Source organism: Scyliorhinus canicula, chromosome 18, assembly GCF_902713615.1.
Source record: "Scyliorhinus canicula chromosome 18, sScyCan1.1, whole genome shotgun sequence".
Taxonomy (NCBI): domain Eukaryota; kingdom Metazoa; phylum Chordata; class Chondrichthyes; order Carcharhiniformes; family Scyliorhinidae; genus Scyliorhinus; species Scyliorhinus canicula.
Genome location: NC_052163.1, coordinates 67,650,254 through 67,917,380, shown reverse-complemented (window position 1 = coordinate 67,917,380; position 267,127 = coordinate 67,650,254). Strand labels below are relative to the sequence as shown.

At 50.3% G+C, this 267,127-nt stretch overlaps 1 protein-coding gene across 2 annotated transcripts; it reads right to left on the bottom strand.

Annotated features, from left to right (window-relative positions):
• Nucleotides 1–33,401: 33,401 nt before the first annotated feature.
• On the bottom strand, nucleotides 33,402–213,628 carry LOC119953431 (WW domain-binding protein 2-like). Of its 2 annotated transcripts, XM_038777707.1 has the most exons (7): nucleotides 213,483–213,628; nucleotides 180,994–181,102; nucleotides 179,779–179,917; nucleotides 148,455–148,547; nucleotides 127,244–127,363; nucleotides 57,450–57,520; nucleotides 33,402–34,201 (listed from the first exon to the last, which is right to left on the bottom strand). In XM_038777707.1, the coding sequence occupies exons 1-7, from the start codon at nucleotides 213,518–213,520 to the stop codon at nucleotides 34,073–34,075; spliced, it is 699 nt and encodes a 232-aa protein (XP_038633635.1). In that variant the 5' UTR covers nucleotides 213,521–213,628; the 3' UTR covers nucleotides 33,402–34,072. The 2 variants fall into 2 exon arrangements, with proteins under 2 accessions (XP_038633635.1, XP_038633636.1); XM_038777708.1 differs by lacking the exon at nucleotides 57,450–57,520.
• Nucleotides 213,629–267,127: the final 53,499 nt, after the last annotated feature.

Here is a 267,127-nt window from a genome sequence, read left to right as displayed (position 1 = left end):
GAGAGAGAGAGAGTGTGTGAGACAGAGGGAGTGTGTAAGACAGAGAGAGTGTGTGAGAGAGTGTGAGAGAGAGTGTGTGGGAGAGTGAGAGTGTGTGAGAGTGTGAGAGAGTGTAAGAGAGAGTGTGAGAGAGTGTGTGAGAGAGAGAGAGAGTGTGAGAGAGTGTGTGAGAGAGAGAGTGTGAGAAAGAGTGAGAGAGACCGTGTGAGAGAGAGTGTGTGAGTGAGAGAGAGTGTGTGAGACAGAGAGAGTGTGTGTCAGAGAGAGTGTGTGAGAGAGAGTGAGAGAGAGAGTGAGAGAGGGTGAGAGAGAGTGTGTGAGAGAGAGTGTGTGAGAGTGTGTGAGAGAGAGTGTGTGAGAGAGAGAGTGTATGAGAGAGTGTGTGAGTGAGAGTGTGTGAGACAGAGAGAGTGAGAGAGAGAGAGTGTGTGAGGGAGTGTGGTGAATGTGATTCACACCGGATTGTAATCTGTATATACATGTGTCTGTACTGTAAGTGCAGTTGCACTACCTGTCCTCCAGGGGGATTAGCTCTGGGAATGCTCGAGTTGTATGGGGGCTTCTCCCTTGGCTCTGCCCAGGACTCCTCCCCCGGAAGCTCCTGCATAAAAGCTCAGTGCCACATGGTCAGCCGGCCAGTTCACCGAAAGTTCAATGGCTAACCGGCTGGCTCCGTTGTGAGTATATTAAACCGCTATTCTAATCCTACAAGCACGTGTCCGTAGAATTGTTGGTTCCAACAGAGAGAGAGAGTGTGTGAGAGAGTGTGTGAGAGAGTGTGTGAGAGAGTGTGTGAGAGAGTGTGTGAGGACAGAGAGAGTGTGTGAGACAGAGAGAGAGAGTGTGACAGAGAGAGTGTGTGACAGAGAGAGAATGTGTGACAGAGAGCGAGTGTGTGACAGAGAGAGTGAGACAGAGAGAGAGTGTGTGAGAGAGAGAGTGTGTGAGAGAGAGAGTGTGTGAGAGAGAGAGTGTGTGAGAGAGAGTGTGAGAGAGAGAGTGTGTGAGACGGAGAGAGAGAGTGTGAGAGAGAGAGAATGTGAGAGAGAGAGTGTGAGAGAGAGAGAGGTGTGTGAGAGAGAGTGTGAGAGTGTGAGAGAGAGAGAGTGTGAGAGAGAGAGAGTGTGAGAGAGAGAGAGTGTGAGAGAGAGAGAGTGTGAGAGAGAGAATGTTGAACTGCCTTTCTCGGCAAGTGTTGTGGCCCCTGCATTCTTTGTTTAAAAATAAAATGGAAGAATATGCAAGACATGTATACAGGTATACTGCAATTGCCTCTCCAGTACCTCGATGTATATACACTTACCCAGTTTTTACCACCCCACACCTTGTTTTTTTTTACTTTTTAGTTACATAATTTTGATAATTATATAGCGCTGTTGTTTTTATCTTATTTGTATTATCTTCCCTTTTTTTTCTCTTCTTTGTGTACACCTGTAAAACTATGTTCGAAAAATCCAATAAAAAACATTTATTAAAAAAAAGGTAGCAGGGATAATCCAGGAAACTGTAGGCTGTTGAGCCTCACGTTGGTAGTGGATAAATTATTGGAGAGAATTCTCACGGACACGATTTATACCCATTTAGAAACAAATTGACTCATTAGCGATAGAGAACATGGTTTTGTGAAGGGGAGGTAATGCCTCACTAACTTGATCGCGTTTGTTGAGAAGGTGACAAAGATGATTGATGAGGGGAGGGCGGTGGATGTTGTTTACATGGACTTCAGTAAAGCCTTTGTCAAGCTGCCTCATGACAGACTGGTACAAAAGGTGAAGTCACATGGGATCAGAGGTGGGGTGGTAAGATGGAAACTGGACATGGTTACGGAAGGCAAAGGGTAGCAGTAGAAGGATGTTTTTCTGAATGGAAGGTTGTGACTAGTGGTGTTCCATAGGGATCTGTGCTGGGGCCTCTGTTGTTTGTAGTGTACATAAACGATTTGAAGGAACATGTAACAGGTCTGATTAGTAAGTTTGCAGATAACACCAAGATTGGTGGAGTGGTAGATACTGTTGAGGATTGTCAGAGGATACAGCAGGACATAGACAGGTTGGAGACTTGGGCACAGGAATGGCAAATGGAGTTTAATCCAGACAAATGTGAGGTAATGCATTTTGGTAGGTCGAACAGAGAGGGGAAATATACCGTAAATGGCAAAACTCTTTGGAATATAGAAAGTCAGAGAGATTTGGGCGTACAGGTCCACAGATCTTTGAAAGTGGCAACACAAGTTTGATAAGGTTCCCCACGGTAGGCTATTGCAGAAAATACGGAAGTATGGGATCGAAGGTGATTTAGCGGTTTGGATCAGTAATTGGCTAGCTGAAAGAAGACAGAGGGTGGTGGTTGATGGCAAATGTTCATCCTGGAGTTCAGTTACTAGTGGTGTACCGCAAGGATCTGTTTTGGGGCCACTGCTGTTTGTCATTTTTATAAATGACCTGGAAGAGGGTGTAGAAGGATGGGTTAGTAAATTTGAAGATGACACGAAGGTCGGTGGAGTTGAGGATAGTGCTGAAGGATGTTATAGGATACAGAGGGACATAGATAAGCTGCAGAGCTGGGCTGAGAGTTGGCAGATGGAGTTTAATGCGGAAAAGTGTGAGGTGATTCATTTTGGAAGGAGTAACAGGAATGCAGAGTACTGGGCTAATGGCAAGATTCTTGGTAGTGTAGATGAACAGAGAGATCTCGGCATCCAGGTACATAAATCCCTGAATGTTAATGCCACCCAGGTTAATAAGGCTGTTAAGAAGGCATATGGTGTGCTAGCCTTTATCAGTATGGGGATTGAGTTTCGGAGCCACAAGGTCATGCTGCAGCTGTACAAAACTCTGGTGCGGCCGCTCCTGGAGTACTGCGTGCAGTTCTGGTCACCACATTATAGGAAGGATGTGGAAGCTTTGGAAAGGATTCAGAGGAGATTTACTAGGATGTTGCCTGGTATGGAGGGAAGGTCTTACGAGGAAAGGCTCAGGGACTTGAGGTTGTTTTCGTTAGAGAGGAGAAGGCTGAGAGGTGACTTAATAGAGACATATAAGATAGTCAGAGGGTTAGATAGGGTGGACAGTGAGAGTCTTTTTCCTCGGATGGTGATGACCAACACGAGGGGACATAGCTTTAAATTGAGGGGTGGTAGATATAGGACAGATGTCAGAGGCAGTTTCTTTACTCAGAGAGTAGTAGGGGCGTGGAACGCCCTGCCTGCAACAGTAGTAGACTCGCCAAATTTAAGGGCATTTAAGTGGTCACTGGATAGACATATGGATGAAAATGGAATAGTGTAGGTCAGATAGGCTTCAGATGGTTTCACAGGTCGGCGCAACATCGAGGGCCGAAGGGCTCGTAATGTGCTGTAATGTTCTATGTTCTATGTTGTAAGTGGACAAAGTAGTCGAGAAAGCATACAGAATGCTTGCCTACATTGGACGGGGCACTGAGTATAAAAACTGGCAAGTCATGCTACAGTTGTATAGAACCTTGGCAAGGCCGGACTTGGAATATCGTGCACAATTCTGGTCGCCACACTACCAGAAGGATGTGGAGGCTTTGGAGAGGCACCCTCCTTCTGCACCAGAGGAGGTTTACCAGGATGTTGCCTGGCCTGGGTGGTGTTAGCTATGTGGAGAGGCTGAATAGACTCAGACTGTTTTCATTAGAACGATTGAGGTTGTGGGGTGACCTGATCGAGGTCTACAAGATTATGAGGGGCATGAATAGAGTGAATGGGTAGGCACTCTTTCCCAGGGTGGAGGGGCCAGTCACCAGGTTGCATGGTTTTAGGTCCATGGGCAAAGTTCAGAAGAGATGTGCATGAAAGATTTTTTCCACAGAGGTTGGTGAGTGCCTGGAACACGCTGCCAGGAGAGGTTGTGGAAGCAGATATATTTTTTTATTTAAATAATTTTTCAACAACAAATTTTCTCCCAACAATAAAGTAAACAAGGTGTAGAAATAAACAAAAAGAGAAATCCCCCCCCCCCCCCAATACAAAGCAATGGATTAATAACTTAATAATATAAAAAAGAAGAAAATAGCAAACACACTGTCGCAAAAACAAACCCCCTTAACGGACCCCTGAACCCACCCCCCTTTACCCCCCCCCCCCCCCCTCCCCCGGGTTGCTGCTGAGATTGACCACCCTCTAACCCTCCGCCAGATGATCGAGAAAGGGCTGCCACCACCTGAAGAACCTTTGTACCGACCCCCTCAGGGCAAACTTAACCTTCTCCAGCCTGATGAACCCGGCCATGTCGTTAATCCAGGCCTCCGGGCTCGGGGGCTTCGCGTCCCTCCACTGTAAGAGAATCCTACGCCGGGCTACTAGAGACGCAAAGGCCAGGGTACCGGCCTCTCTCGCCTCCTGCACTCCCGTCTCTGATGCTACCCCAAAGATCGCAAGCCCCCAGCCTGGCTCCACCCTGGAACCGACCACCTTGGACAAAGTCCCCCACCACCCCCTTCCAAAACCCCTCCAACGGCGGACACGCCCAGAACATGTGGGTGTGGTTCGCCGGGCCTCCCGAACACCTCCCACACCAGTCCTCTCCCCCAAAGAACCGGCTCATCCTGGCCCCAGTCATGTGTGCCCTATGCTGCACTTTCAGCTGAATTAAGCTGAGCCATGCGCAAGAAGAGGACAAGTTCACCCTCCCCAGGGCGTCTGCCCATGTCCCATCGTCGATCTCTTCCCCTAGCTCCTCCTCCTACTTCGCTTTCAGCTCGTCCACCGATGCCTCCTCCTCCTCCTGCATCACCTGATAAATTGCCGAGATCCTACCCTCACCGACCCACGTCCCCGAGAGCACCCTATCCTGCACCCCCCCCTAAGCGGTAGTAGCAGGAACTCCGCCACCTGCCGCTTAACAAACGCCCTAATCTGCATGTACCTGAAAGCATTCCCAGGGGGGAGACCACTTCCCCTCCAACTCCTCTGAAGTCGCAAACTTCCCATCGAGGAAGCCATCTGCCTGATGGCTGCCCTATGCCAACTCAAAAACCCACCATCTAATCTCACTGGTGCAAACCGGTGATTGCCCCGTATCGGGGCCCACACTGAGGCCTTCACTTTCCCCCTTATGCTGCCTCCACTGCCCCCAAATTTTGAGGGAAGCCACCACTACTGGACTCGTAGAGTACCTTGCCGGGGGAAGTGGGAGCGGGGCCGTCACCAATGCCTCCAAACTCGTGCCCACACAGGACGCCACCTCCAACCTCTTCCATGCGGCACCCTCCCCCTCCATTACCCACCTACGAATCATTGCCACGTTAGCAGCCCAGTAATACCTACACAAGCTGGGCAACGCCAAGCCACCTACCTCCCTTCCTCGCTCCAGGAATACCCTCCTCACTCTCGGGGTCTTCCGCGCCCACACGAACCCCAGAATGCTCTTATTAATCCTCCTATAGAAAGCCTTCGGAATCAATATGGGGAGGCACTGGAAAAGAAACAAAAACCTCGGGAGCACCGTCATCTTAACTGACTGGACCCTACCCGCCAAAGAGAGTGGCAGCGCGTCCCACCTCCTGAACTCCTCCTTCATCTGTTCCACCAGCCTCGAAAGGTTTAGCCTATGCAGGGCCCCCCAGCTCCTAGCTATCTGGTCCCCAAGATATCTAAAGCTCCTCTCCGCCCTTTTCAACGGGAGTTCTCCTATCTCCCTCTCCTGGTCCCCCAGGTGCAGCACAAACAGCTCACTCTTCCCCACGTTGAGTTTATAGCCCGAAAAATCCCCAAACTCCCTAAGTATCCTCAACATCTTTGGCATCCCCCCCGCCGGATCCACGATGTACAACAGTAAATCATCTGCGTACAGCGACAACCGGTGCTCCTCCCCCCCCCCCCCCCCCCCCCCCCCACAATCCCCCTCCTGTTCTTCGAATCCCTCAGCGTCATGGCCAAGGGCTCAATCGCTAACGCGAAGAGCAGGGGAGACAAGGGGCACCCCTGCCTCGTCCCCGGGAAAGCCGAAAGTCCTCCGACCTCCTCCCATTTGTCACCACACTCGCTACCGGGGAGCTATACAGCAACCTCACCCAGCTAATGAATCCCTCACCAAACCCAGACCTCCTCACTCAATGGAAGGTATTACCTTTTTGTCTATTCCTTTTAATACTTCTGAGACAGCAGGATGGTACATTTTTCAAAACATCGCCCATTCTTCCCAAGCTCATGAGGGAGTCGACACATCTAGGGGAACCAGATCCTGGATCTTCCTGAGGGGTCAGTTGTGGAGCTCTTTTCAGGGTGGTACCAGCCCAATTAAGACAGGGACCAGAATCCTGCCCCCCCCCCAATACAGTATGTTTGACAAGTCATCACCCTAAGGGACTGAAAATGGGATATAGTAATTGTTCCCACTATTTTAATGTAAGTGGGGCTTAAAAATGTATTCCAATGTTAATAGAGGCCACTCTTGGTTCTTCCCTACTGACAGGCCTGTACAGTTCTACCGTCGGTGAGAATTTCTCAGACCGCTGGTACCCCGATGTTGCTCACTTTACCTCATATAGTGGTACAAAATAATGTTTGTGACCATTAGAGCCTATCCTTGGCTTCCACGTTTTTGGTCAGGATCATGTTATCTGGGTATGTGACACCCGCAATTCGTCATTTCCCTTCTCTTATAGAAGTAACAGGTGTAAGAAGTAAATGTGCCATTACTGCAATTGTTTGCTCATTTTGTTCTGTTTTATTGGCATGCCAAGATAGCCAGAGAGTTTAATCAGATGGCAGTCATCATGGAAAAGGTAGCTAATGATATCTTTGCAGTCATGTTCAAGGTTTCCGCTGAAATGCTAGCTATCCGTACCATGGCCTTGCGAATTGGATGGGACAAGTGCCCCGATTGGGTCAGAATGTTGTACTTACATTCCAGATAACTCCAAAGAAATCACTGATTTGGCAAAAAACATCCAGAAGGAGGTTGAAAAACTCAAGCAACCCGAGTCCAAAACCCTTTGGGGTTGGGCTACTGGGTGGCTAGGGTCCTTGGGGGCTTCGGTGGTGCAAGGTTTGGTTGTGTTCTTTGTAGTTATTTTTGTTATGTTTGTTATGTTCCTGTCAACTAATGTATCTGCAAGAGAATGCCAAGAAGCTCTAAAATGGTGCCTATGTATTCACTTAGACAAATACTTCTACAGGGTATGAATGGTTCTTACTATTAGCTTAAAATGCTTGTAACTCTTTCAAAGATTGCCCATTCCAATGTTGAAGATTGTTCCTAAACAAGGGACTATCAAAGACAACAGTGAATGTGTTCTTTTAGCTTTTATTTATTTTATTTTATTTATCTTTTGGCTTTACTTTAATTGTGATTAACTCTGTTAGGTTTAGAAGAATCAAAAGGGGGGACGATAGGTTATTGATTTATTCATGATTTTAGGTGCTGATTGAAGGCATAGGGCGGCACGGTAGCTTAGTGGTTAGCACAGTTGCATCACAGTTCCAGGGTCCCAGGTTGGGTCATTGTCTGTGTGGAGTCTGCACGTTCTCCCTGTGTCTGCGTGGGTTTATTCCGGGTGCTTCAGTTTCTTCCCACAGTCCAAAGATGTGCAGGTTAGTTGGATTGGCCATGCTAAATTGCCCTTAAGTGTCCAAAACGGTTAGGTTGGGTTATGAGGATAAAGGGGATAGGGTGGAGGAGTGGGGCTTGGGTGGGGTGCTCTTTCCAAGGGCTGGTGCAGACTCAATGGGCTGAGTGGCCTCCTTCTGCACTATAAATTCTATGATTCTATAGCTAAAGAGTGAAATTCTTAAAAGTGTCTTGATTGTGAGAATACACTTATTGTTATAGATAATGAATAAGCTTATTGTTTTAGATAATGAACTCTGGTGTCTTGACTGGAAATTTAGACATTGTTTCAGTGAATGTTTCACATAATGAATTGACCATTGTACTTCAGTAAGAAGTCTTAAAACACCAGGTTAAAGTCCAACAGTCCTGTTGGACTTTAACCTGGTGGTGTAAGACTTCTTACTGTGCTTACCCCAGTCCAACGCCGGCATCTCCACATCACTGTACTTCAGTGCTGAGAATTAGAACCGAATGAGTGTAAATGAGGGAATAGACCATAGCGAAGGATTCCCTTAAAAGTAAGAACGTATGGTCAAGGTCCCGTTCCTGAATTTCTGCATTCCTGAATTCATAGAACATAGAACATTACAGCACAGAACAGGCCCTTCGGCCCTCGATGTTGTGCCCAGCATTGTCCGAAACCAAGATCAAGCTATCCCACGCCCTGTCATTGTGGTGTGCTCCATGTGCCTAGCCAATAACCGCTTGAAAGTTCCTAAAGGGTCCGACTCCACTATCACAGCAGGCAGTCCATTCCACACCCTAACCACTCTGAGTAAAGAACCTACCTCGGACATCCCTCCTATATCTCCCACCCCAAATCTTACAGTTATGCCCACTTGTAACAGCTACAGCCACCTGAGGAAATAGTCTCTGAACGTCCACTTTATCTATCCCCTTCATCATCTTATAAACCTCTATTAAGTTCCCTCTCATCCTCCTCCGCTCCAAAGAGAAAAGCCCTAGCTCCCTCAGCCTTTCCTCATAAGACCTATCCTGCAAACCAGGCAGCATCCTGGTAAATCACCTTTGCACCCTTTCCAATGCTTCCACATCCTTCCTATAATGAGGTGACCAGAACTGCACTCCAAATGTGGTCTCACCAGGGTCATGTACAGTTGCAGCATAACCCCACGGCTCTTAAACTCAAGCCCCCGTTAATAAACGCTAACACACTATAAGCCTGCTTCACGGCTCTATCCACTGGAATGGCAACCTTCAGAGATCTCTGGACATGAACCCCAAGATGTCTCTGTTCCTCCACATTCCACAGAGCCCTGCCGTTGACCCTGTAATCCGCATTCAAATTTTTTCTGCCAAAATGAATCACCGCGCACTTATAAACCCCATCTGCCATTTTTCGGCGCAGTTCTGCATCCTATCAATGTCTCTTTGCAGCCTACAACAGCCCTCCACCTAATCCACTACTCCACCAATCTTGGTGTCATCAGCAAATTTACTGACCCACCCTTCAGCCCCCTCCTCCAAGTCATTGATAAAAATCACAAATAGCCGAAGACCCCGTACTGATCCCTGTGGTACACTGCTGGTAACTGGTCTCCAGTCTGACAATTTTCCATTCACTACCACCCTCTGTCCTCTATGTGACAGCCAGTTATTTATCCAATTGGCCAAATTTCCCTCTCTCCCACACCTCCTTCATGAGCCGACCATGGGGAACCTTATCAAACGCCTTACTAAAATCCATGTATACAACATCAACTGCTCTACCTTCATCTACACGCTTAGTTACCTCCTCAAAGAATTCAATCAAATTTGTGAGGCAAGACTTACCCTTCACGAATCCATGTTGACTATCTCGGATTAAGCTGCATCTTTCCAAATGGTCATAAATCCTATCCTTCAAGACCTTTTCCATTAACTTACTGACCACCGAAGTAAGACTAACTGGCCTATAATTACCAGGGTCATTCCTATTCCTTTTCTTGAACAAAGGAACAACATTCGTCACTCTCCAGTCCTCTGGCACTATCCCCGTGGACAGTGATGACCCAAAGATCAAAGCCAAAGGCTCTGCAATCTCATCCCTTGCCTCCCAAAGAATCCTTGGATATATCCCATCTGGCCCAGGGGACTTGTTGACCCTCAGGTTTTTCAAAATTGCTAAACATCCTTCCTCAGAACTTCTACCTCCACCAGCCTACCCGCCTGTATCACACTTTCATCCTCAAAAACATGGCCCCTCTCCTTGGTGAACACTGAAGAAAAGTATTCATTCAACGCCTCTCCTATTTCTTCTGACTCCATGCACATGTTCCCACTACTGTCCTTGACCAGCCCTACCCTAACCTTGGTCTTTCTTTTCACCCTGGTCATGAATCATCTATCAGTTTGTTTTAAAGTGATTTTTATATTTATAATCTTTATTGTCACAAGTTGGCTTACATTAACACTGCAATGAAGTTAATGTGAAAAGCCCCTAGTCACCACATTCCAGCGCCTGTTCAGGTACACAGAGGGAGAATTCAGAATGTCCAAATTACCTAACAGCATGTCTTTCGGGAGCTGTGGGAGGAAACCGGAGCACCCGGAGGAAACCCACGCAGACACGGGGAGAACTTGCAGGCTCCACACAGCCAGTGACCCAAGCTGAGAATCGAATCTGGGACTCTGAAGCTGTGAAGCAACAGTGCCTGCTGCTGTGCTACCGTACTGCCCGATTACTTTATGCTTTTATGTTCAATGCTTTTTTGCCATGTATTTGATCCGTTTATGTATTGTTTGATAATTTGTTTCTAAGTTTTCATTGAGTTCTTATGTAAGTGTATTAAAGCAAATAATCAGCAATAAAATTGTATTTCCGAAACCTCCAATCAACCGGACAATCATCTATTATTAGAAGAAGGTAAAACAAGAGTCCCAACACTTACTTATCTCAATATCTATTATTATTTTTGATAGAATTTACAGTGCAGAAGGAGGCTATTCGGCCCATCGAGTCTGCACCGTCTCTTGGAAAGAACACCCTTCCCAACCACACACCTCCACCCTATCCCCATAACCCAGTAACCTCGTCCAATACTGAGGGCAATTTTGGACACTAAGGGCAATTTATCATGGCCAATCCACCTAACCTGCGCATCTTTGGACTGTGGGAGGAAACCGGAGCACCTGGAAAAACGCACGCACACACGGGGGAACGTGCAAACTCCGCACAGACAGTGACCCAAGCCGGGATTCGAACCTGGGACCCTGGAGCTGTGAAACAATTGTGCTAATCACTATGCTACCGTGCTGCCCAGCTGTTTTCTCAATAGCTGTTTTATAATCCCAATACCTGGTTTATAATCTCTATTTCAGGTTAATAATCCCAATATCTGATGTATAATCCCAGTACCTGGTTTCTGATCCCAATATCTGGTTTATAATTCCAATGCCAGGTTAATACTCTGATTTAATTACCTGCAAATGCTCAAATTTAAAGTATCGTCTTGCCTCTTTGGCTTTGTCTATATATATGTTTCTGGAACATACCTCTTCATTCACCTGAGGAAGGAGCAGTGCTCCGAAAGCTAGTGATTTGAAACAAACCTGTTGGACTTTAACCGGGTGTTGGAAGACTTCTTACTTTGATAACAGTTAGTGGGAAATCGAGAAGCAAATATGTAAGGAGATTACAGCTGACCTCCGTAAAAATAGTGTGGTAATAGTAGGGGACTTTAGCTTTCCCAACATTCACTTGGACAGCCATAGCACTAGGGGTTTGGATGGAGAGAAATTTGTCGAGTGTATTCAGGCAGAATTCCTCATTCAATATGTGGATGGCCCGACGAGAGAGGGGGTAAAACTTGACCTCCTCTTGGGGAATAAGGAAGGGTGGGTGACGGAAGTGTTAGTGAGGGATCACTTTGGGGCCAGTGACCATAATTCCATTAGTTTTTAAGATAGCTATGGAGAATGATAGTTCTGGTCCAGAAGTTAAAATTCTAAATTGGGGCAAGGCCAATTTCGATGGTATTAGGCGGGAACTTTCAAAAGTTGACTGGGAGAGCCTGTTTACAGGGAAGGGGACTCCTGGGGCTGGGATCAAGTGAATCCCTTGAAGAGTATAGGGCTTGTCGGAATAGAGTTAAGAGAGAAATCAGGAGGGCAAAAAGGGGACATGAGATTGTTTTTGCAAATAAGGCAAAGGAAAATCCAAAGAGCTTTTACAGATACGTAAAGGGCAAAAGAGTGACCAGGGAGAGGGTAGGGCCTCATACAAGGTCATCTATGTGCGGATCCACAAGGGATGGGAGAAGTCCTAAATGAATATTTCTCGTCAGTATTTACTGTTGAGAAAGGCACGAATGTTAGGGAAATTGGGGAAATAAAAAGTGATGTCTTGAGGAGTGCACATATTACAGAGAAGAAGGAGGTGCTGGAGGTATTAAAGCGGATCAAGATAGATTAATTCCCGGGCCCTGATGAAATGTATCCCAGGACACTGTGGGAGGCTAGAGAGGAAATTTCCGGCCCCCTAGCGGAGATATTTGAATCATCGATAGCCACAGGAGAGTTGCCTGAAGATTGGAGGGTAGCAAATGTTGTTCCCTTGTTTCAGAAGGGCTGTCGGGATAAGCCTGGCACTACAGACTGGCTAGCCTTACTTCTGTAGTGGGTAAGTTGTTAGAAGATATTCTGAGGGACAGGATCTACCGGCATTTAAACATGCAAGGGCTAATTCGGGAAAGTCAGCTTGGCTTTGTAAGGGGAAAGTCATGTCTCTCGAATTTGATTGAGCTTTTTGAAGGGGTAACCATGAAGGTAGATGAGGGCAGTGCCATGGATGTTGTCTCCATGGACTTTAGCAAGGCATTGGACAAGGTACCGCAAGGTAGGTTGTTGCAAAAGGTTAAATCTCATGGAATCCAGGGTGAGGCACAAAAGGTGAAATCACACAGGATCAGAGGTGAGGTGGTAAGATGGATACAGAACTGGCTCGGTCACAGAAGGCAAAGGGTAGCAGTAGAAGGGTATTTTTCTGAATGGAAGGTTGTGACTAGTGGTGTTCCATCGGGATCGGTGCTTGGGCCTCTGTTGTTTGTAGTGTAATCGATTTGGAGGAAAATGTAGCCGGTCTGATTAGTATGTTTGTGGATGGCACCAAGGTTGGTGGAGTGGTAGACAGTGTTCAGGATTGTCAGAAGATACAGGACATAGATAGGTTGGAGACTTGGGCAGAGAAATGGCAAATGGAGATTAATCCGGACGAATGTGGGGTAATGCATTTTGGTAGGTCTAACATAGAGGTCTTGTAGCCACCTGGGTTGACCACTTCCCGACTTAAAATGGAGATTCGTAAAGAGCGCAGGGAAAAATGGACAGGCTCAGAGAAGCAAGCAGTTTGCAAAGTTTTCCTGTATATTCGACTCGCGGAAAGCAGACAGCATTGAAACCAGCAATCTGAATATTAATGAGCGATTCCAGGGCACAATTGAGATACTCAATAACAAGTCAGACACCTCGGTGCCAGCAGGAGTCTAAGACAAAAGAACAAAGAAAATTACAGCAGAGGAACAGGCCCTTCGGCCCACCAAGCCTGCACCGACTATGCTGCCCATCTGAACCAAAAACCCCTAGCCTTCCGGGGACCATATCCCTCTATTCCCATCATAATCATGTATTTGGCAAGATGCCCCTTAATAGTAACTATCGTGTCTGTTTCCACCACCTCCCCCGGCAGCGGGTTCCAGGCTCCCACCACCCTCTGTGTAATATCCTTTAAACCTTGCCTCTCGCACATTAAACCTATGCCCCCGGGTAATTGACTCTTCCACCCTGGGGAAAAAGCTTCTGACGACCCACTCTGTCCATGCCCCTCAATCTTATAATCTTCTATCAGGTCGCCCCTCGACCCCCATCGTTGAAGTGAGAACAAACCAAGTTTATTCAACCTCTCCTCATACTTAATGCCCTCCATACCAGGCAACATCCTGGTAAATCTTTTCTGCACCCTCTCCAAAGCCTCCACATTAACTGGTAGTTTGGCGACCAGAATTGAACATACTCCCAGTGCGGCCTAACTAAGGTTCTCTAAAGCTGCAACATGATTTGCCAATTTTTAAACTCAGTGCCCCGGCCGATGAAGGCAAGCATGCCGTATGCCTTCTTGACTACCTTCTCCCCCTGCGTTGCCACTTTCAGTGACTTGTGTATCTGTACACCGAGATCGCCTGTACGCCTGACATTAGCTTGACATGCACGAGTCTCAGAAATGTTAGGGGCACAATAACTTTCTGCATCATGGGTGCATCTCAGGATCTTATTGCTGTCAGGCCTTTACACTTAAGACTCGGCAGCCACTCCATTATTTTTTAATGATTGCTGCCCCCCACTCCTCCAACCCCAGGATGTTGCCCCCCACTCCTCCAACCCCAGGATGTTGCCCCCCACTCCTCCAACCCCAGGATGTTGCCCCCCACTCCTCCAACCCCAGGATGTTGCCCCCCACTCCTCCAACCCCAGGATGTTGCCCCCCACTCCTCCAACCCCAGGATGTTGCCCCCCACTCCTCCAACCCCAGGATGTTGCCCCCCACTCCTCCAACCCCAGGATGTTGCCCCCCACTCCTCCAACCCCAGGATAGGCACTGTGTTGCATTTGCCACCCCTTAGGCCTGTTTCTTTCAGTCTCATCACACCCCACATCCTACCTCATGAGCCCTGTACCCATATGCCACTAACACCTAACTATTCAATGTTCATTAAACTTTACGAACAACGCAGGCAGCAGACTGACACAGTGCTTCTAAAATATATTTAAAATGGCACAGGCAGCAGACACCAGCTGGCACCCCCATCCCAAAGCAAACCCCCTCCCTGCCGCTGGGAGCTGGGCAGTGGGCTCTGTCCCCTTGGACTCCCTGGTACTCGGTGGAGAAGGCTGCTCACCTCCTTCCTCCCTTTGAGGTTGTGGAACCTGGATTCTGTTTTTAAAAGCAGTACTAATTCACACCTGTATGACATCATGCCTGTTGGGTGGAAAGATTAAACGAGGTCTGGAGATTTGACTTTAACCTCACTATGAACATTATGCTGTAGTAGTTCAGCGGATGTGAACTCCATCAGCTTCTCTGTCGACAATTGAGTCGGAGGTGACGATCCTGTTGGTTCCATCATGCTCCGTTCTGGGTTGCCATGCGGGTCCTCCTCTTCTGGGGTTGGGGTTTTCCTTTCTTTACTTTTGGTGGCCTTGTGGCTTGGCTGTTGGCACACCAGCATCTCAGTTGCTTGGGTGATAGTTGGGTGGAACTTTTTGGTACCTTTGATGCCTGTTTGATACATAGATACATACATAGAACAGTACAGCACAGAACAGGTTAGTAAAGTTGAATAGGAAGTTTCTAGGAGAGGGCCATTTTACGTGTGACCATTCAGCTCATGGCCGCCACCCAAAATGTGGTGCTAAGTACATTATAATGCATTCAAATTGATGCAAATCAGGTTCACGCCCAGGATCACGTCATTGTTCAGGGCCCAGGAACACCGTGATCGGAAAACTTGCCAGCGCATATCCAGTTTTTGCCCTCGAGTGATATTTTGCAACCATGATGAGATTTATGCTACAATTAACAGACCTGCTAAATCCCGACCACTTGGGGTATATTTCTTTACCTATAGGTGGAATGCTGACTGTATTCCACCTGTACATCTGCTGGTTATAATGATGGAATGTAAGATGCCCTGAGAAAATTCAACCCCTTTCAGGCAGTGGCAGCCAGACTCAACACAGCCTTCATTCTAGATAACAGGCATTTCAGTCAACCCAACCACATTCCACTCGCATTTTATTGCAACCTAGAATATTACATTCTCATAAATACTGTACAATTCACATAAATATACTGTGCCATCACCTGCTAAAGCAGCCAGAGACAATCCTCTGAGGCAGACATTCACTGCATGGAGCATGAAGATAATTGCTAAATCAGCCTACAGCTGCCTCATTTTGTCTGTCACTATGCTTTGGTGAACATGTCACTCTCAATAGAACATAGAACATAGAACAGTACAGCACAGAACAGGCCCTTCGGCCCTCGATGTTGTGCCGAACAATGATCACCCCACTTAAACCCACGTAACCCGTATACCCGTAACCCAACAATCCCCCCATTAACCTTACACTACGGGCAATTTAGCATGGCCAATCCACCTAACCCGCACATCTTTGGACTGTGGGAGGAAACCGGAGCACCCGGAGGAAACCACGCGCACACGGGGAGGACGTGCAGACTCCACACAGACAGTGACCCAGCCGGGAATCGAACCTGGGACCCTGGAGCTGTGAAGCATTGATGCTAACCACCATGCTACCGTGAGGCCCCAATGTACTAGTTAAATCAGCTCTTCATTTCCTGGGATTTAAGTCATTAATAGTATTTGTGGATTTGAAAGGGTTCTGAGGGGCTGTGAATATAGTAGTGAACGTCTCTCAAATTTGGGGTACATTGGGATTTAATTCATCTCAGCTTATTCATGGAATCAGGCTCAGTGCTGTGCCTGAAACAGAGACCCGATAATGGGCCTAGGACCTGACCAAAACATAACGTGCAAACTGCCAGTGCCTTTAGTCTTTATGAGCAGCTTGCATAGTTGAGTGCCTGTCTGTTTGTCTTCTAGCAGTAAAACAAAGCTATATCATATGAGCTGGGCTCAATGGTAATGATTGTGGTGCGAGGGGTTCCTTTTCATTTTGCTGAATAATCAACTACTCCGCTCATTGTTGTCTGACATCGGTTGTGGCACCCGGAAGAGGCATTTGGTCCCTTAAGTATGTAAGCATCACCGGTTTTAGGCAGTCACTCGGGATAGCTGCAAAGTGGTCCAACTCAATTTCGGGTCAAAGGTTTTTCAGGTTTTCTTGCGCACTGAACATTGGACTCCAAAATTGGGTCTTATTGTGCTCGCATTTCAATTTTAAAATTGGCGCAAGGAGATCCATTTTCTGCTCTGGTGGTATGAATGTGAGCACTGCCATTGGTACAGAGCATGGGTTTCCCATTGGCTCTGGCTGGTCATGTGCCTCTCGTCCGATTGGCTGGGACTAGTCATGTGACTGCTCGCCAATTGGTCGAGAGGCAAGTAGACTCCACCTCCGAGGCGGGGTATAAGTACCCAGAGTTCCCGGTGGTCGGCCTTACTCTGTAGTCGACCACCGGGCTAACAACTAGCTGATTAAAGCCACAGTTTGGATCCTAATCGTGTCTTGAGTCCAATTGATGGTACATCAATTTAATCAGCTAGAATTTTGGAATGGAGCTACGCATCAAGCCTGACTGCCTCCGCACCAGCCCGCATGCTTCAAATGTGTCTGCAATCTTTAAACACTGGCAGGCGTGTTTTAATAATTACCTGACGACTGCAGCCGGCAAGCCCACCAAGGAGCAGAAACTCCACATCCTCCACTCATGCGTGGGCACAGCGATATACTCAATCATTGAGGGCGAAAGCGATTATGATGCGGCCATGGAGATTCTCAAAGGACACTTTCACTGGCTGGTCAACGAAGTATACGCACGGCATCTCCTGACGACTAGACAACAGTTCCCTGGTGAGTCACTCGACGAGTTTTACTAGGCCCTCGCAGCTCTAGGGAGAACGTGCGCGTGTCTCCAGGTTTCGGCGACTGAGCACATGGAACTTTTAATCAGAGACGCTTACATTGCTGGAATGCAGTCCCCTTCTATCCGCCACTTATTGCTGGAGAAGAACACCCTCAGCCTAGCTGAGGCATGGACTCTTGCAAACCTCCCTGGAGGTTGCTGACTTGAATGCCCGCGCTTACGCCCCCGGCCACGCAGCAACCCCCTGCCGCCATCTTGGGACCCCGACTCCACATGCGGGTCCTGGGCGCCGCCATCTTGGGCCAACACGGAAGGCCCGGCAAGCGATTACTCTGCCACTGAGGATGATCTGGAACTCTCACCACGACTTGCTTCCATCAAACTCCACCAGTCGCCAAGACTACGACAACGGTCCAGCTCAACGGACACAAAACGAGATGCCTGCTGGACTCCGGGAGCACGGAAAGTTTCGTCCAGCCCGACACGGTAAGACGCTGCGCCCTCCACATCCATCCAGTTAAGCATAAGATTGAATTGGCCTCGGGTTCGCACTCCGTCCAAATCACCGGGTGCTGCATAGCGGACCTCACGGTCCAGGGGAGGGTCTTCAAAAACTTCAAACTCCTCATCCTCCCCCGTCTATGCGCTCTGGCACTCTTGGGCCTGGATTTCCAGTGCAACCTGCCGAGCTTGACCTTTCAATTCGGCGGCTCTATTCCCCCTCTTACTGTTTACAGCCCTCGCGTCCCTCAAAGTGGACCCCCCTTCCTTGTTTGCTAATCTCACCCCAGATTGTAAACCTGTCGCCACTCGGAGCAGACAATACAGTGCCCAGGACCGGACCTTCATCGGGTCCGAGGTCCAGAGGCTACTTAAGGAAGGAGTGATCGAGGCCAGCAACAGTCCCCGGCGAGCCCAAGTGCTGGTAGTTCGGACTGGGGAGAAAAACCGGATGGTCATCGACTACAGTCAGACCATCAACAGGTTTACGCAGGTGGACGCGTATCCTCTCCCCCGTATTTCCGACCTGGTTAACAGGATCGCGAAATACAAAGTCTTCTCCACAGTGGACCTTAAGTCCGCCTACCACCAGCTCCCCATCCGCGCGAGTGACTGAAAGTACACCGCGTTTGAGGCAGATGGGCGCCTCTACCACTTCCTCAGGGTTCCATTTGGTGTCACAAATGGAGTCTCGGTCTTCCAACGGGAGATGGACCGAATGGTCGACAAGCACGGTTTACGGGCCACCTTCCCGTATCTAGATAACGTCACCATCTGCGGCCACGACCAGCAAGACCACGACGTCAACCTCCAAAAATTCCTCCGAACCGCAAAACTCCTTAATTTAACTTACAATAAGGATAAGTGCATGTTTAGCACCGACCGTCTAGCCATCCTTGGCTACGTAGTGCGTAACGGAGTGATAGGCCCCGATCCCGAATGCATGCGCCCTCTGATGGAACTCCCCCTCCCCAACTCCCTCAAACGCTGCCTGGGCTTCTTCTCATATTATGCCCAGTGGATCCCCAACTACGCCGACAAAGCCCGCCCCCTCATCCAGTCCACCTCCTTTCCCCTGTTGATGGAGGCCCGCCAGGCCTTTACCCGCATCAAACCGGCTGAGGCCACGATGCATGCTATCGACGAATCCCTCCCATTCCAGGTCGAGAGCGACGCGTCTGACGTAGTTCTGGCGGCCACCCTGAACCAAGCGGGCAGACCCGTGGCCTTCTTTTCACGAACCCTCCACGCTTCCGAAATCCGCTATTCCTCGGTGGAAAAAGAGGCACAGGCCATAGTCGAAGCTGTGCGATATTGGAGGCACTATCTGGCCGGCAGGAGGTTTACCCTCCTCACAGACCAACGGTCAGTAGCTTTCATGTTCGACAATGCACAGAGGGGCAAGATCAAGAACGACATGATCTTGCAGTGGCGGATCGAGTTGTCCACGTACCACTACGATATCTTGTATCGTCCTGGGAAGCTCAACGAGCCTTCCGATGCCCTATCCCGCAGAACCTGCGCCAGCGTGCAGATTGACCGCCTCCGCTCCCTCCACAAGGACCTCTGCCATCCAGGGGTCACCCGTTTTTACCATTTTATTAAGACCCGCAACCTGCCCTACTCCGTTGAGGAAGTCAGGACCGTCACCAGGGACTGCCACGTCTGCGCCGAGTGCAAACCGCACTTCTACCGCCCCGAATGAGCGCATCTGATCAAGGCATCCCGCCCCTTTGAACGTCTCAGTATAGACTTCAAGGGTCCCCTCTCCTCCAACAACCGTAGCACATATTTCTTGAGTGTTATCGACGAATACTCCCGCTTCCCTTTCGCCATTCCCTGTCCCGACATGACCACAATAACCGTCATAAAGGCCCTCCTATCCATCTTCTCCCTGTTCGGTTACCCCGCGTCCTCCTTTATGAGTGACGAACTGCGTCAGTTCCTGCTCAGCAGGGGCATAGCCTCTAGCAGGACGACCAGTTATAACCCCCGGAGTAATAGTCAGGTCGAGCGGGAGAATGGCACCATTTGGAAGACCATCCTGCTGGCCCTACGGTCCAGAGATCTCCCTATTCCCCGTTGGCAAGAAGTCATCCCCAACGCCCTGCATTCAATCCGGTCTGTCCTCTGTACTACCACTAATCAAACACCTCATGAACATCTTCTTGTTTTCACCAGGAAGTCGTCCTCAGAATTCCCTCTCCCGACCTAGCTGGCCACCCCCGGGCCCATCTTGCTCCGGAAGCATGCGCGGGTGCACAGGTCCAACCCGTTGGTTGAGCGAGTCCAGTTACTCCACACCAATCCGCAGTATGCGTACGTGGAGTATCCCGACGGTCGGCAGGATACGGTCTTGCTTCGGGACCTGGCACCCGCCGGCGTGCGGCCTTCTCCCCCTACATCAACACCCCCCACCCCAACCCCAATTCCCCCCAGCACACATGCCCCCTCTCCCCCGATTACAGCATCTCCACCACCGGCCCGGGCTACGGAGACACATCTACGACCGACACACCCAGAGGCAAGGACGACCATTGGTCCGACGTCACCGGCTCCACTGCGACGGTCCACCAGAACATCACGGGCACCCGACAGGCTGATCGTGTCCATCTGATGCGGCCATGGGACATTTTGGACTTTGTTGTTATTCTGTTGCACCTTAAGTAGTATTGTTTTTTTGCCACGAGCCAGTGGGCAGCCCACCTTTCTCGATTTTCGCTGCTCATACCACCAGTCCTTGGACCCCCCTCTCTCTCTTCCACTTACACCCCCCAGCCTTCTTTCTCCACAAGGGGTGAATGTGGTGGTATGAATGTGAGCACTGCCATTGGTGCAGAGCATGGGTTTTCCATTGGCTCTGGCTGGTCATGTGCCTCTCGTCCGATTGGCTGGGACTAGTCATGTGACTGCTCACCAATTGGTCGAGAGGCAAGTAGACCCCGCCTCCGAGGCGGGGTACAAGTACCCAGAGTTCCCGGCGGTCGGCCTTACTCTGTAGTCGACCACCGGGCTAACAACTAGCCGATTAAAGCCACAGTTCGGTTCCTAATCGTGTCTTGAGTCCAATTGATGGTACATCATCTACCCAAAGGTTTCCAGCATTAAATCCTCCAGGATTCCTCTGTGTTCACAAAAAACAATCTGCCCATCTCCATAGTAACAGTAGTGAAAGCCATTTAGGATCACTCGCTGAAAACATTTGTATAATAGCAAAATTCAAAATACATCTCCTGGGTAACTATGGAGCTTTGCAAACCAACATCACAGCAATGGATGTAGCTCAATGAGTCAGGAACTGCTTTACATAATCAGAGGCCCAAATTTGAATCCTTGAGCTAGACTCACGCAGCACAGAATGAGGCCATTTAGCGTATCATACCTGTAAAAGAGCAGTCTAATTAGTCACACTACCCTGTTCTTTCCCCATAGCTCTGCAATGGTTTTCCCCTTCAAGTATTAATCCAGTTTTATTTTGAATGAGTTATTAAATCTGCTTCTGAGGCCATTTCAGGCAAAGTATTACAGAGCATCACAACAACTGTGTAAAAAAATCTCATCTCCCAACTATTTCTTTTTCAGCTTACTTCAAATCTGTATCTCTTGGTTGGTGGCAATTCTATCACTGCATCTGTCAAAACCTTTCATAATTTTGAGCACCTCTATTAAATGGCCCCTGAACTTTCTAAGTTCTAAGGGGAACAACTCAATTTATTTCTTCAGTCTCCAGTTTAGAGGAGATGTGTGAAGTAAGCTTTTTTTTTTACACAGAGGGTAGTGGGTGCCTGGAACTCGATGCCGGAGGAGGTGGAAGCAGGTCTGATAGTGAGGTTTAAGTGCCGTCTTGACAAATACATGAATAGAGTTGGAATAGAGGGATATGGCCCCAGAAGTGTAAAAGGTTTTAGGTTAGACAGGCAGCATGGTTGGCGCAGGCTTGGAGGACCGAAGGGCCTGTTCCTGTGCTATACTTATTTTTGTTCTGTGTCTCTCCCTTTATTGTCTCTAAATTCCTCATCCTTACCATAATTCCAGTAAATCTCCACAACACTCACTCCAGGGCCTTGATACCCCCAAGGAGTATTGGGAGAGTAAATTATCAGGCAAGGAATTATAGCTGTTGAACGGGCCAAAATAATATGCAGCGAGTCTGTAAGGAAGGATAGACAGTTGATAAGGCAAAGTTGCACTCAGTGGAATGGGTTAAAGTGTGTCTGTTTCTATGCAACGAGTGTCAGGAATAAGGGAGATGAACTGAGAGCATGGATCAGCACTTGGAACTACGATGTTGTGGCCATAATGGATACATGGATTTCACAGGGGCAGGAATGGTTGTTAGATGTTCTGGGGTTTAGATGTTTTAAGAAGAATAGGGAGGGAAATAAAAGAGGAGGGGGAGTACAATGTTAATTAGAGAGTGCATCACAGCTCCAGAAAAGGAGTCGAGGAGGGGTTTTTCTACTTAGTCAGTATGGGTGGAAGTCAGAAACAAGAACATAGAACATTAGAACATAGAACATGACAGCGCAGTACGGGCCCTTTGGCCCTCGATGTTGCGCCGACCTGTGAAACCATCTGAAGCCTATCTGACCTACACTATTCCATTTTCATCCATATGTCTATCCAGTGACCACTTAAATGCCCTTAAAATTGGAGAGTCTACTACTGTTGCAGGCAGGGCATTCCATACGCCTACTACTCTCTGAGTAAAGAAACTGCCTCTGACATCTGTCCTATATCTGGATCCAGCAGAGGGCAGCAGAGCGGAGCTACTGATTGCCTGTTCCGGGGAGATTTGCATACGTGCAGTGCGGTCAGCCTAATTTGAAGGTGGTTTGTGAAGGGGCTGTTGTCACGTGACAATTAAACCCGAAACACTTCCTCAGTGTTTCCCTCCCTACCCCCTCCTCTAACCAAATAAAAACAACCGTGGTTGTCGGGAAGGTAAGTTTATCTCTTTAAAAACTTACCTTGAAGGGTGACATCACAGCAAAGCAGTGACCTGATTGCCTGGCAAGGAAAGTGCTCCAATTAGCAGTTGCTGGGAGAAATTTAACTCTTCGTGTGTTGGTGAGTATTGTGATTGGTAAGTAAAATCTTTATTCATTTCACTTAATAATTATTTGATACTATATTTGTAATCAGTTAAGGTAAAGGGTAAAAATGGCAGGAGATCCCAGACCCGTGTTATGCTCCTCGTGCGCAATGTAAGAGTTCAGGGACGCGGCCGATGCCCCTGACTTCTTCATGTGCGGGAAGTGTGTTCAGCTGCAGCTCCTGTTAGACCGCATGACGGCTCTGGAGCTGCGGATGGACTCACTTTGGAGCATCCGCGATGCTGAGGAGGTCGTGGATAGCACGTTCAGTCTACGGTCACACCGCAGATTAGGATTGGTGACGGAAAAAGGGAATGGGTGACCAAAAGGCAGAGAAAGAGCAGGAAGGCAGTGCAGGTGTCCCCTGCGGTCATCTCCCTCCAAAACAGGTATACCATTTTGGATACTGTTGGGGGAGATGACTCACCAGGGGAAGGCAGTAGTAGCCAGGCTCATGGCACCGTGGCTAGCTCTGCTGCACAGAAGGGCTGGAAAAAGACTGGGGCTATAGTCATAGGGGATTCAATTGTAAGGGGAGTAGACAGGCGTTTCTGTGGTCGAAAACGAGACTCCCGAATGGTATGTTGCCTCCCGGGTGCTCGGGTCAGGGATGTCTCCGATCGGCTGCAGGACATACTGAAGGGGGAGGGTGAACAGCCAGATGTCGTGGTGCATATAGGCACCAACGATATAGGTAAAAAAAGGGGTGAGGTCCTACAATCGGAATTTAGGGAGTTAGGAGATAAGTTAAAAAGTAGGACCTCAAAGGTAGTAATCTCAGGATTGCTACCAGTGCCACGGGACAGTCAGAGTTGAAATTCAAGAATAGTCAGAATGAATACCTGGCTTGAGAGATGGTGCAGGAGGGAGGGGTTCAGATTTTTGGCACATTGGAACCGGTTCTGGGGGCGGTGGGACCATTACAAACTGGATGGTCTACACCTGGGCAGGACTGGAACCAATGTCCTAGGGGGTGCTTTTGCTAACACTGTTGGGGAGGTTTTAAACTAATTTGGCAGGGGGATGGAAACCAGATTAGGAAGTTAGAGGTCAGTAAAGAAGCAGCAACTAACGCCAGTAAGGTACGAGACAATAAACTCAATGTGACTAAGGGGAAGAGTAGACAGGGAAGAGATGATGAACGCAAAGGTGGTCTGAGGTGCATTTGTTTTAATGCAAGAAGTGTAGCAGGTAAGGCAGATGAACTATAGGCCCCCCAATAGCAGCAGAGATGTGGAGGAACAGATTGGGAAACAGATTTTGGAAAGGTGCAGAAGTCACAGGGTAGTAGTCATGGGTGACTTCAACTTCCCAAACATTGAGTGGAAACTCTTTAGATCAAATAGTTTGGATGGGGTAGTGTTTGTGCAGTGTGTCCAGGAAGCTTTTCTAACACAGTATGTAAATTGTCCGACCAGAGGGGAGGCCTTATTGGATTTAGTACTTGGTAATGAACCAGGGCAGGTGATAGGTTTGTTAGTGGGGGAGCATTTTGGAGGTAGTGACCACAATTCTGTGACTTTCACTTTAGTTATGGAGAGGGATAGGTGCAACAGGGCAAGGTTTATAATTGGGGGAAGGGTAAATACAATGCTGTCAGACAAGAATTGAAGTGCAGAAGTTGGGAACATAGGCTGTCAGGGAAGGACACAAGTGAAATGTGGAACTTGTTCAAGGAACAGGTACTGCGTGTCTTTGATATGTATGTCCCTGTCAGGCAGGGAAGAGATGGTCGAGTGAGGGAACCATGGTTGACAAGAGAGGTTGAATGTCTTGTTAAGAGGAAGAAGGAGACTTATGTAAGGCTGAAGAAACAAGGTTCAGAGGGATACAAGATAGCCAGGAGGACACTGAAGAAAGGGATTAGGAGAGCTAAGAGAGGGCATGAAAAATCTTTGGCGGGTAGGATCAAGGAAAACCCCAAGGCCTTTTACACATATGTGAGAAATATGAGAATGACTAGAGCGAGGGTAGGTCCGATTAAGGACAGTAGCGGGAGATTGTGTATTGAGTCTGAAGAGATAGGAGAGGTCTTGAAAAAGTATTTTTCTTCAGTATTTACAAACGAGAGGGGCCATATTGTTGGAGAGGACAGCGTGAAGCAGACTGATAAGCTTGAGGAGATACTTGTCAGGAAGGAAGATGTGTTGCGCGTTTTGAAAAACTTGAGGATAGACAAGTCCCCCGGGCCTGACGGGATATATCCAAGGATTCTATGGGAAGCAAGAAATGAAATTGCAGAGCCGTTGGCAATGATCGTTTTGTCCTCGCTGTCAACAGGGGTGGTACCAGAGGATTGGAGAGTGGCGAATGTCGGCCCCTGTCCAAAAAAGGGAATAGGGATAACCCTGGGAATTATAGGCCAGTTAGTCTTACTTCGGTGGTAGGCAAAGTAATGGAAAGGGTACTAAGGGATAGGATTTCTGAGCATCTGGAAAGGCATTGCTTGATTAGGGATAGTCAGCACGGATTTGTGAGGGGTAGATCTTGCCTTACAAGTCTTATTGACTTCTTTGAGGAGGTGACCAAGCATGTGGATGAAGGTAAAGCAGTGGATGTAGTGTACATGGATTTTAGTAAGGCATTTGATAAGGTTCCCCATGGTAGGCTTATGCAGAAAGTAAGGAGGCATGGGATAGTGGGAAATTTGGCCAGTTGGATAACAAACTGGCTAACCGATAGAAGACGGAGAGTGGTGGTGGATGGCAAATATTCAGCCTGGAGCCCAGTTATCAGTGGCGTACCGTAGGGATCAGTTCTGGGTCCTCTGCTGTTTGTGATTTTCATTAACGACTTGGATGAGGGAGTTGAAGGGTGGGTCAGTAAATTTGCAGATGATACGAAGATTGGTGGAGTTATGGATAGTGAGGAGGGCTGTTGTCGGCTTCAAAGAGACATAGATAGAATGCAGAGCTGGGCTGAGAAGTGGCAGATGGAGTTTAACGCTGACAAGTGTGAGGTTGTCTATTTTGGAAGGACAAATATGAATGCGGAATACGGGGTTAATGGTAGGGTTCTTGGCAATGTGGAGGAGCAGAGAGATCTTGGGGTCTATGTTCATAGATCTTTGAAAGTTGCCACTCAAGTGAATAGAGCTGTGAAGAAGGCCTATGGTGTGCTAGCATTCATTAGCAGAGGGATTGAATTTAAGAGCCATGAGGTGATGATGCAGCTGTACAAAACCTTGGTCAGGCCACATTTGGAGTACTGTGTGCAGTTCTGGTCACCTCATTTTAGGAAGGATGTGGAAGCTTTGGAAAAGGTGCAAAGGAGATTTACCAGGATGTTGCCTGGAATGGAGAGTAGGTCATACGAGGAAAGGTTGAGGGTGCTAGGTCTTTTCTCATTAGAACGGAGAAGGATGAAGGACGACTTGATAGAGGTTTATAAGATGATTAGGGGAATAGATAGACAGTCAGAGACTTTTTCCCCGGGTGGAACACACCATTACAAGGGGACATAAATTTAAGATAAATGGTGGAAGATATAGAGGGGATGTCAGAGGTAGGTTCTTTACCCAGAGAGTAGTGGGGGCATGGAATGCACTGCCTGTGGAAGTAGTTGAGACGGAAAAGTTAGGGACCTTCAAGCGGCTATTGGATAGGTACATGGATTAGGGTAGAATAATGGAGTGTAGGTTAACTTCTTAAGGGCAGCACAGTAGCATTGTGGATAGCACAATTGCTTCACAGCTCCAGGGTCCCAAGTTCGATATCGACTTGGGTCGCTGTCTGTGTGGAGTCTGCACATCCTCCTCGTGACTGCGTGGGTTTCCTCCGGGTACTCCGGTTTCCTCTCACAGTCCAAAGATGTGCAGGTTGGGTGGATTGGCCATGAAAAATTGTCCAAAATTCTATGATTAACCTGGGACAAAAGGTCGGCGCAACATCGTGGGCCGAAGGGCCTGTTCTGTGCTGTATTTCTCTATCTATCTCTAACTTAGGGCTTGAATCAGTACCTGGGAATATGATGTTATTGGTATTACTGAGACTTGGTTGAGGGAAGGACAGGACTGGCAACTGAATATCCCAGCGTATAGATGCTTCAGGAGGGATAGAGAGGGAGGAGGAGTTGCATTACTCGTCAGAGATGATATCACAGCTGTGATTAAGGAGGGCACGATGGAGAATTCGAGCACTGAGGCAATATGGGTGGAGCTGAGAAATAGGAAGGGGGCAGTAACATTGTTGGGACTTTACTACAGGCCTCCCAAAAGCGAGCATGAAGTAGAGGTACAAATATGCAGATTATAGAAAAATGTAGGAGCAATAGGGTGGTTGTGATGGGAGATTTTAACTTCCCCAACATTGAATGGGATTTGTGTAGTGTTGGGGGCGTAGATGGAGCAGAGTTTGTAAGGAGCATCCAGGAGAGTTTTTTGGAGCAGTATGTAGGTGGTCCAACTCGGGAAGGGGCCATACTGGACCTGGTATTGGGGAATGATCCCGGCTAGGTGGTTGATGTTTCAGTCGGTGATTACTTTGGGAATAGCGATCACAATTCCATAAGTTTTATAATACTCATGGACAAGGACAAGAGGGGTCCGAAAGGAAGAGTGCGAAATTGGGGAAAGGCAGAGTATAACAAAATTCGGCAGGAGCTAGGGAATGTGGATTGGAAGCAGCTGTTTAAGGGTAAATCCACATTTGAAATGTGGAAGTCTTTTAAGGAAAGGTTGATTAGAGTGCAGGACAGACATGTTCCTGTGAAAATGAAAGATAGAAATGGCAAGATTAGGGAACCATGGATGACGGGTGAAATTGTGAGACTAGCTAAGATGAAAAAGAAAGCATACATAGGATCGAGGCAACTCAAAACTGATGAAGCTTTGGAGGAATATCGGGAAAGTAGGACGAATCTCAAACGCGCAATAAAGAGGGCTAAAAGGGGTCATGAAATATCTTTGGCTAACAGGGTTAAGGAAAATTCCAAAGCACTTTATTCGTATGTAAGGAGCAAGAGGGTAACTAGAGAAAGGATTGGCCCACTTAAAGACAAAAGAGGGAATTTATGCGTGGACTCAAAGGAAATAGGCAGCATGGTTTTGTGCAGGGAAGGTCATGTCTTACAAACCTAATAGAATTCTTTGAGGAAGTGACAAAGTTCATTGATGAGGGAAGGGCTGTAGATGTCGTATACATGGACTTTAGTAAGGCGTTTGATAAGGTTTCCCATGGTAGGTTGATGGAAAAAGTGAAGTCATATGGGGTTTAGGGTGTACTGGCTAGATGGATAAAGAACTGGCTGGGCAACAGGAGACAGAGAGTAGTGGTGGAAGGGAGTGTCTCAAAATGGAGAAGGGTGACTAGTGGTGTTCCACAGGGATCCGTGCTCGGACCACTGATGTTTGTGATCTACATAAATGACTTGGAGGAAGGTATAGGTGGTCTGATTAGCAAGTTTACAGATGATACTAAGATTGGTGGAGTTGCAGATAGCGAGGAGGACTGTCAGAGAATACAACAAAATATAGATAGATTGGAGAGTTGGGCAGAGAAATGGCAGATGGAGTTCAATCCAGGCAAATGCGAGGTGATGCATTTTGGAGGATCAAATTCAAGAGCGGACTATATGGTCCATGGAAGGGTCTTGGGGAAAATTGATGTACAGAGAGATCTGGGAGTTCCGGTCCATTGTACCCTGAAGGTGGCAACGCAGGTTGATAGAGTGGTCAAGAAGGTCAAAAAGGCATGCTTGCCTTCATCGGACGGGGTATTGAGTACAAGAGTCGGCAGGTCATGTTACAGTTGTATAGGACTTTGGTTCGGCCACATTTGGAATACTGCGTGCAGTTCTGGTCGCCACATTACCAGAAGGATGTGGATGCCTTGGAGAGGGTGCAGAGGAGGTTCACCAGGATGTTGCCTGGTATGGAGGGTGCTAGCTATGAAGAAAGGTTGAGTAGATTAGGATTGTTTTCGTTGGAAAGACGGAGGTTGAGGGGGGACCTGATTGAGGTCTACAAAATTATGAGAGGTATGGACAGGGTGGATAGCAACAAGCTTTTCCCAAGAGTGGGGGTGTCAGTTACAAGGGGTTACGATTTCAAGGTGAGAGGGGGAAAGTTTAAGGGAGATATGCATGGAAAGTTTTTTACGCAGAGGGTGGTGGATGCCTGGAACGCATTACCAGCGGAGGTGGTACAGGCGGGCACAATAGCATCATTTAAGAAGCATCTAGACAGGTATATGAATGGCAAGATGTCCATCCTCGCTGATGATGTGTTGGAGGCTGCGAAGAAGATGTCGTAGGAGTTCTCAGAAGACAAACACGGGACACCTACAGATGCTGAAAGATGCCCTCGTACGAACGGGATATGGCGCTCGACTCATTGATCGACAGTTCCACCGCGCCACAGCAAAAAACCGCACCGACCTCCTCAGAAGACAAACACGGGACACCTACAGATGCTGAAAGATGCCCTCGTACGAACGGGATATGGCGCTCGACTCATTGATCGACAGTTCCACCGCGCCACAGCAAAAAAACCGCACCGACCTCCTCAGAAGACAAACACGGGACACCACTGACAGAGTACCCTTCGTCGTCCAGTACTTTCCTGGGGCGGAGAAACTACGACATCTTCTTCGCAGCCTCCAACACATCATCAGCGAGGATGGACATCTTGCCAAGGTCATCCCCACACCCCCACTACTGGCCTTCAAACAACCGCGCAACCTCAAACGAACCATTGTTTGCAGCAAATTACCCAGCCTTCAGAACAGCAACCACAACACCACAAAACCCTGCCAGGGTAATCTCTGCAAGACATGCCAGATCATCGACATGGACACCACCATTACACGTGGAAACACCACCCACCAGGTACGCGGCGCATACTCGTGCGACTCGACCAATGTAGTCTACCTCATACGCTGCAGGAAAGGATGTCCCGAAGCGTGGTACATTGGCGAGACCATGCAGACACTGCGACAACGAATAAACGGGCATCGTGCGACTATCAACAGGCAGGACTGTTCCCTTCCAGTTGGGGAACACTTCAGCAGTCAAGGACATTCAGCCTCTGATCTCCGGGTCAGCATTCTACAAGGAGGCCTTCAGGAGACGCGACAACGCAAAATTGCTGAGCAAAAACTTATAGCTAAGTTCCGCACGCATGAATGCGGACTCAACCGGGATCTGGGATTCATGTCGCATTACATTCGGCCCCCACCAACAAGCCTGGACTTGCAGAGGCCTACCGACTGAACTGGCTTGGGACAATTCACACCTCTTTAACCTGGAGTTACCTCTCTCTCTGCATCTTTGATGATTTGATTGCCTGCAGGTGCTCGCATTCCGGGGCATCTCTGACTGTGTCTATCTAAACATTTCTGGAACAAGCCTTTCCATTCACCTGAAGAAGGAGCCGTGCTCCGAAAGCTCGTGTTTGAAACAAACCTGTTGGACTTTAACCTGGTGTTGTAAGACTTCTTACTATCTATCGGTTAGCCAGTTCGTTATCCAACTGGCCAAATTCCCCACTATCCCATGCCTCCTTACTTTCTGCATAAGCATTTGATAAGGTTCCCCATGGTAGCCTCATTCAGAAAGTCAGGGGACATGGGATACAGGGACATTTGGCTGTCTGGATACGGAATTGGCGGCCGAAAGAAGACAGCGAGTGGTAATGGATGGAAAGTATTCCGCCTGGAGGTTGGTGACCAGTGGTGTCCCACAGGGATCTGTTCTGGGACCTCTGCTCTTTGTGGTGTTTATAAATGACTTGGATGAGGAAGTGGAAGGGTGGGTTAGTAAGTTTGCCAATGACACAAAGGTTGGTGGAATTGTGGATGGTGTTGGGGCTGTTGCAGGTTACAACAGGACATTGACAGGATGCAGAGCTGGGCTGAGAAGTGGCAGATGGAGTTCAACCTAGGTTGTGGGGGCAGCAGGGTAGCATGGTGGTTAGCATAAATGCTTCACAGCTCCAGGGTCCCAGGTTCGATTCCCGGCTGGGTCACTGTCTGTGTGGAGTCTGCACGTCCTCCCCCTGTGTGCGTGGGTTTCCTCCGGGTGCTCCGGTTTCCTCCCACAGTCCAAAGATGTGCGGGTTAGGTGGATTGGCCATGCTAAATTGCCCGTAGTGTCCTAATAAAAAAAGTAAGGTTAAGGGGGGGTTGTTGGGTTACGGGTATAGGGTGGATACGTGGGTTTGAGTAGGGTGATCATGGCTCGGCACAACATTGAGGGCCGAAGGGCCTGTTCTGTGCTGTACTGTTCTATGTTCTAGATAAATGTGAGTGATTAATTTTGGATGGTCGAATTTGAATGCTGAATATAGGGTAAAAAGCAGGATTCTTGGAAGTGTGGAGGAACAGAGGGATAGATTCTTGGTAGTGTGGATGAGCAGAGAGATCTCGGTGTCCACGTACATAGGTCCCTCAAAGTTGCCACCCAGGTTGATAGGGTTGTTAAGAGGGCGTATGGTATGTTGCTTTTCATTAACAGGGGGATTGAGTTTAAGAGCCGTGACGTTTTGCTGCAGCTTTATAAAACCCTGGTTAGTCCACACTTGGAATATTGTGTCCAGTCTGGTTGCCTCATTATAGGAAGGATGTGGATGCTTTGGAGAGGGTGCAGGGGAGATTTACCAGGATGCTGCCTAAACAGGAGGGCATGTCTTATAAAGAAAGGTTGAGGGATCTAGGGCTTTTCTCACTGGAGCGAAGAAGGAAGAGGTGACTTGATACAGGTGTACAAGGTGATGAGAGGCATAGATAGAGTGGATAGCCAGAGACTTTCCCCAGGGTGGAAATGGCTGTCATGAGGGGACATCATTTTAAGGTGATTGGAGAAAGATATAGGGGAGATGTCAGAGGTCGGTTCTTTACACAGAGAATGGTGGGTGCATGGAATGCGCTGCCAGCGGAGGTTGTGGAGTCAGTCATTAGGGACATTTAAGTGACTCTTGGACAGGCACATGGACAGCAGTAAATTGAAGGAGTGTAGGTTAGGTTGATCTTAGATTAGGATAAGTGGTCGACACAACATCGTGGGCTGAAGGGCCTGTACTGTGCTATGTTCTAGAACTCGCCAACATTGAGGGCATTTAAAAATTTGTTGGATAAGCATATGGATGATAAGGGCATAGTGTAGGTTAGATGGCCTTTAGTTTTTTTTCCATGTCGGTGCAACATCGAGGGCCGAAGGGCCTGTACTGCGCTGTATCGTTCTATGTTCTATGTTCTATCAGCCAGGGCACAAGGGGCTGAGTGCCCGATGTTGGTTCTATACAACGCAGAGAACTTCAGGTCATCTGAGTTGCAACATGGTGGAGACCTTGAAGCTAAATTAAGTGTCAGAAAAGCTGGTCAGGTGAGTGCCCGGATGAAGGGTACGGCCGGTCCCACAGTGATAATTTTACTGGCATACCCTGCTTGTGTGATGGGGTGGGGTAATATGGTATTTTCAAACAGTTCAGAGCTGACTCTTTCCAAATGAGATTTTCAATCCCAGAACCTGAAGGCCTAATCGTAGGGGTTACCCTGACAATAGCTCGAGGTGTTCACAGGAAGAACAGGGGAATCACAATCTTCCCCTCCTATTCACATTTCCTCAGAATGCTGCTCTGGGACGGTAGGATCACTCCTTCTATAATTCAAATCCCATTTTCCAACCTTTTCCCTGTAGCCTTTAATATTCTTGCTTTCCCAGTTCCTCTTTACATGATAATTCTACTCGGTCCCTTATTAGTTGCTTCTGGTAAAACACTCATTGTGAAAACACTTCTTCTAACTTCACCTTCTTATATTGATATTGTTTAGTTTGCAACCTTGTGTTACTGATCCATGAAGCAAGCTTTTGCTGTTTACCTTCCCAAGTTTCTTCATATTTTCTATCTTTCTGCTCTTGTGGAAAAAAAAACAATTATTAAAAGCCTTTCTTCTCAACTATAACCCTGCTATCAACCTAGCAAATAATACCTATCCCCTTTTCAAGACTCCAATATCCCTTCTGTAATAGGTGCCTGCCCAGATCTCCAACACCTACTGGTGTTGAATTGAACATTGTGACCTTACTTTTGTATAGAATGCCCTGATACCAAGGTCTTTTCCGTATGTGCACCCCACCTATAACACAGATGGAAAATAATGTATTCACCATTTGCACACTGTGGATGCTGCATTGTTACATAACATCCCACAGCAGTCTTTGAAGATTGGAGGTGAGCAGAAGATCTGCTGCTCTGCACATGGCTCTGTAAGAGGCCGAGCAGCATAGGCCCACTCCCCTGAAGTACAGTCTGGGTGAAGCAGGTTGTCACCCAGTTCGGGCAAGATGTCAAACTCTGATGCGGTGTAAAGGATCCCACAGCATATTTCAAAGAACAGCGGTAGAGTTTTGGGTGAACTCGCAAAATTTATAACTCAACTAACATCTCGAGACCAGATTTCCTCGTCATTTGTGGGTGCTTATCATGGACAATGTGGCGGTTAGGATTCCTACATTATAATAGTGAATACACTTGAAATGTAGTTCATTGGCTGTGCAATGCTTTGGGTTGTCCAGAGGTTGTGAAAGGTGATACACAAATGTAAAGTCTTCCTTTACTACAGTAATTTGACTTTCACCACAGCACACACACTCTCAGGCAAGGATGATCATCAGTGGTCAGGCAGAGTGACCTGGAGATAACAACAATATTCAGACTGCACGCTCTTACTGAAGTCTAAGCAACTTGTGCAGACTTATACCCTGAACTTGGGCTTTATTGCCATCATCTCAACACAGCCTCTAAGCAAATCTAAATAAACAGCGAGCATCTCTGGTAAAATAAAGGAATTTCCTGGAAATGTTGACAGTTGGAAGCCAATATCTAAAGCAATTGTTAGTGTGGTTGATACATAATTACAAAGCTACAGATCATAATATTTGTAGGTGAAAGGAACTCGACATCCAGACAGAAGGGAGGTGGTAGTCAGCAATATTAGTCTATGCAGGTGCAGGCATAAATCTCTTTTTAAGTGATCCCTAGTGCAGAGCTCTTTGTGGCAAGGCAGGTTATTGGGGGAATTCAAAATGTGTGCTACTGAGGGGTGGAAGGTCAGCAGTGGGAGAGGTAAAATAAATATTTACCCCTTGCTAAAACAATCAATCAATGGTCTGCATCTCCTGAAATAGATTTGCTTTCCGTCACTTTGCTCGGTTTTCATTGCCCAAAGAAAGGTTGCTGAGGTTAATGGTTGCTTGAGTACCCAAGTGGATGTTGGTGGGAGGGGGAATGCCAAGCATGCGTCTTGTGGAGGTACTACAGCGAGACGACAAAGCTGAGATGCTGTGAGCTAGTGTCGATTTCTCCATCAAAGGAATACATATCTTCAGTTCACCAGCTAATGAGATGAGTCAGGAGCAGCATGGAAGGGTGAGGTATGGGGTAGCTGTTGATTCCAATTACTGGGAGGCTGGTCTCTCTGCTGTCCTTGGCTCTCAGCACGTGGAGTGTAAGGAGGGGGTTGGTCCTGTTTGGAAGGGCAGAGAACAGGAAATTAGAATCGTAAATACTTGTGGAAACAGTTTTAAGAATAAGGAGGGGTGTGTACAGAAGCCATGGCTCTCAATCGTAATTCCCCCATCACCCCTCATGCCAGGTCTGGTGGAAACAGGGCAGAGGTGGTAGCAGGATGGAGGGGCAGTTAAAACAAGGCTTACCCACTCTGCTGCCTTCCCAATATATCCCGATATAAACTTATTCTTTTGAGCCGGTGTGGGGGTCACGTGCAATTTGGCATGGTGACCAGGTGCCAAGGACATGGCTAGAAGCAGGAAGCATTGAAGGGCTCATACCAGACCAAGACATGTTGAGAACTCAGGTAGATAGGCTTCCCTGCGAGCTAGGTGATCTTCCCCGGTGTTACAAGGAAGCATCTGGTCTCTCAAGGCCAAGGGGTCCCTCTGTACAACCAACTTAGCTGGGAGTTAGAAACCTCCCAACTCACGTAGTCTTCCAGCTGACAGCTGGAGACTGAACCCCTGAATTACTAGCAATGGGCTCCTGCTACTGAATTCTGGAAACTATAACCTAAAAAAAAAAATGCTCTCACCTGACAACCACTCATTGTGCTACAAGAGGCTAAACTTTCTTAAAGGGACACTCACATGACACCTCTCCCCAAGAAAAAAAATAAATCAGCAACTTCAAAGATGGTTTCATTTTTTACCTTTTCACTTGCCCATTCCTAACATTTGACAATAAACATACATACATTTTAAAACATCAAAACAGGCAAATATTTACAATAATACAGTCCATTTTAGTTCTTTGTCTTCCACCATCGAATCTGTTTCTCCTCATCACATTCGTGACAAAGCATCGGCTATGTTTTCTTATCCTGCTGCATGTATAAGTTTTAAATTAAATGGCTGTAATCATAAACTCCATTGAAAGAGTTTGGTATTTTTCTTTTTGAATTACTCAAAAAGGTCAATGGATGATGATCAATATATATATATAATTGCTTCAGACGAATTGCTGGTAACATGAATGTTAAAATGTTACAATGCCTGCACCAAGCTCAAAGTCCTTTTCAATTGTTGAATACTTCCACTGGTGATGATTAAATTTTTTGGAAAAATACCAAATAGACCACTCTAGTCCGTTATCGTCTTCTTGCAAGAGCACAGCACCTATGCCAACATCACAGTCACGTTGATAGTTGAATGGTTTTGTGTAATTTAGGGTGGCCAACACAGAAGCAGTGGTTAACGCAGCCTTCAGGCCATCAAATGCCTGTTGACACTGTCGTCCACTGAAATTTACTACGCTGCTTCAGCAAGTCCGTCAGTGGAGCAACCATGCTGCTAAAAGTTATGGTAAAAACCACTCATCCCAAGATATCTCATTATTTCCCTTTGTGTCGAGGGCATTGGGAACTCCCCAATACCCTTTGTTTTCACATCCTGTGGGCATCCATTTGCCCATGTCGAATTGTATGGCCAAGGAACGTGACTTGGGCTTTTCCAAACTCACTTTTGGCTAGGTTTACCACCAAACCTGCCTCCTTAAGTCGATCGAATAATTCCAACAGATGTTTCAAATATTCTTTCCATGTCTGACTAAAAATCACCAGATCGTCTATTTACACCGCAAAATTGGGTAATCCTGAAACGACTTTGTTAGTTAACCGTTGAAATGTGGCCAGGGTGTTTTTCTTGCCAAATGGCATAACTTTGAATTGGTATGAACCATTTAGAGTCACAAAAGCTGAAATCTCTTTCGTCTTTTCTGACAAAGTTACCTGCCAGTAACCTTAGCGTAAATCCAGTTTGGAGATAAAAGCGGATTGTCCCATCTTCTCAACCATGGGTTAGGATAAGAGTCTGTTTTTGCAACTGTATTAACCTTTTTATAATACAGACAAAATCGTTGGGCACTGTCCAATTTTCATACCATCACTATGGATAAGCTCCACTCGCTGCAACCCACTTCAATTCTGCCATTTTCAAGCATACCTTCAATTGCCTGTGCTTATTTTAGATGGTTAATTCTGTATGGATGTTGTTTAATTGGAACAGCATTTCCCACATCTACATCATGTAGGGCAGCACAGTAGCACAGTGGTTAGCACTGTTGTTTCACAGCTCCAGGGTCCCAGGTTCGATTCCAGCTTGGGTCACTGTCTGTGCGGAGTCTGTACATCCTCCCAGTGTGTGCGTGGGTTTCCTCCGGGTGCTCCAGTTTCCTCCCACAGTCCAAAGATGTGCAGGTTAGGTGGATTGGCTCTGATAAATTGCCCTTGGTGTCCAAAAGTGCCCTTAGTGTTGGGTGGGGTTACTGGGTTATGGGGATAGGGTTTGCCCAACCCACCAGAAATAGACAGGGCACCCTGGTCGCTGTGCCCGAAACCCAAAGCTGGGGAACAGCGGTAATAGACAAACTGCACCCATACCAGGACAGAGAAAGAATGCTGCGCTGGGCCAGACAGTCCAAGAACTGTTGCTGGGAAGGAACACAGAAAAAGGAAATACCAGGACATTGGGGCTGACCTGGCTAGGAGATGGGCAGAGCTCAACAGGGCAAAAGCAGCCCTGCATAAGAACGGCATATGCTTTGTTACGCTGTACCCAGCAGGGGAATCGATAAGGAGCCCCTGGCAAGCAACAATGATGAGCCGACAAGGGCGGGTGGGGCGCAGCACCTCGTTCCCCCCACCGCCGCCCGCCATCCCCCACCTCGCTCCCCCCCACCCCCCAGCACCTCGCTCCTCCCACCACCGCAACCCCCCCAGCACCTTGCTCCCCCCCTCACCGCCGCCAACCCCCCACACCTCGCTCCCCCCCACCCCCCAGCACCTCGCTCCTCCCACCACCGCAACCCCCCCAGCACCTTGCTCCCCCCCTCACCGCCGCCACCCCCCCACACCTCGCTCCCACCACTGCCACGCCCCCACACACACACTGAGCAACAAGCAGCTAGCCACCTCCTGAGGGACCACTTCACGCGGGAGATCGTGACCTCGTTCGAGAGCGAGTGTTGACCTTGGGTAGGGTGCTCTTTCCAAGAGCCGGTGCAGACTCGATGGGCTGAATGGCCTCCTTCTGCACTGTAAATTCTATGATAATCTATGATAATCCCAGGTTCGATAAGGAGCCCCTGGCAAGCAACAATGATGAGCCGACAAGGGCGGGTGGGGCGCAGCACCTCGTTCCCCCCACCGCCGCCCGCCATCCCCCACCTCGCTCCCCCCCACCCCCCAGCACCTCGCTCCTCCCACCACCGCAACCCCCCCAGCACCTTGCTCCCCCCCTCACCGCCGCCAACCCCCCACACCTCGCTCCCCCCCACCCCACAGCGACCAGGGTGCCCTGTCTATTTCTGGTGGGTTGGGCAAACCCTATATAAGGTGAGGCCACTTTGGATTTGGTTTTGGGTAATGAACCAGGCCAGGTGTTAGATCTGGAGGTAGGTGAACACTTTGGAGACAGTGACCACAATTCGGTGACCTTTACGTTAGTGATGGAAAGGGATAAGTATACCCCGCAGAGCAAGAGTTATAGCTGGGGGAAGGGCAATTATGATGCCATTAGACATGACTTAGGATGTGTTGGTTGGAGAAGTAGGCTGCAAGGGTTGGGCACACTGGATATGTGGAGCTTGTTCAAGGAACAGCTATTGCATGTTCTTGATAAGTACGTACCAGTCAGGCAGGGAGGAAGGGGTCGAGCGAGGGAACCGTGGTTTACCAAAGAAGTGGAATCTCTTGTTAAGAGGAAGAAGGAGGCCTATGTGAAGATGAGGCGTGAAGTTTCAGTTGGGGCGCTTGATAGTTACAAGGAAGCGAGGAAGGATCTAAAGAGAGAGCTGAGACGAGCAAGGAGGGGACATGAGAAGTCTTTGGCAGGTAGGATCAAGGAAAACCCAAAAGCTTTCTATAGGTATGTCAGGAATAAAAGAATGACTAGGGTAAGAGTAGGGCCAGTCAAGGACAGTGGTGGGAAGTTGTGTGTGGAGGCTGAGGAGATAAGCGAGATACTAAATGAATACTTTTCGTCAGTATTCACTCAAGAAAAAGATAATATTGTGGAGGAGAATGCTGAGACCCAGGCTATTAGAATAGATGGCATTGAGGTGCGTAGGGAAGAAGTGTTGGCAATTCTGGACAAGGTGAAAATAGATAAGTCCCCGGGGCCGGATGGGATTTATCCTAGGATTCTCTGGGAAGCCAGGGAAGAGATTGCTGAGCCTTTGGCTTTGATTTTTAGGTCATCATTGGCTACAGGAATAGTGCCAGAGGACTGGAGGATAGCAAATGTGGTCCCTTTGTTCAAGAAGGGGAGTAGAGATAACCCCGGTAACTATAGGCCGGTGAGCCTAACGTCTGTGGTGGGTAAAGTCTTGGAGAGGATTATAAAAGATACGATTTATAATCATCTAGATAGGAATAATATGATTAGGGATAGTCAGCATGGTTTTGTGAAGGGTAGGTCATGCCTCACAAACCTTATCGAGTTCTTTGAGAAGGTGACTGAACAGGTAGACGAGGGTAGAGCAGTTGATGTGGTGTATATGGATTTCAGTAAAGCGTTTGATAAGGTTCCCCACGGTCGGCTATTGCAGAAAATACGGAGGCTGGGGATTGAGGGTGATTTAGAGATGTGGATCAGAAATTGGCTAGTTGAAAGAAGACAGAGAGTGCTAGTTGATGGGAAATGTTCAGAATGGAGTGCAGTTACGAGTGGCGTACCACAAGGATCTGTTCTGGGGCCGTTGCTGTTTGTCATTTTTATAAATGACCTAGAGGAGGGCGCAGAAGGATGGGTGAGTAAATTTGCAGACGACACTAAAGTCGGTGGAGTTGTAGACAGTGCGGAAGGATGTTGCAGGTTACAGAGGGACATAGATAAGCTGCAGAGCTGGGCTGAGAGGTGGCAAATGGAGTTTAATGTGGAGAAGTGTGAGGTGATTCACTTTGGAAAGAATAACAGGAATGCGGAATATTTGGCTAATGGTAAAATTCTTGGTAGTGTGGATGAGCAGAGGGATCTCGGTGTCCATGTACATAGATCCCTGAAAGTTGCCACCCAGGTTGATAGGGTTGTGAAGAAGGCCTATGGTGTGTTGGCCTTTATTGGTAGAGGGATTGAGTTCCGGAGCCATGAGGTCATGATGCAGCTGTACCAAACTCTGGTACGGCCGCATTTGGAGTATTGCGTACAGTTCTGGTCGCCTCATTATAGGAAGGACGTGGAAGCTTTGGAACGGGTGCAGAGGAGATTTACCAGGATGTTGCCTGGTATGGAGGGAAAATCTTATGAGGAAAGGCTGATGGACTTGAGGTTGTTTTCGTTAGAGAGAAGAAGGTTAAGAGGTGACTTAATAGAGGCATACAAAATGATCAGAGGGTTAGATAGGGTGGACAGCGAGAGCCTTCTCCCGCGGATGGAGGTGGCTAGCACGAGGGGACATAGCCTTAAATTGAGGGGTAATAGATATAGGACAGAGGTCAGAGGTGGGTTTTTTACGCAAAGAGTGGTGAGGCCGTGGAATGCCCTACCTGCAACAGTAGTGAACTCGCCAACATTGAGGGCATTTAAAAATTTATTGGACAAGCATATGGATGATAAGGGCATAGTGTAGGTTAGATGGCCTTTAGTTTTTTTTTCCATGTCGGTGCAACATCGAGGGCCGAAGGGCCTGTACTGCGCTGTATCGTTCTATGTTCTATGTTCTATGATTCCCGGCTTGGGTCACTGACTGTGGGGAGTCTGCACGTTCTCCCCGTGTCTGCGTGAGTTTCCTCTGGGTGCTCCGGTTTCCTCCCACAAGTCCCGAAAGGCGTGTTGTCAGGTGAATTGGACATTCTAAATTCTCCCTCCATGTATCTGAACAGACGCCGGAATGTGGCGACTCGGGGCTTTTCACGGTAACTTGATTGCAGTGTTACTTGTACTTGTACAAGCCTACTTGTAGCCTTACATAAAGATTATTATTATTATCTATAACCATTTTAGGGCTTCCAGTGACAACGATGTGCTGAGCATTCGCATGTCAGGTGCCAAAAAAGACGCAGTAACTCATTCAACAACCTCAGTAAGTCAGAGGAAGGAAGAAAGAGAGGGGGAATACAAGAAAAAACGCCCGGAAAAAGCCAAATTAGAGGCCGAGTAGAGACCAGGAGTGGAAGGGGCCAGGAACGACCACACTCAGATGAGCCAACCAGCGCTCGAGACGGTGCAAGTTTCACCGCAGCAAAAGGAGCAAGGCAGACACGAATAAGCTCCCCCCACACCAGGGGGAAGAGGGAAGGCATCCTTCACCAAGGCACTGAGGGAGCACCAACAGGAGATAAAGGCAGAGGTAAAAGCAGACATAGAGGCCACGGTGGCTGAGACTCTGGTCCAAATGCAGCTCGCCCTGAGCAGAACGGAGAAGAGACTGGAAGCTCAAGGTGCGACCATCAAGGACATGGAAAAGGCCTCAACTGACTGGAGTGATCAGATCGTGGCACTGGAGAAAGAGGTGCCGAGGTTGGTCGCGACGCAGGGCAGTCTGAAAGATAAAGTAGAAGATCAGGACAACCGCTCAAGAAGGCAAAACCTGCGGATTGTGGGTCTACCAGAGGGAATCGAAGGTTTGTGGCCCAGATGCCAGGCAACCTGGTGGGAAGAGAAACTTTCCCCAACCCACCAGAAATAGACAGGGCACCCTGGTCGCTGTGCCCGAAACCCAAAGCTGGGGAACAGCGGTAATAGACAAACTGCACCCATACCAGGACAGAGAAAGAATCCTGTGCTGGGCCAGACAGTCCAAGAACTGTTGCTGGGAAGGACACAGAAAAAGGAAATAAAGAAATACCAGGACAATATCAGGACATTGGGGCTGACCTGGCTAGGTCTCGGGCAGAGTTCAACAGGGCAAAAGCAGCCCTGCATAAGAACGGCATATGCTTTGTTACGCTGTACCCAGCAGGGGAATCGATAAGGAGCCCCTGGCAAGCAACAATGATAAGCAGGCGAGGGGGGGTGGGGTGCAGCACCTCGTTCCCCCCACCGCCAGCCGCCAACCTCGCTCCCCCCACCACCGCGACCCCCCCAGCACCTCACTCCCCCCCCACCGCCGCAACCCCCCCAGCACCTCGCTCCCCCCGCCACCCCCCCCAGCACCTCGCTCCCCCCCGCTCCCGACAGGGGGGACTGCGCCAGGCAAGGTGGGGGAACACAGAGCGGAGATGGGGAGCAAAGAGGGATAGGAGCTGGGGGGATAAGGGAGAGGAAGGGTGGACTGGGGGGGGGTGGTGGGAGGGACAAAGGCAGAGGGATAAAAATAGGACCAGTGCGATAGCGGCAATATGGCTACAAAGGGCCGCAACCAGGGGCCGAGCAGAGAAGCACTGCAAGTCACCACCCAGTACAGTCTCTGGGCGAAGGGCGACCCCGAAGTACAGGTGCAGATCCACATGGCAGACGCACTATTGGTGGCCATGCTGGGTGTTCCAGAGCGCAGGGACCCAACAACATGGGGAGAGCAGTGACATCAGCCATCTTGGACAGCCCCCTGACAAAGGGAAAGCCCAGAGTGCAGGGGCGCGTCCACCAGGTAAATATGGTTAATCCCGCAGGAGCGGGGGGGGAAAAACCCTACCAGGATAGCCACCTGGAATGTCAGGGGACTTAACAGCCCAGTGAAAAGATCCATAGTCTTCACCCACCTAAGAAACATGAAAGCCGACATAATCTTCCTCCAGGAGTCACACCTGAGAGAGCAGGACTGACTGTGGGTAAGGAAGGGCTGGGTGGGACAGACCTACCATTCGTTTACGGGACGAGAATCAGCAGGGTGGTAATATTGATCAATTATGTTTAAGACGACGAAGACGGTTACGGACCCAGGGGGATGGTACATCATGGTCAGCGGGGCTCGAGACGGGGCACCGGTAGTACTTGTCAACGTGTGCGCTCCCAACTCGGACGACACAAAATTCATTAAAAAGACCGTGGTGGAAACCCCCGACATAGCGACACACCGACTGATCATGGGGAGAAAGAGGTCTCCATTCTTCTGCCCAGTGCACAACATATCCATCAGGATTAACTTCTTTGTGGTGGGGAAATCGGTGCTTCCAGTGCTGGTCAAAGCGGAATACTCAATCGTAATCTCTGACAATGCTCCACATTACATCGATGCGAGGTTGAAGACGGGCAGGACCCAACGCCCCGCATGAAGGTTGGACACTGCGCTACAAACCAACATGGCTTTCAGCGAGAGGGTATCACAGGCCATAGCGGAGTTTCCGAAAAACAACCAAAACGGAGAGATCTTGCCCTCCACATTCTGGGGAGGGGGGGGGAAAGGCCGTGATCAGAGGAGAAGGTATCGCCTTCAAAGCGAGAAGAGACAGGGTGGAAAGGGCGGCTAGGCAGCAGTTGGTCGTCTCCATACTGCAGGCTGACCGTAAATACTCCGAGGCCCCGACTGTAGAGCTCCTGGAAGAGAGGAAAAAGCTACAAATGGTCTTTGACATGCTCTCCATGAGGAACGCAGTGCACAAACTCTGCCAGGCATGGAGGACCCAAGACGAAAACGGAGATAAAGCCAGCCACCTGTTGGCACATCAGCTGAGAAAGCAGGCACCCACTAGAGAGATCCCACAAATTGGAGACAACAGAGACAGATTAGAAACAGACCCAGAAAAGGGCAACAAAACCTTCAAGGCTTTTTACAGAGGGCTGTATACCTCAGAGCCCCAACAGGGGGCTCTGGGGTGAAACAGTTCCTCGACGGACTGGACATGCCAGTTGTGGGGAAGACAGAAAAAAGGGCTTGGAAGCACCACTAGAACTAGGAGCGATCAGGAAAGTATTAGCTCCATGCAGGCGGGGAAGGCTCCGGGACCAGACGGGTTCTTCTACAAAAAATCCGGGACAGCACTGGCCCCCCAGCATCTGCAGGAGATGTTGACCGACTCGCTGGCCAAGAGCATATTGCCACCTACACTAGCACAGGCTGCAATCTCGTATCATACCTAGGAAAGACAAAGGCCCAACGGAGTGCAGGTCATACAGACCCATCTCGCTACTAAACGTAGACACCAAACTACTGGCCAAGATCCTAGCCAAAAGGCTGGAGAACTGCGTTCCAGATGTGGCCGCAGAGGACCAGACGGGCTTTGTCAAAGGTAGACAGCTAACATCGAACATCAGGCGCCTGCGGAACGTGATCATGACCTCAGCTGGGGAGAGAACACCCAGAGGTGATCATCTCCCTGGATGCAGAAAAGGCCTTCGACAGAGTCGAATGGAAGTGCCTCAAAGGAGGTACTGGAGCACACTGTCCGTGTGGAGTTTGCACATTCTCCCCATGTTTACGTGCGTATCGCCTCCACAACCCAAAGATTTGCAGGGGAGGTGAATTGGCCATGCTAAATTGCCTCTTAATTGGAAAAAATTAATCGAGTACTCTAAATTTAGTTTTTTTTTTAAAATAGAGGTACTGGAGCAGTTCGGGCTTGGATCAGGGTTCACCTCCTGGGTAAAGCTCCTATACAACGCTCCCATGGTAGGCGTAGGTAAAAACAACACCAGCTCCCAGTCCTTCCAGCTGCACATGGGCACCAGGCAGGGATGCCCGCTGTAATCACTGCTGTTCGCCCTAGCGATCGAAGCACTAGCTCTCAGAACAGAGCAGCACGATAGCACAGTGGTTAGCACACTTGCTTCACAGCTCCAGGATCCCAGGTTCGATTCCCGACTTAAGTCACTGTCTGTGCAGAGTCTGCACATTCTCCCCGTGTGAGCGTGGGTTTCCTCCGGGTGCTCTGGTTCCCTCCCACAGACCAAAGATGCGCAGGTTAGGCCGATTGGCCATGCTAAATTTCCCTTAGTGTCCAAAAAGGTTAGGTGGGGTTACTGGGTTACAAGGATAGGGTGGAGGCGTGGGCTTAAGAGGGGCGCTCTTTCCAAGGCCCGGTGCAGACTCGATGGGCTGAATGGCCTCCTTCTGCACTGTAAATTCTATGATTCTAACAGCAAAAAACTGGAGGGGGATCCAAAAGGGGCGGCAGAGAGCACAGAGTTTCACTCTATGCAGATGGCCTACTCCTCTCCATCTCGGACCCAAAAAGCGACATGGAAGGAATCATCACGCTCCTGAAAGAGTCTGGTTCCTTTTCGGGCTCCAAACTCAACATTAGCAGGATCTTCCCGGTGAACCCGCAAGGGGGAGGGGCAGTGCTGGGTGGACTTTAAACAAGATACCTGCAGCTTAAAAACTAAAGGTGGTATATATAGCCCACCTAGCAAGAACCCGAATGAATTGGTTCTTCGCAGAGGTGGAGGACAGATGTGAACGCTGCCAAGGATGCCCGGCCAACCACGCCCACATGTTCTGGTCTTGCCCCAGACTTGCTAGATACTGGACAGCCTTCTTTGAGGCAATGTCCAAAGTGATGGGGATGAGGGTGGATCCATGCCCGAAGTGGAGGTCTTCTGGGTATCAGACCGTCCAGGTCGCTTAATGGGGAGGAGGACGGACACCCTTGCCTTTGCCTCCCTGATTGCCTGCCGTAGAATCCTGTTTGGCTGGCGGTCAGCAGCACCACCTAAAGCTGCAGATTGGCTGTCCGACTTATCGGAATTTCTCCAAATGGATAAAATCAAATTCACCTTCCGGGGGTCAGAAAATGGCTTCCTCAGGACATGAGCACCATTCAACCAACTGTTTTGGACCTGCTCGTGGCCAACGAATAAACAAACAGATAAACAAGTAGCCAAGAGAGCCAAGAAAGGAGCCAAAACATGAAAGAAGAGAGGGAAGGACGACTCATTGGGGGGAGGGAAACAGTGCAAGAGGGGATAGCCAAACAAAGTGGGAAAGAAAGGGGGGCTGCAGAGAGGGAGAGGAGGGGAGGGAGGGGGACAGGGACGAGGGAAGGACAGGGGGCAAGGAATAATAGAGAGGAGCCAGTAGGGAGGAAAGACGAGGGAACACAAACTGGGAGGAGAGCACGGGAAGCGACAATGACCACAACAAACACAACTAGGCAACTGCTAGTCAATCTTTAATGGGAAGAGATGAGGAATTATGTAGTTTGGGAAGAATGTTGCCAGAAAAGGTGGTGATATGTGGAATTCAGGGTGAGAGAAGTACCGTTCCATTATATAAGGTAAGGTTGGAAAGTCCAGTGAAAAGTGGTGAAGTGGTAGTAAGAGTAATAGAGAAACTATCTTGTCCAGGAATACAGATTATGTGGGGTAATGATATAGCTGGATCGTAGGTGGGAGTGATGCCTACTGTGGTTGATAAGCAAGTGGAAAATCAGACAACTGAAGTGTTGAAGGACGAATATCCTGGGATTTTTCCGGATTGTGTTGTAACCCGGTCGCACAGTCACAGGTTAAGACAAGAGGAGAAATCAAAGAATGAAGTTGAAGTTGAAGTGCAATTATCAGAAACAATTTTTGATCAGATGGTTGAAAAAGAACAAGAACAGGTGGAGGATGAGGCGGATATTTTTAGTTCAGGAAAATTGGCGGAGTTACAACAGAAAGATGTAGAAATAAAACGGATATATCAGAAAGCATATACGGAAGAGGAATCTGAGCGTATACCAGAGTGTTATTACCGTAAAAGTGATGTCTTGATGAGAAAATGGAGACCTGCAGGCGGATGAAAAGTGGGCAGAAGTTCATTAAGTAGTATTGCTGGTAGGGTATAGAAAAGAGGTGTTGCGAGTTGCACATGAGGTACCAGTGGGAGGTCATTTGGAAATAAGGAAAACTCAAGCTAAAATTCAGAAACATTTTTATTGGCCTGGACTACATAAAGATGTCGTTAAATTTTGTCAATCATGTCACACATGTCAAGTGATAGGGAAACCTCAAGCAGTGATAAAACCAGCGCCCTTAATACCCATTCCAGCATTTGAGGAACCTTTTACAAGGGTCCTAATCGATTGTTTAGGACCGCTTCCTAAAACAAAAAGTGGGAATCAATATCTTTTGACTATAATGGATGTGTCTACTAGGTTTCCAGAGGCCATTCCAGTACGTAATATTACAGCTAAAAGGATTGTGGAGGAGTTACTTAAATTCTTTACTCGATATAGACTACCCACAGAAATTCAATCGGATCAAGGATCGACTTTTACTTCAAAGTTATTCAATGAAGTTATGGATAGCTTCGGAATAAAACAATTTAAATCAACTGCGTATGATCCAGAATTGGGTGGCATCAGACATTAAAGACAATGTTGAGGGCGTATTGTCAAGATTATCCAGAGGATTGGGATAAAAGAATTCCATTCGTATTGTTTGCAATTAGGGATGCACCTAATGAGTCTACCAAACCTAGTCCTTTTGAACTAATTTTTGGTCATGAGGTAAGAGGACCACTTATATTGATTAAGGAAAAATTGGTGTGTGAGAAATCGGAAATTACACTATTGGATTACGTATCAAATTTTAGGGAACGATTAAATAGAGCAGGTGAATTGGCTAGACAACATTTGAAAGTTGCACAAAATGTGATGAAATGGGTAGTGGGACAAGAAATCCAAAGTTCGTAGTTTTGTCAGTGGGGATAAAGTTTTAGTGTTGTTACCAGTGGTAGGTGAGCCTTTAAAAGCTAGGTTTTGTGGACCGTATCAGATTGAAAGGAAATTAAGTGAGGTGAATTATGTGGTAAAAACACCAGATAGAACGAAGACTTACTGAGTATGTCATGTGAATATGCTCAAAAGGTACTTTGAAAGGGAAGGAGAGAAAAAGGAAGTTTTAATGATTCTAACTCAAAGTGACCAACCAAATCCAGATGACTGTGAATTTGACATACCTCAAACTAAATTGGAAAATGAGGATGTTCTTAAAAATTGGGATGAATTGTTAAGTTACCTTCCAGAGGAAAAACGAACTGACCTGAAAGAGTTATTGATATAACATGGGCAAGTTTGTAGACATAAATTGGGAAGTACTAAAATGGCTATACATGATGTAGATGTGGGAAATGCTGTTCCTATCAAACAACATCCATGTAGACTTAATCCTTTAAAATTGGCACAGTTTAACAGCGAGATTGAGTGTATGCTGATAAATGGTATAATTGAAGTGGATTGCAGCCAATGGAGCTCACCCATAGTGATGGTACCTAAACCAGACGGTACCCAACGGTTGTGTGTGGACTATCGAAAGGTGAATGCCGTTACAAGAACGGACTCTTACCCTTTCCCACATTTGGAGGATTGCATTGAGAAAGTGGGACAATCCGCTTTTATTTCCAAATTGAATTTACTGAAAGGTTACTGGCAAGTATCTTTATCTGAAAGGGCAAAGGAAATTTCAGCTTTTGTGACTCCAGATGGCAGATACTAGTTCAAAGTTATGCCATTTGGCATGAAAAACGCCCCAGCAACATTTCAACAGTTAACTAATACAGTAGTTTCAGGATTACCCAATTGTGCGGTATACATCGACGATCTGGTAGTGTTCAGCCAGACATGGAAAGAACATTTAAAACATCTGAGGGAGTTATTTGATCGACTTATTTGTTCGTTCTATGTTCTATAAGTTTATTGGATAAGCATATGGATGATAAGGGCATAGTGTAGGTTAGATGGCCTTTAGTCTTTTCCATGTCGGTGCAACATTGAGGGCCGAAGGGCCTGTACTGCGCTGTATCGTTCTATGTTCACGAGGCGGGTTTGGTGATAAACCTAGCCAAAAGTGAATTTGGAAAAGCCCAAGTCACTTTCCTTGGCAATACAATAGGACAGGGTCGAATGGTCCCACGGGATGTGAAAACAAAAGTTATTGGGAAGTTTCCGATACCCTCGACACGACGGGAAATAATGCGGTTTCTTGGTATGAGTGGATTTTACCGGAAATTTGTCCCAGATTTTAGCAGTGTGGTCGCTCCACTGACGGACTTGCTCAAGAAGGGTAACAAATTCCATCTGACACCATTATATATACTGATCATAACCCTTTGACATTTTTGGAGTGATTCCAGAATAACAATGCAAGGCTGTTTCGCTGGAGTTTATTGTGACAGCCATTTCATTTTAAAATAGTACATGTGGCAGGACAGGAAAATGTGATAGCCGATGCTTTGTCGTGAATGTGATGAATGGACGGATTTTCGGTTGGAGGAAGAAGAATAGGAAAGATGGACTTTATCATTATGCCTGTTTGCATGTGTTTTCTTTTGTGAAACAAAAAGTATATTTACTGTGTACATTTCGTCGTAGATGGTGCAAAAGTGAAAAATGAAACCATCTTGAAGTTGATGGTTTATATTTTTTTCTTGGGGGAGGTGTCATGTGAGAGTACCTTTAAGAAATGGATGTTTAAGAAATGTACCTTTAAAAGTGTAGCAGCTCATATTACTGAAGTGATGTCAGAGTGTGGGTGGAGCTGGGTTTTTAGCTTAGCCATTTTGCAGTGTTTAGTTTCAGTTTCAGAAAGCAGCTGAAATGTGCCTGGCTGGTTTGCTGTGAGCTGTTTTGAAAGGAGTTTTGAGAAAAGAGCTTGGGTGTGTCTGTGTTTTGCAGGGAGCTGGATTTGCTGTGATCTCTGCCATGAAAGACTATCTCTGAATCATTTGGGTGATTTAAACTCATAATAGTAATGTTTTTAACCTGATGTGTTTCTGTTAAAAGGTGTTACCTTTTGGAGGTTTGAAGGAACATTTTGAGGGATTATTTAGTGTTGTTTTATTTTCGGGGTTACCTTTGAAGTAAGGGGTGTTAAGGGATCCAATGTTTATTTTAAAAGTTTAAGTTGAATTCATGGAATAAACATTGTTTTGTGTTTAAAAACCCACGTGTCCACAATTGTCATACCACACCTGGGGAACAAGCAGTGTGTTTCAAAAGCAACAATACATTAAAGGGAGAGGTTGGTTGAACTCCATGATACATTTTGGGGTTCTCAAAACGCCGCTCCCATAACACAACAAAGAGTAAGCAAGTATAGGAGGAAGGAACAACAGACGGCCGAGGCGGATGCAAACATACAACAACAGCAAAAATCGACCAGGAGAAGCAATTCATACCAGCCCACCCAGTTTTGTTTAGTTTGTTCTGTCTGTATTTTCTTTTTTTTAAAAAAGGGGAGGGAGAAAGCCTCTCCCAATGACATGTGTAACAAAATTGGCTCTTCGTTGCTTCTATGTATATACACTTCCCCTGTTTTTATTTTCCCACCCCTTGATTTTTTTAGTTATGTAGTGTTTTTGTTATTTCTTTTTGGTTTCTCGATGTGTACATCAGTAAATATACCATGTATAGAAACAAATTCTCTAAAAAAAAATTACAACCATTTTAGTACTTCCCAACTTATTTCCACAAACCTGCCCATGTGATATTAATAACTCTTTCAGGTCAGTTCGCTGTTCCTCTGGAAGGTAACTCAATAATTTATTCCAATTATCAAGAACATCCACGTTATCCAACTTAATTTGAGGAATGTCTCCTCTAGATTTGGTCCTTCATTCTGAGTTAGAATCACAAAAACCTCCTCCTTTTGCTCAACTTCCCTTTCAAAATAGAACATAGAACATAACAGCGCAGTACAGGCCCTTCGGCCCTCGATGTTGCGCTGACCTGTGAAACCACTCTAAAGCCTATCTACACTATTTCCTTATCGTCCATATGCCTATCCAATGACCATTTGAATGCGTTTAATGATGGCGAGTCCACTAATGTTGCAGGCAGGGCATTCCATGCCCTTACTACTCTCTGAGTAAAGAATCTCCCCTCAATTTAAAGCTATGTCCCCTAGTACTGGACATCACCATCCGAGGAAAAAGGCTCTCAATGTCCACCCTATCTAATCCTCTGATCATCTTGTATGCCTCAATTAAGTCACCTCTTAACCTTCTTCTCTCTAACGAAAATAGCCTCAAGTCCTTCAGCCTTTCCTCATAAGATGTTCCCTCCATACCAGGCAACAGCCTTGTAAATCTCCTCTGTACCCTTTCCAATGCTTCCACATCCTTCCTATAATGCGGCGACCAGAACTGCACGCAATACTCCAAATGCGGGCGCACCAGAGTTTTGTACAACTGCAACATGACCTCATGGCTCCGAAACTCAATTCCTCTACCAATAAAAGCTAATACACCGTACGCCTTCTTAACAACCCTCTCAACCTGGGTGGCAACTTTCAGGGATCTATGGACATGGACACCGAGATCTCTCTGCTCGTCCACACTACCAAGAATCTTACCATTAGCCCAGTACTCTGTCTACCTGTTATTCCTTCCAAAATGAATCACCTCACTTTTCTGCATTAAACTCCATTTGCCACCTGTCAGCCCAGCTCGGCAGCTTATCTATGTCCCTCTGTAACTTGTAACATCCTTCTGCACTGTCCACAACTCCACCGACTTTAGTGTCATCTGCTAATTTACTCACCCATCCTTCTACGCCCTCCTCCAAGTCATTTATAAAAATGACAAACAGCAGCGGCCCCAAAACAGATCCTTGTGGTACACCACTAATAACTGGACACCAGTCAGAACATTTCCCATCAACCACCACCCTTTGTCTTCTATCAGCTAGCCAATTTCTGATCCAGACTGCTAAATCACCCCGAATCCCATGCCTCTGTATTTTATGCAACAGCCTACCATGGGGAACCTTATCAAACGCTTTACTGAAATCCATATACACCACATCAACTGCTTTACCCTCATCCACCTGTTTGGTCACCTTCTCGAAGAACTCAATGAGGTTTGTGAGGCACGACCTACCCTTCACAAAATCATGTTGACTATCTTTAATCAAATTATTCCTTTCCAGATGACTATACATCCTATCTCTTATAAACCTTTCCAAGACTTTTCCCACAACAGAAGTAAGGCTCACTGGTCTATAGTTACCGGGGTTATCTCTACTCCCCTTGCTATCCTCCAGTCTTCTGGCACTATTTCTGTAGACAAAGATGACTTAAAGATCAAAGCCAAAGGCTCAGCAATCTCCTCCCTAGCTTCCCAGAGAATCCTAGGATAAATCCCATCCGGCCCAGGGGACTTATCTATTTTCACACGTTCCAGAATCGCTAACACCTCCTCCTTATGAACCTCAAGCCCTTCTAGTCTAGTAGCCTGTATCTCAGTATTCTCCACAACAACTTTGTCTTTTTCCTGTGTGAATACAGACAAAAAATACTCGTTTAGCACCTATCTCCTCAGACTCCAAGCACAACTTCCCACTACTGTCCTTGACTGGCCCTGCTCTTACCTTAGTCATTCTTTTATTCCTGACATATCTATAGAAAGCTTTAGGGTTATCCTTGATCCTACCTGCCAAAGACTTCTCATGTCCTCACCTGGCTCTTCTTAGCTCTCTCTTTAGGGCCTTCCTAGCTAACTTGTAACTCTCAAGCGCCCTAACTGAACCTTCACGTCTCATCTTTACATAAGCCTCCTTCCTTTTGACAAGTGTTTCAACTGCTTTAGTAAACCATGGTTCCCTCGCTCGACCACTTCCTCCCTGCCTAACAGGTACATACTTATCAAGAACACGCAGTAGCTGTTCCTTGAACATGCTCCACATTTCCATTGTGCCCATGCCCTGCAGTTTTCTTCTCCAGCCGATGCATCCTAAGTCTTGCCTCATCGCATCATAATTGCCTTTCCCCCAGATATGACTCTTGCCTTGCGGTATATACCTATCCCTTTCCATCGCTAAAGTAAACGTAATCGAATTGTGGTCACTATCACCAAAGTGCTCACCTACCTCCAAATTTGACACCTGTCCTGGTTCATTAACCAGTACCAAATCCAATACGGCCTCGCTTCTTGTTGGCCTATCTACATACTGCATCAGGAAACCCTCCTGCACACATTGGACAAAATCGGACCCATCTAAAGTACTCGAACTACAGTGTTTCCAGTCAATATTTGGAAAGTTAAAGTCCCCCATAACAACTACCCTGTTTCTTTCGCTCCTATCCAGAATCATCTTTGCAATCCTTTCCTCGGCATCTCTGGAACTTTTCGGGGGCCTATAGAAAACCCCCAACAGGGTGACCTCTCCTTTCCTGTTTCTTAACTCAGCCCATACTACCTCAGTATTCAAGTCCTCATCAAATGTCCTCTCAGCCACCGTAATACTGTCCTTGACTAACAATGCCACCCCTCCCCCTCTCTTACCACCTTCCCTGAGCTTACTGAAATATCTAAACCTGCAACAACCATTCCTCGCCCTGCTCTATCCATGTCTCCAAAATGGCCACAACATCGAAGTCCCAGGTCCCAACCCATGCCGCAAGCTCACCCACCTTATTCCGGATGCTCCTGGCATTGAAATAGCTTTTAAGCATATTCACATGACACACTCGGTGAGTTTTCCTTCTATCGGGCATTCTTACCAAATAATTCACCTCACTCAATTTCCTTTCAGTCTGATATGGTCCGCAAGACCTTGCTTTTAAAAATTCCTGTCAAAGTTAACTTGGAATAGAAGATGGTGTTTGGAACTGCTCCTCCATTTCTCTCCTACATTTTCTTACTTGTGAGATTGTCAGCAGCAAATGTGGGAGAGGAACAAATGGTGATTGGAGAAGCAGTGAAAACTAGCGGTGGTGAGTTTGAGGCTGGGGAGCCCAAGAGCAGGGCACACGGATTGAGGTCCCAGGGAGCAAGCAGGAGAGGTTGACTGTGAAGCCCACTTGGGAGACGCTGTCAAGGCCCAGGTCAAGTTGTGGGGAGGGGGGGGTGACTGCCATGTGTTGTAGTGAGCAATACAGAGAGTGAACATGCATGGGTCATTTTTGTTAATAACTTATTGATATGACATTGCTTTGCTCAGCAGCTATTTATTTTCTCAACTTTGTTTTGAAAGTTTATCTGAGATTTGCTCAGCAGCCCCTGGAGGGGGAATAAAATGCAGAATGTAGCACCCCCAAGCAAAGAAAGGTTGGACAAGTCTGGCTTCGGCACTGGAGGGGAGGTTAGTGGCGCTGTTAAGTGTATACGGCTACAATTGGGATGATGTGGGATTCGCAAAGAAGGTGTTTGGGGCCATCCCCGCCTTGGACACACACAAACTGATAGTGGGGGGGGGGGGGGAACTGGAACTTGGTGCAGGAGCCAAGGTTGGACAGGTCACGGTCGCACTCGCTGGTCCCATCAGGAGAGGGGGGCGAAGGCGTTAGCTGGGCTGATGGAGGAAATGGGAGGGGTGGACCCTTTGGAGGTTTCTGCACCCGAGGGAACGGGAATACTCGTTTTCCTTAGCAGTCCATAGGTATATTCACGGATCGACTTTTTCGTGGTGGTAAAGACTTTGCTGACTGGGGTTAAGGGGTCGGAATACTCGGCACTGGGTGGATATGGTGCTGGAGAAGGGGTTAGCGCAGAGGCCGGGTGGAAATTAGATGTGGGACTTTTGGGTACCAAGTATTCTGTGACAAAATTAAAAAGGTAATTTAGGAATATGTAGGTTTCAACTGTACGGGTGAGGTGTCGAAGGCGGTCATCTGGGAGGCTCTAAAGGCGGTGGTATGGGGGAGGAGGTGATTTTGTTTAAGGCCAGGGTGGACAAAGGGGAGAGGTTGGAGCGGCAGAGGGTAATAGATGAGATGTTGGAGGTAGATAGGAGTTATGCAGAGGATGGGGACCCAGCAAAGCTGGAAAAGAGGAAGGGACTACAGGCGAGCTTTGACCGGCTATCTACCAGGAAGGCAGTGCGCCAACTGAGACGAGCAAGGGGTGCAGTTTACGAACATGGAGATAAGGTATGTTAGCAGGTCAGCTCCGGAGGGAAGCAGCGGCAAGGGAAATTGTGTAGGTGAGGGATAGGGCAGGGAAGTTGGTGGTGGCTTCAAATCTAATTAACAAGGTTTTTGAGGAATTTTATGAGAGGTTGAACAGGTCAGGGCCACCTGGGGGAGACCGGGAGATTCAGGAATTTCTAGATGGGTTGGAGTACCCGAGGTTAGAGGTGGGGGACAGGGCTACATTAGAAGGAGCGATAGTGGAGCAGGAGATAAAGGATGCGATTGGGAGGATGCAGTCAGGGAAGGTGGCAGGGCCGGATGGGTTTCCAGTGGAATATTATAAAAAATTCAAGGATAAGCTGGCACCCCTGATGGTGGGGATGTTTGAAGAGGTGATAGGGAAGGGAGTGTTGCCACAAACCTTGGGGCAGGCATCGAAATCCCTGTTGCTAAAAAAAGATAGGGATCCGACAGAGTGTGCGTCGTATAGGCCCATATCACTTCTGAATGTGGACGTAAAAGTATTGGCGAAGGTACTGGCGGGTAGCCTGGAGGAGTGCCTCCCGAAGGTGATAGGTGAAGATCAGACGGGGTTCGTGAAAGGGAGGCAGCTCTTTTCAAACATTAGAAGGTTATTGAATGTGGTTATGGCACCGGCAGAGGGGAAGGAAACAGAGGTGGTTGTTGCATTGCATTCTCAGCAGAAGGCATTTGACTGGGTAGAATGGGGGTACTTGATGGCAGTTCTGGAGCCGTTTGGGATTGGACCAAGATTTGTGAACTGGGTAAAGCTATTATATAAGGAGCCGAGGGCAAGTGTCCACACAAACAACATCAGCTCGAGATACTTTTCTCTCCACCGTGGGACTAGGCAGGGATGTCCTATGTCTCCCCTGCTGTTTGCACTCGCGATTGAGCCGTTGGCCATCGCATTAAGAAGTTCGGGGGTATGGAAAGGAATAGTGTGGGGGGGAATAGAGCAAAGGGTGTCCTTGTATGCCGATGACTTGCTGTTATACATGTCGGAACCAAGTGTGTCGCTTGGGGGAATATTGGAGCTGCTTCGAGTGTTTGGGTCTTTCTCGGGATACAAACTAAATTTCAACAAGAGTGAGTATTTTGTGGTGTCTCGGCCAGTGGTGGAGGCAGGGGTGGCGGTGAGGGGGGCTGCCATTCCGTAGGGCAAGGACTCACTTTCGGTACCTGAGGGTGCAGGTTACCCGGGAGTGGGGGGGGGGGGGCTCCGCAGGTACAACATTTCTAGTCTGGAAGGGAGTGAAAGCTGATCTGGCAAGGTGGGACAGTCTCCCTTTGTCACTGGCGGGTCAGGTACAGGAGGTTAAAATGAACGTGTTGCCGCGATTTCTGTTTATTTTTCAATGCCGACCGATTTTCCTGCCAAAGGCTTTTTTCAGAGAGATTGAGGGAAGGATTACGTCATTCATATGGGGAGGGAAGGTGGCCAGAGTTAGAAAGGTGCAACTACAGAGGGGAAGGCATGCAGGAGGTTTGGGTCTTTCTAACCTGATGTATTACTACTGTGCGGCGAATATGGAGAAGGTGCGGAGCTGGGTAAGAGGGGTTAATTCCCAGTGGGTCAGAATGGAGGATAGTTTGTGCAGGGGGTCGGGATTGAAAGCACTAGCAACAGTGCCGCTCCCGATAGCCCCGGAGAAGTACTCAGGGAGTCCGGTAATAATAGCTTCATTGAGAATTTGGGGCAGGGTCAAGGGAAATGCCGATTCGGGGGAACCACAGATTTGAGCCAGGGAGGTGGGATGGAAATTTTCGGAAATGGGAGGAGAAGGGGATTAAGACACTGAAAGATTTGTTTCTTCTGGGTCGGTTTGCAGGATTGAAGGAGCTGGAAGCGAAGTATGGGCTGGAGCAGGGGGAAATGTTTAGATACATGCAGGTTTGAGATTTTGCCAGAAAGGAGATACAGAACTTCCCGGAGGAGCCGGCTTCCACATTGCTCGAGGAGGTGCTGACGACAGGGAGACTGGAGAAGGGGGTAGTGTCGGCGGTTTACGGGGCTATTTTGGAAGAGGAGAAGGCGCCACTGGAAGGGATCAAAGCAAAGTGGGAGGAAGAGTTGGGAGAGGATATGGAGGAGGGGTTCTGGTGTGAGGTGCTCGGGAGAGTGAATGCCTCCACCTCGTGCACGAGGTTGGGGCTGATACAGCTGAAGGTGATATACAGAGCACACGTCACGAGGGTGAGGATGAGCTGATTCTCAGGAAAGCAGGAAAGCAACACACCATCCTAGAGTCTCTTTCACATCCACAGAAGCGCCTATCTGTGATCCTTACTATAGAGTCCCCTATAACTTTTGTTCTCCTGCACTCTGCCCTCCGATGCTGAGCAACAGAGCCAGCTTTGGACAGCTTTGACAGCCTAGTTTCCTGTCACACAACAGTTCCAATGATTGTGTGTAAAAAGTGCAGAACCTTTTCACTTAACAATTCCAAAGGGTAACTTATCTCTCCCTCAAAGTGTCCCAGGGCCCTCTCCGAAGAAGTGGCCCTGGTTATCCAAAGACCTCTCTCAAATTCAGAGCTCCTGTTACCTATTTTAATCTGCACACTCTGGATTCCACACTCCTGTTCTTCCAACATCGCACTTCAGTGATGGCAGCTGGTGATTTAAATGGCCAGCTGCCTCCCTGAATCATGCACAAGCGAAGCCTGACCCAACTCCAGTCCTGCGAGGATGGGAAACGGCGGGTTCAGGAGAATTTTCATCCATTTCTGGGTTTTCGCCATGATGGAGAGGATTTCTGTCATAAGAACAAAGAAAAGTACAGCACAGGAACAGGCCCTTCGGCCCTCCAAGCCCGTGCCGACCATGCTGGCCGTCTAAACTAAAATCTTCTACACTTCCTGTGTCCGTATCCCTCTATTCCAATCCTATTCATGTATTTGTCAAGATGCCCCTTAAATGTCACTATAGTCCCTGCTTCCACCACCTCCTCCGGCAGAGAGTTCCAGGCACCAACTACCCTCTGTGTAAAAAAAACTTGCCTCTTACATCTCCTCTAAACTTGCCCCTCGCACCTAAAACCTATGCCCCCCAGTAATTGACCCCTCTACCCTGGGAAAAAGCCTCTGACTATCCACTCTGTCTATGCCCCTCATAATTTTGTAGACCTCTATCAAGTCGCCCCTCAACCTCCAATGTTCTAGTGAGAACAAACCGAGTTTATTCAACCGCTCCTCACAGCTAATGCCCTCCATACCAGGCAACATCCTGGTAAATCTATTCTGCACCCTCTCCAAAGCCTCCACATCCTTCTGGTAGTCTGGCGACCAGAATTGATCACTATACTCCAAGTGTGGCCTCAGGTTCTATACAGCTGCAATATGACTTGCCAATTCTTATACTCAATTCCCCGGTCATGGTGAAAATCCAGGCCAAAGTGCTTAATTCCCCACCAAACAATCCAGCAGGGATCCCACACTGTGATGATGAGAAAGAGATTAGCAAGGCCCCAAATTTAAAAAAACAAAATTTGGCATCAGAGAGACATGTTTCTTCCTCCCTGTCCCTTACCCTGGGTGAACTGTTAGGGACTGACTGACTTCTGTGAGCACTTCCAGCCTCTTCATCAGGCTTTTCCTCAGCTGAAAATAAACAACAAAGGAGATATTATCCATGTGTCAATGGTGCAATCCTCCAAGGCAATGCAGTAAAACTGCTTCAACCCCAACCAAATACCTGCAGCATTTTCCAGTGACAAGGTCCAAATATTTTTCCTCACCGTGCAATTATTTCTCTCCAGCTCCCTGAATTCTGTCAGAGTGGGATTTCCCAGGGGCAGGGGCAGGCAGACCCTCTCCTCTCAGACAGACAAAAAGTACACCTCATCAAAGAGACCACTTTTTCTGTCAAGGCCCAAACACTGAGGGTACCTGGCTGGTATTTCTTCCTCCCAACTCCAGAGACTGATTGTGGGGTCTGTGCTGTTACCCAAGTAGTTCAGTAAACAAAATGGGAATCAGACTGGATATTTTGCACCTTGTACAGCAGACGTTAGCCTGTTCAGTGGATATCAATCTCACCTCTGAAGGCCAGAAAATAACGAGTTCAAGCCCCACTCAGAGACTTTAACACATGACCGGACACCACTACAAAGGGAATTTTGTACCGTCAGAGATGCAAGGTGGGCGCCGAGGTCCCAGGATCGATCCCGGCTCTGGGTCACTGTTCGTGTGGAGTTTGAACTTTCTTCTCGTGCTGCATGGGTTTCGCCCCCACAACCCAAAGATGTGCAGGGTAGGTGGATTGGCCACGCTAAATTTCCCCTTATTTGGAAAAAATAAATTGGACACTCTAAATTTATTTTTTTTAAAAGAGATGAAAGGTGGGATTTACTGCGCAGCCACCAAGTGTTGCACAGCAGCGGGAGGCGGCCCACTATTGGTCAGTGGCAGGATCTCCTGGTCCTGCTGTTGTCAACAACGTTTCCCATTAAATGACTTCCGGTGGCAGCCATGGTGTGAGTGGTCGCACATAGGGCAGCTCCTGCTCGAAAGGCATAGGAAAGAGCTCCTTTTACCCGATATTGGGTGTAATTTTCAAAAAAAAGGTGCAGTTGAAGGTCGAAGGAGTACTTTCCCCCGGGAGTGGTATGTGCGCTGGTTACCAAACCCAGCAAAAGACGGTGAGAGACCCGGCCAAGGAGTTGGAGGAAACCTGTGGCACAGCAGTTAGTGGAAGGATGTGCTTGTGCAAGTCAGAAAGCCCCAGATGGAGCAGTTGATGGCTTTCGTCAAGCAGTGCAGCAGAGGAAGGAGATGCGGGAGGACCGCTCGAAGGCTATTGAAGGGGCTGTGGCACCCCTGAAGACCTCGATGGAGCAGGTGGAGAAATGTTTGGAGGTGCAGGAGTCGCAGATCCGGGAGATTGAAGGATTGTTCTCAGAACACAGGGATCAAGTGGTGATATTGGAGGCTCTTAGGAGACCTTTGCAAGACGTTGATGGCAAAGGTGGAGGAGCAGGAGAGCAGCTCGAGAAGGCTGATGTTGTGGATAGTGGACCTGCCTGAAGGAGTGAAAGGTGTGAGTGCCACGAGGAATGTGTCAAAGATGCTGGCGGGCTGGTGGTGGAGGAAGCCGCTGGATAAAGCCCCCGAAATGGATAGAGCACACAGGACTCTGCGGCAGAAGCCTAAAGCTGGGGAGCTGCTGCGGGCGCTGATCGTGAGACTCCACAATTTTGTGGAGAAAGAGACTATCTTGCGTAGGGCCAAGGAGTGAATGGGAAGGGCACAAGGTCCGAATATATCAGGACATTGGGGCCGAGTTGGCGAAATGGCGTGCAGGGTTCAACAAGGCCAACGCGGTGCTGTATCGTCGACAGATCAGGTTTGGGGTGCTCCACCCGGTGAAGTTATGGGTGACGTTTCAAGGCCGAGAATATTATTTCGAGACCCCAGAAGTGGCTGAGGACTTCATCAAGGAGCATAAACTGGCGGAGAACTGAGTTGAACACTCTGGGGTACTGGCATTTTGTAATGGTTGGGTGAAGTGGGGGTAGGGATTGGACGGTTCTTTTTCGGGTTTGTTATTTATTATTGGGTTGATAAAAGGTAGCAGGGGTGAAAAGCTTTCAGTGGGAATGGATGTTCCCTTCCCCCCACCCTTGTTTCATGGGGCTGTTTGTGTTTTACCTCTTGTTTGTTTTGCTCTCGGGGGGAGGTGACCTGAAGTTCAGGATAGGTCTTTTGTTTGGGTGGGGCAGATAAAGGTGAGGGGGGGGGGGACCTTCCGGTGGCGGCCATGGAGGAGTAGAACATAGAACATACAGCACAGAACAGGCCCTTTGGCCCACGATGTTGTGCCGAACTTTTGTCCTAGATTAAGAACAAATCAATCTACACCCCATCATTCTACCGTAATCCATGTAACTATCCAATAGCCGCTTGAAAGTCCCTAATGTTTCCGACTCAACTACTTTCACAGGCAGTGCATTCCATGCCCCCACTACTCTCTGGGTAAAGAACCTACCTCTGACATCCCCCCCTATATCTTCCACCGTTCACCTTAAATTTATGTCCCCTTGTAATGGTTAGTTCCAGCCGAGGAAAAAGTCTCTGACTGTCCACTCTATCTATTCCCCTGATCATATTATAAACCTCTATCAAGTCGCCCCTCATCCTTCTCCGTTCTAATGAGAAAAGGCCCAGCACCTTCAACCTTTCCTCGTAAGACCTACCCTCCATTCCAAGCAACAGCCTGGTAAATCTGCTTTGCACCTTTTCCAAAGCTTCCACATCCTTCCTCAAATGAGGCGACCTGAACTGTACACAGTACTCCAAATGCGGCCTTACCAAGGTTTTGTACAGCTGCATTATCACCTCACGGCTCTTAAATTCAATTCCTCTACTAATGAAAGATAGCACACCATGGGCCTTCTTCACAGCTCTATCCACTTGAGTGGCAACTTTCAAAGATCTATGAGCATAGACCCAAAGATCGCTCTGCTCCTCCACATTGCCAAGAACCCTACCGTTAACCCTGTATTCCACATTCATATTTGTCCTTCCAAAATGGACAACCTCACACTTAGAACATAGAACATAGAACACTACAGCGCAGTACGGGCCCTTCGGCCCTCGATGTTGCGCCGACCTGTGAAACCATCTGAAGCCTATCTGACCTACACTATTCCATTTTCATCCATATGTCTATCCAGTGACCACTTAAATGCCCTTAAAGTTGGCGAGTCTACTACTGTTGCAGGCAGGGCGTTCCACACCCCTACTACTCTCTGAGTAAAGAAACTGCCTCTGACATCTGTCCTATATCTCTCACCCCTCAATTTAAAGCTATGTCCCCTCGTGTTGGTCATCACCATCCGAGGAAAAAGACTCTCACTGTCCACCCTATCTAACCCTCTGACTATCTTATATGTCTCTATTAAGTCACCTCTCAGCCTTCTCCTCTCTAACGAAAACAACCTCAATTCCCTGAGCCTTTCCTCGTAAGACCTTCCCTCCATACCAGGCAACATCCTAGTAAATCTCCTCTGAACCCTTTCCAAAGCTTCCACATCCTTCCTATAATGTGGTGACCAGAACTGCACGCAGTACTCCAGGTGTGGCCGCACCAGAGTTATGTACAGCTGCAGCATGACCCTGTGGTTCCGAAACTCAATCCCCCTGCTTATAAAGGCTAGCACACCATATGCCTTCTTAACAGCCCTATTAACCTGGGTGGCAACTTTCAAGGATTTATGTACCTGGATGCCGAGATCTCTCTGTTCATCTGCACTACCAAGAATCTTGCCATTAGCCCAGTACTCTGCATTCCTGTTACTCCTTCCAAAGTGAACCACCTCACACTTTTCCACATTAAACTCCATCTGCCACCTCTCAGCCCAGCTCTGCAGCTTATCTATGTCCCTCTGTATCCTATAACATCCTTCAGCACTATCCACAACTCCACCGACCTTCGTGTCATCTGCAAATTTACTAACCCATCCTTCTACACCCTCTTCCAGGTCATTTATAAAAATGACAAACAGCAGTGGCCCCAAAACAGATCCTTGCGGTACACCACTAGTAACTGAACTCCAGGATGAACATTTGCCATCAACCACCACCCTCTGTCTTCTTTCAGCTAGCCAATTACTGATCCAAACCGCTAAATCACCTTCAATTCCATACTTCCTTATTTTCTGCAATAGCCTACCGTGGGGAACCTTATCAAACGCCTTACTGAAATCCATATACACCACATCAACAGCTTTACCCTGATCCACCTGTTTGGTCACCTTCTCAAAAAACTCAATAAGGTTTGTGAGACATGACCTACCCTTCACAAAACCGTGTTGAGTATCGCTAATCAACTTGTTCTTTTCAAGATGATTATAAACCCTATCTCTTATAACCTTTTCCAACATTTTACCCACAACCGAAGTAAGGCTCACAGGTCTATAATTACCAGGGTTGTCTCTACTCCCCTTCTTGAACAAGGGGACAACATTTGCTATCCTCCAGTCTTCCGGCACTATTCCTGTCGACAAAGACGACATAAATATCAAGGACAAAGGCTCTGCAATCTCCTCCCTGGCTTCCCAGAGAATCCTAGGATAAATCCCATCTGGTCCAGGGGACTTATCTATTTTGACATTTTCTAAAATTGCTAACACCTCCTCCTTTTGAACCTCAATTCCATCTAGCCTGGTCGACTGAACCTGAGTGTTCTCCTCGACAACATTGTCTTTCTCCAGTGTAAACACTGACGAAAAATATCCATTTAATGCTTCCCCTATCTCCTCTGATTCCACACACAACTTTCCACTACTATCCTTGATTGGCCCTAATCTTACTCGAGTCATTCTTTTGTTCCTGATATACCTATAGAAAGCCTTAGGGTTTTCCTTGATCCTATCCGCCAACGACTTTTCGTGTCCTCTCCTCGCTCTTCTTAACTCTCCCTTTAGTTCCTTCCTGGCTAACTTGTAACTCTCAAGTGCCCTAACTGAGCCTTCATGTCTCATCCTAACATAAGCCTTCTTCTTCCTCTTGACAAGTGCTTCAACTTCCTTAGTAACCACGGCTCCCTTGCTCGACAACTTCCTCCCTGCCTGACAGGTACATACTTATCAAGGACACGCAGTAGCTGTTCCTTGAAAAAGCTCCACATTTCGATTGTACCCATCCCCTGCAGTTTCCTCCCCCATCCTATACCTCCTAAATCTTGCCGAATAGCATCATAATTGCCTTTCCCCCAGCTATAATTCTTGCCTTGCGGTATATACCTATCCCTGCCCATTGCTAAAGTAAACATAACCGAGTTGTGATCACTATCACCAAAGTGCTCACCTACATCTAAATCTAACACCTTTCAGGGTTTTCAGGGTTAAACTCCATCTGCCACTTCTCAGCCCAGCTCTGCATCCTATCTATGTCTCTTTGCAGCCGACAACAGCCCTGCTCACTATCCACAACTCCATCAACCTTCGTAGCGTCTGCAAATTTACTGACCCACCTTTCAACTCCCTCATCCAAGTCATTAATGAAAATCACAAACAGCAGAGGACCCAGAACTGATCCCTGCGGTACGCCACTGGTAACTGGGCTCCAGGCTGAATATTTGCCATCCACCACCACTCTCCGACTTCTATCGGTTAGCCAGTTCCTTATCCAACTGGCCAAATTTCCAATTATCCCATGCCTCCTTACTTTCTGCATAAGCCTACCATGGGGAACCTTATCAAATGCCTTACTAAAGGGAAACTGGGGTCAGTGGAGGAGGCACAGGAAGAAGGAGATGTCCGAATAGGTCGCATACACGGCAGCTCCCGCCGGGATCGGGGTTTCGGGCCTTTAAACGGGGCGACATTGGCATTTGGAAGGTGAATACCGGCGTGGGAAAGGACGCTGGAGAGGTTCCCCCCACTGCTGTATGGAGGGAACCAGGAGCGTGCCGTTAAACGAGCGATTGCGGGGAAGAGAGAGGAGCGGGTCCAGGAGGACAAAATGGCGGCTGGCGCGGACCAAGAAGTGTGGGCCCAGTGGTCGAGAGAGCAGCAAGAATTTCTGAGGAGCTGCTTCGCAGAGCTGAAGATGGAGATGCTGGCCCCTATGAAGGCCCCCATGGAAAAGATGGTGGAGGTTCAGAAGGTACAGGAGAAGGTGATCAAAGAGGTGGAGAGGAAGGTATCTGAGAATGAGGACGAGATCCTGGGCCTGGCGGTCAGGGTGGAGGCGCACGAGGCCCCACACAAGAGATGGCAGGAGAGACTGGATGACCTCGAATATAGGTCTCGGAGTCACAACCTGCGGATCCTGTGCCTCCCTGAAGGTGTGGAGGGGGCTGACGCGAGCACGTATGTGACTACAATGCTGGGGACGCCGATGGGCGCGGGGGCCTTCCCGCGGCCCTTGGAACTGGACGGGGCACATAGAGTCCTCGTGAGGAAACTGAGGCCGAACGAACCACCGAGGGCGATGGTGATAAGGTTCCATCGCTTTACAGACAGGGAGTGTGTGCTGCCTTTGGGCAAAGAAGGAGCGGAGCAGTAAGTGGGAGAACGGCGAGATTCGCATATACCGGGACTTGGGAACTGAACTGGCGAGGAGGCATGCGGGATTCAACCGGGCTAAGGCGGTCCTCTACAGCAAAGGGGTGAAGTTCGGGCTCCTGCATCCAGCGAGACTTTGGGTAACGTACAAGGACAGGCACCACAATTTTGATACACCAGATGAGGCATTCAATTAAGGACATTCATTAAGCACGAAAAGCTGGACTTTAACTAAGGGGCAGCTGCACGTGGGTGAAACGCGCTGGCGGAGATGTGTAACCGGGTGTTGGCCTGGGGCAAGATTGTTAGTAGAATTTAAGTTTTTTTGCTTTTCTTTTCCTGTTTTTTGTTTCAGGGTAACGCCCGGGTTGTGGTGTCCGGTGCACGGGAATGATCTGGATGGCACTTGTCCTCGTACCCTGTGGGGAAGGGGGGTTGGTGGCCTGAAGGAGGAGACAATAGTAAGGTTGGAGATAGAGGTGGGAGCGGCCGGGTCAGCATGGGTCAGCTGACTAACAGAAACGCAATGGGGGGGGGGAAATCAGTGTTAAGCGGGTGCTTGGCATGGGGGGTTGGGATTGGGGGCTGGGGGGGAAGGTGCTGCTTTGTTAACTGAAGGGAGCCAACTGTTGGGGACGGATGGAGAGTCCGGTTGGGGGGCCTCCAGCTAGAGGGCTGGAGCGAGCAGGGAGCGCGGGCACATGGCTGGCCGAAAAAGGGAGATGGGTAGTCGGCAGGGAGGGGGGAGGGGTCAACCAACCGTCCAGACTGATCACGTGGAATGTGAGGGGCCTGAACGGGCCGATCAAGAGGTCCCGCGTGTGCTCGCATTTAAAGGGGTTGAAGGCGGACGTTGCCATGCTGCAGGAGACGCACTTAAAACTCACTGACCAAACAAGGTTAAGGAGGGGATGGGTGGGCCAGCTGTTCCACTCGGGGCTAGACTCAAAGACCAGAGGGCTGGCAATTCTGGTTCGTAAACGGGTGCCATTTGAGGCAGGGAGCATCGTGGCAGACAAGAGGGGCAGGTATATAATGGTGAGTGGCAAGCTACAGGCGGCCCAGGTGGTGTTAGTGAATGTGTATGCCCCGAACTGGGATGATGCGGAATTCATGAGGGGGTCTCAGATCATGCCCGCACTGGGTGGACCTGCGACTGGGGGCGGAGCGGGGGCAGCACCCTGTCTGGAGACTGGATGTGGGGCTGCTGCCGGATGAAGAGGTGTGTGGGCGGAAAAGGAGGAGCATTCAGGACTATGTGATAACAAATGACACAGGGGAGGTAACAGCAGCAGCGGCTTGGGTGGCTATGCAGGTTATCAGAGGGGAGTTAATCTCTATTAGGTCCCACTGAGAGAAGAGGGAGAGGGCGGAGAGGCAGAGGCTGGTGGGAGAGATGCTTAGAGTAGACAGGAAGTACGCGGAGGCCCCCGAGAGGGGGGCTGCTAAAGGAGCGCAGGAGATTACAGGCGGAGTTCGATTTGCTGACCACGGGAAAGGCGGAGGCGCAGCTGAGGAAAGTGAAGGGGCAGTCTACAAGTATGGGGAGAAAGCCAGGAAGATGCTGGCGCACCAACTTCGCAGGAGGGAGGCGGCCAGGGAGATCGGGGGAGTGAGGGATAAAGAAGGTAATACGGTGTTGAGCCCAGAGAGGATTAATGAAGTTTTCAAGGAGTTTTATGGAAGCTGTACGAGTCAGAACGCCCGAGGGGAAGTGAAGGGATGAAGCAATTTATGGATCAATTGAGGTTCCCAACGGTCGACGAGGATCGGGTGGAGGGACTGGGGGCCATGATTGAGTTGGAGGAAATAGTTAAGGGACTGGCAAGTATGCAGTCGGGCAAGGCCCCGGGTCCGAAAGGCTTCCCTGTAGAATTTTATAAGAAGTTCTCGGAGCTACTGAGCCCGCTCCTGCTAAGAACCTTTAACGAGGCAAAGGAGAGAGGAACCCTCCCCCCAACAATGTCACAGGCATTGACCTCGCTCATTTTGAAGAAGGAGAAGGATTCACTTCAATGTGGGTCCTATAGGCCGATATCGCTCCTGAATGTGGATGCCAAACTGCTGGCACAAATTCTGGCTACCAGAATAGAGGACTGTGTCCTGGGAGTGATCGAGGAGGACCAGACGGGTTTCATCAAGGGCAGGCAACTGAACACAAATGTGAGGAGGCTCCTGAATATTATTATGATGCCCTCGAAGGGAGGGGATGCAGAAGTCGTGGCTGCAATTGGCAGGGTGGAGTGTGAGTAACTGTGGGAAGTGTTAGGTAGGTTTAGATTCGGGGAGGGATTCATAGGGTGGGTCAAGCCACTGTATCAGGCTCCCGTAGTGAGTGTGTCCACGAACCGGCTGAGGTCAGAGTATTTCAGACTGTACCGAGGGACGAGGCAGGGGTGCCCCCTATCCCCGTTACTATTTGCCCTGGCAATTGAGCCGTTGGCCATACCGCTGAGGACTTCGAGGAACTGGAGGGGGCTGGTCGGGAGGCAAAGAGCACAGGGTTTCCCTCTACGCGGATGACCTGCTATTGTATATTTCGGATCCGCTAGAGGGGATGGGGGAGGTTGTGTGGATCCTGGGGGATTTTGGGAGCTTCTCGGGGTACAAGTTGAATGTGGGGCAAAGTGAGCTGTTTGTCATCCACGCTAGGGGTCAGGAGAGACTGGGGGAGCTCCTGCTCAAAATGGTGGAGAGGAGATTTTGTTATTTAGGTATACAGGTGGCGAGGAACTGGGATGCCCTACACAGGCTCAATTTATCTCGGCTTGTAGAGCAGATGGAGGGAGACTTTAAAAGGTGGGACATGCTCCCGCTTTCCCTGGCGGGAAGAGTGCAGATTGTGAAGATGATGGTTCTTCCCAGATTCCTGATTGTTTTTCAGTGCCTCCCCATTTTCATCCCCAAATCCTTCTTCAAGCAGGTGAACAGGATTATCACGGGATTTGTGTGGGCAAACAAGACCCCACGGGTCCGGGGGGGGTTGGCACTATGGAGGGGGCGGTGTCATGCAAAGGCACCAGCTTAGGGGCACTAGTAACGACACCGCTGCCGTTCTCGCCGACACGATATGCCACAAGCCCGGTGGTGACAGCGGCACTGAGGGTCTGGGGTCAGTGGAGGAGGCACAGGAAGAAGGAGGGGGCCTCAGTTTGGACCCTGGTACAGAACAACCATAGATTTTCTCCGGGCAAGATAGACGGGGGTTCCAAGGCTGGTATAGTGAAGGCATTAGAAGGATGGGAGACCTGTTTATAGATGGGACTTTCCCTAGCTTGAAGGCGCTGGAGGAGAAGTTCGGCCTGCCCCAGGAAATGCTTTCAGATACCTCCAGGTCCGGGACTTTCTCAAAAAACAGGTGGTGACATTTCAGCGGCTACCCCCTCGAAGGATACAGGACAGGGTAGTGTGTGGCATCTGGGAAGGAGAGGGGAAGGTGTCGGACATATACCAGGAGCTGCAGCAGGCGGATGAAACCTCAGTGGAGGAGTTGAAGGGCAAGTGGGAGGAGGCGCTAGGCGAGGTGCTAGATGAGGGCCTGTGGGCTGATGCCCTGGGCAGGGTGAATTCGTCCGCATCACGTGCCAGGTTCAGTTTGATTCAGTTTAAGGTGGTTTTCCTTGATCCTACCCGCCAAAGATTTTTCATGCCCTCTCTTAGCTCTCCTAATCCCTTTAGAACATAGAACAGTACAGCACAGAACAGGCCCTTCGGCCCTCGATGTTGTGCCGAACAATGATCACCCCACTTAAACCCACGTAACCCGTATACCCGTAACCCAACAATCCCCCCATTAACCTTACACTATGGGCAATTTAGCATGGCCAATCCACCTAACCCGCACATCTTTGGACTGTGGGAGGAAACCGGAGCACCCGGAGGAAACCCACGCGCACACGGGGAGGACGTGCAGACTCCACACAGACAGTGACCCAGCCGGGAATCGAACCTGGGACCCTGGAGCTGTGAAGCATTGATGCTAACCACCATGCTACCATGAGGCCCTTTCTTCAGTTGCTTCCTGGCTATCTTGTATTCCTCCAGCGCCCTGTCTGAACTTGGTTTCCTCAGCCTTACATAAGCATCCTTCTTCCTCTTAACAAGACATTCAACCCCGGGCTCACATGACGATGGCGAGAATGTGCACGTTTTTTGGGGTGGAGGACAGGTGCGCGAGATGTGCAGGGAGTCCGACGGACCATGTCCATATGTTTTGGGCATTCCCGGCGCTTAAAGAATTCTGGCAGGGCTTTGTGAGGGCTATGTCCAGGATTTTGGACACGCGGGTGAAGCCGAGTCCAACAATAGCAATATTTGGGGTGTCGGAGGATCCAGGAGTGCAGGAAGCGAAACAGGCCAAGGTGTTGGCCTTTGCCTTCCTGGTAGCCCGGAGACGGATCTTGTTAATGTGGAGGGACTCGAAACCCCCGCGCGTGGAGACCTGGGTTAGTGACATGGCTGGGTTCCTCAGCCTGGAGCGAATAAAGTTTGCTTTGAGTGGGTCCTTGCTGGGATTCTCCAGGCGGTGGCAACCTTTCCTTGACTTTCTAGGTGAGCGGTAAAATGTCAGCAGCAGCAGCAGCAGCAACTGAGGGGGGGGGGGGGGGGGGGGGGGGGGGGGGGGGGGGGAGAGATTGTCTATTTAATGTATATTTGCGTTTTGTATAATGATAACAGCCACCTAGTTTTGTTAAATATTTTTTGTTTATTTTTCTGTTGTATAAAAATTCTGGTAGAAAAAAGCTTTAATAAAAACTTTTTGGCGACTTCCGGTTGCGGCTATGACCAGCTAAGTCGCACGTTTGGCGGCTCCTGCTACAAAGGTGTTTTCGGGCCGATTGGAGGGCCCCAACGGCGCTGTAAGGACAAATCCCGGTGGGGGAAGGCTCCCTGAGGAGAACCAGACCAACTTTATGGTCGGTACCCGGAGTGGGGTGGTAAAAAAAGCAACAGCAGCTCCCCAAAAAAAGCGGGGGAAGAAGACCAAAATGGCGGCCGGTGGCGCACCCGAGGAATGGAGGAAATGGGCGGAGGAGCAGCAGGCCGCTCTCCTGCGCTTCTTTACGGAGCTGAAAATGGAGATCTTGGAGTCAATGAATGCGACGACCACCAGGCTGATGGGAGCCCAGGCGACCCAAGAGGCGTCGATTCGGGAGCTGCAGCAGGAGATGACTGTGAGGGAGGAGGAGGCCACGGTCCTCGTGGGAAAGGTAGAGGTGCACGAGGCACTCCACCTGAAATGGCAGAGCCGTTTTGAGGAGCTGGATACCCGAATGAGGCGGAAGAACCTGAGGATCTTGGGCCTGGCAGAAGGCCTGGAGGAGTCAGACCTCCCGGGATACGTAGCAGAAATGCTGAGCTCCCTGATGGGGGCAGGGGCCGTCCCTTCGCCCCTGGAGCTGGAAGAGGCCTACAGGGTCATGGCTAGGAAGCCAAGAGCAAATGAGCCCCCGAGGGCGGTGCTGGTGCGGTTCCAGCGACTCAGCGATCGTGAGAGAGTGCTGGAGTGGGCCAAGAGGGAAAGGAGCAGCAAGTGGGAGAATTCGACGGTGAGGGTCTATCAGGACTGGAGTGCGGAGGTGGCTAAGCGGCGGGCCCGGTACAACCGGACGAAGGCGGAGCTACATGCAAAACGGATCAGGTTCGGAATGCTGCAGCCAGCGCGCTTGTGGGTCACCTACAGGAACCAACACCACTATTTTGAGTCCCCAGAGGAGGCGTGGGCCTTTGTACAGGAAGAGAAACTGGACTCGAATTAGACCCAGGGGGTACTTGGCGGCCGTAGCCGCTCGGGTACTTTCAGCTGAACAAGCGGTTCTTTTTTTTTTTCGGCTGGGTCGGAACTGGGCAACTCTTATTGGAACGGTTTCCTTTTTTTTTCTTCTTCTTTCCTTGTTTGGATCTTGAACTCTTGCTTTGGGTTTTTCTTCTGATGTTTTTTCCCCCCTTTGCCAACTTCCCTTAGTTATTGTTATTGTGGTTATTCATGGTTATTTATGGTTATTTATACTGTTTGGTAGAGGGCGACTGTTAAGTACATTGTTATTTGTTATCTATCTGTTATTTATAATGTTAAGTTGGGGAGGCGGGACGGGGGGGAGAGCAGATCGGGGATATGGGCTCCTAGGGGGGGTTCTTTACAGGCATGGACGGGGACGGGGGTGGAACTGAAGATGGCGGGGTGGGGTGTGGCAGGGCGAAAGCGCGGGCTTTCCTCTGTTTTCCCGCGCGCGGGGCAGAGGAGGGGGGAGGGGAGGAGTGCGGGGCGTGGCTAGCAATGGCGACCTTTCCCGCGTTGGAGCGGGGCCAGGGAGGAGTGGCAAGGGGGGGTGAGGCCCCCCCCCCGAGCCGGGGGGAGTCGGAGTGTGGCAGGAGCAGCCGGGTCAGCGCAAACCTGCTGACTTACGGGAGTACGATGGAGGGTACATCGCGGCTAGGAGGGGTCCTAGCCTGCGGGGGGGGGGGGGGGGGGGGGTAGGGAGGGACACCGGGTTGCTGCTGGAAAGACCAGAAACGGGAAGTGGAGGACTGGAGAGGTGGGGGGAGGGGGCCATCGCCATGGGGAGCGGGTCAGAAGGGGAGGGTCGACCCGGGGCGAGCAGGGAACGGGACATGGCTAATCGGCAGGGGAAGGGGGCGGGTCGTTCTGCGACCCGGCTGATCACTTGGAACGTGAGGGGGCTGAATGGGCCGGTCAAGAGATCAAGGGTCTTCTCACACCTGAAGGGACTGAAGGCTGATGTAGCAATGTTACAGGAGACCCATTTGAAGGTAGTGGACCAGGTTCGCCTGAGAAGGGGGTGGGTGGGACAGGTGTTCCACTCTGGATTGGACGCAAAGAACCGGGGGGTGGCGATTCTGGTGGGAAAGAGGGTGTCGTTCGTGGCGGAGGAGGTGGTGGCGGATAAGGAGGGTAGGTATGTGATGGTGAAGGGTAAGCTGCAGGGGGAGAAAGTGGTGATGGTCAACGTATATGCCCCAAACTGGGATGACGCGGGTTTTATGAGGCGCCTATTGGGCTTCATTCCGGGACTGGAGGCAGGGGGCTTGATCATGGGGGGGGACTTCAACACAGTGCTGGACCCCGGGCTAGACAGATCGAGCTCAAGGACCAATAGGAGGCCGGCAGCGGCAGAAGTGCTGAGGGGGTACATGGAGCAGATGGGAGGAGTAGACCCATGGAGGTTTGGTAGGCCGAGGGCGAGGGAGTATTCCTTTTTCTCCCACGTCCATAGAGTGTACTCCAGAATCGATTTCTTCGTGTTGAGCAGGGGGCTGATCCCGAGGGTACGGGAAGCTGAGTACTCGGCCATTGCGATCTCTGATCATGCACCACATTGGGTGGATGTGGAAATGGGGGAGGCGCGGGACCAGCGCCCGCTGTGGCGGCTGGATGTGGGGCTGTTAGCGGACGACGAGGTGTGTAAAAGGGTCCGGAAGAGCATTGAGAGCTATCTGGACTTGAATGACACGGGGGAGGTGCAGGTGGGGATGGTCTGGGAGGCCCTGAAGGCAGTGATCAGGGGAGAGCTGATCTCCATAAGGGCACACAGAGAAAGAAAGGAGAGGCAGGAGAGGGAGAGGCTGGTGGGGGAGATATTGGAAGTGGATAGGAGATATGCGGAGGCACCAGAGGAGGGGCTGCTGGGAGAACGGCGCAGCCTGCAGGTCAAGTTCGACCTGCTGACCACCAGGAAGGCAGAGACGCAGTGGAGAAGGGCACAGGGCGCGGTCTATGAGTATGGGGAAAAGGCGAGCAGGATGCTGGCACACCAGCTTCGCAAACGAGATGCGGCTAGGGAGATTGGGGGAGTGAAGGAGAGGGGCGGGAAGGTAGTACAGAAGGGGCAAGAAGTGAACGGGGTCTTCAGGGATTTTTACAAGGAGTTGTATCGGTCTGAGCCGCCGACGAGGAGAGGGGGAATGGAGGACTTCCTAAACAAATTGAGGTTCCCAAGGGTCCAGGAGGGGCTGGTAGAAGGGCTGGGGGCGCCAATAGGGCTAGAGGAGCTAGTCAAGGGAATAGGTCAGATGCAGGCGTGGAAGGCGCCGGGGCCAGATGGGTTCCCGGTGGAATTCTACAAGAAAAATGTGGACTTGGTGGGGCCGGTACTGGTACGAGCCTTTAATGAGGCGCGAGAGGGGGGGGTTCTGCCCCCGACAATGTCGCAGGCTCTGATCTCCCTGATACTGAAGCGGGATAAAGACCCCGTGCAGTGCGGGTCCTACAGGCCTATCTCGCTTCTGAACGTGGATGCCAAGTTGCTGGCAAAGATCCTGGCAGCTAGAATAGAGGATTGTGTGCCAGGGGTAATCCATGAGGACCAGACGGGGTTCGTGAAGGGGCGGCAGCTCAACACGAACGTGCGGAGATTGCTGAATGTAATTATGATGCCGGCAGTGGAGGGGGAGGCTGAGATAGTGGTAGCGCTGGACGCGGAGAAGGCATTCGATAGGGTGGAGTGGGAGTACCTGTGGGAGACGTTGGAACGGTTTGGGTTTGGGGAAGGGTTTATTAAGTGGGTGAAGTTGCTCTACTCGGCCCCGACGGCGAGTGTAGTGACAAACGGGAGGAGGTCGGAGTATTTCGGGCTCCACCGAGGGACCAGGCAGGGATGTCCCCTATCCCCCCTACTTTTCGCACTGGCGATCGAACCGTTGGCGATGGCACTGAGGGGTTCAGGGGGGTGGAGAGGACTGACTAGGGGAGGGGAGGAACATCGAGTATCGCTGTATGCGGATGATCTACTGCTGTACGTGGCAGACCCAGAAGGGGGAATGCCGGAGATAATGGAACTATTAGCAGAGTTTGGGGACTTTTCGGGGTACAAACTAAATTTGGGCAAAAGCGAGGTTTTTGTGATACACCCGGGGGACCAGGGAGAGGGTATTGGGAGACTCCCCTTCAAGCGAGCAGGAAAGAGCTTTAGGTACTTAGGGGTGCAGGTGGCAAGGAACTGGGGGACCCTCCACAAGTTGAACTTTTCCAGGCTGGTGGAACAGATGGAGGAGGAATTTAAGAGGTGGGACATGGTACTGCTGTCGCTGGCGGGGAGGGTGCAGTCAATCAAAATGACGGTCCTCCCAAGGTTCCTGTTTTTATTTCAGTGCTTGCCCATCTTCCTCCCTAGGGCCTTCTTCAAAAAGGTGACGAGTAGCATCATGAGCTACGTGTGGGCGCACGGCACCCCAAGGGTGAGGAGGGTCTTTTTGGAGCGGAGTAGGGACAGTGGAGGGCTGGCACTACCCAATCTCTCGGGGTATTACTGGGCGGCAAATGTGTCAATGGTGCGCAAGTGGATGATGGAAGGGGAGGGGGCAGCTTGGAAACGAATGGAGAGGGCGTCCTGTGGCAACACAAGCCTGGGGGCCCTAGTAACGGCACCATGGCCGCTCCCCCCCACGAGGTACACCACGAGCCCGGTGGTGGCGGCCACCCTCAAGATATGGGGGCAGTGGAGGCGACACAGGGGGGAAATGGGAGGTCTGTTGGTGGCGCCAATAAGAGGGAACCATAGATTCATCCCGGGGAACATCGACGGGGGATTTCAGAGCTGGTACAGGGTGGGCATACGGCAGCTGAAGGACCTGTTTATAGAGGGGAGGTTTGCGAGCCTGGGAGGGCTGGAGGAGAAGTTTGAGCTCCCTCCGGGAAACATGTTCAGATATTTACAAGTGAAGGCATTTGCTAGACGGCAGGTGGAGGGGTTCCCCCTGCTCCCCAGTAAGGGGGCGAGTGATAGGGTGCTCTCGGGGGTCTGGGTCGGAGGGGGGAAGATATCAGACATCTACAAGATAATGCAGGAGGCGGAAGAAGCATCAGGGGAGGAGCTGAAAGCCAAGTGGGAAGGGGAGCTGGGAGAGCAGATAGAAGACGGGACGTGGGCGGATGCACTGGAGAAGGTCAATTCTTCCTCCTCGTGTGCGAGGCTGAGCCTCATTCAATTTAAGGTGCTGCATAGAGCTCACATGACGGGGACAAGGATGAGCCGGTTCTTTGGGGGTGAGGACAGGTGTGTCAGATGTCTGGGAAGCCCAGCGAACCATGTGCATATGTTCTGGGCATGTCCGGTGCTGGAAGGGTTCTGGAAGGGGGTGGCAAGGACGGTGTCGAAGGTGGTGGGGTCCAGGGTCAAACCAGGATGGGGGCTTGCGATCTTTGGGGTCGGGGTAGAACCGGGGGTAGAGGAGGCTAGGGAGGCCGGAATACTGGCCTTTGCGTCCCTAGTGGCTCGACGAAGGATATTAATTCAATGGAAGGACGCGAGGCCTCCAAGCGTTGAAACTTGGATTAACGATATGGCTAGCTATATTCAGCTAGAAAGGATCAAATTTGCCCTGAGAGGGTCGGTACAGGGATTCTCCAGGCGGTGGCAACCTTTCCTTGACTTTTTAGATCAGAGATAGACGTTCGGGGTCGTGGCAGCAGCAACCCGGGGGGGGGGGGGGGGGGGGGGGCAGCAATGGTCGTGGGGGGACATGCACGACTGTAACGCGGGCAAGTCTGCTCGCTGCTCATGTCTGAAACTGTAGGCTGCCTTGTTTGTTAAGTTGTTGCTTGGGGGGGGGGGGGGGGGGGGGGGGGAAGGACTGGTGCGCGCGAGAGGGCGGGCGAGGGAGGGATATTTGCCTAGAGGGATTGTGTTGTACATAATTTAAAAAATAGTAGGGGTAAATGTTTGTATGGAAAAACTCTTTCAATAAAAATTATTTAAAAAAAAAAAAAACTTTTTTTTAAATGCCTTATTAAAATCCATGTACACTACACTTACTGCTTTACCTTCATCCATGTGCTTAGTCACGTCCTCAAAGAATTCAATAAGACTTGTGAGGCAAGACCTACCCCTCACAAATCCATGCTGACTATCCCTAATCAAGCAGTGTCTTTCCAGATGCTCAGAAATCCTATCCCTCAGTACCCTTTCCATTACTTTGCCGACCACCCAAGTAAGACTAACTGGCCTGTAATTCCCAGGGTTATTCCTATTCCCTTTTTTGAACAGGGGCATGACATTCGCCACTCTCCAATCCCCTGGTACCACCTCTGTTGACAGTGAGGATGAAAAGATCATTACCAACGGCTCTGCAATTTCATCTCTTGCATCCCATAGAATCCTTGGATATATCCAGTCAGGCCCGGGGGACTTGTCTATCCTCAAGTTTTTCAAAATGCCCAACACATATTCCTTCCTAACAAGTATCTCCTCGAGCTTACAGTCTGTTTCACACTGTCCTCTCCAACAACATGGCCCCTCATTCATAAATACTGAAGAAAAGTACTCGTTCAAGATCTCTCCTATCTCATCAGACTCAATACACAATGTCCCGCTACTGTCCTTGATCAGACCTACCCTCGCTCTAGTCATTCTCATATTTCTCACATATGTGTAAAAGGTCTTGGGGTTTTCCTTGATCCTACCCCCCAAAGATTTTTCATGCCCTCTCTTAGCTCTCCTAATCCCTTTCTTCAGTTCCCTCCTGGCTATCTTGTGTTCCGCCAGCACCCTGTCTGAACCTGGTTCCTCAGCCTGACATAAATATCCTTCTTCCTCTTAACAAGGCATTCAACCGCTCTTATGAACCATGGTTCCCTCACTTGACCATCTCTTCCCTGCCTGACAGGGACATACATACCAAGGACATGTAGTATCTGTTCCTTGAACAAGTTCCACATTTCAATTGTGTCCTTCCCTGACAGCCTATGTTCCAAACTTATGCACGTCAGTTCTTGTCTGGCAGCATCGTATTTACCCTTCCCCTAATTGTAAACCTTGCCCTGTTGCACGCACCTATCCCTCTCCATTACTAAAGTGAAAGTCACAGAATTGTGGTCACTATCTCCAAAATGCTCCCCCACTAACAAATCTATCACTTGCCCTGGTTCGTTACCAAGTACCAAATCCAATATGTCGGATTATGTCCAATATCCCCTCTTGTCGGACAATCTACATACTGCGTTAGAAAAGCTTCCTGGACACACTGCACAAACACCACCCTTTCCAAACTATTTGATCTAAAAAGAGTTTCCACTCAATATTTGGGAAGTTGAAGTCACCCATGACTACTACCCTGTGACTTCTGCACCTTTCCAAAATCTGTTTCCCAATCTGTTCCTCCACATCTCTGCTGCTATTGGGGGGCCTATAGAAAACTCCCAACAAGGTGACTGCTCCTTTCCTATTTCTGACTTCAACCCATATTACCGCAGTCGGCAGATATTCCTCGAACTGCCTTTCTGCAGCTGTTATACTATCTGTAATTAACAATGCCACCCCCCCCCCCCCCTCCCCCCATCTCTTTTATCACCCTCCCTAATCTTATTGAAACATCTATAACCAGGAACCTCCAACCATTTCTGCCCCTCTTCTATCCAAGTTTCCGTGATGGCCACCACATCGTCATCCCAAGTACCGATCCATGCCTTAAGTTCACCCACCTTTTTCCTGATGCTTCTTGAGTTGAAGTATACACACTTCAACCCATCTCCGTGCCTGCAAGTATTCTCCTTTGTCAGTATTACCTTCCCCACTGCCTCACTATATGCTTTGGCGTCCTGAACATTGGCTACCTTAGTTACTGGACTACAAATCCGGTTCCCATTCACCAGCCAAATTAGTTTAAACCCTCCCGAAGAGTACTAGAAAACCTCCCTCCCAGGATATTGGTGCCCCTCTGGTTCAGATGCAACCTGTCCTGCTTGTACAGGTCCCACCTTCCCCAGAATGTGCTCCAATTATCCAAATACCTGAAGCGCTCCCTCCTACACCATTCCTGCAGCCATGTGTTCAACTGCACTCTCTCCTTATTCCTAGTCTCGCTATCAGGTGGCGCCGGCAACAAACCAGAGATGACAACTTTGTCTGTCCTGGCTTTTAACTTCCAGCCTAACTCCCTAAACTCATTTATTACATCCACACCCCTTTTGCTACCTATGTCGTTGGTACCAATGTGCACCACGACTTCTGGCTGCTCACCCTCCCCCTTAAGGATCCTGAAGACACGATCGGAGACATCATGGACCCTGGCACCCAGGAGGCAACAAAACATCCAAGAGTCTCGCCCGTGCCCACAGAACCGCCTGTCTGTACCTCTATTGAGTCCCCTATCGAGTAGGTAGCACATTCGATAGCTCCCATCTGAAACGGACTTTGGGACCTGTTTTTCCTGGATTTTTGTGGACTTTATAAAATAAATGGGCAGCATGGTAGCATCGTGGTTAGCATAAATGCTTCACAGCTCCAGGGTCCCAGGTTCGATTCCCAGCTGGGTCACTGTCTGTGCAGAGTCTGCACGTCCTCCCCGTGTGTGCGTGGGTTTCCTCTGGGTGCTCCGGTTTCCTCCCACAGTCCAAAGATGTGCGGGTTAGGTGGATTGGCCATGCTAAATTGCCCGTAGTGTCCTAAAAAAAGTAAGGTTAAGGGGGGGTTGTTGGGTTACGGGTATAGGGTGGATACGTGGGTTTGAGTAGGGTGATCATTGCTCGGCACAACATCGAGGGCCGAAGGGCCTGTTCTGTGCTGTACTGTTCTATGTTCTAAATCGGTGGAGTGGTAAGGAGGATTCTCCCCCCACCCCCCCACCCGACATATGAATAGCTGAGCCAGAAGTGGCCGTGTGAAACAAATTAGTCCCAATAGAGGGAAGGAAGGGGAGCTGGCAGTGTGGCGAAGTATGGCAGACGGCAAGGACCGTCCCTCCCTGGCAAGGACCAGGGAGCGGCCGCTCACTGGTCGAAGGAGCAGCAGATGGAGTTATTCATACCACCTCGTCCGCTAATAACCCCACGTCCAGTCTCCACAGCGGACGCTGCCCTCTCTCCTCCCTAAGCCGCAAATTCACCCAGTGCGGAGCATGGTCCAAGGCTGTAATCGCCGAGTATTCCGTCCCCGCCACCTTCGGGATCAACGCCCTGGCCAGAACAAAAAAGTCAATCCGGGAATAAACTTTGTCGACGTGGGAGAAAAAGGAAAACTCCTTTACCCTCGGCCGTGTAAACCTCCAGGGGTCCACGCCCCCCCATCTATTCCATAAAGGGGTTGAAACCCCTTTGCCGCTGCCGGCCTCTTCCCTGTCCTGAATTTTGAGAGGTCTAATTCAGGTTCAATAACCGTATTGAAGTCCCCTCCCATGACTAAGTTGTGTGACTCAAGGTCCTGGATTTTACCTGACACGCGTCTCATAAAATCCACGTTGTCCCAGTTCGGGGCGTAGACATTCACGAGCACCACTCGGACCCCCTCCAGCTTCCCACTCACCATGATATGCCTACCCCCTTTATCAGCCACTATTCTCCCAGCCTCTAATGCCACTCGCTTACTGATCAGAATTGCTATCCCCCTGTCCAGCCCTGAGTGGAACACCTGACTAACCCAACCCATCCTTAATCTCAACTGGTCTGTGGCCTTCAGATGTGTCTCCTGGAGCATTGCCACGTCTGCCATTAGTCCCTTTAAATGTGCGAACCTGCGTGCTCTCTTCACAGCCTGGAAGGGGGCTACCCCCCCCCCCGCTGACTAGCCATCACCCTTTTTAGGCCCAAGCCCCCACCCCCCCCCCCCCCCCCCCCCCCCCCCCGGGCACCCGAGCACCCCCTTAAATAGCAGTCGCCCCCAAGCTCCCATTTATTCCCTGAAGAAAATTTCTCCCTTGCCCACAGAGCAGCCACCTATCCCCCTACCCCCCCCCCCCATACCACCAGAAACCTAATCTCCCAAATCAAACACCAACTGAACACTAACTCACCCCCCACCACGCTTCCGAGAGTCAGCTGATCCATGCTGACCCTGATAACCCCCACCCCTGGTGCCGATCAAACTATCACCTTATTGTTCGGTCCCCTCTCCCCACATAGAAAAAACCCTATTTACAGGATCACATTGCCCAGTAAGTAAACATCAGCTCTCCTGCGGATCTTGAGGGAATTTGGCAGTTTTTCAGGGTATAAATTGAACGTGGGGGAAGAGCAAGTTGTTTGTGATCCAGGCTAATGGGCAGGAGAAGAGACTGAGTGAGCTGCCACTGAGGAGGGTCGAGAAGATCTTTCGTTACCTGGGAATACAGGTGGCCCGGAAGTGGGTTTTGTTGCATAAGCTTAATCTGACCCGGCTGGTGGAACAAATGGAAGGGGACTTTAAAAGATGGGACATGCATCCGCTGTCCCTGGCGGGGAGGGTACAGACTGTGAAAATGACGGTCCTCCCCAGGTTTCTATTTGTATTCCAGTGCCTTCCCATCTTCATCCCAAAGGCCTTTTTCAAGCGGGTTAATAAGATCATCTCGGGATTTGTGTGGGCGAACAAGACTCTGCGAGTAAAGAGAGTGCTGCTGGAACACAGTCAAGGGGAGGGTGGGCTGGCTATGCCGAACTTTTGCAACTACTACTGGGTGGCCAATATAGCCATGATCAGGAAGTGGGTATTGGGGGAAGGATTGGCATGGGAGCGGTTGGAGGCAGCGTCATGTAAAGGCACCAGTTGTTTCCGGTGGTGTGGGCGCACAGGGCGGCCGCAGCGCGAAGAGCTCATGACGGTGGCCGTGAGTCGCAGCGAGACACACCCCCCCCGACTACCGTCGGCCTTTGGGGCCGTCACGAGCAGCCAGCAGGGCTGGTTTAAAAACCGGTGTTGGGGCGGCGGGGGCTGAGGTCCTGAGCCCAGCACGGCGTCGGGGCCAGAGCAGCAGGGGCGGAGCTACGAGGAGGCCGAGGAGGCAGGCCCGAGTCCAGGACACTATGTAAGAGCGGTGTCCCACAACGGATGGCTCCCACCGAGGAGGAAGAAAGAAGGCTGGAACCTGGTCCCAGGGGAGTTCTGGATGAATACAGAGGGGAAAGGAAGATAGCTGGAAGATTTAAAGAAATTTAAAGAAGTTTGGTGAAGTTTTTTTCTTCTTCCCCTTTTCTGGGACCCAGGGGAACGGGAGTACTCGTTTTTCGAGCAGTCCATAGGGTATACTCGCGGATTGACTTTTTTGTGGTGGGAAAGGCTTTGCTGGCTGGAGTCAAGGGGTCGGAATACTCTGCAATTGCTGTGTCAGATCACGCGCCACATTGGGTGGATATGGCGCTGGAGAAGGGGGTAGTGCAGAGGCCGGGGTGGAAACTGGATGTGGGGCTTTTGGGGAACCAAGTATTCTGTGAAAAAATCGAAAAGGTAATTAAGGAATATGTAAGATTCAACTGTACCGGTGAGATGTCAATGGCAGTCGTCTGGGAGGCTCTAAAGGCGGTAGTGAGGGGTGAGGTAATTTTGTTTAAGGCCAGGGTGGACAAAGAGGACAGGTTGGAGTGGCAGAGGCTAATAGATGAGATGTTGGAGGCAGATAGGAGTTATGCGGAGGATGGGGACCCAGCGATGCTGGGAAAGAGGAAGGAACTACAGGCGAGCTTCGACCGACTATCCACCAGGAAGGTGGTGCGCCAACTGAGGCGAGCAAGGGGTGCAGTTTATGAACATGGAGACAAGGCATGTTAGCAGGTCAGCTCCGGAGGGAGGCAGCAGCAAGGGAAATTTTTCAGGTAAGGGATAGGGCCGGGAAGTTGGTGGTGGCTCCGGAGCTGATTAACAAGGTTTGTGAGGAATTCTACGAGAGGTTGTACAGGTCAGAGTCATCCGGGGGAGACCGTGAGATGCTGGAATTTCTGGATGGGTTGGAGTACCCAAGGCTAGGGGAGAGAGACACGGCTACATTAGAAGGAGCAATATTGGAGCAGGAGATAAAAGACGCGATTGGGAGGATGTAGTCGGGGAAGGCGGCAGGGCCGGATGGGTTTCCGGTAGAATATTATAAAAAATGTAAGGATAAGTTGGCACCCCTGATGGTAGGGGAGATAGGGAAGGGAGTGCTGCCGCAAACCTTGGGGCAGGCATCGATTTCACCTTTGCTTAAAAAGGATAAGGATGGGGACTTCCGGTGGCGGCGATGTCCGAGTGAGCCGCACATTCGGTGGGCTCTCACTCCGGCGGGACTGAACAGCTGTTTCCCCGCGATAGCGGGACCACGGAGGCGGCAGAAAGGCTGCCGGGAACAGAAGAGGAGAGCGGGCTGCAGAAAATGAAAGTGTGGGAGGCCAGCAGGTGAGGAAGAAAGAGAGAGAGACGGAGGCAAGGAGGAAGCTGACCTGAAGGGTAAGATGGCGGACCCACGGACCTTCCTTCCTCCAGGACAAAGGGAAAAAAAAGTTTGGAGTTGCTGAGGAGGGACAGCTTGGACCCACTTCAGATGCCCAGGGGGGGGTAAAAATTTAAGGTGCTGGGCAAAGGAAAGCGGCAGCGAAGGCGCTGAGGAGCGGGCTGCGGCATATGGAACAGCGGGATTCCAGAAGGCAGAAGAAGAAGGAGAAAAAGGGACAGAGACAAGGACCTGAAGAAAATTACCTGGGACCTAAGATGGCGGACACGCGGACCCCGGACTCAGCAATCCAGTTGGCGCTGGATAACATGCTCCAGGTAATGAAGTCCAGTTTTGAAGCGCTGAAGCGGGACAGCTTGGACCCAATCCAGAAAGCGGTGGATCAGCTGAACCAGAGGATGGACGCCCAGGATGTTAAAGTTAAGGAGCTGGGAGAGGCGGTGGAGGAGCAGGCGGATGCGCAAACGGTTGCAGCGGTAGAAGTGGACGGCCTGAAAGAGCGGCAGAGAAGACTGCTGGACAGAGTGGAGGAGCTGGAGAATAGAATCCGCAGGAACAATCTGAGGATGGTCGGCCTCCCGGAGGGGGCGGAGGGAGCTGATGCTGCAGCGTTTGTAGCAGACCTGCTGAAGCAGCTGATGGGAGCCGAAGCCTTTCCACGACCGTTGGAGCTGGAGGGGGCACACAGAGTGCAGGCAAGGCAGGGGCGGCCGGGCGGACCCCCCCGCCCGATGGTGATTAGGTTCCACAGGTTCGTGGACAAGGAGCGGGTGCTGCAGTGGGCAAAGAGCGCCAGGAGCAGCACGTGGAACAACAGTGTTCTCCGCATTTATCAGGATCTAAGCCAGGAGGTGGCTCGGCGGCGAGCAGCCTTTAAGAATGTCAAGGAGGTGCTGTTCAAGAAGCACGTGAAGTTTGGTCTGCTGTTCCCAGCCCGGCTATGGGTCACGCACCAGGGTCAACACCACTACTTCTCCGAGCCCGAAGAAGCGATGGATTTTGTGAGGGACCTGGGGCTGGTCCCGAAAGGAGGCCCCAAGGACGCGAGTTAGGGCCCGAGGATTTTTGTGGGAAGGAACGCCGAATGTGCCTGGACCGCTGCTCAACGGTTTGCTGGGCCAAAGGGGCCAAGCGGAACATTTGAGACTCTTTCCTTTGTTCATGGACATTTATGTGCTTTTTCTCTTTTTTTCTGTGGTTTTTTCCCTTTTTATGTTTTTTTTTTTTTCCTGTTTGGGCTTTTTGTGCAGCTCGTGGAAGACACTGGAACCGGCTTGCCCCAGTGGGGGGGGGGGGGGGGGGGGACGGGGGAACAAGGGGAATGGGACAGGAAGGCGCCGGAGTGTTGAGTCACCGGGCTAGCAGATTGGCTAGTCAAGGAAGTCAGATGGGGGGGGGAAGTAACAGCCAGTAGATGGCGGGGGTGGGGGTATCGGGGGATGGGGTTAGGGGAGGGGGGGGGTTGTTCTGCTGACGGGAGAGGGACTTGAAATAGGCACTGGAAAGGAGGTAGAGGGTGGAGGCAGCCAAAGGGCGGGCCAGGAATGGCGCGACGCACGGGTCAGGGGCCGGCCCGAGAAAGGCTATGGCTGACCGGCGGGGTGGGGGGGGTGGGATGTGCCCCCCGACCAGGCTGATCACCTGGAACGTCAAGGGACTGAATGGGCCGGTTAAGAGGGCGCGGGTGTTCGCGCACTTGCGGGCCCTGAGGGCGGACGTAATTATGTTGCAGGAGACACATCTGAAAGTGTCAGACCAGACCAGGCTAAGGAAGGGCTGGATTAGCCAGGTCTTCCACTCGGACTTGGACTCGAAGTCCAGAGGGGTGGCAATCATGATCAACAAGCGCGTGCAATTTGAGGCAGAGGGCATATCTGCAGACAGGGGGGGCAGATACCTGATGGTACGGGGCAGACTGGAGGGGAGAAGGGTGGTGCTGGTGAATATATATGCCCCGAACTGGGATGACGTGGACTTTATTAAAAGAGTGCTGGGGAAGATCCCGGACTTGGATTCTCGCAAGCTAATAATGGGAGGGGACTTTAACATGGTCCTTGACCCGACTTTGGATCGGTCGGGTCCCAGAACGGGTAGACTCTCAGCAATGGCAAGGGAGCTGAAAGGGTTTATGGGGCAAATGGGGGCAGTGGACCCCTGGAGAGAGGGACAGCCAACAGGAAGGGGCTACTCGTTTTACTCGCACGTCCATAAAGTATATTCCAGGATAGATTTCTTTGTAATAAGCAGGGACTGTATGGGGGAGGTAAAGAACACGGAATACTCAGCAATTACCATTTCAGACCATGCCCCGCATTGGGTGGACCTGCAGTTCGGGCGAGCGAGTTATCAACGCCCGCAATGGAGGCTAGATGTGGGACTGCTGTCGGAGGAGGGGATCTGCGAGAGGCTTCGGAAATGTATAAAAAATTACCTGCAGGTGAATGACACCGGGGAGGTCTCAGCGGCGACCGTGTGGGAGGCGCTAAAGGCAGTAGTTCGGGGGGAGCTGATTTCAATTGGGGCCCACAAAGCCAAGGCAGACCGGGCAGAGATGGATAGATTGGTCAGGGAAATGGGCCGGATAGATGAAGAGCACGCGGAGTCCTCGGGGGAGGTTTTACTCAGGGAAAGGCGGAGGCTACAGGCGGAACTGGGGGCACTATCCACGAGCAGGGCCGTGGAACAGCTTAGGAAGGCGAGGGGAGTGGTGTACGAGTATGGGGAAAAGGCTAGCAGACTGTTAGCGCAGCAACTCAGGAGGAGGGAGGCGGCCAGGGAAATAGGTAGAGTGAGGGACGAGGGGGGGCGCAAAGTGGAGGATCCGGCAGAATTGAATAGGGTATTCCGGGACTTCTATCGTAAGCTGTATACTTCGGAGCCGCCGGAAGAACCGGAGGGGATGAAAAGGTTTCTGGACGGGTTAACATTCCCAACAGTTGGGGGGGGGCAAGTGGAAGAGCTGGGCGCCCCGATTAGAGTAGAGGAGGTATTGGGGGGCCTAAAGGCCATGCAGTCGGGGAAGTCCCCGGGGCCGGATGGATACCCAGTAGAGTTTTATAGGAAGTTCTCTGAGCTGGTGGGCCCGGTCTTGGCGAGGGTTTTCAATGAGGCAAGGGACAGAGGGACCCTGCCGCCGACAATGTCACAAGCCACCATATCTCTGATATTGAAGCGGGGTAAAGACCCGGAGGTGTGCGGGTCCTACAGGCCAATCTCCCTGATTAATGTAGACGCCAAGCTCCTGGCAAAGGTACTGGCGGGGAGAATGGAGGGCTGTGTACCGGAGGTGATTGGGGAGGATCAAACTGGGTTCGTTAAAGGTCGGCAGCTGGCGGCCAATCTGAGGAGATTGCTCAACGTGATAATGATGCCCCCGGCGGGTAGAGAGGTGGAGGTAGTGGTGGCAATGGACGCCGAGAAGGCCTTTGACCGGGTAGAGTGGGACTATCTATGGGAGGTGCTCGGACGGTTTGGGTTCGGGGAGGGATTGGTGGATTGGATCAAATTATTATATCAGGCCCCGAGGGCCAGCGTCAGGACTAACAGAGAAGTGTCGGAGTACTTTAGGTTGTACCGAGGGACTAGGCAGGGCTGCCCGCTCTCCCCGCTGCTGTTTGCGCTGGCCATAGAGCCGCTGGCGATGGCGCTGAGAGCCGCAGAGGGTTGGAAGGGGATGGTGAGGGGCGGGGTTGAACACAGGGTTTCTCTTTATGCAGACGACCTGCTCCTGTACGTGTCGGACCCAGTGGCCGGGATGGGAACTATACTGGGAATGCTGAGGGAGTTCGGCCAGTTCTCAGGATACAAATTAAATACGGTCAAGAGTGAAATGTTTGTGGTCCAGGCAAGGGGCCAGGAGAACAGATTGAGAGGGCTACCGTTTAGGCTGATTGAGGAAAATTTCCGGTATTTGGGAATCCAGGTGGCACGAGACTGGGGCAGGCTGCATAAGTTAAATTTGGCCAGGGTGGTGGAGCAAATGAAGGGAGAGTTTCGGAGATGGGATGCACTCCCGCTGTCGCTGGCAGGGAGGGTGCAGACTGTAAAGATGACAATCCTCCCTCGATTTTTGTTTATTTTTCAGTGCCTCCCGATCTTTATCCCACAGTCCTTCTTCAAAAGAGTTAACGGGCTGATCATGAGCTTTGTCTGGGCGGGAAAGTCTCCGCGGGTAAAGAAGGCGATGTTGGAGAGGAACCGCAGCGAGGGAGGGCTGGCTTTGCCGAGTCTGGTCAATTATTACTGGGCGGCCAACATCGCTATGATAAGGAAGTGGATGGTGGGTACGGGGTCTATTTGGGAGCGGGTGGAGGCGGCTTCGTGCAGGGGCTCCAGTTTGGAAGCCCTGGTCACGGCTCCTCTACCGCTGCCGCCGGCCAAGTACACCACCAGCCCGGTAGTGGTGGCGACCCTGCGGATATGGGGCCAGTGGAGGAGGCATGTGGGGGAGATGGGGGCGTCTGTCTGGGCGCCAATCTGCGACAACCATCGGTTTGCCCCCGGCAGTATGGATGGGGGGTTCCGAGTATGGCGGCGAGCAGGGGCGGGAAGGGTGGGTGATATGTTCCTGGAAGGGAGCTTCGCGAGTTTGAGGAGCTTGGAGGAGAAATTTGGGGTGGTAAGGGGAAATGATTTTAGATACCTACAGTTGCGGGACTTTGTTCGTAGACAGGTCCCATCTTTCCCGCGCCTCCCGCCAATGGGGATCCTAGACAGAATAGTCTCTGGAGGGATGAAGGGGAGGGTAGAGTCTCGGGTATTTATAAGGTGCTCATGAGGGAGGAAGGGTCCCAGACAGAGGAACTGAAACTTAAATGGGAGGAGGAGCTAGGCGGGGAAATGGAGGATGGGCTGTGGGCAGAGGCCCTGAGTAGGGTAAACTCGACCGCGACATGTGCTAGGCTCGGGCTGATCCAATTTAAGGTCGTTCACCGGGCCCATATGACGGTGGCTCGGATGAGCAAATTTTTCGGGATAGAGGACAAATGCGCTAGGTGCGCGGGAGGACCAGCGAACCATGTTCACATGTTTTGGGCATGCCCTGAGCTGAGGGGGTACTGGGAGGGATTTGCGGGGGTCATGTCCCAGGTGCTAAAAACAAGGGTGGTGATGAGCCCAGGGGTGGCAATTTTTGGTGTTTCGGAAGACCCGGGCGTCCAGGGGGAGAAAGAGGCCGATGTGCTGGCCTTTGCTTCCCTGATAGCCCGGCGACGAATATTATTGGCGTGGAGGGACTCAAAGCCCCCGAAGACGGAGTGGTGGCTTGCGGACATGTCGAGTTTCCTGGGGATGGAAAAAATCAAGTTCGCCTTGAGGGGTTCTGTGCAGGGGTTCACCCGGAGGTGGCAACCATTTATTGACTTCTTTGCGGGAGAGTGAGCGTCAGCAGGGGGGGGGGGGGGGGGGGGGGGGGGTTAGAGTAGAGTAGGAGGGAAAATATGGCGGGTAGTACCGGTGGGAGGGGAGCGGGCTTGTGCAATATGTACGGTGGAAGTATTGAAAGAACGTGGATGTTTGCACATTTTTGCCTTTTTTGCTTCCTTTCTGATGATGTCTGTAACTGTTTATAAAGCCAAAAACTACCTCAATAAAATTGTTTATTAAAAAAAAAGGATAAGGATCCGACAGAGTGTGGGTCGTATAGGCCCATTTCACTTCTTAATGTGGACGCAAAGGTATTGGCAAAGGTACTGGCGGGTAGGCTGCAGGGGTGCCTCCCGAAGATGATAGGTGAGGATCAGCCAGGGTTCGTGAAAGGGAAGCAGCTGTTTTCGAATATTAGGCGGGTCTTGAACGTCGTTATGGCACCGGCGGAAGGGAAGGAAACAGGTGGTGGTGGCAATGAACGCCGAGAAGGCGTTTGATCAGGTGAACCTGATGGCAGTGCTGGAACGGTTTGGGATTGGACCAAGATTTGTGAACTGGGTAAAGTTATATAAGGAGCCGAAGGAGAGTGTCCGCACGAACAATATCAGTTCGAGATACTTCTCTCTCCACCGTGGGACAAGGCAGGGATGTCCTATGTCCCTCCCTGCTGTTTGCACTTGCGATTGAGCCGTTGGCCATCGCATTAAGAAGTTCGGGAGCATGGAAAGGAATAGTGAGGGGGGGATAGAGCATAGGATGCCCTTGCATGCCGACGACTTGCTGCTGTATGTGTCGGCGCCGAGTGCGTCGATAGGAGGAATATTGGAGTTGCTGCAGGTATTTGGGTCTTTCTCTGTGTACAAGCTGAACTTGGACAAGAGTGAGTATTTCGAGGTGTCTCAACCGGGGGTGGGGGCAGGGGTGGTGGGGCTGCCATTCCGTAGGGCAGGGACGCACTTTAGGTATTTGGGGGTGCAGGTTGCCCGGGAGTGGGGAAGGCTTCGCAGATACAACATCACTAGTTTGGTGGGGAGAGTGAAAGCCGACCTGGCGAGGTGGGATGGTCTCCCTCTGTCACTGATGGGTCGGGTGCAGCCGGTTAAATTGAATGTGTTGCCGCGATTTCTGTTTATTTTTCAATGGCTACTGATTTTTCTGCCAAAGTCTTTTTTCAGGGAGATTGAAGGGAGGATTACCTCGTTTATATGGGGAGGGAAGGTGGCCAGAGTGAGGAAGGTGCTGCTACAGAGCGGTAGCCAGGCAGGGGGCTTGAGTCTCCCGAACCTGATGTACTACTACTGGGTGGCGAATGTGGAGAAGGTGCGAAGCTGGGTCAGAGGGGTTGATTCCCAGTGGGTCAGAATGGAGGAGAGTTTGTGCAGGGGGTCGGGGCTGAAGGCACTAGCAGTGGCCCCGTTCCCGATAGCTCCGGGGAAATACCCAGGGAGTCCGGTAGTAATAGCTTCATTGAAAATCTGGAGGCAGTTTCGCCAACACTTCAGGTTGGGGGCAGGGTCGAGGGAAATGCCAATCCGGGAGAACCACAGATTTGAGCCAGGGAGGTGGGACGGAAGCTTTGGAAATGGGAAGCGAAGGGGATTAAGACTCTAAAAGATTTGTTTCCTCGGGGTCGATTTGCAGGATTGAGGGAGCTGGAAGCGAAGTATGGGCTGGAGCAGGGAGAAGTGTTTAGGTATATGCAGGTTCGGGACTTTGCCAGGAAGGAGATACGGAGCTTCCCGGAGGAACCGGCCTCCACGTTGTTGGAGGAGGTACTGGCGGCAAGTAGACTGGAGAAGGGGACAGTGTCAGCGGTATACGGAGCTATGTTGGAAAAGGATAAGGCACCACTGGAGGGGATCAAAGCGAAGTGGGTGGAAGAATTGGGAGAGGTTATAGAGGAGGGGGTCTGGTGTGAGGTGCTCCAGAGAGTGAATGCCTCCACCTCGTGTGCGAGGTTGGGGCTGATACAGCTGAAGGTGGTGTACAGGGCACACCTCACGAGGGCAAGGATGAGCCGATTCTTTGAAGGGGTAGAAGATGTGTCCAAAGATGTGCGGGTTAGGTGGATTGGCCATGCTAAATTGCCCGTAGTGTAAGGTTAATGGGGGGATTGTTGGGTATACGGGTTACGTGGGTTTAAGTAGGGTGATCATTGCTCGGCACAACATTGAGGGCCGAAGGGCCTGTTCTGTGCTGTACTGTTCTATGTGTGTGAACGTTCGGGGGGGGGGGGGGGGGGGGGGCTAATCACGTTCATATGTTTTGGTCCTGTCCAAAGCTTGGGGAGTACTGGAAAGAGGTGTTTAGGGTAATTTCCAAGGTGGTGCATGTGAAGCTGGACCCAGGTCCCCGGGAGGCCATATTCAGGGTGTTGGATCAGCCAGGGTTGGAAACGGGTGCGGAGGCAGATATCATAGCCTTCGCCTCGTTGATCGCCCGAAGGTTGATCCTGCTGGGATGGAGAGCAGCCTCTCTACCCTGTGCCCTGGCGTGGCGAGGGGACCTGTTGGAATTCTTGACCCTTGAGAAGGTTAAGTTCGAACTGAGGGGAAGCTCGGAGGGGTTCTACAAGTCATGGGCACTATTTATTATGCACTTTCAAGAACTGGATAACATCGAACATTAGTTGGGGGGGGGGAAGGGTGGGTGGGGTGGATGTTGAAAATGGCTATGGGTAATCCCTGATTCCTTTTTTTGTTCTTTGTCATTTGTTTATGTTAACATGCGGGCTGATATCTGGGCATGGTGGGAGGATGGGATCGTTGTTACTGTTATGGGGTTTTAGATATTTGTTGTTGGTTTTTGATTGTTGTTGGGTGTAAATTCGGGAGAAAAATTGTGAAAAAGGAGAATAAAAATATATTTTTTTTAATGTTTGGAAATCTTTCTAAAATGTTTGGCACCAGTTTGGAAGTGCTGGTAATGGCACCTCTGCCGTTCTCGCCGACCCGTTACTCCACAAGTCCGGTGGTGGTGGCAGCACTGAAGATCTGGGGGCAGTGGAGGAGACACAAGATGGTGGAAGGAGCGTCGGTCTGGAACCCGATATGTAATAACCTGCAAGTGTGGGCCTTCCTGAGAAAACAGGTGGCCTTCCTGCTCCTGCCGCCACAGGGAATACGGGATAGAGTAGTTTCCGTTACCTGGGTGGGGGAGCGGAAGGTGTCGGATATCTACCAGGAGCTGTTGGAGGCGGAGGACACCCCAGTGGAGGAGCTCAAGGGCAAATGGGAGGAGGAGTTAGGAGGAGAGTTAGAGCCAGGTCTGTGTAGCTGAATCCCTAAGTAGGGTCAATTCCTCCTCATCATGTGCTAGGCTCAGTCTAACCCAGTTTAAGGTTGCCCACCAAGCACACATGACGGCGGCGGAGATGAGCAAGTTTTTCAGGGTAGAAGACAGCTGTGCGAGGTGTGCGGGAAGCACAGCAAACTATGTCCATATGTTTTGGGCATGCCCAAAGCTTGGAGGGTTCTGGCAGGGGTTTGCCAAGGCAATGTCCAAGGTGCTAGGTGGTGCTGAGTCCAGGGGTGGCGATCTTTGGGGTGTCAGAAGACCCGGGAGTTCAGGGAGTGAAAGAGGCCGACGTTCTGGCCTTTGCCTCCCTGGTAGCCTTTTGATGGATCCTGTTAATGTGGAGGGACTCGAAGGCCCCAAGTGTAGAGACCTGGGTCACCGACATGGCTGGGTTTCTCAGCCTCGAGAAAATAAAGTTTCCTTTAAGAGGATCAATGTTAGGGTTCGCCCGGAGGCGGCAGTCGTTCGTCAACTTTATTGGGGAAATTTAAAATGTCGGCAGTAGCAGCTTTCCGGGGGAGGGTAAGTGTTGTTTTATGTTATTTTAGGTGGTCTGTGAAGACAGCCGTTTGGGGAAATGTCTATTTTTTGAAAATGTTAATGTTTAATGTTTACTGTTCTTTTTCTGTTTTTTGTTATCTGAGGTGCTTCAACACATTGGTGATACATGTAATATTCCCTGTGTACATTCAAAGAACAAAGAAGAAAAAAGAAAAATTACAGCACAGGAACAGGCCCTTCGGCCCTCCAAGCCTGCGCCGATCCAGATCCTCTATCTAAAACTGTCGCCTATTTTCTAAGGATCCGTATCCCTCTGCTCCCTGCCCATTCATGTATCTGTCTAGATACATCTTAAATGATGCTATCGTGCCCGCTTCTACCACCTCCGCCGGCAATGCGTTCCAGGCACCCACCACCTCTGCGTAAAGAACTTTCCACTCATATCGCCCTTAAACTTTTCCCCTCTCACCTTGAACTCGTGACCCCTAGAAATTGAGTCTCCCACTCTGGGGAAAAAGCTTCTTTCTATCCACACTCAATACCTCTCATGATTTTGTAGACCTCAATGAGGACCCCCTCAACCTCCGTCTTTCTAATGAAAATAATCCTAATCCACTCAACCTCTCTTCATAGCTAGCACCAGGCAACATCCTGGTGAACCTCCTCTGCACCTTCTCCAAAGCATCCACATCCTTCTGGTAATGTGGCGACCAGAACTGCACGCAGTATTCCAAATGTGGCCAAACCAAAGTCCTATACAACTGTAACATGACCTGCCAACTCTTGTACTCAATACCCCTTCCGATGAAGGAAAGCATGCCGTATGCCTTCTTGACCACTATCGACCTGTGCAGCCACCTTCAGGGTACAATGGACCTGAACGCCCAGATCTCTCTGTACATCAATTTTCCCCAGGTCTTTTTCATTAACCTATAGTCCGCTCTTGAATTAGATCTTACAAAACGCATCACCTCGCATTTGCCTGGATTGAAGTCCATCTGCCATTTCTCCACCCAACTCTCCAATCTATCTGTATTCTGCTGTATTCTCTGACAGTCCCCCTTGCTATCTGCAACTCAACCAATTTTAGTGGCATCTGCAAACTTGCTAATCAGACCTCCTATATCTTCCTCCAGATCATTTATGTATGTCACAAATGACAGTAGTCCCACCACGGATCCCTGTGGAACACCACTGGTCACATTTCTCCATTTTGAGAAACTCCCTTCCACTACTACTCTGTCTCCTGTTGCCCAGCCAGTTCTTTATCCATCTAGCTAGTACACCTGGACCCCATGAGACTTCACTTTCTCCATCAGCCTACCATGGGGAATCTTATCAAACGCCTTACTGACGTCCATGTATATGACATCTACAGCCCTTCCCTCATCAATCAACTTTGTCACTTCCTCAAAGAATTCTATTAAGTTGGTAAGACATGGCCTTCCCTGCAGAAAATCTTGTTTCCTATCACTGATCAGCCCATTTTCTTCCAAATGGGAATAGATCCTATCCCTCTGTATCTTCTCCAGCAGCTTCCCTACCACTGACGTCAGGCTTACCGGTCTATAATTACCTGGATTATCCCTGCTACCCTTCTTAAACAAGGGGACAACATTAGCAATTCTCCAGTCCTCCGGTACCTCACCCGTGTTCAAGGATGCTGCAAAGATATCTGTTAAGGCCCCAGCTATTTCCTCTCTCACTTCCCGCAGTAACCTGGGATAGATCCCATCCGGACCTGGGGACTTGTCCATCTTAATGCCTTTTAGAATACCCAACACATCCTCCCTCCTTATGCCGACTTGACCAAGAGTAATCAAACATCTACCCCACGGTAGCACGGTAGCATGGTGGGGCAGCACGGTAGCATGGTGGTTAGCATCAATGCTTCACAGCTCCAGGGTCCCAGGTTTGATTCCCGGCTGGGTCACTGTCTGTGCGGAGTCTGCACGTCCTCCCCGTGTGTGCGTGGGTTTCCTCCGGGTGCTCCGGTTTCCTCCCACAGTCCAAAGATGTGCGGGTTAGGTGGATTGGCCATGCTAAATTTCCCGTAGTGTCCTAAAAAGTAAGGTTGGGGGGGGGGGGGGTTGTTGGGTTACGGGTATAGGGTAGATACGTGGGTTTGAGTAGGGTGATCATTGCTCGGCACAACATCGAGGGCCGAAGGGCCTGTTCAGTACTATACTGTTCTATGTTCTATGTTCTAACCTCAACATCCGTCATGTCCTTCTCCTCGGTGAATACATCGGCAAAGTACTCGTTAAGATTCTTACCCATTTTCTCTGAATCCACGCATAACTTTCCTCCTTTGTCCTCGAGTGGGCCAACCCTTTCTCTAGTTACCCTCTTGCTCCTTATATATGAATAAAAGGCTTTGGGATTTTCCTTAACCCTGTTTGCTAAAGATATTTCATGACCCCTTTTAGCCCTCGATTCCTCATTTCAGATTGGTCCTACATTCCTGATATTCTTCCAAAGCTTCGACTGTCTTCAGTCACCTAGACCTTATGTATGCTTCCTTTTTCCTCTTAGCTAGTCTCACAATTTCACCTGTCGTCCATGGTTCCCTAATCTTGCCATTTCTCTCCCTCATTTTCACAGGGACATGTCTGTCCTGCACTCTAATCAATCTCTCAAATGTGGATTTACCTTCAAACAGCTGCTCCCAATCCACATTCCCCAGCTCCTGCCGAATTTTGGTACTTCCCCCAATTTAGCACTCTTCCTTTAGGACCACTCTCGTCTTTGTCCATAAGTATTCTAAAACTTACGGAATTGTGATCACTACTCCCAAAGTAATCCTCGACTGAAACTTCAACCACCTGGCCGGGCTCATTCCCCAACACCAGGTCCAGTATGGCCCCTTCCCGGGCTGGACTATTTACATACTGCTCTAGAAAACCCTCCTGGATGCTCCTTACAAATTCTGCTCCATCTGGACCTCCGACACTAAGTGTATCCCAGTCAATGTTGGGAAAATTAAAATCTCCTATCACCACCACCCTGTTGCTCTTACATCTTTCCATAATCGGTTTACATATTTGTACCTCTATTTCACGCTCGCTGTTGGGAGGTCTGTAGTACAGCCCCAACATTGTTACCGCACCCTTCCTATTTCTGAGCTCTGCCCATATCATCTCACTGCTCGAGTCCTCCATAGTGCCCTCCTTCAGCACAGCTGTGATATCCTCTCTGACCAGTAATGCAACTCCTCCATCCCTTTTACCTCCCTCTTTATCCCGCCTGAAGCATCAATATCCTGGGATATTTAGTTGCCAATCATGCCCTTCCTTCAACCAAGTCTCAGTAATAGCAATAACATCATACTCCCAGGTACTAATCCAAGCCCTAAGTTCATCTGCCTTACCTACTACACTTCTTGCATTAAAACAAATGAACCTCAGACCACCAGTCACTATGCGTTCATCATCTACTCCCTGCCTACTCTTTCCCCTTAGTCACGCTGACTTCATGATCTAGTTCCTTAAAGGCTTTAGTTACTACCTCCTTACTGTCCACTAACCTCCTCATTTGGTTCCCATCCCCCTGCCACATTAGTTTAAACCCTCCCCAACAACATTAGCAAAAGCACCCCCAAGGACATTGGTTCCAGTCCGGCCCAGGTGTAGAACGTCTAATTTGTAGTAGTCCCACCTCCCCCAGATCCGGTCCCAGTGTCCCAAAAATCTGAACCGTCCCTCCTGCACCATCTCTCAAGCCACGCATTCATCCTGCCTATTCTTTCATTTCTACTCTGACTACCACGTGGCACTGGGGGCAATCCTGAGATTACTACCTCTGAGGTCCGACTTTTTAAACTTGGCTCCTAACTCCCTAAATTCTGCTTGTAGGACTTCATCCCGTTTTTTACCGATATCACTGGTACCTATATGCACTACGACAACTGGCTGTTCACCCTCCCCCTTCAGAATGCTCTGCAGCTGATCTGAGACATCCCTGACCCGTGCACCTGGGAGGCGACATACCATTGCCGAATTTTGTTATAACATTTTACAAATACTTCAATAAAAATATTTTTTTTTTTTTAAAGGTTGGTGTGGGGGGGGGGGGGGGGGGGGGGGGGGGGGGGAGAAAGAGAGAGAGAGCAGGGGAGAAGAGACATGTTCAGAGGTGGAGAAGGCGGCCATCTGGTATGGGCTAGGTACATGTTGGAATTAGGGGCTGGAGTTAAGTGGGGAGGATGATGGACGGCAGAGGGGAATTGAGGCGCAAGTCTCCGGTAAGGCTGGTAACGTGGAATGTATGCGTGGCAATTTTAATGAAATGAAAATCGCTTATTGTCACGAGTAGGCTTCAATGAAGTTACTGTGAAAAGCCCCTAGTCGCCACATTCCGTCGCCTGTCCGGGGAGGCTGATACGGGAATCGAACCGTGCTGCTGGCCTGCTTGGTCTGCTTTAAAAGCCAGCAATTTAGCCCAATGAGCTAAATCAGCTCCTATGAGCTAAATCAGCCCCTGTGAGCATGAAGGAAGTAAGGGACCCAGGTGGCAAGATACGCGATTGTGAGTGGGATATTGAAAGGGACGCCGGTAGTGTTGGTGAACGTGTATGTCCCAAATTGGGATGATGTGGGCTTTATGAGGGGGTTGCTGGCAACAATCCCACTTGGCCACGCACCAGTTGATTATGGGAAGAGTCCTAGAAGTGTCTAGGAAGTGTCCTGGAGCCGAAGGTGGATAGATCGAGCCCCAGGTCGATGGATAGGGTACGAATGGCAAAGGAGCTGAGTGGGTTATGGAAAAGATGGGTATGGTGGATCCGTGGTGCTTTAAGAACCTGGGGGGGGAAGGGAGTATTCCTTTTTCTCACATGTCTATAAGGTGTATTCCAGGATTGAATATTTTGTGGTGAGCTGGGAGAGTTTGGTTGTGGTGGAGGAGGCAAAGTATGCAGGGACAGTGATTTTGGACCATGCACCCCACTGGCTGGAGATTCGGCTTCAATCGGGATGGCAGAAGAGGCTGGGGTGGAGGTTTGATTTGAGGTTGTTGGCGGATGGAGGCTTTTGTGACGAGGTGCGCGCGGGTGATTAAGGATTATGTGCAGTTGAATCAGAATGGGGAGGTGTGGGCTGCCATTTTAGGGGAAACGGTGCTCCAGGGGGAGATTATCTCATTGTCAGCTCACTCAGATAGGGAGGGAGGAATATGGCCGTATAATGAGCGAGATATGGAGGTGGATAGGGCGTACTCGAGGATGCCCACCACGGACGGATTGGCGAGGAGGAAGTAGTTACAGGGGCAATTTGAGGGAGGGTGGTAGGGCAGCTGCATAGGGCAAGAGGGATGCAGTATTTGAGTATGGAGAGAAGGCGAGTCGAATGCTAGCGCACCAGCTGCGGAGGCATGCAGTGTCTTGGGAAACACTGAAGATACGACTGGGGCTGGGATGTCGTGTCGGAGCCGGGGACGATAAATGAGGAGTTGGACATAAAACAACTTCATAATGGTATCCTAGTAAACAACATGGGGATGGGGTTAAATCATGAGCTGATCACAGTCATCATTTTGCTTAAAGTAAATTTCACTGATCAATATAAAATTGACAGCTCCAAGGATTGGATCAAGTCCAACCGGGGTGTGCTATTGATTTTTGGAAAACTATATTGGTGTGTTTGTACCAGTGTCAGACAGTGTGATTTTGGCATGTATCCAGATCTCGCTCCCATGTTCATGGACCAAGCTTGGAAAAAAAAGCCACCTTAACCGGAGTTGGTTGTCTGCAGATCTGTGTGTTCAGCTGAGCTGTAACGAAGTAGGAGGAATCCCACGTAAAAGCTAGCTCAATACTTCGGCCTTGGAAATGCTCCTGCAGGGCGTGCTTACTATATTTGACACCTAGGGCGAGTCAGCATACAAATGACATGAGCTCGCCGAACTTCGAACTGCACCGGGAAACAAGGCGGGGTGCCCGCTGTAGACGCTGTTGTTTGCACTGGTTATAGAGCCATTGGCAATGGCTCTTAGGGGGTCGATAGGGGATTACGTGGGGACAGAGTAAACATCGGGTGTCGCTCTATGCTGACGAGCTACTGTTGTATGTCTTGAACCCGCTGGGGAGCATGGAGAGGATCATGAGACTGCTGGGGAGTTTTGGGACGTTCTTGGGGTATACATTGAATGTAGGGAAAAACTACGTGTTCCCAGCGAATGAGTTGGGACGGCGAGCCAATTTACGGGGGGTGCCATTTAAGGTGGCTTCGGGACAGGTTCAGATACCTTGAGATTCAGCTGGCAAGGGAATGGACGATGCTCCACAAGTGGAACTTAACAAATCTGGTGGAGGAGGCCAGAGAGGATCTGGGATACACTACAATTAACTTTGGCGATGAGGGTTCTATCCTTACTAGAGGTGGGATACACTACAATTAACTTTGGTGATGAGGGTTCAAGTCGTAAAGATGAATATTCTGCTGAGGTTCCTGTCAATTTTCAGGCTCTCCCGATCTTTCCACTGAAGGCCTGTTTTCGGAAACAGGACAGAACTGTTTTGGACTTTGCATGGGCGGAGAATGTGCCAAGGGTTAGAAGGGCCCTAAGACAGCAGGGGAGGTTGGCCTTGCCGAATCTGCGTCATTTTTATTTTGGGTGGCGAATGTGGAAAAGGTCGGCAATGGTGGAAAGGAAAGGGGTAGGATGGAGGAGGAATCTTGTAAGGGGTTCAGTTTAAGGGCTATGGCAACGGCGGTGTTGCCAATGGCGCCGAGTAGATATTCGGGGAGCCCTGTGGTGCAGTCCACGGTGATAATTTGGAACCAGTTGAAGGGGCATTTTAGGATGGAGGGGATGTCGGTGTTAATGCCGCTGTATGAGAACCACGGGTTTGAGCCGGTGGAGGAATGGATAGCATGTATAGAACGTGGAGGTAAGTGGGGTTGGTCAAGGTGAAGGATTTGTATTTTAAGGAATGGTTTTCCAGTCTGGAGGAGCTTGAGGGAGAGGGTAGAGTTCCCAAGAGGGAGCACATTCAGCTATCTGCAAGTGAGGGACCTTGCCCGTAAGGTTTGGAAGGAATTCCCTTGGTTGCCGAGATACACCCTGCTACAGTGATTGCTGCTTGTGGATGTGGAACGCGAGAGTAGAATTGGAGAGATACACAGGTGGCTGGGAGTGCATGGGGTGGATTAAGGAAAAATGGGAAGGGGGTTGGGAGGGGAGATCAATTGGGAAGTATGGAGTAAGGTACTGCGAAGGGTAAACACAACCTCCTCGAACGCAAGGATGAGTCTGATACAGTGTAAGGTTGTACACAGGGTATATATATGACTCGCGCAAGAATGAATGGGTTCTTCCAGGGGGTGACAGATGAGTCTGAGAGGTGTGGGCAGGGGCCAGCGAATCATACGCATATGTTCTGGGCCTGCAAAAAGTTGGAGTGTCTGGGCGGGAGTGTTTATGGTCTTAGCCAGGACAAGGCGCTGGATACTCTGGTGGCGATATTTGGGGTTTTGGAGAAGCCAGAGGGCATGGAGAGGAGGAAGGCCAATGTTGTGGCCTTCGCCTCTCTGATTGCCCGGCGACGAATCTTACTGGAGTGACGATCAGCAATGCCACCAGGGGTAGCAGCTTGGTTGGGCAATCTGCATGCTTTCCTGTAGCGAGAAAAAATAAAGTATGAGTTAAGGGGCTCAGCCGAAGGTGGGGGATGTTCGCGACTGCTTGAGGAGTTGTTCGTCACGGGGGGCGGGGGGGGGGGTCCCATGCCACACGGGCAGCACGGTAGCATGGTGGTTAGCATAAATGCTTCACAGCTCCAGGGTCCCAGGTTCGGTTCCCAGCTGGGTCACTGTCTGTGCGGAGTCTGCACGTTCTCCCCGTGTGTGCGTGGGTTTCCTCTGGGTGCTCCGGTTTCCTCCCACAGTCCAAAGATGTGCGGGTTAGGTGGATTGGCCATGCTGAATTGCCCGTAGTGTCCTAAAAAGTAAGATTGGGGGGGGGTTGTTGGGTTATGGGTATAGGGTGGATACGTGGGTTTGAGTAGGGTGATCATTGCTCGGCACAACATCGAGGGCCGAAGGGCCTGTTCTGTGCTGTACTAGAACATAGAACACTACAGCGCAGTACGGGCCCTTCGGCCCTCGATGTTGCGCTGACCTGTGAAACCATCTGAAGCCTATCTGACCTACACTATTCCATTTTCATCCATATGTCTATCCAGTGACCACTTAAATGCCCTTAAAGTTGGCGAGTCTACGACTGTTGCAGGCAGGGCGTTCCACACCCCTACTACTCTCTGAGTAAAGAAACTGCCTCTGATATCTGTCCTATATCTATCACCCCTCAATTTAAAGCTATGTCCCCTCGTGTTGGTCATCACCATCCGAGGAAAAAGACTCTCACTGTCCACCCTATCTAACCCTCTGACTATCTTATATGTCTCTATTAAGTCACCTCTCAGCCTTCTCCTCTCTAACGAAAACAACCTCAATTCACTGAGCCTTTCCTCGTAAGACCTTCCCTCCATACCAGGCAACATCCTAGTAAATCTCCTCTGAACCCTTTCCAAAGCTTCCATATCCTTCCTATAATGTGGTGAACAGAACTGCACGCAGTACTCCAGGTGCGGCCGCACCAGAGTTATGTACAGCTGCAGCATGACCTTGTGGTTCCGAAACTCAATCCCCCTGCTTATAAAGGCTAGCACACCATATGCCTTCTTAACAGCCCTATTAACCTGGGTGGCAACTTTCAGGGATTTATGTACCTGGATGCCGAGATCTCTCTGTTCATCTACACTACCAAGAATCTTGCCATTAGCCCAGTACTCTGCATTCCTGTTAGTCCTTCCAAAGTGAACCACCTCACACTTTTCCACATTAACCTCCATCTGCCACCTCTCAGCCCAGCTCTGCAGCTTATCTATGTCCCTCTGTATCCTATAACATCCTTCAGCACTATCCACAACTCCACCGACCTTCGTGTCATCAGCAAATTTACTAACCCATCCGTCTACACCCTCTTCCAGGTCATTTATAAAAATGTCAAACAGCAGTGGCCCCAAAACAGATCCTTGCGGTACACCACTAGTAACTGAACTCCAGGATGAACATTTGCCAATAAACCACCACCCTCTGTCTTCTTTCAGCTAGCCAATTACTGATCTAAACCGCTAAATCACCTTCAATCCATACTTCCTTATTTTCTGCAATAGCCTACCGTGGGGAACCTTATCAAACGCCTTACTGAAATCCATATACACCACATCAACAGCTTTACCCTGATCCACTTGTTTGGTCACCTTCTCAAAAACTCAATAAGGTTTGTGAGGCATGACCTACCCTTCACAAAACCGTGTTGACTATCGCTAATCAACTTGTTCTTTTCAAGATGATTATAAACCCTATCTCTTATAACCTTTTCCAACATTTTACCCACAACCGAAGTAAGGCTCACAGGTCTATAATTACCAGGGTTGTCTCTACTCCCCTTCTTGAACAAGGGGACAACATTTGCTATCCTCCAGTCTTCCGGCACTATTCCTGTCGACAAAGACGACATAAAGATCAAGGACAAAGGCTCTGCAATCTCCTCCCTGGCTTCCCAGAGAATCCTAGGATAAATCCCATCTGGCCCAGGGGACTTATCTATTTTGACATTTTCCAAAATTGCTAACACCTCCTCCTTTTGAACCTCAATTCCATCTAGCCTGGTCGACTGAACCTGAGTGTTCTCCTCGACAACATTGTCTTTCTCCAGTAAACACTGACGAAAAATATCCATTTAACGCTTCCCCTATCTCCTCTGATTCCACACACAACTTTCCACTACTATCCTTGATTGGCCCTAATCTTACTCTAGTCATTCTTTTGTTCCTGATATACCTATAGAAACCCTTAGGGTTTTCCTTGATCCTATCCGCCAACGACTTTTCGTGTCTTCTCCTCGCTCTTCTTAACTCTCCCTTTAGGTCCTTCCTGGCTAACTTGTAACTCTCAAGTGCCCTAACTGAGCCTTCATGTCTCATCCTAACATAAGCCTTCTTCTTCCTCTTGACAAGTGCTTCAACTTCCTTAGTAAACCACGGTTCCCTTGCTCGACAACTTCCTCCCTGCCTGACAGGTACATACTTATCAAGGACACGCAGTAGCTGTTCCTTGAAAAAGCTCCACATTTCGATTGTACCCATCCCCTGCAGTTTCCTTCCCCATCCTATACATCCTAAATCTTGCCGAATAGCATCATAATTGCCTTTCCCCCAGCTATAATTCTTGCCTTGCGGTATATACCTATCCCTTCCCATTGCTAAAGTAAACATAACCGAGTTGTGATCACTATCACCAAAGTGCTCGCCTACATCTAAATCTAACACCTGGCCGGGTTCATTACCCAGTACCAAATCCAATGTGGCCTCGCCCCTTGTTGGCCTGTCTACATACTGTGTCAGAAAACCCTCCTGCACACACTGCACAAAAACTGACCCATCTATAGTACTCGAACTATAGTATTTCCAGTCAATATTTGGAAAGTTAAAGTCCCCCATAACAACTACCCTGTTACTCTCACTCCTGTCGAGAATCATCTTTGCAATCCTTTCCTCTACATCTCTGGAACTATTCGGAGGTCTATAGACAACTCCCAACAGGGTGACCTCTCCTCTACTGTTCCTAACCTCGGCCCATACTACCTCAGTAGACGAGTCCTCAAGCGTCCTTTCTACCGCCGTAATACTTTCCTTGATTAACAATGCCACACCCCCCCCTCTTTTACCATCTTCTCTGTTCTTACAGAAACATCTAAATCCTGGAACCTGCAACAACCAGTCCTGTCCCTGCTCTACCCATGTCTCCGAAATCGCCACAACATCGAGATCCCAGGTACCAACCCATGCTGCAAGCTCACCCACCTTATTCCGGATGCTCCTGGCGTTGAAGTAGACACACTTCAAACCAGCGTCCTGCTTGCCGGTGCCCTCTTTCGAACTTTTAACCCTATCCCTGACCTCACTACTCTCAACATCCTGTACACTGGGACTACAATTTAGGTTCCCATCCCCCTGCTGAATTAGTTTAAACCCCCCCGAAGAGCACTAGCAAATCTCCCCCCCAGGATATTGGTACCCCTCTGGTTCAGGTGAAGACCATCCTGTTTGTAGAGGTCCCACCTACCCCAGAATGAGCCCCAATTATCCAGGAAACCTAAACCCTCCCTCCTGCACCATCCCTGTAGCCACGTGTTCAACTCCTCTCTCTCCTTATTTCTCACTTCGCTAGCACGGGTAACAACCCAGAGATAACAACTCTGTTTGTTCTAGCTCTCAGCTTCCACCCTAGCTCCCTGAATTTCTGTCTCAAATCCCCATCTCTCTTCCTACCTATGTCGTTGGTACCTATGTGTACTGTTCTATGTTCTATTTCGAACAAGAGCAGGGAGATTTTCCAAAAATCCTAGTCAAGATTTATTCCTTAACCAACATAGTTAAAACAAGTTCTCCATATCATTTATCTTCTTGCTGTGGGAACTTCGGAAAAACCACAGCCAATATTTGCTTGACATTAGGGCAGCAGGGTAGCATGGTGGTTAGCATAAATGCTTCACAGCTCCAGGGTCCCAGGTTCGATTCCCGGCTGGGTCACTGTCTGTGTGGAGTCTGCACGTCCTCCCCCTGTGTGCGTGGGTTTCCTCCGGGTGCTCCGGTTTCCTCCCACAGTCAAAGATGTGCGGGTTAGGTGGATTGGCCATGCTAAATTGCCCGTAGTGTAAAGTAAGGTTAAGGGGGGGGGGGGTTGTTGGGTTACGGGTATAAGGTGGATATGTGGGTTGAGTGGGGTGATCATGGCTCGGCACAACATTGAGGGCCGAAGGGTCTGTTCTGTGCTGTACCGTTCTCTGTTCTATGTTCTATTACAACAAATGACCACATTTACAAAAGTACTTAATTTGACTGTAAAGTTGTTAAGTGTGCTATTTAAATAAAACTTCCTTCTTTCTGTGTTTAATTTTCAGTTACAAAATCTGCACTATGACGGCTATGATCAGTTACAGGGATGCATAACCCTTTTCACTCCCAGCTCTGTACCAACATGGCCACCGCAAAATACATCTCGAGTAATCCCACAGGATTGTAATGCCAGCAAGTACTTAGTGAACCAGAGTCCACAATAGCTAAATATACACACTCCCAGTTCATGGAAGCCAACATGCAAGGAAAGAAGGACATTGTATTTATTTTTAAGTAATATAAGGGGTTGGAATGTGCAGCACGATGGCGCAGTGGTTAGCATTGCTGTCTCAGGGCGCCGAGGTCCCATGTTCAATCCCGGCTCTGGGTCACTGTCCATGTGGAGTTTGCGTGGGTTTCGCCCCCACAATCCAAAATGTGCAGGTTAGGTGGATTGGCATGTTAAATGGCCCCTTAATTGAATAAAATTAATTGGGTACTCTAAATTTAAAAAAAAATAAGGGGCTGTATTGCCCAATTTTGAGACTAAGTGCTGACGCCGGCATGGAAACAGTGGTGATTTACGACGGCAAAAACAGCACAACAGGTGCACCGATTCAGCAACTCTAAATGGGCCAGCACCATCGCCACATAGAACGCAACCGGTTCCAAGTGAAACAGCGATGGATTCGCCGGGTCCGTGATTCCCGCACAAGAGATTCATACGCCGCAGTCGCACTTCAACGATCCTTCCCCCACATACCGTCCCACTCAACAAGATGGCTGGAAGGAGGGAAGCGCCACGGTTCAGTGACGCTGACCTGGACCCCTCCTGGATGCCGTGGAGGAGAGGATGACCCTGTACTCCGGCCCGTGAGGAAGACCGCCAGATTCCATCGTTCGGCGTGCGGCAGATGCAGTCAGCGCTATGGGCAACGTTGGCCGGACTGGCATCCAGTGCAGGAAGAAACTTCACAACCTCCTCAGGGTGGCCAGGGTGTGTAGGCAACCCCCCTATCCCCCACACACATATAATCCAGGCCCCGCCCCCAGGGACAGCCACACATGTCAGCACCCATGCCAGCCACAATGGTCGGGTGCCCTGGCCACTGAGGCCATCATCTACCCAACCCCTAGGCTGCATGCGCCGGACTGTCTAAAGTGTCGTTCTTTGTGTTTGCCCCACCCCAGGAGAAGACCGCGCACAACCGCCAGGAGCGGGAGGAGACTGGCGGGGGACCACCAGACCTGCGGCAACTCACAATGCCCGAACAGAGGGCACTGGACGTAGTCAGCGGCTCTGAGAAAACGGAGGTCTGCGGCGGGCGAGCATGTGAGACACCTGCTTAGTTGCTGATCCTCGTGATCCTTAGGGCAGCACGGTAGCACAAGTGGATAGCACTGTGGCTTTACAGTGCCAGGGTCTCAGGTTCGATTCTCCACTGGGTCACTGTCTGTGCGGAGTCTGCACGTTATCCCCGTGTCTGCGTGGGTTTCCTCCGGGTGCTCCGGTTTCCTCCCACAGTCCAAAGACGTGCAGGTTAGGTGGATTGGCCACGATAAATTGCCCTTAGTGACCAGAAAAGGTTGGGAGGGGTTAAGTTAAGGGGATAGGGTGGAAGTGAGGGCTTAAGTGGCTCGGTGCAGACTCGATGGGCCGAATGGCCTCCTTCACCCCCCCCCCCCCACACCACCCTCACCCCCCACCCCCGTCCTCCTGCTCCATCCCACGCAGAAGCACGGGTGGCGTCCGCAGTGGAGGCAATGGGGGGTGACGGTGTCAGATATGGTGTGTGCAAGGCCTGGGGCATTCTGTGCAGGCGGAGGCCAAAGCCCAGAATAGAGCAGCCCTCTCACAGGCAATGTGCCAGAGCCACCTGGACATCGCAGTGGCACTCCTCAGCGTGGCCCAGTCACAGCAGGCCATGGCTGAGAGCGTTGGCGGCATTGCCCCGATGCTGGCTGGCGTCACGCAGAATCAGAAGAAGGTGGCCCACACCCAGAGGGATATTGCCCACACTCAGAGGGACGTAGGCCAGACGCTGGCTGATGTGGCACAGAACCTAAGTGTGATGCCCAGTCCCAGACCCAGATGGGCAGTGCTCCATGGCCGTGAAGGTGCAGACCCTTGTCCGGACCAGAGTGGGCCTCCAGGACTGGTAGCGCAACATGGCGGGAGGGCCTCATGGGATGGCTCCGCTCGCACCCCCGCCCCATGGAGTAGCCCGGGAGCCACCGAGCACCCCGAGGGAGGAGGAGTTGCTGGGGCCTGTGCCGGTGACCCCCCCGCATGGGAGGTGCCGGAACGGCGAGCATCTCGGACTCCCCCACCCCCTCCTGACCCTGGTGCATCTGGTGGGCAGCGGGTAGAACAGGGCAGCACTACGCCATCCAGGACGCCCAAGTAGCAGCCGGGCCCATCCAGGCCGGGTCGTCCCAGGAGACATGCTCCAACGGAGACCCTTGACGCAGGGCTGGAGTCTTAGCAGGCCGCCTCCACTCCTGCTGTACTGTCTGGGGAACCATCTTGGCGTAGTGTTCGGGCCCATAAGGCCAGAAAGACTGCCTGCATTTGTTCACAATAAACACACGTTCATATCGTTCAAACCTGTCTTGGTGCTCTGTCCGATAGGTATCGGGGTGGGGCGGTCAGTGCTGACCAGTGGGAGTGGGGGTTGGGGTCGAGTGAAGGCCCCGTGGGTCGATCGTGCTTCCCCCCTCCCCTCCTTTCCCCGCCCCGACCGCCTCAGCACCTCAGGCCCAGCAATTGGACAGGACCATGTGATGGACTGGCCAGCTCACATGCAGGGATCACCCAGGTGGAAGGTGCTACTGTGGGTAAGAGTCAGACATTGTCATACCATGTGGAGCATGGAGCACAATCACAGAGCTGGTTGTCATCATCCTGCATCCCATGGACCAGATCTGCTGCCACTGGCAACCCAGTGCCCTCTGCTCATAGCGCCACAGGTATGTATAATGGGAGGGGGTGTGCTTGCGAGTGGTTGGGTGGTGTGGGAGGTGAGGGTCTAGGATGGTGGTGCCCGTGGCTCTGGCCAATGACCCCCCCCCTCCCTCTCTTTCCCCCGAGTCGGTGAAACGTGAGGCGATGAGGGCGGCCCATGCGTGCTGGCCCTGGTGATGGCGTTGTGAGGCGTCCCGTGCCTGGCCAGGCCTCATATCCCGCTCATTGTCCCCCTCAACCTCCTTTTCTGACGAGGCCTGCCCTTCCTCCTCATCTACTAGGCAAAGTAATGGAAAGGGTACTGAGGGATAGGATTTCTGAGCATCTGGAAAGACACTGCTTGATTAGGGATAGTCAGCACGGATTTGTGAGGGGTAGGTCTTGCCTTACAAGTCTTATTGACTTCTTTGAGGAGGTGACCAAGCATGTGGATGAAGGTAAAGCAGTGGATGTAGTGTACATGGATTTTAGTAAGGCATTTGATAAGGTTCCCCATTGTAGGCTTGTGCAGAAAGTAAGGAGGCATGGGATAGTGGGAAGTGTGGCCAGTTGGATAACAAACTGGCTAACCGATAGAAGCAGAGAGTGGTGGTGGATGGCAAATATTCAGCCTGGAGCCCAGTTATCAGTGGCGTACCACAGGGATCAGTTCTGGGTCCTCTGCTGTTTGTGATTTTCATTAACGACTTGGATGAGGGAGTTGAAGGGTGGGTCAGTAAATTTGCAGATTTTACGAAGATTGGTGGAGTTGTGGATAGTGAGGAGGGCTGTTGTCGGCTTCAAACAGACATAGATAGGATGCAGAGCTGGGCTGAGAAGTGGCAGGTGGAGTTTAACGCTGACAAGTGTGAGGTTGTCCATTTTGGAAGGACAAATATGAATGCGGAATACAGGGTTAACGGTAGGGTTCTTGGCAATGTGGAGGAGCAGAGAGATCTTGGGGTCTATGTTCATAGATCTTTGAAAGTTGCCACTCAAGTGGATAGAGCTGTGAAGAAGGCCTATGGTTGCTAGCGTTCATTAGCAGAGGGATTGAATTTAAGAGCCGTGAGGTGATGATGCAGCTGTACAAAACCTTGGTAAGGCCACATTGGAGTACTGTGTGCAGTTCTGGTCGCCTCATTTTAGGAAGGATGTGGAAGCTTTGGAAAAGGTGCAAAGGAGATTTACCAGGATGTTGCCTGGAATGGTGAGTAGGTCTTACGAAGGTTGAGGGTGCTAGGCCTTTTCTCATTAGAACGGAGAAGGATGAGCGGCGACTTGATAGAGGTTTATAAGATGATCAGGGGAATAGATAGAGCAGACAGTCAGAGACTTTTTCCCGGGGTGGAACACACCATTACAAGGGGACATAAATTTAAGATAAATGGTGGAAGATATAGAGGGGATGTCAGAGGTAGGTTCTTTACCCAGAGAGTAGTGGGGGCATGGAATGCACTGCCTGTGGAAGTAGTTGAGTCGGAAACGTTAGGGACCTTCAAGCGGCTATTGGATAGGTACATAGATTAAGGTAGAATAATGGAGTATAGATTAACTTCTTCTTAAGGGCAGCACGGTAGCATTGTGGAGAGCACAATTGCTTCACAGCTCCAGGGTCCCAAGTTCGATTTTGACTTGGGTCACTGTCTGTGTGGAGTCTGCACATCCTCCCCGTGTGTGCGTGGGTTTCCTCCGGGTACTCCGGTTTCCTCCCACAGTCCAAAGATGTGCAGGTTGGGTGGATTGTCCATGAAAAATTGCCCAGAGTGTCCAAAATCCTATGATTAACCTAGGACAAATGTTCGGCACAACATCGTGGGCCGAAGGGCCTGTTCTGTGCTGTATTTCTCTATCTCTATCCTCCTCCAGCACATTGCCCCTCTGCTGCGCGATGCTATGGAGGACGCAGTGGTCCACCACGATGCGGGCGACCCTCCTAGCCTCATGCTGGAGGGTCCCTCCAGAGTGGTTCAGGCACCTGAAGCACATCTTCAGGACCCCAAAGCACCTCTCTATCACACCCCTGGTTGCTGTACGAGCATCATGGTAGCGGGTCTCCTCGTCAGTCTGTTGCCTCCGTATAGGCGTCATCAGCCACGACCGCACCGAGTAACCCCCCTCGCCCTGAGAGATAGATGAGATGCTGGAGATAGACAGGAGGTATGCAGAAGATAGGGACCCAGTGCAGTTGAAAAAGAGGAAGGAACTCCAGGCGAGCTTTGACTGACTATCTACCACGAAAGCGGTACGCCAATTGAGGCGAGCAAGGGGGACAGTTTACAAACATGGAGAGAAGGCGGGTCAGCTCCGTAGAGAGGCTGCGGCAAGGGAAATTACCCAGGTGCAGGATAGGGCAGGGAAGTTGGTGGTATCTCCAGATCAGATTGCCAAGGTCTTTAAGGAATACTATGAGAGATTGTACAGGTTAGAGCCATCTGGGGGAGGCCGGGGGATGCAGGAATTGCCAGGTGGGCTGGAGTACCCGAGGTTAGGGGAGGAGGACAGGGCTATATTAGAGGGGGCGATAATGGAGCAGGAGATAAAAGATGCGACTGGGAGGATGCAGTCGCGGAAGGTGGCAGGGCCGGACGGGTTTCCGGTGGAATATTATAAAAAATTCAAAATTAAGCTGGTACCACTGATGGTGGGGATGTTTTAGGAGGCGATAAGGAAGGGAGTGTTACCAAAAATCTTGGAGCAGGCATCGATTTCCCTGTTACTTAAGAAAGATAAGGATCCGACTTCCGGTTGCGGCGATGCAGTGCTAAGCCGCACGTTCGGTGGCTCCCGCTATTTTTGGACTTTCGGGCTCTTTTAAGGGCCGCAACAGCGCTGTTTTGACTTTTCCCCGGGTGGGGACGCAGCCTCTGTGCTTGGCGGCCGGTGGATGGGTTGGACTAGAAGTGGAGCGACCAGAAAATCAACTTTGCAGCAGAAGAAGGTGTGAGGCAGAAAGGACAAGATGGCAGCGGGCGGGGAATCAGCAGCGTGGCAGCAGTGGGCGAGGGAGCAGCAGGAGCTGCTGCTGTGCTCCTTCCAGGAACTAAAGGCTGAGATCCTGGAGCCGTTGGGGGCACCGCTGGACAGGCTCGGGGCGACTCAGACGGCTCAGGCTGCGGAGATTCGGGAGCTGTAGCAGAAGGCTTCGGAGAACGAGGATGAACTCCTGAGCCTGGCGGTGAAGGTGGAGTCGCACGAGGCGCTTCACAAGAAATGGTTGGCAAGGATGGAGTAGATGGAGAATCGCTCCTGCCGGAAGAATCTGCGGATTTTGGGCCTCCCAGAGGGGCTGGAAGGTTCGGATTTGGGGGCCTACGTGATCCTGATGCTGAACTCGCCAATGGGCGTGGGGTCGTTCCGGGGACCCCTGGAGCTGGAGGGTGCCCATCGGGTGCTGCTGCGGAAGCCAGGCTGAACGAGCCGCCGAGGGCAGGGCTGGTCCGCTTTCAACGCTTGGTCGACCGTGAGTGTGTGCTTCGTTGGGCGAAGAGGGAGAGGAGTAGTAAGTGGGAGAATACGGTGATCAGGATCTACCAGGACTGGAGTGCGGAGGTGGCGAAGAGAAGGGCTGGGTTTAACAGGGCGACGGCAGTGCTCCACAAGAAGGGGGTCAAGTTTGGCCTGTTGCAGCCGGCACGCCTGTGGGTCACTTATAAAGACCTCCAACTTTATTTTGACTCCCCGGAGGAGGCCTGGACTTTTGTCTAGGCAGAGAAGCTGGACTTGAACTGAAGACTGGGGGCTGGGGAACGCTGTACGCAGCCCGGAGGCTTTGTCCTCCTTGATATCCTTTCGCTTCTTTTGGTTCTATTGGACGATGGTTTTTTGCTGTTCTGTTTTTTCTTTTCTGCTTTTCGGGACTGTTATCTGTTTACTTGGGTGCTTTATCATATCATGTTGGGATTTTTATTATTTCACTGGTTGCGGGTTTGGGTGGGGCTCGCGGCCCTGTTGGGTCATGTTGCCCGTCTTCCCGTGTTTTGGGTCGGGGGGCGGGGCTTGGAAGGGGGGCGCGGGCTTTTCTCCCACGCTGGAGAAGCAGGGGGCGGGGTCGGCATTGGGGGGAATGGGTGTGTGACACTGGGGAGGGTAATTGGGGTGGCGGGAGCAGCCAGGGTCAGCAGGAGTCGGCTGACTTACAGAAGTACAATGGCTGGAGTTACACAGCTAGGGAGTCCCTAGCTGGGGGGGGGGGATACCGGGTTGCTGCTGGAATGGCCAAGAAGGAGCTGGAGCGTGCAGAGGGGGTCGGGATGGGGGTCTGTCGCTGTGGGGAATGGGCTGTACGCGGGCACGTGGCGGATTACGGAAGGGTGATGGCTAGTCGACGGGGGAGGGGGGCAGGTGGCCCTCCGATCCGGCTGATCACCTGGAATGTGAGGGGACTGAATGGCCGGTCAAACGGTCCGGCGTGTTCGCGCACCTGAGGGGGCTGAAGGCGGATGTGGCCATGCTTCAGGAGACGCACCTGAAGGTGGCAGATCAGGTTAGGTTGAGGAAGGGGTGGGTGGGCCAAGTGTTTCATTCGGGGGTGGATGCAAAAAACCGGGGGGGGGGGGGGGGGGGGGTGGCGATCCTGGTGGGGAAGAGGGTGTCCTTTGAGACGTCGAGTGTGGTGGGAGACAACGACGGGAGGTACGTGATGGTGAGCGGCAAGGGGAGCGGGTGGTGCTGGTCAATGTATATGCCCCGAATTGGGATGATGCGGGTTTCATGCGGCGCATGTTGGGCCAGATTCCAGATTTGGAGGCAGGGGGGCCTGATAATGGGGCGGGGGGAATCTCAACACGGTGCTGGATCCGCCACTGGATTGATCCAGTTCCAGGACGGGTAGGAGGCCTGCGGCGGCTTAGGTGTTGAGGGGGTTTATGGACCAGATGGGAGGGGTGGATCCATGGAGGTTCGCGAGGCCTAGGGAATTTTCATACTTCTCCCATGTGCATAAGGCCTACTCCCGGATCGATTTTTTCGTTTTGAGTAGGGCGCTGATTGTGAGGGTAGTAGACGCTGAGTACTCGGCGATAGCCATTTCGGACCATGCCCCGCATTGGGTGGACCTCGAGCTGGGAGAGGAGTGGGACCAGCGCCCACTGTGGCACTTGGAGGTGGGGCTGCTGGCAGACGAGGTGGTGAGGGGGCAGGTTCGAGGATGTATCGAGAGGTATCTAGAGGCCAACAATAATGGGGAGGTCTGAGTGGGGACGGTCTGGGAGGCGCTGAAGGCGGTGGTTCGGGGGGAGTTGATCTCCATTCAGGCCCACAGGGAGAGAGGGGAGGAGAGAAAGTGAGAGATTGGTGGGGGAGATGGTGAGGGTGGACAGGAGGTACGCGGAGGCACCGGAGGAGGGATTCCTGAGGGAGCGGCGCAGCCTTCGGGCTGAGTTTGACTTGTTGACCACCAGAAAGGCGGAGGCTCAATGGAGAAAGGCTCAGGGTGCGGTGGACGAGGATGGGGAGAAGGCGAGCAGGATGCTAGCACACCAGCTCCGTAAGCGGGATGCGGCCAGGGAGATTGGTGTTCAGGATCGGGGAGGAAATGTGGTGCGGAGGGGGGTAGACATTAATGGGGTCTTCAGGGACCTTTATGAGAGACTATATCGGTCCGAACCTCCGGCAGAGGAGGGGGGATGGGGCGCTTTTTGGACTGGCTGTGATTTCCGAGGGTGGCGGAGGGACGGGTGGAGGGTCTGGGGGCGCCAGTTGAGCTTGAGGAGCTGGTCAAAGGGATAGGGAGCATGCAGTCGGGGAAGGCGCCGGGGCCAGATGGGTTCCCGATTGAATTTTACAAGACGTATGTGTGGTGAATCATAATAGCATAATTCACACTGTTATCACACATGTTGTACCATGTCTCTGTAAGCTCGGCACACGAGCAGTTGCGTGGCTTTGCCCCTTGGGGGAGGTGTACTGGGAATGTACGGAAGTTTGTACTGGGCTCCACCCTTGGCTCTGCCCATGACTCCTGCCCCCCCCCCCCCCCCCCCACTGGTTGTATAAAGCTTGGCAGTCGGAGCCTGCCTGCCAGTTCATCCAGAGTTCATCACGTCACAGGCCGGCTCTGTTGTAAGACGATTAAAACCACTGTTCACTTCTAACTACGTATCGCGTGAATTGATGGTCTCATCAATTTAATCCTCTTAAAAAACAGTAAGGAACGACTATGGAATCAGCTCTCAAGCCTGATCGACTGGAACTTGACCCACATGATGCAGAGGCGAAAGAAATCTTTTCATATTGGCTCCGATGTTTTAAGGCCTACCGAAACGACGGAGGAGCAGAAACTCAGCCTACTGCGCGCAAGGGTGCTCAGTTAAATTGTACCGGCTCAAATACAGAGGCCCTGGCCCTACTCGACAAAATGTACGTGAGGCCCGTCAATGAGGTCTACTCGCCGCCAGCGCCCCACAGATTCGCTAGAAGAATTTCTAAGAGACTTAAAAGCCTTATCCATGGACTGTAATTACCAGGCAGTAAATGCTGCTGAGAACTTGCTGTCCGCGATGTCTTTGTTGCAGGCCTTAGATCGAATTACGTGCGCCAGCGACTGCTGGAGAAAGGGGCTCAAAATTTAGAAGATACTGTTGAACTCGCTACAACTATGGAGGTCTTGTTTCATAGTCTCACTTCATTTCCTGCGGACTCCGCGACCCCGTCATGGGCCCCCGACCAGCGACTGCCCCAGGCCTGCGCCGAGTGGCCGCCCAACCACCACGCTGCCCCAGCCTGCCAGTTTCGTGGCCAGTCCCAGCACCCGCGGCAGCACTGCCCAGCCCGCACGACGTGACCTGCAGCAGCTGCGGGCAAAAAGGTCACTACGCCAGAGTGCGTCTGGCAAGGAAGGCCCCAACCCCTAACCCTCCCGCAGCACAAAGCAACTGCTCTCCGCACTCGCAGGCCCGTAGGCCCCGGAACGCTGCGGCCTATACCCCGACTCCGCCCCCGCCCGCCACGTGCGATACATGGGGGCCGCCATCCTGGCGGACCCCCACCACGCGGCTGACCACGTGCGACTCATGGGTGCCGCCATCTTGGACGCCATCTTACTCGCCGCCCGCCACGTGCGATCCACGAGCGGCCATGTTGGGCTCCATCCTCTCCAAACTCAGAAAATTTGATTGAAGACTGCGACCTCAGCGGGCACTCATCACGGGGCTACCCCAGCGCAGCCGACCAAGCCGCCGACTACCCGCAACTCCACGCAGTCACATTGGACCAATCGCGGCCCAAAAATCTCCACAACTCTATGACGACGGTACAGTACACCGTGCCTTTTCGACTCCGGGAGCACCGAGAGCTTCGTACACCCAGATCAGCAAGACGCTGTTCGCTCCCTGTTTTTCTTGCACGGCCAGCTATTTCCCTCGCTTCGGGTTCCCACATCCAAGGACGCACCATCGCAACTCTAACGATCCAAGGCGCTAGTTACTCTAATTTTCAACTATACGTCCTGCCCGAACTCTGCTCCCCACTCTTACTGGGACTCGATTTTCAGTGCAATCTCAAGAGTCTCACCCTCAGCTTCGGCAGATCTCTACCCCCACTCACTATCTGCAGCCTAGCCACGCTGCGAATCCACCCCCCCCCCCCCCTCCTCCTCTCTTTGCCAATCTCACTCCGGACTGTAAACCCGTAGCCACTCGCAGCAGGCGGTACAGCCTACAGGACACGGTGTTCATTCGAACCGACGTCCAGAGGCTCTTATGTGAGGGGATCATAGAGGCCAATAACAGTCCCTGGTTAGCTCAGGTGGTGGTCGTCAAGACCGGGGAAAAATTCCGCATGGCCGTAGACTATAGTCAGATTATTAATCGGTTTACGCTCCTCGACGCGTACCCCTTCCCCAGGATTGCAGACATGGTGAATCAGATAGCCCAGTATCGGATTTTCTCCACGGTGGATCTGAAGTCTGCACACCACCAGCTCCCAATCCGCCCGGAGGACCGCCACTTCACGGCGTTCGAGGCCGATGGCAGCCTCTTCCACTTCCTCCGGGTTCCCTTTGGCGTCAAAAATGGGATCTCGGTGTTCCAACGAGCAATGGACCGAATGGTGGACCAGTACGGGCTGCGGACCACGTTTCCGTACTTGGATAACGTCACCATCTGCGGCTATGACCAGCAGGACCACAATGCCAACCTCAATCGATTTCTCCAGACGGCCCAGAAGCTTAATCTCACGTACAACAAGGAGAAGTGCGTTTTCCGCACAACCAGACTAGCCATCCACGGCTATGTCGTGGAAAACGGAGTCCTGGGCCCCGACCCGGACCGTATGCACCCCCTCTTAGAACTCCCTCTCCCTCATTGTCCCAGGGCCCTCAAACGGTGCCTGGGGTTCTTTTCATATTATGCCCAGTGGGTCCCTCAATATGCGGACAAAGCCTACCCACTCTTTAAGGCCACACTTTTTCCCCTGTCAGCTGAGGCCCGTCAGGCCTTCAACTGCATCAAGGAGGACATCGCCAAAGCGGCCATGCGGGCGGTGGATGAATCCGTCCCTTTCCAGGTCGAGAGCGATGCCTCAGAGGTAGCTCTTGCAGCCACATTAAATCAGGCAGGGAGACCAGTCGCATTTTTCTCCCGAACCCTCTCCGCTTCGGAACTTCGACACTCCTCGGTCAAAAAGGAAGCACAAGCCATTGTGGAGGCTATTCGTCACTGGAGGCACTACCTCGCAGGTAGAAGGTTCACCCTCATCACCGACCAAAGATCGGTTGCCTTTATGTTTGACAACTCGCAAAGGGGCAAAATTAACAATGATAAAATTCTGAAGTGGAGGATCGAGCTCTCCACCTACAAATACGATATTATGTATCGACCGGGGAAGCTCAACGAGCCCCCAGATGCCCTGTCCCGCGGCACGTGCGCCAGCACGCAGAGAGACCGCTTAAAAGCCATCCACATTCACCTCTGCCACCCAGGGGTCACCCTGCTCGCCCAATACATTAAAGCCCAAATTCTGCCTTTCTCCACCGAGGAGGTAAAAGCCGTCACCAGGGACTGCCCGATCTGCGCGGAGTTCAAACCGCACTTCTACAGACCAGACAGGGCCCACCTGGTAAAGGCTTCTAGGCCCTTTGAACGTCTCGCTATCGATTCCAAAGGGCCACTCCTCTCGATTAACCGGAATGTGTACTTCCTAAATGTTATCGACGAGTTCTCCCGATTCCCTTTTGCTATCCCGTGCCCCGACATGACCTCCCACACAGTCATCAGGGCCCTGCATAGTATCTTCACCCTGTTTGGTTTCCCCAGCTATGTACACAGCGACCGGGGTTCGTCCTTCATGAGCGACAAGCTGCGTCAGCATCTGCTCGACAAGGGCCTCGAGCAGGACTACCAGCTACAACCCCAGGGGGAACGGGCAGGTGGAGAGGGAGAATGAGACGGTCTGGAAGACCGACCTACTGACCCTCCGGTCCAGTAATCTCCCGATCTCCCATTGGCAAGAAGTCCTCCCAGACGCGCTCCACGCTATTAGGTCCCTCTTGTGAACCGCAACCAATCAGACCCCTCATGAGCGGCTCTTGACCTTTTCCAGGCGTACTGCCACGGGGGTTTCGCTCCCGGCATGGTTGAAGACACCGGGCCCAGTGCACCTCAGGAAGCACGTCAGGGCCCACAAAACTGACCCGCTTGTGGAAAAAGTGCTCCTACTACACTCAAACCCCCAATACGCCTTCATAGAGTACCATGGCGGCCGTCAGGACACCGTATCCCTCCGGGACCTAGCGCCTGCAGGATCAAACCCCACCACTACCACCGCCGAGGTACCCCTCACACTACATCCCACCCAGCTCGCAGGGCCCCACGCCCCGCGCCTACCAGTTCGCTACACATGTTCCGCGCGCCCGCAAGCTCCCAGCGCCCCCACTCTCCAGTCGAACCAGACGGGTACGAAGCTCAGACAGAATCACCCCCGGAACCGCCATCGTACCCCAACCTACCGTGATCATCCAGCCACCAGAAGAGGCTGCAACCCCGGTGTTCCGCCGATCACAATGGACAACTCGACCACCGGACAGGCTCAATCTATAAACCATCACCCCCGCCGGACTTTATTTTTTTTTTTTTTTTTACAGGGGGTGGATGTGGTGAATCATAATACCATAATTCACACTGTTATCAGACATGTTGTACCATGTCTCTGTAAGCTTGGCACACGAGCAGTTGCGCGGCTCTGCCCCTAGGGGGAGGTGTACTGGGAATGTACGGAAGTTTGTATTGGGCTCCACCCTTGGCTCCGTCCATGACTCTTCCCCCCCCACTGGTTGTATAAAGCTTGGCAGTCGGAGCCTGCCTGCCGGTTCATCTAGAGTTCATCTCATCACAGGCAGGCTCTGTTGTAAGACGATTAAAACCACTGTTCACTTCTAACCATGTGTCGCGTGAATTGATGGTCTCATCAGTATGAAGACATGCTGGTTAGGACCTTCAACGAGGCAAGGGAGGGGGTGCTTTGCCTTGACAATGTCTCGGACGCTGATCTCCTTGATTCTTAAGCGAGACAAGGATCCCCTGCAGTGTGGGTCATACAGGCCGATCTCGCTCTTGAATGTGGACGCCAAGTTGTTGGCAAAGATCTTAGCCACGAGGATAGAGAACTGTGTGCCACAGGTTATCCACGAGGATCAAATGGGGTTTGTGAAGGGGAGGCAGCTGAACACTAATATACGGAGGCTCTTGAACGTTATAATGATGCCAGCGGTAGAAGGAGAGGCGGAGATAGTGGTGGCGCTAGATGCGGAGAAGGCCTTTGATAGGGTCGAGTGGGGGTACTTGTGGGAGGTGCTGGAAAGGTTCGGGTTTGGGGAGGGGTTTGTCAGTTGGGTGACGCTGTTGCATGAGGCCCCGATGGCGAGTGTGGCCACGAATAAGAGGTCATAGTATTTTCGATTATATTGAGTGACGAGGCAGGGGTGTCCCCTGTCCCCCCTGCTTTTTGCGCTGGCAATTGAACCCATGGCTATGGCGTTGAGGGAGTCTGGGGATTGGAGGGGGCTGGTCCGGGGCGGGAAAGAGCACCGAGTGTCGCTCTACGCGGACGACCTTTTGTTGTATGTGGCGGACCCGGTGGAGGGAATGCCGGTGGTGATGGGGATTCTCCGGGAATTTGGGGATTTCTCAGGGTACAAGCTTAACTTTGGGAAAAACGAGCTGTTTGTGGTACACCCAGGGGACCAGGAGGGGGGGATTGGGAGGCTCCCACTGAAAAGGGCGGGGAGGAGCTTCAGGTACTTGGGGGTTCAGGTGGCCAGGAGCTGGGGAGGCCTTGCATAAGCTTAACCCCAAGGCTGGTGGAGCAAATGGGAGCTAGGATGGAAGCTCAGAGCGAGAACAAACAGAGTTGTTATCTCTGGGTTGTTGCCCGTGCCACGTGATAGTGAGATGAGAAATAGGGAGAGAGAGCAATTAAACACGTGGCTACAGGGATGGTGCAGGCGGGAGGGATTCAGATTTCTGGATAACTGGGGCTCTTTCTGGGGAAGGTGGGACCTCTATAGACAGGATGGTCTACATCTGAACCTGAGGGGCACCAATATCCTGGGGGGGAGATTTGTTAGTGCTCTTTGGGGGGGTTTAAACTAATTCAGCAGGGGCATGGGAACCTGGATTGTAGTTTTGGGGTACGGGAGATTGAGAGTATAGAGATCAAGAGCACAGATTTGACTTCGCAAGAGGGTGCCAGTGTTCAGGTAGGTGGTTTGAAGTGTGTCTACTTCAATGCCAGGAGTATACGAAATAAGGTAGGGGAACTGGCAGCATGGGTTGGTACCTGGGACTTCGATGTTGTGGCCATTTCAGAGACATGGATAGAGCAGGGACAGGAATGGTTGTTGCAGGTTCCGGGGTTTAGGTGTTTTAGTAAGCTCAGAGAAGGGGCAAAAGGGGGGAGGTGTGGCGCTGCTAGTCAAGGACAGTATTACGGTGGCGGAAAGGATGCTAGATGGGGACTCTTCTTCTGAGGTAGTATGGGCTGAGGTTAGAAACAGGAAAGGAGAGGTCACCCTGTTGGGATTTTCTATAGGCCACCTAATAGTTCTAGGGATGTAGAGGAAAGGATGGCGAAGATGATTCTGGAAAAAGCGAAAGTAACAGGGTAGTTGTTATGGGAGACTTTAACTTTCCAAATCTTGACTGAAAAGATATAGTTCGAGTACATTAGATGGGTCGTTCTTTGTACAATGTGTGCAGGAGGGTTTCCTGACACAATATGTTGACAGGCCAACAAGAGGCGAGGCCACATTGGATTTGGTTTTGGGTAATGAACCAGGCCAGGTGTTAGATCTGGAGGTAGGTGAGCACTTTGGAAACAGTGACCACAATTCGGTGACCCTTACGTTAGTGATGGAAAGGGATAAGTATACCCCGCAGGGCAAGAGTTATAGCTGGGGGAAGGGCAATTATGATGCCATTAGACATGACTTAGGATGTGTTGGTTGGAGAAGTAGGCTGCAAGGGATGGGCACACTGAATATGTGGAGCTTGTTCAAGGAACAGCTATTGCATGTTCTTGATAAGTACGTACCAGTCAGGCAGGGAGGAAGGGGTCGAGCGAGGGAACCGTGGTTTACCAAAGAAGTGGAATCTCTTGTAAGAGGAAGAAGGAGGCCTATGTGAAGATGAGGCATGAAGTTTCAGTTGGGGCGCTTGATAGTTACAAGGAAGCGAGAAGGATCTAAAGAGAGAGCTGAGACGAGCAAGGAGGGGACATGAGAAGTCTTTGGCAGGTAGGATCAAGGAAAACCCAAAAGCTTTCTATAGGTATGTCAGGAATAAAAGAATGAGTTTAAGAGATGGGACATGCTGCCGCTCTCTCTGGCGGGTACCAACCTCTGTGGGTATTATTGGGCTGCCAACGCAGCGATGGTGCGTAAGTGGGTAATGGACAGGGAGGGGGCAGCATGGAAGAGGATGGAGATGGCATCCTGTGTGGGCACGAGCCTGGAAGCGCTGATAACGGCGCCACTGCCGCTCCCTCCAACGGGGTATACCACGAGCCCGGTGGTGGAAGCTACCCTCAAGATTTGGGGGCAATGGAGGCGGCACAGGGGGGAGGTGGGGGCCTCGATGGGGTCCCCGATACGGTTCGTTCCGGGGAGAATTGATGGCGGGTTCCTGAGTTGGCACAGGGCAGGTGTCAGGAGGCTGGGGGACCTGTTCAAAGATGGGAAGTTCGCGAGCCTGGGTGAGCTGGGAGGGAAGTTTGGGCTCCCCCCCGGGGAACACCTTTAGGTACATGCAGGTAAGGCCGTTTGTCAGGCGGCAGGTAGCGGGGTTCCCCCTGCCGCTGCCGCGTGGGGTCCAGGACAGGGTGCTCTCAGGGGTGTGGGTTGGAGACGGGAGGATCTCGGAAGCGTACTAGGTGATGCAGGAGGTAGACGAGGCCTCGGTGGAGGAGTTGAAAGGTAAATGAGAGGAGGAGCTGGGTGAGGAGATTGAGGAGGGGACGTGGGCGGATGCCCTGGAAAGGGTGAACTCCTTCTCTTCTTGTGCGAGGCTTAGCCTCATACAGTTTAAGGTGCTGCATAGGGCTTATATGACCGGGACAAGGATGAGCCGGTTTTTTGGGAGCGAGGACAGGTGTATTAGGTGCTCTGGGGGCCCAGCAAACCATATCCACATGTTCTGGGCATGCCCAGCGCTAGGGGAATTTTGGAAGGGTGTAGCAAGGACAGTATCGAGGGTGGTAGGATCCAGGGTCAATCCAGGCTGGGGACTCACAATATTTGGGGTAGCAGTGGAGCCGGGAGTGCAGGAGGCGAAAGAGGCCAGTGTTCTGGCCTTGGCGTCCCTCGTAGCCCGGCGGAGGATTCTTCTTCAGTGGAAGGATGAGAGGCCCCGAAGTGTGGAGGCCTGGGTCAACGATATGGCGGGGTTTATTAAATTGGAGAGGGTGAAATTTGCCCTAAGGGGGGTCAGTGCAGGGGTTTTTCAGGAGATGGAGATGGCAACCATTCCTAGATCTCCTGGCAGAACAGTAAAATCAAAAAGGTCAGCAGCAGTCGCAACCGGGGGAGGGGTTCTCACTTTGTTTTTGTTTCGGGTTGAATCTTTGCCAACGACGGGCGTTTATTTATATTTCTCTTTTGTATATACGGGGGGGGGGGGGTTGTTCTTTTTGTTCTTAGAATTTTCTGTTACTGTTTTCTTTTTTGTGAAAGTGAAAATTTGAATTAAAATTGATTTTAAAAAAAGATAGATAAGGATCCGACAGAGTGTGGGTCGGATGGGCCCATATCACTTTTAAACGTGGACGCAAAGGTATTGATGATGGTACTGGCAGGTAGGCTAGAGGAGTGCCTCCCAAAGGTGATAGGTGAAGATCAGACGGTGTGAGAGGGAGGCACCTCTTTTCGAACATTAGGAGGGTATTGAACGTGGTTATTTTCCCGGCGGAGGGGAAGGAAACAGAGGTGGTTCTGGCATTGGACGCTGAGAAAACGTTTGACCGGGTAGAATTTTTGATGGCAGTTCCAGAGCGTTTTGGAATTGGACCCAGATTTGTGGACTGAGTAAAGCTATTATATAAGGAGCCGAGGGCCAGCGTTCACACAAATAACATCAGCTCAGAATAATTTCCTCTCCACCATGGGAATAGGCAGGGATGTCCTATGTTCTCCCTGCAGTTTGCACTTGTGATTGGCCATCGCATTAAGACGTTTGGGGGTATGGAAAGGGATAGTGCTGGGGGGAATAGAGCAAAGGGTGTCCTTGTATGCCGATGACTTGTTATTATACGTGTCGGAACCAAGTGTGTCAATAGGGGGAATACTGGAGCTGCTTTGGGTGTTTGGGTCTTTCTCAGGGTACAAATTAAATCTCGACAAGAGTGAATATTTTGTGGTGTCTCGGCCAGGGGTGGGGGGGCTTCTATTCCGTAGGGCAGGGACTCACTTTAGATACCTGCGGGTGCAGGTTGCCCAGGAGTGGGGGGGGGGGGGGGGGGCTCCGCAGGTACAACATTTCTAGTTTGGTGGGGAGGGTGAAAGTTGATCTGGCAAGGTGGGATGGTCTCCCTCTGTCATTGGCAAGTCGGGTACAGAAGGTGAAAATGAATGTGCTAGTGCGATTCCTGTTTATTTTTCAATGCCTGCTGATTTTACTGCCAAAGTCATTTTTTATTTTTATTTTTTTAAAGAGAGACTGAAGGGATGTTTACCTCGTTCATACGGGGAGAGAAGGTGGCCAGAATTAGAAAGGTGCTACTACACCGGAGCGGCCGAATTGCGCTCTATGAAGGTGAGTGAACTGATATATTTGGGCAGCGGCTAAACCCGAGACACTACATGTGTAGTGTCTCCCACCCTCCCTCCTCCTCCTACCAATAAAAAAGACTGTTGATAAGGAGCAGCGGACTTCAGATTCTCGGCGGGAGCAGTGGTGAGGGGTCGTTGGGAAGGTAAGTTTACCTCTTTAAAACTTTAAAAACTTACCTGGAAGGGTGACATCACAGCAAAGCAGTGACCTGATTGCCTGGCAAGGAAAGTGCTCCAATTAGTAGCAGCTGGGAGAAATTTAACTCTTCCTGTGTTGGTGAGTATTGTGATTGGTAAGTAAAGTCTTTTTTTATTCCTGTCACTTATTAATTATTTAATAGTATAGTTTGTAGTCAGTTAAGGTGAAGGATAAAAATGGCAGGAGATCCCAGACCCGTGTTATGCTCCTCGTGCTCAATGTGGGAGTTCAGGGACGCGTCCGATGCCCCTGACTTCTTCATGTGCGCAAAGTGTGTCCAGCTGAAGCGCCTGTTAGACTGCATGATGGCTCTGGAGCTGCGGGTGGACTCACTTTGGAGCATCCGCGATGCTGAGGAGGTCGTAAATAGCACGTTCAGTGAGTTGGTCACACCGCAGGTTAGGATTGCTGAGGGAGATAGGGAATGGGTGACCAAAAGGCAGAGAAAGAGCAGGAAGGCAGTGCAGGTGTCCCCTGCGGTCATCTCCCTCCAAAACAAGTATACCGTTTTGGATACTGTTGGGGGGGATGACTCACCAGGGGAAGGCAGTAGTAGCCAGGCTCATGGCACCGTGGCTGGCTCTGCTGCACAGAAGGACGGGGAAAAGACTGGCAGGGCTATAGTCATAGGGGATTCAATTGTAAGGAGAGTAGACAGGCGTTTCTGTGGTCGAAAACGAGACTCCCGAATGGTATGTTGCCTCCCGGGTGCTCGGGTCAGGGATGTCTCCTATCGGCTGCAGGACATGCTGAAGGTGGAGGGTGAACAGCCAGTTGTCGTGGTGCATATAGGCACCAACGATATAGGTAAAAAATGGGATGCGGTCCTACAATCAAAATTTAGGGAGTTAGGAGATAAGTTATAAAGTAGGACCTCAAAGGTAGTAACCTCAGGATTGCTACCAGTGCCACGGGACAGTCAGAGTAGAAACTCAAGAATAGCCAGAATGAATACGTGGCTTGAGAGATGGTGCAGGAGGGAGGGGTTCTGATTTTTGGGACATTGGAACGGTTCTGGGGGCGGTGGGACCATTACAAACCGGATGGTCTACACCTGGGCAGGACTGGAACCAATGTCTTAGGGGGTGCTTTTGCTAACACTGTTGGGGAGGTTGGGGATGGGAACCAGATTAGGAAGTTAGAGGTCAGTAAAGAAGCAGCAACTAAAGCCAGTAAGGTACAATATAATAAACTCAATGTGACTAGGGGGAAGAGTAGACAAGGAAGACTGGATGAACGCAAAGGGACAGGTGGTCTGAGGTGCATTTGTTTTAATGCGAGAAGTGTAGCAGGTAAGGCAGATGAAGTTAGGGCTTGGATCAGTACCTGGGAATATGATGTTATTGGTATTACTGAGACTTGGTTGAGGGAAGGGCAGGACTGGCAACTGAATATCCCAGGGTATAGATCAGGGGTGGGCAAACTACGGCCCGTGGGCCGCATGCGGCCCGACAAAGGTTTTTATGCGGCCCGCCAATGAGGTGCCCGGAATCATAACCGGCATTTTTGAAAAGCCGCTGAAGTAAATGCGCTTATTCAATAAGCGCATTTACTTCAGCGGCTTTTCAAAAATGCCGGTTATGATTCCGGGCACCTCATTGGCGGGCCGCATAAAAACGCGCGTAGTGGGGTGGATGAGTGGGGCTGTCTCATTGGTCGATTTAGTTGGGTGTGCGACCAATAGGAGTCCAGGTTACAAACAATAAGCCTTATTATTGTTTGTAACCTGGACTCCTATTGGTCGCACACCCAACTAAACCGACCAATAAGGCAGCCCCACTCATCCACCCCACTACGCGCGTTTTTATCGTTGACTCGGCTAGGCTGTGCTTCTGTCAGTGTTAAGGATCAGCACAAGCAACTTGACACCAGATTTCAACAAACTGGTAAATGACTGCAGTCAGATGCATCATTCTCATTGACATTGTTCTGTTACTTACTGAGTTACTTGGTTTTTCAAATAAATGTGCTTTTTTTTTTCTTTAAAGACCTTTTATTTTGACTATTTAAAATATTAATAATTTTACTTAAATACTATGCGGCCCTTTAAAATTGTGAATTTCTGAATGTGGCCCTTGAACGGAAAAGTTTGCCCACCCCTGGTATAGATGCTTCAGGAGGGATAGAGAGGGAGGTAGAAGGGGGGGAGGAGTTGCATTACTCGTCAGAGATGATATCACAGCTGTGATTAAGGAGGGCACGATGGAAGATTCGAGCACTGAGGCAATATGGGTGGAGCTAAGAAATAGGAAGGGTGCAGTAACATTGTTGGGACTTTACTACAGGCCTCCCAAAAGCGAGCATGAAGTAGAGGTACAAATATGCAGACAGATTATAGAAAAATGTCAGAGCAAAAGGGTGGTTGTGATGGGAGATTTTAACTTCCCCAACATTGAATGGGATTCGTGCAGTGTTGGAGGTGTAGATGGAGCAGAGTTTATAAGGAGCATCCAGGAGAGTTTTTTAGAGCAGTATGTAAATATTCCAACTCGGGAAGGGGCCATACTGGACCTGGTATTGGGGAATGATCCCGGCCAGGTGGTTGATGTTTCAGTCGGTGATTACTTTGGGAATAGCGATCACAATTCCGTAAGTTTTAGAATACTCATGAACAAGGACAAGAGTGGTCCGAAAGGAAGAGTGCTAAATTGGGGAAAGGCAGAGTATAACAAAATTCGGCAGGAGCTAGGGAATGTGGATTGGGAGCAGCTGTTTAAGGGTAAATCCACATTTGAAATGTGGGAGTCTTTTAAGGAAAGGTTGATTAGAGTACAGGACAGACATGTCCCTGTGAAAATGAGAGATAGAAATGGCAAGATTAGGGAACCATGGATGACGGGTGAAATTGTGAGACTAGCTAAGATGAAAAAGGAAGCATTCATAAGATCGAGGCAACTCAAAACTGATGAAGCTTTGGAGGAATATCGGGAAAGTAGGACGAATCTCAAACGCGCAATAAAGAGGGCTAAAAGGGGTCATGAAATATCTTTGGCTAACAGGGTTAAGGAAAATCCCAAAGCCTTTTATTCGTATGTAAGGAGTAAGAGGGTAACTAGAGAAAGGATTGGCCCACTCAAAGACAAAAGAGGGAATTTATGGGTGGACTCAGAGGAAACGGGTGAGATTCTTAATGAGTACTTTGCATCGGTATTCACAAAGGAGAGGGACAAGACGGATGTTGAGGCTAGGGATGGATGTTTAAATACTCTAGGTCAAGTTGTCATACGGAAGGGGGAAATTTTGGATATTCTAAAAGACATTAAGGTGGACAAGTGCCCAGGACCAGATGGGATCTATCCCAGGTTACTGAGGGAAGCAAGGGTTGAAATAGCTGGGGCCTTAACAGATATCTTTGCAGCATCCTTGAGCATGGGTGAGGTCCCGGAGGACTGGAGAATTGCTAATGTTGTCCCTTTGTTTAAGAAAGGTAGCAGGGAAAATCCAGGGAATTATGGACCTGTGAGCTTGACGTCAGTGGTAGGCAAACTGTTGGAGAAGATACTGAGGGATAGGATCTATTCACATATTGAAGAAAATAGACTTATCAGAATAGGCAGCATGGTTTTGTGCAGGGAAGGTCATGCCTTACAAACCTAATAGAATTCTTTGAGGAAGTGACAAAGTTAATTGATGAGGGAAGGGCTGTAGATGTCATATACATGGACTTTAGTAAGGCGTTTGATAAGGTTTCCCATGGCAGGTTGATGGAAAAAGTGAAGTTGTATGGGGTTCAGGGTGTACGAGCTAGATGGATAAAGAACTGGCTGGGCAACAGGAGACAGAGAGTAGTGGTGGGAGTGTCTCAAAATGGAGAAAGGTGACTAGTGGTGTTCCACAGGGATCCGTGCTCGGACCACTGTTGTTTGTGATCTACATAAATGACCTGGAGGAAGGTATAGGTGGTATGATTAGCAAGTTTGCAGATGATACAAAGATTGGTGGAGTTGCAGATAGCGAGGAGGACTGTCAGAGAATACAACAAAATATAGATAGATTGGAGAGTTGGGCAGAGAAATGGCAGATGGAGTTCAATCCAGGCAAATGCGAGGTGATGCATTTTGGAAGATCAAATTCAAGAACGGACTATATGGTCAATGGAAGGGTCCTGGGGAAAATGATGTACAGAGAGATCTGGGAGTTCAGGTCCATTGTACCCTGAAGGTGGCAACGCAGGTTTATAGAGTGGTCAAGAAAGCATACAGCATGCTTGCCTTCATCGGACGGGGTATTGAGTACAAGAGTCGGCAGGTCATGTTACAGTTGTATAGGACTTTGGTTAGGCCACATTTGGAATACTGCGTGCAGTTCTGGTCGCCACAGCACCAGAAGGATGTGGATGCTTTGGAGAGGGTGCAGAGGAGATTCACCAGGATGTTGCCTGGTGTGGAGGGGGCTAGCTATGAAGAAATGTTGAGTAGATTAGGATTGTTTTCATTGGAAAGATGGAGGTTGAGGGGGGACCTGATTGAGGTCTACAAAATTATGAGAGGTATAGACAGGGTGGATAGCATCAAGCTTTTTCCAAGAGTGGGGGTGTCGGTTACAAGGGGTCACGATTTCAAAGTGAGAGGGGGAAAGTTTAAAGGAGATGTGCGTGGAAAGTTTTTACGCAGAGGGTGGTGGGTGCCTGGAACGCTTTACCAGCAGAGGTGGTAGAGGCGGGCACGATAGCATCATTTAAAATGCATAGAAACAGATATATGAATGGGCGGGGAACAGAGGGAAGTAGATCCTTGGAAAATAGGTGACAGGTTTAGATAAAGGATCTGGATCGGCGCAGGCTGGGAGGGCCGAAGGGCCTGTTCCTGTGCTGTGATTTTCTTTGTTCTACAGAGAGGTGTGGTGAATGTAACTCCGTAATTCACACTGTATTGTATATGCATGAGACCATGCATTTGTAAGCGCAGTTGCGTGCCCGACCACTAGGGGGAGTAGCGCTGGGAATGCTTAGGAGTTTGTACAGGGCTCCACCCTTGGCACCGCCCACGACTCCTCCCCCTGGACTGCTGTATAAATACCAATGCTCAGAACCAGTCGTTCAGTTCATCGAGAGTTCAACGCGGAACAGGCTGGCTCTGTTGTAAGTACATTAAAACCAGTGTTCATATCTTAAAACACGTGTCTAGTGAATTGATGGTTCCATCAAGAGGAAGGCAGGCAGGGGGTTTGGGTCTTCCGAACCCGATGTATTATTACTGGGCGGCGAATGCGGAGAATGTATGGAGCTGGGTCAGAGGGGTTGACTCCCAATGGTCAGAATGGATGAGAGTTTGTGCAGGGGGTCGGGATTGAAGGAGCTAGCGAACAGCGCCGTTCCCGATGGCCCCGAGCAGGTAGTCAGGGAGTCCGGTAATAATAGCTTTGTTGAGAATTTGGAGGGAGTTTCGACAGCACTTCGTGTTTGGGCAGGGTCAAGAGAAATGCCGATTCGGGGGAACCAGAGATTTGAGCCAGGGATGTGGGATGTAAATTTTTGGTGATGGGAGGAGAAAGGAATTAGAACACTAAAAGATTTATTTCTTGGGGGTCGTTTTGCGGGATTGAAGGAGCTGGGAGCAAAGTATGGGCTGGAGCAGGGGGGAAATATTTAGATATATGCAGGTTCGAGACTTTGCCAGAAAGGAGATACAGAGCTTCCCAGTAGAGCCGGCTTCCACACTGCTGAAGGAACTGCTGACAACAAGGGGACTGGAGTAGGGGTAGGATCGCCGGTTTACGGGGCTATTTTGGAGGAGGAGAAGGCACCATTAGAAGGGATCAAGGCAAAGTGGGAGGTAAGAGTTGGGAGAGGCTTTGGAGGAGAGGTTCTGGTGTGAGGTGCTCCGGAGGGTGAACGCCTCCACCTCTTGTGCAAGGTTGGGGCTGATATAGTTGAAGATGGTGTATCGAGCGCACCTTACAAGGGCGAGGGTGAGCCGGCTCTTTGAGGGGGTAGAAGATGTGTGTGAACGTTGCTGGTGAGGCCCCACAAACCACGTTCATATTTTTTGGTCCTGTCCAAAGCTGGAGGATTACTGAAAGGAGGTGTTTAGGGTAATCTCTAAAGTGGTGCACGTGAAACTGGACCCGGGCCCTCGGGTGGCCATATTCAGGGTGTCAGACCAGCCGGGGTTGGAAAAGGGCGCAGAGGCAGATGTTGTAGCCTTCGCTCGTTGATCACCCGAAGGCGGATCCTGTTAGGGTGGAGATCAACCTTTCCACCCTGCGTCCTGGTGAATTCTTAATGCTTGAAAAGGTCAAATTTGAACTAAGGGGAAGGATGGAGGGGTTCTACGATTCATGGGCGTTATTCATTATTCACTTTCGAGAATTGGATCACATTGAACAATGGGGGTTGGGAGGGGGACTGTATCTGTTAATGGTGACTGTGGGTGATTCCTGCTTTTTGTCATTTGTTTATGTTAAATTGCGGGCCAATGTCTGGGGTTTGGTGGAAGGATGGGATCGTTGTTATTGATATGGATATCGATATTACATTCGTCACTGATTATTGTTTATTGTTGGGTTTAAATTTGGGAGAAAATGTGAAAAAGGAGAATAAAAAATATTTTTTTAAAAATCATGTTTGGCATACTTCATCCAACTGAAGGCCTCTGATGGGCCTCAGGGGTGCCCAACACTTGCAAATGTTCATTCAGTTCTCAATCACACCTTAAAATTAGAGCACAGAAAAGTCATATCATAGTGTGATTGGCCTCAGAAAGGGTTACTTACCTTCCCGAGTCCATGGCAGTAGTCCATCACCTCCTGGAAGAGTACGAGGCCCTGGGTAAGGGGGAGGAGCCATATAGTTCACTGTACCCTCTGTGGGAGGATATGCAGGATAACATCCCACTGTAAGAAGGAGTACAATATGCAAGTAATTTAGCAAAAGACAATAACAGACCTCAGGATTGATCCCTGCTCTCACCAAAGGGAACTAGCCTCAGTGCTCCTGGGCATAGGAGTTACTACACCTGACCACCAGCTCCTACTGTGGGCGGGGGCGGAGAGGGGGATATGTCTGTGCATCGAATGAGAACAAGATCAAGATCTGTTGTGATAATCACCTTACACCACAGTCATGTTCTACAGTTCTCTCACAGGATGACTGGTTCATGAGGCAATCCAGTTTCCAACAAACTGAAACCCAACAAGGAAAAAAAAAAGGTGGTGAGGAACAGGGATTAGCAGAGACTAAGAATGTTCATTACCATGAATACTTTAGCCCAAAACCACCATTCTCAATGCCGAGTGTGGTTATTAAATGTAGGCTATTAAAGTATGGTGTGTGAGCTCAAAGTCACTCAATGTCTACACACAAAAGAAAAAAATGTGAACTAATTATTACCAATGGGAAGTTGTGACAATTTCCACCCTCCCTAATTCAGGGGAAGGGAGGCCAGCTGGGCCGCCCGGGTGCACAGTGGGGCACAGTAGCACAGTGGTTAGCACAGTTGCTTCACAGCTCCAAGGTCCCAGGTTCGATTCCCAGCTTGGGTCACTGAATGTGCGGAGAATGCACATTCTCCCTGTGTCTGCGTGGGTTTCCTCCGGGTGCTCCTGTTTCCTCCCACAGTCCAAAGATGTGCAGGATAGGTGGATTGGCCATACTAAATTGCCCCTAGTGTCCAAAAAAGATTAGGTGGGGTTACTGGGAAGGGTTGGAGGCATGGGCTTGGATGGGGTGCTCTTTCCAAGGTGCGGGCTCGATGGGCCGAATGGCTTCCTTCTGCACTGTAAATTCTATCCGTTTCTATTGCAATCTGTGATTGTACCCGTCAGTCACTTCTACTGTCTGTGAGTGTACTTGTTAACCATATTATATCATAGGAGATAATGAGGATGGCCAAAACTATCCCTCTAACAAAGAAAGGCAATACATTTCCAGGCACAAGAGAATTCCCAATAAACTGTCTCGAGGTAGCAAGGGGTTTCAGGGAGCTGAGAGGGGGTGTTCTGTCTCAGGCTCAACCACTTGGCCAGTATTTAATGGAGGTTGGCTGCTGTCAGTCATCTTGCAGAGATAAGGATTAGTATTCAAATTTCCTTGAATCTTTTCACAATAAACAGGATAGTAGAGGATTGCCTCAGAGAAAAGCCTGGCTTATCTTCTACTCGAAATGACTTGTATCACCTATAAGAATGGCGTATACAAAGAAATAAGTGCCAGTAATGACATCAGCTATGACCGATTAAAATGCAAATTTAATAGCTAGTAGCAAAAGCAAGATCTTCCCGGTACACCCACAAGTACCAACGGGACTGCCGTTTAAACAAGCCCGACACAAATTCCGCTCCTGGGGATCCAAATTGCCCATGACTGGAAAGGGATCCACAAATGGAACCTCACCAGTCTGACAGAGGAAGTAAAAAAGGACCTGCAAAGATGGAACACACTTCCATTCCCCCTCACGAGGAGAGTCCAGACGATCAGAATGAACGTGCTGCCCAGGTACCTCTTCCTACTCCGATCCATCCCCCCCCCACTCTCCCACCACCCCCAATGACTAGGATGAGGGAGTTGAAGGGTGGGTCAGTAGATTTTCAGACGATACGAAGATTGGTGGAGTTTTGGATAGTGAGGAGGGCTGTTGTCGGCTTCAAAGATAGGATGCAGAGCTGGGCTGAGAAGTGGCAGATGGAGTTTAACCCTGAAAAGTGTGAGGTTGTCCATTTTGCAAGGACAAATATGAATGCGGAATACAGGGTTAATGGTAGGGTTCTTGGCAATGTGGAGGAGCAGAGAGATCTTGGGGTCTATGTTCATAGATCTTTGAAAGTTGCCACTCAAGTGGATAGAGCTGTGAAGAAGGCCTATGGTGTGCTAGCGTTCATTAGCAGAGGGATTGAATTTAAGAGCCGTGAGGTGATGATGCAGCTGTACAAAACCTTGGTACGGCCACATTTGGAGTACTGTGTGCAGTTCTGGTCGCCTCATTTTAGGAACGATGTGGAAGCTTTGGAAAAGGTGCAAAGGTTGCCTGGAATGGAGAGTAGGTCTTACGAGGAAAGGTTGAGGGTGCTAGGACTTTTCTCATTAGAACGGAGAAGGATGAGGAGCGACTTGATAGAGGTTTATAAGATGATCAGGGGAATAGATAGAGTAGACAGTCAGAGACTTTTTCCGTGGGTGGAACACACCATTACAAGGGGACATAAATTTAAGCAGTGAATGGTGGAAGATATAGGGGGGGATGTCAGAGGTAGGTTCTTTACCCAAAGAGTAGTGGGGGCATGGAATGCACTGCCTGTGGAAGTAGTTGAGTCGGAAACATTAGGGACCTTCAAGCGGCTATTGGATAGGTACATGGATTACGGTAGAATGATGGGGTGTAGACTGATTCGTTCTTAATCTGGGACAAAAGTGCGGCACAACATCGTGGGCCGAAGGGCCTGTTCTGTGCTGTATTTTCTATGTTCTGTGATCTATAAGTGTGGTACAGCAGAAATAGATAGAGAAATACAGCACAGAACAGGCCCTTCGGCCCACGATGTTGTGCCGAACTTTTGTCCTAGGTTAATCATAGAATTTTGGACACTAAGGGCAATTTATCATGGCCAATAAACCCAACCTGCACATCTTTGGACTGTGGGAGGAAACCGGAGTACCCGGAGGAAACCCACGCACACACGGGGAGGATGTGCAGACTCCACACAGACAGTAACCCAAGTCGAAATCGAACTTGGGACCCTGGAGCTGTGAAGCAAATGGAAAAGTATTTTTTAAAGCAAAACGATGTTTATTCTATGAACTCATAGAACATAGAACGATACAGCGCAGTACAGGCCCTTCGGCCCTCGATGTTGCACCGACATGGAAAAAATCTAAAGGCCATCTAACCTACACTATGCCCTTATCATCCATATGCTTAGCCAATAAATTTTTTAATGCCCTCAATGTTGGCGAGTTCACTACTGTTGCAGGTAGGGCATTCCACGGCCTCACCACTCTTTGCGTAAAAAACCCACCTCTGACCTCTGTCCTATATCTATTACCCCTCAATTTAAGGCTATGTCCCCTCGTGCTAGCCACCTCCATCCGCGGGAGAAGGCTCTCGCTGTCCACCCTATCTAACCCTCTGATCATTTTGTATGCCTCTATTAAGTCACCTCTTAACCTTCTTCTCTCTAACGAAAACAACCTCAAGTCCATCAGCCTTTCCTCATAAGATTTTCCCTCCATACCAGGCAACATCCTGGTAAATCTCCTCTGCACCCGTTCCAAAGCTTCCACGTCCTTCCTATAATGAGGCGACCAGAACTGTACGCAATACTCCAAATGCAGCCGTACTAGAGTTTTGTACAACTGCAACATGACCTCATGGCTCCGGAACTCAATCCCTCTACCAATAAAGGCCAACACACCATAGGCCTTCTTCACAACCCTATCAACCTGGGTGGCAACTTTCAGGGATCTATGTACATGGACACCGAGATCCCTCTGCTCATCCACACTACCAAGAATTTTACCATTAGCCAAATATTCCGCATTCATGTTATTCTTTCCAAAGTGAATCACCTCACACTTCTCCACATTAAACTCCATTTGCCACCTCTCAGCCCAGCTCTGCAACTTATCAATGTCCCTCTGTAACCTGCAACATCCTTCCGCACTGTCTACAACTCCACCGACTTTAGTGTCGTCTGCAAATTTACTCACCAATCCTTCTGCGCCCTCCTCTAGGTCATTTATAAAAATGACAAACAGCAACGGCCCCAGAACAGATCCTTGTGGTACGCCACTCGTAACTGAACTCCATTCTGAACATTTCCCATCAACTACCACCCTCTGTCTTCTTTCAACTAGCCAATTTCTGATCCACATCTCTAAATCACCCTCAATCCCCAGCCTCCGTATTTTCTGCAATAGCCGACCGTGGGGAACCTTATCAAACGCTTTACTGAAATCCATATACACCACATCAACTGCTCTACCCTCGTCTACCTGTTCAGTCACCTTCTCAAATAACTCAATAAGGTTTGTGAGGCATGACCTACCCTTCACAAAACCATGCTGACTGTCCCTAATCATATTATTCCTATCTAGATGATTATAAATCGTATCTTTTATAATCCTCTCCAAGACTTTACCCACCACAGACGTTAGGCTCACCGGCCTATAGTTACCGGGGTTATCTCTACTCCCCTTCTTGAACAAAGGGACCACATTTGCTATCCTCCAGTCCTCTGGCACTATTCCTGTAGCCAATGATGACCTAAAAATCAAAGCCAAAGGCTCAGCAATCTCTTCCCTGGCTTCCCAGAGAATCCTAGGATAAATCCCATCCGGCCCCGGGGACTTATCTATTTTCACCTTGTCCAGAATTGCCAACACTTCTTCCCTACGCACCTCAATGCCATCTGTTCTAATAGCCTGGGTCTCAGCATTCTCATCCACAATATTATCTTTTTCTTGAGTGAATACTGACGAAAAGTATTCATTTAGTATCTCGCTTATCTCCTCAGCCTCCACACACAACTTCCCACCACTGTCCTTGACTGGCCCTACTCTTACCCTAGTCATTCTTTTATTCCTGACATACCTATAGAAAGCTTTTGGGTTTTCCTTGATCCTACCTGCCAAAGACTTCTCATGTCCCCTCCTTGCTTGTCTCAGCTCTCTCTTTAGATCCTTCCTCGCTTCCTTGTAACTATCAAGCGCCCCAACTGAAACTTCACGCCTCATCTTCACATAGGCCTCCTTCTTCCTCTTAACAAGAGATTCCACTTCTTTGGTAAACCACGGTTCCCTCGCTCGACCCCTTCCTCCCTGCCTGACTGGTACGTACTTATCAAGAACATGCAATAGCTGTTCCTTGAACAAGCTCCACATATCCAGTGTGCCCAACCCTTGCAGCCTACTTCTCCAACCAACACATCCTAAGTCATGTCTAATGGCATCATAATTGCCCTTCCCCCAGCTATAACTCTTGCCCTGCGGGGTATACTTATCCCTTTCCATCACTAACGTAAAGGTCACCGAATTGTGGTCACTGTTTCCAAAGTGCTCACCTACCTCCAGATCTAACACCTGGCCTGGTTCATTACCCAAAACCAAATCCAATGTGGCCTCGCCTCTTGTTGACCTGTCAACATATTGTGTCAGGAAACCCTCCTGCACACATTGTACAAAGAATGACCCATCTAATGTACTCGAACTATATCTTTTCCAGTCAATATTTGGAAAGTTAAAGTCTCCCATAACAACTACCCTGTTACTTTCGCTCTTTTCCAGAATCATCTTCGCCATCCTTTCCTCTACATCCCTAGAACTATTAGGTGGCCTATAGAAAACTCCCAACAGGGTGACCTCTCCTTTCCTGTTTCTAACCTCAGCCCATATTACCTCAGAAGAAGAGTCCCCATCTAGCATCCTTTCCGCCACCGTAATACTGTCCTTGACTAGCAGCGCCACACCTCCCCCCTCTTTTGCCCCCTTCTCTAAGCTTACTAAAATACCTAAACCCCGGAACCTGCAACAACCATTCCTGTCCCTGCTCTATCCATGTCTCTGAAATGGCCACAACATCGAAGTCCCAGGTACCAACCCATGCTGCCAGTTCCCCTACCTTATTTCGTATACTCCTGGCATTGAAGTAGACACACTTCAAACCACCTACCTGAACACTGGCACCCTCCTGCGAAGTCAAATCTGTGCTCCTGACCTCTATACTCTCAATCTCCCGTACCCCAAAACTACAATCCAGGTTCCCATGCCCCTGCTGAATTAGTTTAAACCCCCCCAAAGAGCACTAACAAATCTCCCCCCCAGGATATTGGTGCCCCTCAGGTTCAGATGTAGACCATCCTGTCTACAGAGGTCCCACCTTCCCCAGAAAGAGCCCCAGTTATCCAGAAATCTGAATCCCTCCCGCCTGCACCATCCCTGTAGCCACGTGTTTAATTGCTCTCTCTCCCTATTCCTCATCTCACTATCACGTGGCACGGGCAACAACCCAGAGATAACAACTCTGTTTGTTCTCGCTCTGAGCTTCCATCCTAGCTCCCTAAAGGCCTGCCTGACATCCTTGTCCCCTTTCCTACCTATGTCGTTAGTGCCAATGTGGACTACGACTTGGGGCTGCTCCCCCTCCCCCTTAAGGACCCGGAAAACATGATCCGAGACATCACGTACCCTTGCACCTGGGAGGCAACATACCAAACGTGAGTCTCTCTCGCTCCCACAAAATCTCCTATCTGTGCCCCTGACTATTGAGTCCCCAATTACTAATGTTCTAATCCTTTGCCCCCTTCCCTTCTGAGCAACAGGGACAGACTCCGTGCCAGAGGCCCGTACTCCATGGCTTACCCCTGGTAAGTCGTCCCCCCCACAAGTATCCAAAACGGTATACTTGTTACTCAGGGGAACGACCGCAGGGGGTCCCTGCACTGACTGCTTCTTCCCAGTCCCTCTTACAGTTACCCATCTATCTCCAGTCTTTGGTGTAACTACTTCCCTGAAGCTCCTATCTATGACCCCCTCTGCCTCCCGAATGATCCGAAGTTCATCCAGCTCCAGCTCCAGGTCCCTAACACGGTTTTTGAGGAGCTGGAGTTGGGTGCACTTCCCACAGATGAAATTAGCAGGGACACTGACGGCGTCCCTCACGTCAAACATTCTGCAGGAGGAGCATTGTACTGCCTTCCCGGACATCACCTCTAGATTTAAAAAAAAAACAAGAAAAAGAAAGGAAGAGCTTACCTGATATTACCTATAGAGGTCCCACCTTCCCCAGAAAGAGCCCCAGTTATCCAGAAATCTGAATCTCAAACTCAAGTTACTCAAGAACTCAAATCTGAAACTCAAGTTAACCTTTTTAAAACATACAGTGAACATCTTAGCAATCATTAATTCAAATACAACCCCCAAAGAATACAACACTAAGTAATCCTTTAAGCTTTCCTTTTAACATCCATAAGACTTAAAACACCTTTTACCAGAAGCACATCAGGTTAAAGTCACTACTGTTATAAGTTTATTAGTTTTAAATCACCAGGATTGATTTACAGTCTTTAGATTAGAAAGATACTTTAATACACCTTCTGGCTGTGACTGCAGCTATCCAGCTCTGAAAACAAAACTAAAAACACACCCTGCAGCAAACAGCCTGAAACTAAAGTAAAAAGCTGACTGACAGCCCAGTCACTCTCTGACATCACTGCAGAAATAAACACCAATTTCTTAAAGATACTCTCACATGACAAGAGTAAAACAGGGAAAGAATGGACGGGAATTACAGAGAATGGCGAGGGAGAATTGAGACAGTAACTCCCGGGAGGGGGGTCATTGCACTAGCGGGAAAGCTAGCGCCAGGGGGTGCAACAGAGCAAGGACCAGAGCGGGGGCAACAATATGGCTACAAAGGGCACTGCAAGTCACCACCCAGTACAGTCTCTAGGCGAAGGGAGACCCCGCAGTACATGGGCACATGCACGTGGCAAACGCACAGTTGACGGCCATGTTGGGCCCCCCCCCCCCCGGACAAAAGAACTCCCTGCGTTCCAGGGTTTTCACCGCATGGGGAGAGCAGTGACAGCGGAAACTCCGGAATGCAGGGGCGCATCCACTAGGTAAGTATGGTTAATCCAACAGGAGCGGGGGACAGAAACCCCTCCCAACTGGATAGTCACCTGGAACATCAGGGGTCTCTACGGCCCAGTGAAAAGATCCAGAGTTTTCACCCACCTAAGAAACATGAAAGCCAACATAATCTTCCTCCAGGAGACACACCTGAGAGAGCTGGACCGACTGCAGGTAAGAAACGGCTGAGTGGAACAGACCTACAATTCCTGTTACGGGACGAAGGTCAGGGGGGTGGCAATGCTGATGAATCAGAGGACGATGTTTAACGTGGCGAAGACGGTTACGGACCCAGGGGGGGACGGTAAATCATGGTCAGCAGGGACCTAGACGGCGCACCGGTAGTACTTGTTAACATGTGTGCTCCCAACATGTCGACATTAAAAAGACCATGGCGGAAATCCCCGACATTGCGACGCAGCGCTGATCATGGTGGAGGACACGGTGTACAGGACCCACGGACAGACAGGTCAAACCCCAAAACAGGGAAGACCTCAAACATGGCGACGGAAATCGGTCGGTTTATGGAGCAGATGGGGACCCTTGGGAGGTTTACCCTCCCAGGGGAGAAAGAGTGCACAACGTATACCAGGATTGGTAAAAGCGGAAAACTCCGTAATCGTAATCTCCGACCACGCTCCACAGTACATGGACGTGAGGTTGGAGACGGGCAGGGCACAACGCCCCACATGGAGGTTGGACACTTCCCTACTAGCCGACAAGGCTTTCAGCGCAGGGTATTACAGGCCATAACAGAGTATACGGAAAACAACCAAATCGGGGAGGTCTCACCCTCCATGTTCTGGGAGGCGCTAAAGGCAGTGATTAGAGGGGAAATTAGCGCCTTCAAAGTGCGAAGAAACAGGGAGGAAAGGACGGAAAGGCAGCAGTTGGTCAACTCCATACAAGAGGCAGACCCCAAATACTCCGAGGCCCCGACCATAGAGCTCCTGGAAGAGAGGAAAAAGCTACAAATGGACTTTGACCTTCTCTCCATGAGGAAAGCAGTGCACCAACTCCGCCAAGCTCGGGGGACCCTATACGAACACTGATATTAAAGCCAGCCGCTTGCTGGCACACCAGCTGAGAAAGCAGGCAGCCACTAGAGAGATTACGCAAATCAGAGACAACAGAGGCACACAGACCCAGAAACGGTCAATAAAACCTTGAGGCATTTTACCGAGGGCTGTATTCCTCGGAGCCCCAGCAGGGGAATCGGGGATTGATGCACGATCAATTGCACAAAGACGAGAGTTGGATGCAATCGAAGCTTTAATACACTAAGATGTGTGGCCTCCTACTGCAGCTGACGAAATGGCTGCTGTACAGGGAATTTTTCGTTCATTGCGAGAGGGATGGAGTTTAAGACTAGGGAGGTTATGCTGCAACTGTATAAGGTGTTAGCGAGGCCACACCCGGAGTATTGTGTTCAGTTTTGGTCTCCTTACTTGAGAAAGGACGTACTGGCACTGGAGGGTGTGCAGAGGAGATTCACTAGGTTAAACCCAGAGCTGAAGGGGTTGGATTACAAGGAGAGGTCGAGTAGACTGGGACTGTACTCGTTGGAATTTAGAAGGATGAGGGGGGATCTTATAGAAACATTTAAAATTATGAAGGGAATAGATAGGATAGATGCGGGCAGGTTGTTTCCACTGGCGGGTGACAGCAGAACTAGGGGGCATAGCCTCAAAATAAGGGGAAGTAGATTTAGGACTGAGTTTAGGAGGAACTTCTTCACCCAAAGGGTTGTGAATCTATGGAATTCCTTGCCCAGTGAAGCAGTTGAGGCTCCTTCATTAAATGTTTTTAAGGTAAAGATAGATAGTTTTTTGAAGAATAAAGGGATTAAGGGTTATGGTGTTCGGGCCGGAAAATGGAGCCGAGTCCACAAAAGATCCGCCATGATCTCATTGAATAGTGGAGCAGGCTTGAGGGGCCAGATGGCCTACTCCTGCTCCTAGTTCTTATGTTCTTATACTCCGCCGACTGGGCAGAGCCAGCAGGCAGGGAACTACCCCCGTACCTGTAGTACAGGGCCTTACCACAAATCACCTAATATATACATCAGTGCTGACTACCACATTCACCCACTGTTAAAATTGAGTCCGGCGGGGGTGGTGGAGAATTATACAGAAGGATGATGTTTCAAGAGTCCCGATCAAGTTACAGGTTCAGTCGGTCCGGAGCCTTGATCTGCCACTGGGAGGTCCTCGGTGACTCCGGGAGCGTGCCGAAATCCTCGTCATCCTCGGGCGTGTGGAGGATGGATCGTCCTGGAGCAGGGGTTGCGGCTGGGTGCGCCGAGGAAGGGGAGGGTAACGCCGGGCCAGAGGCGTGTGTGTGTGGGGAACCTGCTGGCGCCAGGTCCCTGAGGGAGACAGTATCTTAGCGGCCGTCGGGGTACGCTATGTAGGCATACTGTGGGTTGTCATGGAGTAGCTGTACTCTTTCAACCAACGGGTCCACCTTGTGGAGTCGTATGTGCTTACGGAGGAGTACGGGTCCTGGAGCCGCAAGCCAAATCGGGAGCGACACCCCGGAGGTGGACTTCCTGGGGAAGGCAAAGAGACTTTCATGGGGTGTGTCATTAGTCGCGGTGCATAGGAGCAACCAAATAGAGTGCAGTGCGTCGGGGAGGACTTCCTGCCAGCGGGAAGCCGGGAGATTTCTAGACTGTAGGACCAGCTGGTCGGCCCTCCAGACCGTCCCATTCTCCCTCTCTACCTGCCCGTTTCCCCGGGGTTATAGCTGGTCATCCTGCTCGAGGCGATACCCTTGTTGAGGATCCCCTGTCGCTGTGGACGTAGGCGGGGAAACCAAACAGAGCGAAGATGGTGTTGAGTGATTTGATGACGGTGGCAGATGTCATATCAGGGCATGGGATGGCGAAGGGGAATCTGGAGTACTCATCGACCACACTGAGGAAGTACATGTTACGGTCGGTGGAGGGGAGGGGCCCTTTGAAGTCCACACTGAGGCGTTCAAAGGGGCGGGAGGCTGTCACAAGGCGTGCAGGGTCTGGCTGGTAGAAGTGCGGTTTGCACTCCGCACAGACCTGGCAGTCTCTGGTGATTGCCCTGACTTCCTCGACGGAGTAGGGCAGATTGCGGGCCTTGATGAAGTGGTACAAACGTGTGACTCCCAGGTGACAAAGATTGTTGTGCAGAGTCCGGAGTCAGTCCACCTGTGCGCTGGCACATGTACCTCGGGATAGGGCATCGGGCGGCTCGTTGAGCTTACCGGGGCGATACAAATCTTGTAGTTGTAGGTAGAGAGCTCGATCCTCCACCTCAAGATTTTATCATTTTGATCTTGCCCCGCTGTGTGTTGTTAAACATGAAGGCAACCGACCATTGGTCAGTGAGGAGAGTGAATCTCCAGCCGGCCAGGTAAATGCCTCCAATGCCGCACAGCTTTAACGATGGCTTGGGCGTCTTTATCGACGGAGGAGTGCCGAATTTCGGAGGCATGAAGGGTCCGTGAAAATAATGCCACGGGCCTGCCAACCTGGTTGAGGGTGGTGTTTAGAGCGACGTCTAATGCGTCGCTCTTGACTAGAAATGGTAACGTCTCGTCGACTGCGTGCATTGCGGCCTTGGCGATGTCGGCCTTAATATGGTTGAAGGCCTGGTGAGCCTCGGCCGTTGGGGAAAGAGTGTGGATTTAATGAGTGGGCGGGCCTTGTCCACATAGTCTCTGACCCACTGGGCGTAAAAGAGAAGAACCCCAGGCATCGTTTGAGGCCTTGGGGCAGTGGGAGTTCCATAAGGGGGCGCATGCGGTCGGGACCGGGCCCCAGAACTCCGTTCTGGACCACATAGCTGAGGATGCCTGAACACACACTTCTCCTTGTTGTAAGTTGAGGAGAGTGGCAGTGCAGATAAATTTGGCAAGGTTGGCGGCATTGTCCTGTTGATCGTGGCCGCAGATGGTGACATTGTCCAGGTACGGAAAGGTGGCCCGCAGTCTGTACCGGTCGAACATTTGGTCCATTTCCCGTTGGAAAATCGAGACCCCGTTGGTGACGCAGAAGGGAACCCCGAGAAGATGGTAGAGGCGGCCATCTGCCTCAAAGGCAGTGTATGGGCGGTCCGCCTTACGGATGGGGTGCTGGTGGTTGGCGGATTTTAGGTGCACAGTTGAGAAGACCCAGCACTGTGCAATCTGATTGACCATAGCAGATATGCGTGGGAGGGGGTACACGTCAAGCTGCGTGTACCGATTGACGGTCTGGCTGTAGTCCACAATCATTGTGTTTCTCCCCAGTTTTCACCACTACCACTTGGGCTCTCCAGGGGCTGTTGCTGGCCTCAATGATGCCTTCCCGAAGCAGCCGCTGGACTGATGAATGTCGTGTCCTGGGCGCTGTACCATCTGCTCCTGGTGGCAACGAGTTTGCAATCCGGGGTTAAGTTTGCAAATAGGGAAGGTGGGTCAACCTTTAGGGTCGCGAGATAGTGAGGGGTGGTAGGGGCCCGCCGAGTTTCAATGTTAGGCTCTGGAGGTTGTAGTGGAAGTCCAGGCCGAGTACTAAGACTGCGCAGAGGTTGGGGAGGACGTAGAGGTGGAAACCGGTAAACTCCACGCCTTGGACAGTGAGAGTGGCTATGCAGTACCCCCGGATCGCCACGGAGTGGCACCCAGAGGCCAGGGAGATTCTCGGATTGGCGGGGTGTACTGCAAGGGAGCAGCGCCTTACCGTATCGGGATGAACGAAGCTATCGGTGCTCCCGGAGTCCAGCAGATAGGAGATCTCGTGCCCATCGATTTTCATGTTTGTAGAGGCGGTTGCTAGGTTGTGTGGGCGAGACTGGTCAATCGTGACGGAGGCGAGACGCGGCCGGTCATCGATGGTGGAAGGCGATGGGGTGCCCGGGGGGCATGGATCCTGGTACGATGGCGGCGCCCACAGGCCGTGGGGGTTGAATAAAATGGCGGCGCCCACAGGCCGCACGTGGTCCGAGGAGGGGAAGATGGCGGCACCCACTGGCCTTGCATGGTCTGAGGAGGAGAAGATGGCGGCGCCCACTGGCCGTACAATGGGGGGGGGGGGGGGGGGCGGCGGAACAATAGCGGCGACTGAGCGGGCCTGGCACACCGCAGCGAAGTGCCCCAGGGGGCTGTTGGGAAGGTAAGTTTCCCATTTAAAAACTGACCTTACAGGAGCAGTGAGAGGGAGGAGCTGAGTGGGAGCGGTCGAATTGCACTCTGGGAAGGTGAGGGAACTGATATATTTGGGCAGCGGCTGAACCCGAGACACTAAACGTGTAGTGTCTCCCACCGGCCCTCCTCTTGTAACCAAAACAAAAAGACTGTGGTGATAAGGAGAAGCGGCCTTCAGATTTCCGGCGGGAGCAGTGGCCATGGGTCTGTCGGGAAGATAAGTTTACATCTTTAAAAACTTACCTTGAAGAGTGACATCACAGCAAAGCAGTGACCCGATTAGCTGGTAAGGAAAGTGCTCCAATTAGCAGCAGCTGGGAGAAATTTAACTCTTCGTGTGTTGGTAAGTATTGTGATTGGTAAGTAAAATCCTTATTCATTATTTGATATTATATTTGTAGTCAGTTAAGGTAAAGTGTAAAAATGGCAGGAGATCCCAGACCCGTGTTATGCTCCTCGTGCTCAATGTGGGAGTTTAGGGACGCGGCCGTTGCCCCCGACTCCTTCACGTGCGGGAAGTGTGTCCAGCTGTAGCTCCTGTTAGACCGCATGACGGCTCTGGAGCTGCGGATGGACTCACTTTGGAGCATCCGCGATACTGAGGAGGTCGTAGATAGCACGTTCAGCGAGTGCTGTACTGTTCTATGTATGTAAGTTGGTCACACCGCAGATTAGGATTGGTGAGCGGGACAGGGAATGGGTGACCAAAAGGCAGAGAAAGAGAAGGAAGGCAGTGCAGGTGTCCCCTGTGGTCATCTCCGTCCAAAACAGGTATACCGTTTTGGATACTGTTGGGGGAGATGACTCACCAGGGGAAGGCAATAGTAGCCAGGCTCATGGCACCGTGGCTGGCTCTGCTGCACAGAAGGACAGGAAAAAGACTGGCAGGGCTATAGTCATAGGGGATTCAATCGTCAGGGGAGTAGGCAGGCGTTCTGTGGTCGAAAACGAGACTCCTGAATGGTATGTTGCCTCCCGGGTGCACGGGTCAGAGATGTCTCAGATAGGCTGCAGGGCATACTGAAGGGGGCGGGTGAACAGCCAGTTGTCGTGGTGCATATAGGCACCAACGATATAGATAAAAAACGGGATGAGGTCCTACAATCAGAATTTCGGGAGTTAGGAGATAAGTTTAAAAAGTTGGACCTCAAAGGTAGTAATCTCAGGATTGCTACCAGTGCCACGGGACAGTCAGAGTAGAAACTCAAGAATAGTCAGAATGAATACGTGGCTTGAGAGATGGTGCAGGAGGGAGGGGTTCAGATTTTTGGGACATTGGAACCGGTTCTGGGGGCAGTGGGACCATTATAAATCGGATGGTCTACACCTGGGCGGAACTTGAACCAATGTCCTAGGGGGTGCTTTTGCTAACACTGTTGGGGAGGTTTTAAACTAATGTGGCAGGGGGATGGAAACCAGATTAGGAAGTTAGAGGTCAGTAAAGAGGCAGCAGCTGAAGCCAGTAAGGTACTAGATAAAAACTCAATGTGACTGAGGGGAAGAATAGATAGGGAAGAGATGATGAACGCGAAGGGACAGATGGTATGAGGTGCATTTTCTTGCATTTTAATGCGGGAAGTGTAGCAGGCAAGGCATATGATGTTATTGGTATTACTGAGACTTGGTTGAGGGAAGGGCAAGACTGGCAACTAAATATCCCAGGGTATAGATGCTTCAGGAGGGATAGAGAGGGAGGTAAAAGGGGTGGAGGAGTTGCATTACTAGTCAGAGATGATATCACAGCTAAGATTAAGGAGGGCACGATGGAGGTTTCGAGCACTGAGGCACTATGGGTAGAGCTAGGAAATAGGAAGGGTGCAGTAACATTGTTGGGACTTTACTATAGGCCTCCCAAAAGCGAGCGTGAAGTAGAGGTGCAAATATGTAGACAGATTATAGAAAAATGTGGGAGCAATAGGGTGGTTGTGATGGGAGATTTTAACTTCCCCAACATTGAATGGGACTCATGTAGTGTTGGAGGTGTAGATGGAGCAGAATTTGTAAGGAGCATCCAGGAGAGTTTTTTAGAGCAGTATGTAAATACTCCAACTAAGGAAGGGGCTATACTGGACCTGGTATTGGGGAATGATCCCGGCCAGGTGGTTGATGTTTCAGTCGGTGATTACTTTGGGAATAGCGATCACAATTCCGTAAGTTTTAGAATATTCATGGACAAAGACGAGAGTGGTCCTAAAGGAAGAGTGCTAAATTGGGGAAAGGCCAAGTATAACAAAATTCGACAGGAGCTAGGGAATGTGGATTGGGAGCAGCTGTTTAAGGGTAAATCCACATTTGAAATGTGGGAGTCTTTCAAGGAAAGATTGATTAGAGTACAGGACAGACATGTCCCTGTGAAAATGAGGGATAGAGATGGCAAGATTAGGGATCCATGGATGACGGGTGGAATTGAAAGACTAGCCAAGATGAAAAAGGGGCATACATAAGATTGTGGAGCATGGTTTTGTGAAGGGTATGTCATGCCTCACAAACCTTATCGAGTTCTTGGAGAAGGTGACTGAACAGGTAGACGAGGGTAGAGCAGTTGATGTGGTGTATGTGGATTTCAGTAAAGCGTTTGATAAAGTTCCCCACGGTTGTCTATTGCAGAAAATACAGAGGCTGGGGATGGAGGGTGATTTAGAGATGTGGATCAGAAATTGGCTAGTTGATGGCAAATATTCAGAATGGAGTTCAGTTACGAGTGGCGTACCACAAGGATCTGTTCTGGGGCCGTTGCTGTTTGTTATTTTTATAAATGACCTAGAGGAGGGTACAGAAGGTTGGGTGAGTAAATTTGCAGACGACACTAAAGTCGATGGAGTTGTAGACAGTGTGGAAGGATGTTGCAGGTTACAGAGGGACATAGATAAGCTGCAGAGCTGGGCTGAGAGGTGGCAAATGGAGTTTAATGTAGAGAAGTGAGGTGATTCATTTTGGAAAGAATAACAGGAATGCGGAATATTTGGCTAATGGTAAAATTCTTAGCAGTGTGGATGAGCAGAGGGATCTCGGTGTCCATGTACATAGATCCCTGAAAGTTGCCACCCAGGTTGATAGGGTTGTGAAGAAGGCCTATGGTGTGTTGGCCTTTATTGGTAGAGGGATTGAGTTCCGGAGCCATGAGGTCATGTTGCAGCTGTACAAAACTCTGGTACGGCCGCATTTGGAGTATTGCGTACAGTTCTGGTCGCCTCATTATAGGAAGGACGTGGAAGCTTTGGAACGGGTGCAGAGGAGATTTACCAGGATGTTGCCTGGTATGGAAGGAAAATCTTATGAGGAAAGGCTGATGGACTTGAGGTTGTTTTCGTTAGAGAGAAGGTTAAGAGGTGACTTAATAGAGGCATACAAAATGATCAGAGGGTTAGATAGGGTGGACAGCGAGAGCCTTCTCCCGCGGATGGAGGTGGCTAGCACGTGGGGACATAGCCTTAAATTGAGGGGTAATAGATATAGGACAGACGTCAGAGGTAGGTTTTTTACGCAAAGAGTGGTGAGGCCGTGGAATGCCCTACCTGCAACAGTAGTGAACTCGCCAACATTGAGGGCATTTAAAAGTTTATTGGATAAGCATATGGATGATAATGGCATAGTGTAGGTTAGATGGTCTTTAGTTTTTGACTTCCCATGTCGGTGCAACATCGTGGGCCGAAGGGCCTGTACTGCGCTGTATCGTTCTATGTTCTATCGAGGCAACTCAAAACGGATGAAGCTTTGGAGGAATATCGGGAAAGTAGGACAAATTTCAAACGCGCAATAAAGAGGTCTAAAACGGGTCATGAAATATCTTTGGCTAACAGGGTGAAGGAAAATCCCAAAGCCTTTTATTCGTATATAAGGAGCAAGAGGGTAACTAGAGAAAGGATTGGCCCACTCAAAGACAAAAGAGGGAATTTATGCGTGGAGTCAGAGGAAATGAGTGAGCTTCTTAATGAGTACTTTGCATCGGTATTCACCAAGGAGAGGGACAAGACGGATGTTGAGGCTAGGGATGGATGTTTAAATACTCTAGGTCATGTCGGCATAAGGAAGGGGGAGGTTTTGGGTATTCTAAAAGGCATTAAGGTAAACAAGTCCCCAGGACCGGATGGGATCTATCCCAGGTTACTGAGGGAAGCGAGGGATGAAATAGCTGGGGCCTTAACAGATATCTTTGCAGCATCCTTGAGCACGGGTGAGGTCCCGGAGGACTGGAGAATTGCTAATGTTGTCCCTTTGTTTAAGAAGGGTAGCAGGGATAATCCAGGGAATTCTAGCTTGACGTCAGTGGTAGGCAAACTGTTGGAGAAGATACTGAGGGATAGGATCTATTCACATTTGGAAGAAAATTTGGAAGACTTATCAGTGATAGGCAGCATAGTTTTATGCAGGGAAGGTCATGTCTTACAAACCTAATATAATTCTTTGAGGAAGTGACAAAGTTAATTGATGAGGGAAGGGCTGTAGATGTCATATACATGGACTTCAGTAAGGCATTTGATAAAGTTTCCCATGGCAGGTTGATGGAAAAAGTGAAGTCGTATGGGGTTCAGGGTGTACTAGCTAGATGGATAAAGAACTGGCTGGGCAACAGGAGACAGAGAGTAGTGGTGGAAGGGTGTGTCTCAAAATGGAGAAAGGCGACTAGTGGTGTTCCACAGGGATCGGTACTCGGACCACTGTTGTTTGTGATATACACAAATGATCTGAACGAAGGTATAGGTGGTCTGATTAGCAAGTTTGCAGATGATAGTAAGATTGGTGGAGTTACAGAAAGCGAGGATGACTGTCAGAGAATACAGCAAAATATCGATAGATTGGAGAGTTGGGCAGAGAAATGACAGATGGAGTTCAATCCAGGCAAATGCGAGGTGATGCATTTTGGAAGATCAAATTCAAGAGCGGACTATATGGTCAATGGAAGGGTCCTGGGGAAAATGATGTACAGAGAGATCTGGGAGTTCAGGTCCATTGTACCCTGAAGGTGGAAACGCAGGTCGATAGAGTGGTCAAGAAGGCATACAGCATGCTTGCCTTCATCGGACGGGGTACTGAGTACAAGAGTCGGCAGCTCGTGTTACAGTTGTATAGGACTTTGGTTAGGCCACATTTGGAATACTGCGTGCAGTTCTGGTCGCCACATTACCAGAAGGATGTGGATGCTTTAGAGAGGGTGCAGAGGAGGTTCACCAGGATGTTGCCTGGTATAGAGGGTGCTAGCTCTGAAGAAAGGTAGAGTAGATTAGGATTGTTTTCGTTGGAAAGACGGAGGTTGAGGGGGGACCTGATTGAGGTCTACAAAATTATGAGAGGTATGGACAGGGTGGGTAACAACAAGCTTTTTCCAAGAGTGGGGATGTCAATTACAAGGGGTCCTGATTTCAAGGTGAGAGAGGGAAAGTTTAAGGGAGATGTGCGTGGAAAGTTTTTTTACACAGAGGCTGGTGGGTGCATGGAACGCTTTGCCAGCAGAAGTGGTAGAGGCGGGCACGATAGCATTATTTAAAATGCATCTAGGCAGATATATGAACGGGCGGGGAACAGAGGGAAGTAGATCCTTGGAAAATAGGTGACAGGTTTAGATAAAGGATCTGGATTGGCGCAGGCTGGGAGAATTAGGCTGGGAAATTACTGTGTTGTAATTTCCTTTGTTCTTGCTGCAGGCGTTACAAAGGGCACTTTGTCGGGGTGTTTGGCTGCCCACAGAAGTAACATTTGGGGCCCTCGGGGTTGGTCGGCGGGCGCGCGGCACAGGCGTGGGGTTGGCTGAGTGGGGTCACTGATGAGTGGCCGTCTGCGGAGTCCACGATGCGTAGGAGGGGGCCGCGCGGCCGGGGGTGTAGGCCTGGATGTTGCACGACGCGATAGTCAGTGAGAGCGCAAGATTTTGGTTGCCGCGAGGTCAAGTGTGGCCCCTTCTAAAAGGCGCTGGCGGATGTAATCTGACCTTATCCCCGTAACAAAAGCATCCCTCGTAAGCAAGTCGAGTGTTCCATGGCTGTGACGGCCTGACAGTCACAGTCTCTAACTCGGGGAATTAGAGCACGCCAGAAGTCTTCTACTGACTCACCAGGGAGTTGACTACGAGTGGAGAGGATGTGTCTGGCGTAAAGAGAGTGTTAGTCCGCTGAGCTTAATTTTCTTTCAGTAGTGACATGGCGTCATCATAGGTCGGCATGTCCTGGATAAGCGGAAAGATGTTGGAGCTCAGCCGCGTGTACAGGATCTGAATCTTCTGAGCTTCCGGGATAGGGTCTGGCGCAGACCTGAGGTAAGCTTCAAAATAGGCTCGCCAATGTTCAAAGTCCTTTTTGGTGTTGCCTGATTGCGGATCCAGCTGCATGCGATCCAGCTTGATGCGGAGGTCCATCTTCTGAATACTTTAGTGGATTAAATTGATGCACAATCAACTGCACAAAGACGAGAGTTAGATGCAATCGAGGCTTTAACACACTAAGCTGTGTGGCCTCCTACAGCAGCTGACGAAATGGCTGCTGTACAGGGAGCACACATTTATTCTCCGCCTACTGGGCGGAGCCAGCAGGCAGGGAACTACCCCCCATACCTGTAGTACAGGGCCTTACCACAAATCGCCTAATATATACATCAGTGGTGACTACCACATGGATTAAATGGTTCCTCGACAAACTGGACATGCCAGTTGTGGGGGAGGACAGAAAACGGGGCCTGGAAGCACCACTAGAACTGGGAGAGATCATGGAGAGTATTAGCTCCATGCAGATGGAGAAGGCGCCAGAACCAGACGGTTTCCCGGCGGACTTCGACAAAACATTTGCGACAGCACTGGCACTGCACCTGCGGGAGATGTTCACAGTCTCGCTGGCTAGGGGCACACTGCCACCTACAGTAGCACAGGCCGCAATCTCGCTAATACCTAAGACAAAAACCCAACGGAATGCGGGTCTTACAGACCCATCTCGCTACTAAACGTAGATGCCAAAATACTGGCCAAGATCCTCGCCAAAAGGAACGCGTCCAGAGGTGGCCGCAGAGGACCAGACAGGCTTTGTCAAAGGTAGACAGCTAACATCGAACATCAGGCGCCTGCTGAACGTGATCATGACCTCAGCTGGGGAGAGAACACCCAAGGTGATCATCTCCATGGACACAGAAAAGGCCTTCGACAGAGTCGAGTGGAAGTACCTCATAGGTCTGGAGGGTGGCTACCACCACTGGGCTGCTGGAATTTTTTTTGGGTGGGGATGGGAGTGCCGCCGTGGCAAGGGCCTTGAGCGAGGTTACCCTACAGGAGGCCTCTCTGCGTGCACCCACTCAGCTTCTGGCTCCTTAATCCAGAAGGATTCCACTTGCTTGTTCTGCTGTCGCTGCCCAGTGGTAGTATTGTAGGTTTGGGAGGGCTTAGCCCTCCCCTGGACTTTATATTTTGTAGGACCTTCTTTGGGATCCTAGCATTCTTTCTTTTTGTGGATCCGAGATGTAGAGAAGCAGGTCATCTGCATTTTCACTGAGAGTGATCGCTAGTGGTTTGATCACAAGGGCGAATAGCAGCGGGGACAGCGCGCATCCCTGCCTGGTGCCCCTGTGCAGCTGGAAGTACTGGGAGTTGGTGTTGTTTGTCCGTGCGCTCGCCATGGGACTGTTGTACAGTAGCTTTACCCAGGAGGTGAACTCTGTTCCAAACCCGAACTGCTTCAGTACCTCTATGAGGTACTTCCACTCGACTCTAATCTAACCTGGGACCCTGGAGCTGTGAAGCAATTGTGCTATCCACAATGCTACCGTGCTGCACAGGAAAGACAACAAACACTGCAGGAGTAAGAAAGTACAGGAGGAAGGAACGACAGACAGCCGAAGCAGAGACAAACACACAACAGCGAAAACCGACCGGGAGAAGCAAGCAACATCAGGGGCGCTGCCGAGGCGCCCCGCCCACCCAGTTTTATTTTGTTTTGCTTGTGCTGTATGTATTTTCTATTTTCCTTTGTAAAAAAAACAGAAGCTCCTTCCCCACCAAAGACGCGTATAATGTAATTGTCTCTCCAATGCTTCTATGTATACACCCTTCCCCAGTTTTTACTTTCCCACCCCTTGGTTTTTTTATTTATGTGTTTTTTATTCATGTAGTGTTTTTGTTATCCACTTTTTCATTTCTCTTTATGTACACCTGTAAATATACCATGTGCAAAAAACCCAATAAAAACATTGTGCTGAGGGACACAGCTGAAACCTAATTCCTACCCTGTGATGCCGTCCGTAACATCAGTTGTCCAAATTCAATGGCTCCTCCGCTGGTGAAGGTAAGATTAAATTTTGCAGAGCCGTCCCATCCTCCTGTGGAAGAGAAAAAGTGTTAGAATGGGGTGGAAAACCAGGAACACTTTAAAGCCAGTCTGGTTCCATCAGATCAAGTTCTAAACTTTTATGACTGCTTACTCTCACCCAACTCAAAATTGTAGTGAATTTAAGAGGTAGACAATCTCCCATCCCACACCTACCCATTTTACTGCCATATCCCTCACCTCCAGTCACCCTCCCAGCATAACCCACACAAAATCTATCTTTAGAACAGGTCGTTATTACGAGGGAGGAAATGTTAGGTATGTTAAAAAGCATTAAGGTAGACAAATCCCCAGGGCAACATGGCATCTATCCCAGATTACTGAGGGAGACAAGAGATGAAATTGCTGGGCCTCGAACAGAAATCTTTGTTTCCTCGTTGGCCACAGGTGAGGTTCAGAGGATTGGAGGATAGTCAACGTTGTACCGTTATTTAAGAAGGGTAGCAGAATTCTGGTGGCGGTGATGTGCTGAGCGGACGTACATCAAGTGGCTCTCCTCCCAATTGGACCCAACATAACGAGATTTCTAGAACTTTGACCCAAAAAGCCACCCAAAAACTTCTTTAAATCCAGATGATAGTAACGGCAAAGCAGTAGAAGGGAAGATGCCGGCAAACGATAGCTCAAAGGGCCGGCTAGAAGGCAGAAGTGGATGAAAGGGGCAGGAGCAACGAGCGGACGAACCGCCGGACCCATGAGGTGAGGCAGAGGCCCTGGCAAACCAAGTGAGGGAGCGACTGCCGACCCAAATGGCGGAACAGGAACAGGCAGTGACACCTCCCCCCCCCCACCACACCGGGGGTTGGGTGAATGACATTTCTAAAAAAAAAGGAGGCAGACCGCCATGAGGGAGGCGATTAACATGAAGTTCCAGGTGATGATGAAAGAGGTGTTGACAGAAGCGATGGCCGCCCTCCAGCGTACGATAGACGGCCTGGGAAGAAAGGTGGAAGCCCAAAGAAAAACGAGCCTGGATCTGGAAAAGGCGTCAACTGACCAGAACGACAGGATAGTGGCTCTGGAGAACGAAGTGAAGAAGTTGATGGCAGCCAAAGGGAACTTGAAGGGAAAGGTCGAGGACCAGGAAAACAGGTCCCGGCAGCAGCATGTCCGTATCGTGGGACTGCCAGAGGGGATTGAGGGAAGGGACCAGACATGCCACATCGCCCAAATGCTAGGCAACCTAGTCGGGAGGGACAGCGTCCCCAACCCCCCAGAACTCGACAGGGCACACAGGTCGCTCTGATCGAAACCCAAAACTGGGGACCAGCCGAGAAGGAAATAATCACAACGCTGCACTGGTACCGGAAAAAAATCCTGAGGTGGACCCAACAAAGTTGTGCTCATGGGAAGGATACAGAATTAGGGTGTACCAGGACATTGGGACAGACCTCACAAAAAGAGAGCCGAATTTAACAAGGCAAAGTTGGCACTCTACAAGAGCGGGGCGAGGTTCGGCATGCTGTTCCCGGCCAGACTTTGGGTAACATACAAAGGGAAGCAGCACTACTTCGGCACCCCGTCGGAGGCCAAAGAATTTGTGCGAGCGAACAACTTGGAGAAAGAATAAATGCGGCAACATGAGTGCAGCGGAGGACGAGATGGGACCAGGACCCATTGTACGGACTCTGTTTGCGCAACACTGTGCTGCCTCGTTCTCAGAGACAAGTTGGAAGACAGAGAGAAGAGAGGGAGGATAAGGGAAGCAGGTGTGGTGGTGAGAAACAGAACGGAGACAGGCAGGCAGATTAGAGACAGGGGTAGACCAGCCCTGGGAGGGGAGCCACCGTACTGGCAGGAAGGGCTAGCATGGGAAGTAAGGGGTGCTGTGGCACTCCTCTCAGGGGAGAGGGAACACCAAGCCAAGGTGGGTGGGGGAGGCAAGACAGAAAGGGGGACAGCACAAGGGGGGGTCAAGGAGGGGGGGGGGGGGAAACTCACAGAACAGAAAAGGGGCAGAATTGCAGGAAAGGGTTGGCAAAGAGACAGGCACAGGCATCAGCAGGCATTGAGCAGGCCGAGCAAGCAGCCATTTTGGAGGGTCCCTAAACAAAGGGAGACCTGGAAGTGCAGGGATGCACCTACGTGGCATACACATAGTTGGCAGCCATGCTGGGAGCCCCCTGGACAAAAGGGAAACCCCGGAGCGCAGGGGCCCGACCACCAGGTAAGCATGGTTGACCAGTGGCAGAGCTGAGTGAGTTACGGTTTTCATTTTCACAGTTGGGAGGTGGAGGGGGCCTTGTGTAGATTTTGGATCTCTTACTTGATCTTTGTTAGCATTTTTTTTTCTCTTCCTGTTTATTTTGTCGGGCAATTCTGTTGGGGCCTCACGGTAGCATGGTGGTTAGCATCAATGCTTCACAGCTTCCAGGGTCCCAGGTTCGATTCCCGGCTGGGTCACTGTCTGTGTGGAGTATGCACGTCCTCCCAGTGTGGTGCGTGGGTTTCTTACGGGTGCTACGGTTTTCCTCCCACAGTCCAAAGATGTGCGGGTTAGGTTGGATTCGCCATGCTAAATTGCCCGTATGTAAGGTTAATGGGGATTGTTGGGTTACGGGTATACGGGTTACGTGGGTTTAAGTAGGGTGATCATTGCTCGGCAGAACATCGAGGGCCGAAGGGCCTGTTCTGTGCTGTACTGTTCTATGTTCTATGTTCTATGATTGTTGTCATTGGAATATGTATGAGCCCGGGGGGGAAAGGAGAGGAATTATAGTGGGAGACTTTTCGGCACCAGGGATGGGGTCCACCAAGCTATCTGGGCGGGCTAGCTCACGGAAGCGTAGTGGGGGGGTGTCCAAATGTTCGGTTTATTAAAGGGGTTGAGTTATATTGTGTTGCTACTGGGGGGCTGGGGGGGGAGGAAAGAGTGGGGGTAATGTTCTGCTGACGAAGGAGGGATTTGTGCTAAGACACAGAGAGGAGGTTGGGGACGCAGGCTGTCTGGGGGCAGGCCGGTGGAGGTGCGGAGCACAAGCTGGCCCAAAAAAAGGGGATGGCAGATCGGCAAGGGGGAGAACCCAACTAGGCTGATCACCTGGAATGTACGAGGGCTTAATGGGCTGGTCAAGAGGGCATGTGTGTTCGCGCATCTTGGGGGACTGAAGGCGGACATCGTAACGTTGCAGGAGACGCACCTTGGAGTAATGAAATGAAAATCGCTTATTGTTACAAGTAGGCTGCAAATGAAGTTACTGTTAAAAGCCCCTAGTCGCCACATTCCGCCTGTTCGGGGAGGCTGGTACAGGAATTGAACCGCGCTGCTGGCCTGCCTGGGTCTGCTTTCAAAGCCAGCGATTTAGCCCTGTGCTAAACCAGCCCCTGACCAGATTAGATTGACGAAAGGCTGGGTCAGTCAGGTCTTTTACTCGGGACTAGATTCAGATGCGAGGGGTCTCGATCCTGATCAATAAGCGGGCTGTGTTTAAGGCGGGTAGAATAGTCTCGGATACATAGAACGGTACAGAACAGGCCCTTCGGCCCTCGATGTTGTGCCGTGCCCTCGATGTTGGAAAGGGATAGGTATGTACCGCAGGGCAAGAGTTATATCTGGGGGAAAGGCAATTATGATGCGATGAGGCAAGACTTAGGATGCATCGGATGGAAAGGAAAACTGCAGGGGATGGGCACAATAGATATGTGGAGCTTGTTCAAGGAACAGCTACTGAGTGTCCTTGATAAGTATGTACCTGTCAGGCAGGGAGGAAGTGGTCGAGCGAGGGAACCATAGGTTACTAAAGCAGTTGAAACACTTGTCAAGAGGAAGAAGGAGGCTTATGTAAAGATGAGACGTGAAGGTTCAGTTAGGGTGCTCGAGAGTTACAAATTAGCTAGGAAGGACCGAGAGAGCCAAGAGGGGACATGAGAAGTCTTTGGTAGGTAGGATCAAGGATAACCCTAAAGCTTTCTATAGATATGTCAGGAATAAAAGAATGACTAGGGTAAGAGTAGGGCCAGTCAAGGACAGTAGTGGAAAGTTGTGCGTGGAGTCCGAGGAGATAGGAGAGGTGCTAAATGAATATTTTTCGTCAGTATTCACACAGGAAAAAAACAATGTTGTCGAAGAGAATACGGAGATTCAGGCTACTAGACTAGAAGGGCTTGAGGTTCATAAGGAGGAGGTGTTAGCAATTCTGGAAAGTGTGAAAATAGACAAGTCCCCTGGGCCAGATGGGATTCATCCGAGGATTCTCTGGGAAGCTAAGGAGGAGATTGCTGAGTCTTTGATCTTTAAGTCATCTTTGTCTATAGAAATAATGCCAGAAGACTGGAGGATAGCAAATGTTGTCCCCTTGTCCAAGGGGGGTAGAGACAACCCCGGTAACTATAGACCAGTGAGCCTTACTTCTGTTGTGGGCAAAGTCTTGGAAAGGTTTATAAGAGATAGGATGTATAATCATCTGGAAAGGAATAATTTGATTAGAGATAGTCAACATGGATTTGTGGAAGGTAGGTCGTGCCTCACAAACCTTAGAGTGCTTTGAGAAGGTGACCAAACAGGTGGATGAGGGTAAAGCAGTTGATGCGGTGTATATGGATTTCAGTAAAGCGTTTGATAAGGTTCCCCATGGTAGGCTATTGCAGAAAATACAGAGGCATGGGATTCAGGGTGATTTAGCAGTTTGGATCAGAAATTGGCTAGCTGGAAGAAGACAAAGGGTGGTGATTGATGGGAAATGTTCAGACTGGAGTCCATTTACTAGTGATGTACCACAAGGATCTGTTTTGGGGCCACTGCTGTTTGTCATTTTTATAAATGACCTGGAGGAGGGCGTAGAAGCATAGGTGAGTAAATTTGCAGATGACACTAAAGTCGGTGGAGTTGTGGACAGTGCGGAAGGATGTTACAAGTTACAGAGGGACATAGATAAGCTGCAGAGCTGGGCTGAGAGGTGGCAAATGGAGTTTAATGCTGAAAAGTGAGAGGTGATTCATTTTGGAAGGAATAACAGGAAGACTGAGTACTGGGCTAATGGGAAGATTCTTGGTAGTGTGGATGAGCAGAGAGATCTCTGTGTCCATGTACATAGATCCCTGAAAGTTGCCACCTAGGTTGATAGGGTTGTAAAGAAGGCGTACGGTGTGTTAGCTTTTATTGGAAGAGGGACTGAGTTTCGGAGCCATGAGGTCATGTTGCAGCTGTACAAAACCCTGGTGCGGCCGCATTTGGAGTATTGCGTGCAATTCTGGTCGCCGCATTATAGGAAGGATGTGGAAGCATTGGAAAGGGTGCAGAGGAGATTTACCAGAATGTTGCCTGGTATGGAGGGAAGATCTTATGAGGGAAGGCTGAGGTACTTGAGAAGGTTTTCATTAGAGAGAAGAAGGTTAAGAGGTGACTTAATTGAGGCATACAAGATGATCAGAGGATTAGATAGGGTGGACAGCGAGAGCCTTTTTCCTCGGATGGTGATGTCCAGCACGAGGGGACATAGCTTTAAATTGAGGGGAGATAGATATAAGACAGATGTCAGAGGTAAGTTTACTCAGAGTAGTACGGGCGTGGAATGCCCTGCCTGCAACAGTAGTGGACTCGCCAACACTAATGGCATTCAAATGGTCATTGGATAGACATATGGACAATAAGGGAATAATGTAGATGGGCTTCACAGGTCGGCGCAACATCGAGGACTGAAGGGCCTGTACTGCGCTGTAATGTTCTGTGATCTGTGTTCTACCAGGTTAAAGTCCAACAGGTTTTTTTCAAAACACTAGCTTTCGGAGCACTGCTCCTTCCTAAGGTAGAAGTCTTACAACACCAGGTTAAAGTCCAACAGGTTTGTTTCAAACACGAGCTTTCGGAGCGCAGCTCCATCCTCAGGTGAATGGCGAGGTATGTTCCAGAAACATTTATATAGACAAAGTCAGAGATGCTGGACAATGCTTGGAATGCGAGCATTTGCAGGTAATCAAATCATTACAGATCCAGGGAGAGGGATAATCACAGGTTAAAGAGGTGTGAATTGTCTCAAGCCAGAACAGTTGGTGGGATTTTGCAAGTCCAGGCCTGATGGTGGGGGGTGGATGTAATGCGACATGAATCCAAGATCCCTGTTGAGGCCACACTCACGCGTGCGGAACTTAGCTATCAGTTTTTGCTCGGCAATTCTGCGTTGTCACGTGTCCTGAAGACCGCCTTGGAGAACGCTTACACGGAGATCAGAGGCTGAATGCCCTTGACTGCTGAAGTGTTCCCCAACTAGAAGGGAACATTCCTGCCTGGTGATTGTCGCACGATGCCCGTTCATTCGTTGTCGCAGTGTCTGCATAGTCTCGCCAATGTACCACGCTTCGGGACATCCTTTCCTGCAGCATAAGAGGTAGACTACATTGGCCGAGTCGCACGAATATGTGCCGCCTACCTGGTGGGTGGTGTTACCACGTGTAATGGTGGTATCCAAGTCGATGATCTGGCATGTCTTGCAGAGATTGCGCTGGCAGGGTTGTGTGGTGTCGTGGTCACCGTTCTGAAGGCTGGATAGTTTGCTGCAAACAATGGTTTGTTTGAGGTTGCGCGGTTGTTTGAAGGCCAGTAGTGGGGGTGTGGGGATGACCTTGGCAAGATGTTCACCTTCATTGATGATGTGTTGAAGGCTGCGAAGAAGATGTCGTAGTTTCTCCGCCCCAGGAAAGTACTGGACGACGAAGGGTACTCTGTCAGTGGTGTCCCGTGTTTGTCTTCTGAGGCGGTCGGTGCGGTTTTTTGCTGTGGCGCGTTGGAACTGTCGATCGATGAGTCGAGCGCCATATTCCATTCGTACGAGAGCATCTTTCAGCATCTGTAGGTGTCTGTTGCGCTCCTCCTCGTCTGAGCAGATCCTGTATATACGGAGGGCTTGTCCATAGGGGATGGCTTCTTTAATGTGTTTCGGGTGAAAGCTGGAGAAGTGGAGCATCGTGAGGTTGTCTGTGGGCTTGCGGTAAAGCAAAGTGCTAAGGTGACCGTCCTTGATGGAGATGAGTGTGTCCAAGAATGCAACTGAATTTGGAGAATAGTCCATGGTGAGTCTTTTTTTTTTAAATAATTTTTATTGAGAAATTTTGATTTTATACAACAATAACGCACCTTAGTAAAATACCGAAAATAACAATATTATTAACAATCATATACATTCGCCCCATCCCCATGAACAACCCAGCATTTTAACAACAACGCAAATTAACACACTATAACGTTACAGAATAAACACTACAATAATGCACCCCCCCCCCCCCCCCCCGGTTGCTGCTGCTATTGACCCAGTTACCCATCTCTGAGCCAGGAAGTCCAGAAAAGGCTGCCATCGTTTATAGAACCCTTGTATTGATCCTCTCAGGGCAAATTTGACCTTTTCCAATTTTATAAATCCCGCCATGTCACTGATCCAGGTCTCCACGCTTGGGGGCCTTGCATCCTTCCATTGTAACAGAATCCTTCGACGGGCTACTAGGGACGCAAAGGCCAGGACACCGGCCTCCTTCGCCTCCTGCACTCCCGGCTCCACCCCAAACCCAAAAATCGCTAGTCCCCACCCTGGTTTGACCCTGGATCCAACCACCCTCGACACCGTCCCCGCCACCCCCTTCCAGAATTCTTCCAGTGCTGGGCATGCCCAGAACATATGGGCGTGGTTCGCAGGACTCCCCGAACATCTGGTGCACCTGTCCTCACCCCCGAAGAACCGACTCATCCTAGTCCCGGACATATGGGCCCGGTGCAGCACCTTAAATTGGATGAGACTAAGCCTCGCACATGAGGAGGAGGAGTTGACTCTCTCCAAGGCCTCCGCCCAAAGTCCCATCCTCTATCTGCTCCCCGAGTTCCTCCTCCCATTTAGCCTTCAGCTCCTCCACTGACGACTCCTCCACCTCCTGCATTACCTTATAGATGTCAGACACCTTCCCCTCTCCTACCCACACCCCCGAAAGCACTCTGTCCATCGTCCCCTGCGAGGGCAGCAAAGGGAATCCCTCTACCTGTCGCCTAGCAAACGCCTTTACCTGCAGGTATCTGAACATGTTCCCCTGGGGAAGGCCAAATTTATCTTCCAGTTCCCCCAGGCCCGCAAACCTCCCGCCAATAAACAGGTCCCTCAATTTGCTGATGCCCGCCCTTTGCCATCCCCTGAATCCCCCATCCGTGTTCCCCGGGATGAACCGATGGTTGCCACCCAGTGGAGCCTCCATCGAGCCCCCTGTTTCCCCCCGATGCCGTCTCCACTGTCCCCAGATTCTTAGGGTCGCCGCCACCACCGGGCTCGTGGTAACCCTCTTGGGGGAGAGCGGCAACGGTGGCGTTACCATGGCACCCAGGCTTGTACCTCTACATGACACCATCTCCATTCTTTTCCACGCCGCCCCTCCCCCCTCCATCACCCATTTACGCACTATTGACACATTGGCTGCCCAATAGTACCCCAGAAGGTTGGGCAGCGCCAGCCCGCCTCTATCCCTTCCTCGCTCCAGGAATACCCTCCTCACTCTCGGAGTCCCATGTGCCCACACAAAGCTCAGAGTACTGCCGGTCACTCTCCTAAAGAAGGCCCTGGGGATAAATATGGGCAGGCACTGAAAAAGGAACAAGAACCTCGGAAGCACTGTCATTTTGACGGACTGCACCCTCCCCGCCAACGACAATGGCAGCATGTCCCACCTCCTGAACTCTTCCTCCATCTGATCTACCAGTCTGGTAAAGATATGCTTGTGGAGAGTCCCCCAGTCCCTGGCCACTTGCACCCCCAGGTACCTAAAGCTCTCCCCTGCCCGCCTAAGCGGGAGCCTACCAATTCCTTCCTCCTGGTCTCCAGGGTGCACCACAAACACCTCGCTCTTGCCTAAGTTTAATTTATAACCTGAGAAGGTCCCAAACTCGGCTAGTAACTCCATCACTCCCAGCATCCCTCCCACCGGGTCCGCCACATACAGTAACAGGTCGTCGGCATACAACGACACCCTATGTTCCTCTCCACCTCGCACCAAGCCTCTCCACCTCTCTGAATCTCTCAATGCCATCGCCAGCGGCTCGATTGCCAGTGCAAACAACAAGGGGGACAAGGGGCAACCCTGCCTGGTCCCTCGGTAAAGCCGGAAGTACTCCGACCTCCTCCTATTCGTGGCCACGCACGCCATCGGGGCCTCATATAGCAGCCTTACCCATCTAATGAACCCTTCACCAAATCCAAACCTCCCCAACACCTCCCATAGGTACCCCCCACTCCACTCTATCGAAGGCCTTCTCCGCATCCAGCGCCACCACTATCTCTGCCTCCCCCTCAATCGCCGGCATCATAATGACATTCAGCAATCTCCGCACATTCGTGTTCAGCTGCCTTCCCTTCACAAAACCTGTCTGGTCCTCATGCACAACCCCTGGCACACAGTCCTCTATCCTGGTGGCCAGGATTTTTGCCAGCACCTTAGCATCCACGTTGAGGAGAGATATGGGCCTGTATGAACCACACTGCTGGGGGTCCTTGTCCTTCTTTAAAATTAACGAGATCAGCGCCCGTGACATCGTCGGGGGCAAAGTCCCCCCTTCCCACGCTTCATTGAGTGTCCGCACCAGCAAGGGGCCCACTAGGTCCACGAACTTTTTATAAAATTCCACCGGGAACCCATCCGGCCCCGGTGCCTTCCCTGACTGCATCTGCCCGATCCCCGTAACTAGCTCCTCCAGCTCAATCGGCGCATCCAGCCCCTCCACCTTCTCATCCTGCACCTTCGGGAAAGAAAGCCTGTCAAGGAACCTCTCAATTCCCCTCCTCTCCCCCGTTGGCTCCGACTGGTACAGTTCCCCGTAAAAGTCCTTGAAGACCTCATTCACCTCTACCCCCTTCCGCACCACATTCCCACTCTTGTCTCTCACTCCAGCAATCTCCTTAGCCGCATTCCGCTTACGGAGCTGATGAGCCAGCATCCTACTCGCCTTTTCACCATGTTCGGACACTGCCCCTTGTGCCTTCCTCCACTGTGCCTCAGCCTTTCTAGTGGTCAGCAAATCAAATTTAGCCTGCAGGCTGCGCCTCTCCCCCAACAGTCCCTCCTCTGGTGCCTCTGCATACCTCCTGTCCACCTCCAGCATCTTTCCCACCAGTCTATCCCTCTCACTCCTCTCCGTGTGCCCGGATGGATATCAGCTCCCCATGAATTACTGCCTTCAGGGCTTCCCAGACCATCCCCACCTGAACCTCCCCCGTATCATTCACCTCAAGGTACCCCTCAATACTTGCCCGGACCCTCCTACACACCTCCTCCTCCGCCAACAACCCCACATCCAACCGCCACAACGGACGTTGGTCTCGCACCTCCCCCATTTCCAACTCTATCCAATGCGGAGCGTGGTCAGAGATTGCAATGGCTGAATACTCGGCCTCCTCCACTCTCGGAATCAGTCCCCTACTCACCACGAAGAAATCTATCCGAGAGTAGACCCTATGTACGTGCGAGAAGAAAGAGTACTCACGTGCCCTCGGCCTCACAAACCTCCATGGATCCACTCCACCCATCTGATCCATAAACCCTCTCAGTACCTTGGCCGCCGCCGGCCTCCTACCCGTCCTAGAGCTGGACCGATCCAGTGAAGGATCCAACACCGTATTAAAGTCCCCCCCTATGATCAGACCTCCCGCCTCCAGATCCGGGATCCGTCCCAACATACGCCTCATAAAGCCCGCATCGTCCCAATTTGGGGCATACACACTAGCCAGTACCACCTTCTCTCCTTGTAGCCTGCCCCTAACCATCACATACCTACCCCCCTTATCCGCCACCACCTCCAATGCCTCAAACAACACATTTTTCCCCACCAGAATCGCCACTCCCCGGTTCCTCACATCCAACCCCGAGTGGAAAACCTGCCCCACCCATCCCTTCCTCAGGCGGACCTGGTCCGCCACTCTCGGGTGGGTCTCCTGAAGCATTGCCACATCCGCCTTTAGCCCCTTCAGGTGAGCCAGTACCCTTGACCGCTTCACCGGCCCATTCAACCCTCTCACATTCCAGGTGACCAACCGGATCAGAGGGCGTCCCGCCCCCCTCCCCCGCCGGCTAGCCATAGCCCGTCGACTGCCCGCCCCAGGCCAGCGTCCCCTGCTCGACCCCGTCCCCATAGCGACAACCCCTCACCTCTGTCCCCCCAGCCCCCACCAGCTCCTTCTTGACCCTACCAGCAGTAACCCGGTATTCCCCTTTCCCCCCCTCCCTTCCCCCCCCAGTCTAGGAACCCTCCCAGCCGCGAACCGTCCTCCATTGTACTTCCGTGGGTCAGCTAACTTCTGCTGACCCCGGAAACTCCCGCCAATAGCCCGACCCCTCCCGAAGTGGGATCATCCCCCAATCTCTCCCTCCTCCTGGCACCGCTCCAGCGCGGGGAAGAACCAGTTAAGGCCCCACCTCCCCTGTCACCATCTCCGCCCCCCCAGCCCCGCAGCGCAGGAAACCGGAGGAAAGCCCGCGCTTTCGCCCTGCCCCACCACACCCTTCTGACGCAGCTCCCAAATATCAGCCCCCCTCCATACCCCCACTCCGACATAGAATACAACATACCCCCGCGACCCTCCCCGCAAGATACACAGCCCAAACAATGCCCCAAGCACAGAAACAAAAACATAGCAGAACAACCCCCCCGTAAATAACCATATCAAAATTGCAAAAGTACTAAAACAAGAAGAAAAAAAACAGAAGAAAAAGAGAACACAGCAACAGCCGAATCCAGCACTAATATCTTACAGCCGACCTCGCAACCCCCAACCCCTAGTTCAAGTCCAGTTTCTCCGTCCGCACGAAGGCCCACGCCTCCTCCGGGGAATCGAAATAATGGTCCCGGTCCGAATAAGTTACCCACAGGCGCGCGGGCGGCAATATTCCGAACTTTATCTTTTTTCTATAAAGCACCTCTTTCGTCCGATTAAATCCGGACCGCCGCTTAGCCACCTCCGCACTCCAGTCCTGGTAGATCCGCACTACCCCATTCTCCCAATTGCTGCTCTTCACCTTCTTGGCCCAGCGCAGCACGCAGTCCCGATCACTGAACCGGTGGAACCTCACCAGCACCGCACGCGGGGGTTCATTCTCCTTAGGCCTCCTGGCCAGTACTCTGTGTGCTCTCTCCAGCTCCAAGGGCAGATGGAGAGACCCCGGCCCCCACTAGCGAATTCAGCATTACAGCCACGTAGGCTGTCAGGTCCGATCCCTCCAGCCCCTCCGCAAGGCCCAAGATCCGCAGGTTTTTCCGCCTCATGCGGTGATCCAGCTCCTCGAAGCGTTCCTGCCACTTCTTGTGGAGTGCCTCGTGCCCCTCCACCTTACTCACGAGGACCACGGCCTCCTCCTCTCGTTCAATGGCCTGCGTCTGCAACTTCTTGATGGCAGCACCCTGGGTGGACTGAATCTCTGACAGCCTTCTGTTTGTTTCCTGCAGAGAGCTCAGTACTTCATCCTTGAATTCTTTAAAGCAGCGCAGGAGATCAGTTTGTTGTTTCTGGGCCCAGAGTCCCCACTCCCCTGGAGCTTTGTCGGTGGCCATCTTGGATCCCTTCCCCCGTTTTTTCTGAGGAGCTGCTGCTGTTTTTTCCACCTTTCCACTCCGAGTTCGAGTCATGGACTGCAGGGAAAGTCGTTCAGCACACCTTCCCCCACCGGGAGACGTCGAAAAATTTCCGTTTTGGGCTCTCAAAAGAGCCGAAAAATCTCTTTAAAACGGGAGCTCCCACATGTGTGGCTTATTGCTGCATAACTGCCACCGGAAGTCGTCCATGGTGAGTCTGATGGTGGGATGGAATTTATTGATCTCATCGTGTAGTCATTTCAGCGATTCTTCACTGTGGGTCCAAAGGAAAAAAATGTCATCGATATATCTGGTGTATAACATCGGTTGCAGGTCCTGTGTGGTGAGGAAGTCTTGTTCAAACTTATGCATAAAGATGTTGGCATATTGAGGTGCGAATTTGGTCCCCATGGCTGTTCCATGCATCTGGACGAAGAATTTGTTGTTGAAGGTGAAGACGTTGTGATCTAGAATGAAGCGGATGAGTTGCAGAATTGCGTCTGGAGATTGGTAGTTGTCAGTGTTGAGGACTGAGGCTGTTGCAGCAATGCGGTCGTCATGGGGGATGCTGGTGTAGAGTGCCGAGACATCCATTGTGAAGAGGGATGTTCCTGGTTCAACTGGCCCATGGGTGCTGGGTTTCTGTAGGAAGTCCGTCGTATCGCGACAGAAGCTGGGTGTACCTTGTACGATGGGTTTCAAGATGCCCTCGATGTGGCCAGAGAGGTTCTCTCACAGGGTCCCATTGCCTGAAACGATAGGACGGCCTGGTGTGTTGGCCTTGTGTATTTTCGGGAGGCCTCAATATGCCAACATCTTCATGCACAAGTTTGAACAAGACTTCCACACCACACAGGACCTGCAACCGACGTTCTACACCAAATACATAGAATTACATAGAATTTACAGTGCAGGAGGCCATTCGGCCCATCGAGTCTGCACCGGCTCTTGGAAAGAGCACCCTACCCAAGGTCAACACCTCCACCCTATCCCCACAACCCATTAACCCCACCCAACACTAAGGGCAATTTAGCATGGCCAATCCACCTAACCTGCACATCTTTGGACTGTGGGAGGAAACCGAAACACACTAAAGAAGCCATCCCCTACGGACAAGCCCTCCGTATACACAGGATCTGCTCAGACGAGGAGGAGCGTAACAGACACCTACAGATGCTGAAAGATGCTCTCGTACAAACGGGATATGGCGCTCGACTCATCGAACGACAGTTCCAACGCGCCACAGCAAAAAACCGCACCGCCTCCTCAGAAGACAAACACGGGACACCACTGATAGAGTACCCTTCGTCGTCCAGTACTTTCATGGGGCAGAGAAACTACGACATCTTCTTCGCAGCCTTCAACACAATCAATGAAGATGAACATCTTGCCAAAGTCATCCCCACACCCCCACTACTGGCCTTCAAACAACCGCGCAACCTCAAACAAACCATTGTTTGCAGCAAATTAGCCAGCCTTCAGAACAGTGACCACGACAGCACACAACCCTGCCAGGGCAATCTTTGCAAGACATGCCAGATCATCGACTTGGATACCACCATTACACGTGGTAACACCACCCACCAGGTACGAGGCACATAATCGTGCGACTCGGCCAATGTAGTCTACCTCTTACGCTGCAGGAAAGGATGTCCTGAAGCGTGGTACATTGGCGAGACCATGCAGACACTGCGACAACGAATGAACGGGCATCGTGCAACAATCACCAGGCACGAATGTTCCCTACCAGTCGGGGAACACTTCAGCAGTCAAGGGCATTCAGCCTCTGATCTCCGGGTAAGCGTTCTCCAAGGCGGTCTTCAGGACACGCGACAACGCAGAATTGCCGAGCAAAAACTTATAGCTAAGTTCCGCACGCATGAGTGCGGCCTCAACAGGGATCTTGGATTCATGTCGCATTACATCAACCCCCCACCATCTGGCCTGGACTTGCAAAATCCTACCAACTGTTCTGGCTTGAGACAATTCACACCTCTTTAACCTGTGATTATCCCTCTCTCTGGATCTGTAATGATTTGATTACCTGCAAATGCTCGCATTCCAAGCATTGCCCAGCATCTCTGACTTTGTCTATATAAATGTTTCTGGAACATACCTCTCCATTCACCTGAGGAAGGAGCTGCGCTCCGAAAGCTAGTGTTTGAAACAAACCTGTTGGACTTTAACCTGGTGTTGTAAGACTTCTTACTGAAGTAATCCTGGTGTGTAAATAAACGATCTTTTAACTTGAACTGACTAACTGGTCGAGTGGTCCTTTGTTCGATATCCGGTAAAGCCTTGTGGTGGTATCATTTGATACCTGGCGACTCTAAAGAGCATCATTAAAAAGAGCAACAGCACCGAGTCCAGAGGTGGCAATTTTCGGGGTGTCGGAAGATCCGGGAATCCAGGAGGAGAATGACGCAGATGTTCTGGCCTTTGCTTCCCTGGTAGCGCGGAGACGGATACTATTCGCTTGGAGGGACTCAAAGCCCCCGAAGTTGGAGACCTGTCTATCGGATATGGCTAGCTTTCTCTGTTTGGAGAAAATCAATTTCGTCTTGAGAGGGTCAATGTTAGGGTTTGTCCAGAGCTGGCAACCATTCATCGACTTCTTTGCGAAAAATTAATCATCAGCAGAAGTTAGTTTAGCTTAGAGTAGGGGATTAATAAAAGTGGGACCTGTAAGGGAGGGAACCAGCTTTTGCACTATGTTTATAGATTCATGTACATTGTTTAGTTTGTTGTTTTGTTGTTGTTGTAATACCAAAAATACCTCAATAAAATGTTTATTAAAAAAAAAGGAAAGCATTCTGAAGGGAGAGGGTAAATAACCAGAGGTCATGGTACATATTGGTATGAATGACATAGATAGAAAGAGTGAGAAGGTCCTGCAGCAACAGTTTTGGCAGTTAGGTAGAAAGTCAGAACCTCTCAGGTTCTAATCTCAGGATTATTCTATGTGCCACATGTAAGTGAAGCTAGAAATGGGAAGATAGTACAGCTCAACACATGGCTAAACAGCGGGTGTAGGAGGGAGGGTTTCAGATGTGTTGACCATTGAGATCTCTTCCTGGGTAGGTGGGCCCTGTACAAGAAGGATGGGTGGGACCTGGACAAGAAGGACAAGTTTCATCAAAACTGGAGGGGCATAAATATTCTGGCCGGGAGGTTTGCTCGTGTCACAAGGTGGATTTCAATTAGTTTGGCAGAGGAGTGGGAACCAAAGTAAAGGTGAATTAACTGAAGGGGAACTAGAGAGTAAGGCCAGTGAGACTCAGAGGAAGAGCAGGCAGGGTGTGTTTGCTGATCAAGAGGGTCTGGTGGACTGAAGTGCACTTGTTGCAACGCGAGAAGTGTGACAGGTAAGGCAGATGAATTTAATACCTCGGATTAGTACTTGGAACTATGATGTTGTTGCCATTACAGGGACTTGAGGGGGACAGGATTAGCAGCTTAACATTCCAGGATATAGATGTTTTGGGCAGGATAGAGGGGAATGTAAGAGGTCAGAGAGTAGCACTACAGGTGAAGGAGAATATCACAGCTGTACTACGGGAGGCGACCTTGGAGGGCACATACAGAGAGGCAATATGGGTAGAGCTCAGGAATAGGAAGGGTAAGGGGCAGCACGGTAGCGCAGTGGTTCGCACAGTAGCGCAGTAGGACTACTGCGCTGAGGACCCGGGTTCGAATCCTAGCCCTGGGTCACTGTGTGTGGAGTTTGCTCATTCTCCCCATGTCTGCATGGGTTTCACCCCCACAACCCAAAGATGTGCTGGTTAGGCGGATTGGCCTGCTAAATTGCCCCTTAATTGGAAAAAAATAATTGGGTACTCTAAATTTTTTTTTTTTTTTAAAGGAATAGGAAGGGTATAGTCACAATGTTGGGGGTTTATATACCCAACAGCCAGCGGGAGATAGAGGAACAGATATGTAGGCAGATTTTGGCAAGGGAATCATATAGTTGAACCTGGATGGGAATTTTCAGAGATGGGAGGAGAGGGGAGTTAGGGTATTAAAGGATTTGTTTCTGGGAGACCGGCTAGAGAGGTTGGAGGAGCTGGGGGAGAAATATGGTTTGGGGCTGGAGAAGATATTTAAATATATGCAGGTCCGAAATTTTGTCTGGATTGCACAGGCCTCCACACTGTTGGAAGAGATATTGACGGTGGGGGGATTGGAGAAAGGAGTGGTGTCAACAATTTATGGGGTTATTCTGGGAGAAGACAAGGTATCACTGGATGGGATTAAGGCAAAGTGGGAGGAAGAGTTGGGGGAGAGCATGGAGTTCGGGTTGTGGTGTGAGGTGCTTCGGAGGGTGAATGCCTCAACTTTATGCACGGGGTTGGAGCTGATACAGTTGAATGTGGTGTATAGGGCGCACCTCACAAGGGCAAGGATGAGCCGACTTTTTGAGGGGGTGGAGGATGTTTGCGAACACTGTCGAATGGGCCTGCAAATCACATTCATGTTTTGGTCCTGCCCAAAACTGAAGGGGTATTGGAGGGAGGTCTTTAGGGTAATCAAGGGGTGGTGCATATGAGACTTGAATCTGGTCCCCTAGAAGCCATATTCGGATCAGCCGGGTTGGAACCGGCTGCGGAGACAGATGTCTTGGCCTTCGTCTCGCTGATTGCCCAAAGGCAGATTCTGTTGGGGTGGAGGTCAGCATCTCCGCCCCGTGCCTCAGTGTGGCGGGGGAGTCTGCTGGAGTTCCTAATGCTCGAGAAAGTAAAGTTCGAGTTGAGGGGGAGGATTCTGCAATTCATGGGCCTTGTTCATCATGCATTTTCACAAATTGGATGACATCGAACATGGGGGGGGTGGTTTGGAATGTCTAAATTAATGATGATTCTTTTTCTTTTTTTAAGAAAATATTTTATTGAGGCATTTAGAATTTTAAACATCAGGTTTCAACAAGAACAAAACAATATAACCAACATAACCCCCCCAGTAACAAAGCCCAGCCAACATGGCTTTACATAAACAGGACCACCTTCCCCCAGTGCCCTTTCCACTGGTTCTCCAGCAGCAATCCCCTCAAGGCAAATTTAATTTTCTCGAGTCTGAGAAACCCCACCATGTCACTAATTTTGGAGGTTCCGAGTCCCTCCAACCTATTAAGATCCGTCTCCGGGCCACCAGGGAGGCAAAGGCCAGGAGATCGGCCTCACTCACCCTTTGGGCTCCCGGATCTTCTGACACACCAAAGATCAGCACCTCTGGACTGGGCACCATTCACGCCTTTAAAACTTCTGACATGACACCAGTAAACCGTTGCCAGAAGCCCCTCAGCCTCGGACATGCTCAAAACATATGGACATGGTTCACAGGGCCCCCCGGCACAGCACCCACACCCATCCTCCACCGCCTCGAAGAACCTGCTCATCCGGGCCACAGTCATGTGCATCCTGTGGACCACATTACATTTAGAACATAGAACGATACAGCGCAGTACAGGCCCTTCGGCCCTCAATGTTGCACCGACATGGAAAAAAACTAAAGGCCATCTAACCTACACTATGCCCTTATCATCCATATGCTTATCCAATAAACTTTTAAATGCCCTCAATGTTGGCGAGTTCACTACTGTTGCAGGTAGGGCATTCCACGGCCTCACCACTCTTTGCGTAAAAAACCCACCTCTGACCTCTGTCCTATATCTATTACCCCTCAATTTAAGGCTATGTCCCCTCGTGATAGCCACCTCCATCCGCGGGAGAAGGCTCTCGCTGTCCACCCTATCTAACCCTCTGATCATTTTGCATGCCTCTATTAGGTCACCTCTTAACCTTCTTCTCTCTAACGAAAACAACCTCAAGTCCATCAGCCTTTCCTCATAAGATTTTCCCTCCATACCAGGCAACATCCTGGTAAATCTCCTCTGCACCCGTTCCAAAGCTTCCACGTCCTTCCTATAATGAGGCGACCAGAACTGTACGCAATACTCCAAATGCGGCCGTACTAGAGTTTTGTACAACTGCAACATGACCTCATGGCTCCGGAACTCAATCCCTCTACCAATAAAGGCCATCACACCATAGGCCTTCTTCACAACCCTATCAACCTGGGTGGCAACTTTCAGGGATCTATGTACATGGACACCGAGATCCCTCTGCTCATCCACACTACCAAGAATTTTACCATTAGCCAAATATTCCGCATTCCTGTTATTCTTTCCAAAGTGAATCACCTCACACTTCTCCACATTAAACTCCATTTGCCACCTCTCAGCCCAGCTCTGCAGCTTATCTATGTCCCTCTGTAACCTGCAACATCCTTCCGCACTGTCTACAACTCCACCGACTTTAGTGTCGTCTGCAAATTTACTTACCCACCCTTCTGCTCCCTCCTCTAGGTCATTTATAAAAATGACAAACAGCAACGGCCGCAGAACAGATCCTTGTGGTACGCCACTCGTAACTGAACTCCATTCTGAACATTTCCCATCAACTACCACTCTCTGTCTTCTTTCAACTAGCCAATTTCTGATCCACATCTCTAAATCACCCTCAATCCCCAGCCTCCGTATTTTCTGCAATAGCCGACCGTGGGGAACCTTATCAAACGCTTTACTGAAATCCATATACACCACATCAACTGCTTTACCCTCGTCCACCTGTTCAGTCACCTTCTCAAAGAACTCGATAAGGTTTGTGAGGCATGACCTACCCTTCACAAAACCATGCTGACTATCCCTAATCATATTATTCCTATCTAGATGATTATAAATCGTATCTTTTATAATCCTCTCCAAGACTTTACCCACCACAGATGTTAGGCTCACCGGCCTATAGTTACCGGGGTTATCTCTACTCCCCTTCTTGAACAAAGGGACCACATTTGCTATCCTCCAGTCCTCTGGCACTATTCCTGTAGCCAATGATGACCTAAAAATCAAAGCCAAAGGCTCAGCAATCTCTTCCCTGGCTTCCCAGAGAATCCTAGGATAAATCCCATCAGGCCCCGGGGACTTATCTATTTTCACCTTGTCCAGAATTGCCAACACTTCTTCCCTACTCACCTCAATACCATCTATTCTAATAGCCTGGGTCTCAGCATTCTCCTCCACAATATTATCTTTTTCCTGAGTGAATACTGACAAAAAGTATTCATTTAGTATCTCGCTTATCTCCTCAGCCTCCACACACAACTTCCCACCACTGTCCTTGACTGGCCCTACTCTTAGCCTAGTCATTCTTTTATTCCTGACATATCTATAGAAAGCTTTTGGGTTTTCCTTGATCCTACCTGCCAAAGACTTCTCATGTCAACTCCTTGCTCGTCTTAGCTCTCTCTTTAGATCCTTCCTCGCTTCCTTGTAACTATCAAGCGCCCCAACTGAAACTTCACGCCTCATCTTCACATAGGCCTCCTTTTTCCTCTTAACAAGAGATTCCACTTCTTTGGTAAACCACGGTTCCCCCGCTCTACCCTTTCCTCCCTGTCTGACTGGTACGTACTGATCAAGAACACGCAATAGCTGTTCCTTGAACATGCTCCACATATCCAGTGTGCCCAACCCTTGCAGCCTACTTCTCCAACCTACACATCCTAAGTCATGTCTAATGGCATCATAATTGCCCTTCCCCCAGCTATAACTCTTGCCCTGCGGGGTATACTTATCCCTTTCCATCACTAATGTAAAGGTCACCGAATTGTGGTCACTGTCTCCAAAGTGTTCACTTACCTCCAGATCTAACACCTGGCCTGGTTCATTACCCAAAACCAAATCCAAAGTGGCCTCACCTCTTGTTGGTCTGTCAACATATTGTGTCAGAAAACCCTCCTGCACACATTGTACAAAGAACAACCCATCCAATGTACTCGAACTATATCTTTTCCAGTCAATATTAGGAAAGTTAAAGTCTCCCATAACAACTACCCTGTTACTTTCGCTCTTTTCCAGAATCATCTTCGCCATCCTTTCCTCTACATCTCTAGAACTATTAGGTGGCCTATAGAAAACTCCCAGCAGGGTGACCTCTCCTTTCCTGTTTCTAACCTCAGCCCATACTACCTCGGAAGAAGAGTCCCCATCTTGCACCCTTTCTGCCACCGTAATACTGTCCTTGACTAGCAGCGCCACACCTCCCCCTCTTTTGCCCCCTTCATCAGGCTGAGCCTGGCAAACAACAAAGATGCATTGAATAGCTTCAGGGCCTCCTCCTATCATCCGGCCTCCAAGTGCCCACCGAACTCTTCTTCCCACTTTCTCTTCACCTCCCCTAATGGGGCTCTCTCCCGATTAGTTCCTTGTAGATCTCTGAAACCTTCCCCTCCCCTACTCCTGTAGCCCCTGGGGCAGCAGTTGTGGAAATTTCATAGAATTTACAGTGCAGAAGGAGACCCATTGGCCTATCGAATCTGCACCAGCCCTTGGAAATAGCACTCTACCCAAGCCCACACCCCATCCCCTGGAGGCTGGCCTGAGAAGTGTGATGGAGGGGGGGTCAGCGCCCGTAAGGGGGGGGTCAGCACCTGCAATGGAGATTGGATGTAGGACTGTTAGGGGGATGAGGGGGTATGCGGGTGGCCATTTAGAACTATTTGGAGATAAATGACACCGGTGAAGTTTCGGCAGCTAATTTCAATATGGGCTCATTGGGAGATGGTGGAGCGGGCAAAGATGAATAGGCTGGTTAGGGAAATATTCCAGGTGGACAGAAGGTATATTGAAGCCCCAGAGGTGGGACTATTGAAGGAGCAGCAGAAATTGCAGAAGGAGTTTGATCTGATATCCACAGGGAAGGCGGTAAGGCAGTTGAGGAAGGCCAGGGGGCAGTCTGAGTATGGGGAGAAGGCATGTCGGATGCTAGCACACCAGCTAAGGAAGGGGGAGGCGGCAAGGGAGGAAGAATGAAGGACAGAGGGGTGCAACATGGTCTTGGACCCAGCGGGAGTAAATGGGGTGTTTAAGGAGTTTTACAGTTGGCTATATGAGTCGGATCGCCCAGCTAGTGTGGAGGGGATGAGGCAGTTTTTGGAAGGGTTGGAGTTTCCGAAGGTGGAGGAAGGGTTAGGAGCCCCGATCAGGATTGGGGAAGTAGTAGAGGGAATGAAGGCCATGCAGTCGGGCAAGGCCCGGGCAAGGACCAGATGTCTACCGTGTAGAATTTTACAAGACATTTCCTGGGATGCTGGGTCCGCTGCTGGTGAGGGCATTTAATGAGGCAAGGGAGTCCTTCCCCCAATAATGTTGCAGGCCTCGATCTCATTGATCCTGAAGCGGGAGAAGAACCCAGAGCACAGCAATGTGGGTCACACAGACCAATCTCCCCACTGAATGCCGATGCTAAATTGTTGGCCAAACATTTGGCCTCAAGGATAGATGACTGTGTTCCGGGGGTCATAGGGGAAGACCAGATGGGGTTCGTTAAAGGCAGGCAGCTAAAGGCAGGGAGCTAACAGCCAACGTTAGAAGGCTCCTAAATGTGATCATGATGCCCTCAGAGGGGAAGGAGGCAGACGTAATGGTCGCTATGGACATGGGAAAGGCCTTCGACCGGGAGGAATGGAATTATTTGTGCGAGGTCCTGGGATGGTTTCGGCAGGGCTTTATTGGCTGGGTTCGGCTGCTGTACCAGGCAACAGTGGCTAGTGTGCGGATGAACTGGGCGAGTTCAGACTACTTTGGACTGCACTGAGGGACATGGCAAGGATGTCCTCTCTCTCCACTGTTGCTTGCATTTGCTATAGAGCCATTGGCAATGGCGCTGAGAGCTTCATAGGACTGCAAGGGGCTGGTCCAGGAGCGGGGGGGGGGGGGGGGGGGGGGGTAAACCCGGGTCTCGTTGTATGCGGGCGACCTACTCCTTTGGCCAGTTCTCTGGGTACAGATTGAATATGGGTAAAAGTGAGGTTTTTGTGATCCAGGCGAGGGGGCAGGAGAAGAGGCTGGGGAAACTGCAGTTTAAATTGGTGGGAGTTTTCGTTACTTGGGAATTCAGGTGGCACGGGGATGGGAGCCATTCCATAAATTAAATTTGACCCGTTGGTTGAACAAATGAAGGAGGAGACTTTCGGAGGTGTGAAATGCTCCTATTGTCACTGGTGGTGAGGGTACAGACCGTAAAAGATGGCAGTCCTCCAGAGATATCTGTTTGTTTGCCAGAGCCTCCATATTTTTATACCAAAAGCCTTTTTTAAGCGGGTGAATAGGGTGATCTCTGGCTTTGTGTGGTCAGGTAAAACCCCGCGAGTAAAGAAAGCGCTGTTAGAGTAGAGCCGAGCCCGGGGGGGGGTTTGGGTAGAAGTGGGCAGGACACAAGTTTGGGGGCATTGGTAACGGCTCCTCTGCTGTTCTCGCCGGCCAAGCCCAATGGTAGAGGCGGCTCTGAGAGTTTGGGGGCAGTGGCGGAAGCATATGGGAGTGGAGGGAGCGTCGGTGTGGGCTGCAATTTTGGAAACCACCGGTTTGTCCCAGGAAGTCATGATAATCTATTTATTGATTGGAGTTTTCCATGTTTAGAGGATTTGGAGGAAGAGTTTGAATTGCTGGGAGGGAATGGGTTTCAATATCTGCAGATAAGGGATTTTGTGCAAAGGCAGGTTTCGACATTTCTGCTTCTACCGCAACAAGGGATACAGGACAAGATAGTTTCTAGAACGGGGTGGGGGAGGGGAATGTTTCGGAAACCGATAAAGAACTAATGGAATGGGAGGAAACCTAGATAGGTGAGCTTAAGCATAAATGGGAAGACGAGCTGCGAGGGGAGGTAGAAGTGGGTCAGTGGGAGGATGCTCTGAGCAGAGTCAACACGTCCTCATCTTGTGCCAGGCTCAGCCTGATTCAAGGTGGTTGGTTCATCGGGCACACATGACGGTGGCCCAGATGAGCAAGTTCTTTGGGGTAGAGGACAGGTGTGTAAGGTGCGTGGGAGGGCCCGCAAGCCATGTCCACCATGTTTTGGGCATGCCTGACATTTTGGCCTTTGCCTCCTTGGTAGCCTGGAGACGGATATTGCTAGCGTGGAGAGACTCGAAGACCCCAAAATCAGGGGTTTGGGTTAGCAACATGGCTGGGTTTCTCAGGCTTGAGAAAATTAAGTTTGCCCTGAGGGGATCAATGCTAGGGTTCGTTCGGAGGTGGCAGCTGTTTATCGACTTCTTTGGGGAAAACTAAGCTATCAGCAGATTCAATAATGGGGGGTGGCGGGGGGGAGACGAGTTTGGATATTTTGTGCTCAGAGTAGGCTGGAACAGTTGGAGATGGAGGGATGGGTTACGCACTGAACTATGTTTACATTTGTATTTGTATTGTTTATTGTTATAAAACCATAAATGCCTTAATAAAATGTTTTTTTTATAAAAGTGTCCCAAAACTCGTGTCTTTACATGAGGTCGCCTCCACCCGCTCCCACACCGACCCCTCCCCCACTACCCACTTCCTGACCATGGCAATAGTCGCCGCCCAATGAATAATTAATGACATGCCGACAAACCTCGAGATCACCGCATTTACTTTTTTAAAGAACGCCTTGGGGATAAAAATTGGAAGGCTCTGAAAGACGAACAAAAACCTCAGGAGGACTATAATTTTCACTGTCTGTACCCATCCAGCCAATGACAATGGGAGCGCATCCCACCTCCAAAAGTCCCCCCTCATCTGTTCTACCAAATCGACCCACATTCTGCTTATGCAGCTGATCCCACTCCCGCGCCCCAAATACCGAAAGCTCCCCCCCGCCACCCAACTACCTTGAACAGCATCTCACCCAATCTCTTGTCTTGCCCCCTCACCTGAATCGCAAAGACCTCACTCTTACCCAAATTCAATTCATAGCCCAAAAACCAATCAAATTCCTGGAATATCCCCAAAATGCCTCCAATTCCCCCCAGTGGGTCCAATATGTATAAAAGTAAATTGTCCGCGTAAAGCAAGACCCTGTGCTGCACCCCCTCACCCTCCCCCCGTACTATCCCCTGCCAGACCCTAGACATTCTCAGTGCCATTGCCAACGGCTCTGTAGCCAGGGCAAACAGCAGTGGGGAAAGTGGGCACACCTGCCTCGTCCCCCGGTGCAGCCCAAAATAATCTGATCTCACCCGGATCGTCTGCACGCTCGCCATTGGTACCAGAGACAACAACCGGACCCAGTCCACAAATCTCTGTCCCCATGTCCCCAAACTGCCCCAGGACCTCCCATAGGTATTCCCACTCCACTCAATCAAAGGTCTTCTCTGCGTTCATGGCCACCACCACCTCCACCTCACGTCCCTCTGGAGGCATCATGATCACATTAAGTAACCTCCTGATGTGCTGCCAGATGCCTCCCCTTCACAAACCCTGTCTGGTCCGCCCCTATTATCCCTGGCACACAGTCCTCGAGGCCAAGATCTTCGCCAATAGTTTGGTATCTACATTTAGCAGAGAAATAGGTCTATATGACCCATATTGTTCCGGATCTTTATCTTGCTGTAGAATGAGGGAGATCCGACGCCTGCGACAACTCCTTTGCCTCATTGAAAGCCCTTACCAACAGCGGTCCCAATACCATAAGACATAGGAGCAGAATTAGGCCACTCGGCCCATCGAGTCTGCTCCGCCTCGACCACAATCGTGGCTGATATTTTTCTCATCCCCATTCTCTTGCCTTCTCCACATAACCCTTATTAGCAGCATGGTAGCATGGTGGTTAGCATAAATGCTTCACAGCTCCAGGGTCCCAGGTTCGGTTCCCGGCTGGGTCACTGTCTGTGCGGAGTCTGCACGTCCTCCCCGTGTGTGCGTGGGTTTCCTCCAGGTGCTCCGGTTTCCTCCCACAGTCCAAAGATGTGCGGGTTAGGTGGATTGGCCATGCTAAATTGCCCGTAGTGTCCTAAAAAGTAGGGGGGGGGGGTTGTCGGGTTACGGGTATAGGGTGGATACGTGGGTTTGAGTAGGGTGATCATTGCTCGGCACAACATCAAGGACCGAAGGGCCTGTTCTGTGCTGTACTGTTCTATGTTCTATTAATGAAGAATCGATCTATCTATCTCTGTCTTAAAGACACTTAGTGATTTGGCCTCCACAGCCTTCTGCGGCAAAGTGTTCCACAGATCCACCACGCTCTGGCTGAAGAATTTCCTCCTCATCACCGTTTTACAGGATCGTCCCTTTAGTTTGAGATGGTGTCCTCGGGTTCTAGTTTTTCCTACAAGTGGAAACATCCTCTCCATGTCCACTCTATCCAGGCCTTGCAGTATCCAGTAAGTTTTCATAAGATCCCCCCTCATCCTTCTAAACGCCAACATGTACAGACCCAGAGTCCTCAACCGTTCCTCATGCAACAAGCTGTTCATTCCAGGGATCATTCTCGTGAACATCCTCTGAAACCTTTCCAAGGCCAGCACATCCTTCCTTAGATACGGGGCCCAAAACTGCTCACAATACTCCAAATGGGGTCTGACCAGAGCCTTATACAACTTCAGAAGTACATCCCTGGTCTTGTATTCTTGCCCTCTTGACATGAATGCCAACATTTGCCTTAACTGCTGACTGAACCTGCACATTAACCTTAAGAGAATCATGAACAAGGACTTCCAAGTCCCTTTGTGCTTCTGATTTCCTAAGAATTTCCCCATTTAGAAAATAGTCTGTGCCTAAATTCCTCCTACTAAAGTGCATAACCTCATAATTTTCTACAGTGTATTTCATTTTCCACTTCATTGCCCACTAGCCTGTCCAAATCCTTCTGCAGCCCCCTTGCTTCCTCAATACTACCTGTCCCTCTACAGATCTTTGTATCGTCTGCAAACTTAGCAACAGTACCTTCAGTTCCTTCTTGCAGATCATTAATGTATATTGTGAAAAGGTGTGGTCCCAGCACAGACCCCTGAGGCACATCACTAGTCACCGGCTGCCATCCTGACAGTCAGCCAATCCTCTATCCATGCCCTTTTCTTACCCTTAACGCCATGGGCTCTTGCAATCTCCTAGACCTTCTAAAAATCTAAATAAATAACATTGACTGGTTCTCCTTTATCTGTCTTCCTTGTTACCTCCTCAAAGAACTCTTAACAGATTTGTCACACATGACCTCTCTTTGACAAAGCTGTGCTGACTTATTCCTATTGTACCATGCACTTCCAAGTACTCCGCAATCTCATCTTTAATAATAGACTCTAAAATCTTACCAATGATCGAAGTCAGGCTAACCGGCCTATAATTTCCTGTCTTCTGCCTTGCTCCCTTCTTAAATAGGAGTGTTACATTAGCCACTTTCCAGTCCTGTGGGACTCTCCCTGTCTCCAGTGATTCCTAAAAGATCATAACCAATGCTTCCACAATATCCTGAGCTATCTCTTTTAGAACCCTGGGGTGTAGTCATCCAGTCCAGGTGACCTATCCCCCTTCAGACCTTAGTTTCCCCAGAATCTTCTCCTTAGTGATGGCCACTGCACTCACCTCTGACCCCTGATTCTCCTGGAGCTCTGGCCTCCCACTGGTGTCTTTCACCGTGAAGACTGATGTAAAGTAACTATTCAGTTTGTCCGACATTTCTTTGTTTCATATTGTTACGTCTCCAGCCACGTTTTCCAGTGGTCCAATGTCTATTTTTTGCCTCTCGCTTACCTTTTATATATTGAAAGAAACACTTCCTATCTTCTTTTATATTACTAGCTAGCTTCTCTCCCCTTATTACTTTTTTAGTTGTCCTCTGCTCGCTTTTAAAGTATTCCCATTCCTCTGGCTTCCCACTAATCCTTGCTACTTTGTATGCTTTTTCTTTTGCTTTTATGCTGCCTTGACTTCCCTCGTTAGCCATGGATGCCTTGTCCTGCCCTTAGCATGTTTCCTCCTCCTTGGGGTGAATTTCTGCTGTGCCTCCTGAATAACCCCAAAAACTCCTGCCATTGCTTTTCCACTACCTTCCCTGCTAGGCTCCTTTTCCAATCAACTCTGCCCAGCTCCTCCCTCATGTCTTTGTAGTTACCCTTATTTAATTGTAATAGCGTTATATCCGACTCCAGCTTCTCCCTCTCAAACTGCAGGGTAAATTCTATCATGTTGTGGTCACTGCTCCCTAAGGGCTCCTTCACCTCAAGATCCCGAATAAAGTCTGCCTCATTACACATCATCTGTTACCTGTTCCCTCGTGAGCTCTACAAGCTGCTCCAACAAACCATCTCTTAAACATTCCACAATGTCTTTTCTTGGGATCCACTACCAACCCGATTTTCCCAGTCTACCTGCATATTGAAGTCCCCCATGGTTATTGTAAAATTGCCTTTTTCACATGCTTTCTCCATCTCCGGATTTATTTTCTGCCCCACATCCTGACAAATGCTAGGGGGCCTGTACATAATTCCCATCAGGGACTTTTTAGCTTTGCGATTCCTCAACGCTACCCACAGAGATTCTATCCTCGCTCCTTACTATCAATTTAACTTCATTCTTTACTAACGATGCAACTCCGCCCCCTTTGCCCATCTGCCTGTCCTTTCGATAGGACACATACCCTTGTATATTCAGATCGCAGCCCTGATCCCCTTGCAGCCACATCTCTGTGATGCTCACAACATCGTCTTTTACCTTGTTCCGTATACTGCACGCATTAAGGTACTGTGTACCTTAATGCGCGCAGTACCCTCAGTCCTGCATTGACCACCTCCCTTCTCACACTTATGACCTTTTTTGCTCTGCCTGAGGGTGATGTTGTTCTCTTATTTTTGTTATCTATTTCCTCTTCAGTTATTACACCTTCTAAGCTAACGCTCTGGTTCCCATCCCCCTGCCACATTAGTTTAAATCCTCCTGAGTGACACTAGCAAACCTCCCAGTCAGGATACTACCCGAGAACTTCTTGTAGAATTCCACCAGATACCCATCCGGACCCGGGCCTTATCCGACTGCATCGCCTCCAGTCCCTCCACTTCTTCTACCAGCCCAATTGGGGCCCACAGGCCCTCCACCAATTCCTCATCCACCTTCGGGAACTCCCCAACGTTTCCAGAAACTGCCTCATCCCCTCCACCCCGACTCGTATAGCATAATATAGAAGTCCTTTAAACACCCCGTTCACCCCGCCGGGTGACCATGTTTGCACCCGTGTCCTTCACTTTCCCAATCTCCCTCACTGCCTTCTGCTTCTTCAACTGGTGCTCTAGCATCCTGCTCGCCTTCTCCCCATACTCATAGACCACCCCTCGCACCCTTCTGCCTCACCTCCTGACCCGTAGGTCATAGCCCAAACTCCATCTGCAGCCACTGCCGTTTCTTTAGCAGCCCCGCCACCGGGGCTCCGCATATCTCCTGTCCACCCGCAGGATTTCCTCCACTAGCCTCTCTAGTTCCACCCACTCCGCTGTGGCTGAATCGAAATAAACTCCCCCATGACCACTGCCTTCCAATGCCTCCCAAAACGTACCTGCCAAAACCTCCCCCATGTCATTACTCTCAACATATCCCCACATGGCCTTCCTCACCCACTCACACACCTCTTCCTCCGCCAACAGCCACACATCCAGCCTCCATTGTGGGCGCTGGGTCCCCCCTTTGCTCACTCGTAGGTCCACCCATGCGGGGCATGGTCCGACATCACTATTGTCAAATACTCAATATTAACCACCCCTGCCAACAGCATCTTGTCAAACACAAAAAAAGTCTATTCGGGAGTAAACCTTGTGCACATGGGAGTAGAATGAAAATTCTTTTCATCCTCGGTCTCCCAAATCTCCCAGGATCCACCCCCCCTACTGTTGTCGGGGCATGGACAGAGTGGACAGTCAGGAGCTTTTTCCCCCAGTGTGGAAGAGTCAATTACTAAGTGGGTATAAGTTTGAGGTGCAAGGGGCAAGGTTTAAAAGGAGATGTATGAGGCAAGTTTGTTTGTTTGTTGTTGTTTTTTGTTTTTTTAAAATACACAGAGGGTGGTGGGAGCCTGGAACTCACTGCCAATGGAGGTAGTGGAAGCAGGGACGATTGTGGCGTTTAAGCGGCGTCTTGACAAATACATAAATAGGATGGGAATAGAGGGATTTGGTCCCCAAAAGGGTAGGGGATTTTAGTTCAGACGATTAGCATTCTCGGTGCAAGCTTGAAGGAAAAATATGTTTAGGGATGTGAGGAAAGAGCGGATGAATGGGACTAAATGGATTGTTCGACGAAAGAGACTCAATGAAGGAATAGGCCTCTTTTTGTGCTGTATTATTCTATGATTTTATCTCCCCTTACCTTGTCTCGGAGCTTACAAGCTCATCTTGCCCAGGGAGCAGAAAGTGTATCTGCTAGATCCCTATCCTATTAAACTGCTGACCACACAACTTCCTTTCCAAGTCCCAATGCCAAGTGACATCAGAACTTGTATCCTTTTCGAATGCCCCAAATGCTTTTCAAAACCACCACCACACAGCACATGTCCACCTTCAACTGTTGTTGAATATGCTGTCACCTTCTAAATCCCTGCCCATCACTTCTGCAACTTCAAGTTTAAATCTTTCCAGTCGTGTTAATTCCCCTGTCACAGCACCAATACAGTCCTGACCAGGATCACCAGTAATGTTATTCAACTGTGACTATGTTTTAACTACCCCTCCTTGTCCTTCCTCAACCTCTGTGGTTGGGGTGATCATGGCTCGGCACAACATTGAGGGCCGAAGGGCCTGTTCTGTGCTGTACTGTTCTATGTTCTATGTTCTATGTTCTATGTTCTATGTTCTATGTTCTATGTTCTATGTTCTATGTTCTATGTTCTATGTTCTATGTTCTATGTTCTATGTTCTATGTTCTATGTTCTCTCTGCAGTCTTCACCGCAGTTGATCACATCAATTTCTTCAACATTTCTTCTCCCTTGTCTAGGTAAGTGGAACTTCCCGAAACTTGTTCTATTCTTATTATCCGTCAGTCATAGCAGAGAATCTCCTGCTATAGCTTCTCATCCCACTCAATTACCTCCAAGGTTCCCCTGAATCTATCCTCCTCCTCATCTACACACAGTAGCCCTTGGTAACATCATCTAAAGACAGGCAGTCAAGTTTCACATGTATATTAATGATATCCAGCTCTCAGTCTTCACCACCTCTGCTGACCTCTCTATTGCAGTTATGTGGTCAGCCAGTTGGTCTACCATTGGCGGTGGTAAACTTATTTTGTGTTAACCCAAGAGGAAATCCAGTGAAAGGTCAGCTTGCTAAGCCAGTGCAGGATCCAGTGAGAGTCAGTACATTTGAAATCAGTGTTCTAACAGTGAGATGGTCCTGTGCTAACCCACTGCTGGATCTAGTGATAGTGCAGCACATTAACCCAGCATCGGATCTCCACTCCTGCCTCCACATAGATTATCATAGAATTTACAGTGCAGGAAGCCGCCATTGGGCCCTCGAGTCTGCACCGGCTCTTGGAAAGAGCACCCTACCCAAGGTCAACACCTCCACCATATCCCCACAACCCAGCAACCCCACCCAACACTAAGGGCAATTTTGGACACGAAGGGCAATTTATCATGGCCAATCCACCTAACCTGCACAACTTTTGGACTGTGGGAGGAAACCGGAGCACCCGGAGGAAACCCACGCACACACGGGGAGGATGTGCAGACTCTGCACAGACAGTGACCCAAGCCAGAATCGAACCTGGGACCCTGGAGCTGTGAAGCAATTGTGCTATCCACAATGCTACCGTACATGATACAAATAAAAGAGTCAAAGAATTGTAGTTTCTCATAATATGCACAAGAGGACCACTGGCACATTCTCTTTATACCCACATACCTATTGGTTCAGCATTGATGGTTCCTTTGATGTAATTTGCCCCAAGCACTGGCTGCTTGATCTCACAACCCTTCATCAGGTAAAATGGCATTGTGAAGGATTTCAGTGCCTCCTTGCTATTTTTTGCCACAAATACGACCTGCAAAGTACAGAAACAGGGCAGCAAGGTGGCATTGAATATAACAAGCACAAACAAATGTATCCAGGTATACCTGTACAGACTGGGGGCAAGGCTATTGTTACACCGTATGTTTTGTCATAACTGAGGTCACTCCAAAACAGGGTACAAACTGGTGGGCACAATCTAACATTGTGTATAATATTGGTCAATCCAGGCCTGACGCTGTATATAAACGGGGTACAGTTCTGTTGGGCAGCACACCCTTTTTGGTTGTGCATGGGTGGCATTTAAGAACACAGCACCATTGTTTTCTTTTTGTTTGGCCGTCCATATGTGGTAACTTTAAGGGGCTAACTTACGTGGGGAATAGAGGATTGCTGCGGAGTTTAGAGGGAACAGTATTCTTGGGCACAGGTCTGGTATTGCATAATACTGCTGTATACTTCTGGTGGCTACAGGGGTGTCATAGTTTCATAGAATTTTTTTTTCATAGAATTTACAGTGCAGAAGGAGGCCATTGGGCCCATCAAGTCTGCACCAGCTCTAGGAAAGAGCACCCTACCCAAGGTCAACACCTCTACCCTATCCCCACAACCCAGTAACCCCACCCAACACTAAGGGCAATTTTGGACACTTATGGGCAATTTATCATGGCCAATTCACCTACCCTGCACATCTTTGGACTGTGGGAGGAAACCGGAGCACCCGGAGGAAACCCACACACACACACGAGGAGGATGTGCAGACTCCGCACAGACAGTGACCCAAGCCGGAATCGAACCTGGGACCCTAGAGCTGTGAAGCATTTGTGCTATCCACAATGCTACCATGCTGCCAACAAAGTATAGTCCCTCGAGTATAGTATATCATGTAGTTAAGGAGTCAGTTCCAATATAAGAGGAGACTGTCATGCCATTAATCTAAGCTGGATCTGAACCCTGGTATATTAAATAAAAGGTATTTTTCTCTTCCAAGTTGTACACCTGGTCGATGGTGACATCTGATGATATATGAAAATAAAAGTCAGTGTGTTTATTAACTAGACGAATCAATGAGAGTTCAACATCTGAGAAATACTGAACAATATTACTTACTTGGTATGGCATCAGGTAAACCGTTCCCCTTGTTGAGCCTTTGAAAGCCTCCAACATGTTGTCCACATCACTGAATGACAGCTCTACATGGTCATAAAACATCAAAAAGCTGCAAACACAGGAAACAAGGGTGTAATATCACATTCAGACAGGCGCACCTACATGTTACACTGCCCAGTCATTGGACAGCAGCCAGAAATGATTGAGAGGGCATAAATATTAAATGGGAGATTTAGGAGCAGCGTCAAGCATACCTAAAAAATGAATTGTCAACCTGGTGAAGCTACAGCATACTTGCATAACAAAACAACAGAAACAGTATGAAATAGACAGAGTGAAGCAATTCCACAACCAAAGCATCAGATCCAAGTTCTGCAGTCCTGCCATATGCAGTTGTGAATTGTAGTGGGCAATTAGTGATGGGAAGGTGGTGATATTGTCGCTAGATTAATAATCCCAAAACACAGGGTAATGGTATGGGTTCATGGCAGATGGTGGAATGTGAATTCAATAAATGAAACCATTGTTGCAGTAAAATCCATTTGGTTCACTAATGCTCTTTAGGATAGGAAATCTGCCATCCTTACCAGGTCTGGTACATGCAAAGTCAGACCCACAACAACGTTGACCCTCTGAAAGAGCTGGAGAGGCGGCGATGTAGGGCATTGTCGCTGGACTAGTAATCCAGAGAGCCAGGGGACTGATGTGGGGACCCGGGTTCATGTGACTCCAGACCACAACAATGTGGTTGACTCTCAAATGCTCTCAGAAAATGGTCTAGCAAACCACTCAGTTGTATCAAAACCGCTACAAAGTGTAAAAAGGAAAGAAACTGGACGGTTTCAACCTAGGCACCAGAAACGCCTGCCGACCCTGCAAAGTGCTCCTAACCAACACCTAAGAGTTTGTGCCAAAGTTGGGAGAGCACTCACAGACTGTCAAGCAGCAGCCTGACAGTCATACTCAGATTCATACCTTACAGACTCCACTATCGTCATTTCTGGGTATGTCCTGACTCACCAAAAGGACAGACTCAGCAGAGGTGGTGGCATAGTGGTATACAGTCAGGAGGGAGTTGCCCTGGGAGTCAATTATCAACTTGGGGCCCCCTGATTAAACATGGACAAGGAAATCTCTTGTGATTACCATGCATTGTCCACCATCAGCTGATGAATCAGTATTCCAAGTTGAACGCCACTTGAAGGAACCACTGAGGGTGGCAAGGGCGCAGAATATACTCTGGATGGGGCACTTCAATGTCCATCACCAAGACTGGCTCGGTAGTACCACCTCGGACCGAGCCAGACTAGGACTGCAGCAGGTGGTGAGGGAACCAAGAGAAAAAAAAATAACCTCATCCTCACTGTCATATCCATGCCGAGAGACTGCATGAAATGGGAAGTATGATGCAAATTATACTCTTATTGACTATACACAAATACTGCTCTTGCCAAAGGGTCCCAGGTCACTGTTTTTGTACTGTGAGAGTTCTTTATTAAAGGGGAAGCCCCTCCCCATTACCGGGGAAGTTTGTATTCTGTGGAGGTCGTGCGGAACCGAATGGTCCACACCCTGTGACCTCCATGGAGGCTAGAACACTCACCAACCTGCCTGCTGCAGATGCATCTGTCCAGGATAGCTATCGGTACAAGTGACCACAGCACAGTCCTTGTGGAGACAAAGTGCCATCTTCATATTGGGGATACCATCCATCGTGTTGTGTGGCACTACCACTGTGCTAAATGGGCTAGGCTTCATACTCATCTTGCAACTAAGACGGAGCATCAATGAGGCTCTGTGGGCCATCAGCATAGAACATAGAACGATACAGCGCAGTACAGGCCCTTCGGCCCTCGATGTTGCACCGACATGGAAAAAATCTAAAGGCCATCTAACCTACACTATGCCCTTATCATCCATATGCTTATCCAATAAAATTATAAATGCCCTCAATGTTGGCGTGTTCACTACTGTTGCAGGTAGGGCATTCCACGGCCTCACCACTCTTTGCGTAAAAAACCCACCTCTGACCTCTGTCCTATATCTATTACCCCTCAATTTAAGGCTATGTCCCCTCGTGCTAGCCACCTCCATCCGCGGGAGAAGGCTCTCGCTGTCCACCCTATCTAACCCTCTGATCATTTTGTATGCCTCTATTAAGTCACCTCTTAACCTTCTTCTCTCTAACGAAAACAACCTCAAGTCCATCAGCCTTTCCTCATAAGATTTTCCCTCCATACCAGGCAACATCCTGGTAAATCTCCTCTGCACCCGTTCCAAAGCTTCCACGTCCTTCCTATAATGAGGCGACCAGAACTGTACGCAATACTCCAAATGCGGCCGTACTAGAGTTTTGTATAACTGCAACATGACCTCATGGCTCCGGAACTCAATCCCTCTACCAATAAAGGCCAACACACCATAGGCCTTCTTCACAACCCTATCAACCTGGGTGGCAACTTTCAGGGATCTATGTACATGGACACCGAGATCCCTCTGCTCATCCACACTACCAAGAATTTTACCATTAGCCAAATATTCCGCATTTCTGTTATTCTTTTCAAAGTGAATCACCTCACACTTCTCCACATTAAACTCCATTTGCCACCTCTCAGCCCAGCTCTGCAGCAGAATTGTACGGAACCACAATCTGCAACCTCATAGCAGGACATTTCCCCACTCTACCATTACCATCAATCCAGGGGATCAACCCTGGTTCAATAAAGAACACAGGAGATCTGTGAAGCTACAGCTACATTTGTGCCAAACAGCATAAGCAGCAAGTAATAGACAGAGGTAAGTTATTCCACAAAGAATGCATCGGATCGGAGCACGGAAGTCCTGCCACATCCAACCGTGAATATTGTCACAAGACGACTTACATTGCAATGAAGTTACTGTCAAAAACCCATAGTCGCCACATTCCAGCACCTGTTCATGTACAGAGAAATTAGAATGTCCAAATTACTTAACAGCACGTCTTTCGGAACTTGTGGGAGGAAACTGGAGCACCCGGAGGAAACCCACGCAGACATGGGGAGAGCATGCAGACTCCGCACAGACAGTGACCCAGCCGGGAATCTAACCTGGGGCCCTGGAGTTGTGAATCTGCAGTGCTAACCACTGTGCTAACATGGTGGACAATTAAACAACTCACTGGAGGAGGAGGCTCCCCAAATATCCCCACCCTCAATGATGGAGGAGCTTAGCACATCGGTACAAAAGATGGCTGAAGCATTTGCAACGATCTTCAGCCAGAAGTGCCGAGTGGATGATCCATCTCAGTCTCTTCCAGAGGTCCGCAACATCACAGACGCCAGTCTTCAGCCAATACGATTCACTCCACATGATATCAAAAAACGGCTGAAGGCATTGGACACTGCAAAGGCTATTGGTTCTGACAATATTCCGGCAATAGTACGGAGGTCTTGTACTCCAGAACTTGCCACACCCCTAGCCAAACTGTTCCAGTACAGCCACAACACTGCCTTCTAACCGGAAACGTGGAAAATTTCCCAGGTGTCCTGTACACGAGAAACAGGACAAATCCAGTCCAACCAATTAATGCCCCATCAGTCTACACTCCATCATCAGCAAAGTCATGGAATAAGTCAATAATGCTATAAGGTGGCATTTACTCAGCAATAGCCCGCTCATGGGTGCTCAGTTTGGGTTCTGCCAGAATCATTCTGCTCCTGACCTCTTCTCACCCTTGGTTCAATGGACAAAAGAGCTGAATGCCAGAGGTGAGGAGAGAGTGACTGCCCTTGACATCAAGGCAGCATTTGATCAAGTACAACATCAAGGAGCCATAGCAAAGTCAATTGGAATCAGGTGGGTAACTCTGCTGGTTGAGTCATACATGGCACAAAGGAAGATGGCTTTGGTCATTGGAGGTCAGTCATTTCAGCTCCAGGACATCACTCTAGGAGTTTCTCAGGGTATGTCCTCAGCCCAAACATCTTCAGCTGCTTTATCAATGGCCTCCCTTCCAGAAGGTCAGAAGTGGGGATGTTTGCAGTTGATTACACAATGTTCAGAACCACTGAGACTCCTCAGAAAATGAAGCAGGCCAAGTCCAAATGCAACAAGACTTGGAAAATACACAGGCGAGAACTGACAAGTGGCAATTTCATTTCCGCCACACAAGTACCAGCTAATAACCATCACCTACAAAAGAGGATCTAACCATTGCCCCATGACACTTACCATCGCCGAATCCCACACAATCAATATCCTATGGGTTATCATTGATCAGTAATTCACACCCAAACCATCTACAAGGCTCAATCAGGAGTATATTGGAATACTCACCACTTGCCTAGGTGAGTGTAACTCCAACACAAGCTCAACACCATCCAGGACAAAGCAGCCGCTTGATTGCTATCGCTTCCACACACATTCAATCCTTCACCACCGTCGAACAGCGGCTGTCGTGTACCAACTACAAGATGTACTGCAGTAACTTGTCAAGGTATTCGGCAGCACCTTCTAAATCCACGACCATCTAGAAGGACAAGAGCAGCAGATACTTGGAACCCCACCACCTGGAGGTTCCTCTCCAAGTCACTTATCACTCCAACTTGGGAAATAGGTTGCCGTTCCTTCACTGTCGCTGGGTCAAAATCCTGGAACCCCCTCCCTAAAAGCACTATGGGTGTACCTACACCTCAGGAACTGCAGCGGTTCAAGGCGGTAGTTCACCACCACCTTCCGAAGGGCAACTAGGGGTGGGCAATAAATAATGGCGTAGACAGTGGAGCCCCTGTAAAAATATTATTTTTTTTTTTCAAACTCGTACAACTTAAAGTCTCAAAGCAATGAAACCAAGTGGACCACAATGGCAGACCCAGTCCAGTCGACCCTGCAAATTCCCCTTACTAACATCTGGGGACTTGTACCAAAATTGGGAGAGCTGTCTCACAGACTAGTCAAGCAGCAGGCTGACAGTCATTCTTGCGGAATCATAGACAAGGTCCCAGACTCCCCCCCCATTACCATTTTTGGGTTTGCCCTTTCCCATCGGCAAGACAGACCCAGCAGAGGTGGCAGCAGCACAGTAGTGTACCATGAGGAAGGAGTTGTCTCATGACACCAGGTCAAAAATGGGCAATGAAACTCCTGCCGACTAGCATATGACACCCCTTGCACCCCCCCCAAAAATCAACTGATGAACAGTACTCCTCCATGCTGAACACCACTTGGAAAGAATACGGAGAGTGACCAGGGCATAGAATGCACTCTGGATGGGGGATTTAATGTGCATCACCAAGAGTGGCTTTGTAGTACCACGACTGAGCTGATGCATTCTAAATGTCATAGCTATTAGACTGGGTCTGCAGCAGGTGGTGAGGAAGCCAACAAGAGGGGGGGAAAAAAAAAACTTCACCAACCTACCTGCTGCAGATGCATCTGTCCATGACAGTGTTGGTAGGAGTGACAACTGCACAGTACTTATGGAGATGAAATCCTGTCTTCACATTGAGGATACCTTCCATTATGTTGTGTGGCACTACCACAATAGATTGTAAACAGATTTAGCAGGCCACAACTGGGCAAGCATGAGGCACTGTGGACCATCATCAGCAGTATTCAACCACATTCTGACCGCGTGGTCCAGCATAGTATGCCTCTTCCCTCTTCGTGTTGGGTGGGGTTACTGGGTTATGGGGATAGGGTAGAGGTGTTGACCTCGGGTAGGGTGCTCTTTCCAAGAGCCGGTGCAGACTCGATGGGCCGAGTGGCCTCCTGCACTGTAAATTCTATGATAATCTATGATTAATCTAGGACAAAGGTTCGGCACAACACCGTGGGCCGAAGGGCCTGTTCTGTGCTGTATTTTCCTATGTTCTATCACTCATTTTACCATTACCACAAAGCCAGTGGTTCAATGAAGAATGCAGAAGGCAAAGTGGTTGCTGAAGGTTCGTCACATCAATCACTGCAGGAGTTCCTCAAGATAGTATCCTAGGCCCAACCACCTTCAGCTGCTTCATCAATAACCTTCCTTCCATCACAAGGTCAGAAGTGGGGATCCAGGACCCAAACCTACAATTCTACCACTGGGCGGGGATGGGTTACTGTTTGTCTCTGTTGTGATAGAAGGACAAAGCCGTAAGCGACAGTCTGATGGCAAGCTAAGGCCCAAAACCAAATTGTAAATAAATACCTATAAACATGTGCCTCGGCCATATTGGGGATTGTAAAATATGTATGCCGGTTAAAAAGGGTGGCCACAGTTGTTATTATGAAGATGCTTGCCTGTAAATATACATGTTAGTTTTTGCGTGTTTTTTTCTAATAATTTGTTGGATATAAAATATGAAAACTCAATAAAAAACATTTTTTTTTAAATCCCTGCTCAACAGTGCTCCTGGCTAGCTGTTGCTGCTTCTAGCCTTGCCTGGTCTCTCCTCTCTTTCTCCCTCACCACCCGGTCACTGGGCAGCCCTCGCACTCTCAGCCCTGCTGCCTGGCTGGTCTCTGGTCAGGTAACCCCACTCCCGCTGCTCCCAGATTCCCTGAGAAACGACGCTGGCACTTGCCTGGCCTTCTTTACACCTCCTGACTGCTGCTCTGCTCACCTCTCATTCGGGTGACTGGATCTTGAAACTCGCCAACCGCGTGTGCTCCTGACTGGCTGACTCTGCTGTTCATCTTGCCTGGTCATGATGGACAGCAAATCAAAAATGATTTGGTCGGTTGCCTGCCCACCCGCCTCTGCCCTGGCCTGGAGGTCACAAGCTGGTCCCCTCAACAGCTATTGGCCGTCGCCACCTCCTTGCCTCACTAAATATTTTGCAGGCTTGCACACTGATATTAGGTCGGTGACCTCACCTTTGCCTCAGGCTGCCCGCCAGACTGAATGCCAGAAACCAGGCTACTGTTTTGCACCTTTACTCGATGAAAGTTCAAAAACTGCGCACCAATTCAGGAGAGCCATGTCTGAACTGCTTTCAAGTCTCCACCACCTCAATCTGGCAAACTGTTTATCTGCTCTAAAGGAGAGTCCACCAATCGGAGCCCAATGCTGTTCTTTTTTGCCTGCTGCGGAGCCTATCAGCAAATTTTGAGCTACCAAAGTTCTGAATGGTGTTTGACCACAACAGTCACCTCTGTATGGGGCCCTCCACTGGCCAGGGCCTCGCGCTGCAGTGTTGTCCATTTCATTGAAAGTTCGCTTGTGGGTTGGGCATACCCATTCTAGCCCAGCAGCAGTGAGGACTGTAATAGCACCCTGGCTGAGACCAGCACACACTGGGTATGGAGCCTGGCACCTGCTTGCATGCTAAACTCTGCTCAATGCCAACTGTTGAGGGACGTTTGCACTTCAACTTCTGATGCAGGTCAGAAAAGAGAGAAATGGGAGAAGGGGCAGAGAAAAACTGACAATTCTGTTTAAAAATTGGGGCTTACAATTTAGAATTTTTCACCCTGCTTAAAAATCTTGGGAAAGCTATTTTTAGGATGGGGTGTTGGTTTTCAGCGAAACACCCCCAACCTTTAATTACATCATTAGTGGGGAGCAAACAGAACCTCAGGTTCACACCATTGCTTGGTTTGAAATGACAGTGAGGCTGACAGTGACGCCCTGTGGACGACTTGTGGCATTTCTGACAGCAACTTCTGATTCCCACATTCACTCCAGAATTATGGTGAGCGTTATTCATGTCCCTGTTCCACAAAATCCAGGGCAGGGTACTGAAGAAATTGGCAGTATTTGGAGCAGAAGGCTACATGCATCCCAAATTGCTGAAGGAGATACAGGTGGAAATTGTAGAGATTCTGTCGACAATCTTTCAATCCTCCTTGGATACAGAATTGGTGCAACAGGAGGGCCGAAGGGCCTGTTCTGTGCTGTACTGTTCTATGTTCTATAGGACTGGAAGATTGCAAAACATTATCACAGAATTTACAGTGCAGAAGGACACCATTCAGCCTGTCGAGTCTGCACCAGCCCTTGGAAAGAGCACCCTACTTAAGTCGCACACCTCCACCCTATCCCCTTTTATCCTGGTAACCCAGTAACCTCACCTAACTATTTTTGAGACAAAGGGGAATTTAGAATGGGCAATCCACCTAACCTGCACATCTTGGGCAGCACGGTAGCATTGTGGATAGCACAATCGCTTCACAGCTCCAGGGTCCCAGGTTCGATTCCGGCTTGGGTCACTGTCTGTGCGGAGTCTGCACATCCTCCCCGTGTGTGCGTGGGTTTCCTCCGGGTGCTCCGGTTTCCTCCCACAGTCCAAAGATGTGCAGGTTAGGTGGATTGGCCATGATAAATTGCCCTTAGTGTTGGGTGGGGTTACTGGGTTATGGGGATAGGGTGGAGGTGTTGACCTTGGGTAGGGTGCTCTTTACAAGAGCTGGTGCAGACTCGATGGGCCGAATGGCCTCCTTCTGCACTGTAAATTCTATGATCTGTAAATTCTATGATCTATGATCTTTGGACTGCGGGAGGAAACCATAGCACCCGGAGGTAACCCACGCACACACGGGGGGAACGTGCAGACTCTGCACAGACAGTGACCCAAGGACCCTGGAGCTGTGAAGCGACTGTGCTAACCACTATGCTACTGTACTGCCCCAAAAATGTCGAGTTCGGTTCTTCATGTGTGCTTCACAGATATATTCACTGCAATAACTTCTCTGGAGATCAAACCTGCTCCCGCTGTCAGTCAATGATACCATTTGGATCGTACAGATTTTAAAAAGCACTTTGCAGGGCTCTTCGGGGATTTGAACCCAGGACCCCCCTCATTTTATCGCAACAAAAGCCCCTAAGCGAGAATCATACCCCTTGACCAACGAGTATTATGTTTGTCCTTAAAGGGGCGAGAGATAAATCCAACGATAGGTCAGACAGTTGAACATCAGTGTTGGCGAACATTTCGCAAGCAATAAAGCAATAAAAATTAATTGGCATTTGGAAAAGTATGGACTAATAAATGAAAATTAGCACAAATTTGTTAAAGGCAAATCCTGTTTGATTAACATGACCACGGATTGATTGGGGATGGCGCAGTTGATAAGCAGGTGAACCTCAAAAGGCTTTTGACAGAATTCTGCTTAGTAAAATTTATTATACGAGATTAATTAGCTCCAAAATATTCTAAGAGACAGAAAGCAGATGAACAATTTTTTTTTGATTCGATTGAGCTGTGGGGAAGAAGCTGTTCCTATGCCTGGATGTACAGGTCTTCAGACGTCTCTATCGTCTCTATCGTCTCTATCGTCTCTATCGTCTCTATCGTCTCTATCGTCTCTATCGTCTCTATCGTCTCTATCGTCTCTATCGTCTCTATCGTCTCTATCGTCTCTATCGTCTCTATCGTCTCTATCGTCTCTATCGTCTCTATCGTCTCTATCGTCTCTATCGTCTCTATCGTCTCTATCGTCTCTATCGTCTCTATCGTCTCTATCGTCTCTATCGTCTCTATCGTCTCTATCGTCTCTATCGTCTCTATCGTCTCTATCGTCTCTATCGTCTCTATCGTCTCTATCGTCTCTATCGTCTCTATCGTCTCTATCGTCTCTATCGTCTCTATCGTCTCTATCGTCTCTATCTTCTCCCTGATGGGTCTGGAAAGGGCAAAGCCTGGGTGGGAGGGGTCTCGGACAATGCTGTCTGCCTTCCTGAGGCAGCGGGATGTATAGACAGAATCAAAGGGAGGATAACAAGCTTGTGTGATATGTTGGGCTAAGTTAACCACAATCTTCAGTTTTGGATGCTCTGGTTTCCTCCCACAGTTCAAAGACCGACCAGTTGACATACCAGGCTGTGATGCAGCCAGATAGGATACTATCTATGGCAATTCTATAAAAGTTTGAGAGAGTTGATGCAGACATGCCGAATTTCTTTAGCTTCCATAGAAAGTATAGACGTTGTTGGGCTTTCTTGCTGTTGGGCTTTCTTGACTGTTGCATCAACGTGAGTGGACCAGGACAGACTGTTGCTGATGGTGACCCCCAGGAACTTAAAGCTATCGGGGGGTGGGCCTCACACCAGACTCAGAACGCGACGAGACCAATAATTCTCGTGAGAGCCGTTTTGCGAGATTTACCAGCCTCATTACCTCTCGCAAGATTTAATAAGATCCCACGAGGCAGAGCAATCTGGATCCCGCCCATTGAAGTCAGGATCCACACTTGCATATTCAAGTAAGCAGTTAGTCTCACTTGAATATGTCTGTGCCGGATTTATCCAAGGTGCAGGATCTAATGACCTCGCCTCAGAGCCTTGAACGGGCGCAGTTTAGCGGCAGTTTCCACAAACATGGACCAGCGTACCAGTACTTGGGGGTTTTCCCGGGTGATCGGGGTCTCTGGTTTGTTGGGTCTCTGGGCAGGGTAGTACCCTGGCACTCCCAATGCTGCCCTGGCAGTACTTCCAGGTGCCATCCTGGCAGTGCCAGGCTGGCTGGGGCACTGCTAGGGTACCAGGCTGGCAGTGCCAAGATATCCAGGTGGCATCATGCCATGCAGGGATCAGGCACGGGGTGCCCTGCGCTCATGGGGTGGAGGGTTCGATGGCACACTGATTGGTGAGAATTGCAAGTTGGGGGGGGGGGGGGGGAGGGAAAAGACTGAAGACCACGAAAGGGGGGGGGGGATTCAGAGATTGGGTGCTATTTAATAATGGCACCCCAATCTCTTCCCGCACTGACAGCGGAGCTCGTTGGCGCATGAAATTAGCAGGTCGGCAGTGGGTTCCTCACCGAAGCCCAGTAATAAAGCTGAGTCCCGAATTGGAGGGGGATCCGAAGGGGAGGTAGAGAGCACAGAGTCTCACTCTATGCGGATGATCTGCTCCTCTATATCTCGGACCCACAAAGCAGCATGGACGGAATCATAGCGCTCCTGAAAGAGTTTGGAGCCTTCTCGGGCTACAAACTCAACATGAGCAAAAGTGAGATCTTCCCAGTACACCCGCGGGGGGGGGGGGGGGCAGCACTAAAGGGGCTGCCGTTCAAACAAGCCCGAAATAAATTCCGCTACCTGGGGATCTAAATAGCCCATGACTGGAAAGGGATCCACAAATGGAACCTCACCAGCCTGACGGAGGAAGTTAAAAAGGACCTGCAAAGATGGAACACACTCCCGCTCTCCCTCGCGGGGAGAGTCCAGACGATCAAAATGAACGTACTGCCCAGGTTCCTTTTCCTGTTTAGATCCATTCCGATCTACATCCCCAAGGCCTTTTTCAAAGCGCTGGACAAACATATCATGGCATTCGTATGGGGGGGGGGGGGTAAAAATGCTAGGATCCCAAAGAAGGTCATACAAAAAACAAAATCCAGGGGGGGGCTAGCCCTCCCGAATCTACAATTCTACCACTGGGCGGCAACAGCCGAGCGAGTAAGGGGATGGATCCAGGAGCCAGAGGCCGAGTGGGTGCGTGCGGAGGAGGCCTCCTGCATGTGGACCTCCCTCCGGGTCCTCGCCACGGCAGCACTCCCATCCCCACCCAAAAAACACTCCAGCAGCCCAGTGGTGACAGCCACCCTCCAATCCTGGAACCAACTGCGGCAGCAATTTGGCCTGACCAAAATGTCGGACAAGGCTCCCATCTGCAACAACCATAGGTTCACACCAGCACTGACCGACGCCACCTTCAAAAGGTGGAGGCAGGACAGAGGGACACTGACAGTCAGGGACCTATACACGGACGGCAGGATCGCAACACTGGACGAACTGACAGAGAAATTTCGGCTAGCCAGGGGGAACGAGCTACGGTATCTGCAGCTCAAAAACTTCTTACGAAAGGAGACAAGGACGTACCCACAACCGCCACGACAGACACTACTGGAAGACCTACTGGACGCAAGTATCCTAGATAAAGGGAACTGTAGCGACATGCATGACCGACTGGTAGAAAGGGCCAACACCGTACTGGACGCAACAAGAAGGAAATGGGAGGACGAGCTGGGGATGGAGATAGGGTGGGGACTCTGGAGCGAAGCACTGCATAGGGTCAACTCCACCTCCACGTGCGCAAGGCTCAGCCTGACGCAACTAAAAGTGGTACATAGAGCCCACTTAACGAGAAACAGTATGAGTAGGTTCTTCCCGGAGGTGGAGGACAAATGTGAGCGGTGCCAGAGAGGCCCGGCCAACCACGCCCACATGTTCTGGTCTTGCCCCAGACTTGTGGAGTACTGGACAGCCTTCTTCGAGGCTATGTCCAAAGTGGTGGGGGTGAGGGTGGAGCCATGCCCGATAGTGGCGGTCTTCGGGGTTTCAGACCAGCCAGATCTATTCCTGGGGAGGAGGGCGGACGCCCTTGCCTTTGCCTCCCTGATTGCCCGCCGTAGAATCCTGTTTGGCTGGCGGTCAGCAGCACCACCCAGAGCTGCAGACTGGCTGTCCGACCTCTCGGAATCTCTCCAAATGGAGAAAATCAAATTCGCCATCCGAGGGTCGGACGACGGCTTCCACAGAACGTGGGAGCCATTCATGCAACTGTTCCGGGACCTGTTTGTGGCCAACGTACATGAGGAAGAATAGTCGGGTGGCCAAGAACCAGGGGAAAATGGGCGGGAATCGGGGGAAGGTAGCCGGGGGGAGGGGGGGGGGGCTACGGGCTCGGTATGGGGGTTTGATGGCAAGCCAAGGCCCAAAACCAAACTATAAATAAATGCCTATAAACATGTGCCTCGGCCATATTGGGGAATGTAAAATATGTATGCTGGCTAAAGGGGGCGGCCACAATTATTGTTATGAAGATGCTTACCTGTAAATATTCATGTTAAATTTTTGTGTTTTCTTTTTTTCCTTTTTTTTTCTCTCTCTCTAATAACTTGTAATTTGTCATATATAAAATATGAAAACTCAATAAAAAAACATTTATAAAAAAAAATAAAGCTGAGTCCCGTTTAATAGCGGAGTGGTTCTAGCCGCTAACACCCAGCTATTTAGGCTAATAAATAATGAGGTTTATTTATTTATTTACTGAGTAAATGTTAACTAACTTGATGAATACTTTGCGCAGGACGGCGCTGCCTCATTCGTGGCGGCAGAATTGTCAGCACTGCTGCCTCACAGTTTCCAAGGTCCTGGGTTCAATTCCAGCCTCGGATAACTGTTTCATAGGTTTCATAGAATTTAGTGCAGAAGGAAGCCATTCAGCCCATCGAGTCTGCACTGGCCCTTGGACAGGGCATTCTACCGCCCCTATCCCCAAACCACCTTTTTTTTTTTGAACACGAGGGCAATTTATCATGGCCAATCCACCTAACCTGCACATCTTTAGACTGTGGGAGGAAACCGGAGCACCCGGTAGGAAACCCACGCACACACTGGGAGAACGTGCAGACTCCGCACAGTCACCCAAGCCGGTAATCGAACCTGGGACCCTGGAGCTGTGAAGCAATTGTGCTACTGTGCCTGTCTGTATGCGGTTTGCACTTTCTCCCCATGTCTGCATGGATTTCCACCGGGTGCTCTGGTTTCCTCCCATAGTCAAAAGATGTGCAAGTTCGGTGGACTGGCCATGCCGAATTGCCAAAAGAGGTTAGTTGGGGTTACGGGGATAAGGTGGAGGCATGGGCTTAAGTAGGGTGCTCTTTCCAAGGGCTGGTATAGACTCAATGGGCCAAATGGCCTCCTTTTGCACTGTATATTCTATGATTCTATGTGAGGGGAAATAGAGGAAAGAAAGAGAGAGGGCAGCAGGGCAGGGAGCACAGGCGATGGGAGGACAAAGAGAGAAAATTATAAACTACAAAAATAGCACAGGCATTAGGTTGGCTGCAACATGTGGCGAGTTGGAACACAAAGGCACTGCAAGCAACCACTTTTGGAGGGTCCTTGAACAAAGGAAAACCCGAGTAGGGGGACTCACTCACGTGGCTTGCACACAGTTGGCAGCCATGTTGGGTGTGCCCTGGACAAAGGAAAACCCCGGAGCGCAGGAGCCCGGCCTCATGGCGAGAACGATGACCGCAGCCGTCTTGGACGGCCCCCTAACAATGGGAAACCCAGAGCTCCGGGGTGCGTCCAACAAGTAAGTATCATTGATCCCGCAGGAGGGGGAGAGAGGGGGACATATAACCCCCATCAGAATAGTCACATGGAACGTCAGGGGACTCAATGAATCTGTGAAAAGAAGAAAAGATCCAGAGTCTTCGCCCACCTGAAAAGTATGAAAGCCGGCATAGGTACTGAGGGAGAAGGACCGACTTGTGGGAAAGGAAGAGCTGGGTGGGACAGACCTAACATTCCTGCCACATGATGAGAACCAGGGGATAGCCATAATGCTAAACAAGAGGACAATGTTTACTGCAACAAGGATGGTATGTTATGGTCAGCAGTGTCCTGGTGACCGTGCAAGTGCCCAACTCTTGTCGACAAGGAATTTATGAAGGGGAGCTGGGGGAGAATTTAACTGTGTGCAGGGTGCATGGACAGACAGGTCAAATCCCAAAACAGTAAACACCTCCAACATGGCAAAATAACTCAGATATTCATGGAACAGTTGGGGCTGTGGATCCATGGTGGTTCACCCACCCAGGGGAGAAGGACTTCTCCTTCTTCTCCCAAGTACATAACATGTACACCCGGATTTACTTCTTTGTAATGTGGAAATCAGTGCTTCCAGGGCTAATAAGAGCGAAATACAGGGCGGCCCGGTAATGTAATAATATAATAATTTTGTCATAAGTAGGCTTCAATGAAGTTACTGTGAAAGCCCCAAGTCACCACATTCCGGCACCTGTTCGAGGAGGTTGGTACAGGAATTGAACCCGCACTACTGGTCTTTTTCTGCATTACAAGCCAGCTGTTTAGCCCACTATGCCAAACCAGCCCCAATATAGCAGAGTGGTTAGCACTGTTGCTTCACAGCACCAGGAACCTGGGTTCGATTCCCAGCTTGGGAGACTGTCTGCACATTCTCCCAGTGTCTGTGTGGGTTTCCTCCGGGCGCTCGAGTTTCCTCCGAAAGACACGCTTGTCAGGTGAATTGGACATTCTGAACAGACCCGAACAGGTGCCAGTGTGTTGCGACTAGGGGATTTTCACAGTAACTTTGTTGCAGTGTTAACATAAGCCTACTTGTGACACTCGGGGCAGCACGGTAGCATTGTGGATAGCACAATCGCTTCACAGCTCCAGGGTTCCAGGTTCGATTCCGGCTTGGGTCACTGTCTGTGCGGAGTCTGCACATCCTCCCCGTGTGTGCGTGGGTTTCCTCCGGGTACTCCGGTTTCCTCCCACAGTCCAAAGATGTGCATGTTAGGTGGATTGGCCATGATAAATTGCCCTTAGTGTCCAAAATTGCCCTTAGTGTTGGGTGGGGTTACTGGGTTATGGGGATAGGGTGGAGGTGTTGACCTTGGGTAGGGTGCTCTTTCCAAGAGCCGGTGCAGACTCGATGGGCCGAATGGCCTTCTGCACTGTAAATTCTATGTATTCTATGTAATAAAAGATTATTATTACTCCACGGACCCGACCGCAGACCTCGTGGCAAAGAGGAAAAAGTTACAAATGGACTTTTGACCTGCTTTCCATAAGGAAAGCAGTGCACCAACTCCACCAGGCATGGGGGACATTGTTTGAGCACAGACATAGCCAGCTGCTTGCTGGCTTACCAGCCGAGAAAGCAGGTAGCCACATGGGAAATAGCTCAGATTAGAGACGGCAAAGGCAAACCTGTAGCAGAGCCAGAAAAGGTCACAGAATCTACAGTGCAGAAGGAGGCCATTTAGCCCATCGAGTCTGCACTGTACCTTGGAAAGAGCACCCTACTTAATCCCACGCCTCCACCTTATCCCCATAACCCCACCTAGCCTTTTGGATACAAAGGGGCAATTTAGCATGGTCAATCCACCTAACCTGCACATGTTTGGACTGTGGGAGGAAACCGGAGCACCCAGAGGAAACCATGCAGACAAGGGGAAGAAGTGCAAACTACACACAGTCACCCGAGACCAGAACTGAACCCGAGACCCTGGAGCTGTGAGGCAGCAGTGCTAACCAGTGTGCCATCATGTTGCAGTCAAAGGTCAATTAGGCATTCGAGACCTTCTACCGGGGACTGTATACATCAGAGCCCCCAGCAGGGAATGAGGAGTTGAAACAGCTCTTCAATGGACTGGACATGCCAGTCGTGGGGGAGAACAGGAAACGGGGGCTGGAAGCACTGCTGGAACTGGGAGAAGTTATGGAGAATATTAAATCCATGCAGGCGGGGAAGGTGCGGAGATCAATTCCTGAACTTCTACAAAAGATTTGCGGCAGCACTGGACCCGCACCTGCACCTTCAAAGTGCGAAGAGACAGGGAGGAAAGGGCGGCTAGGCAGCAGTTGGTCAGATCCATACTGGAGGCAGACCGTAAATACCCCGAGGCCCTGACCATAGAGTTCCTGGCGGAGAGGAAAAAGCTGCAAATGGACTTTGACCTGCTTTCCACGAGGAAAACAGTGCATCAACTATGCCAGGCATGGGGGACCCGAGACGAATACAGAGACAAACCCAGCCACTGCTAGCACACCAGCTGAGAAACCAAGCAGCCATTAGAGAGATCGCGCAAATTAGAGACAGCAGAGGCACATTGGCAACAGACCCAGGCAAGGTTAACAAAACTTTAGAGGCCTTTTACCAGAGTCTGTACACCTTGTTGCTATATTTAGTCGCTATAAATATGGCAGTCAATCAGGTTGCCCTTCTTTGTCTCGATATTGATATTATATTGCTTTCAGAGTCGCCAGGTATCAAATGATACCACCACAAGATTCAACCGGTATTGAACAAAGAGCCAAACAACCAGTTAGTTAGTTCAAGATCAATGGTACTTTATTTACACACAAGATTAACTTACACATGCAACATAAATACTACGAGCTAAACTACACCCAACAATTATGACAACCTGTACTTAACTTCAGGCACCCGGCTTAGGTCAGAGGAACAGTGGCCTTTGTTTGAATCTGGATCTTCTGGGTCTGGAGAAGTAACTGCGGTTCAGCTAGGCTCATCCGTATAGTAGCGAGCGTTGAACTTGGACTTGCTTCTGGTGGTGGTGCTACAGTTGGAGATAGACATTGCCGTAGTGCCAGGCCCAAAAAAGATCGAACACATGGCAGTGTCTCTCTTTATCCTTGGGGGGTTTCATGCTCTTTTGGGCGGTCCTTAGGTTTAGACCCAATTATTGGGCAGTTCTCGATCACTGCTTTCGATCTGAGCCAATAAAGGAGCGGGTGCCTTGATGGCAGGGCGTGTCCTAAGCAGTCATTGAACTTACTGGTCATGCTTTCGGAGTAAAGGGAGTGGCGCCAAAATGTCTGGAATCATCCCGGATACCCGAGTATCAGTTCTTTGTCTGACGGAGATGGGTCATTAAAATGCTAATCGGCTGGGGGTTTCGATGCTGTCTGGATTCTCTGCTCACGAATATACATGCATACTCTGTGCCTGCCTGAATCTTACATTTGGTCACATTTCCTTTTAGGCTTTGCGAACGTCCATTATTTCTTGTTGTAAGTGGCCATCCCAGGTGGCTACAGTCCGTCCTCTTGATCCTAAAACACGAAGCATGATGGATCACACTACTGAACCTTCTTCTGCCCTAGTGTGCCAGACACCCTTAGTCAAGGACAGGTTCTATCCTACTCTGTCCTATGGATTGGAACATTTACCTAAGTTTTTTAATACATCACACATCTATAGAAAAATTCTAAGGGGGCATTATAACATTAAATCATACATTTCAACTTCTTTACAAGGGGAACCTCTAATTGTCCTTGCCTAAACTACGCTTACGCTGCTAGCTAATAACCAAAGGAACTTATATTACAGTACAAAATAAACAAGAGCAGCATCACATTTCTACTTAACACTTATGCACTTAGCACTTGCGCGAGAAAGTAATTTGTCTTGAAAACCGCGGAATTTATTAGGCTTCAAAAAGAGTGTGGGGTCTGTTGAAGTCTGAGAAAAGGGACTCAGTGTGTATACTGGGGGGGGCGGGAGGCTGTCCTTCGCCATTTCCGAAGTCTAAGGGTCTGTACTACACTGCAAAGTATTGCTATAATCAATATACCGTGTAAGAAAGCGCCACTTTATGATGTTTTCACACCATGCCGGGGTATCAGTGGCTATTTCTATGTGTGGTGTGGTGTCCAGGCTAGGGGTATTGTATTAGGTGGCCATGTTTAGGGCCTGTGTGAAGGGCATAGGGGGCTGATAAGGCGTGCAACTGTAGTGATCCAATGACGATCATGATGCAGGTCATCAGGTCCGTCTTCATTTTGTCTTTGTCTTCCTCCGTCTCCTGGTATATTTGTATATTCCCGGGGGTACAAGCATAATATCTGTTATTATCTTTAGAATTTAGAACAGTACAGCACAGAACAGGCCCTTCGGCCCTCGATGTTGTGCCGAGCAATGATCACCCTACTCAAACTCACGTATCCATCCTATACTCGTAACCCAACAACTCCCCCTTAACCTTACTTTTTAGGACACTACGGGCAATTTAGCAATCCCCCCATTAACCTTACACTACGGGCAATTTAGCATGGCCAATCCACCTAACACGCACATCTTTGGACTGTGGGAGGAAACCGGAGCACCCGGAGGAAACCCACGCACACAGGGGGAGGACGTGCAGACTCCACACAGACAGTGACCCAGCCGGGAATCGAACCTGGGACCCTGGAGCTGTGAAGCATTGATGCTAACCACCATGCTACCGTGAGGCCCCTTGTTGTTTAGTATCTCGTTTGTCTGTCTGTTTCTCCTTAACATCAATTTCCCCATTTAGAATTGTCACCATATGTGACTCCCTCATTTGTATTTATTTACTTTTTTAAAAAACCAACCATTTTAGGGGTGGCGGGGACGGTGTCGAGGGTGGTTGGATCCAGGGTCAAACCAGGGTGGGGACTCGCAATTTTTGGAGTTGCGGTAGAGCCGGGAGTGCAGGAGGCGAAAGAGGCCGGTGTCCTGGCCTTTACGTCCCTAGTAGCCCGTCGAAGGATTCTGTTACAATGGAAGGATGCAAGGCCCCCAAGCGTGGAGACCTGGATCAGTGACATGGCGGGATTTATAAAATTGGAAAAGGTCAAATTTGCCCTGAGAGGATCAATACATGGGTTCTATAAACTATGGTAGCCTTTTCTGGACTTCCTGGCTCAGAGATAGGTAACTGGGTCAATAGCAGCAGCAACCCGGGGGGGGGGGGGGGGGGGGGTGCATTATTGTAGTGTTTATTCTGTAACGTTATAGTGTGTTAATTTGCGTTGTTGTTAAAATGCTGGGTTGTTCATGGGGATGGGGCGAATGTATATGATTGTTAATATTATTGTTATTTTCGGTATTTTACTAAGGTGCGTCAATGTTGTATAAAATCAAAATTTCTCAATAAAAATTATTTTTTTAAAAAACCAACCATTTGTGAGACAAGACATCCGAGAAAGAAATTCTGTCACAGTGTGAGCAATCTCACAGCATGTGGTCGATGCGCGGAGTGGGCGGACAATTTCTCCGTCCAGTGTTGAGGAAATTTTTCCTAGCAGCAAATTTGTTTCAACCAAATGTTTGAACATGTAAATAGCAGGTGGGGGTTAGCAACCAAAGGGTCGGTGGAAAGCAAACAAAAAAAAACTGTGGCAAAGTGCATTCTTTGAACCACACCTAAAAGAACAGTAAAAGAGTTTTGAAAAGGACTTTCCAAATGGGGTGCGTATGTGCTGCGGCAGGGCAAGAATGGGAGGAATCCCCAGGTAGGGTGGTGATAAGTGCCGTTGCTCCACTATCCGAGCTTGGCTGACCAAATACATAGGGGGTCCTCAGGCAGGGCAGGGATCAGTGCCTTTGCTCCACTGCCTGGGTGACCTTACAAGAACGGAAAGAATTTGAATATCTATGGACTTCCGACAAACTTGTTCCTTTAACTACCATGTGGCGTCAAAAGAGTAGTTGTGACTGCATCAAGAAATTTGATTGGAGATCGACGCACAAAGTTGTACAAGAGACAAATATTCAACATGAAAAACAAACTAAAGAAAGAAAGCAGGCAGGCTCCATCAGGGAATAGGACACTGTAAATCTCAATCGGTTCCTTTCTCTCATCATCTGGACACCTCAGGGTTCCATTCCAAAAAGGGGTTAGCATGGTGGGAGTCAGACTCGGAGTCATCACCATCTCCCGGTTGCCAAACTTGTGATTGGAGTTTCTGTGCTATGGCGGCCTGGGCTGATGTGGGATCCATTTTGTCGTTTCTTATCAGTCGATAAGAGTTATCATGGTGCCATTGTTTCTTATCCTGTAGGGCTGTAGCGGCAAGGGAGGAATCGCTATCATCGATCGGGCAGTGGGTCAGGTTCTGGTAGTGGCAAATAAATGGTCTCCGAGGGGCCGAACATTTCTTGGTCGGTGTCACTGGGGCTGCAGTGACTGGGGTCTGGTCTGTTTTGCCATTGATCGGGGATTTCAAGTACGTCTGTTGTGCTTTTGCTGTCGCTAGCGGCCGAATCAAGTGTGAGGCGGAAACTCGTCTCTGGGGGCGGAGTCAAAGTTGTGTCTGTGGACGTGCTGTCCTGGCTGGGGGAGGGTTGGATGAGGTTGCCAGTGGGCAGGTCGTCGTTGTCTGCTATTGCCAGTGAAATGTGGTGCGAGTGGCTGCACCGAGTTCCATAAACCTGAAGTTGGTCTATGTGAAACCATCCTGACTTTTCATTTGGATACGTAATCTGAGAGGCTTACTTTATCAGAAATTGAGTAGGGTCTTGCAAAATTTGGGGGCGAGGAATGAACTAGGATTGTACAGGGAGACTATGACTTGCTGTCCGACTGTATACTCTACCGGGTGTACTGTTTTATCAAAGCAGGCCTTACTCTGCTTTTTCTTAGCGCCTTAGTCGAACATCTGCAGCGAGCTGTACTGCTTTAATATTCTCCACAACTTGTTGGACCGCTTTTTCGTGGGTAAGGGCAGTGACTGTGGGGATGGCCAAATCAAGTCCAAACAAATAGTCGGTACACTCCATGGGTCATCCGGTCATGAGGGTGTGGGGGGTGTATCCTGTTGAACTCGACAACGTGTTTCTAATAAACATCAGTGCAAATGGGAGAACATTGTCCCATGTCGTGTTATGATGTTGCACCATCTTCCTAAATGTTGTCTTTAGGGTTTGGTTCATGCGTTCCACAATGCCACTGGATTGTGGGTGATAGGCAATGTGAAACTTCTGTTTAATTCCGAAAATTGTTAGGACATTTTTCATTACTCTTCCTGTGAAGTGTGAACCTTGGTCCGACTCAATATTACAGGAGAGTCCCCATCTAGTAAATATTTGCTGGGTTAGAATTTTTGCTGTCGCTTTAGCGGTGTTTGTCCTGGCAGGAAATGCTTCCACAACACCCAGTTGTGAAGGTGTCGATCACGACAAACACATATATTAATCCTTTTGTCGGTAACAATTTAGAAATAAAGGGTCCTGTGTTGTGCCTGGCTGCAACGATTTCACACACGTGGGGTTCCTGCATGCCATAATTTATCAGCCAGAAACGTGTGCGTCTTTGTCCTCTTCACTGTAGTGTCGAGTCCTTGTAGGAGTAGAGTCCAGGGCACTGCTCGAAGTTGGCTAACTGTACCGTCTTTTAGACTCCCGTCTAATAGCAGCTGTGTCAGGGTGCGCTCAGTCAAAAAGGTTACGGGGTTGAGTCCTGGTATGTATACGAAGTACTGAACAGCCCAAAAAACAGCGAGCAAGTACCTTTCGCAGGCTGAAAATTCTTGCTCTACCGGATCTAAAACTCATGAGGCATAGGCTATGGGTCCTAAACGATCGTGACTTTCCTGGAAAAGTACGGCCGAAAGGGTTTGATCGATGGTCGCTACCTTTATTGTGTATGGAGAATGTGGGTCTGGTGCCTGCAAAGCGGGAGCTGTACTTAGGGCGCGTTTCAATGCATCAATGGCATCCGTGTGCTGTGGAAGCCATCTCCATGGGGCCGGTTTCTTAAGAAGCTCGGAAAGTGGGGCTGCCTTTGTGGCAAAACCGTCTATATGGTTCCTGCAGTAACCGACAAGTCCTAAAAATGACCAGAGTGCTGTAACATTATGGGGCAAGGGCAATTTAACAATTGAATCAATACGTTTTTACTCTATCTCACGCTTACCGTGCGTTACAACTGTTCCTAAATAAGTGACCTTTTCTTGGAGAAGTTGTGATTTTTGGGGGTTGATTTTACATCCAATTTGTTTTAGGAGACCCAATAGTTCAGAAAGAAGTGAAATGTGCTCTTCCTTGGTGTCGGTCTGTAGGAGCAAGTCAACCACTTACTGCATGAGGCAGTCGGGTCAGGAAAATTTTGATAATCCATTCGCCAAATGTCTGTGAAAAATGGAGGGGGGGGGGGGTTGGGGAGAGTTGTGGAAGCCATGTCCACGTGTATTGCTGTCCCTGGAAGGTGAACGCAAATTTATACTGGCACGTTTTGTTCAATGGAATGGACCAAAAGCCATTGCTAATGTTCAGAACTGTGAAACATTTTGACTGTAGTCACTGTTTTAACATGGTCTCGGGACTCATGGCAATGGTGGGGGCTGCTAATGGAATTACTTTGTTTAATTCTCTATAATAGATGGTCAGTCTCCATGAACCATCTGGTTTTCTTACGGGCCAAATTGGGGCATTGTCCGTTGAGGTTATGGGCCAAATTACACCTTGATCCAATAAACTTTGAATTACCTTAGCTATTTTTCCCTCGGCTTGCTGTGGAAAACCGTATTGTTTCTGGGGCTTAGGATCGGGACCTGTAATGGTGACCATTCCTGGAATTTTACTGCAATCGTGCTTCTGCTGGGCAAAAGCTCTGTATTTCTTCAAGACTTCCCTAATTGTTTTGTCCATGGTAATGATTTGTGGATTAAACCAGTAATCTCCCACTGAGCTAATCCTGTGCTCGTAGTCTCCTACTGTGATCGTGGCGGGGGCTCGTGCTGCTCTAGCCATTTTCCCACACGCACTTATTTACATGGTTGAAAGAAAGGTTGTGTGAGCTCATGAAATCTGTCCCCAAGATGTGTTCTGCTGTCTGGGGTAAATCTACTAAAATGACAGTGCTTGGTTCTAATGTTACCGATCTGAATATCCACAGGGGCCGTAATGTGTCCCTGCTGGAGGTGTCCTGCAAATCCACTAAGAGTGATAGTGTCTGTAGTGGGCCATGTATCTCGCTGGTACATCATGGAGGAGTCTAACGTGGTTCGGGACCCTCCTGTGTCCCAAAGGAACTCTACGGGCTGTCCCTGGACTGTGCTTGTGTCGACCGGTCTTCCGGACTTATCCCAGACCCAAGTTGGGGAGTCCGAACACCGTCAATCGGTGCCATTTATGGCCAATTTATCTGAACGGGCGCTAACGCTATGGATAGACCTGGTATTGCTCCTATGTGGGGCATTTGTGGGCTGATTCCGTTGCTGTTTCTGGGGGTGGGGGGGATGGGGAAATTGCATTCTTAGGCGTAGTGTCCCTTCTGTCCACAATTGTAGCATCCCTGTGCTTTATTTCTACCTTCCTTTACCCATGCAGGGTCTGGATGTGTCCTCACTGGATTCAGGTTTGCTTCTACATTCTCCTGCTCTGTCTTGTTATGTAAGGATTGTTCCCAAACTCTAGATAGTCTCTTCAGAACCCACACTTCATTGTCTGCCGGGTCTGAGGGGTCATAATTTGCTTTTTGTCCTGCCTCCGTGGTGTGGGAGACTAAAATACGGGTCCATTTGGCCGTATTGCCTGCAGTTAAATGGGTGCGGGCTAGATCCAAATACTGCTGTGAAGTGCATCCAGCAAATGCTGATGGATGCTCTCCTTTCTTCTTCCGACATCGGTTGAGTCTTTCTACGGGATCTCCTCTATTATAGCCAATTGCATCGAGGATAGCCGTCTTCATATCCTGGAGGCTACCTCCTCCTACATTTTGTGGGTCGGAACGACTGAACTAACGGATGGGTCAAGGATCATTACTATGAGTTTCACTTCTTCCTACTTGTCCAGACCGTACATGACTGTCTGTTGTCTAACTCGCTCAAAGAAATGGTGTGGGTTGAAAGGTTTCTATTTTATCACAGGCATCCCTTAACTGGGTGATGGCTAGTGTACACGAAGTCGGGTTAGTCTTCTGTTGATACTCTGCGCTGCGTAGTGACTGGATTCATAGGGTTGTGTGCTGCCTGTGCAGTCGGTGGTGCAGGTGCTTTCCTTTTCCGGGCCTGGGGGACCTCAGGAGCTCCCACGAGGGGGTTAAACAGTTCCTCGATGGAGTGGACATGCGAGTTGTGGGGGAGGACAGAAAACGGGGCCTGAAAGCACCGCTAGAACTGGGAGAGATCATGGAGAGTATTTGCTCCATGCAGGTGGGGAAGACTTCTACAAATCATCCGCGACAGCACTGGCCACTCACCTGCGGGAGATGGTCAAAGACTCACTGGCGAGGGGCACACTGCCACCTGAGCTAGCATAAGCAGCAATCTTGCCTAATACCCAAGAAAGACAAAGACCCAACAGAGTGTGGTTCATACAGACTCATCTCACTACTGAACGCAAGCCCCAAAATACTGGCCAAGGTCCTAGCCAAAAGGCTGGGGAACTGTGTTCTAGAGGTGGTCGCAGAGGACCAGACGAGCTTTGTTAAAGGGAGACAGCTAACATCAAATATCACCCGCCTGCTGAACGTGATCATGACACCATCCGGGGGCGGGGGAGAACACCTGAGGTGATCGTCTCCCTGGACACGCAAAAAGCCTTTGACAGAGTCGAGTGGAAATACCTCAGAGGTACTGGAGCGGTTCCGGCTTGGAACTGGGTTCACCTCCTGGGTGAAGCTCCTGTGCAACGCTCCCATGGCAAGCGTACGGACAAACAATACCAGTTCCCAGTACTTCCAGCTGCACAGGGGCACCAGGCAGAGGTGTCCATTGTCCCCTCTGCTGTTCACCCTAGAGATCAAACCACTAGCGATCACACTCAGAACAGCAAAGAACTGGAGGGGGATCCAAAAGAGGAGGCAGAGAGCACAGAGTCTCACTCTATGCGGCAGCAAACTCAGATACCTACAGCTCAAAAACTTTCTGCGGAAGGTGACAAGGACGTACCCGCAACCACCACTATGACGCTACGAGAAGAACTACTGGATGCAGACATTCTAGGTTGAGGAAACTGTAGCGACATGTACAAACGATTGGTGGAGAGGGCCGATAATGTACTGGAAGTGACGAGGAGGAAATGGGAGGAAGACTTGGGACCTTGAAATAGGATGGAGACTCTCAAGCGAAGCACTACATAGGGTCAACTGCATGTCAACCTGTGCAAGACTCAACCTAACACAACCAAAAGTGGTACAAGGAGCCCACTTAACAAGAACCCGAATAAGTAAGCTCTTCAGAGGTGAAGGACAGGTGTGAACGGTGCCAAGGCGGCCCGGCCAACCAAGCTCCCAAGTTCTGGTCTTGTCCCAGACTTGCTGGGTACTGGACAGCCCTCTTCGAGGCAATGTCCACAGTGGTGGGGATGAGGGTGGAGTCGTGCCCGAAAGTGGTGGTCTTCGAGGTATCAGATCAGCCCTTGCCTTAGCCTCGCTGATTGCCCGCTGCTCAGCTGGCAGCCAGCAGCACCATCTAAAGCTGCAGATTGGCTGCCCCACCTATCGGAATTTCTCCAAATGGAGAAAATCAAATTCACCATCCAGGGTCAGGAGATGGCTTCCTCAAAACTTGGGAGCCATTCACCCAACTGTTCCCGTCCTGTTTGTGGCTAGGGAAAAGGAGCCAAAACATGATGGAAGAGAGGGAAATGAGGGAGGAGCCAAACACAACAGAAAAGAAAGGAGAGAAGAAGGGGGCGGGAGGGAGGAAGGGCGAGGGAAGGAGAACAGAGTGGAGCCTGAAGGGAGGAAAGAGAAGGGAACACAAACTGAGGGGAGAGCACAACAATGTCACAACAAGCACAGCAAGGCGAAAGAGAGAAAGAAAGAACAGGAAAAAGGAACAAGAGATGGAAGAAGCAGAGGCAAATGGACAAAAACAAAAAAAGAAAATCAACCCAAGAGGTGCAAGCAACATCAGGGTCCACCCGGTTTGGTTTTGACCCCCCCCCCCCAATCCCTTACTAGCATGTGTAATTACATTTTTCTTGCTTCTTTGTATATATACTTCTGGGTTTTTTTCCTCCCAGTGTTTTCAGTTTTTAGTTTTTTTTAAATTTCTTTTTAGTTTCACTCGTGTACATTTGTACGCATACCAAGTATAAAACCCAATAAAAACAATTTTTTTTTTTTTAAAAAGACACTGCGATTTGGCCTCCACAGCCTTCTGTGGCAGAGTTCCACAGATTCACCACACTCTGGCTGAACAAATTCGTCCTCATCTCTGTTTTAAAGTATCATCCCTTTGGTCTGAGATTGTGCCCTCTGCTTCTACTTTTTCCTGCTAATGGAAACATCCTCTCCACGTCCACTCTGTTCAGGCCTCGCAGTATCCTGCAAGTTTGTGATGGGAGATTTTAACTTCCCCAACATTGAATGGGACTCGTGTAGTGTTGGAGGCGTACATGGAGCAGAATTTGTAAGGAGCATCCAGGAGAGTTTTTTAGAGCAGTATGTAAATAGTCCAACTCGGGAAGGGGCCATACTGGACCTGGTATTGGGGAATGATCCCGGCCAGGTGTTTGATGTTTCAGTCGGTGATTACTTTGGGAATAGCATCACAATTCTGTAAGTTTTAGAATACTCATGGACAAAGACGAGAGTGGTCCGAAAGGAAGAGTACTAAATTGGGGAAAGGCCAACTATATCAAAATTCGGCAGGAGCTCGGGAATGTGGAATGGGAGCAGCTGTTTAAAGGTAAATCTACATTTGAAATGTGGGAGTCTTTTAAGGAAAGGTTGATTAGAGTGCAGGACAGATATATTCCTGTGAAAATGAGAGATAGAAATGGCAAGATTAGGGAACCATGGATGACGGGTGGAATTGTGAGACTAGCTAAGATGAAAAAGGAAGCATATGTAAGATCGAGGCGACTCAAAACTGATGAAGCTTTGGAGGAATATCGGGAAAGTAGGACGAATCTCAAACGCGCAATAAAGAGGGCTAAAAGGGGTCATAGCTTTGGCTAACAGGGTTAAGGAAAATCCCAAAGCCTTTTATTTGTATATAAGGAGCAAGAGGGTAACTAGAGAAAGGATTGGCCCACTCAAAGACAAAAGAGGGAATTTATGCGTGGACTCAGAGGAAATGAGTGAGCTTCTTAATGAGCACTTTGCATCGGTATTCACCAAGGAGAGGGACATGATGGATGTTGAGACTAGGGATGGATGTTTAAATACACTAGGTCATGTCGGCATAAGGAAGGGGGAGGTTTTGGGTATTCTAAAATGCATTAAGGTGGACAAGTCCCCAGGACCAGATGGGATCTATCCCAGGTTACTGAGGGAAGCGAGGGACAAAATAGCTGGGGCCTTAACAGACATCTTTGCAGCATCCTTGAGCACGGGTGAGGTCCCGGAGGACTGGAGAATTGCTAATGTTGTCCCTTTGTTTAAGAAGGGTAGCAGGGATAATCCAGGGAATTATAGACCTGTGAGCTTGACGTCATTGGTAGGCAAACTGTTGGAGAAGATACTGAGGGATAGGATCTATTCACATCTGGAAGAAAATAGACTCATCAGTGATAGGCAGCATGGTATTGTGCAGTGAAGGTCATGTCTTACAAAACTAATAGAATTCTTTGAGGAAGTGACAAAGTTAATTGATGAGGGAAGGGCTGTAGATGTCATATACATGGACTTCAGTAAGGCGTTTGATAAGGTTGCCCATGGCAGGTTGATGGAAAAAGTGAAGTCGTATGGGGTTCAGGGTGTACTAGCTAGATGGATAAAGAACTGGCTGGGCAACAGGAAACAGAGAGTAGTGGTGGAAGGGAGTGTCTCAAAATGGAGAAAGGTGACTAGTGGTGTTCCACAGGGATCCGCGCTCAGACCACTGTTGTTTGTGATATACATAAATGATCTAGACAAAGGTATAAGTGGTCTGATGAGCAAGTTTGCAGATGATACTAAGATTGGTGGAGTTGCAGATAGCGAGGCGGACTGTCAGAGAATACAGCAAAATATAGATTGGAGAGTTGGGCAGAGAAATGGCAGATGGAGTTCAATCCAGGCAAATGCGAGGTGATGCATTTTGGAAGATCAAATTCAAGAGCGAACTATATGGTCTTGGGGAAAATTGATGTCCAGAGAGATCTGGGAGTTCAGGTCTATTGTACCCTGAAGGTGGCAACGCAGGTTGATAGAGTGGTCAAGAAGGCATACAGCATGCTTGCCTTCATCGGACGGGGTATTGAGTACAAGAGTTGGCAGGTCATGTCACAGTTGTATAGGACTTTGGTTCGGCCACATTTGGAATACTGTGTGCAGTTCTGGTCGCCACATTACCAGAAGGATGTGGATGCTTTGGAGAGGGTGCAGAGGAGGTTCACCAGGATGTTGCCTGGTATGGAGGGTGCTAGCTATGAAGAAAGGTTGAGTAGATTAGGATTGTTTTCGTTAGAAAGACGGAGGTTGAGGGGGGACCTGATTGAGGTCTACAAAGTTATGAGAGGTATGGACAGGGTGGATAGCAACAAACTTTTCCCAAGAGTGGGGGTGTCAGTTACAAGGGGTCATGATTTCAAGGTGAGAGGGGGAAAGTTTAAGGGAGATGTGCATGGAAAGTTTTTTTACGCAGAGGGTGGTGGGTGCCTGGAACGCTTTACCAGCGGAGGTGGTAGAGGCGGGCACGATAGCATCATTTAAGAGGCATCTAGACAGGTATATGAACGGGCGGGAACAGAGGGAAGTAGACCTTGGAAAATAGGAGACGGGTTTAGATAAAGGATCTGGATCGGCGCAGGCTGGGAGGGCCGAAGGGCCTGTTCCTGTGCTGTAATTTTCTTTGTTCTTTGTTCCTGCCCGCGACAATGGATGCACTTACGAAAGGTGGAGATAGGATGGAGGGACACTCAGTTAGGGACTTCTACACCGACAACAGATACACTCGAGGAACTAACAGACAAGTGCCAGCTGACAGGCAGTGAACGAACCAAGATACGTTCAGGTCAAAAAGTTCCTATGTGGGGAAACGAGGACATACCCCCAACCACCGCAACAGTCATTGTTCGAGGACCTACTGGACAGAGACATCTTAGGGAGGAGGCGCCGACTTGTCTGGGCGACTACTGGAAAGAGCAAACACACAACGTGCCAACACAAGAAAAAAATGAGGAGAACTTGGGGTTTGAAATTGGGTAAGGACTCTGGAGCAAAGCGCTGCATAGGGTCAACTCCACCTCCAAGTGCGCAAGGCTAAGCCTAATGCAGCTAAAAGTGGTACACAGAACCCACTTAGCTTGAACCCAAATGAGCAAGTTCTTCCCGGAGGATAAATATGGATGGTGCCAAGGAGGCCCGGCAAACCACACCCACATGTTCTAGTCTTGCCCCAAACTGATCGGGTTTTGGCCAGCCTTCTTCGAGGCAATGTCCAACATGGAGCCGTGCCCGAGAGTGGCAGTCTTGAGGTTCTCAGAACAGCCACATCTATTCATGAGGAGGAAGAGGGCTGACGCACTTCCTTCCCTAATCGCCCGCTAGAGAATCCTACTTGGCTGACGATCAACAGCACCATCCAAAGCTGCAGATTGGCTGTCCTGCCTGTTGGAATTTCTCCAGATGGAGAAAATCAAATTCGCCATCTGGGGGTCGTAAGAAGGCTTCCACAAAACGTGGGAGCCATTCACTCAGTTGTTCCAAGACCTGTTTGCAGTCAACAGCCAGTAAACCAGAGGGAACGGAAAGCCACAACACAATAACAATGCTAATGAAAGGGAGAGGGGGCAAACCAAGAACCCAACCAAGATCAATAAATATCAAAATGCACAGCGTCACGCCAGTCATACGGGAACAAAATATAGGAGCCGAGGAGGAAAAAGTGCACACAAGATGACTAGAAGGAGCGATTTGAGTGGGGGGGGGGGGGGGGTTTGCTTATTCCCCAGCTGGGAAAGCAACAGTGGAGAATGCAAAACAAGAAGCCACAACCGATGTAAATAGCAAAAGACAACCAATGTTTCTATAATTTTTAGTTGTTTTCTGTTGTTTTCAATGCATGTTTACAATTAGCTTTGTCTTGAATAGCTTAAAAATCATTCATAAAAACATTTAGCAAAAGAAAAGCCTGGAACTCCCTCCTGAATAGCACAGTAGGCGGAGCTACACCACAGGGACTGCAGCGTTTTAATAAGGCAGCTCACTGCCACTTTCTGAAGGGCAACTAGGGATGGGAAATAAATGCTGGCCTAACCCACAGCCCATATATGGATTTTCTTTTTTTAAAACGTCAAACCGAAAGACAACACCACTAACAGTGTAGCACACCCACAGTACTACACTGGAACCTCAGCATGGATTTTGTGTTATGTCGCTGGAATGAGACTTGAATACACAACTCTAACTCGAAGACAAGATTGATAGCAACTGAACCATAGCTAGCACTCAATGAAGGGTTATAATAGAGTACAGTCGCAGAAAGTTTACAACAAGGAAATCATTCAGACCATCATGTCCATGCTGGTCAATGAAGAGTTATCTACCCTAATCCCACCTTCGTGCATGAGTCTACACATTTTCCGTGTCTGCATGGGTTTCCTCCGGATGCTCTGGTTTCCTCGCACAAGTCCCGAATAACGTGCTAGTTAGGTGAATTTGGACTTTCTGAATCCTCCCTCAGCGTACCCGAACAGGCACCGTGGTGCGGTGACTAGGGGATTTTCACAGTAACTTCATTGCAGTGTTAATGTAAGCCTACTTGTGACACTAATAAAGATGATTATAAAATTATTAGCATGTATCTCTACAGGTGACAGACCATCATGTAGATGTCCAAGTACTTTTAAAATGTCAATAGTTTACACCTCCACTAAGCTTTCCGGCAGTGAGTTTCAGGTCCCTACCATTCTCGGTGATTAAGTGTTTCATCACCACTGCGATCCTTCTAATCAAGCTAATTAATAAAATGTAATAAAAGTGCTGGTTTGGCACCGTTGGCTAAACAGCTGGCTAGTAATGCAGAACAATGCCAGCAGCACAGGTTCAATTCCCATACCAGCCTCCCTGAAAAGGTGCCGGAATGTACGACTAGGGGCTTTTCACAGTAACTTCATTGAAGCCTATTAACCAATTATTATTATGTTTAGACCCTGTTTTTGACCCATCTGTGACAGTGAATAGGTTGCCCCTCCCCCTCAAATCCAGGCACTCATAAATGTTATATACCACAATTAAGTTGCCCTCAGTCTCCTCTGTTCCAAAGACAGCAATCCCAGCCTATACAATTTTTCAGTCAAAATTTTCTAGTACTGATAAACACTCATAAATCTCCTCTACGCAAACATTCTCATAAATCTCCTCTATACTCGCACCAATGCAATCACACCCTTCCTATAATGTAGTGACCAGATCTTTATGTAGTATTCAGTCTCAGATCAAACTAATATTGTATATAGCTGTAGCATAACCTCCCTTGTGTTACATTCTATGACTCATCTCACAAAAGGCAAACTATCATACGTATTCCTTCTTCGCCACATTACCAAATAGTCCTATACCTTCAAGGATTGGTGGATACAGACTCCAAGGGTCCCTCCACACAACTCCACATCCTACTTATTCTGGAATCACTTTCCACTGGCAAGAGGATCGGCAAGCAGAGTACACAGACTTAGCTCAACCAAAACAGCTTTTTTTTTTTAAAAAGCACAGCTAGTTGTCACGGTTTGGAGTGCAAAGCCCAACAGGGCAACAGAAGTTGGTTCAATAATAATAAGTTCCAAAAGGGAATCAATACTTGGAAGGGAGAACAATGCCAGTGATGGGAAGGAAGTGGGACATGCTGGACTTCATTGTATTTGGCCCATTGAGTCCACACCAACCCTCTGAAAGAGTACGCCACCCAAGCTCACTCCCCTACCCTATGCCAATAACTTCTCAACCTACCTTACACATCTTTTTGGACGCTAAGGGGCAATTTATCATGGCCAATCCACCTAACCTGTGCATCTTTGGATTGCAGGAGGAAACCAGAGCACCCAGAGGAAACCCATGCAAACATGGGGAGGAAGAGCAAACTCCACACGGTCACCCAAGGCCGGAATTAAACCTAGGCCCTGGCACTGTGAGGCAGCAGTGCTAAACACTGTGCCACCATGCCAACTTTTCCAAAGAGCTGACAGGGGAACAATGGACCGAATGGTCTCCTTCGTTACTGTATTGCTACATTATAATTAATAAATATAAAGAGCATCAATAATAAATGTAATTAATGAGAATACAATTAATACAGGTATTTAACTAGCATAATTAATAAATAGAGGCGAATCCCCCAGACAGGCCCAGGTGAATGACTGCAGCCTGGGCCTGACTTCCCTCTCCCCTCCGCCCCGGTACCTCTGTTTGCTGGGCTCTCCCGGCCTGTTGATTGCCATCGTCCCGCCGAACTGATGGAGAGAAGCGTCTGGAAAAGGATCGACAGCGACTGGCAAGGCTCCGCCTCTTTTAAAGGGACAGACTCCCCGTTACCCGCTGGTCCAGCTTCTTAAAGGGAAACTCACCACACCCTGCCCCCACACACCAACAAGCCCATCACTGCTCACATGAGCCTCAATGGGATCACAACCCCTGGATGAAGGTACAAAAGACCTGGCTGAGGGGTATCAACATCAAGAGGTAAAGAGCCTATACAAAACCAAAATAAAAAATGTAAGTGTGCAGCTTAAGTCAGGCAGCATCAGTGGAGAGAGAAAAAGCCATAATTTCAAGCTTTTATCAGAAGCTTTCTGAGCATTCCCAGCACATTCTGTTTTGAATTGAAAAAACTTACATGTTTTACATGATGTGCTTACTATTTTTTTTAAAATAATTTTTATTGGAATTTTTTGAAAAATATATATCAACGCATAACAACGCATATAACAAACCCCCCCCCCCCCCCAAACCCAATAAACAACAAATAAATTAACAGTAAGCAAATTAACTTAAACACTATCCCCCTAAACCCCCCCCCCCCCCCCCCCCCCGGGTTGCTGCTGCTGCTGACCTAGTACCTTATCATTGAGCCAGAAAGTCGAGGAAAGGCTGCCACCTCCTAAAGAACCCTTGTACCGACCCCCTCAGGGCAAATTTGACCCTCTCCAGCTGAATGAATCCCGCCATGTCATTAATCCAGGTCTCCACGCTCGGAGGTCTCGCATCTTTCCACTGCAGCAAGATCCTCCGCCGGGCTACTAGTGCAAAGGCCAAGACATCGGCCTCTTTCGCCTCCTGCACTCCCGGCTCCACCCCAACCCCAAATATCGCGAGTCCCCAGCCTGGCTTGACCCTGGATCCCACCACCCTCGACACCGTCCTCTCCACCCCCTTCCAGAACTCCTCCAGTGCCGGGCATGCCCAGAACATATGGGCATGGTTCGCTGGTCTCCCCGAACACCTGACGCACCTGTCTTCGCCCCCAAAGAACCTACTCATCATAGATCCGGACATGTGGGCCCTGTGCAGCACCTTAAACTGGATGAGACTAAGCCTCGCACATGAAGAGGAGGAGTTCACCCTCTCCAGGGCATCCGCCCATGTCCCCTCCTCAATCTGCTCGCCCAGCTCCACTTCCCACTTAGCCTTCAGATCCTCTACCGACGCCTCCCCCACCTCCTGCATTACCTGGTAGATGTCAGACACCTTCCCATCCCCGACCCACACCCCCGAAAGCACCCTATCCCTTGCCCCCCGTGGGGGCAGCCAAGGGAACCCCTCCACCTGTCGCCTTGCAAACGCCTTGACCTGAAGGTACCTGAACAGATTCCCCGGGGGGGAGCTCAAACTTCTCCTCCAGTTCACCAAGGCTCACGAACCTCCCGTCAATAAACAGGTCTCCCAACTTCCTAATGCCCGCCCTGTGCCACCCCAGGAACCCACCATCCATGTTCCCTGGGACAAACCGGTGGTTCCCCCACAGCGGGGCCTCCACCGAGCCCCCCACTTCCCCCCTGTGTCGCCTCCACTGCCCCCAGATTTTGAGGGTAGCCGCCACCACCGGGCTCGTAGTGTACCTCATTAGGTACACTACGAGCCTGGTGGTGGCGGCTACCCGCAAAATTTGGGGGCAGTGAAGGGAGCGGCAGCGGCGCCGTTACCAGTGCCTCCAGGCTCGTGCCTCCACAGGACGCCATCTCCATCCGTTTCCATGCTGCCCCCTCCCCATCCATTACCCACTTACGTACCATCGAGACGTTAGCCGCCCAATAGTACCCAGAGAGGTTGGGCAGCGCCAGCCCCCCTCTATCCCTGCCCCGCTCCAAAAAGACCCTCCTTACCCTCGGAGCCCCGTGCGCCCAAACAAATCCCAGAATGCTGCTGTTCACCCTCCTAAAAAAGGCCCTCGGAACAAAAATGGGGAGGCACTGAAACAAAAACAAAAACCTCGGGAGCACCGTCATTTTAACGGACTGTACTCTACCCGACAACGACAACGGCAGCATGTCCCACCTTTTAAATTCCTCCTCCATCTGCTCCACCAACCTAGTAAAATTAAGCTTGTGCAAAGTCCCCCAGCTCCTAGCCACCTGAACCCCCAGGTATCTAAAACTCCTCACTGCCCTCTTTAGCGGGAGCCTACCAATCCCCTCCTCCTGATCTCCCGGGTGTACGACAAACAGCTCACTCTTGCCCAGGTTCAATTTATATCCCGAGAAACTCCCGAACTCAGCAAGAATCTCCATCACCTCCGGCATTCCCCCCACCGGGTCTGCTACATACAGCAGCAAGTCATCTGCATACAGCGACACTCGGTGCTCCTCCCCACCCCGCACCAAACCCCTCCACCTCCCCGACTCCCTGAGAGCCATGGCAAGAGGCTCAATTGCCAACGCAAAAAGCAAGGGGGACGGGGGCACCCCCAACTCGTCCCACGGTGGAGCCTGAAGTACGGAGCTTATCATACTGTGAGTGGGAATTATCCCGAGGAAGGGGAAGGCAAATAGCCGGTGGTGCTGAACCCGGATCGTAAGGAAGAGTGACTTGCTCGGGCGGTGACTCAGAACGCTGACAATGAACCACTGTTTGGGGAGTGCCCCAAAGCGGTGAAACAGTAAATAACCTAGACACCGATGCGGGGTTCGGGTAGCAGACAACCCGTCCCTGGCCATACAAGCGGTGGTAGATCTGGTAAAAGAGATTCATACTGCCCAGGTTTCCCTCATTCTGGGTCCTAAATGAAGTAAGTATATCTCCTGATAACCTACGTTCTAGTTGTACCCCCCTTCTCACACGCTCCCTCCTCTCTCTAGTCCTCCTCTCTCACAACCTCTTCCTACCCTCTCCGCACGGTCTGACTTTACCTTTATGGCACCAATCTTAACACATCCAAAATCAAATTTACATGTACTCCAAAAACAAGGCAATGTCCATGCAATGTTCCCTTCCCATCGCCGGGACCGGTGCAATTGCTCCATGAGTCCTGCATCGTCCGTTAACCTGATGACCTTCCATGAGTCGATACCATGTCCTCGTATATGGAGGCAGCGAAGAACGTCACCTCTGCATAAGTGAAATGTCCTTGTAGTTTGGTTGGGGTTACAGATGTAGATGATATTTCCCTTTTCCATTTCCGCCGCCGATGTCACTCCAAGCGAGGCGATGCCGAAGATCTCACAGGTGGTGTGTAGCCACCCCACCATGCTCCACACCTGTAAAACAGCACTGGGGAAGGGAGGCAGGTTAGTGACCGACCTTTTTACAGTGGTGGAGGTGGACCCAAGCACTCCGCCCCTCCACTTTAACTGCAGTGGGGGTGGTAAGGAGAACTTGGAAGGGCCCCTCCCATCGTGGCTCCGACCCTTTCCGAGTCCAATTTTTGACCATGACATAACTACCAGGCTGCACTGAAAGCGAGCTATGTAATGGGGACGGTGACGGGTGAGCTGCGTGGACCTGACCATGGATCTCCTTCAGGACCTTAGTGAAGGCTGGAACATAGGTAGTCATTTCTTCAGTCATATGGTGAAACTGAACCAGTCTGGGAACATGCAGTTTCCAGGGAGTTCTAAGGGGCCTGCCATAAAGGATCTCGGCAGGAGAGAGCCGGGCCAGTCCCGCAGGTGTAACCCGCAGCTGGAAGAGGGCAACGGGGAGCAACTTAAGCCATGTCAGTCCCGTGTCTGTTCTTAATTTAGCCAATTTAGTTTTGAAGGTCTGATTGTGTCTCTCAACCAACCCGGCCGCCTGCGGTCTGTACGCACAGTGTAACTGCTGGCGTATGCCTAACTGGGGGCAGAACTCCTTGTTAATCTGTCCAATAAAATGAGGCTCGTTATCAGAACTTAACTGAGCTGGTATGCCGTACCGGGGAATGATTTCCCGCATCAGTACTTTAACCACAGTAGCAGCTTTATTATCGGTAGTCGGATACGCCTCAACCCATCTGCTGAACACATCCACAATAACCAAGACATATTTATAACATTGACACCTTTCCACCTCAATGTAATCCATCTGGAGCGTCTCAAAGGGACCACTGGGCAACGGGGTTTGCCCCATACCACAAGGGATACCTTTGCCGGTGTTATATTGCTGACAAATCAAACACCGATTACTGATACTCTGGGCCAGCCCCTGCATTTTAGGATGCCACCAAGTGTCCAGTAACAAATCACTAGTCCCCTGAGCCCCACAATGAGTTGCAAAGTGTACGCATTCGATGACCCATAATGCTAGCACATCAGACATACAAGTCTGATGTGCTGGCGTGGTCCATAAAGAAGAAACATAATCATATGTACAACCTAAACGTTTTCACATTTGTTTATCACTCTCAGGAGCGTCCTCCTGTAACCTTATGACGTCTTGGATGGTTGGTATTGGCTTGTCAGAGGCAGACCTATTTATTGCAGAACGTTTAGTCTGACTTAACATTTTAGGCAGCATCATTTGTTGAGTTTGCGCGGCTGTCCGCGCTGCACAATCTGCACGTTCATTACCAACGTCAACCAGGGTCTTACCGTTTGTATGGGCAGCGCATTTAATGATGGAAATCTGCGCGGGCATAAGGAGGGCCTGCAGTCATTAACTAAACCCCGGTAGGATATCTCTGTGCCGGCCAAGGTAAGGAATTCCCTATTCTTCCAGAGTTGTCCGAAGTCATGAACCACCCCGAAGGCGTATCGTGAGTCAGTATAAATATTTACTCGGCGATCTGCCCCAAGTACACATGCACGGGTAAGGGCAAAAGGTTTGGCTTGTTGGGCTGAATAAGAGGTCTGAAAAACGGCCGCTTCTAGGGTCAGGCCATCCTGATCCACGATTGCGTAATCGGACAGTCTCCGGCCAGTGGGGCTTATTAATGCACTGCCATCAACATACATAATCATGTCAGGTTGATCTAACGGAATATTGCTCAGATCGTCCCTTATCGTAGTAGCTTCCTGAATCAAGGCTAGACAGTCGTGGCCAGGCGTGTCTTCATGGTCAGGGGGACCGCTAAGAAAACAGGCTGGATTGATAGTGGTACAATATTTAAATGTTAGACGTGGATTGTTTAAAAGGTATATTTCATACCTATTCTGACGAGCTGCGGTAAGATGCTGAGTCTGCAGCTGCCCCAGTAGTGCGATGACCGGGTGGGAGCTATGCACCGTAATGTCCTGTTGGAGAGTTAGATTGGCAGCAGCCTGCAAACTATTGTATATCGCTGCCAGGATCTGGGTGCAAACAGGGTGGCCCAACGCCACTGGATCAAGTTTGGAAGAGTAATATGCCACAGGCCGGTGCTTATCCCCATGTTGCTGGGTGAGTACCGCTGTTGAACACCCTTCCAGAACAGTACAGTATATCTGGAACGGTCGGTTGTACAGGGGCCTGCCGAGTGCCGGTGCTTGTAACAAGGCCTGCTTCAGGCAATGGAAGGCTTCGAGTGCCTCGGTGGTGAGAGTAAAATTCCCCCCTTCGCTAGTGTAAGGCGTCAGCATGCTTTGTATAGACAGTGATGTTTGGTATCCACTGCCAACAATAATTCACCATACCCAGCCAATGACGGACCTCCTTGGCTGTGGTAGGGGCGGGGAATTGGCATATGGGTTCAATCCTACTGGATTTGAGACTTCTTTCTGTGGCTGTAAGTAAAACTCCTAAGAACTTGACCTTTGTCTGAGCCACCAGGACCTTTGATTGTGAAACAACGTAACCCAACGAGGATAAGTGGTTTAATTACTGGATCACATCATCCCTGTTACTGGGCTCGTCGGGACTCGCTACCAATAGGTCATCTACATACTGCACTAGAGTGGAACCATGCTCCAATGTCAAGGCCTGGAGTTGGGTCTGCAGACATCTGGAGAAGAGCGTAGGTGAGTTGACGAACCCCTGAGGCAGTCGGGTCCAGGTATACTGCTGTCCATTGTAAGTGAAGGCAAACAAATATTGGCTTTCAGATGCGAGTCGAAGGGCAAAGAAAGCGTGCTGGAGGTCAACTATGGCGAAGACCTGAGCTCGAGCTGGAATTTGAGCCAGTATGTGGGCGGGATTAGGGACGAGAGCATGTAACGGCTGCGCGATGGCATTGATTGAACGTAAATCCTGTACTAACCGTAACTGGTCTGGTTTGCCTGGTTTGGGCACCGCAAGTATGGGGGTGTTACATTCTGATTGGCAAGGGACCAGAATACCCTGTTGCAACAGTTCCCGGATTAATTTGTCTATAGACGGGGCAGCTTGGGGTTTCAGGGGGTATTGCCGAATGGAAGGCAGCGTTACATGGTCCTGAATCGTTACCTTAATGGGTGTAACATTTGCCTGTCCTACTTGTGATGGGTATTCTGCCCAGACCTGTGGGTTGACATATTCCAAAACGTCACGTCCCAGGTGATGCTGAAGTTGAGTGTTAATCGTTTCAGGGACCTCAAAATATTTTATGGAAGTTCCGTCTGGCAAGACTTGAAGTGCGTACTCTGCTGGATCTGAATGATCCACTGCCGTCCTTACCATAGGCCCCAGATCCTTGGCATGGTATTGGTCGTGGATTTAACATGTAATATGAAGGCCTACAGAAGCTGACTATTGCCATAAATGTGGTGGTATAGTAACAAAATCGGCTGAACCTTCTTTTCCCGTGACTGTGGCTGTAATCCTGACTGGCCATTCGGTCCCAATTAACGGCCGGTATTTGTCCTCCAACTCCCTGTTCTGTCCGGTTCTGTCATAGACCAGGGTAACGTGGTGCAGTGAATGTTCAATGTCTAACATCCACCACTGGGGTGTGATAGAAATATAGCACTGATGTCTCATCCTCCATGATTTAACCGTTACCCCTTCATCTCCACACTCTAGCTGTAACTGGAAGATACACAGTAAATCTCGGGCCAACAAGTTACAGTCCAATCCAGTAGTCACCACAAACTGAGGATCTGTCGACTTATTCTCATAAGTGACTGTCACAGGTTCAGAAATAGGATACTCACACACCTGTCCTTGGAACACCGACAAATGCTGGGCGTGGTCGGATAGTGGTAGTTGAAGTTCTGATTGCACTGAAGACATGGCTGCTCCAGTGTCGATTACAAATGGGTAATGTTGGACTTCCGGTGGCGGCGATGCGGAGCGGGGCCGCACGTTCGGCAGCTCCCACTTTTTTCGGACTTTCGAGCCCGCAACGGCGCTGTTTTAACTTTTCCCCGGGGGGAAACACAGCCAGTGTGCCCAGCGGCTGGTGGATGGACTGGACTCGCAGTGGAGCGATCCAAAAGTCGGCTTTACAGCAGAGGAAGGCAAGAGGCAGAAAAAGCAAGATGGCGGCGGGCGAGGAAGCAACAGCAGCGTGGCAGCAGTGGGCGCGGGAGCAGCAGGAGCTGCTTCAGCGCTCCTTCAAGGAGCTTAAAGCTGAGATCTTGGAGCCATTTAAGGCCTCGCTGGACAAGCTGGTGGCGACTCAGACGGCCCAGGCCGTGGAGATTCGGGAGCTGCAGCAAAAGGCTTCGGACAACAAGGATGAGCTTTTGGGCCTGGCAGTGAAAGTGGAGTCGCACGAGGCGCTGCACAAGAAATGGCTGGCGAGGATGGAGGAGATGGAGAACCGCTCCTGCCGGAAGAATCTGCGGATTTTGGGCCTCTCGGAGGGGCTGGAAGGCTCGGATTTGGGGGCCTATGTGGTCCTAATGTTGAACTCGCTGATGGGTGCGGGGTCGTTTCATGGTCCCCTGGAGTTGGAGGGGCCCATGCAGCGGAAGCCGAGGCCGAACGAGCCGTCCAGGGCAGTACTGGTCCGTTTTCACCGCTTGGTCGACCGGGAGTGCGTGTTGAGATGGGCGAAGAAGGAGAGGAGCAGCAGGTGGGAGAACACGGACGTTAGGATTTATCAGGACTGGAGCGCGGAGGTGGCGAAGAGAAGGGCTGGCTTCAATCGAGCGAAGGGAGTGCTTCATAGGAAGGGGGTGAAGTTCTACAGCCGGCTCGCCTCTGGGTCACTTACAAGGACCGCCAGCTCTATTTTGACTCTCCGGTGGAGGCCTGGGATTTTGTCCAGGCAGAGAACTTGGACTCGAACTGAGGACTGGGGGGCTGGGGAAAAATGTACTTTGTTTGGAGGCTTAGCCCTCCTGGGTATCCTGTCGTTTATGTTGGCTGTGTTTACTGATTGATGTTGCCTGTTCGTTTTCGCTATTTTGGTTTTCTCGGGGTTGTTTTCTGGGCTGTTGTTTATTTACCGTGGTGTTTTTTTTTTTGTTTTGTCCACTGGTGGGTTGGGGAGTAGTTTGGGGTCCCGATGGGTCATGTGTCCGTCTTTTTCCCGCGTGTTGGGTTGAGGGGCGGAGTTCGGGTTGGAAACGCGGGCTTTCTTCCCGCGCCGGAAGAATTGGGGGCGGGACTGGCGCTGGTAGGGAGGGATTGGTGGCTGTGTTGCGTCAGGGGGGGGCGTGGTTATAGCAGGAGTGCTTGATGGGTCAGCAGAAGTCAGCTGACTCACGGAAGCACAATGTTAGGGGTAACGAAGCTAGGTGAGGGAATGGATGGTGAAGGGGGGGGTTGGGAGGGGGGTCTGCTGCCGTGGGGAGCGGGCTTGTGGGGTTCCCTGGACACGTGGTGGGTTGAGGAAGAGCTATGGCTGATCGGCGTAGGGGGGGGGCCGGGTTCGGCTGGTCACATGGAACGTGAGGGGGCTCAATGGTCCAGTGAAGCGATCCCGGGTCTTGGCTCACTTGAGGGGGCTGGGAGCGGATGTGGCTATGCTCCAGGAGACGCACCTCAGGGTTACGGATCAGGTGAGGCTAAGAAAGAGTTGGGTGGGACAGGTGTTTCACTCGGGGCTTGATGCGAAGAACCGTGTGGTGGCAATTGTGGTCGGTAAGAGCCTGTCGTTCGTTGCGTCCAAAGTGGTGGCGGATAGTGCAGGTAGATATGTGATGGTGAGTGGGAGACTTCAGGGGGAGCGGGTGGTCTTGGTTAATGTTTATGCCCCCAACTGGGATGATGCGGTCTTCATGCGGCGAATGCTGGGCCTGATCCCGGACCTGGAGACACGGGGATTGATCCTGGACGGGGACTTTAACACGGTGCTGGATCCGGCTCTGGATCGCTCGAAGTCTAGGACGGGCAGGAGGCCGGCAGCAGCCTCGGTGCTGAGGGGGTTCATGGATCAGATGGGAGGGGGGGGGGGGGGGGGATGGACCCTTGGAGGTTTTTGAAGCCGGTGGGAAGGGAGTTCTCCTTTTTCTCCCATGTTCATAAGGCGGACTCCCGGATTGATTTTTTTGTGCGAAGCAGGGCACTAATCCCAAGAGTAGTGGGGGCGGAGTATTCGGCGATAGCCATTTCTGATCATGCCCCACATTTAGTGGATCTGGAGCTGGGGGAGGGGAAGGATCAGCGCCCACTGTGGAGGCTGGATGTGGGGCTTTTGGCAGAGGAGGAAGTGTGCGGGCGGATCCATAGGGGCATAGAGGGTTATCTGGAAACCAATGATAATGGGGAGGTGCAAGTTGGGGTGGTTTGGGAAGTGCTAAAGGCAGTAGTCAGAGGGGAGCTGATATCTATTCGGGCGCACAGGGAGAGGGGGGACAGGGCCGAGAGGGAGAGGCTGGTGGAGGAAATGGTAAGGGTGGATAGGAGATATGCAGACACCCCGGAGGAGGGGCTTTTGAGGAAGCGGCACAATCTCCAAGCGGAATTTGACATTTTAACCACCCGGAAGGCGGAAGCGCAGTGGAGGAGGGCACAGGGGGCGGTATATGAGTACGGGGAGAAGGCAAGTCAGATGTTGGCTCACCAGCTCTGGAAGCAGGAGGCAGCTAGAGAAATTGGGGGAGCCACGGATGCAGGAGGGAACTTGGTGCAGGGTGGAAAGGACATGAATGGGGTGTTCAGATCCTTTTACGAGGGGCTGTACCAGGCGGTGCCCCCCAGGGAAGCAGGTGGGATGGACCGCTTTTTCGATAGGCTGGAGTTCCAAGAGTAGGGGACGAGCAGGTGGAGGGTTTGGGGGCCCCAATCTAGTTGGAGGAGCTGGTGGAGGCGGTGGGAAGTATGCAGACAGGGAAAGCGCCGGGGCCTGAATTTTACAAGAAATTTTAAAATTTGCTGGGCCCTCTGCTTGTGAGGACCCTGAATGAGGCTAGGGGGGGGGGGGGGGGGGGAGGGGGGCTCTGCCCCCAACGATATCCAGGGCAATTATCTCTTTGCTCCTGAAGCGGGGCAAGTGTGGGTCTTACAGGCCGATCTCGCTCCTTAATGTAGATGTCAAGTTGTTGGCAAAGGTGCTGTCCAGGAGGGTGGAGGATGTGGTCCCGACGGTGGTTCATGAGGATCAAACGGGGTTTGTAAAGGGGAGACAATTGAATGCCAATGTGCGGAGGCTCCTTAATGTCATGATGATGGCGCTGGCGGCTGGGGAGTCAGAAATAGTGGCGTCCATGGATGCGGAGAAAGCTATTGATAGGGTGGAGTGGAGTTACTTGGAGGTGTTGCGGAGGTTTGGGTTTGGTGAGGGGTTCATCAGCTGGGTGAGGTTGCTGTACAGCTCCCCGGTGGCGAGTGTGGTGACGAATGGGAGGAGGTCGGCGGACTTTCGGCTTTCCAGGGGGACGAGGCAGGGGTGCCCCTTGTCTCCCCTGCTCTTCGCGTTAGCGATTGAGCCCCTGGCCATGGCGCTGAGGGAGTCGAAGAGTTGGAGGGGGATTGTGTGTGGGGGGGGGGGGGGGGGGGGAGCACCGGCTGTCGCTGTACACAGATGATCTGCTGTTGTATGTCGCGGATCCGGCTGAGGCATTGCCAGAGGTGCTGAGGATACTTGAGGAGTTTGGGGACTTTTCGGGCTATAAGCTCAATGTGGGGAAAAGTGAGCTGTTTGTCCTGCACCCGGGGGATCAGGAGAGGGAGATAGGTGAACTCCCGTTGAAGAGGGCTGAGAGGAGCTTTAGATATCTTGGGTCCAGGTAGCTAGGACAGAGGGGCCATGCACAGGCTTAACTTTTCGAGGCTGGTGGGGCAGATGGAGGAGGAATTTAGGAGGTGGGACGCGCTACCGCTTTCATTGGCGGGCAGGGTCTAGTCGATTAAGATGACGGTGCTCCCGAGGTTTTTGTTTCTTTTCCAGTGCCTCCCCATATTGATCCCAAAGGCTTTTTTCAGCAGGGTGAATAAGTCGATTCTAGGGTTCATGTGGGCGCGGAAGGCCCCGAGAGTAAGGAGGGTATTTTTGGAGCGAAGAAGGGAGGTAGGGGGCCTGGCGCTGCCCAACCTGTGTGGATATTATTGGGCGGCGAACGTGGCGATGATTCGCAGGTGGGTGACGGAAGGGGAGGGTGACGCATGGAAGAGATTGGAGGTGGCGTCCTGTGCGGGTACGAGTCTGGAGGCTTTGGTGACGGCCCCACTTCCACTCCCCCCGGCAAAGTATTCTACGAGTCCGGTGGTGGTTGCGTCCCTTAAAATCTGGGGACAGTGGAGGCGGCATAGGGGGGAAGTGAAGGCCTCAGTTCGGGCCCCGATACGGGGCAATCACCGTTTTGCGCCGGGGAGAACTGGTGGGGGATTTGGGAGTTGGCACAGGGCAGGCATCAGACAGTTTGGGGACCTCTTCCTGGATGGGAAGTTCGCGACTCTGGAGGAGCTAGTGGGGAAGTGGAACCTCCCCCCTGGGAACGCTTTTAGATATATGCAGGTCAGGGCATTTGTTAAGAGGCAGGTGGCGGAGTTTCCGCGGCTGCCGCCAAGGGTAGTACAAGATAGGGTGCTTTCGGGGACATGGGTCGGTGAAGGAACGGTCTCGGCTATTTACCAGCTGATGCAGGAGGAGGAGGAGGCCTCAGTAGAAGAGCTCAAAGCGAAATGGGAGGAAGAGCTAGGGAAGAGATTGAAGATGGAACGTGGTCGGACGCCCTGGAGAGGGTGAATTCCTCCTCCTCTTGCGCACGGCTCAGCCTAATTCAGCTGAAGGTGCTGCATAGGGCTCACATGACAGGGGCAAGGATGAGCCGGTTCTTCGGAGGGGAAGACAGGTGCGGGAAGTGTTCGGGAGGCCCGGCGAACCACACCCATATGTTCTGGGCTTGTCCGGACTTGGAGAGGTTTTGGAAGGAGGTGGCGGAGACTTTGTCGGAAGTGGTCGGGTCTAGGGGCAAGCCGGGCTGGGGGCTCGTGATCTTTGGGGTAGCTTCGGAGCCGGGAGTGCAGGAGGCGAGAGAGGCCGGCATTCTGGCCTTTGCGTCTCTAGTAGCCCGGCGCAGGATTCTGTTACAGTGGAAGGATACGCGTCCCCCGAGTTCGGACGCCTGGGATCAACGACATGGCTGGGTTCATCAAGCTGGAGAGGATGAAGTTTGTCCTGAGGGGCTCAGTACAGAGGTTCTTTCGGCGGTGGCAGCCCTTTCTCGACTTCCTGGCAAAGGGGTAGAGAGTGGTCGGTCTCTGCAGCAACTTTGGGGGGGGGGGGGGGGGGGGGGGGGGGGGGGGTTTGGGGATGGTTAGGGGGTTTGTTTTTGCGGCGGTAGGTTTGCGATGTTGTTATTTTCTTCTTTCTTGTATTGCTGTTGGTTTTTTGGTATTATTTATTTTGGGGGGTGTGAGTTCTTTTCTTGTGTTGTGGGGAGAAAATTTGTTATTGAAAAACTTGAATAAAAATTATTTTAGAAAAACAAATGGTAATGTTGGTCTCCTATCTGCAGAGAGATAATAGGTTCCCTGTCCGATTGGAGAGTCTTTGTGACTAAATTAGCTCGTCAATCTTGCGTTGGGAAAGGGTTTGCCTGTGAAAAGTCGGTGTACCTCATCTGTCCTCCCCTTGGTGAGTACCCCCTCCTTTGGGTCGGGTAGTCTCCTTCTGCTGCCCGTCTTTTAAAGGGGCATTCCTGATGCCAGTGATCTGTACGGCCACAATTAAAACATGCATTGTTCCCTCTATATCTGGCCCATCCTCTTTTCCCAGTAGACCAATGGCCCCTCAGAGGGGGCGGCAGTTGTAAAGCTGTTGGTGCATACGGTGGGCCATAAAGAGGGGCTGAGGGTCCTTACAGGTGGGTTTGATATCCTCCCCCTTGTTGATCCGCCCACCCAAAGTCACAATATTGGGGTTCCAGCTGGTAAGCCACTGTGTCTGCCGCTGTTTGGGGTCTCAGATCATCCTTTTTCATTACATACTCAGTCTTAATCTTTGTAACTGAGCCTCCTTCCTGGCCTACACCCTCCTTCCAATGAAATCTGACTGCCCGGGCCACCTGGGAAGGGTCGTTCGCTGTCCAATTCATGTTATTACATTTCACGGCAGTAGCCACGGAAGGTGGTAGGCAATGCATTAACATAGCACAATATTGAGGGGAATTCTGACCATTCTGGTACAGCAAGTCGCCTGACTGCCCACGGTAGATTTCATTAAAGCGTTCCAGAAATTCCTCTGGCTCCTCAGTCTTTTTAGGTTTGAGGTCTAAGATAGCAGCGATGTTTATGGGCTTTTGAAATGTGGCATTCAACGCATTCAGGATTTGTGCCCGTCTACCATCGCGCAAGGCATGGGCTTGCTGAACTGCGGCGTGGCTAGCATAATTCAAGTGGTTGAGGTGACTGCGGTACTCTGCTGGGGTTAAAACCTGCTGGCCTAGGGCCCAGAGGTCCCTAGAATCAGCTTGATAAACTGAGATGGTAGTCCTCAGATAGTCCACAAAAGCAGCAGGAGATTTCTTCCTGGGATTGCAACCAGAATAGCCATCATCTCACTGGGTCTCCATGGGAGATAAACATCTATCATGGGCTGGGCTGCTGCTGTAGCAGCATCAGGGTTGGGTATTTTCCTAATCGGCAACTGTCTCAGAGTCTCACTAGGGGGCTTTAGCGGATTCCTCTGGCTCTTCAAAGACTTCGACGTCCTTCCCTTCTGATAGGGGGAGCTCCGGCTCCTCAGAACCATTCCCGTCCTCACCCTGTGTTCTCATACTTTTCTGTCCTATCATATTAGCCTTAAGGGATCTAGGTGGTATGCGTAATTGTTTCTGGATAGGATCAGGCCCCCTTCCCATTGTCCGAGATCGGGTCCTAGAGCTAACTGGGCTTGTGGAACACCTTCTCTAACAGACGGTGAAGGTGCAGAAATAGGACCCAAACTATCACTGAAGGGACTGGAGAGGCTGGCATGATTTGAATCTGGGAAGCAGTGACTGGATATAAATTATGATACCCTGGTGGTTCTGGAATTAGTGCAGGCAATGCCATGGTGCAGTTGGGACTCTACCCGACATGGTCCAATTCTCTAGGTCATCATCTACCTCTGTCAATGCAAGGCCAGCCATTGAACTACGTAGCCCATTTTTAAAACTCGAGTCTGCCCTGTTAGGTATCTCCCTCTCTTTACTTGTGCGTTTTTTGAATGCACACACCTTTTTCAAGATCTCTAGTTTTCTGGTTCCCCCCTTCACTAATTGGAATCCCCATTTTAAGGGCATTTTCTTGCCAACTTGATAACATGATCTTACCCTCTCCTCTTGACAATATTGTCTCCATAATCCAATCAACTCTTTGGCTCGCATACTATGTTTTTTTTTCCATATTTCACCCTGAATTTGTTTAATAGTCTCCAGATCTTTAGTGCCCCCTAGTGGCCGTTCGTCACCCAATTTCTTCCTTAAAGTTGCTGACATTTTTCTAAAATCTCTCGCTTTATCTGGATAAATATCACATAATATTTGCAATGAACTGTTTGGATCACACGTGTTATCCAAGCAATTCCCCATAATCTTGAACTAGTCCTCAAGACTGCATTGTTCGCCACTACAGTCCAAGGATACAATTTTAGCTTAATCAATTATAGTTTCCAAAACACACGTGGAACTGAACTGTCTTTCCGACATCCCATCAGTTCCGCAATCAACCCTTGACTGAACTGTCTTTCCGACATCCCATCAGTTCCGCAATCAACCCTTAACTGAACTGTCTTTCTGACATCCCATCAGTTTTTTTTTTCAACCTCAGTCGCACCTACATCGACTGAATTTTTTAAATTTTCTAATCATCAGACTGATCTTTGATTTCGTCAAGACGATCTTTCCATACCAACCGCGAGTGACCAGACCAATCAGACATTGAGAAAAGGGGAAACTCAACGTGGTCATTTTCCAGCTACTCACATTGTGGGGCCCATTTCCACTTTCCTTGTCCAACATCAGTCTAATTCTGATTTCGCAGCTGGCCGGTGACCGTCTGGAGAAATCCCGGGGTTCGGCACCAAATGACAAATTAAGTTCTTTACCCGTCAGTCTGGCCTCAATAAAACTCAAGAGGGATTTGTAGATATAGAATTATTTATTTTTAAACAACTTGCAAGGCTGACCTGCTCTATAGAGATTCAGAACACAGGCAGTCTTCTGAAGCCCCAGATTCGAGTGAAGTCGGAGACAAAGATAACTCTGCACATATCATTCAAATGGCAACAAGTTTCACATACATGATTCCCATAGGTCATCCTATACACCTCCTGACCTGGCCATATATCCTGATTGGCTCACTTCGCATTCCTCAACCCTGGGCCTCTTGTTACCCAGCATCCTTTTCACCACCCCGCACGAGGCTTCCCCCCCCCCCCCCCCCCCCCCCCCCCCCCCAGCCATGCTTTGCTGAATCCCTTTGTTCTTTGTCTGTGAGCTCACTACCATCAGACTGGCTCACATCTACATTATTCTAATTAATAATCCTATTTTATATCACAGTCGTTTGTTCAATTCCTCACGAGGACAGAGTGGTCATCAATGTGGAGGTCAGTGCACAGGGCAGAGGTGAGTATCCACCGGTCCCCACCTAGATGGACTGTCAAACGTCAGTTGTTAATGCCAAACAGACTGACCCATCCCTCCCAATGACCACATGCCCATTCTCCCTCAGAACCTCCAGCCATTGGCGCCGGCCCATCCAGGGTGGAGCCTTTCCCAGCCTCCCATGAGAACATTTTGGAGGAGACAACTTTCATCTTCACCCTCCACCAGTGCAGACATGCACCTCGGTGGGCAATGGTAGTGATCAGGCTTCTGGGGCACATTCTGGTGAGCACCACACAGCTGCTGATGTATATCAGGTGGAGTCAGGAAAACCATTGTAAGACAGCAGTTGGAGATCTGTTGGATCCCAGGACCCAGCTGGGTTCCATTCAGATGCTGAACCTCTGGAACAGGTTTACCTGGAGCTGATGCAGAATATAGGGGCCTCACGGTAGCATGGTGGTTAGCATCAATGCTTCACAGCTCCAGGGTCCCAGGTTCGATTCCCGGCTGGGTCACTGTCTGTGTGGAGTCTGCACGTCCTCCCCGTGTGTGCGTGGGTTTCCTCCGGGTGCTCCGGTTTCCTCCCACAGTCCAAAGATGTGCGGGTTTGGTGGATTGGCCATGCTAAATTGCCCGTAGTGTAAGGTTAATGGGGGATTGTTGGGTTACGGGTATACGGGTTACGTGGGTTTAAGTAGGGTGATCATTGCTCGGCACAACATCGAGGGCCGAAGGGCCTGTTCTGTGCTGTACTGTTCTATTCTATTCTATAGGGTGCGGCAGTGATATTCAGAGGGGCATGTCAACGACACTCCAGCAGATTTAGAGGAGTCCCAGAGGCTATTGATGCAGGAGATGCCACTGGCAATGCGTGGCACCTCGGTCAAAACTCCTAGGGTGGTGACCGCAGTGGAGAGCCTGATGCACAACATCAGCAGCATGAGTGGAGGTGTCCAAGACATGGCTCAGTCACTGACAACCACGGCTGAGGGCCTTGGTACACTGTCTGACTCGCAGGAGGCGTGACGAGACAGACCTTGATGAGGTGCTGCGGGACATGCCCCAGTCTCAGATGGGAATAGCCAAGGCACTGCGGAGCTTGTCCCAGTCACAGGTAGGCATTACCAAGGCATTGCAGAGCATGTCCCAGTTACTGAGGAGCATCACCAAGGGCCATGGTGCAGACATGGGGAGCTGCCAGCGCTGGCAAAGCCAGATGATGCAGGGGAGCTGGGGATTGAACCAACTGCCCCTCTATTCTGAGCTGACCCACAGGTCCCCATGGGCACGGACCGGGAGGAGGGGGCACTGTGCCAACCCAGACCCATCCTATGGAGTGGCGATGGTGGCCATCAGCTCCCCCCGAGATCCACTGCTCCGACGATGACGCATCTCTCAGTCAGCATCTGGTACAGTGTGGCACGGCACAAGTGCGCCGGGGCCCTCCAGCCCCAGAGGACGTCCGCCAGGGGCATCGAAGGCCATGGGATGTGGTAAAAAGCAAACTGCCTCCACCTCTAGATGTGCATCCTGAGGATCCTCGCTGGATCCTCGCCACTGCCGCCTGTCCTCCAGCCTCCAGCTGGTTCTCCAATTCTTCTCCGGGACCATCATCCAGCCTCATCTGGTCCGGTGCCTCCTCCTCGTCCTCCTCCTCCTTTGGTGTGGCCACCTGTTCCTCCTCCTCCTCCACCTTCACCTCCAGCATGTTACCCTGCTGCTGTGCTAGGTTGTGGAGGGCACAGCAGACCACCACAAAGCACCATCTGAACGGTTGAGGCATCGGAACCGCATATTGAGGGGTCCGATGCACCGCTCAATGACAGACCGGGTGACCGGATAGGCCTTGTTGCACCAGGTGTCCGGATCGGTCACCGGTCTCCCTACTTGCATTATCAGACAAGTCTTAAGCAGGTAACCCTTATCCCCCAAGAGCCAACCGGCTATCCTGGGTGAACAAAGAACAATACAGCACAGGAACAGGCCCTTTAGCCCCCCAAGCCTGTCCCGGTCATGATACCAACCTTTGCCAAAACCCTCAGCACCTCCTTGTGCCGTAACCCTCTATACCCATTCTATCCATGTGTTTGTCAAGATGCCTTTTGAACGCCGTCATTGCATTTGCTTCCACAACCTCCCCAGGCAACGCGTTGCAGGCACTCACCACTCTCTGCATAAAAACCTGCTTTGCACATCTCCTCTAAACTTTACCCCACAGACCTGAAACCCCCTGGTGACTGACCCAACTCTGCCCAGTGCCCCTATTCAAGGGGAAATAGTTAGAATCTAAGGTATCATGTGAATGCTGGCAGTAGAGGCATTGTATAATAAACGGATCCATGACACACATTTATGGCCAAATCCAGAATCTCAAACAAATAGTCCCATTCTACCCTGTCAAATGTTTTCTCTGCATCGAAGAGATGCTGGCCACAATTCTCCCAAAAGATTTCTAAGTTCATCTGGGGCAGATTTTTCAGGGAGTCTCCCTCCAGCTCTTCCGGCGCCTTCCCCACGGCTATTCACACTTGGTCAGATTTTTGGGCCCTGGGGAGTTTCTCACCGGTTTAGCCCACACTTACAATATTTTTTAGCACTGGGGAGCTAAACTCAGAAATTGGGCCGCCATTTTGAGAGGGTGCCCCGAGCTTGTGAGTCCCCCCTATACCCCCAACCCTGCCTGCACCCATGGGAAATGTCATTCACCACACACATGGGCACTACCCCACATCACCAAGTGAGGACACCCCAATATGGGGTCCCTGGGGCCCCTCTCTTCAGTCCCCCTAAACCCCCTTCCAGGACCCCCACCCATCACCCCAACCTCCTGGTGGCATGTACGTATTTACCCTGCACACCACCACCCTTCAAACCCCCCCCCCACCCTACTTTCATGGGCATGGTCCCACTTAGGCCCTGACCCTTGGCAGTGCCAGCCTGGCACATGGGCACCCTTGCACTGCCCCACCCAGGCAGTGCTCCAGCCACCTTGGCAGTGGCAGGGGGGCAGTGCCAGTGTGCCCACATTCAGGGGAAGGGCTATGGGTTCACCCTGCACTGACCCTGACCACCCAGGGGTCTCTGATGACCCAGAGAGCTCCCCCCGGGTGCCGTTCCGCCTGGTCCACATTTGTGTGGACCAGTACTGATCAGAGCCAGCTGCAGCCTTCCTGGGGAGGCCAGACAATCAAGCAGGGCCGGTGTATCCTGGGTAGGTATGTCTTAAGTAGGTTTAAGACCTACTTTCAGGAGCGCCGTTTGGTCCCAACCCTTATGGGTGGAGTTTCGACTCCGACATCTCGCATGACTTGGGTGAATCCAAGGTGCAGAGATTGGCAGGAGGCCCGTGGGAGGGCTCTCCCCGGATTCTCTGGCCACGTTGTTCTCGCGCTTGAGCACAACGCAGCCAGAGAATCGTGCCTCTCTAGCTCGGGTGTAGGAGAGGGGGAAAGTATAACATTCAAAAGATGACGTATATTAGCCGATATCTCACTAAAAGATTTGTTTCTTGGGGGTGGATTTGTAAGATTGAAGGAGCTGGGAGCGAAGTATGGGCTGGAGCAGGGGAGGCCATATTCGGGGTGTCGGACCAGCCAGAGTTGGAAACGGGTGCGGAGGCAGATGTTGTAGCCTTCATCTTGTTGATCGCCCAAAGGTGGATCCTGTTGGGATAGAGGTCAACCTCTCCACCCTGTGCCCTGGCGTGGCGGGGGGACCTGCTGGAATTCTTAACTCTTGAGAAGGTTAAATTTGAACTGAGGGGAAGGATGGAGGCGTTCTACAATTCATGGGCGTTATTCATTATGCACTTTCCAGAATTGGATAACATCGAACATTAGTTGGGGGGGGGGGGGGGTGTATGTCTTAATGGTGACTATGGGTGATTCCTGATTCCTTTTTGTTATTTGTTTATGCTAACATGCGGGCAGTTGTTTGGGGGTTTGGTGGGAGGATGGGATCGTTGTTGTTGAAATGGGGATTGACATTGTTTTCGTTACTGATTATTGTTTATTGTTGGTGGGTATAAATTTGGTAGAAAATATGAAAAAGGAGGAGAATAAAAATATTTATTTTTTTAAAATGAATCGATATCTGACGGCCCTTTACAAAACCTGTTTGGTCCTCTGAAATTATACTTAGAAGGCAAGCCTCTAACCAGAGGGCCAGAACCTTAGTGAGCAACTTAACATCACGATAACAAGCGAGATGGGTCAGTATGAACCGCAGTCGGTCGGGTCCTTGTCCCTTTAAGGAGCAAGGAAATAGAGAGTTGTATAAGGACCGGAGGAAGTGAACGTTGGGGTAGGGCGTTATTGAACATATCTAACAATAAAGGTGTGAGCTGTTCCGAGAACTTCTTATAAAATTTGATCGGAAACCACTGGGCCAGAGGCCTTACCAGCCCGCAGAAGACCAATTCGTTGGGTACCTCTTCATTCACCTGAGGAAGGAGCAGTGCTCCGAAAGCTAGTGTTTGAAACAAACATATTGGACTTTAACCTGGTGTTGTAAGACTTCTTACTGTGCTCACCCCAGTCCAACGCCGGCATCTCCACACATGGAGTATACATAGTGAGCATGAGACAAAATAAGGAGACATCCCTGTCATTCGGGTGCAATAAATGCCAGGGGTCTATGTAGGATCTTGCACAGGGCACACGGGTGGGAATGCTGGTCTTCCCTGTGCTCCTTGCGGAGTATGAGCTCCCCCACTAGGGATGGGGTATCTTCATTACCCAGTGTATATAAGGTCAGCCAATAAGGCACCAACCATTGAAGAACCTGGTTGGGGTCAACAGGAGAGTGTAAATATAGGGCACGATTCTCCAGAAAGGTTTCTAAGTGTTGTAGCAAGCGGGAATTGCCGTGCGCTTGCTGGCGCTTGGCCAGTGAGGCCGGCAACGCTATTCAACATTAATTGGTCCATTTAATGAGGCCTCACGAGCTTCGCACTGTAAATGAAGGCTCGACAGCTGATTCGCTGGGACCGCGCTCGCCAGTCTCCACTAACAAGGTCGAGCAGCACTTAAGCTGCACTTGCTCAGTGAACCCCAGCCAGTTCGCAACAATTGCGCTGAGGAGACCAGCCCCAAGAATCGGGGATGCTGATCTGAGAAGGTTACTAGACACAGTGGAGGCCAGGAGGGGTGTCCTGTTCCCCCAAGGGTCCAGGAGATTTCGCCATTGGGCAGCCAGTGCTGCCTGGGACGAGGTGGAGGCGGCTGTGAGCACCGGGAGTGTAACCAGGGGGACCAGCCTTCAGTGCAGGAAGAAGATCACTCGGCAGCACGATTGAGTATTGCCACCGCCCCCCCCCCCACCCCGTGACCTTTCCGCCACCACGGGAGCATCTACACCCCCTCCCCCTTCAACCCCCACCGCTGTGAACCACGCTGTTATGTTCCGTGTTCTCTGTCTAGCAAGGAATCTACAGAACTGCCAAACCCAGAATTTATTAATGTAGACATGGTAAGGTAACGATCAGATACAGAGCAAGTTATCAGAGTTTCTTTAGACTCCCCTGGAACTACCCCTATGCATGACTGTCCTCATCTTTTCCAGATCGTCGGATGTGCCCTGACTTATATCTGACACCACCTCCTGGTGGGAGGTCACACTGCTGAATACATGGTTGCCTATTGGTGGGAGGTCATGGAAGGCTGTGACTAGCTGCGTTCCACAGAGATCAGTTCTGAGGCCTTTGTTGTTGGTGATGTATATAAAATGTAACTGGTCTGATCTTCCGGTTGTGGCTATGCGGAGCTAAGCCGCATGTTCGGCAGCTCCCGCTTTAAAAGGACTTGTGGGCTCTTTTAAGGGCCCCAAACGGCGCTGATTCGCCGATTCCCGGTGGATAAAGGGGTCTGGAGCAAACCCCCCGGGATTTATGGTGCGGACTCGAAGTGGGGCGAGGAGAAAAACGGCAGCAGCTCCCCTGGAAAAGCGGGGGAAGGTGGACAAAATGGCAGCCGGTGGAGCCCCTGAGGAGTGGAGGCAGTGGGCTGAGGAGCAGCAGACAGCCCTTCTGCGCTATTTCACGGAGCTGAAAGGGGAGTTGTTAGAATCCCTGAAGGTGACGACGAGTAAGCTGCTGGAGACCCAGACAACCCAGGGTGCAGCGATACTTGAGTTGCAGCAGCAGGCCTCTGAGCGCGAGGAGGAGGTTTCGGCCCTCGTGGGGAAGGTGGAGATACACGAGGCGCTTCATAAAAAGTGGTAAGATCGGTTTGAGGAGATGGAGCTTCGGTCACGGAGGAAGAACCTGCGGATCCTGGGCCTCGAGGAGGGGCTGGAGGGGTCGGACCTGCCGGCCTATGTGGCCGTGATGTTGAACTCGCTGGTGGGGGCAGGATCCTTCCATCTGCCCCTTTAGCTGGAGGGGGCCCACAGAGTACTGGCCAGGCGGCCTAAGGCGAATGAACCCCCGCGGGCGGTGCTGGTGCGGTTCCATCGGTTCAGTGACCGGGAGTGTGTTCTCCGATGGGCCAAGAAGGTGAGGAGTAGTAAGTGGAAGAATTTGGTAGTGCGTATCTACCAGGACTGGAGGGCGGAGGTGGCCAAGCGGAGAGCCGGGTTTAACCGGACGAAGGCGATACTCCATGAAAAGCAGGTGAAGTTCGGCATGTTGCCGCCTGCGCACCTGTGGGTCACCTACAAGGACCGGCATCACTACTTTGAGTCCCCGGAGGAAGTGTGGGCCTTTGTGCAGGCTGAAAAGCTGGACTTGAACTAGAGATTGGGGGCTGTGGGAGTTTTTCTATTCATATATCATTGTTTATGCTGTAGCGGGTTATTCTGTTTGTTTCTGTTTTTTCTCTCACTTTTGGACGATGTGGGTTATGGTTTTGTGTTCTAAGGCGGGTACTGGGGTTTGTGGTTCATCTGTGTCTTTGTTTGTACGGAGTTGGTGTTGGGTTGGGACTGCGGTTTGGGAGCTGCGTTGGTGGGGTGGGGCAGTGTGAAAACGTGGGCTTTTCTCTGGTTTCCCGCGCTGCGGGACGAGGGGGTGGAGCTGGTGGCGAGGGGCGTGGTTATTAGACCGGGTTTCCCGCGCTGAAGCGGGGCCCAGGAGCTGATGCAGGGGAGGAGGGGGGACCTCATATCGGGAGGGGTCGGAGTTAGAGCGGGAACTGCCGGGGTCAGCAGAAGTCAGCTGGCTCACGGGAGTACAGTGGAGGGAGAGTCGCGACTAGGAGGGGTCCTAGCCTGGGGGGGGGGGGGGGGGGGGGGGGGGGGGATACCGGGTTGCTGCTGGATTGGCCAGGGAGGAGTTGGTGCGGGCGGGTCGGGGGGGGTCGGGGTGAGGTTCTATCGCCGTGGGAAACGGGCCGAATGGGTGATGGCCAGGGGCGAGCAGTCGATGGGCTATGGCTAGTCGACGGGGGAGGGGAGCAGGGTGCCCCCTGATCCGGCTGATTACGTGGAACGTGAGGGGGTTGAATGGGCCGGTTAAGCAGGCCCGGGTGTTTTCGCATCTGATGGGGCTGAAGGCGGACGTGGCCATGCTCCAGGAGACCCACCTGAAGGTGGCGGACCAGGTCCGTCTGAGGAAGGGGTGGGTGGGGCAGGTTTTCCACTCAGGGCTCGACTCGAAGAACCGGGGGGTGGCGATCCTGGTGGGGAAGAGAGTGGCGTTTGAGGCGTCTGAGGTTGTGGCTGATAGTGGCGGCAGATATGTGATGGTGAGCGGTAAGCTGCAGGAGGAGAGGGTGGTGTTGGTTAATGTGTACACCCCAAATTGGGATGATGCTGGTTTCATGAGGCGTATGCTGGGCCGCATTCCTGGCCTGGAGGTGGGGGGCTTGATCATGGGGGGGGACTTCAATACGGTGCTGGATCCCCTATTGGATCGTTCTAGTTCAAGGACAGGCAGGAGGCCGGCGGCGGCCAAGGTGTTGAGGGGGTTTATGGACCAGATGGGAGCAGTGGATCCCTGGAGGTTCGGGAGGCCGAGGGCTCGGGAGTACTCTTTTTTTCTCCCATATGCACAGGGTTTATTCCCGCATTGATTTCTTTGTTTTGAGCAGGGGACTGGTGGAGGAGGCCGAGTATTCGGCTATCGCGATTTCGGACCATGCTCCGCATTGGGTGGATCTGGAGATGGGGGAGGTGCGGGACCAGCGCCCGCTTTGGCGTCTGGATGTGGGGTTGTTGGCTGATGAGGAGGTGTGTAGGAGGGTTCGGGGATGTATCGAGAGGTACCTCGAGGTCAATGATACTGGGGTGGTCCAGGTGGGGATGGTGTGGGAGGCTCTGAAGGCAGTGATTAGGGGGGAGCTGATCTCCATGCGAGCCCATAGGGAGAGGGGGGAGAGGAGGGAGAGGGAGAGACTGGTGGAGGAGCTGTTGAGTGTGGATAGGAGGTACACGGAGGCCCCGGAGGAGGGATTGCTGGGGGAGTGGCGTAGCTTGCAGACCAAGTTTGATTTATTGACCACCAGAAAGGCGGAGACACAGTGGAGGAAGGCGCAGGGAGCGGTCTATGAGTATGGAGAGAAGGCGAGCAGGATGCTGGCGCACCAGCTTCGTAAGCGGGACGCGGCTAGGGAGATTGGTGGAGTGAAGGATAGAGATGGGAATGTGGTGCGGCAGGAGGCAGAGGTCAACGAGGTTTTTAGGGACTTCTATAGGGAACTGTACCGGTCGGAGCCGCCGGCGGTGGGAGGGGGAATGGAGTGTTTTTTGGACAGGCTCCGATTTCCAAGGGTGCAGGAGGAGCAGGTGGAGGGACTGGGGGCGCCGATCGAGTTGGAGGAGCTGGTCAGTGGGATTGGCCACATGCAGTCGGGGAAAGCGCCGGGACCGGATGGGTTCCCGGTTGAATTTTATAAGAAATATGCGGACCTGCTGGGCCTTGGTTAGGACCTTCAACGAGGCATGGGAGGGGGGTGTTCTGCCCCCGACGATGTCTCGGGCGCTAATCTCCCTGATCCTAAAGCGCGATAAGGACCCCTTGCAGTGCGGATCATACAGGCCGATTTCACTGCTGAATGTAGACGCCAAGTTGCTGGCGAAGATCTCGGCCACTAGAATAGAGGACTGGGTGCCGGGGGTGGTACATGAAGATCAGACGGGTTTTGTGAAGGGGAGGCTGAACACTAACGTGCGAAGGCTGCTAAATGTGATAATGATGCCGGCAGCAGAAGGAGAGGCGGAGATTGTGGTGGCATTGGATGCGGAGAAGGCCTTTGACAGGGTTGAGTGGGGGTACTTGTGGGAGGTGTTGGAGAGGTTCAGGTTTGGGGTGGGGTTTATTAAATGGGTGAGGTTGCTGTACGAGGCCCCGATGGCGAGTGTTGCGACAAATGGGAGGAGGTCTGAGTACTTCAGGCTCCACCGTGGGACGAGGTGGGGTGCCCCCGTCCCCCTTGCTTTTTGCGTTGGCAATTGAGCCTCTTGCCATGGCTCTTTTTGTTTTTGTTTCAGTGCCTCCCCATTTTCGTTCCGAGGGCCTTTTTTAGGAGGGTGAACAGCAGCATTCTGGGATTTGTTTGGGCGCACAGGACTCCGAGGGTAAGGAGGGTCTTTTTGGAGCGGGGCAGGGATAGAGGGGGGCTGGCGCTGCCCAACCTCTCTGGGTACTATTGGGTGGCTAACGTCTCGATGGTACGTAAGTGGGTAATGGATGGGGAGGGGGCAGCACGGAAACAGATGGAGATGGCGTCCTGTGGAGGCACGAGCCTGAAGGCACTGGTAACGGCGCCGCTGCCGCTCCCTCCAACGAGGTACACTACGAGCCCTGCGGTGGCGGCTACCCTCAAAATTTCAGAGCAGTGGAGGCGACACAGGAGGGAGGTGGGGGGCTCGGTGGAGGCCCCGCTGCGGGGGAACCACCGATTTGTCCCAGGGAACATGGATGGTGGGTTCCTGGGGTGGCACAGGGCGGGCATTAGGAAGTTGGGAGACCTGTTTATTGACGGGAGGTTCGCGAGCTTGGTGAACTGGAGGAGAAGTTTGAGATCCCCCCGGGGAATATGTTCAGGTACCTTCAGGTCAAGACGTTTGCGAGGCGACAGGTGGAGGGGTTCCCTTTGCTGCCCCCGCGGGGGGTAAGGTGCTTTCGGGGGTGTGGGTCGGGGATGGGAAGGTGTCTGACATCTACCAGGTGATGCAGGAGGTGGAGGAGGCGTTGGTAGAGGAGCTGAAGGCTAAGTGGGAAGTGGAGCTGGGGGAGCAGATTGAGGAGGGGACATGGGCGGACGCCCTGGAGAGGGTGAACTCCTCCTCTTCATGTGCGAGGCTTAGTCTCATCCAGTTCAAGGTGCTGCACCGGGCCCACGTGTCCGGATCTAGGATGAGTAGGTTCTTTGGGGACGAAGACAGGTGCGTCAGGTGTTCGGGGAGTCCAGAGAACCATGCCCATATGTTCTGGGCATGCCCGGCACTGGAGGAGTTCTGGAAGGGGGTGGCGAGGGCGGTGTCGAGGGTGGTGGGATCCAGGGTCAAGCCAGGCTGGGGACTCGCGATATTTGGGGTTGGGGTGGAGCCGGGAGTGCAGGAGGCGAAAGAGGCCGATGTTAGAATTAGAATTAGAACAGTACAGCACAGAACAGGCCCTTCGACCCTCAATGTTGTGCCGAGCAATGATCACCAATGATGTCTTGGCCTTTGCGTCCCTGGTAGCTCGGCGGAGGATCTTGCTGCAGTGGAAAGATGCGAGACCTCCGAGTGTGGAGACCTGGATTAATGACATGGCGGGATTCATTCAGCTGGAGAGGGTCAAATTTGCCCTGAGGGGGTCGGTACAAGGGTTCTCTAGGAGGTGGCAGCCTTTCCTCGACTTTCTGGCTCAACGATAAGGTACTAGGTTAGCAGCAGCAGCAACCCGGGGGGGGGGGGGGGGGGGGGGGGGTGGGGGGGGGGAGGGGGATAGTGTTTAAGTTAATTTGCTTATTGTTAATTTATTTTTTTGTTTATTGGGGTTCGGGGGGTGTGGGGGGGTTTGTTATATGCGTTGTTACGGGTGCCGGGGGGTGTTTATTATTATTAATGTTCTTGTTCTTATTGTTTTGTTGATATATGTTGATATTTGTTTACATAGATGATTTGGAGTTGGGGACCAAGGGCAATGTGTCCAAGTTTGCAGATGACACTAAGATGAGTGGTAAAGCGAAAAGTGCAGAGGATACTGGAAGGTATCCTTGTATAAGGTGTTAGTGCGGCCACACCTGGAGTATTGTGTTCAGTTTTGGTCTCCTTACTTGAGAAAGGACGTACTGGCGCTGGAGGGTGTGCAGAGGAGATTCACTAGGTTAATCCCAGAGCTGAAGGGGTTGGATTATGAGGAGAGGTTGAGTAGACTGGGACTGTACTCATTGGAATTTAGAAGGATGAGGGGGGATCTTATAGAAACATTTAAAATTATGAAGGGAATAGATAGGATAGATGCGGGCAGGTTGTTTCCACTGGCGGGTGACAGCAGAACTCGGGGACATAGCCTCAAAATAAGGGGAAGTAGATTTAGGACTGAGTTTAGGAGGAACTTCTTCACCCAAAGGGTTGTGAATCTATGGAATTCCTTGCCCAGTGAAGCAGTTGAGGCTCCTTCATTACATGTTTTTAAGGTAAAGATAGATAGTTTTTTGAAGAATAAAGGGATTAAGGGTTATGGTGTTCGGGCCGGAAAGTGGAGCTGAGTCCACAAAAGATCAGCCATGATCTAATTGAATGGCGGAGCAGGCTCGAGGGGCCAGATGGCCTACTCCTGCTCCTAGTTCTTATGTTCTTATATATTTTTCAAAAAATTCCAATAAAAATAATTTTTTTTAAAAATGTAAGTGGTCTGATTAGTACGTTCGCAGACAACACAAAAATTGGTGGAGTTGCGGATAGTGAAGAGGATACAGCAGGATATAAACTGGTTGGAGTCTTGGGTGAAGGAATGGCAGATGGAGTTTAATCCGGACAAGTGTGAGGTAATGCACTTTGGAAGGTCCAATGCATGTAGGAATACACAATAAATGGTAGAACTCTTGCGAGTACTGACAGGCAGAGAGATCTGGGCGTACATGTCCACCGATCACTGAAAGTGGCAACGCATGTGGTTGAGGTGGTCAAGAAGGCATACGGCATGCTGGCTTCGTCAGTGGGAGCATTGAATATAAAAATTGGCAAGTCATGTTGCAGCTGTACAGGACCTCAGTTAGATGCTGTGGTATGAAGAGGCAAGAGTTCAGCTCCTTTTTCACCAACACACCTTTAATGGTTCAAACTCACTCTGCACAGAACTCTACAGATCATCACAAGCTCCAGAGTCCACCTGAAGCCCCTTTACATATCAGTGTCAATCATTGAACACTTAACATAAATGAGACAACCATTGAACACTTAACATAAATGGGACAACTAATTGCAATGTCTCTTAACCCATTACTTAACACGCCATACTACCAGAAGGATGTGGATGCTTTGGAGAGGGTACAGAAGTGGTTTATTAGGATGTTGCCTGGTATTGTATATAAATGTATATATACGTTCTATGTATATAAAATGTAACTGGTCTGATTAGTACATTCGCAGACAACAGAAAAATTGGTGGAGTTGCGGATAGTGAAGAGGATTGTCAGAGGATACAGCAGGATATAAACTGGTTGGAGTCTTGGGCCTCAAGGCAACAAAGGCCTCAGAACTGATCTCTGTGGAATGCCACTAGTCACAGCCTTCCATGACCTCCATGACCATTAGCTATGAGGAGAGGTTAGATAAACTCAGTCTGTTCTCACTGGAACAACGGAGGTTGAGAGGCGACCTGATAGAGGTCTACAAGATTATGAGTGACATGGACAGAGTGGATAGTCAAATGCTCTTTCCTAGGGTAGAGAGTTAAGTACTATGGAACATACATTTAAAGTGCGTGGGGAAAAGTTTAGAACAGATGTGCGAGGCAAATATTTTTACAGAGGGTGGTAAATATGGAACGCGCTGCCTGGGGAGGTGGTGGATAGCGGCATTTAAGAGACATCTAGACAAATATATGAATAAGGTGGGAATGGAAGGCTATGGACTCCTTAAGTGCAGACGGTTTTAGTTTAGGTAGGCCCCATGGTCGGCGCAGGCATGGAGGGCCGAAGGGCCTGTTCCTGTGCTGTATTGTTCTTTGTTCTTTGTTGTCACGCTGCTGAGTACATGTAATATTATCTACAGGCATATCATTACATCCCACTTCCTTCGGAGATATTGATATTTGTTGACAAACATGATTTCTATCTTTACTTTAAACATTGGTAATATGCATAAACAATATAACAGATTTAACTAGGGTGCCCATCAACGTGATATGCCTGGTAGTTGTCTGTCCCTTGCACACAGCTGATTGTGCCTTCCTCCTGGGATCACCCCTGTGACCACTTGGTCTGCTGCCAGCCTTTTCGTATCTTGCTTCGTATCCTCTTTATACTGTACCTTTGAAAGGCACGCATGTGGTGAATGTATTATACCAATAATCCACCAGTGTATTTGTATCTGTGCTGTTGCCCTTGTGGGCTTCTCCTATGGGTTATTGTATGGCATTATCCATAGGGGAACATGTTGGCGCATGTATGGGCTCCGCCCATGGCTCCTCCCCATGAAGGGAGGTATAAAGAGCAGTCGACCTGTAGGCGGTTCTCAGTATTGGTTCAATCGCAGGCAGGCTCTGTTCTAAGTTGATTAAAGCCACGGTTTACTTCTACTCTTGTCTCGAGTGAATTGATGGTCGCATCAATTTAATCAACTTAAATGCAACTATGGAATCGGCCCTCAAACTTGCCCGACTGGCCAGGGGTGTTGGGACTGGCCGCAGAAATAGCAGGGTAGCCCCCCCCCCCCATGATGGGCGGGCGGCCGCGCGGCACAGGCCTGGGGTAGTCTTTGGTCGGTGTTCCACGAGGGGGTCGCGTGGTCAGCCGGGAGCGGGTTAAGGCTCTGGAGCGCTACTTCCAGAGAGGAGGCTAACTTTACCGTCTGATCCAGTTCCAGGGCCAACACCCAGCACTGCCCAGCCCATAACACGAACTGCAGCCAAAGTTTGCCTGGCCAAGTCCAAGAACTCTAACTCACAGGCCCGATCCTCAGAATCACAGGCCCGCAGACCCCGCAGTATGGCAGCGTGTCTGATGACACCGCCCCCTGCAGACGCGTCATCAGCCTCGTGCTATCCATGAGGGAAGCCATCTTCCAGCCCTCACAGCACGTGCGACTCACGGGGGCCGCCATCTTGGACGCCATCTTCCTCACCACCCGCCACGCTCGACCAACGGGGGCAGCCATCTTGGCCGCCATCTGCTACGCCGCTCGACGGGTCCGATCAACAAGGGCAGCCATCATGGAGCCGCCCCAGCACCTCCGACCACACCGACTACCCGCAACTCACCGCGGTCACCCTGGACCAGTCGCGACCCAAGCACCTCCAGAGCTCTATGATGACCGTCTGGGTAAACGGGCACGAGACGCCTTGCCTTTTCGACTCCGGGAGCACAGAGAGCTTCATTCACCCGGACATGGTAAGACGCTGCTCGCTCACAATTTTACCGGCACCAAACCATCTCCCTCGCCTCTGGGTCGCACTCGGTGCAAATCCAAGGGTGCACTACCGCAACCCTAGCAATACAGGGCACCGAGTACGCCAATTTTAAATTATATGTGCTCCCAGACCTCTGCGCTCCTCTCCTAGTGGGACTAGATTTCCAATGTAACCTCAGGAGCCTAAACCTGAGGTTCGGGGGGCCCCTACCCCCACTCACCATATGCGGACTCGTGACCCTAAAAGTTGACCCTCCCCCACTCTTCGCAAACCTCACCGCTGACTGCAAACCAGTTGCTACCAGGAGCAGGCGGTATGGCAGACAGGACAGGACTTTTATCAGGTCCGAGGTCCAGCGACTCTTGCGGGAGGGAGTCATCGAGGCCAGCAATAGCCCCTGGAGAGCTCAGGTGGTGGTCATCAAGACCGGGGAAAAGAACTGGATGGTTGTAGATTACAGCCAAACCATAAACCGGTACACGCACCTCGATGCGTACCCCCTTCCATGCAGACATGGTAAACCAGATCTGAAGTCTGCGTACCACCAGTTCCCAATCCGCCCGGAGGACCGCCACTACACGGCTTTTGAGGCAGACGGCCGCCTTTTCCACTTCCTCCGGGTCCCCTTTGGCGTCACGAACAGGGTTTCGGTGTTCCAAAGAACAATGGACCGAATGGTGGACCAGTACAGGCTGCGGGCCACATTTCCGTACTTGGACACTGTCACCATCTGCAGCCATAATCAGCAGGACCATGATGCCAACCTCCACAGATTTATCCAAACCGCCCAAACCCTAAACCTCACGTACAACAAGGAGAAATGCGTTTTACGCACAACCAGACTAGCCATCCTCGGCTACGTCGTGGAAAACGGGGTTCTAGGACCCGACCCTGACCGCCCCCTCCTGCAACTTCCCCTCCCCCACTGCCCCAAGGCCCTGAAGAGGTGCCTCGGCTTCTTTTCATATTATGCCCAGTGGGTCCCCAACTATGCGGACAAAGCCCGCCCACTGATCAGGGCCACCATCTTCCCACTGGCGGCTGAGGATCGCCCAGGCCTTCAGCTGCATCAAGGCGGGCATCGCCAAAGCCGCGATGCGCGCAGTGGACGGGTCTGTCCCCTTCCAGGTGGAGAGCAACGCATCAGAGTTCGCTCTCGCCGCTACCCTCAATCAAGCAGGCAGACCGGCAGCGTGTTTTTCGCGCACCCTCACCACCTCCGAAATTCGGCACTCCTCAGTCGAGAAGGAGGCCCAAGCCATCGTGGAAGCCGTACGGCACTGGAGGCACTACCTCGCTGGTAGGAGGTTTACCCTCGTCACCGACCAACGATCGGTAGCCTTCATGTTCGACAATACGCAGCGGGGCAAAATCAAGAACGATAAGATCTTGAGGTGGATGATCGAACTCTCCACCTATAATTACGATATAGTATATCGTCTTGGGAAGCTCAATGAGCCCCCAAATGCCCTGTCCCGCAGCACATGTGCCAGCGCGCAAGATGACCAACTAAGGGCTATCCACGATGACCTCTGCCACCCGGGGGTCACCCGGCTTATCCACTATATCAAGGCCCACAACCTGCCCTACTTCACCGAGGAGGTCAGAGCCATGACCAGGGACTGCCAGATCTGTACGGAATGTAAACCGCACTTCTTTCGACCAGATAAGGCCCACCTGGTAAAGGCATCCCGGCCCTTTGAGTGCCTCAGTATCGGCTTCAAAGGGCCCCTCCCCTCCAATAACCGCAATACATATTTCCTCAATATTATTGATGAGTTCTCCCAGTTCCTCTCTGCAATCCCTTGCCCCGACATGACCACGTCCACCGTCATTAAAGCCCTACATAGTGTCTTCACCCTGTTTGGTTTTCCGAATTATGTCCACAGTGACCGGAGCTCGTCGTTCATGAGCGACGAACTGCGTCAGTACCTACTCAGTAAGGGCATTGCCTCGAGCAGGACTACCAGTTATAACCCCAGGGGAAACGGGCAGGTGGAGAGGGAGAACGCGACGGTCTGGAAGACCATCCTACTGACCTTGCGGTCCAGGAATCTCCCAGTTTCCCACTGGCAGGAGGTCCTCCCCTATGCACTCCACTCTATTAGGTCCCTACTTTGCACAGCCACAAATGAGACCCCTCATGACCGCCTGTTTGTTTTCCTTAGGAGATCCACCTCAGGGGCCTCGCTTCCGTCCTGACTGAAGACACTGGGGCCAGTCCTACTCAGAAAGCACGTCAGGAGCCATAAGTCCGATCCTCTGGTAGAGAAGGTCCAGCTCCTACACTCCAACCCCCAGTACGCTTATATCGAACACCCCGATGGCCGCCAGGATACAGTCTCCCTCCGGGACCTGGCGCCCGCCTGTTCCACCACCACCACCACTGTCCCACCACCATAACCCGCCCAACCTACCGTGACCAGCCCTATACCGTGACCACCCCTATATGGCTCCCGCGCGGCTCCCGCGCTCCCTCCCGCCCGCCTTCCCCCCTTCACCGATCCACAGGAATGAAGCTCCAGAAGAGACGCTCCCGGAGTCCACGTCTGTACCCGCACCGGCGCACCTCACTACCGATGCCAGCATGGACGAGTTTGACACCCGGGCCAGCAACAATGCCTGAGCTTCGGCGATCACAGCACACAATCCGTGCGCAGGACCGGCTGAACTTATGAACCCGTCACCCCCGCCGGACTTCATTTTTTAACAGGGGGTGAATGTGGTGAATGTATTATACCAATAATCCACCAGTGTATTTGTATCTGTGCTGTTGCCCTTGTATTTGTATCTGTGCTCTGCTGTTGCCCTTGTGGGCTTCTCCTATGGGTTATTGTATGGCATTATCCATAGGGGAACATGTTGGGGCAGGTATGGGTCCGCCCATGGCTCCTCCCCATGAAGGGAGGTATAAAGAGCAGTCGACCTGTAGGCGGTTCTCAGTATTAGTTCAGTCGCAGGCAGGCTCTGTTCTAAGTTGATTAAAGCCACGGTTTACTTCTACTCTGGTCTCGAGTGAATTGATGGTCGTATCAACACAACCGGGATTGCCACGCGCGTGTCACTAGCTTCTTCTTTGTATGTGTCTTCCAACGATAGTGTTTACTGCTTCGTTGTGTGTTTTTGTCTCTTCTGTCTCTGGCTTGTTAATCATCAAATTACTTTTTTCTCTTTTGTTTCTGTCAGTGGGATGAGCTAGCTCTCAGTCTTCTCCTCTTCCTCCTTCTTGTTTTAACATTAATTTGCAAAATTAATTTTGCATGTTTGTGTTTGGCAGCCCCTGGTTCGGTGCTGGGCTGAACCCTGTGCATGGAATTATGCAGACGCTCAGATGGCACCATGGGATTGTGTGACATGCTCAATTCTGCACCCTCATCTGGAGGTTGGAACACCTCGCGCTCTGGTGCCTGGGTGGAAGCTACATCTACGACAGCAGGTGCTGTCCCTTCTTGACTTGCTGGAGCAACGATCAATGGCTCCTCGAAATGATGATGCAAACACTCTCTGACCCTGATGGTTCAGGCGTTGGGTTTTCTTGGTCTTGCTCGAGTATATGTGCGTGATCCGTCGAGCTGTATAACGAGATGGTCATCAATTCCTCCCACTCATCTTCCGGTGGTGACCTCGAGCAGCAGGGATTCAACTACCGGATCCATTTCAGAGGCCTGAGATGATTCACTAAGTGGCTCTGGATTTATGTCCAGTCCTATCACCTCATCACATCCTCAAAACCATCTTACTAGCATTTGGTCATTACTCTCCGTTGACTCCCCCTCGGCATCGTCATTTTTGTCATCATCAAAGCTAATATCATCGTATTCATCATCAATATCTTCCCACTCGTTATTATCACTACCTTTGCACTGATCAACAATATCCTCGTGCTCATCATCTTCGTATGAATCAGAGTTAGCAACCTCATATTCACTATTGTCATGCTATTAATGTCATCATACTCACCATCACCATGTTCCGAGATGTATTACACTGCTCGTGGAAGTATGTGCTCATGCAGAAATAACCAATTCCTAAATCAGCAGTGAGTCTTGCTGCAGAGCTTCTATCTAACACTCTGGGCGCGATTCTCCGCAAATGCGGAGAGTCGTAAAGGCTGCCGTGAAACCGGCCGTGTTTCACAGCAGCCTCCGCGCCCCCTCCCGGGACCCGATTCACCCCCCCCGGTCGGGGCTAGCATCGCGGCCCCGGGAAGAACGGCAGCGCGGGCTTAGCGAATGTTCGCTAAGCCCGGCCGCCAAGACTCACGGCGGCTGACGCGCACGATGACATCAGCCGCGCATGCGCGGGTTTGGACGGCTCCAACCCGCGCATGCGCGGATGACGTCATCACGCATATGCGTCAAACCCCCGCATGCGCGGTCCGTCATGCCCCTCAGCCGCCCCGCGGACTGATCCTGCGGGGCGGCGGAGGGACAAAGAGTGCGCGGTAATCGGACCCGCTGCCCGCGATCGGTGGGCACCGATCGCGGGCCCATGCCACCCTTAGCAAGGCCGTGGTGCGGCCGTGCCAATCGGTGGCATGGTTGTGCAGAACGGCACTTTGCGGCTGTTTTCACGAACTGTGATAGCACGTGGGTTTAAATTCGTGAAAACGGCCGTAAAGGCCTGGGAAATCGGCCCATTGGATAGGGGAGAATCGCTGCTCGCCGTAAAAAAACGGTGAGCAGCGATTCGTGTCGTGGGGCGGCCGAAGTGGGGGAGAATAGCGGGAGGTCGGGAAAAATGTCGGGAAGGCCCTCCCGCTATTCTCCGACCCGTTGTGGGGGGTGGAGAATCGCGCCCTCTATACTTTCAACATCAGGAGAAGGGAAGAAATTGAAAAAAATATTTATTTAGCACAGTTTTCATGACTACCTGACGAGCAGCCCAAGCCTCATGCGACTGTCTGAGTCGAATGATTTTCATTGAGACATTTTTTAATTCTTCCAGTCAATGTGGCAGCCCATGATTCCCGTAATTGTAAATATGAAGAAGCCAGCCGCACCAGGCCACGACTCCATCTGGTATGTTTTTACGAGCATTTAATTTGTGAAGCACTCATTCGATTCAAACTTAAATTCCAGAATGAAACTCAGTGGCTGAAAGCTTATTGCAACATGCTGGAGATGCTGGTGGGAGGTCACACTGCAGAGTACATGTGATATTATCTACGGGCATATCACCACACATGCGTGTGGCTAATGATGCTCCCTCTATGTGTCGCCTCAGGAAAAGCTCTCCCAAAATTGCTAGGAGGGGGCTAGATTCGGCCCATCGAGTCTGCACCGGCTATTGGAAAGAGCACCCTTCCCAAGGTCAACACCTCCATCTTATCCCCATAACCCAGTAACCCCACCCAACACTAAGGGCAATTTTGGATACTAAGGGCAATTTATTATGGCCAATCCACCTAACCTGCACATCTTTGGACTGTGGGAGGAAACCGGAGCACCCGGAGGAAACCCACGCACACACGGGGAGGATGTGCAGACTCCACACAGACAGTGACCCAAGCCGGAATCGAACCTGGGACCCTGGAGCTGTGAAGCAATTGTGCTATCCACAATGCTACCATGCTTACTGACTGACCCATCCCTCCCACTGACCACATGTCCATTCTCCCACAGGCCCTCCAGCCGATGGCTCCGGCCCATCCCAGACAGCATCTTCCCCAGCCTCCCAAGAGACCATCTTGGAGAACTCAGAGGATGCCACCATAATAGTCGCGGCACAGCTGTCATCCCCAGCCTTCATCAACGTAGATGCATACACATTGGTGGGAAATGTTAGTGCTCAGGCATCTGAGGCACAATCTGGTGAGCACCACACTGCTGGTGATGCACATCAGGTGGAGGCAGGAACCCCCAGGCGAGACAGCAGTTGGAGGGCTGCTAGATCCCAAGACCCAGCTGGATCCCAGCCTGGTGTTGAGCCTGTGGAACAGCGGTACCTGAAGCTGATGGAGACGATAGGGAGCGGCCAGGACATTCAGAGGGGGATGTCAGCAACACTCCAGCATGTCCATAGCTGATTGGAGGAGTCCTAGAGGCTACGGGCGCAGGAGATTTTGCCGGCAATGCGTGGCAGTGAGACCAACACTGCTCGGGTGGCAACCACAGTGGAGAACCTGCTGCACAACATAAGTACCATTAGTAAAGGTGTCCAAGGCATCACGCAGTCGATGACCACCATGGCAGAATGTCCAACTCACTGGAGGATGTGACCCAGTTCCAGGCTGGTCTTGATGAGCATATCCCAGTCACAGGTGGGCATTGCCGAGGTGCTTTAAAGCATCGCCCAGTCACTGAGGAGCACCGTTGAGGGCATCGACACAATGGTGCAGATCATGGGGAACCACTAGGCCTGGCAGAGCTAGATGATGCAGGGGCAGCCGAGGCTCGAACCAGCTGCCCCTTCATCCCAAGGTGAACCCCAGGGGCCTATGGGCACCAACCGGGTGGAGGGGGACGCTGGGTGCCAAACCGGACCCGTCCCATTGAGTGGAAATGGTGGTCATCACCTCTCCTGAGCTCCATCCCAGTGATGAGGCTGCGTCACGCAGTCAGCGCACGGGACAGGGCGTCACGGCTGTGCATGTGCTGACGACAAGGGAGCCAGGGCCTTTCAGCCCCAGAGACCCCAGAGGACGCCTGCCACGGGCATCGAATTGTGAAGTTGTACGAATTAAGTAATGGCATGATGGGAACATCGGTCAACTGCTTGGTACAATGTGAGAAAGGCTGACTCCGCATAACTTAAAGCATGAATAAGATTAGAGAAGGTCAAGCTATTCCAAAATGCCTTGACCTCTGTAGATTCTGATAAGGTTAACTCATGATGAGCCAGGGCTGTAAGTGTAAGACAAGATAAGGTCAGGGAAGGAATAATCGACCTTTTAATGTTTTATCAAAGGACAAGATAATGGTATGAGTGATGAGACAAAGAGTCCTAGGAGGTCAGCAGGTTGTGCCATGTTTTAGGACATTGCTTATGTTTCCACTTCTGATCGAATTCCTGACGAAGCTGTAGTCACGTAATCTTGATAACGATAAAGTATAAATATTGAACTGATTCTCTGTGTAAGCGCGGACTTGAGGAAAAATAAGCAATGGGTACCAACTGCTCTCTGAACTCAAGTTGCAGCCAAAACTGGATGCGGTCTTTTCGTAAATAAAGACTACTTATTTTGTCGAAACTAACTTTGTTGAGTCTTTCTACCACAGTCCAGAAGCAGGAAAAATATTGAAAAACATTTGGCACTGCGAGCAAATACCAATACCCTGGGTGAATTCCGTGGGGGACTGAAGAAGTAATCGAGCCACGACCTGGAGGGAAGAAACGGACTCCGGCACAAGGTAAGATTCACCTTTAAACCCCAGGAACTATGTTTGATCATGGCACAATGTCCTTCCTGTAAAGACGACCCAGAAGGGTTTACTGAATTTTTGAGACGAACTGCGACCATGTACGGGGCTAGCGCACGTGATCAGTATTCACTGATTTATTCATCACTTCCCCCAGAGATAGGGGAAAAGTGGAAAAATAAACTGGGACTTCACGGGGTAACATGGGGAGCCTTCAGCACCGTGCACCAGACTGAGAAGGATCAGCGCGCTTTAATGTTCCCAGCACTGAAACGGGCTCTCCGTTAGCCCGTGGACATCTCCAAACTCCTTGACTGCACTCCCACTCCTAAGGAAGATGGTTCAGAATTTTTTGACCGCTTCTGTGGCGGCCACACTTTTTACTCCGGGGATATTGCTTTTAATGAGGAAACACAGTCTCCCCAATTGAATGCCCTACTAATGCAGGTCTTGCCTGACCACGTAGCGTCCAGTATTAACACTATAGAACATAGAACATAGAACAGTACAGCACAGAACAGGCCCTTCGGCCCTCAATGTTGTGCCGAGCCATGATCACCCTACTCAAACCCACGTATGCACCCTACACCTGTAACCCAACAACCCCCCCTTAACCTTACTTTTATTAGGACACTACGGGCAATTTAGCATGGCCAATCCACCTAACCCGCACATCTTTGGACTGTGGGAGGAAACCGGAGCACCCGGAGGAAACCCACGCACACAGGGGGAGGACGTGCAGACTCCGCACAGACAGTGACCCAGCCGGGAATCGAACCTGGGACCCTGGAGCTGTGAAGCATTTATGCTAACCACCATGCTACCCTGCTGCCCCTAATAACATGAATTGGTCTGACAGTTCTAAATATTAAATTGAACGGGCTGTGTCTTATTATTAGAGCAATGGTCGCAACCGTGAGGCCTGTTACAAAGACACTAGAATTAAGTCTGAGTTTGTCCAACGTCCCTCTCAAAGAAGACCTCCTAATGGTCAAGCCTCTCAGACTGATTCACATTACTATCACCCAGATTGCCTGGACCCTCCAGAATTTGGTTACTGCTCACAGGCTGCTTTCCCCTGCACTCCACGCACGGAGGATTTTGACTGCACTCCTCCGCGTCGCCCTGTAGCCAAATATATTTGTCACTTGCTTCAACTGTCAACGGACAGGGCACTACGCTAGGGATTGTCCAGCTCCCAACGACAAGGTAGATTTCAACCCCGTCAGCGGATGCTCTTCACTTCCTCTCACCCCTATTGACTAGCCCGATCGAACTTTCCGGTCCTCTCAGCGGACCACTCTGACGAGCCCATCGCTACGATTTACATCGAAGGCGTCCCTATCCCCTTCCTAATTGACACCGGCGTGACTAATTCTACGTTAGACTGGACATTAATTCAGAAGCACAGATTTCCCCTCTCTGATAAGCACGTGGAACTTGCTGGTTTTATGGGGGAAGATGCTGTTTATCCACTTACGAAGTCACTCTCTGTTCAATTTGAGGGCCGCAAATGTTGCATCCCTTTCACGGTTACCCGGGTCCTTGGTGTCAACCTGGCCGGACGGGATTTGCTGTGTCCCTTGCAGGTAGAAATTGTTTGCCTTGATAACGGCATTACAATATCAGCTATCCCGCAGGCCCAGCTTCGGAATTCCCCCTTTTCGCTACTCCACAGTGGTAGTCGGTTGATTTTGATCCCTCCCCCTTTTCCCCTCCCTTAGATATTCCTAATCCACATGTAACTCTTTGCTACGATCACATGGGTTCTGATGCACGATCAATAACTCCAGAAGCGAGATTGGTGACAATTGAAGGCTTTATTGCACTAGATGTTTACCCCAGCAGCGCAGGTACAGAAGGCAGCTGGTGGGGAATCACGGACTCTTACACTCCGCCTTACTGGGCGGAACCAGCAGGCAGGCTTCACCAATGAAAATGAAGTGAAAATGAAATGAAATCACTTATTGTCACGAGTAGGCTTCAATGAAGTTACTGTGAAAAGCCCCTAGTCGCCACATTCCGGCGCCTGTCCGGGGAGGCTGGTACGGGAATTGAACCGTGCTGCTGGCCTGCCTTGGTCTGCTATAAAAGCCAGCGATTTAACCCAGTGTGCTAAAGCAGTCGCTCAGTCAGCAGTCTCAGGTACCTCCCACACCAATGGTCTTACAGCATATTCAGAGGTACTGTAATACCTCTAACACCGGCTACCACAGGATGCTCGTCTGAGTTGGAGAGCATTTACAGAGAGGCCCTTGGTATTCTACAACCCGTTTCCTTTGTTGGCCTCGCTGAGGGAAAATAAGGTTCTGCCTTTCTTGTTGAGGTACCCCACGGGCTCTGGTATCAGTCGGGACTCGTGGCACCCCACGTGACCATTACTGTCAACGAAGGCTACAGTGCCAAATCCTTGGGATTTCTGGCAGCTGTACTACAAGGACAGGCTGATCCTTCCTTTACTGGATGGCAAACCTTCCCTCAGGGCACTTTAGAATATTTTCCCCAACCTTTTTGTCTCAATAGTGCATTGCAGCACCATCGGTCAGTCCAGTCTCCTATTTCGGGAGTCCCTGCGGATTTATGGGCGGCTTCCAAACACGAAGTTGGTCTCACCAATGTACCTCCCGTTGTTATTAAAGTCAAGCCTGATATGCCCTTGCCCTCCATTTCACAGTACTCTTTACACCCCGAGGCTGAAGAAGGAGTCCCGGTCATGATCCTTCAACAGGGAATTTTGATGCCATGCCAATCGCCCTGCAATACCCCAATTCCTCCGGTTCCTAAGATGAGTAGACCATCTGAATGGCGTTAGGTCCAAGACCTCTGACGTATTAATCAGATTGTGGAACCCTTAGATCCCAAACCCAGCTACGATCCTTCGTAATGTCCCACCTGAAGCGACTGTTTTTACCCTTGCGGATTTACAACATGCCTTTTTTGCGATACCCCTCGCCCCTGAATCACAGTATTTGTTTGCCTTCACATTTAAGGGCAATCAGTACACTTGGACTAGGCTCCCACAGGGCTTTATTCATTCTCCAACCCTCTTCTCACAGGCACTGCACTCCCAGTTAGCAACATTAGCACCTCCTGGTGGGTCCACCATCATCCAATATGTTGATGATTTACTCCTTGCCAGCCCTGACTTTGGCACTAACCAGCGTGACACCGTTTTCCTGCTCACCGGTCTCCATTCGTGAGGATATGTGATCCCGCCCGCTAAAGTTCGTAAAGGCCAACGGCAGGTCAAATTTTTGGGTGTCCTAATAAGTGCAACTGATCATTCCCTTACTCAGGAACGTATTAATCCTATATTACAGACCCCATTTCCTACCTCGCCCAAGCAGGTGAGAGCCGTTTTAGGACTGATGAACTTTTGCAGACAATGGATTCCGAATGTTACTGTCCATACAAAAGAACTTACTCCTTACTCCTCTCAAAATGCTCCTCTTAAGTTTGAACTACCCGATTCAGCAAAGCAATCTTTTGTTACTCTCAAAAACGCCCTGGCTACCTCCCCAGCGCTAGGACGACCTATGTATGACAGACCTTTTCAGTTGTACATTAATGTTCTTGATAAATGCGCCACTGGTGTTCTTACACAAGAACGCGGTGACCAGCGTCGTCTGGTCGCCTACTATTCTACTAAATTGGATCCTGTAGCTTGCAGTCTACCTCCCTGCACTCAAATTCTTACGGCTGTCCATTTGTTAACGCAGGCAGCCTCTAATCTGACCCTTCACCAGCCAGTACAAGTGCATACCTCACACTCTATTATGGCTCTCCTAACGTCTCAGCAAACCCAGCATCTGACTCAAGCTCACTTGAGCCACTATGAGGTTTCACTATTGCAGAACCCCTACCTCTCTTTTCATTACTGTTCCAGCTTAAATCTTGCTAACCCACTGCACGATTGTTTGCTTAGGAATCACTTCTTTACTGCGCCTCGCCCGGATTTAACGGATCGGCCTATTGAAAATCCAGATTTCATTTTTTATGTTGATGGCAGCTCCTCCATTTCTCTCACTGGTATCCCACAGTCAGGATATGCCGTTGTAACAGACACTGAAGTTCGGGAAGCAGCTGCCTTCCAGATCCCTGTATCTGCACAAAAAGCCGAGCTATTCGCCCTTACTCGAGCGTGTATTTTGGTCACAGATAAAGTGCAAACGTTTACACCGATTCTAGGTATGCTTTTGGCGTGACCCACAATTTTGGCCGCCTCTGGCAACAACGACGCTTTCTCACCTCTGCGGGGGCTCCCATTCAAAACGCTCTTTGGGTTAAAAATTTCCTCGATGCTGTTCAACTTCCTCATCAATTGCCAATTATTAAATGTACTGCTCACACGAAGGGAGACACTCCTGTACAATTGGGGAATGCCCGTGCTAATTCAGCTGCTAAGGCGGCGGCTCCATCGGCCTCTTTGATTGTTCCCAGTGGGGCTAATCAGGCTCTAAATCAGGTCCCTGCATTAGGAACGAAGGGCATGCCAGAGATAACTGAGGTTCAAAATTTACAGAGGGACGCCTCTGATTCTGAGCGCACACTATGGAAGTCAATGGGGTGTTCGCACTCCTTGACACGAGACCTCTGGCTGACTCCAGTTGGTCAATTTTGTATTCTGAATTCTTTATTGCCGGTACGTATTGATTATTTGCATTCTTGTATCCATCTAGGCAAAGGAGGGAATGGTACAGCTACTCCTAAAAACTTGGTGGCACCCAGATTTGAATACAGCAGCGCAAACGCGGCTGGATCGATGCCTCATTTGCATGAAAAATAATAAGGATAAAGGCATTAAATGCACTCCAGGAACCATTCCCTTGCCATATGGCCCTTTTGCCTGTATACAGCTTGACTTTATTGAATTACCAAAAGTACAGCGCTATAAATATTGTTTAGTAATAATCGATGTATTTAGTAAATGGATTGAAGCCTTCTCCACCACGAATTGTACTGCACATACGGTGGTGAAATTGTTGTTAACAGAAGTTATTCCCCGTTTTGGGGTACCCAAAATGGTGAGCTCAGATAATGAACCACATTTTGTGGCTCGGATCAATACTGAATTGTGCGAATCACTCGTAATTAAACAACTGCACTGCGCGTATCACCCACAGACATCAGGAATTGTGGAAAGACCCAACAGGAATTGAAAAGAAAAATTATTGTAATTGACTGAAGAAACTGGGTTAAGTTAACAAGAAACCCTTGGCACTGTTTCACATGCGGGTGACTCCACATTCGCGGACCGGACTGTCAGCGGCAGCGATAGTCTATGGTCAGCCAATGAGGGATCCCTGGGATGCCCATGAAAAACCTCTGGAGGGAGTAGACCTCCATGTGATGGGGGAACAGATGCAGAATTATTTGAAGCAATTAACACTTTCTCTGAAGTTTCTCCACTCACAGGTGAAACAGGTACATCTCCCAGTGACAGCAGGGACAACCACCCCTCGATATCCAGTGATCGAACCCGGAGACTACGTATTGGTGAAGATTTGGGATAGAAAGTAACTAGGACAATGCTGGAACTGACCTTTCCTAGTACTACTGACTAGACCAACTACTGTCAAGCTTGAAGGACATTCAAATTGGATACATCTATCCGATTGCAAGAAGATAGTCTCCAACCCAGACGCGAAAACAGGATGAAGATCTTCATTATAATTTTTGGACTCTCTGGACTATTCATTATGTTTGTAAAGACTATAGGGAACTATGGACAATGCTAAGAAATCAGGCAGGCACAGAGCCTGGATGCATATTGGAACCTCAGCCCCCAGACGAGACTGAAACTGTAGGTCAATTAGCATATTGATGGCCCATCTCCGGGAACAAAGGAAAGGCACTCAAGTAACCGATACTATTGCAGACACCCCGGCGCCAGAAAGACACAAACACAGCAAGGCCAATGGCCACCAAAGACACGCCCAGCCATCAGGGCACCCACCCCTTTATTGGTCAAGATCAATACGAGTGATCAAGATACGGCCCCATTAATCGGGGCCAAGTTCATGGCCCGCCCAAAAGCACGCGAAGCCCCTTCGGGTATAAGAAGAAACACCCGAGAGAGAATCGCTCTCTTGGACTCGGCTCTCGAAGCAGAGAGACCCGTCCACCAGCTGCACCAGAAGCAAGTAAGTCCAAGGTCAACGCTCGCCATCAGACGGACGATCTTAGCTGTTCTCCTGTCACCTCTTCGAACCCAACAGCCTCAGATCTGAACAACGGCCATTGTTCCTCTGACTGAGTGGGCACCCGAAGTTAAGTATAGGCGTTAGCGTTAGAGATAGTTTAGTTTATGGTATTTTGTGTATGAGTAGATATTACTATGTGTAAATAAATAGTATTGACTTTGAACTAACTAACTGGTGCATTGGTTCTTTGATCAGTATTCGGGTTTGAACCTTGTGGTGGTATTGAAAGATACCTGGCGACTCTAGAGCAAACATAATTAGGATCAAGGAAGGCGACCATATTGACCGCTGTATTTATAACCAGATAAATATAGCAACATGTACTGGCGACTCTGGTGGGACTCGACCTAGAAGTGGCCTAGTCACTCCGAGGGAACCCAAATTTGAATTAGAATCCAATTGGGAAAAGAAAAACCACAAGCGTAAGACCAATACTGATCAAACCATCAAGATTCAGAAATGTGTTATTTGCATGCGTACTAACAGGGATATAAGTTAAACCTGAGGGATTTTGTTGCGTAAAACTGTCGGGAGTTTTGTAGGCCGGAAATTAGCGTAAGCCGTACCCGTGTTTACATCACCACTTTATCACCTCCTGTTCCAAATTCAGTAGAGACCCCAGAGATAGAGAGAAAAATGGCAATGAAGGCAATAGAACGCCTTATGAACCCCCAGGAATTAGAGGTCACAGCGACCTGTAGAGTAGGACAATGTCCCGTATGGGAAGAGGAAATCAGAAAGTACCTCAAAGGGAAAGGGTGGCCCCTTTGGAGCGAATTCTGTGCAAATGATGAAACAGGTCCCGGAAGTATAGGGCATACTTGGTGGGAGAACCTGTCAGAGATTCATAAGCAGAGTTTAGCAAGCCAATGTCAATCGTGTCCTGCTTGGCACAATTGCGAGGCACAGAGGAGGTCATGAGGACACTCCCTAGAGAGATTGAGGAGAGAGACAGGAATAGTGAAGGAGATGTGAGCGCATATGAGAGAGAGAACAGGGAACTGAGACAGCAGTTAGCGGCGAGGGACAAAGAGGTGGCTGATGCCAATCTTGACTCGCCCATTTGAGTAGTTTTCAGTCCCAATATGATAAGGCCTACCAAGGCAGGAAACCGAACAACAGGTTGAGCAGTTGTAGAAACAGTGTAATGATTTAAAAGCAGCCCTACGAGCACTCCACACTTCCACGACGGAACAAAGGCAGAGCTCGGTAGACCACGCAAAGTGCCGGAAGCAAATTGCTGAATTGCAATCTCTGCTTTCTGTCCAGAATGGGTTCTAGAGCATGTTTGGAACCCAGTTAGACCTAGAAAATGGCCCCGACAGGCTGGAGTTACATGAGACTGCCCATAGATATGTACATGGCACATGTACACAGGACAAAACCAGAAAAGAAAAGCACCCCCACCCCCGACTGCACAGGCAGAACACACCCCTATGAACCCTGTAACCACACAGCGCAGGGCCACAACAGACGGAGACCCAGATTTCCTGTAAACGACCCCATTAACCATCACTCAATTAAGGGACACACGTGAGAAGATTACACCGTTCCTACCCACATCGGACCCCCACCAGTTCTTTGCAAGAGTAAAACAGCAGGCGGCCATGTACGGCCTGGGTGAAAAGGAGTAAGTGAAGCTCACCGTTTTAAGCCTCAACCCCTCAGTCGTGGCAGCCCTTCCCAACTCACAAAATGTAGCAGGAGGTACACTCCAAGAAATGCACACAGCGATCCTGGACGCGATCAGCTATAACAAAGGAGACCCCGTAGACGGCCTGAACAAGTGTCGGCAAAAGAAGACAGAGCACCCCATATTGTTTACTGGACGCTTGTGGATACATTTTACTGCGGTGTTCGGAGAGTTAGCACGCGCCCATTTGTCCCCAGGTAATATGGTCAAATGGACCCGGATCCTTGTCACTCATGCGACAGAGGTAGGACAGAGAGCTTGCGCAAATTACGACCTCTCAGACGAGGCCCACAACGAGAAATGGGTTTTGAAAAGATTGTCCCGCGCTTGGGAGCAGTCAATGCAGGGAAAGACAGCGTATGGTTCCGGCCCACAGCAGACCAAATCCCAGGAGTGTTATAATTGCGGCCAATTAGAACACTTCGCCCAAGAGTGCAATGCACCCCAGAAACAGCAGAGAAACCAGCAGACAGGCACCCTAAATAGGAATAGGGCAAAGCCAATTCACAGTGTTAGCGCCCGTTCTGACACCCCAGATATGAACGGCACCGATTGACCGTGTTTGGACTCCCCAACTTGGGTCTGCGACACCCTTTGGGACAAATCCGGTTGACCGGTAGTGGCATGCACAGTCCGGGGACACCCCATGGAATTTCTTTGGGACATAGGAGGGTGCCGTACCATGATAAATTCCTCCATAATGTTTCAGTGAGACACATGGCCCACCACGGACACCATTACTCTCAACGGTTTTACAGGGCACTTACAGCAGGGACACATCACAGCCCCTGTAGCAATACAAATAGGGAACATTAAAACGAAACACCCAGTAGTTCTGGTCGACCAACCCCAGACAACCGAACACATCTTAGGCATTGACTTTATGAGCTCCCACAATCTATCATTCGACCCTGTGAATAGATCTGTGTGGAAAATGGCAAAGGCAGCACGAGCCCCCACCACGCTCACAGTTGGAGATTATGAAAATAGGATCAGCACAGGAGGAGACTTCTGGTTCAACCTGCCAGCCATTAGTCAGGCCAAACAAGTTAGGGAAGTTAGGCAGCGACACAAAGCAGCATTTGCACAACACAAGCACGACTGTGGCAAGATCGCTGGCTTAGTGAACATTACAGGTCCCGACCCCAGATCCCAAAAGCAGTAAACTTTCCCCCAAGAAGCAGAAGGAGACATCTCAAAAGTGATACAGATTCTTCTTGATCAAGGCGTACTCCGATCATTTCTGACAGTTTATATGTCTGGAATAGTTTAACCGAATTCCTACCCCTGTGGGAATCTAGAGGATTCGTTTCCGCAGACGGAAATCCTCTACCCTCAGCCCCATTACTCAAGCATATTCTGAAAACAGCCAAAGATAGGCAATATGGCATTATCAAAGTTCACAGCCATCATCGTTCACCCTGCAGAAATGGTTTAAAGTATGTGTTGGTGGTCATCGACACCTTCACAAAATAGGTGGAAGTGTTTCCATCCAGAACAAACACAGCCAAAACGACAGCTAAAATCCTCACTCAGGTCGTCTTTACAAGATGGGGACTTCCCCGCAGTATAGAGTCCGATCAAGGATCCCATTTTACAGGACGTGTAATGAAAAACGTCCTTAAAATTTTCGGAACAAAACAAAAGTTCCATATCGCATACCACCCCCAGTCAAGCGGCCCTCAGAAAAATGGTGCAACAGCACAACAGCGCCTGGGACACAGTTCTCCCCTTTGCACTATGTTCATACGAAACATGGTATCCATGTCCACAGGATTCGCCCTTCACACCCTCATGACCGGACACCCTATGAAAGGGACAGAGTATTTATTAGGACTGGATTTGGCCAGCCCCGCAGTCACCGCCCTCACGCATGAAAAAGCTGTAGAGCAGATTATTGAGAATGTAAAGGCAGCCCAGCTTGCAGCAGCTGTCAGACTTGGGACCCGCAGGAAGCATAGCAAAGTTTGTTTTGATAAGACAGTACACCCCACCGAGTTTATAGTAGGGCAGCAAGTCATGCTAGCCCTAAACAACCCCAGTTTGTTCCTCTCCCCCAAATTTGCCAGACCGTACTCCATCTCTGACAAAGTCAGCCTCTCTGTATACAAGATCACATCTCCGAATGGCAAGTCTGCGTGGTTCCACATAAACCAGTTTAAGGCTTATAGCTCGCAGAACAACCATTCGCACCACATCTTGCTTGCAGCAGCAGATGAGCACGCCCCGCCCACAAACGACGTATTCCTACCCTCCCCAACCTGTCCAGCCCATCCTCAGACACGACTTCGACTCCACCCCCTGAGGCACGACTCTCCCCCAACCGACAGCGATAGTTATAGCGACAGCCCGAGCACACCCTGCTACGATTACACCCCTGCACCAGGCACCAATCCCAGCGACTCCGAACATGATTCCAGCGACCCCTTCGAGATGACGTATATTATAGCCCCTGATCCAGATCCACCGCCCGACGATTATGGATTGCTCCCTAGCAGCTCCAACCTCGATACAAAATACTGGCACCGAGACAATTCGTTCAGGCTCATCCAGAATGATGAGATGGACCCCAATTCGCCCCAAGCCGTTTTAGCACGATTACTCCAGTCAAGAGTATGGCAACCGGGAGAAGATGATGACTTAGTGTCTGACTCTCACCAAACGAATCCCTTTGCGACTCTGTTTGCTATAGAACAATGAGTTGTCCAGATTTCATAGATTTCATAGAATTTACAGTGCAAAAGGAGGCCATTCAGCCCATCGAGTCTGCACCGGCTCTTGGAAAGAGCACCCTACCCAAGGTCAACAACTCCACCCTATCCCCATAACCCAGTAACCCCGTAACCCCATAACCCAACACTAAGGGCAATTTTTCATTGGCCAATCCACCTAACCTGCACATCTTTGGACTGTGGGAGGAAACCGGAGCACCCGGAGGAAACCCACGCACACACGGGGAGGATGTGCAGACTCCGCACAGACAGTGACCCAAGCCGGAATTGAACCTGGGACCCTGGAGCTGTGAAGCGATTGTGCTATCCACAATGCTACCATGCTGCCGCACTGCCGTGCTGCCGCAGATGATGGTAAAAAGGAACCGATGGAGATTTACGGTGTCCTTTCTGATGGAACCTGCACGATTTTGTTATGTTAGTTTGTTGTTTAAATGTTTGTTACTGTCAATGTTGAATGTTGCTTGTTCGCTTAATGTTTTCATTGCCCCACATCACCACTCCTTTGATGCCCACTAGCAGTTAAAGGAACAATTTTGTCAGTAGACAACTGTTCATAACTGCTCTTCTGCTTCGAAGGCAGGAGGTAGCATAGGCAGCGTATGCTTGGTGATGATGCCCACCCGGAATGGAGATGTGAGGCCCTTGGTGTCGGGATCTGGAAGAATGTCGGAGTCGGAGTCTGCAACGGGTTGCTGTACTGACCGGACGCTCCTGCGCTGTGGCTGGGATTGCTGTGTGTTGGGCAGTTGAGCAGATCAGCACAGGGCTGCGTAGTGGCCAAGCTTGCCACACTGGAGACAGCGTCGAGATTTCGCGGAACATTGCCGCTTTAAATGGGTGGGGCCACAGTTGGAGCACGTCATTGCGCCGCCGTCAGGACGTTCCGTGCGCCACCGCACATGTGCAATGTGGTCGAACGCGTGCGCACTTGCGCGGTTCGGTCGTCGGCCTCGCCGTCCCCTTGGTCGTGGTGCGCATGCGCAAGAACCCGGGAAAAGCGCGCAAATTGGCTGCTCTCATCCAGAATCAGGCCCTGCATTTGTTTGATGGCCTGCACCCGTTCCGTATCGTGGGGGTTTTGCCGTGCCGTTTGTGCCGCCCTGATGTGGGAGTACCGGTTAGTAGCGTGCTCATGGAGGACGCAGGTTTCGATGGCAATGGTGAGGGTGAGCTGCTTAACTTTTAGGAGCTGCTGGCGAAGGGGATCAGAGTGGACCCCAAAAAAGAATCTGATCCCGGATCATGGAATCGGAAGTGGAGCCATAGTTGCAGGACTGTGCGAGGATGCGGAGATGGGTTAAAAAGGACTGAAAAGGTTCATATAGAACACATAGCGTTCAAAGCTCTCATTGACTTCGATGTCACAGTGGCTGTCGAACTTCAGCAGAACTGTTTTAAACTTCGTCTTGTCCTCGCCTTCAGCAAAGGAAAGGGAGTTGAAGATGTCGATAGCGTGGTCCCCAGCTGTAGAAAGGAAGAGTGTTATCTTCCTGGCATCCGTGCGGCTTCGAGGTCGGTGGCTTCAAGATACAGCTGGAACTTCTGCTTGAAAATCTTCCAGTTTGCACCGAGGTTGCCGGCGATGCGGAGCTGCGGGGGAGGGCGGACGCTGTCCATGTTACCGGATGGCTGATCGCTGGTCAAAGGCAGACTATCTCAAGGTAGGTCCGTCAAACTCGAGCATAACTCACTGGCACCCTGATGTGTTGGGTAAGCTGGGTCTGCGAGGACTGCGTTTACTGCAGCAGTGAGAGAGACAGGCTCCCAACACTTGAAGAAATGCAACTTGATTTTATTGAACTCTTAACTATCATACATGCTTTAACTGTGGGTTGACACTATGCTGACTTGACTGGAGACCTGAGGCTAACCTGACAGGCTCTCTGACTACCACATGGTGTTTGTTCTAGTTGCTGCTCACGAGCTCCGACTGTCTCAGAGGCTGGATCCCGAGAGAGCGGGAAAACTAGTGCCCTCTGGCTTTATAGTGGTCGTGTCCTGTCTGGTGATTGGCTGCTGTGTTCTGTGTGTTCATTGGTCATCCTGTGTGTCAATCACTGCCTGTCTGTGTACCATCATATACCTGGATGTATATTATGACGATCTTCGATTAGGATAAATGGTCGGCACAACATCGTGGGCAAAAGGGCCTGTACTGTGCTGTACTGTTCTATGTTCTAATTATAAATTAATATAATACAGAAATAGAAGGCTTAGAACAAATGCAAGGTTCTTCATAAATTAGAGAACCGAAGTGAGAGGGAATAAGAGGGGCTGAGAGAGTGTGAGAATAGATTAGTGATTAATGTAAAAGGGAACCCAAAAGTCTTTTATAAACACGTACATTTAAAAAATGCAGCAAAAGAAGGTTGGGGGTGATTAAGAACCAAAAAGGCTTTGTGGTCAGAGGGCATGGTTGAGGCAGTAAATGAGTATTTTGCATCTGTTTTCAATAACAAAGATGATGCCACCAAGATAGGAGGAGGCAGCAGCAATATTGGATTGGAGCGAAATAAAGATTTCAACTGAGGGTTCAGTTACCTGGGAAAGGAGATTGATCATTATTCACCTCATTGACAGCTACCTACAGAGTTTTAGTGGGATTTTGAGTTGAAATAAAATTAAAATAATTTTTATTCAAATTTTCACAAAATATCAATAACAAAAAATACTAAGAAAAGAAAGAACAAAAAAGAAGAAATTAATTAACACCCGTCATTAGCAAAGAACAAATATACACGTCCCTTCAGTCCAAAACAAAGAGACGACCCCCCGCCCTCCCCCCCAGGTTGCTGCTGCCACTGGCCTTTTCTACCGTTCTGCCAGGAAATCTAGGAATGGTTGCCACCTCCTGAAAAACCCCTACACTGATCCCCGTTGGGCAAATTTCACCCTCTCCAATTTAATGAACCCCGCCATATCGTAGATCCAGGCCGCCGCGCTTGGGGTCCTCGCATCCTTCCACTGAAGAAGAATCCTCCGCCGGGCTACTAGGGACGCAAAGGCCAGAACCCCGGCCTCTTTCGCCTCCTGCACTCCCGGCTCCTCTGCAACCCCAAATATTGCGAATCCCCAGCCTGGATTGACCCTGGATCCTACCACCCTCGGTACCGTCCTTGCTACGCCCTTCCAAAATTCCCCCAGCGCTGGGCATGCCCAGAACATATGGGCATGATTTGCTGGGCTCCTTGATGACCTAATACACCTGTCCTCGCTCCCAAAGAACCGGCTCATCCTTGTCCTGGTCATGTGAGCCCTATGCAGTACCTTAAACTGTATGAGGCTAAGCCTTGCACAAGAAGAGGAGTTCACCCTTCCCTGGGCTTCCGCCCACGTCCCCTTCTCAATCTCCTCACCCAGCTCCTCCTGCTCCCATTTACCCTTCAGCTCCTCCACCGAGGCCTCGTCCACCTCCTGCATCACTTGGTACGTTGCCGAGATCCTCCTCTCTCCAACCCCGAGAGCACCCTGTCCTGGACCCCACGCGGCGGCACCAGCGGGAACTCCGCCACCTGCCGTCTAGCGAACGCCCTTACCTGCATGTACCTAAAGGTGTTCCCCGGGGGGAGCCCAAACTTCCCCTCCAGCTCACCCAGGCTTGCAAACTTCCCGTCCAGAAACAGGTCCCTCAACCTCCTAACACCTGCCCTGTGCCAACTCAGGAACCCGCCGTCAATTCTCCCCGGGACAAACCGGTGGTTCCCCCGTATCGGGGACCCCATCGAGGCCCCCACCTCCCCCCTGTGCCGTCTCCATTGCCCCCAAATTTTGAGGGTAGCCGCCACCACCGGACTCGTGGTATACCTCGTTGGAGGGAGCGGCAGTGGCGCCGTCACCAGCGCCTCCAGGCTCGTGCCCACACAGGACGCCATCTCATAGAACATAGAACATAGAACATAGAACAGTACAGCAGGCCCTTCGGCCCTCGATGTTGTGCCGAGCAATGATCACCCTACTCAAACCCACGTATCCACCCTATACCCGTAACCCAACAACCCCCCCTTAACCTTACTTTTTAGAACACTACGGGTAATTTAGCACAGCCAATCCACCTAACCCGCACATCTTTGGACTGTGGGAGGAAACCGGAGCACCCGGAGGAAACCCACGCACACACGGGGAGGACGTGCAGACTCCACACAGACAGTGACCCAGGCGGGAATCGAACCTGGGACCCTGGAGCTGTGAAGCATTTATGCTAACCACCATGCTACCATGCTGCCCCTTCCCCGTCCATCACCCACTTACGCGCCATCGCTGCGTTGGCAGCCCAATAATACCCACAGAGGTTGGGAAGCGCCAGCCCCCCTCCCCTATCCCTGCCCCGCTCCAGGAGCACCCTTCTCACCCTGTATGCCCACACAAACCCCGTAATTTTCCTGTTAACCCGCCTGAAAAAGGCCTTCGGGATAAGGATGGGGAGGCACTGGAACAGGAACAGAAATCTCAGGAGCACCGTCATCTTGACTGATTGCACCCTGCCCGCCAGTGACAGCGGCAACATGTCCCATCTCTTAACCTCCTCCTCCATTTGCTCCATGAGCCTTGTGAGGTTAAGCTTATGCAAGGCCCCCCAGCTCCTGGTCACCTGGACCCCCAATGCCTGAAGCTCCTCTCCGCCCTTTTTAGTGGGAGCCAACCAATCACCCCCTCCTGGTCCCCCGGGTGTACAACGAACAGCTCGCTCTTCCCCAAGTTGAGCTTGTACCCTGCAAAATCCCCAAATTCCCTGAGAATCCTCATCACCTCCGGCATTCCCCCCACCGGGTCCGCTACATACAACAATCGATCATCCGCATAAAGCGACACTCGTGCTCCTCCCCACCCCGCACCAGCCCCCTCCAGTTCCTCGACTCCCTCAGCGCCATGTCCAGGGGTTCAATTGCCTCGTAATAACCGAAAATACTCCGATCTCCTCCCATTCGTGGCCACGCTCGCCATCGGGGCCTCATATAACAGCCTCACCCACCTGACAAACCCCTCCCCAATCCCGAACCTTTCCAGCACCTCCCACAAGTACCCCCACTCAACCCTATCAAAGGCCTTCTCCGCGTCCAACGCCACCACTATCTCCGCCTCTCCTTCTACCGCCGGCATCATTATAACATTCAAGAGCCTCCGTATGTTAGTATTCAGCTGCCTCCCTTTCATGAACCCCGTTTGATCCTCGTGGATAACCTGCGGCACACAGTCCTCTATCCTCGTGGCTAACACCTTCGCCAACAGCTTGGCGTCCACATTTAAGAGTGAGATCGGCCTGTATGACCCACACTGCAGGGGATCCTTGTCCAGCTTAAGGATCAAGGAAATCAGCACCCGAGACATT

What these genes read in the sequence shown, in the direction of transcription:
- LOC119953431 (XM_038777707.1), bottom strand. Translation starts at nt 213,520, where the DNA reads ATGGCAATCAACAGGCCGGGAGAGCCCAGCAAACAGAG. An exon ending in CATCAATGCTGAACCAATAG is followed by an intron (nt 148,548 to 179,778) that starts GTATGTGGGTAT and finishes TCTCTTCCACAG; the next exon opens with GAGGATGGGACGGCTCTGCA. An exon ending in TCCCTAACAGTTCACCCAGG is followed by an intron (nt 34,202 to 57,449) that starts GTAAGGGACAGG and finishes CCTTCCAAACAG; the next exon opens with GACCAACCCCCTCCTTACAC.